The 288,358-nt window shown below is 42.1% G+C and overlaps 7 protein-coding genes across 34 annotated transcripts; 4 read left to right on the top strand and 3 right to left on the bottom strand.

Moving 5' to 3' along the window:
• Window positions 1-12,828: 12,828 nt before the first annotated feature.
• On the bottom strand, window positions 12,829-24,386 carry LOC106587093 (uncharacterized). 2 transcript variants are annotated; one of them, XM_045708678.2, is made up of 4 exons: window positions 24,272-24,386; window positions 21,629-22,456; window positions 15,214-15,387; window positions 12,829-15,073 (listed from the first exon to the last, which is right to left on the bottom strand). In XM_045708678.2, the coding sequence occupies exons 2-4, from the start codon at window positions 22,431-22,433 to the stop codon at window positions 14,952-14,954; spliced, it is 1,101 nt and encodes a 366-aa protein (XP_045564634.1). In that variant the 5' UTR covers window positions 22,434-22,456; window positions 24,272-24,386; the 3' UTR covers window positions 12,829-14,951. The 2 variants fall into 2 exon arrangements, with proteins under 2 accessions (XP_045564634.1, XP_014030528.1); XM_014175053.3 differs by having other exon boundaries at window positions 21,629-22,451; window positions 24,272-24,359.
• A 65,425-nt stretch (window positions 24,387-89,811) lies between these two features.
• Window positions 89,812-91,798, top strand: LOC106587092 (fin bud initiation factor). The gene has a single exon (XM_014175052.3). The coding sequence runs from the start codon at window positions 90,278-90,280 to the stop codon at window positions 90,905-90,907; it is 630 nt and encodes a 209-aa protein (XP_014030527.3). The 5' UTR covers window positions 89,812-90,277; the 3' UTR covers window positions 90,908-91,798.
• Window positions 91,799-101,949: 10,151 nt separating this feature from the next.
• LOC106587091 (gamma-butyrobetaine dioxygenase) lies at window positions 101,950-129,642 on the top strand. Of its 4 annotated transcripts, none has more exons than XM_014175047.3 (8): window positions 101,950-102,123; window positions 103,461-103,923; window positions 106,976-107,090; window positions 122,292-122,490; window positions 125,347-125,452; window positions 125,685-125,881; window positions 127,535-127,701; window positions 127,979-129,642. In XM_014175047.3, the coding sequence occupies exons 2-8, from the start codon at window positions 103,489-103,491 to the stop codon at window positions 128,137-128,139; spliced, it is 1,380 nt and encodes a 459-aa protein (XP_014030522.1). In that variant the 5' UTR covers window positions 101,950-102,123; window positions 103,461-103,488; the 3' UTR covers window positions 128,140-129,642. The 4 variants fall into 4 exon arrangements, with proteins under 4 accessions (XP_014030522.1, XP_045564062.1, XP_014030526.1 ...); XM_045708106.2 differs by having other exon boundaries at window positions 127,535-127,709; XM_014175051.3 differs by having other exon boundaries at window positions 102,012-102,123; window positions 103,458-103,923.
• Window positions 129,643-131,294: 1,652 nt separating this feature from the next.
• Window positions 131,295-209,218, bottom strand: LOC106587089 (MAP kinase-activating death domain protein). 18 transcript variants are annotated; one of them, XR_014382810.1, is made up of 38 exons: window positions 208,896-209,218; window positions 188,852-189,068; window positions 188,079-188,717; window positions 185,687-185,990; window positions 180,285-180,416; window positions 179,747-179,860; window positions 178,973-179,053; window positions 174,584-174,640; window positions 173,454-173,626; window positions 172,159-172,394; window positions 170,011-170,169; window positions 169,383-169,487; window positions 168,831-169,039; window positions 168,352-168,605; window positions 167,972-168,111; window positions 167,519-167,632; window positions 165,091-165,150; window positions 163,129-163,243; window positions 162,654-162,840; window positions 162,385-162,535; window positions 160,251-160,460; window positions 158,670-158,726; window positions 156,879-156,982; window positions 156,455-156,538; window positions 155,731-155,889; window positions 155,362-155,494; window positions 153,345-153,407; window positions 152,694-152,814; window positions 152,484-152,589; window positions 152,230-152,340; window positions 150,884-150,991; window positions 150,469-150,633; window positions 150,208-150,280; window positions 149,384-149,490; window positions 146,070-146,139; window positions 134,730-134,776; window positions 134,126-134,395; window positions 131,295-132,433 (listed from the first exon to the last, which is right to left on the bottom strand). XR_014382810.1 is itself a non-coding variant. In XM_082969364.1 (37 exons), exons 2-37 carry the CDS (start codon window positions 188,908-188,910, stop codon window positions 134,282-134,284), a joined length of 5,118 nt encoding a protein of 1,705 aa, XP_082825490.1. In that variant the 5' UTR covers window positions 188,911-189,068; window positions 208,896-209,218; the 3' UTR covers window positions 133,859-134,281. The 18 variants fall into 18 exon arrangements, 13 of the variants coding, with proteins under 13 accessions (XP_082825490.1, XP_082825488.1, XP_082825492.1 ...); XR_006762141.2 differs by lacking the exon at window positions 174,584-174,640 and having other exon boundaries at window positions 160,251-160,457; window positions 169,383-169,483; window positions 170,010-170,169; XR_006762143.2 differs by lacking the exon at window positions 174,584-174,640 and having other exon boundaries at window positions 156,458-156,538; window positions 160,251-160,457; window positions 169,383-169,483; window positions 170,010-170,169.
• Window positions 209,219-213,246: 4,028 nt separating this feature from the next.
• On the bottom strand, window positions 213,247-237,198 carry nr1h3 (nuclear receptor subfamily 1 group H member 3). Of its 5 annotated transcripts, none has more exons than XM_014174753.3 (11): window positions 236,575-236,864; window positions 228,739-228,963; window positions 225,080-225,163; window positions 222,811-223,050; window positions 222,241-222,507; window positions 221,696-221,904; window positions 221,109-221,288; window positions 220,709-220,808; window positions 217,696-217,824; window positions 216,355-216,449; window positions 213,247-216,083 (listed from the first exon to the last, which is right to left on the bottom strand). In XM_014174753.3, the coding sequence occupies exons 3-11, from the start codon at window positions 225,120-225,122 to the stop codon at window positions 215,937-215,939; spliced, it is 1,410 nt and encodes a 469-aa protein (XP_014030228.3). In that variant the 5' UTR covers window positions 225,123-225,163; window positions 228,739-228,963; window positions 236,575-236,864; the 3' UTR covers window positions 213,247-215,936.
• ck046 (CK046 protein) lies at window positions 236,909-245,725 on the top strand. 3 transcript variants are annotated; one of them, XM_082969283.1, is made up of 6 exons: window positions 236,909-237,172; window positions 240,400-240,589; window positions 240,695-240,838; window positions 241,054-241,127; window positions 241,396-241,611; window positions 244,498-245,725. In XM_082969283.1, exons 1-6 carry the CDS (start codon window positions 237,081-237,083, stop codon window positions 244,502-244,504), a joined length of 723 nt encoding a protein of 240 aa, XP_082825409.1. In that variant the 5' UTR covers window positions 236,909-237,080; the 3' UTR covers window positions 244,505-245,725.
• A 6,384-nt stretch (window positions 245,726-252,109) lies between these two features.
• kcna4 (potassium voltage-gated channel, shaker-related subfamily, member 4) lies at window positions 252,110-285,965 on the top strand. Its single transcript, XM_014175029.3, has 2 exons — window positions 252,110-255,802; window positions 280,826-285,965. The coding sequence occupies exon 1, from the start codon at window positions 252,658-252,660 to the stop codon at window positions 254,614-254,616; it is 1,959 nt and encodes a 652-aa protein (XP_014030504.1). The 5' UTR covers window positions 252,110-252,657; the 3' UTR covers window positions 254,617-255,802; window positions 280,826-285,965.
• Window positions 285,966-288,358: the final 2,393 nt, after the last annotated feature.

Below are 288,358 nucleotides of genomic sequence, written 5' to 3'. Positions count from 1 at the left end.
AATCATGAGGTAACCAAAAGAGCGTAAACAAATCCAAATATTTTTTTGATTTTAGATTCTTCAAAGTAGCCACCCTTTGCCTTGAAGACAGCTTTGCAAGTCATGGCATGCTCTCAACCTGCTTCATGAGGAATGCTTTTCCAACAGTCTTGAAGGAGTCCCCACATATTCTGAGCACTTGTTGGCTGCTTTTCCTTCACTCTGCGGTCCGACTCATCCTAACCATCTCAATTAGGTTGAGGTTGGGTGATTGTGGAGGCCAGGTCATCTGATGCAGCACATCACTCTCCTTGTTGGTCAAATAGCCCTTACACAGCCTGGAGGTGTGCTTTGGGTCATCCTGTTGAAAACAAATTATAGTCCTACTAAGCGCAAACCAGATGGGATGGCGTATCACTGCAGAATGCTGTGGTAGCCATGCTGGTTAAGTGTGCCTTGTATTCTAAATAAATCACAGACAGTGTCACCATTAAAGCACCCCCACGACATCACACCTCCTCCTCCATGCTTCACGGTGGGAACCACACATGAGGAGATCATCCGTTCACCTACTCTGCGTTTCACAAAGACACGGCTGTTGGAACCAAAAATCTCAAATTTGGACTCATCAGAGCAAAGGACAGGTTTTCCCTGTCTAATGTCCAGTGCTCGTGTTTCTTGGCCCAAGCAAGTCTCGTCTTCTTATTGGTGTCCTTTAGTAGTGGTTTCTTTGCAGCAATTCGACCATGAGGCCTGATTCACGCAGTCTCCTCTGAACAGTCGATGTTGAGATGTGTCTGTTACTTGAACTCTGTGAAGCATTTATTTGGGCTGCAATCTGAGGTGCAGTTAACTCTAATGAACTTATCCTATGCAGCAGAGGTAACTCTGGGTCTTTCTTTCCTGTGGCGGTCCTCATGAGAGCCCGTTTCATCATAGCGCTTGATGTGTTTTGCGACTGCACTTGAAGAAACGTTCAAAGTTCTTGAACATTTCCAAATTGACTGACCTTCATGTCTTAAAGTAATGATGGACTGTCATTTGCTTTTGCTTATTTGAGCTATTCTTGCCATAATATGGACTTGGTATTTTACCGAACAGGGCTATCTTCTGTATACCACACCTACTTTGTCACAGCACAAATGATTTGCTCAAACGCATTAAAAAGGAAAGAAATTCCACAAATGAACTTTTAACAAGGCACACCTGTTAATAGAAATGCATTCCAGGTGACTACCTCATGAAGCTGGTTGAGAGAATGCCAAGAGTGTGCAAAGCTGTCATCAAGGCAAAGGGTGGCTACTTTGAAGAATCTCAAATGTAAAATATATTTTGATTTGTTTAACACTTTTTTGGCTACTACATGATTCCATATGGGTTATTTCATTGTTTTTTGTCTTCACTATTATTCTACAATGTAGAAAAGAGTATAAATATAGAAAAACCTTTGAATGAGTTTGATTGTAAATGGTATATTTTGTATTGGAAACTGGGTGGCTTGAACCCTGAATGTACCAGGCGGTGATACAGCCCAACAGAATGCTCTCGATTGTGCACCTGTAAAGGTTTATGAGTGTTTTTGGTGACAAGCCGAATTTCTTCAGCCTCCTGAGGTTCAGCCTCCTGAGGTTAAAACCTTCCACCTTCTCCACTACTGTCCCGTCGATGTGGATAGGGGGCTGCTCCCTCTGCTGTTTCCTTAAGTCCACGATAATCTCCTTTGTTTTGTTGACATTGACACCACACTCCGAGGGCCTTCACCTCCTCCCTGTAGGCCGTCTCATCATTGTTGGTAATCAAGCCTACCACTGTAGTGTCGTCTGCAAACTTGATGATTGAGTTGGAGGCGTGCATGGCCACGCAGTCATGGGTGAACAGGGAGTACAGGAGAGGGCTGAGAACGCACCCTTGTGGGGCCCCAGTGTGGAGGATCAGCAGGGTGGAGATGTTGTTTCCTACCTTCACCACCTGGGGGCGGCCTGTCAGGAAGTCCAGGACCCAGTTGCACCGGGCGGGGTTCAGACCCAGGGCCTCGAGCTTAATGACGAGTTTGGAGGGTACATTGGTGTTAAATGCTGAGCTGTAGCCGATGAACAGCATTCTTACATAGGTATTCCTCTTGTCCAGATGGGTTAGGGCAGTGTGCAGTGGGATTGCATCGTCTGTGGACATATTAGGGCGGTAAGCAAATTGGAGTGGGTCTAGGGTGTCAGGTAGGGTGGAGGTGATATGGTCCTTGACTAGTCTCTCAAAGCACTTCATGATGACGGAAATGAGTGCTAAGGGGGAATAGTCATTTAGCTCAGTTGCCTTAGCTTTCTTGGAAACAGGAACAATGGTGGCCCTCTTGAAGCATGTGGGAACAGCAGACTGGGATAAGGATTGATTGAATATGTCCGTAAACACACCAGCCAGCTGGTCTGCGCATGCTCTGAGGACGCGGCTAGGGATGCCGTCTGGGCCGACAGCCTTGCGAGGGTTAACACATTTAAATGTTTTATTCATTGGCTGCAGTGAAGGAGAGCCCGCAGGTTTTGGTAGCGGGCCGTGTTGGTGGCACTGAATTGTCCTCAAAGCGAGCAAAGAAGTTGTTTAGTTTGTCTGGGAGCAAGACATCGTGGTCCACGACAGGGCTGGTTTTCTTTTTGTAGTCCGTGATTGACTGTAGACCCTGCCACATACCTCTCGTGTCTGAGCCATTGAATTGCGACTCTACTTTGTCTCTATACTGACACTTAGCTTGATTGATTGCCTTGCGGAGGGAATAGCTACACTGTTTGTATTCGGTCATGTTTCCGGTCGCCTTGCCCTGATTAAAAGCTGTGGCTCGTTGTGCGAAAGCTGCCATCAATCCACTGCTCAACTGAGGAACCTTACAAATAATTGTATGGGTTGGGTACAGAGATGAGGTAGTCAATAAAAAAATCATGTTAAACACTATTATTGCACACATAATGAGTCCATACAACTTATTATGTGACTTGTTAAGTACATTTTGACTCCTGAACTTATTTAGGTTTGCATAACAAAGGGCTTGAATACTTATTGACTCAAGACATTTCAGCTTTTAATTTTAATACATTTTCAAACGTTTAGAAAAACATAATTCTACTTTGACATTATTGGGTATTGTGTGTAGGCCAGTGACAACAAATCTCAATTTAATAAATGTTTAATTCAGGCTGTAACGCAACAAAATGTGGAAAAAGTCAAAGGGTCTGAATACTTTCTGAAGGCACTGTAAATGGTTAGTGGGTTGGGTTGGTGTTGAGTTTTACAAGGTTTGGGTCTGGTTTGGAGAGCAACGTTTCAATAGTCTTCCAGCCACACAGTTATTACTTACATGATGGAAATGTAGCCGCAAGCTGAATTATATGTGATTACTGGAACTTATACCAATTATTTGGATTGATAATACTACTGCTACTACTACTACAACTATAAGCCATTTAGCAGAGGCTTTTATCCAAAGCGACGTACAAATATTTTACTTATGGGTGTTCCCGTGAATCAAACCCACTATCCTGGCATTGCAAATGCCATGCTCTATCAACTGAGCTACATACTACTGCTGCTGCTGCAACTAAAGAAAAAACAGGCCCTTTGATTTGTGTTCTAAAAGCTTAGTGTGTTATGTACTGTGTGTCCTTGCTCTGAGACACAGATTCAGATCCTTCAACATTGCTTTGAAGTCAGTGAAGAGTCTGTCTTTCTTCCACCTTTGTGGGGGATGTGAATGAGTAAAATGGCATGAAGGAAGATACAATTGGTTTGATGACAGTATGCCATCTGAAAGAGTATCATCCTCTGCATTGCAGGGCTCCGAATAGCTTTCAGTGTCCTCTGTGCACTCAGATGTAGCCGATTTTAATCAGCTTCCTGCCTTCGCCACAGCAAGATACACACTATGGGAGATTGGGGACCTGGAAACACACAGGAACCAGTGGCTGACGCTGAGGAGCACTTAGGCAAAAGGAAGGGGCTAATAATGCAGGACATAAATTACTGACAGCAGAATATGACACTTAATTGGTGCCCAACCGTCATGCAGGACACTATAACTCACTGGAGCACAAAAACAAACATTTTTACATTTAGACTTTGTTTATTTCTGAGTTTATACAAAATACGTGGCCACTGGGAAAACTCTGACCCCTAACCTTAACCCCTAGCCTAGCTAACATTAGTCATCTAGCTAATGTAGCATTAGCCACCTAGCCACCTAGCTAACGTTAGCCACAACAAATTGGAATTTGTAATATATCATACGTATTGCAAATTTGTAACATATTGTACGAATTGCAATTCATAACGTATCATATGAATTGTAATTTGTAACGTACTATACATCCTACAATTTGTATTATATTGTACAACCGCTATTATATTGGTAGGCCAATGTAATGTAACCTAACGTAAAGTCACATTCTGTGTCATACTAAATGGAGTTGCACAGACTTTAGTCAAATATAATACATTTGCTCTGAGACCAGGTTACCCAGAGTAGCCCTCCAGTGAGTCACCTAATCAGCTCTAATAAAGGTGGCAACTGAGAAGCGCTAATAGTTAGCTGCCTTTCACAGCTACATTTACAGATACTAATTTAGCTGTTTATGCATGCTGTGGTAAAAGTGTGAGGCTATCATTCCTTAATTTCAAAAGTGCTTTTATTTTGTTAAACGTCTATCGTGGAACACTCCCTTTGCCTTGCTAAGCTCATAGGGCTGACAAGATTTCTGAACCTTTTATTGATAATGTTCAAAAGAACATTGACAGTACAGGATGACTCAGTCTCATGTGTGATGTTATGAAGTAGTAGGTGTGTGTTATTGTCAATGGAGTAGAGTACAGTGATAGGCTACATATAAGACTGTATGCATCTGCATCTTTATTATCTTGCCAACAGACATCTCCTCTCCCAGGGTCCTTAATTCTCATAACCATGAACAAGTGAAGTGACCAGTTGCTCTTAAGCCACCATTACTGTACTGTACCTTCTCCCTGCAGATTTACTAGAGCAATAGCTTTCATGGGCACAATGGTATCCGGAAACAGGAAAGTCCATTTCACTTATGGAGCACAAAATTGTTCAATACTACACTTTATTTTGCTATGTGAATTCTGTCACTGCTTATCGATTATCGTATCGAATCTACTTGTTTGTGTTTGGACTTTTATAGATTGGATTTTGTTTCCAAATCGCTGTCTCACGTACAGTACAAACCTAGAGGTCCTCGCGGGTGGATAACAGTTGTAATAATGAGCAGTGCGCCGAGAGAGCTGCAGCATGCACAGTGCATCTCAAAGCGTGGCATATGGTGTGAGATCTTGCTTTGTTTCCTCACTTTTGCTGACCTTGGTATTAGCCTCCTTCCCATATATAATTAGGCAGGTGTTAATTCACTCACTCCTCCTCAGTCATAACTCAAACCAAGTGAAATGTGGCAGGCTTAACTAGCAACGCTCTGCTTCGGCGGATGGCGTTGAGTTGTGTGGCTAGCTGGTTGCCGTCCTGCTGGCTCACTTAGCTGATCGATAGCTAATTCCCTTACATAATCAAGGGGCCACAGCAAAGGGAATGCAGTGAAAGGTGTGATAATTGATTACGTTTGCTCTACATTTTCCCCAGTGGTTCCGCTGGTGCGTTACCGCCTAATTTTTCACTGAGCTGTTGAGCGGAGGTGCTGAGGTGGGCCCCTTGCACACATCGCATTTGGTTAGAAGCGATATGAGGATATAATGCACATTATGAGAGGTCTGTGCTGATTTTGATGTGGGGGTTGTCTTACACAGTAGGCCTACTATTGGGCCAAAATCTTTATTTATTTATTTAGTCTTACTTACTTTCAGATATACCTACTGTATGTATGTGTCGTTCCCACTGGCTTAAAATGCAGCACACATTTATTTCGATGTGAAATATTGGTATTCATGGGGTCATCAAACTATTTTGTTATCGCCAACTTTTGCCTGAACCAACTGTCAGTCTAGAATTAAGAAGGCCTTTCTTTTCCTGAAGTGGTTATAAAATAAAAGCTGTCTGTCGACAAGGCCTTAGGTGTCGTCTCCAGGAGAACTGTCCGAGACACTGTCAATAGTCTAAGTGCATCCAGCTGTGGTGCTGAGGAGAGGGCAATGTGAGATGTGAGAAACGGTGGCGAATTTTGCCTGCCTTGCACATCTAAAGGCGACAAAGCTTAGAGGAGAAATGAGGACTCCCACAATGGGAGCAGCATGAAGTCGAATGAACTCCTTCCCAACAGAGAACCCATTAACAGCCCTGGTGCTGTCTCAAAATACTACTAGCCGTCGAATCCTTGCTTCCACCGTCCTTGTTTACCTTCCTTTCCTCAACTCCTTTTCATGCGCATTGGATGAGGTCGAAGGTCTCGTCCCTAAGACCTCCTTTTCCTCCACTGTGCTTTGAGAGAGGGGTGAGAAATTGACGAAATAAGAATGAAATGGCTAGTAATTTGACAGCTATTAATGATTTCAGACACAGCACTAAACCACCTTGTTTGTTTGGGAATCCAATTTTATAAACAGTGAAATTCTCTCCAAAAACCAGTCTGGTTTTCATTGGTTTCTGATTATGCTGCCAAACAGTGAATAGGGCCTAATTTTCTTTAGATTGTGTATTGTGTGTGTGGATGCATGTAATTCAATATTATTAGCTATTAGCCGCCCTGCTTCTTTCAGATCATGTTGTATTTCATAATAGCAGTTTTGTTCATTGTCTTCTTACTTTTGAAGGGCACTAATTGTTCAGTTCAAAACTTCTTTTAGCAAAGAAATATAAATAAATAATTAAAAACTCTTTACAAATGAGTCTTTTTACCTCTAGTATTGAAATCCATTTTTAACCAAGTGTACGAACAAATAAATAAATTAATTGTGTCGATGACTTTGTACTCAGAGGGAAATCTGCCCAAGGAACTATACATACACCATTCCCCACTGGTCGACATGAGTTAGGAGGTATAGGGAAAAACAACACTCATTTTTATTTCATAACTACAGTACATCAAAAAGGACCTCTAAAGTCTAGAAGACAGGTGTCAAACTCATTCCACAGAGGGCCTGCAGGTTTTCTCTCCTACCTTGTACTTGATTGATGAGAATTAAGGTCACTAATTAGTAAGGAACTCCCCACACCTGCTTGTCTAGGGCTTAATTGAAAGGAAAAACCCAGAACCTGAAGATACTAGGCCCTCCATGGAATGAGTTTGACACTTTGGGTCTAGAAGGATTATTGGGCTAGTAAAGAACAGTCTGTTTTGAGGCTTAATTCATGTGCAGTACATCACTTTGATATCGTATGAAATATAAATATGATGAAAATTGTATAAAATATATACACTACCGTTCAAAAGTTTGGGGTCACTTAGAAATGTTCTTGTTTTTTAAAGAGAAGGTTGTTTTTTTTTGTCCATTAAAATAACATCAAATTGATCAGAAATACAGTGTAGACATTGTAATGTTGTAAATGACTATTGTAGCTGGAAACGGCAGATTTTTTATGGAATATCTACATAGGTGTACAGAGGCCCATTATCAGCAATCATCACTCCTGTGTTCAAATGGCACATTGTGTTAGCTAATCCAAGTTTATCATTTTAAAAGTCTAATAGATCATTAGAAAACCCATTTGCAATTATGTTAGCACAGCTGAAAACTGTTATCCTGATAAAATAAGCAATACAACTGGCCTTCTTTAGACTAGTTGAGTATCTGAAGCATCAGCATTTGTGGGTTCGATTACAGGCTCAAAATGGCCAGAAACAAATAAATGTATTCTGAAACTCACCAGTCTATTCTTGTTCTGAGAAATGAAGGCTATTCCATGCGATAAATTGCCAAGAAACTGATGACTTGGTACAACGCTGTGTACTACTCCCTTCACAGAACAGCGCAAACTGGCTCCAACCAGAATAGAAAGAGGAGTGGGAGGCCCCGGTGCACAACTGAGCAAGAGGACAAGTACATTAGAGTTTCCAGTTTGAGAACAGATGCCTCAGAAGTCCTCAAATGGCAGCTTCATTAAATAGTACCCGCAAAACACCAGTCTCAAAGTCAACAGTGAAGAGGCGACTCCAGGATGCTGGCCTTCTAGGCAGAGTTCCTCTGTCCAGTGTCTGTGTTCTTTTGCCCATCTTAATCTTTTCTGTTTATTGCAACTCTGCCTAGAAGGCCAGCATCCCGGAGGCGCCTCTTCACTGTTGACATTGAGACTGGTGTTTTGCGGGTACTATTTAATGTATCCAGGCACTCCGCTTTACGTCATGCGTAAGAACAGCCCTTAGCCATGGTATATTGGCCATATACCTCACCCCCCCGTGCCTTATTGCTTAAATATCCCGTATTCATGGGAGTCCAAACTGCACAGTGGATAAACAACAAATACATCCAGTGTGCCAGTTTCACATTTATCTGTCTTTGCAAAGAGGAAACCTACCATTTTCCTCTGGAACGTGATTGTTAATTTCACTCTGTCTCAATGGATGTGCTATGGGCTTTGAGGCTGCCTTTGTGCAATATGTCTCCAGCAGGGTGAATAAGGCATGCAAGCCTTTCGTTGACGGCTGCTTGGTTTCCTTACAAGCGAAGCGAATTTAGCTGACCTCATCAATGCTGACAAGTGTTTTGTTTTCCTCCGTCCTGTGCTGTCTGGCCTGCAACTAGCAGCTACCCAGGCATGTCTAACACCTAGGGCTCTATTCAATCCACATTGCGGAAGTTCAGCTTTACAGCAGAGACTGCATTTACGGTAAATTCTGCATATATCAGCTCAATTGTAAATGGCCTTAACATTTATATCACATAATCTGTAACGCTAGAGCCCCTACTGAACTGCAAGAAGCAGGTAGGCAGCTGCCAAACCTAATCTCTTATGCACTAGCAGGATTATAGTATTACCTATGCTATGGCGCCCCCTTTTGAAAAGGAGCTGCAATACACTGCCAGGAAGCAGTTATTGTTTTTAAGAAAACAGTTTTCTCTATCAAAATCAACTGAGCAGGTTGGTGGGGGTGTTAGGGGGTGATGTGAGAAAAGCCGCTTCCTGAAAACCCTCTGTGATAGCAGCTGCACCTTGCACACCATATGCCCCATTTTTCCACCAATCCTCTCCACTCTCTCAGCACTGATCCAAATTGCAGTTAGAGAGTAATGGTATGCTTGCCATTCCTCTCAGTGTTTCATAGAGATCCACGAGCTGGATCACTGTGGATCTGGAGTAAACATTCAAACCTATTACAACTGTCCTTCGTTGCTCATTCAGTCAATTATGTTAAAGAAGCTATACAGAACTTTTTCCCGTAGGGGTGCTCTTAAGCCAAAGCGGTCCCCTAAACGGACAGAAATATTATCAAGAAATGACATCAGTGGACATCAAGAGTCACACCTTCCCACACCCATGAGCAAAAACATATATTGTTTGCCTAAAATGAAAGATATTTGTGCTTTCATGAGATAACAATTTGTTATCTCATGAGATAACAATTTGTTATCAAATCAAATCAAATGTATTTATAAAGCCTTTCTTACATCAGCTGATATCTCAAAGTGCTGTACAGAAACCCAGCCTAAAACCCCAAACAGCAAGCAATTGCTGGTGTAGAAGCAGGGTGCCTAGGAAAAAACTCCCTAGAAAGGCCAGAACCTAGGAAGAAACCTAGAGAGGAACCAGGCTATGAGGGGGTGGCCAGTCCTCTTCTGGCTGTGCCGGGTGGAGATTATAACAGAACATGGCCAAGATGTTTTAAATGTTCATAGATGACCAGCAGGGTCTAATAATAATAATCACAGTGGTTGTCGAGGGTGAAACAGGTCAGCACCTCCAGGAGTAAATGTCAGTTGGCTTTTCATAGCCGATCATTCAGAGTATCTCTACCGCTCCTGCTGTCTGTAGAGAGTTGAAAACAGCAGGTCTGGGACAGGTAGCACGTCGGTGGAACAAGTCAGGGTTCCACAGCCGCAGGCAGAACAGCTGAAACCGGAGCAGCAGCACGGCCAGGTGGACTGGGAACAGCAAGGAGTCATCAGGCCAGGCAGTCCCGAGGCATGGTTCTAGGGCTCAGGTCCTGAGAGAGAGAGAGAGGAGAGGAGAGAGAGAGAGGAGAGAGAGAGAGAGAGAGAGAGAGAGAGAGAGAGAGAGAAGAGAGAGAGAGAGAGAGAGAGAGAGAGAGAGAGAGGAGAGAGAGAGAGAGGAGAGAGATGAGAGAGAGAGAGAGAGAGAGAGAGAGAGAGAGAGAGAGAGAGAGAGAGGAGAGAGAGAGAGAGAGAGGAGAGAGAGAGAGAGAGAGAGAGAGAGAGAGAGAGAGAGAGAGGAGAGAGAGAGAGAGAGAGAGGAGAGAGAGAGAGAGAGAGAGAGAGAGAGAGAGAGAGAGAGAGAGAGAGAGAGAGAGAGAGAGAGAGAGAGAGAGAGAGAGAGAGAGAGAGAGAGAGAGAGAGAGAGAGAGAGAGAGAGAGAGAGAGAGAGAGAGAGAGAGAGAGGAGAGAGAGAGAGAGAGAGAGAGAGAGAGAGAGAGAGAGAGAGAGAGAGAGAGAGAGAGAGAGAGAGAGAGAGAGAGAGAGAGAGAGAGAGAGAAAATATACTTAAATTCACACAGGACACCGGATAAGACAGGAGAATTACTCCATATATAAAAGACTGAACCTAGCCCCCCAACACATAAACTACTGCAGCATAAATACTGGAGGCTGAGACAGGAGTGGTCAGGAGACACTGTGGCCCCATCCGACGATACCCCCGGACAGGGCCAAACAGGCAGGATATAACCCCACCCACTTTGCTAAAGCACAGCCCCCACACCACTAGAGGGATATCTTCAACCACCAACTTACCATCCTGAGACAAGGCCGAGTATAGCCCACAAAGCGCCGCAGCGATGCCTCTCTCCAACAGCACCCCTCGAGAGGCGCGCTGAGAATGTACAAGAAATATTTTGTGCCCCTGCCTATGACAAAGTGAGCACTGCTAATCACAGGTTGGCATCAGCACTCACCTAAAAAGCCCATATGCTACTGGTCAGTGGAGGCTCCTTAGAGGAGAAAAAGGGGGGGGATCATCCTCAGTGAATTTCATTTTATTTAAATTGTGAAACCTTTAAAAAATCATTTTTAGATGAAACTATACTAAATATATTCACGTCACCAAATAATTGATTAAAACACACTGTTTAGCAATGAAGGTCTACAGTATCCTCAGCAACACTGTAGGTTAGCACCATGGTGTAGCCGGAGGACAGCTAGCTTCTGTCCTGCTCTGAGTACATTGACATCAAAGCAAAACCTAGGAGGCTCATGGTTCTCACCCACTTTTATAGACTTACACAGTAGTTATGACAACTTCCGGGGGACATCCTCCAACCTTATCAGAGCTCTTGCAGCATGAACTGACATGTTGTCCACCCAATGAAAATATCAGGGAATTAATATAGTACTGAAAGTATAAGCTACAGCTAGCTAGCACTACAGTGCATAAAATATCATGAGTAATTGACTCAAAGTGAGAGAAAGACAATAGTTGAACCGTTTTTGAAACAAATTAATTTCTTCCAAAATTAAGGAGAAGAGAGAGAGAGAGGAGAGAGAGAGAGAGATTTGGTTGTATTTTCTTTACTTTCACTTTCAGAAATTGTCATTGTTTTTGGGCAGAATTTTACGAAAATATAAACGCAACATATAAAGTGCTTGTCCCGTGTTTCATGAGCTGAAATAAAATCTCACAGAAATGTCCATACGCACAAAAAGCTTATTTCTCTCAAATTTTGTGCACAAATTTGTTTACATCTCTGTAGTGAGCATTTCTCATTTGCCAAAGTAATCCGTCCACCTGACAGATGTGGCATATCAATAAGCTGATTACACAGCATGATCATTACACAGGTGCACCTTGTGTTAGGGAACAATAAAAGGTCACTCTAAAATGTGAAGTTTTGTCACACAACACAATGCCACAGATGTCTCAAGTTTTGATGGAGCGTGCAATTGGCATGCTGACTACAGGAATGTCCACCAGAGCTGTTGCCAGAGAATTGAATGTTACTTTCTCTACAATAAGCCGCCTCCAACGTCATTTTAGAGAATTTGGCAGTACGCCCAACTGGCCTCACAACCGCAGACCAAGTTTAACAACGCCAGCCCAGGACCTCCACATCTGGCTTCTTCACCTGCGTGATCATCTGAGGCCAGCCACCCGGGCAATTGGACAATTGATGAAACTGAGGAGTATTTCTGTCTGTAATAAAGATATTTTGTGGGGAAAAACATATTCTGATTGGCTGGGGGCCTGGCTCCACAGTGGGTGGGCCTATGCCTTCCCAGGCCCACCCATGGATGTGCCCCTGCCAAGTCATTTGAAATCCATAGATTAGGGCCAAATTAATTTATTTTAATTGACTGATTTCTTTATATGAACTGTAACCCAGTAAAATTGTTGTCGCATGTTGCATTTAGATTTTTGTTCAGTATATATGAGGTTTTATGTGTTGTTGGAGGTGCGTCTTGGTCAGTTTAGCTCAGAAAATGCCGCCCTCATTAATCTTCCACCATAGGTGGCCTCCTAATCCTGCCTAATGAGAGGGCCGGCCCTGGATCCGTCCCAATGTGTTCTCCAATCTCATTAAACATTTTAGAAAAAGCAGTGGTGGAAAATGTACCCAATTGTCGTACTTCAGTAAAAGTAAAGATACCTTCACAGAAAATGACTCAAGTATTAGTGAGTCACCCAGTAAAAGTCTTAAAGTATTTGGTTTTAAATATACTTAAGTATCGAAACTAAATGTAATTGTTAAAAAGTAAAAGTAAAAATCATTTCAAATTCCTTATATTAAGCAAACCTTATGGCACAATTTAATTTTGTCTTTTATTTACGGACAGCCAGGGGCACACTCCAACACTCCAACATAATTTACAAACCAAGCATTTGTGTTTAGTGAGTACGTCAGATCACAGACAGTATGACCAGGCATGTTCTCTTGATAAGTGTGTGTATTGGACCATTTTCATGTACTGCTAAGCATTCAAAATGTAACAAGTACTTTTGGGTGTCAGGGAAAATGTATGGAGTAAAAAGTACATTATTTTATTTTGGAATATAGTGAAGTAAAAGTAAAAGTAGTCAAAAAATATAAATAGTAAAGTACAGATACCCCCCAAAATTGTAGTACTTTAAGGTATTTTTTACTTAAGTACTTTACACCACTGAGAAAAAGGATGTAATTTTACTTGTAGGGGGAGGGTGCTAGAGTTTTGAAAGCAGGGGTGCCAATAATTTTGACCCCTATCTATATTTTAGTTATTTAGTAGACACTTTATCCAGAGCGACTTATAGGAGCTGTAAGGGTTAAGTGCCTTGCTCAAGGGTAGATCAACACTTTTTTTACCTAGTTGGCTCAGAGATTCAAACCAACGACCTTTCGGTTTTTGGTCCAAGACTCTTAACCACTAGGCTACCTGCTGCCCTGCTATCTTTTTTAGATTTATTTGTATTACTTTTTAAACAAAATCTCTTTCTCTGAGCAATTGTATTAGTATAAAATAATCTAATTTCCCCATTTTGTTATGCAATATAGCTCAGTATTTGATATGTTTATTTTATAGTCTTTTTTGCTCATCTTTATCAAGGGTGCCAATAAATATGGACATGATTCTTGATGTATATATGTTATAAATGCCTCAAGAGCTTAGTTCAACTGTCTTACCCCATCAGAACCCAGAACATAAACTTCTTATAGTCCAATGTTTGTAACAAAGTAAACGTAAACCAACACTGTTTAGCCTCAAAACATGGTAGAAACTGTCATTTTGATATCACGGATGGTCACTCCTTGCAACAATAGCTCTCAATTTGAATTTGATCGTGGTTACATTTCTCCATAAACAACGGCGGAGTGAGTGCTTTGTCATTGTTTCAATTAAGGATTCCATCTTTAAGTGACAAAGGTTTCTTGATTACTCAAAAGGTCTTCCAACCCTGACTCTGCTAGTCAGCCATTAAACAAAATGGCTGTGGCAATTGCTCTTTACATATAAGCGTCTTGAGTGAGGAAGTAATAGACAGAGGTACAGTATAATAATAACTTCTAATTTGGGTTGATAAAAAAAAAGCGATACTACAGTATGACACTGGTTCAATCCCGGGCTGTGTCACAACCAGCCGTGATCGGGAGTCCCATAGGGCGGCGCACAATTGGCCCAGCGTTGTTGGGGTTAGGGAAGGGTTTGGCCGGAGTAGGCCGTCATTGTAAATAAGAATTGGTTCGTAACTGACTTGCCTAGTTAAATAAAGGTTAAATAAAGGTTAAATAAAAATCAAACATTTATGTTTATATTGACTTGACCTGTAGCTAAATTGTCATTTAGAATAAGGTACAAAAATAACCTTATTTGAGTGTAGGTCTTCATGTCTAAGAAATGTTTAGTTACCTTTGTCGAACCATCTTGGAAATATAGCAGACAATTAAGACTTCATTTTTGGCTTTTACTACTTCTATAATAGACTGTGCTGAAGTTTCTATAATCCTAAATTGAGATCCATGCATGACGTTTTCTCCCATTGAGATAATGTGATAATTATGTGGAAGTCTAAGTTATGTAAAGGTAGTATTCATCGTAGGCATAACAAAGAATGGGAATATTTCCAGAAAATGTAAAAAACTTTCCTTCCAAACCAATGTTATTTTAGAAATAAAAACATATAAACATATAATTCAAATGTTCCAAAATAATAATAAATTCCTAGCACATTTACAAATTCTCAAAGTTTCCTGGAATTTGGAAAAATTTACAAAAAAATGACACCCCTAATTTGGCTATAAGCCCACATAACCAATACATTAGGGTGCAGTAAATCCATGACTTGACATTCCTGCTATAGAGACTTATGCATGTTAATGCGTATGTCTCATTAAGTATTTTGTATATGAAAGTCTTCTTTAAAGTGTTTAAGGTTAGTCTTGGAGTTCTTTTCAATTTTGATGTCCTTGTGGAAGGTGGTCCATTTGGATATTGTCCATTTGGAGTCCACGATTGTAGTAGGCAGAACCATCATATTTCAAGTCCACAGGCTCAGTGTTGTTCAGTTGTAGAACTAGGAGTGAGAAACAGAGATGTGAAATTTTGCATGGCCGATAGGATAACAGGTGCTTTCCTATTATTGTTCCAGTCCTATCAGATAGAAAATATGCCAGGAAATCCTAAAAGGGAAATATCTCCAAGGGAACTTCCTACCTGGGTCTGAGGGGATTTCCTCAACAAGCTTCCTGTGTGTGAAATCCCGTTGGCCTCTCCTTCTCAGGATGACATAGACCACCATCGCCACGAAGCACACTGCCACTCCTATGCCCAGGACGGCAGCCCATGCCTCACTCCTCTTCTTGTTCTGCACTGCATCTGAGGCCAAGCCTTTAAAAATACATTTATCAAAAAGAATACATGAAAAATAGGGAAATACATTGCAAATACAACATTCTAATATTGGTGCAATTCTAATATATGGTGCAATAAATGTTGTCTGGGATGATATATTTCTGTATTTCAAAATATTCTTCCAGTTACACTTTATTTGGATAATTCCATATACTGTATATTATATACAGATGGTCATACTATCAACAAAGTGTCTGTTGATAAGCAAATACTTCCGAAGGTTACGTTTAGGGTTAGGGATAGGTTTATAATAAGGGTTAGGGTAAGAGTTAAGGTTAGGGTTAGTGGATAGTAAGATGAAATGTTGTTGACAGTTGTTGAACATCGACAAACCATATACAGTACAAACCATCTACTTGTGACTATCCAAATAAAGTACCATTCTTCCTATAATTGAGGGCAAAATGTGTTTAAAAATAAATGTAAGAAAGGATATAGAGCACCCTTTTACATGAGTAGTCTCAACTCAATAAACAGTACTATTTCCCAGCCATGTAATTACGCCACCACAATCAGTGCAAAAACCATGCGTGAAAATAACAGGTTTTATTGCAATTCAGTAAAGGTTTTCCATCTATGTCACGCCATGACCATAGAGAGCCCTTTTATTTCTCTATTTTGGTTAGGTCAGGGTGTGATTTGGGTGGGCATTCTAGATTTTTTATTTCTATGTTCTATTCTATATTTTCTATTTCTTTGTGTTTGGCCGAGTATGGTTCCTAATCAGAGGCAGCTGTCTATCATTGTCTCTGATTGGGAATCATACTTAGGCAGCCCTTTTTCCCACCTTCAGTTGTGGGATTTTGTTTTTGTATAGCTGTTAGAAGCCTGCAAGACTTTTCGTTCATTGTGTTGTTTATTGTTTTGCCTTGGTCTACCCATAACGATAAACGTTACAATCTATTTAATCATGTTGAACCAATTAGTGAAACCAATAATTAACCAATGTCATTCAAATGAAGTGTAAAGTGTATCAGTATTTCATTGTCATTTCATGTAATTGTGAAATTACCACGGAAGGGATACAGTACTTTCAGAAAGTATTCACACCCCTTGACTTTTTCCACATTTTGTTCTCTTACAGCCTGAATTTAAATTGGATTAAATTGAGATTTTGATTCACTGATCTACACACAATACCCATAATGTCAAAGTGAAATTTAGTTTTTTTATTTTTTTTAACAAATTAATAACTAATTTAAAGCTGAAATGTCTTGAGTCAATATTCAACCTCTGTTATGGCAAGCCTAATTAAGAAATTGCTGCATTTTGCATTTATATTTTTGTTCAGTGTAGTTACTCCACAATACTAACTTAAATCACAAAGCAAGAAGAAGGAAGCCTGTGCAGAATAAAAAATATTCCAAAACATGTTTCCAATAAGGCACTAAAGTAATACTGCTAAAAATGTGGTAAAGAAATGAACTTTTGTCCTGAATACAAAGCATTATGTTTGGGGCAAATCCAACATAACACATCACTGAGTACCACTCTTCATATTTTCAAGCATGGTAGTGGCTGCATCATTTTATTGGTATGCTTGTCATCGGCAAGGACTAGGGAGTTATTTAGGATACAAATAAATGGAATAGAGCTAAACGCAGACAAAATCCTAGAGGAAACCTGTTTCAGTCTGCTTTCCACCAGACACTGGGAGACACATTCACCTTTCAGCAGGACAATAACCTAAAACACAAGGCCAAAACACTGGAGTTGCTTACCAAGATGACATGTCATTTTTTCTGAGTGGCCTGATTACAGTTTTGACTTAAATCGGCTTAAAAATATCTATGACAAGACTTGAAAACAGCAGTCTAGCAATGATCAACAATCAATTTGACAGAGCTTGAAGAATTTTACAATCCAGGTGTGCAAAGCTCTTAGAGACTTATCCAGAAAGACTCACAGCTGTCATTGCCAAAGGTGATTCTAATACGAATTGAATCAGGGGGGTTGAACTAGTGTTTCATTTTGCATATATATATTGCATATATATATTTTTTTATCAAATTTTTCTTCCGCCTTGAGTATTGTGTGTGGATTGTTGACTAAATTGACAATTAAATACATTTTTATCGCACTTTGCAACATAACAAAATATGTAAAAAAGTGAAGGTGTGTGAATACTTTCTGAAGGCACTGTATGTAAAACATTTGACCAACATGATTTATTAAATGATGCTCTCCCTGAATCCCTGATTGAATTACGTTAACCAACCCCGTTAGAGGAAAAGCATTATGGCTGAAATGCAGTTACAGGCTGTGCTAGTTCTGCTAATGTAATGATAAAAATTCAGTTCCTTATGCCTTGGATCCAGCACCCAGGTTGTACTCATTAATTTTGTGACTTTTATTGATAAAAATGCCACGAAAAGATAAAGCAAAGAGGACTATGGATTGTTTGTGTTACCCATGGAAACCTGATTACCATAAAACTACTGTCTCCTTGGGCATAATGTGGTTTGTGGTATGCGAAGATGAGATCTAACTATTCCAAGGGCAGTTTTGATACAACTTTATACAACTAAATGAAAAGTACCAGACTAGTCAATATGTTAATAAGATTAACAACATGTTTACTATGAACAACAGTTTCCCCTCTTCGAATAAGCTTTCATAATCTCAGTCATCACATTTGGAAATTCAAATGTTTACTTCCCTGACATCTTATCTGAAGACCAAGCTTGTTAACCTTACTTGCGTTTCTATTTTCTCACAACACCTTTGATTTTATAAAAAGGAGCACACCCTGCATTTACATTAGAATAAAGTGGGGTAATTATATTCATGTGTCACACGTTTCGTCAAAATATTGTTTTGGATGTTTAAGCCTGACTCCCGACTAAATGCAATGTCGATTGGCACTGATGAAGAAGTGCATTATAGTTGCTTGGAAAAACATTGACATTTCTAAAGGAGGCAAATAATTAGTAGGAAAACCTTTTGTCATCATTGTGATGTCGTCAGATTAACATTAGATGTAGTATTACATTAGCTAGCTAGCTAAGATTGTGGAGAGAGCATCCGATTTTATCTAGCTAACTCTAGAATTGCTAGGTATTTTTTATGAACTGCTAGCTAATGGCAACATTGCCATCTGTCTAAAGTAAATTTGGTATTTGGTATTTTTTGGTATTTTATTAGGATCCCGATTAGCTGTTGCTGAAGTAGCAGCTCCTCTTAACGGTGTTCACACAAAACATGACATAATACAGAACATCAATAGAAAAGAACAGCTCAAGGACTGAACTACACAATTTTGAAATAAGAAAATAAGAACAAAATAAGAACACGTTGTGTTGAAGAACCCGTTTTGGTTCCAGGTAGAACCCTCTGTGGCAAGGGTTTTACATGGAACCCAAAAGACTTATACCTGGAACCAAAAGGGATTCTTCAAAGGGTTCTCCTATGCGGACAGCCGAATAATCCTTTTAGGTTCTAGATAGCACCTTTTTTTCTAAGAATGTAGTGTAATTTAGACTAAACAGTCACCGTTTGGAATGACTGGGCACCATTTGACTTTTGGGGGCCACTATGACTGAGGTCTTTTTAGAATGTAGACTAAAAAAATGAGTGGTTCATCAAGGGTTCTTCTAAGATCCTCAAAGTTCATCAAAGAACCTTATGGTTCTTGCCACTGAAAAATGCCAACAAAAAGGTTCTTCCAAGAACCACATAGGAGGTTGGGTTCATAGAGGAACCGCTTTAGTTGTTGGGGGTTCTTGCAGGAACCTAACTACCCAACTGAAACATTTGGAATTGAATTTGAGATGACAGCAGGTGCAGGCATTTAACTGAAAAATTGAAAGATCTCCTCAATTTAAGGTAAGGTTTATCCCTAGTATGATCTAAATTTATATTATTTTATGATTATACTGTCTATCTTTCATAATTGTGCAAATGGCTGCTTGCCACTTTGTCCCTTTTTACAATTCTTTCTAAGACAGAAAATGGACACAATTCAATGGATATCAATCAACAAAGAGGTAAGAATATGTTAAAGGATATAGCAGCATTGGGCATGACTGAACTGCGTAGTTATTTGTGTTTGTTGTTGTGTATACAATTAGTAGTGGTTTGCCTCATAATGTTATGCAGATCACATGTATCATCTACAATTTAAATTTTAATTCATGGTTTCTCTAAAACATTATAGGACAGTCACAACAGCCATCTTCCTCATCCTTTACCTCTTCAATAAAGATCCCAGAGCCCTCTCTCTACATTATGGACAAGGTACGTGTATGAAAACCTTTGTCAAAGGTGAACCGTTTTCATTCACATTTACCACAAAAACCAAGGTATGTTTTGTTAATCATCTGTAGAATTATATATGTTTTTGGTATTCACAAACTTCACCCTCCCTACACCTCTGATGAATATAACAGGAAACCTGTTTGATCATTCTGGCTATGGATAACCTACAGAGGACACCAACATCAACACACCAGAGTCATTTTAAAGGGTTCTTCAAATAATTTAGGGGTTAATTAATCAATTTGAAGAACCCCTAAAGGATCCTCCAGGAACCTTTTATGTTTAGTGTAACAATGGCGTGATGCTACCAAGTGACGGAGGGTCAATCCATGAATAGAGAAAATATGATCTAGGTCCAGATATTGTCTACTTTTGTGTGACATGGTTGTGTGAAACTCTACACCTTTTCACTCCATGTTCCCTAAAGGAAAGGTAATTAGCCATTATGGGTTGTCAATAGATTAATAAACATTGCATAAAAAGACTGTGATGCATAACTAATAAGCTGTACTGTCCATGGAAAATATGTTAAGGTTCATGCAAATGTGGTAAACAAATGGGTCAAACCAGCCACAGTCTAAACAAATCACTGGCTGAAATGTATTACATTTACATTTAAGTCATTTAGTAGACGCTCTTATCCAGAGCGACTTACAAATTGGTGCATTCACCTTATGATATCCAGTGGAACAACCACTTTACAATAGTGCATCTAAATATTTTAAGGGGGGGGGGGGGGGGGTTAGAAGGATTACTTTATCCTATCCTAGGTATTCCTTAAAGAGGTGGGGTTTCAGGTGTCTCCGGAAGGTGGTGATTGACTCCGCTGTCCTGGCGTCGTGAGGGAGCTTGTTCCACCATTGGGGTGCCAGAGCAGCGAACAGTTTTGACTGGGCTGAGCGGGAACTGTGCTTCCTCAGAGGTAGGGGGGCCAGCAGGCCAGAGGTGGATGAACGCAGTGCCCTTGTTTGGGTGTAGGGCCTGATCAGAGGCTGAATGTATGGAGGTGCCGTTCCCTTCACAGCTCCGTAGGCAATCACCATGGTCTATGTATGATGAGGTCTTCTCAAAGGTAACACTGTTTTTCGGTACCCATTTCCAAGAATTTATAGTTTGATAGATGTAGTTACTACATATTCAAATCCACGACTGGACCTGGCAAATAATGTGTAAGTGTTTGAAAAGGATGTAATTGAGTTTGAATTACAAGAGGAACTATTCGTACATCATTTATAACCTATCAAAATTTGGGATATCCTCCTTTAATGAATCACCCACTCAAATAAACCCTTGTTTAGTATGTTAGAAACTGGAAAGCAGTACTCTCACGCCCTGTATGGCAGCAACGAACCTCAGCTACTGACCCCCTCCTTCCTGTAGCCACGCTAACATAGGGGTCTTTTGTCCCCTGAAGAAGGTGTTTGTAATGGAAGCCTCCACTCACTGTGGGCATGCAAATATTTTCTGAAACTCTACCCTACCCAGCCGGTTACAGAAGGGGAGTTTGTGTTTTGACTTTTTTTTTTACAAGTAACAAAAAAGAAAAGAGATCCGTCAAATGTGGGTCAGGGAGAGACTGGAAAGAAAGCGTTGTGTAAAAAAGACGATGATATAACATAAGTGCCCTTTGAGTGTTGTTGGGTATTGTGTTACTCTATAACTAGGTCCCTCCTATGTTCAAATCTCATACTCAGTGGCTATTTGTAAATTGTGACTGCTCTGTCTGGTTGCTGACTCATTCATTAATGCCTCTCCTAAAACATTTAAAACAATATCACAATGGTTAAATGAAGTAAACACACCCAAATTTTAATTGTTGTGATCTCTTGGTATCTCCCTAAAAGTTGTTACAGGCTCACTTGAACAAGCAAGCAAGTAAGTAGGTTATAGGCGCACACAGCAGTTCCCTCGAGACAAAGAGTTTACCAGATACTTAGACAGTGGAACACTGTCTCCTCACCTCTCGCAGAGTTGCTTCCTGAAGCGGCACCAGATTCCATCGTGGCTGTTATTGTGCTGGCACCTGTGGTTGTTGTAGTTTCTGGGATGATTTTGGCAGTTGTAGTCCCAGGGGAGTCCAAGGGAAGCTTTGTGGAGGGGGAAGCTGTGGATGGTTCACTGGATGGCTCCGGTACTGCAGTCGTTACATTATGGAAGTCCTCTGTACTGTTGGTTACCCTGTTCTCAGCATCAGGATCTGGACCAGTCTGTTCTGTGCTATTGGTGTCTGGAGCTGTGGTAGTCTCGTTTAATTCAGTGTAATTGGACATGGAATTAGAGCCATTTGAATTTTCTGTGATTGCAGTAGTGGTGGTAGTTTGGAATCTACTGTCCTCTCCGGTTGCATTGGAAACTTGGCTTGAGTTTAAGGCGACACTCACTGGGGGTTCTGGTGCAACAGTGGTTTCTGGAGGTTCCTCTACTGTAGCATCTGGCAACCCTGGTGGCATTGTGGTGCCAATTGTCACACCACCTGAAGTCTCATTTGTGTCCTGGATGTTGACCTGGTCCCCATTAAATGACATGGAGCCGTTTGCGAATACCCCAGCAGAGTCATCTGTTGACTCAGTACCCTCCAGAGTCATATCAGCAATGTCATTGAACTGAGCTTGTGACGTCTTGTTTTGCTTGGTTTTGACCAATTGACGAGGCCAACTTTGATCAATCGTCCGTCCTGGAGAGTCTGTTGGTGCCTGGAGCAAGGCCACATGAATACCTTGCAGTTGCAGAAGCAAAACAGCACTGATGATTGCGTAAAGGTCCATATCCTGTCTCTCTCGTTCCTGTTCTGAACAACAATCAACATGTTAACAAAAAATTGTTGTTAGATACATTGAGTCAAGGTTGGTTCTCCACAAATGTCAAATCTATTTTCTTAATTATCCCATTTTGGCTCGAATGTCCCATGGTCTGCAGGCCACTATTGATTATAAACAGAGAATATACAGTAATGTAAATAATTTTTCTTAAGCAACCAGTCACCAACAATTAAAGAAATGTATGAATAGTTAAACTGATAAAGGCCAGATAAGGACTTTATGAATTCCTAAGGTTCCCACATAGTATTTCATATTCTCCATGTTCTGAAACAATTGCTCACCCTATACTACAAAAAAAGCAAGCTCTCTATGGGTGATAGATTGATTTGACTTTATTGTTATCTTTTAATATAATTATAATCTATTCATACCAATCCAGGAGATAAAGTGTTGATGCTATCAGTTTAGCTTTGATTGTCACGTCCTGACCATAGAAAGCTGTTATTTTCTATGGTAGAGTAGGTCAGGGCGTGACAGGGGGTTTTCTAGTTTAGTTTTTCTATGTTGTTATGTTCTAGTTTTGTATTTCTATGTTGGGTTTTGTTTGGGACGATCTCCAATTAGAGGCAGCTGGTCATCGTTGTCTCTAATTGGAGATCATACTTAAGTAGGTGTTTTTCCCACCTGGGTTTGTGGGAAATTGTTTTTGAGTTAGTGTATGTTTCAACTCTGCGTCACGGTTTGTTGTTTTTGTTCGTTCAGTTTATTGTGTATGTATTGCATAGTTTCACAGTGAAAATAAAAATGTGGAACGACACACACGCTGCACTTTGGTCCGCTCCTTCCTACGACAGCAGTGACATTGATCTACATTTTGATAAGGCTGACTCAGGGTCAGGAGGACAATTATTTCCCCTGAATAGAAGCAAATGTTTTTCTAATCAAATCTCACAGAACTTGTATTATAGAGAGTCTGCCAACTCAGTTTTGGGGACAATAGACTAAATGAATACCAATGCAATAATCATTCAGGGTGTAACTATGGGGAGACTCCCATGTACTTTAGTTGAGTCAGTCTGGGATGAACAGCGATATTGCCTGTTGGCATACTAAATACACATTCAGCAGCGTTGTCAAAACACACATGAATGTCTACCTAGCATTTCCTCTTCAGAAATATCCTTAAAGCCAAGTGTTGATTAGGTTTTGATAGCATGATAGAAATAATAACATATCTGAAATAATGTATTCTGTCTGTTGGGACTACTTATCTTACTTTATTTTATTTACATTTAAACATAGAGAAAGTGTCATGATTAACTCAGTTATTGTAGACCATCTTTTTGCCGAAATGTTATCCTCTTTCAATCACTCTGAGTATCTTTGTGTTAGGTTTGTGTGCTCTTCCAACTTTACATATTTGGTTTGGTAAGAATAAAGTTGGGTTGACACCATTTGAGTCCCCTCAGCAAATTATGCAAAAAACCCATATACACTTGACAATTACTTTAATCTGCATTAATAAAACAATAGTCTGGAAGAGATGACACATGTACATTGGTTTGCCTGACTGGTGGACAACTACTAAGTACAACTTTAACCCACCAACACCTCAATATGATCATTCTGTTTCATTTGAAAGTGGTATGGCATTTGCAATCGGACGGATTTTCCTCATTCATTTTGGTGGCGTTATCATTTTCCTAATCAAACTGTAAGTCTGTAACCTTACAAAAATACCAAACACATATAAGTGTCACACAATTCAACGTCTACCATACATCTCCCATACAGAAGAAATTGTGAAATAGCTCTACATGACTAAAATCACGATCACCACGTACCTTTTTCTGGTGCTTGGTCAGGTGGTTACAGCTAACAGGTGTGCGGAATGCAGTGAGATCGCTCAGTGAAACAGCCAGCGTATGAGAGAGAGGGAACAATAGGCTAGGGAAGGGGGAGGGCAGGGCAGGGCAGTGCAGGGTATTCAGATCAGAACAACCAGGAACCTGTTCTACCTGATTTTACACCTGACACAAACACACCCTGACATCCAGACAATCCCTAAATGGTAATATGGAATTGGAATTGGCTATAGGGTAACTAAGGTTATTTAGACATGTTTTACGGCTTATCTTTTGTGTTCCTGAGATGTACACTGCACATCAGTTTATTTCAGTTCAGTTTGGTTTCCAGGTGTGCAGCACCTGAATTCCCCCTTTGGGCGGAGCATCCGCCCCCAGGTCCTCGGGAACATTCCTCCCTTGTGATTGTGGAATGGCTTCTGTCGTCATGGCAACAAAAGGGCAGTACAACGTTCATCAAATCAAATCAAATGTTAGTCAAATGCGCCGCATACAACAGGTGTCGACATTACAGTGAAATGCTTACTTACGAGCCCCTAACCAACAATGCAGTATAAAAAAAAATATGAGTAAGAATAAGAAATAAAAGTAACAAGTAATTAAAGAGCAGCAGTAAAATAATAATAGCGAGACTATACACAGGGTGTACCGGTACAGAGTCAATGTGCGGGGGACCCGGTTAATTGAGGTAATATGTACATGTAGATAGACTTATTAAAGTGACTATACATAGATGATAACAACAGAGTAGCAGCGGTGTAAAGGGGGAGGGGGGGGCAATGCAAATAGTCTGGGTAGCCATTTGATTAGCTGTTCAGGAGTCTCATGGCTTGGGGTAGAAGCTATTTAGAAACCTCTTGGACCTAGACTTGGCGCTCCGGTACCGCTTGCCGTGCGGTAGCAGAGAGAACAGTCTATGACTAGGGTTGCTGGAGTCTTTGACAATTTTTAGGGCCTTTCTCTGACACCGCCTGGTATTCACAAAGGCCATCGTGCCCACAGAAGAGCAGCATGACCATGGAAGTCCATACAATATGTTAAGGCCATAAACTACCCAAATCCAAGATATAAAATAAATGTCTGGCCAGAAAATAAAACCCTGAGCAGCCTTCCTCTGACATCGCCTGGTGTAGAGGTCCTGGATGGCAGGAAGCTTGGCCCCAGTGATGTACTGGGCCGTATGCACTGCCCTCTGTAGTGCCTTGCGATCGGAGGCCAAATCTTTTCAGTCTGCTGAGGGGGAATAGGTTTTGTCGTGCCCTCTTCACGACTGTCTTGGTGTGCTTGGACTATGTTAGTTTGTTGGTGATGTGGACACCAAGGAACTTGAAGCTCTCAACCTACTCCACTACAGCCACGTCGATGAGAATGGGGTCGTGCTAGGTCCTCTTTTTCCTGTAGTCCACAATCATCTCCTTCGTTTTGATCACATTGAGGGAGAGGTTGTTGTCCTGGCACCATACGGCCAGGTCTCTGACCTCCTCCCTATAGGCTGTCTCGTCGTTGTCGGTGATCAGGCCTACCACTGTTGTGTCATCGGCAAACTTAATGATGGTGTTGGAGCTGTGCCTGGCCGTGCAGCCATGAGTGAACAGGGAGTACAAGAGGGGACTGAGCACGCACCCCTGAGGGGCCCATGTGTTGAGGATCAGCGTGGCAGATGTGTTGTTACCTACCCTTACCACCTGGGGGTGGCCCGACAGGAAGTCCAGGATCCAGTTTCAGAGGGAGGGGTTTAGTCCCAGGGTCTTTAGCTTATTGATGAGCTTTGAGGGCACTATGGTGTTGAACGCTGCGCTGTAGTCAATGAATAGCATTCTCACAGAGGTGTTCCTTTTGTCCAGGTGTTAAAGAGAAGTGTGGAGTGCAATAGAGATTGCATCACCTGTGGATCTGTTAGGGTGGAATGCAAATTGGATGGGTCTAGGGATTCTGGGATAATGGGGTTGATGTGAGCCATGACCAGCATTTCAAAGCACTTCATGACTACAGACGTGAGTGCTAAGGGTCAGTCGTCATTTAGGCAGGTTACCTTAGTGTTCTTGGGCACAGGCACTATGGTGGTCTGCTTAAAACTTGTTGGTATTACAGACTCGGACAGGGAGAGGTTGAAAATGTCAGTGAAGACACTTACCAGTTGGTCAGCGCATGCTCGCAGTACACGTCCTGGTAATCCATCTGGCCCTGCGGCCTTGCAAATGTTGACCTGTTTAAAGGTCTTACTCACATCGGCTGTGGAGAGCATGATCACACAGTCTTCCGGAACATCTGGTGCGCTCATGCATGTTTCAGTGCTATTTGCCTCGAAGCAAGCATAGAAGTAGTTTAGCTCATCTGGTTGGCTCATGTCACTGGGCAGCTCTGGGCTGTGCTTCCCTTTGTAGTCCTGTATTGACGTTTTGCCTGTTTGATGGTTCGTCAGAGGGATTTCTTATAAGCTTCTGGGTTAGAGTCCCGCTCCTTGAAAGCAGCAGCTCTAGCCTTTAGCTAAGTGAGGATGTTGTCTGTAATCCATGGCTTCTGGTTGGGGTATGTATGTACGGTCATTGTGGGGACGACGAATTGTGGGGACGACGAATTATTGATGAAGCCAATGACTGATGTGGTGTACTCCTCAACGCCATCGGAGGAATCCCGAAACATATTCCAGTCTGTGCTAGCAAAACAGTCCTGTAGCTTAGCATCTGTTTCATCTGACCACTTTTTTATTGATCGAGTCACTGGTGCTTCCTGCTTTAATTTTTGCTTGTAAGCAGGAATCAGGAGGATAGAATTATGGTCAGATTTGCCAAATGGAGGGGAAAGGAGAGCTTTGAATGCATCTCTGTGTGTGGAGTAAAGGTGGTCCAGAGTTTTTTCCCCTCTGGTTGCACATTTAACATGCTGATAGAAATTTGGTAAGACGGATTTAAGTTTCCCTGCATTAAAGTCCCCGGCTACTAGGAGCGCCGCCTTTGGGTAAGCGTTTTCCTGTTTGCTTATAGCGGAATACAGCTCATTCAGTGCTGTCTTAGTGCCAGCATCAGTCTGTAGTGGTATGTAGACAGCTACGAAAAATACAGATGAAAACTCTCTAGGTAGATAGTGTGGTCCACAGCTTATCATGAAATACTCTACCTCAGGCGAGCAAAACTTCGAGACTTCCTTAGATATCGTGCACCAGCTGATATTTACAAAAATACATAGTCCGCCGCCCCTTGTCTTACCAGACGCCGCTGTTCTGTCCTGCCGATACAGCGTATACCCATTCAGCTGTATGTTGATAATGTTGTCATTCAGCCACGGCTCCGTGAAGCATAAGATATTACAGTTTTGAATGTCCCGTTGATAGTTCAATCTTCCGCGTAGGTCATCGATTTTATTTTCCAATGATTGCACGTTTGTTAGCAGAATGGAAGGAAGTGGGGGTTTATTCGATCGCCTACGAATTCTCAGAAGGCAGCCCGCCCTCTGGCCTCTTTTTCTCCGCCTTCTCTTCACGCAAATGACGGGGATCTGGGCCTGTTCCTGAGTAAGCAGTATGTCATTCACATCAGATTTGTCCTGTTTAAATTTGTTTAAATACATTTTATTTTGTTGTTGTTGTTGTTGTTTCTCTGTAATACTACTAGCCACCTATCAATTTTATGAAGCTGACTTTAGCTAGACCAGATTGGGAACCTATCTCCCAACCTTATACCAAGAAGCCATTTCAGGCTATCAATCAAGTTAGAATAGCTAGTAGCCAGTCTAACTATTTTAGCTGGCATGCCTGCTTGCAAGGTTGATAGACTTTAGAAAAGCAAGCAGTAACTACATAAAAAAAACATTCACATTCCTTTCAATCTTTTACCCAGATATTTGCAGAGAAGCATATTTTGTTTCTTTAAAAAAAGAACCACCAGTCAGGAGGATACAGACAGCACAAGAGGTATAATTAGATATGCAGAAAAACATACATATTTTTACATTAAGTATGATGATTAGGGCTCTAGATTGCAGGAAAATGCTAAATTCTCCCTCCGGACCACCCCACAGCTATCCTAAGGTGTTTGGGTGGGAAGCATGACGCCGCTGACTGTGTTCATAAATTCTAAGTGGCCCATTTACTTGAGAAAATTCAGTAACAAAGGAGGCTGCTTCAGTAAACAGGCACTACATTGAGTTCTATTTTTAAATGCTGCCTGTGAAAAATATTATGGTAATACTTATCCTTAATTTGCCCTTATTATACCTATATAAATACAAAGTAACAACTGTAGTAACGACATTGGAGTTAGTTATAATCGCTTTATTGTTGCATGGTACTAGAGTCTAACTTATGGTAATAGAATATAGCTTATTACACAAGTGTAACAAAGACAGTGTAATTACAAATCAATATGCTTTTATTGAATAGAATAAAATGAAGATTATTCTGTAAGAAGTAAGATTATTCAGCATTACCAATGGAAACCTGATTACCATTTAGGACCCTGGGATATATTAGAGTTTTTCATTTCACAATAGTAGCCTTATCCAAGGGTTGTCAAATGTGTTTATAAGGGTTTTGAACATCTGGCATATAGTCAGTGAAAGTGAATAAGTTCAAATTGAGCTGTAAATTGCTCTTGGAAGGCACATGGCATTTATAGTCCAACTATGAAGCAGAAATATCTCATAACCCTGCCATGGGATGTTGTTACGTGTACATTCTACGCACATTTTACATACATGTTTTTTTTGACAGTAGTTACATAGCAAGAATAAAGTAATTTGATATACATTACATCTAGATAGATAGTACTTATACATTATAAATTGTATTTTAAGTCATAACTGTTACAGAACATGAGCTTTTAAACCCACACCTCGGCTACTTTCAGTCCATCCCACCTATCTTCGCAAACCGCCTCTTATGATTTACATGTCAGTATTGATGGAAAGTGACATGGAATTAATGAAAGGGTTGGAGGGATGGATTTTTCAGGCTTGTCTCACCCAAAGACAAAGATAAGATAAGATGAACTTTATTGTCCCTGAGGGGTATTTTGTCTTAGTGCTGCTGCTTCCACATTAAATATATCACATAATACAAATCATATAATACAACAATATTGCAATAGGTTAAGAACACTCATCAGATGAACTGTAAAGGGCACGCCTTCCCATACATACAGTACACACATGCCCATGCACACACACACCCACCCACCCACCCACACAAAAGTCAATGAGCCAATGGAAGGGACACTGACTCTGTGTTCAGTTTCCACATGATTTCAGATGATTGCCTACTGTGCAGGTTCCAGTTATTCCCATCTCTCCTTATCCTACATCTAACCTCTCTATCGTGATGCTTAGCAATGTCACTTTGGTGATGCTCATTTTGATGGAAATCGCAATTTTTTAAGATAGGGCCTTTAATTATAAGGTGTCCTGAAATAGTGGTTTGCTCTATTACACTGTTTTTAAGCGTTAACTGCTTTCCACATAGTCACTTTGAATAATAATCATCATCATTTTCCATGTCCTCCGCCGGTATGAATTCCTACTTTTCCTATGTCTCACCAGTATGAAATTCTATACCGCCACCAGATGTCAGCGCTAACCAACGTACTAATAGGCAAGGGAAATATCAGTAAGCTGGACGTCAGTATACACTTTTCAAACGCGTTTATGCGTCTCATTTTCTATTCACAGTTCAAAGGAAAACGAATCACTTTTCGGTTCGATTCATGTCCTTGAGAGAGATAAATCATTTATCACCCAATATGTTTTAGTAGAACTGTTCACTCGTGGTCTACGCTTGCTCATGGATCTCTAGAAGTAAAATGCTGGCGCTATTACTAAGTCAATCATGCACAAATGTTTTATTCAGTTGAATGACACCCTTTGGATTGGTATTCCTAGTAGAAGCGCGCTGTGAATTCCTTTTAAAGCATATTTCAGTCTAAAATAGACTGATGTTATATCTAACATTTAAGTCTTCTTATTAAACAATGGTGTTATTGTTGCTGTAAGACTCATTTGTTATCCTCATATAACATAATTCAACTTCTGTGGGTAATTATATTGAAACATCATAGGCTAAGTATTAAGCTCTACAAGTCCCCAATATGCTATTAATTATAGCATAAGGAACATGTTGAATTACGATCATTATAATCATCTAAATATCATTGTAAAATAAACATAATTCTTAAGGTCCATAAGCCTTGCAATAACTGATTTGTAATTGATTTAGTTAGATCATCTTAAATGAATATCCTGTTTATTGTGTTCTGGAGTGTTTCCTGGGATGTCTTCATAAAACAGATCATGGCTTGTGGTGATCTTTGAGCAGCTGAAACTGGGTCATATTCATAAGGGCATACGATGGAAAACATTTTGAAACGTTTTGCAACGGAAAACAAAATGAGTGTTTCTTAGGTAGTTCCTCCCTGTTTCAGTCCATTTTCTTCAATATGGTGCCTTATGAATACCACCCAGGATTCTCCAGAAGGACTTTAGCAGACACAGAGTAGGCCTGTCAACATGTTTAGAACAGACCACTGTGCAGCAACAACATATGGAGTGGAGCAGCAAGGTCTGGAGAGAGAGGCCTGGAGAAGGAGAGGAATTCCTCTGTGATGACATCACTGCCTAGCCATTATCGGAGATCAGACCGTTTGAGAGGAGAGAGAGAGAGATGGGAAAGATTACAAAATATCCAACAAAGGATTTCAGTGGCCTAATTTCCTCATTTTTGTGAAGATATTTATTGGAACAATATTACAGTTAATCTTGTTGTGGAAATGGGTCACTGGGACTACTTCCCTATTCTACTCTTCACCACATGTTAAAATTATGTTTTCTCAATGACATTCAAATCAGCATTGAAAAAAGGCGCAAATTTAACTTTGTTCCCCATGAGCGAGTCTGATCACAATTCAGAGACCACTATGATGACACACGAAATGTGTTTGACGGATCGCGGGAAAGAGCAGGAATAGGCTTTAGTAGGCTACAATCCAAGCTATGTCTTCCAATGGTGCGACTGCTGTCGCCATCCAAAGATTATCCAGACAGTAGTGGTGTAGTCTACGGCGATACGGATTTCACTTATTATTGATATCTACATAGAGCATTGATGTGAATCACACTGCTGCTCTCTCATTTAGCTATATGCGCCTTACGGATTGTGGTTGTTGTGGATGGCTGTTCACACATCTCAATGTGTATTTGAACCCAACAATGGTTGAATTCAAGAAGTTTAAGCTGCCGATAATCAATGTTTTTGAAACCTTTGGACAGCCAGTGAAAAATGCGCTCTTGCAACAGCTGCATAGTGTGGATCCAAGACCATGGAATGAAAGTGGGGCTTTTATTGCTCAATCTAATTGATGATAATAAATAAAAAATCCATAGGCCTTATGGACACATGCTCAAACTTAAACATTTTTTATAGACTTAAAGGGGCAATCCGTAGTTACTACATCTATTTTTGGACTTATAAGCTATATATACAGTACCAGGCAAAAGTTTGGACACGCCTACTCATTCAAGGTTTTTTCTTTATTTTTACTATTTTCTACATTGACAAATAATAGTGAATACATCAAAACTATGAAATAACACATAAGGAATCATGTAGTAACCAAAAAAGTGTTAAACAAATCAAAATATATTTTAGATTTTAGATTTTTCAATGTAGCCACCCTTTGTCTTGATTACAACTTTGCACACTCTTGTCAAAGCCTGCCATTCCATGAGCCAGAATTTATTTTTCAACTCGAAACAATGAGCCCAATCAGTCCTCCATAAACAACAGAGTATGGCTGGCTAATAAGTCCTTAGTTTTGGGTTCATGCTCAGGTATAACAAGACATTTTTTTAATTATCTGCTGAAATTGTTGCAACCCATATTACTAACCTGTTCAACCTCTCTTTCGTATCGTCTGAGATTCCAAAAGATTGGAAAGCTGCCGCGGTCATCCCCCTCTTCAAAGGGGGAGACACTCTAGACCCAAATTGCTACAGACCTATATCTATCCTACCCTGCCTTTCTAAGGTCTTCGAAAGCCAAGTCAACAAACAGACCACTTCGAATCCCACCGTACCTTCTCCGCCACGCAATCTGGTTTCAGAGCTGGTCATGGGTGCACCTCAGCCACGCTCAAGGTCCTAAACGATATCATAACCACCATCGATAAGAGACATTACTGTGCAGCCGTATTCATCGACCTGGCCAAGGCTTTCGACTCTGTCAATCACCACATTCTTATTGGCAGACTGAACAGCCTTGGTTTCTCAAATGATTGCCTCGCCTGGTTCACCAACGACTTTTCTGATAGAGTTCAGTGTGTCAAATCGGAGGGCCTATTGTCCGGACCTCTTGCAGTCTCTATGGGGGTGCCACAGGGTTCAATTCTCGGGCCGACCCTCTTCTCTGTACACATCAATGATGTCGCTCTCGCTGCTGATGATTCTCTGATCCACCTCTACGCAGACGACACCATTCTGTATACTTCTGGCCCTTCTTTGGACACTGTGTTAACTAACCTCCAAACGAGCTTCAATGCCATACAACATGCCATACAACTTCCGTGGCCTCCAACTGCTCTTAAATGCAAGTAAATCTAAGTGCATGCTCTTCAACCGATCACTGCTGCACCTGCCCGCCCGTCCAGCATCACTACTCTGGACAGTTCTGACTTAGAATATGTGGACAACTACAAATACCTAGGTGTCTGGCTAGACTGTAAACTCTCCTTCCAGACTCATATTAAGCATCTCCAATCCAAAATTAAATCTAGAATCGGCTTCCTATTTCGCAACAAAGCATCCTTCACTCATGCAGCCAAACATACCCTCGTAAAACTGACCATCCCTACCGATCCTCGACTTCGGCAATGTCATCTATAAAATAGCCTCCAACACTCTACTCAACAAATTGGATGCAGTTTATCACAGTGCCATCCGTTTTGTCACCAAAGTCCCATATATTACCCACCACTGCGACCTGTACCACCACCCGACCAGTTTTCTGTAACTCATGCGACAGTATGTCACCCCATTGTCTAAGGTTAGAGCTCGAAAATGTTTGACCCTTGCGTTTTGCCATATAGTTATATTAGAAATGCCCATCCAAGAAGGCTCAAGGTCATTGGCCACAGATATAATCAAATCACGTTATATCTACAGTAGCTTTGATTGGACATGTCAACATCATACTTTCAAAAACTTAGCTAGCAAGCTAGCAGTCGTCACATTGAATCAAGTCGACAATCTACTGGAAAATCTTTTTCAATCCTTGTCGTATGAAGAGAAATTAGAGATAAAACGTCTCGGTGCTCATCGACTACTGGACATAAACGTTACACAACAAGTTGGAAATTGCAAATTCAAAAATTAGTGGTTTGGGAAGGAATTAGTGGCTAACTGTGATTTCAACTAGAAACTCTGGAAAAACAAGATACAACTGACAAAATACATTTTGAATTGTCATTTAACTCAGCATTGGAAATCCGACATCTTTGTCTTTGATGACAAAATTTGCCCACGAAGGACCGCCGCACCACTTTCCTGACCAATCACATCACAACAACGTGAGTCCAAAAATGTCTTATGCTACTTCAAAAATTATGTAGGATGCCAGAGAGATATGTATACTGTAGCTAAGAAAGTGATACTAAGTGTATGTTGTGTAGTAAGCTGTTAGTAGCCCATGTGCCTCACCCAAATAATTTGGTCTATTTCCACCAACGCGATATTGTAAACTCATCGTTCATGGCAGGTGTGTGCTTGTTTGCAAACTTTTTTTGTACAGCTTTGACAGTGCTACTGATAGTAGTACATAGTAAGAATGGCCGTATTCTGAATTCTGTCGCTGTTCATTTCAAAAGTGCTAAACAAATATTTATATTGACTACATCCGTTGTCGTTCGCTCATTAATGTCTTAATCGAAATTACAGATTGCCTCTTATCCGCTTGTTGTCTGCTTATGCCATAGTTTGTACATCTCAATTGTCAGTAAAAACCACATTTGTTTCTACCGACAAGCAAGTCAGCCATGTCAGCTATGTTTTGTAAAAAGGCAATAAATGAGGCTGAATAAACTGTTCCGCTGAAAGCCAGGTGTAGCAGTGGTAAGGTGTTGGGACTGCTGTTGGGACTCTGCTGTTGGGACAGCTTTATGTAGGCCCTAACAGTTTGTGGGCACAGTTTGTCACTGTTATAGTGCAATTCATGTATTGTTTAGTGTTGTGTAGTGGCTTTGCTGGCTTGCATCCCACAATAATTTTTTTTGCCCCCCAAGATGTACATGCTAAAATGGCCACTGGTCCTATATCTATGAGAGAAGGATTTGTATTTATTTATTTTTTACCATGGAATGGTAATTCAGCAATCGGATAGGATTAAATGTTAGAATTGGGTTTTTCAAAACTACATTTTTTTATTCTGATCCTTCGGATAAGAATTCGGATTTGGTAATTGAATCTGACCTTTAATCAGGATTCAATGTAATTTTTTTGTGTTTTTCAAAACTCACAGGTAGTGATTAGAATAGTCTTGATGACAAAAATCTGGATTATGTTGATCCCACTGGGCCGGGTTGATTCAGAGTGGACTTAGAAAGGTGAAAGGCACTACAGCCAAGAAATGTCAATGTAACAAAGGTGGTTTTAAAAAAAACTAAAGCTTCATTATGTTAAATTGACCACAGTATAGGTATGTGGGCAGTAGTTATATTGCGAAGTGTCAAATAAATGTGTGTACTTACTTATAAGTGATATGTAGGCTCTTTTATTTTTAAGCTCTTGGCTGCGAATAGAGTTTTTGCCACCACCCCGCCCCCTCCCGCCCCTCCAGAAATCTCCTTCTCAAAGCTAAGGATCTGGATCACATTCTGCACATATTGTCACAGTTGTCATAAGGAGAGGACCAAGGTGCAGCGTGTGTGTAGTTCCACATTTTATTTACTCTGTGAAACTATGCAATACATCCAAAAAACGGAATAGACAAAACAACAAACCGTGACGCAGAGGAGAAACAAACACTACTCAAAAATAATCACCCACAAAACCAAGGAAGAAAAACCACTACTTAAGTATGATCTCCAATTAGAGACAACGAGGACCAGCTGCCTCTAATTGGAGATCATCCCAAACAAACCTACATAGAAATACAAAAACTAGAACCTAAGAACATAGAAATAGAACACATAGATTAAACCCCCTTGTCACGCCCTGACCTACTCTACCATAGAAAATAACAGCTTACCATGGTCAGGACGTGACACATATGTTATTTTATACTCTGAAATTGAAATGGTTTAAATGCAGAGATGGTATTATTAACATGAAAGGATCTCCAATAGGTCTCTCCAATCAGGAAACTACCCACTGTATTTCAGAAAGCACCTATTCTCTTCAGTAACATTTTCCCAGGAGAGCTTTCTGTGCCCATAAAGATGCCAGGACCAGCATCAGGGCACAATAGAGGCATTAATGGTGCTGGCAGTCGGCAGATGTTGAGGACACGAGTCCGTTCCTGTGGTGGGCACTTTGGCAGACAGCACAGAGTTTAGCACCACTGCCACAATTCACCAGCAGCACAGTCCAACGATTACCGCACCGGCTCAGCTGTGTTGCCAACTACCACATAAAATGCTTACTGCATATGGAAAGCATGTGTGCTCCCTGCTCACCGAGCTAAAATAAGCAGGCCACATGGCTGTGTTTCAAAAGACACTCAACAACTCCATTGTGTGTCTGAATTGCACTTTTAAAGGACACGGTTTGGTCTGCAATTACAACCTATTTGCAGGTGTTGAGATTCAATGATCATGAAGGGATGGCTACCACAGGACTAGTATCCTAACTAGCAAACCTATTGAAGAATAAAACAGTAACAGAATGTGAAATGGCTCTTCTTTTATGTGACTTAAAATTATTAACATATGAATTCAGTTGTCGTTCACCAAGTCTTTAACATTAGTCTATTTGTGGAAAGACATGACTGCTTTCATCTGATTACATGCCACATGATTGGCATTGTAATTTCCTGAGGATTGTCATGAAATTGGGAACAGCACAGTAAAATTAGAGAACAATGTGTGTCGTATGTTACATTCTGTAGATACGATAACTGTTTCAAGGATTGGTTGTATTTAGGTGCTATTATCAATAAATGCCATTATCAGTGTATGCCATCTTACATCCTTAAGCTGAGACTCTACAATATGACGATGCACACGAGCAGCAGGATATTGCAGATGAGTGTGATGGAAGACGTTGCACTTGCAAACAAAATATCTGTGCATGTGCACAGGTGCGCTTCACACTGCTGCAATGTGATAGCTATGGGACCAAAACAGCAGAGAAGTTTAGTCACGCGATTCATACTCTTAGTTATTGTGGAAATCGGCCCAATGGAGGAACTGCATTTCACTCTCAATTTGATGCTTGTTTGTAATGTGATGCTTTCTACGCCTTAGATTCAACATTGTTAACAATAGAATGATGGACACCCACTGACCATAAATTCCTTAGATTTTTGAAAGGAGTTGTTAACATGGTATCAACTGTTCTTTTTTTATAGCAAATCCCTAGAGTGTCAAAAAAATTGTAAAGTTAATTTATTTATTTTATTTAACTAGGCAAGTCAGTTAAGAACAAATTCTTATTTACAATGCCAGTCTACACCGGCCACAACCTGGGCCAAACCACGGCCGGTTGTCATATAATGTAGCCTGGATTTGAACCAGGGTGTCTGTAGTGATGTTTCTAGCACTGAGATGCAGTGCCTTAGACCACTGCGCCACACGGGAGCCCAAGTCATTCACACCTGATGTTTACAATGAATCTCCCTCAACCACCTGGACATACATTCTGATCTAGAATCATCTACTTCAAACCTAATACCAAGAGGAGGTAAATTGCAAAACTGACCTTAGGTCAGTTCACAAGGACAACAATCCTCCACACACTGTGTCCTACATCAAGCTGTAACAGTATGACTTGAAAAATAGCACCGCCTGTTTTTTTGGAACAGACATGCACCATCTGCGACCGTTTCCCAAGGCGGAGTGTTCTCATGTAATTACACATTGTGGACCTCTCTGCCACAGCAATAAAAGCATAAGCTTCATTACAGGCAGTCATGGGTCTTTCAAGGACTTTCAACGCTGACTTCATTTCTTGTTTTCCTTCCTTCCCGCTAGTTTTGCCCAGTCTCCCTTGACTGAATCTAAAGTGGCACACACTTTACACCCATTTATTCCCCACTCTAACAAATGCTATGTAACATGAGTTACCCCACTGAGTTCACAAATCTGCCAGGTCCAATTAAAAGACAAAAAATATTACTTAACTAGGCAAGTCAGTTAAGAACAAATTCTTATTTACAACCCAGACAATGCTGGGCCAATTGTGCGCCACCTTACGGGACTCCCAATCGCAGCCTGGTTGTGATACAGCCTGGAATTTCAAACCAGAGTCTGTAATGACGCCTCAAGCATTGCGCTGCAGTGCCTTAGACCGCTGCGCCACTCGGGAGCCCCAATATTCCATGGAAAGTGGAGAAGTCACAAATACAAAAAGTAGACATTGTTGGAGGCACATGTTCAGTTTGAGGCTGAGTTACATTTGCTAGAATGCCTCTGATTCATTCTTTAGCTTGACTGTCTGAGCTTGTTCCGTGAATGAATTCATCACCCTACTTGTCTGTCTGATTCTGTGGGTTACCTTGATCTATCCCTCGCCTTGTCAGACTGATTCTTGAGGGCGAATGTTTGATTCGCTCCACAGTTTTGTCTGATTGTCAACAGTATCTGATTCAGCCCTTTATCTGTGATCCTGGTGGTCATCTGGGTCTAACCTGACTGTTTGGCTTACTTGGTTCCTGGTGAAGAGGAATCAGACTGACTCATGTTGTTACCCCAATCTTTTTAAATCTGGAATCCTTAATTGTGAATCAGCCACGTCCGTTTGCAATATTGCAACTATAAAAAAGTTACTGCAAACAATGAACACAGTTTTTTCCCTCTTGAACATCATTGCATGCGCGATAGAAGAGCAGTTTTGTTTTACCATGATGCGCGATGCTCCTCAGCTCAGCAGCAAAAACAATGGCCAGTGGCACTGTTTCCCCACTGCGAATTCCATCTATACATTAAGCTTGTGATCATCCTGTCTTTTCCTTTTTTATCTTTAGTTCATTCTCTTGGTTGTTGATGCATTGGGGGGTTCTTGGGGGTGGGGAATGGAATTCATTTGTATAAATTTTTGACCTTTTCCCGGGGGGGGGGACTGTGGGAGGGGTCTCGAATGGTTGAGGGACAGCTATTGGGGAACTGTGGGGGGGATCTTGGAGGGTTCGGGTTTCACAAGATTGTGATCATGAAAAAGGAAACTATGACATATATTTTATATCACTATCATGCACACGCACCCTCACACATAAGGATAGCTCTGTTGCAGAAAGACTGTTACTTGTTTGATAGTGTCTTGATGCTGTATTGTTTGTCCTTCATGTTCTAATACTTTAATGTTACCCCTTCCTTGTGTTTTTTTGTAATAAATAATTATAAAAATAAAAAATATAAATAAAATGCTTGTGATCATCCTCAATGTTTGTTTCTTTACAAATGTATGTAGCTTTTCGGAGCAATAACACATCAACCGAGATTACATTCTACCCATGTTTTACTAGATGAATACCATTACGCTGTTATGTTCCGTTAGTCGATTGGAAACATCTCTAACCTCTGTTCTCCATTAGTCATCCCCCCTGGCAACTGGTTTGATTTACAACTTTCAATATGAAAGCAAAGCAGAACATCCAAGTTCTCCTTACAACATGCCCATGGATTAGTAATCTATTCGTTTTGTTCCATAGACTTCCATAGACAGTGCTCGTTTCAAGCTGGTTTGTTGAATGAAGTCTTTTGTATTGTGACTTTCTTAAGTTGGTTATGAAACAGCTGCTCCTGCCAATGGCAGCAATGTTCAGCAGAAGGGTAGGATGTGCAGAAGGATTTCTGTGTACCTCTATTTTGTACAATATGGATCATTTAAAAATTATTGAAGCAAACATGATGGGATTTTTTGGGGACATTTCCTAATATACAGTGGGGTCTGAAATGATTGTCACCCTTGATAAAGATGAGCAAAAATGACAGTATAAAAGAGTTATACTAATAGATTACATGAAGATAGAGCTCTTTGGCCATGCACACCATTGGTTGGTTTGGCGTCGAATTTAGAATGCATAAACAGAAAAGAACCCCATACCTACTGTAAAATACGGTGGTGGATCTTTAATGTTATGGGGATATTTTTCTTCCACTGGTCTTGCGGCCCTTGTTAAAGTCAACAGTATCATGAACTTTACCCAGTACCAGGACATTTAAGCCAAAAACCTTGTTGCCTCTGCCAGGAGGCTGAAACTTGGCCACAAGTGGATCTTCCAGCAAGACAATAACCCCAAGCACACATCAAAATCCACAAATGAATGGTTAATTGGCCACAAAATCAACATTTTGCCATGCCCATCTTGGTCTCCGGACTTGAAACCCATTGAAAGTATGTGGTTTGAATTGAAGAGCGGAGTCCATAAGCACAGACGAACAATATCAAGTATCTGGAAGGATTTTGTATGGAGGAATGGTCTAAGATCCCTTACAATGTGTTCTCCAAAGGCGAGGTATTGAAAGGTATTTAAAACAGGGGTGTCAATAACTTTGACCCCTACCTTTTTAAGAAAAAAAGCATTAATTGTAAAAACAAATCTCTTTCTCTGAGCAATTGTATTAGTATAAATAGAATTTATAAAATAGAATTGTTTTGCTTGCAATATATCTCAGTATTTGAATTATTTATTTTATACAGTCATTTTTGTTCATCTTTATCAAGGGTGTCAATAATTTCAGACCCCACTGTATTTATCATCACATGCACTCATTTAGTTCTCATTCATCAATTGGGACTATTAAGGAAAGGGTATTGATGTTGCTGTAGAATAAGTGTTTAAAAATGCTATAAGTTAAACATGTCAAATTCTATGTCCTTAGGGAACTTAAGTAGAAATATGTCCCTCTTGATCATGGGAGAGCCAAAGTCATTAATAGCTTTTTTATAGCGTTGTTGTGGCCACTTGATGTCTGCTTTCATTTAAATGAAAGATCAGGAGAAGTGAGATCAGGTGCACCATTGAGCCAGTATCCACAAGTCAAAACAAATTGTTCTCGTGATTAATCTGTCCCCTCGGTTAACTAGTGATGAATGGGTAAGAAAGATTCCTCGAGGCCTCAGTCGGGATGTAAAATGTGCTTCTTCTAAGGAGATCATATTCTGCTTCTCTAGCTACTCCAACAATTCAGTTCATAAAAAAATATGGATTCCTTGTTTTTCTGGTTGCTCTTTCCATTCTGAAATGTGTTGGCTCCCTGTCTGCTGTGTTTAGCGTGGTTATAAACATCAGTCGGCGTCTGATAATTCACTCTCTCCCTCTCTAGCCACGTTGTGTGGTTGGTGGTGCTCATCCAAAGGAAACGCTCCTTGTTAAAGGGTCTGACAATCTGTTCTGAAGTCAGTTTTTCCTCTCTTTACCTCTCAAACAGGGAGATATGGCTTCTCCCCTAAATGTTGAATGGCACGTTGGAGGCTTGAACTGGATGTTGGGCTCGGGTTCTCGCCATGGCAGCCCCAGAGGTTCATAAAACACTAACAGGCCGTTAAAAGGAACTCTTAAAAGCATGTGGATATTTGTTGGAGGAAGTTCAACAGAAACGTGAACTGGTATGACCCATTCATTCACTGCTATTATACACTGCTCAAAAAAATAAAGGGAACACTTAAACAACACAATGTAACTCCAAGTCAGTCACATTTCTGTGAAATCAAACTGTCCACTTAGGAAGCAACACTGATTGACAAATTTCACATGCTGTTGTGCAAATGGAATAGACAACAGGTGGAAATTATAGGCAATTAGCAAGACACCCCCAATAAAGGAGTGGTTCTGCAGGTGGTAACCACAGACCACTTCTCAGTTCCTATGCTTCCTGGCTGATGTTTTGGTGTCTTTTGAATGCTGGCGGTGCTTTCACTGTAGTGGTAGCATGAGACGGAGTCTACAACCCACACAAGTGGCTCAGGTAGTGCAGCTCATCCAGGATGGCACATCAATGCGAGATGTGGCAAGAAGGTTTGCTGTGTCTGTCAGCGTAGTGTCCAGAGCATGGAGGCGCTACCAGGAGACAGGCCAGTACATCAGGAGATGTGGAGGAGGCCGTAGGAGGGCAACAACCCAGCAGCAGGACCACTACCTCCGCCTTTGTGCAAGGAGGAGCACTGCCAGAGCCCTGCAAAATGACCTCCAGCAGGCCACAAATGTGCATGTGTCTGCTCAAACGGTCAGAAACAGACTCCATGAGGGTGGTATGAGGGCCCGACGTCCACAGGTGGGGGTTGTGCTTACAGCCCAACACCGTGCAGGACGTTTGGCATTTGCCAGAGAAAACCAAGATTTGCAAATTCGCCACTGGCGCCCTGTGCTCTTCACAGATGAAAGCAGGTTCACACTGAGCACATGTGACAGACGTGACAGTCTGGAGACGCCGTGGAGAACATTCTGCTGCCTGCAACATCCTCCAGCATGACCGGTTTTGCGGTGGGTCAGTCATGGTGTGGTGTGGCATTTCTTTGGGGGGCCGCACAGCCCTCCATGTGCTCGCCAGAGGTAGCCTGACTGCAATTAGGTACCGAGATGAGATCCTCAGACCCCTTGTGAGACCATATACTGGTGCGGTTGGCCCTGGGTTCCTCCTAATGCAAGACAATGCTAGACCTCATGTGGCTGGAGTGTGTCAGCAGTTCCTGCAAGAGGAAGGCATTGATGCTATGGACTGGCCCGCCCGTTCCCCAGACCTGAATCCAATTGAGCACATCTGGGACATCATGTCTCGCTCCATCCACCAACGCCACGTTGCACCACAGACTGTCCAGGAGTTGGCGGATGCTTTAGTCCAGGTCTGGGAGGAGATCCCTCAGGAGACCATCTGCCACCTCATTAGGAGCATGCCCAGGCGTTGTAGAGAGGTCATATAGGCACTTGGAGGCCACACACACTACTGAGCCTCATTTTGACTTGTTTTAATGACATTACATCAAAGTTGGATCAGCCTGTAGTGTGGTTTTCCACTTTAATTTTGAGTGTGACTCCAAATCCAGACCTCCATGGGTTGATAAATTGGATTTCCATTGATTATTTTTGTGTGATTTTGTTGTCAGCACATTCAACTATGTAAAGAAAAAAGTATTTAATAAGATTATTTCTTTCATTCAGATCTAGGATGTGTTGTTTGTGTTCCCTTTATTTTTTTGAGCAGTATATAATATTACATTGTGTAGGGGGAACGGCTGTCTTTTCATCGACAGACAGATGTCCTAGTAGTGTCAGTAGTTGATATGGGCTAGTAACAGAGTGAACTTTGTGCACAGCTTTGAACACATCAGTGACCAGTCAACCTTTTCTGTGAATTACTCAAACGCAAATGCACTAATACTTTAGTTTGGCACGACAACAACACCTGGCTGCACGATTAATGCCTCTAATCTCAAGAGGTCTATGTAAAAAATAGACTATAGACTGTAAAAGATAAATAAAAAATACCATCAAATGTTCTCCTTTTCTCCTGCTGTGAATGAATGAAGTCATTGTGTCTTTATTAGCTTTATTACTCTTATGCCACAACACTTGTTTGCTTGTCATCGTCATTGAAGGATTGTGAAAAGGTCACATCGCGGAGCGATGCCATCCTTTAAAGACAGCCATATGCAAACCATTATATTTTTATAATTACGGTGCTCCTAAAGGAAAATCATGGTTACTAGTCTCACTAATGAAGTAATCTTTTGGGGGCAAAGTGGTAAAACTAAGGTTCTCCATTTCTCTCCGTCTCTTTCTTCCTCTCAGCAATGTGAAACTCACTTTCAAAGAGTAAGAGAGGTAATCATACTCCCTCCACGTCCATTTAGGATAATGATATTGTAATTGTGTTGTGTCCTTTCTGTTCCTGCAGTGTAATGGTAGTGTAATTGCTTCAGTGTTGCTTTGCTTCAAAGTGGCCCTACATGAAAAACATTCTGTTCAGCTTGAAATGTAAAACTTTCTTCCTATGTTTCCATAATGACAGTGAGTCATATATCCTGAAGCAGAATTCTTAAATCTGTGCAACCAGTGACAAACCCAAGTCATGGGTATGTCACTGGAAATGTGTGTGTGTGTGTGTGTGTGTGTGTGTGTGTGTGTGTGTGTGTGTGTGTGTGTGTGTGTGTGTGTGTGTGTGTGTGTGTGTGTGTGTGTGTGTGTGTGTGTGTGTGTGTGTGTGTGTAAGGAAGGAGTTCAAGTAGATCAGGCAAAGATGAAGGTGGGTCCTTGTATTTACTAAAGTGATTGCTAAGCAAGAAAAAGGAGCAAGTTTCAACCCAATCTTTCTTTTGTTCTATTGTAGCTACATAAGAACAAGTGGGTGTGCAACATGCGCACCAATGACACAGCAACCTCACTTAAAGGCCCAGTGCAGTCAAAAACGTTATTTATCTGCGTTATAATATACATTTCCACATTATGGGGCGGTTTCCCGGACAGAGTTTAATTTAAGTCAGGACTAGGCTAATTCTACTTAAATTAATCCATATTTAAAAAATGTCTTTCTGAGACGTTGCTTAACTTCAGATTAATTAGTTCTAGACTAGGGAGTCCCAGACTAAGTTAAGTAAGGACTATCCAATTAATCTTTGAAGCCTAAGTAAATTAATGATGTGCACTTGGTGCTGACCTGAGGATGCTTCAAAAACCAGGAATGGTACACTAATACATAAGTATTGTGTGGAATTGCAGCAAGTCACCTAAACCAAACAATGGACGGAAGTAAAAGAAAATGTTAAAAGAATGTGACTCTCTTGAAGCGAATTGTGTCAAACCAAACAATTATCGAGAACAAACAGCATGATTCATCAACAGAAAACAAGAAAAAGAACTACCATTTGTTATGAATTCAACTCAAATTAAAAAGTAAACAAAAGGACGCTACAACAACTTCAGGTAAGATACTGTATTTATTGTTAGCCCACTTTTACAAATCAGAGTCACTTTGAAATGTTTGTTTTCTTGTACAACACTACACAGTGGGGCCTAAATGTATTTGTGTAACAGAAATGTAACACAAACAATATAATTCCTATATTGTCTTGTCTTTCTAAGGTCCTGTGGAAAAACATACAAATCTACTTAACCTTTAGGATCCGCCACTTTTTTCAAATTTCACGTAAAATGACATACCCAAATGTAACTGTCTGTAGCTCAGACCCTGAAGCAAGGATATGCATATTCTTGGTACCATTTGAAAGGAAACACTTTGAAGTTTGTGAAAATGTGAAAGGAATGTAGGAGAATATAACACAATAGATCTGGTAAAAGGTAATCCAAAGAAAAAAAAAACGTTATTTTGTATTTTTTTTGTACCATCATCTTTGAAATGCAAGAGAAAGGCCATAATGTATTATTCCAGCCCAGATGCAATTTAGATTTTGGCCACTTGATGGCAGCAGTGTATGTGCAAAGTTTTTGACTGATCCAATGAACCATTGCATTTCTGTTTAAAGTTTTGTATCAAGACTGCCCAAATGTGCCTAATTTGTTCAAAATTGTACAATCTCCTCAAACAATAGCATGATATTCTTTCACTGTAATAGCTACTGTAAATTGGACAGTGCAGTTAGATTAACAAGAATTTAAGCTTTCTGCCAATATCAGATATGTCTACATCCTGGGAAATGTTCTTGTTACTAACAACCTCATGATAATCGCATTAGCCTACATTAGCTCGACCATCCCGTTGACCGGACATCGATCTCAAACAAGTTAAAGAAGACAAATGCTGTTGCTCACAGGGAGTGTTTTATGACTGGTGGTGGACCCCCAGTAAGACCAGAGACAGATGAGCTGGGAGACTTGTTGACTGGGATCATTGATAGCCAGCAACCCCTGGAAGGTGTCCCCAATGATGACCATTTGGACAGTTCAGATGGGGCGCCGTTCCAATCCTAATTTGGTAGGACACATTCATTCAACATGTGCCATCCCCGGACTGCCGGGAATATGTAATGTTGTCAGTCATCTCTTGCACTCCCATAATATACATTATGTAATGAACTCAACTCTTGAAGAAACAATGTTCTCTAATGCAGCAATGTCAGCATTTTCTAGAGGCAGATGATCACCATGGCTCGGAGGGCATAAGACAGGATGAAGGTCAGCCCGCTACATCTGCAGCAGCCAGGAGGGAAGATTGTGTCACTAAGAGGCTGAGCATGCAGGAGAAACTAGCCATGGAATTTCATGAGCACCAACTAATGTATTTACAAGAAGAGCATGATATGAAGATGCACATCCTTCATGTTGAGTTGGCTATGAGGGAGGAGGAGGAGAGAAACATGAGGCAGCAGCAGTACCAATGTTCTCAAACCAGCACTAGTTCTGGGTACCGATATTTCCAATTGTGAATTAAAAACCTTTCATTCATGGCTGTTGTTTGCTTCAATCACTTGAGCTATCTTTGTTGTGAGAAGTGGTGCATAGTAAAAGCATCTCTGCAGGCTAGTCCATTACTGTCGTTGTCTGCCTCAACCATGGGAACATCTGGGTCATCCTCATCTTCATTGCAAGGATCTGGGCAGCCATGCTGTTTGAGGTCATTGTGAAGCACTGCTGTTGGAATTGTGACAATGCAGCATCTTCTTGGTTGAAAGTGCAATGTGTTTCTGAGACACTGGAAACAATTCTTCCATTCACCAAACATGCACTCCACAACACCTCTGGTGCAGATATGAGCTTGGTTGTGCCATTGTTGCTCAGGTCCTATGGCATGAAGATAGGGGGTGAACAAGTAGTTGGTCGGTGCATACCCACTGTCACCAAGTATGATTCCACTATGTTGTCCTCCTTCAAGCTGAGCATACAAAGAGGAGTTTTGGAAAATCCTTGAGTCATCAGTTGCACCTTTCCAACATGCATCAATGTTAGAGAACGGCAAATTGGGAGTGCACACACTTTCTACATTTATTGACAACCAGTTTTACGATTCCTGTACTCCTCGGCATCTGCTGTAGAGGGACAGTTGATGGGAATATGACATCCACCTATACAGCCAATGACTCCAGGGAAGTTCCCATATTCATAGAACTCTACCTTGTAGGTGGCTTGGGCAGCTGCATCAGAGAAGTTGATGTAATTGTCTTTCAGTTCACATATAGCATTTCAGACTTTGTGGACTATTCTGCATACAGTCGGTTCACTTACACCACACAAATCTCCTGTTTCGCAATGGAATCTTCCAGATGCCAAAAACTTCAAGGGGATCAGTACTTGCAGGGAAGAAGGGATGGGCCTTCCCCTAAGAGAGTCAGATAAAAGCCTTGGCTCATGCAAACAAATGATGTCAGCTGAATGTTCTTGGCCAGATTTTCTTACATACGGAAACAGTCACAGAAATTGATTTAATCAAAATCATTCAGTGGGTTGCTCCTGTTTATAACCGCCCTTCTGTCTGGCCTTGGTGGTGCTCTTTGATCATCATTGAAATAGTCCAGTTAATCCATTTTCTTCTATTGCCAAGATCAAACTGGGGGCCAACATCCATTCATCTGAAATTAAACCTGCCTCTGGCCAGATTTAATTTAAGCCTTCACTTAGATCTAGATTATCTCTAATTGTCCTTCTGGAAATCAGACTTTTTAAATCTGGACTAGGGCAAGTCTGAGACTATTTTAAACCATGTCTGAAACCATTTCAATTAGTCCAGTTTAAAAGTGCATTTTAGTCTAGGATTAGGCTTAATCTGACCGCGAAACCGCTCCTATGAGGTTGGAATAATACTGTGAAATGATGATAATGCCCTTTTAGTGTAAGAGCTGTTTGAAAATAGACTGAAAAATCTGCCTATTTTGGTGGGATTAAAGTTTTGGCCTGCCTGGGGACATCGCCAGCGCAGTAAATGAGTTAACAGACAAATAAGAAACAGTTCCAAACCACTCTGACAAAAACAATAGAAGCTAGTTTTAATTTTCCCCTCGCCACTCAGACCACTCCCAGACAGTCCTAGCAAAATTCTTGCTTGAGAAATTGATTTTGCTAAGAAGCTATTTTTGTTTCTTTTTGACTATTTTATTTGAAAACAATCACAGTAAAGTACTTAATTGTTGCACAGAAATTATTTGATATAGAGATGAGATAAAAACGGCTACATTGAACTTTTAAGGTTATATCCCATCCAATAATAAAATTGAGATCACATTTTTCGGATGCTGGTGTCAACAACGAGCATCTAATGATCTATCAACAGCAAGATAATTACTATTATTTTCATATGACTGGTTTTTAAAGTCATGAAACTATTTCTGATTTCAGTCTGAGACAATGTTTCTTCGCATAGTACATTAGGTATTGCCTACCTCACTGAATTGGCTCACTCAGAGGGCAAGTGATTTTACACATCTTGGTACTCAGTTTATAAATGCTAATCCATACACTGCTTCTAAATAAAAGATGTCAGTTACAATTGCAATGCTGTTCTGGCGTCTGACTCTAGACAAGGGGACATCTCACAACGATTTAAGGTGAATGGATGTTTATCTGTCTGTTTGAGATTCTTGACCTACAGTCTGTGTCATATAAGTAAAGGCACTACAATACTCTTCCTAATAACTCAAGGTGTTCCTGGTGGATGGCTGTCCACAGAACATACTGTACATTTGATACTAACTATGGAGGAGACAGACACATGCCAATCTTTCCAGCATTAACAGGGGTGTTCTATACCTTATCTTCTCTTGAGATAGTAGTTCTGTCTCCATCCTAATTAAGTTACATATCGAATGTGTAAATGCTTCTGAAGGTGAATGTACTACAAACAACAGTTCTGTTGTATTGTCATGACAAAATGAATGAATCACCTCTGCATTCTGATAGCCGCAAAATGGCTGCCGTCGCACCACTTAGGTGGGCGCTTCAAATTACAGGTTGATGAGGGGAATACCTGTATAAATCGTTTTGAGGCCTACGGTAGTGACAAACACCATGTAAATGCAATCCCTTAAGATTAGCACACTCCTACATAATAATAAAAACATCACTTCATTTTCATGGAGAAATATATATATACAGTTGAAGTCGGAATTTTACATACACTTAGGTTGGAGTCATTAAAACTTGTTTTTCAACCACTCCACAAACTTGTTGTTAACAAACTATAGTTTTGGCAAGTCGGTTAGAACATCTACTTTGTGCATGACACAAGTAATTTTTCCAACAATTGTTAACAGACAGATTATTTCACTTATAATTCACTGTATCACAATTCCAGTGGGTCAGAAGTTTACATACACTAACCTGACTGTGCCTTTAAACCGCTTGGAAAATTCCAGAAAATGATGTCATGGCTTTAGAAGCTTCTGATAGGCTAATTGACATCATTTGAGTCAATTGGAAGTGTACCTGTGGATGTATTTCAAGGCTTACCTTCAAACTCAGTGCCTCTTTGCTTGACATCATGGGAAAATCAAAAGAAATCAGCCAAGACCTCCAAAAAACTATTGTAGACCTCCACAAGTCTGGTTCATCCTTGGGAGCAATTTCCATAAAAAAGCCAGACTACAGGTTGCAACTGCACATGGGGACAAAGATTGTACTTTTTGGGGAAATGTCCTCTGGTCTGATGAAACAAAAATAGAACTGTTTGGCCATAATGACCATTGTTATGTTATGAAAAAGGGGGAGGCTTGCAAGCCGACGAACACCATCCCAACCGTGAAGCACGGGGGTGGCAGCATCATGTTGTGGGGATGCTTTGCTGCAGGAGGGACTTGTGCACTTCACAAAATAGATGGCATCATGAGGATGGAAAATGATGTGGATATATTGAAGCAACATCTCAAGACATCAGTCAGGAAGTTAAAGCTTGGTCACAAATGGGTCTTCCAAATGGACAATGACCCCAAGCATACTTCCAAAGTTGTGGCAAAATGGCTTAAGGACAACAAAGTCAAGGTATTGGAGTGGCCATCACAAAGCCCTGACCTCAATCCTATAGAACATTTGTGGGCAGAACAGAAAAAGCGTGTGCGAGCAAGGAGGCCTACAAACCTGACTCAGTTACACCAGCTCTGTCAGGAGGAATGGGCCAAAATTTGCCCAACTTATTGTGGGAAGCTTGTGGAAGGCTACCCGAAAAGTTTGACCCAAGTTAAACTATTTAAAGGCAATGCTACTAAATACTAATTGAGTGTATGTAAACTTCTGACCCACTGGGAATGTGATGAAAGAAATAAAAGCTGAAATAAATCCTTCTCTCTACTATTATTCTGACATTTCACATTCTTAAAATAAAGTGGTGATCCTAACTGACCTAAGAAAGGGAATTTTTACGAGGATTAAATGTCAGGATTTGTGAAAAACTGAGTTTAAATGTATTTGGCTAAGGTGTATGTAAACTTCCGACTTCAACTGTACCTTTAAAAAAGGCAGAAAACTAGTCCGTATCTGGTGTGACCACCATTTGCCTCATGCAGCACGACACATCTCCTTCGTATAGACTTGATCAGGTTGTTGATTGTGGCGTGTGGAATGTTGTTCCCACTACTCTTCAATGGCAGTGCGAAGTTGCTGGATATTGGCGGGAACTGGATCACGCTGTTGATTACGTCAATCCAGAGCATCCCAAACATGCTCAATGGGTGACATGTCTGGTGAGTATGCAGGTCATGGAAGAAGTGGACATTTTCAGCTTCCAGGAATTGTGTAAAGATCCTTGCGACACGTACATCATTATGAAACATGAGGTGATGGCGGCAGATGAATGGCACAAAAATAGACATCAGGATCTCGTCACGGTATCTCTGTGTGTTCAAATTGCCATCGATAAAATGCAATTGTGTTCATTTTCCATAGCTTTTGCCTTGCCCATACCATAACTCCATCACCACCATATGGCACTCTGTATGCAAACCGCTCGCCCAAACGACACCATACACACTGTCTGCCATCTACCTTTGAAAGCGGAATTCATCCGTGAAGAGCACACTTCTCTAGCGAGCCAGTGGACATCGAAGGTGAGCATGTGGCCCCTGAAGTTGGTTACAATGCTTAACTGCAGTCAGACCCTAGACCCGGGGGCTTGTCTCAGATGATCCCGCAGGTGAAGAAGCTGGATGTGGAGATCCTGAGCTGGCATGGTTACATGTGGTCTGCAGTTGTGAGGCCGGTTGGACGTACTGCCAAAATCTCTAAAACGATGATGGAGGCAGCTTATCGTAGAGAAATTTAAACATTCAATTCTCTGGCAACAGGTCTGGTGGACATTCCTGCAGTCAGCAAGCCAAACGCACGCTCCCTCAAAACTTGAGACATATGTGGCATTGTGTTGTATGACAAAACTGCACATTTTCGAGTGGCCTTTTATTGTCCCCAGCACAAGGTGCACCTGTGTAATTATCATGCTGTTTAATAAGCTTCTTGATATGCCACACCTGTCAGTTGGATGGATTATCTTGGCAAAGGAGAAATACTCATTAACCGGGATGTAAACAAATTTGTGCCAAACATTTTTGATAAATAAGCTTTTTGTGTGTATATGTATTTCTGGGATCTTTTATTTCAGCTCATGAAAAATGGGGCCAACGCTTTTCATTTTATATTTCTGTTCAGTGTAAAATTGAAAACTTAAGTTTACAAAAACAAATTTGGTTCTACAATGTTGACAATCCAATATCAATTTGTGGGGACCCAAAGAAAAGTGCAAGGGTGCCAATATATATGTCAAATTAAAACATCTAAATGTATTGTGGTATGGTGTAATAAATGTACTGTATAATAAGATGCAAGGGTGTGTCCTGCTGCTGTGTGCCACTGTAAGGTAATGGCAAAACCCCTTATACATCTGGAGAAGAACAACAACTTCCACCCAACAGGCTTAGTCTGACAAAGGAAGTCCAGTCTGGTGTCTGTCAAGATGAATTCCCGACAGGAAAAATAGAAAAGTGAGTCACAAGGGTGTGTCTGCTTAATTTCGTTAGAACCCTGTTGTGGCACACAACATATTGTACATGACGCATTCAGGACTGACTCCTCCACCTACAGTACTAGCGTAAGATAATCAGTCTCGTAAAAATCCTACAAAGTGGCTCATGACCTCACTGTCATTATACTGCAGAGACTGGAAAAGAGGTTTGGGGTGTATATGTGTTGTCCGTGATGAGTTCTGCAGTCAGCCAGAGTGGCCTCCTCCAGAGACTCTTTGAACTTTTATGACAGAGCTAAACACAAGATACCCCTTGGCCTCTTTACATCCCTTTAGGTCCGGGCCCCTCCTGAGATGTCCTTGTATCTGTTTAAAGAGGAGGTCCTGGCCACACTTTACATAATATAGGCCCTAGACCAGAGTAACCACCATACCAGTTAAATAACCTATATAATAACCCTGGAACAAGTTAGAGCGTTCATGCAGGTAAGGAATACTTACAAAAACATAAATATAACATTACTGTAGTTTGTAATTGCCTGTAGGCCCTACTGCCTGTACATACCTAACCTTTCTTGGGTAAATACATTTTGAGAACCGTCAACATGTCCTAAATTCTTGACTATATTAACAGTACTGGATGAAGGGAACTTCCAATGTTTCTACTTCTCCAAGCGTTCTTCTCAGCAAAATGTCACTGATGATTTACAAAATTATGGCATGCATCGACATCTCTGTGCAGAGTTCTCTGTGAGGTGTGTGGTGAGGCTGTAAATCCAGCCTTATGCAACATCAATGTGAAAGGTACCAACTTTGATCTCCTTCCCTTGCGGATGGCCATGAAACTCTATTTTGGCTTTAATATACTGTAGTCTCAAGCTCACCTCACCACATCCTTGTTTGTCACCTCCTCTATAAAATATTAAAGACCATACGACTAATTAAACTTTGTTCAATGCATCAGAGGTTGGACTAATCTCACACAAGTTACATCATAGCATCTCCGGAGAAGTAGGCAACAATTCATAAACCCACGAACCTCACATGAACTTGTACCTATGCCAGTTGAACTGATCTGGACTACATTTATTGTGCGGTTGTTGTTTCATCATTATTATTGTGGAACCCGATAAAACTTTGCTGTTTTGGGCTCGCAGCATTTTCCGTGAAATAAAAGTTTTAATTATTTGCAGCTCCCTTTTTAAGCACCATGGCATTAGACAGCAATGAAATCCTTAGATGCCAGGGAGGCTGTCACTGGAAATAAAAGGCCAATGAAACACAGCAGGACCTCTTTGGACTTTATTTACTTTGCCTTTACAAGATATGATGTAGATTATGTAGTAGTAGGTTTTATTGGTTTCTCGCAGTCATAAACTAATTTCAATTACAATTACAATTCTTGCAATTGTACACCAATTTACAATCGTAAATAATGATCAAATAGTAAAAACCTAAACTACCAAAACACTTTGAATATAATACAATGCTAACATATATATGCAATCATTTAAAAAAAAACAATACTACAAAGACAAGGTTTGGGGTGGCAGCTTTAGAAAATACATCTTTAGAGTTCTTAGGAAGGCATTCTAAGGCCCCTGGGCTATATGGTATGCTCATTAATCAGTTTAGTGAAGAATGGAATGGGAGAGTTTGTCACACCCTGATCTGTTTCACCTGTCTTTGTGCTTGTCTCCACCCCCCTCCAGGTGTCGCCCAACTTCCCATTATCTCCAGGGTATTTATACCTGTATTCTCTATTTGTCGGTAACCAGTTTGTCTTGTCTCGACAAGCCTACCAGGGATTTTCCCGTACTCCTGTTTTTTCCTAGTTCCTGATTTCCCCGGTTTTGACCATTTCTGCCTGCTGTTCTGTACCTTTTGGACTGTTCTGGATTTCTGACCTCTGCCTGCCCTTGACCTGTCATTTGCTTGCCCCCCTGTTTTTGTAATAAACTGTTGTTACTTTGAAACTTTCTGCATCTGGGTCTTCTCCTGAGTTGTGACAGAGTTCTGATAGCGGCCTGTGTGTGTCACGGGAGTGTTCAGTTTGTGGCTGTTGCGGGTTGCCCGTCCAGGATTATAGGGTCTGGTTGGGGGGAGCCAGTCTGCAAACTGGGAGTTCTGCAGGAATTTAGCAAATGTCAGGCAGATCTGTTCCCGTCTGCTCTCCAAGGACATGATTCTGAGGGTTTCGAGTGCTTCCTGGTAGCTAGTGTACAACCCGCCCATAACTATTCTGCAGGCTCTCTTCTGCACACCTCCAGCTGAGCAGTCAGGGTTTGAGTGAAGCCATGGTGTCAGGCAGGGACAGCATACTCCAGAACTCGTCTTACCTAGCCAATGTACACTGAGTATACAAAACATCTTTCCATTTCCAAGGACTGACCATGTGAATCCAGGTGAAAGCTATGATCCCTTATTGATGTCACTTGTTAAATCCACTTCAATCAGTGTAGATGAAGGGGAGGAGACAGGTTAAAGAAGGATTTTTAAGCCTTGAGACAATTGAGACATGGATTGTGTATGTGTGCCATTCAGAGGATGAAGGGACAAGACAAACATAAGTGCCTTTGAACGGGGTATGGTAGTAGATGCCAGGCACACCGGTATGTGTCAAGAACTGCAATGCTGCTGGGTTTTTCCATGCTCAACAGTTTCCCCTGTTTATCAAGAATGGTCCACCACCCAAAGGACATCCAGCCAACTTGACACAACTGTGGGAAGCTTTGGAGTCAACATGGGCCAGCATCCCTGTGGAACGCTTTTAACACCTTGTAGAGTCCATGCCCAATGAATTGAGGCTGTTCTGAGGGCAAAGGGTGGGGGGGCAACTCAATATTAGGTAGGTGTTCCTAATGTTTGTTATACTCAGTGTAGATGGACAGTAGGTCTGCTGTGGTTACAGAAAAGCACTTAATGCGCTTGAGGAGGAACAGCTTCCTGCTGGTACTTGTGGTCATGGTGTCAACCTGGCAGGTCCTGCTGAACAGTGAGATCCAGCACCCTGACCTTTGATGTCTCTGACAGGGGGACACCATTGATGAAGAGGGTTGATGCAGGGGGCGGGTTTTTAGAGACGTTGATATGCATCACTAAACAATTATTTTCATTGAAGAGCATGTCATTGGTAGCAGTCCAGGTGCTGAGCTCGTCCATACTTCTGCATTGTGATGGTTGCTACAGTTTCCTGGTTTCAAGCAGATTCATGTCATCACACAGGGTTGGCAGCTGCGTGTGCAGCATCATTGATGCGGGGAAAAAAAGGACAGGTCCAAGGACCCACATGTGAGGGACTCTCGTTTAGATAGGGCACCACGATTGCGCACCCACCCATTGTCTCCTGTCGGAGATAAAGTCACAAATCCATGGACTATTTCAGGCCTCACCCCCATTGATAGGATATTTTCGCTGACAGTAGGTTAGACACACATTTACATATTAAACACACGCTTACACACAAACACACATTCTCACACACACACACACACACACACACACCACACACACACACACACATACAATTACATAGGCTACACGACATGCACACATTCAACAGCCATACAAGCAGACATGCGTGTACACATGGATAAATGCAAACCAGTTTTACAAATCACATGGTAGATACATGATTGCTATGTCTGAGCAATTAGAAAGTGGAGACCGTTAAAAGGGTTAAGTCAGACAGTGAGCTTGTACTAAACAAGTTATAGTAGTTTGCACCAGTTTGCTTGTCTATCCGTTGGTTGCCTGGAAGATTCAGACTGGCAGCCATTACGAGTACAAATGTGTTGATGTACAAAGAGAAGAATCATGATCCATCCCGACTGTACCTGTCCCCTTTTGCAAAGAATGCATAGCACCAATATTAATGTCTGCAAAAAAATCGAAATTGTGTATGCTTAAAATGTCAGGATACTTATTTTTTCATGCACTCTATTCCACATTTCAGCAAGCGAACATTGGTTCACAGCAAAAGTGTGTCACTAAAACAACGTGTACAATTTCCATGGGGACAGGTGTGCCCAGAGACTATGGGATCAATATCATGTCAAATGTATTTGCAGATGTAAATCACCAATCCACAAATGTAAATCACTTTCCACAAATGTAAATCACCAATCAACTCCATATTTGGAAGCGCTTAGGTCACCTGACTTTTGGCAGGGATTTGACGACAAGAAAAAGACAAGAAGTTCTCACACATAGAAAAAAGTTATCATGGTAGAAAGTGATTTGTAGTCGTAGAAAAAAGGTTTGTACCCATAGAAAGCGATTTCTATAAATCTCTGGCAGCCTCTTGTTTGGCCATGTTGATGTCTGCCTTTCAAGGTTGCAGAAATTATAGTATGGCAACCATAATATGTTAACCCTATGTGTAACCATAGTATGTCCAACGTAAATAATCGAAACCCTAGTCCTAGATTCCTTTATATTTGCAACACTATTGCGGTGTACACCCGTTCATCACCCAAATAGTTGAATTAGCTGGCCAGTGTGATAGCACCACTAAACGTGAAGGATATGTCATACATTGTAAGTGATTATAATCCATCCGCTGTCTCATGTTGCACAAACGATGAGCATTAAGGAGGCATAAGTATTTCTGAGGCCTCTAAATGTTTTCCCAGGAGAGGCATGCAAAAGGTAGAGGGGAGGTGTAGGATATGTGATCAGACTTTGTAACAGTACTACTTCTGTCTCTCTCCTCACTCCATTCTGGGCTTGAACGAAGGACCCTCTGCACACATCGACAAGTCACCCTCGATGCATCGTCGCTCCACAAAAGCTGCGGTCTTTGCAGAGCAAGGGCAACACCTACTTCAAGGTCTCAGATAGAGTGACGTCACCGATTGAAACGCTATTAGCGCACACCGCTAATAGCATCCGGGTCAACAGCATCAATGGGATCAACTTTTTTTCTACAACTACAAATCGCTTTCTACAGGTGAGAACTTTTTTTATATGCGTGACAACTTTTTTTCTACGACTACAAATTCGCTTTCTACCGTGAGAACTTCTTTCTATGTGTGAGAACTTGTAAGAACTACTCGTAAGATATTGGCAGATATTGTCATAAAATCCCTGCCAAAAGTGCTTCCAAATATGGAGTTGCAGGTTTGCCATATCTGCCATGTTTGTGCATATCTCTCCTATGTGCAAATCTTTGTGGCAGTCATTTTACTGAAGACCCTCGATTTACAAATACAAATCAAAAGGTGTTTGTTTGTGGATAGTGATTTACATTTGTGGATTGGTGATTTACATTTGTGGAAAGTGATTTATGTAGCAATATTGATGTTACATATTGAAACATGGTGGCAGCGGTACTCAAAAGAACCTGGATCTCATCGATGTAAATAAAGAATACATCCCATGCGGCAGTTTGAAAAAGTGCTGCTTTTACAGGCTAGTCATCGCGCCGAACGTCTACGTTAGCTGGCTATCGTGAGTGACTCTATGCTAAAAGCTAGCTTGCTATTGGATACAAGCAGATTTGTGAGTAGCTAGCATTCCATTCTACAAATAAATCGCCATGGAAAATGCACTGAAACCTCCAAGAAAAATAGACTTTAATGATTGTAATTTAGCACTGACCTGGAAAAGATGGAAAGAGGAATTCAATTTGTACATGGCTCTTACAATGAGAGAAAAACCTGAGGACTACAAAGTGAAGCTACTGTATTATCTCATTGGGGGAAAAGGCAGAGCGATTTGTACTGTGTGTGCAGTACAAAAAGACAATCTCTCTGTTGAGGAAATAATTGCAGCACTGGATGCATTTTGTGATCCCAAGAAAAATGAAACAATTGAGAGATATCATTTTTCATGCGAAGTCAGGGCCAAGATGAGAGTTTAGAGAAATGTCTCACTGAATTGAGGACTCTAGTGGCCACCTGCAACTTTGGAGTAATCACAGACTCTCTTATCAGGGACAGGATTGTGTGTGGCACGTGTGACCCACACTTAAGAGAGCGCTTACTCAGAGAGACTGACCTCAGTTTAGAGAAATGCATACAGATTGGAAGAGCTGCAGAACTGTCCAGACAGAGAGCTAAAGTCATAAATGTGAAGGGCCCTGTAGCAGTGCATGCAGTAACACAGAAAGAGAGACCGAGAGGGAGAGGAGACCCTACAGAGGGACAGAGCATTATACAATGCAGATACTGTGGACGGACACATGAGAGAAAAACGAAAAAAATGCCCTGCATATGGACAAAAATGTAAATCCTGTGGAAAAAACAATCACTTCTCTACGGTTTGCAAAAGTGCAGGGACCAGCAAGAGAAACAGAGTCCTGGCAATGGAAAATGCGTCAGCTGACTCAGGGAGCGGTGAGGATGTTCTGTGCATCACACTAGGGCCAAAGTCAGAGAGCATCAACGTGGTGCAGGAGAAATCCACAGACACCCAATGCAGCAGCTCTCTTTGGAAACATGCTGGTCAACAAAAAGTCAGTCAGATGTCAGCTAGATTGTGGTGCTAGTTGTAATGTTAACCCTGCAAACCTCATAAAAGCCAGTCACCTAGAGCCCTGCAGTCAGGTATTGGTGATGTATAACAAGAGTACTCTGACACCACTGGGGAAGTGCACACTTAAGCTGGAAGTGGATGAGTGAATGGAGCCCGTCCAGCTGCTAAAGAGAAGAGCGCCAGTAGCACTATATTAACCACTCAAAGAGGAGCTCAGTGGTCTAGAGAAAAGAAGGATGATAAAAGCAGTTGAAAAAAGCACAGATTGGATTAGCAGCCTGATCGTAGTGAAGAAACCGTCTGGAAAACTAAGTGTGTATTGATCCGAAACCTCTCAACAAGGCGCTCAAGAGGAGCCATTACCCACTTCCCACTATTGAAGACGTTCTGCCAGATCTGAACAGAGCACGCGTGTTCTCTGTTTGTGATGTAAAAAAAATGGATTTTGGCATGTGGAACTGGAGGAGGAATCCAGCTATCTCACCACGTTCTCTACTCCCATGGGACGCTACAGGTGGCTACGCATGCAAATGGGAATCAGTCCAGCCCCAGAGATCTTTCAGAGGAAGTTGAACCAGGCAATGGAAGGTCTTCCAGGAGTCAAAATCATTGCAAAGGACATCCTGATTGTGGGAGAAGGAGACAATGATGAAGCGGTGACTCTGGACCATGACAAAAATCTGAAAATGCTCCTGGACAGATGCAGGAAGCTCAATATCAAGCTAAATCCGGAGAAGAGATGATGCAGAGAATCCATTCCTCACACATAAGAACAGAGGGATGTCTGAGAAGAGCTCGCGAGTGTGTCTACTGGCCAGGCATGAATGCACAGCTGAGAACATACATGGCACAATGTAGCACCTGCACTGCATGGGGTATGAAGCAGCAGAAAGAAACGTTGAGGCCACACGAAGCACCAAAGTGTCCCTGGAAAAAAATAGAGACTGACCTGTTCCAGTTCAACGACAGAGACTACATGGTCACAGTAGATTATCTCTCCAACTTCTGGGAAGTGGACCATTTGGAGAACACACAGTCGAAAATGGTCATTCGAAAACTGAAGACACACTTTGCACGCTATGGGATACCTGACATCCTTTACTCAGACAATGGTCCCCAGTACTCTTCAGACAAGTTCCCGAACTTTCAGCAAGGCTTGAGACTTTACACACAAAACATAATCTCCAGGATACCCGCAAAGTAATGGGAAAGTGGAATCGGCAGTGAAAACAGCCAAAAGACTGATGGCAAAAGCAAAGAGAGCAGGTGCTGACCAATACCTGGCCATGCTGGATCACAGAAATACCCTTTCACAAGGAACAGACAGCAGCCCTGCAATGGTGCTCATGGGAAGCCGTACAAAGACACTACTTATAATGAGTGAAAATCTTCTGAGACCGGGGATGGCAAACTGTCAGCTGGAGAAGTTCAAAGAAAGACAGCAGAAACAGGCAAAGTACTATGACACCTCTGATAAGGATCTCACAGAGCTGCAACGAGATGACAGGGTGAGAGTTCAGCCACTTACAGGACAGAAACAGTGGTGGCAGAGGGCCACAGTAGTCAGACCTGTGGAGCGAAGGTCCTTTGAGGTGAAGACAGAACAGGGACAAGTCTTCAGGAGGACACCTGAGGAAGAGCAGAAAGATAGAGGAGGATTTCCCCACTGTTGAGGAGCCTGGCACAGAGCCAGTAAACAGAGCACCAGCTGACGCCCTGCAGGGTGCTGAACACAACCTGCACCTCAACAAGAAGATCCAAACATCTCAGGTCAAGCACCTCCTGATGTAATCAACACTCCCCACACAAGGTCTGGTAGGGCCATCCGAAAACCTATACACCTGAAAGAATTTGTGTGAGGGTAAAAAATTATAATTAATGGACAGTCAGAGACAGTAAACAAACATTCAGTTCACATTCCAGTTTATTGCAGACATGGACTACAAGCCAAAGTGAGTGGAGTCTGCCTTTGTTGTAAAAAAAAAAAAAAAAAGAAAAAAAAGAGAACATGTAACAATATTGATGTTACTCATATTGATGTTACAGAAACCAGTTGTTACTTACTTTATTAATGTGCTGATTGACAACATGCCTAGTAAAGTTTGCTTAACTTTATATCTTTGTCATGACTACAACACAAAGCATATTGAAACAATTTACATTTGTGGAAAGTGATTTACATTTGTTAAAAGTGACTTACATTTGTGGAAAGTGATTCATATTTCTGGATTGGTGATTTACATTTGCAAATACATTTGGCATGATATTGATCCCATAAGAGACAGCAGGATCGTGCCAAAAAAAGGAGCACATTTATTACAGGACAATAAAAGCCTTTTTGTTGGGGGAGTTGAACGGAAAATGGAAACCTGGTGATTACTCTGGTAAAATTTGGCTAGAGAAGCTGTCAGACAGCATACCAAGCTGTAAATTTAATAAGATGTGTGTTTTTTACAGCGCCAGATCTCTTATATAAATTGATCAATAGCACAGAACGCAGGCATTACTGCAAACGAAGCTCGACAAAACCCTCTTTATGGGTGCTTCCTATGAAGCCTGGTACAAGTTAAATTAAGTTTACGTCACCCTGCCGTTGTTTTCTTCGAATTATCAGACACATGTGCTCCCCTTTCTAATATCCGTGAGAACTTTTTTTCTATGACTACAAATCCTTTTCTACCGTGAGAATTTTTGTTCTATGCGTGAGAACTTCTTGTCTACTCGTAAGAACTTGTCTTTTTCTTGTCGTACAATCCCTGTCAAAAGTCAGGTGACCTTAAAGCGCTTCCAAATATGGAGTTGCAGGGTTTGCCTTATGTGTCATGTTTGTGCATATCTCTCCAATGTGCAAATCTTTATGGCAGTCATTTTACTTAAGTCCCTCGATTTACAAATACAAATCAAAAGGTGTTTGTGGATAGTGAATTGCATTTGTGGATAGCGATTTACATTTGTGGATTGGTGATTTACATTTGTGGATTGGTGATTTACATTTGTGGGAAATGATTTACATTTGTGGAAAGTGATTTATATTTGTGGATTGGTGATTTACATTTGCGAAGACATTTGACATGATACTGATCCCATAAAAGACAGCATGATTGTGCCAAAAAAAAGGAGCACATTTATTACAGGACAATAAAAGCCTTTTTGTTGGGGGAGTTGAACGGAAAATGGAAGCCGGGTGAATACTCTGGTAACATTTGGCTAGAAAAGCTGTCAGACAGCATACCAAGCTGTAAATTTAATAATATGTGTTTTTTACAGCGCCAGATCTCTTATATAAATTGATCAATAGCACAGAACGCAGGCATTACTGCAAACGAAGCTCGACAAAACCCTCTTTATGGGAGCTTCTAAGAAGCTTGGTACAAGTTAAATTAAGCCTACGTCACCCGGCCGTTGTTTTCTTCGAATGATCAGACATGTGCTGCATGTGCACTGTCCAATGGTGACCTCAGCAGTCTTTGCTATCAGATATGACGGCCACTATAAAACGTGACCAGATGGACTTTTACTAGAAACACATTGTTGGATAGTGCAATGACTTTGGGAGTAAACTGGGGTTTTTATATATACAATTGAAGTCGGAAGTTTTCATACACCTTAGCCAAATACATTTAAACTCAGTTTTTCACAATTCCTGACATTTAATCCTAGTAAACATTCCCTGTCTTAGGTCAGTTAGGATCACCACTTTATTTTAAGAATGTGAAATGGCAGAATATTAGTAGAGAGAATGATTTATTTCAGCTTTTATTTCTTTCATCACATTCCCAGTGGGTCAGAAGTTTACATACACTCAATTAGTATTTAGTAGCATTGCCTTTAAATAGTTTAACTTGGGTCAAACTTTTCGGGTAGCCTTCCACAAGCTTCCCACAATAAGTTGGGTGAATTTTGGCCCATTCCTCCTGACAGAGCTGGTGTAACTGAGTCAGGTTTGTAGGCCTCCTTGCACACACTTTTTCAGTTCTGCCCACAAATTTTCTAAAGGATTGAGGTCAGGGCTTTGTGATGGCCACTCCAATACCTTGACTTTGTTGTCCTTAAGCCATTTTGCCACAACTTTGGAAGTATGCTTGGGGTCATTGTCATTTGAAAGACCCATTTGCAACCAAGCTTTAACTTCCTGACTGATGTCTTGAGATGTTGCTTCAATATATCCACATCATTTTCCATCCTCATGATGCCATCTATTTTGTGAAGTGCACCAGTCCCTCCTGTAGCAAAGCATCCCCACAACATGATGCTGCCACCCCCGGGCATCACAGTTGGGATGGTGTTCGTCGGCTTGCAAGCCTCCCTCTTTTTCCTCCAAACATAACGATGGTCATTATGGCCAAACAGTTCTATTTTGTTTCATCAGACCAGAGGACATTTCTCCAAAAAGTACGATCTTTGTCCCCATGTGCAGTTGCAACCCGTAGTCTGGCTTTTTTATGGCGGTTTTGGAGCTTCCTTGCTGAGCGGCCTTTCAGGTTATATCGATATAGGACTCGCTTTACTGTGGATATAGATACTTTTGTACCTGTTTCCTCCAGCATCTTCACAATGTCCTTTGCTGTTGTTCTGGGATTGATTTGCACTTTTCACACCAAAGTATGTTCATCTCTAGGAGACAGAACGCATCTCCTTCCTGAGCGATATGACGGCTGCGTGGTCCTATGGTGTTTATACTTGCGTAGTATTGTTTGTACAGATGAACGTGGTATCTTCAGGCGTTTGGAAATTGCTCCCAAGGATGAACCAGACTTGTGGAGGTCTACAATGTTTTTTCTGAGGTCTTGGCTGATTTCTTTTGATTTTCCCATGGTGTCAAGCAAAGAGACACAGCGTTTGAAGGTGGGCCTTGAAATACATCCACAGGTACACCTCCAATTGACTCAAATGATGTCAATTAGCCTATCAGAAGCTTCTAAAGCCATGACATCATTTTCTGGAATTTTCCAAGCTGTTTAAAGGCACAGTCAAATTAGTGTACGTTCATTTCTGACCTACTGGAATTGTGATACAGTGAAGGATAAGTGAAATAATCTGTCTGTAAACAATTGTTGGAAAAATTACTTGTGTTATGCACAAAGTAGATGTCCTAATTGACTTGCCAAAACTATTGTTTGTTAACAAGAAATTTGTGGAGTGGGTGAAAAACGAGTTTTAATGACTCCAACCTAAGTGTATGTAAACTTCCGACTTCAACTGTATCTGTGACCAACAGATCCATGTCTGTGTTCCCAGTCATGTGAAATCCATAGATTAGGGCTTAATGAATGTATGTCAATTGACTGATTTCCTTATATGAACTGTGTCTTAGTAAAATCTTTGAAATTGTTGCATGATGCGTTTATATCTTTGTTAAGTATATGTACATTTGAACAAGAAACTTGAATTGTTGATGGTAGCCTACATGCAGGTATACAGCACAGCCAACGCAGGCCCATATTTATGGATTAAGGAATTACAATAATGAATTCGTAATGTTGTAGTGCAGATTAACCAGGTAATCCAAAAACCCATTGGGCAGTACAAGAAAAAGTAATGTTTTATGAGTTGATGGGGACGACATCTGCAGAAGGGGTTATGGAAAATCTGAGTGAAATCCATGTATTGTCGCATAAAATGTTCACAGCCAATACCAGTTTATGGTTCCTGACAAACTGAGAAAAGTATTTATGTTGATAAGTTTTCTTCAAGAAAATATGAAAAAGTGGCCAAAAGTGCCTGTAATTTCAAAATCACCCATAAACTATGTTCGTCAGAATGTTTTAATATAAATACCCATTTGTGTGAGAATAATACATCTGCCTCGATCATTGTGCAGTAGTGGCAGCCTCAAACACCGATCAACGTCCATGATTTGAACAGGAGACAAACTTCACGCTAAACAATATTTGCTGGAATATATGACTTCGCATTTAATGGCGACCCATCCTAGATACTTTATTGAAAAAATGTATTGTGGAGGATGTAAAGCGAGAGGCCATAGCAAAGATGTGGTGATGTAAATGCAGGACCAGGGTATGTTCAGGCTCAGTTCCTGGGGGTCATGACCTCCAAGTAATCACTCAACAGGCCTGTTTAGAATATCATCAGGTGGAGGGTTTTGACTGCACAGGGATATGACGTTTAAAAACAGAAGCATCTTCAGTATAAAGGGACGGGGTTGAACAGAAGATGGTGGTTTGTCTGATGTTTCCATTGCAGAACTGTGCACACATTCAGGACAGGAGAGGCACGGGAGTTAGGTAGCACTAAATACTATAGGACCCTATTCAATCAAATCAAATCAAATTATATTGGTCACATACTGTACACATAGTTAGCAGATGTTATTGCGAATGTAGCAATATGCTTGTGCTTCCAGTTCCGACAGTGCAGCAATATCTAACATGTAATCTAACAATTCCACAACAACCACCTGATACACACAAATCTAAGTAAAGGAATGGAATGAGAATATATACATATTAATATATGGATGAGCAATGACAGAGCCGCATAGGCAAGACGCAATAAATGATATAAAATACAGTATATACATATGAGATGAGTAATGCAAGATATTATGCTAAATATTATGCAAGTGGCATTATTAAAGTGACTAGTGATCCATTTATTAAAGTTGCCAATGATTTCAAGTATGTATGTAGGCAGCAGCCTCTCTGTGTTAGTGATGAGTGTTTAAAACAGTCTGATGGCCTTGAGATCGAAGCTGTTTTTCAGTCTCTTGGTCCCAGCTTTGATGCACCTGTACTGACCGCACCTTCTGGATGGTAGTGGGGTGAACAGGCAGTAGCTCGGGTGGTTGTTGTCCATGATGATCTTTTTGGCCTTCCTGTGACATCGGATGCTGTAGGTGTCCTGGAGGGCAGGTAGTTTCCCCCCGGTGATGCATTGTGCAGACCGCACCACCCTCTGGAGAGCCTTGCGGTTGTGGGCGGTGCAGTTACCATAGGCGGTGGTAGGCGGTGGTACAGCCCGACAGGATGCTCTCAATGGTGCATCTATTAAAGTTTGTGAGGGTTTTAGGTGATACGGCAAATTTCTTCAGCCACCTGAGGTTGATAAGGCATTGTTGCGCCTTCTTCACCACACTGTCTGTGTGGGTGGACTATTTCAGTTTGTCCATAATGTGTACGCCGAGGAACTTAAAACTGTCCACCTTCACTGCTGTCCCGTCAATGTGGATAGGGGGTGCTCCCTCTGCTGTTTCCTGAAGTCCACAATCATCTCCTTTGTTTTGTTGACGTTGAGTGAGAGGTTGTTTTCCTGACACCACACTCCGAGTGCCCTCACCTCCTTCCTGTAGGCTGTCTCGTCGTTGTTGGTAATCAAGCCTACTACTGTTGTGTCGTCTGCAAATTTGATGATTGAGTTGGAGGCATGCATTGCCACGCAGTCATGGGTGAACAGGGAGTACAGGAGGGGGCTGAGCACACACCCTTGTGGGGCCCCAGTGTTGAGGATCAGCGAAATGGAGATGTTGTTTCCTACCTTCACCACCTGGGGGTGGCACATCGGAAAGTCCAGGACCCAATTGCACAGGGTGGGGTTGAGACCCAGGGCTTCAAGATTAATGATGAGCTTGGAGGGTACTATGGTGTTGAATGCTGAGCTATAGTCAATGAACAGCATTCTTACATAGGTATTCCTCTTGTACAGATGGGATAGGGCAGTGTGCAGTGTGATGGCGATTGCATCATCTGTGGACCTATTTGGGCGCTAAGCAAATTGAAGTGAGTCTAGGGTGACAGGAAAGGTGGAGGTGATATGATCCTATTTATATTTTTAATATTACATTTTTTTAAATTATTGTTATTTATTTATTTTTAATTAATATGATTTTTTGGTTTATATTTTTTTTTAATCCTTTTTTATCCCCAATTTTGCGGTGTCCAATAGGTACAGTAGTTACAGTCTTGTCCCATTGCTGCAACTCAATACGGACTCGGGAGAGGCTAAGGTCGAGAGCCGTGCGTCCCCCGAAACACAACCCAGCCAAGCCGCACTGCTTCTTGACACAATGTCCGCTTAATCCTGAAGCCAGCCGCACCAATGTGTCGGAGGAAACACTGTACACCTGGCGACCGTGTCAGTGTGCATTGCGCCCGGCCCACCACAGGAGTCGCTAGAGGGCGATGGGACAAGAACATCCCTGCCGGCCAAACCCTCCCCTAACCCGGACGTCGGCCAGCTGCAACAGAGCCTGGACTCTGAACTAGGATCTATAGTGGCACAGCTAGCACTGCGATGCAGTGCCTTAGACCACTGCGGTGATATGATCATTGACTAGTCTCTCAAAGATCTTCATGATGACAGAAGTGAGTGCTACGGTACGATAGTCATTTGCCTTCTTGGGTACAGAAATAATGGCGGCCATCTTGAAGCATGTGGGGAAAGCAGACTGGGATAGGGAGAGATTGAATATGTCCGTAAACACACCAGCCAACTGGGCATGCTCTGCATGCTCTGAGGATGCGGCTTGGGATGCCGTCTTGGCCGGCAGCCTTGCGAGGGTTAACACATTTAAATGTCTTACTCACGTTGGCCACCGAGAAGGAGAGCCCACAGTCCTTGATAGCGGGCCACGTCGGTGGCACTGTATTATCCTCAAAGCGGGCAAAGAAGGTGTTTAGTTTGTTTGGAAGCAAGATGTCGGTGTCCGTCACCTTTTCATTGTTAAATGCGGTGGTTCGCGTTTTCAGTTTTGCGCGAATGCCTCCATCTATCCACGGTTTCTGGTTAGGGTAGGTTTTAATAACCACAGTGGGTACAACATCTCCTATACACTTCCTTATAAACTCACTCACCGAATCAGCGTATACGGCGATATTATTCTCTGAGGCTACCCGGAACATATCCCAGTCCACGTGATCAAAACAATCTTGAAGTGTGGATTCGAAATGGTCAGACCAGCGTTGCATAGTCCTTACCACAGGTACATCCTGTTTGAGTTTCTGCCTATAGGAAGGGAGGAGAAAAATAGAGTCATGTCAGATTTTCCGAAAGGAGGGCGGGGGAGGGCCTTGCAGGCATCGTGAAAGTTAAGACCATTCACTAAGTTTGCAAGTACAATAATAGCACCACATATTGGATTCCTTTTGGGACCCAAAGGGTGCTTGCTACATGTATAGTTGAAGTCTGCAGTTTACATACACTACGTTGACTGTGCATTTAAACAGTTTGTAAAATTCCGGAAATTTATGTCATGGCTTTAGAAGCTTCTGATAGGCTAATTGACATAATTTGAGTCAATTGGAGGTGTACCTGTGGATATATTTCAAGGCCTACCTTCAAACTCAGTGCCTCTTTTCTTGACACCATGGGAAAATCAAAACAAATCAGCCAAGACCTCATAAAAAAACATTGTAGACCTTCACAAGTCTGGTTCATCCTTGGGAGCAATTTCCAAACACCTGAAGGTACCACATTCATCTGTACAAACATTAGGACGCAAATATAAACACCATGGAACCACACAGCCGTCATACCGCTCAGGAAGGAGAAGCGTTCTGTCTCCTAGAGATGAACGTACTTTGGTGCGAAAAGTGCAAATCAATCCCAGAACATCAGCAAAGGACCTTGTGAAGATGCTGGAGGAAACAGGTACAAAAGTATCTATATCCACAGTAAAACGAGTCCTATATCGACATAACCTGAAATGCCACTCAGCGTGGAAGAAGCCACTGCTCCAAAACCGCCATAAAAAAGCCAGACTACGGTTTGCAACTGCACATGGGGACAAAGATAGTCCTTTTTGGGGAAATGTTCTCTGGTCTGATGAAACAAAAATAGAACTGTTTGGCCATAATGACCATTGTTATGTTTGGAGGAAAAAGGGGGAGGCTTGCAAGCCGACGAACACCATCCCAACTGTGAAGCACGGGGGTGGCAGCATCATGTTGTGGGGATGCTTTGCTGCAGGAGGGACTGGTGCACTTCACAAAATAGATGGCATCATGAGGATGGAAAATGATGTGGATACATTGACGCAAAATCTCAAGACATCAGTCAGGAAGTTAAAGCTTGGTCACAAATGGGTCTTCCAAATGGACAATGACCCCAAGCATACTTCCAAAGTTGTGGCAAAATGGCTTAAGGACAACAAAGTCAAGGTATTGGAGTGGCCATCACAAAGCCCTGACCTCAATCATATAGAAAATTAGTGGGCAGAACAGAAAAAGTGTGTGCGAGTGTGACAGGTTAAAGGAAATACTCATAGCCTGTTATACATTAAAAAGTATTAGTAAATTCATAGTATGTGAGGATCTTAAAACATCTAAGGTTAAAAAGATCATGCATTCTGTATTAGTTGATAGAGATTGATAACATTCATAATTGTGTTAAAGTTAAAATCCATCAAGCGTACAAAAGGTAAGAATTGTAAAAGGAATGTGTAAACGTTATATTGATTACTTTATTTTGTGGTGCCTAATTGAAGGGGAAAAGTGTTAATCTGTGATCTACTAAATGCTCTTTAATCTATGAGCCTGAGATCGATTGCTCTGGTCTCCACCCAAGTTCGCGGGGAAATCGCGGTCTTTTCCTCATTACAGTAAAAGTTCTCATTGAGGAAACAATACCGTATCACTCTCGTGATTATTTCTCCCCTTTTTCAGGTATGTTATTGATGATAAAACAGAGTCATTTAAATGTAATAATTCGCTAACATGTCAAGAGTGTTTAAGGGGTGTCTTAGTAACATCTTGAGGAAGTTAGAGTTAAGTTTGCAGAGTAATATGAGCCCTGCTCGGTTGCAGCTAAGGCTAGCTTTGTACTGAGAGTAGCTGCCATTTTATGTCGATCGTGAATGAACATGTGCGTTGCGAATAAGATATTTTGTGGTGTTATTTGTGTAAGGGTTTTTCAAACACTTTATTGACTGTTGATAAATTGAGTTATGGTTTACTGAGGTAAAGCTTTGTGCTTGACGGTTATATTGAAATTAGTGTATGTTTCAGTGAATTACAGAGTATACTGTTTTGACTTGAATAAGCCTTGTACCCTACAACACTAACTCTTTCCTGTAGATCTGTTGTTTTGTCAAATGTGTTACTTTTGTAAAAGTTCTCATTGAGGAAACAATACCGTATCACTCTCGTGATTATTTCTCCCCTTTTTCAGGGGCGTAACACGAGCAAGGAGGCCTACAAACCTGACTCAGTTACACCAGCTCTGTCAGGAGGAATGGGCCAAAATTTGCCCAACTTATTGTGGGAAGCTTGTGGAAGGCTATCCAAAACGTTTGACCCAAGTTAAACAGTTTAAAGGCAATGCTACTAAATACTAATTGAGTGGATGTAAACTTCTGACCCACTGGGAATGTGATGAAAGAAATAAAAGCTGAAATAAATCATTCTCTACTATTATTCTGCCATTTCACATTCTTAAAATGAAGTGGTGATCCTAACTGACCTAAGACAGGAAATCTTTACTAGGATTAAATGTCAGGAATTGTGAAAACCTGACTTTAAATGTATTTGTCTAAGGTGTATGTAAACTTCCGACTTCAACTGTATGGTAATTTCCTGCTTTATTAAAGCAATAAGCAGTCATCATTTCCTTAAATTCCATGTCACCATGTGTAGGACATGTTGGATTCAAGTTCCGTGACCAACTTTAGCCATAGTTCAAGGTTTTATAGCCACCTTGACAATGCTACTTTCAGTGAATGACACCGTGGTACAAAAATGTTGAATGAAGATGTTCCAATTTTAAAAACTGTGGTTAACCACTTTTCCACTGGACATTAGTGACTAGAGTTTGCACAGTCTAATATGGTACATATTTATTGTAAAAAATTGTATCAATATAATATCGACATAAGAAGAAAATAAAGCCATGCTGCAGTCGGTCTGTTCACCCTGTGTAGAGATTTAACTAAAGCAATATTACCATAAATATTAAATTGATAGAGGTACAGTATATTGTTAACTGTTTTCAGTATAGATTAATTGCCATCAAATGTTGTGCAGTGTGGCAACAAAAACTTTTCATATACTACTCAACGTTCAAAATGTTCACAATTATTTTCAGATGTACTCTTTATGTAACACATGTATTAGAGGCATAAGCTAAACTGTTTTGTCTTATTTCACTCACTCAGAAATAGGAACCAGTCATACCCATTTTAGGCTGCATGTGCAATACTGACAGGTAATGGAAATGACAGGTGGCCTGTAGTTCTTTGGAATTACTTTTGGCGAGGGTGGCTTTGTAAATGTGGATACTTGAGTCTAAGCTTACTAGTGCTGAGCGATTAACCAACATTTCAGTTAATTTTCAGTTTTTAAACAATTCCCTTTTGAATTCCCTTTCGTTCGTTTTTTTTCTGTGAGCTCAATGCGCATATTGCACAGTTTCTCTATAGATAAATCAGATCAAGCCTGAACTGTGCGATGAAGTAGGGAGATATAGTTTCCAACAGGCAAATATTCTGCTTTATTTAATGTGGTAATTAATTACAATGACCATAACCAATTGGGCTCCTACTTGTCCAGCCTGTGTGTTTCTTTTATGCCTGCTACTTTAGGTTTAGTGTGGGGCAGACAGTGTTGGGGAGTAACAGATTACATGTAATCCATTACATGTAAGGGATTACAAAAAAACGTATATGCAAACCAGCAAAAATATGCAAACCAGCAAAAATATTGCAATCAGTGTCACACCCTGATCTGTTTCACCTGACTTTGTGCTTGTCTCCACCCTCTCCAGGTGTCGCCCATCTTCCCCATTATCCCCAGTGTATTTATACCTGTGTTCTCTGTCTGTTGTCAGTTCGTTTTGTTTGTCAAGCCTACCAGCGGTTTTCCCCTTGCTCCTGTCTGTTTCTGGATTTCCCAGTTTTGACCATTCTGCCTGCCCTGACCACTGTTCTGTACCTTGTCACACCACACTGGATTATTGACCTCTGCCTGCCCTGACCCTGAGAATGCCTGCCGTTCTGTACCTTTTGGACTCTGATCTGGATAACCAACCTCTGCCTGCCCTTGACCTGCTGTTTTGCCTACCACCTATTTTAGTAATACATTTTTGTTACTTCGACACTGTCTGCATCTGGGTCTTACCTAACATGTGATAATCAGATTGCATATACTTTTGAAAAACTAGATGATTACTTTGAGACTACTTTTAAATTCAGAAAGTATGTTTGTGAAAGAAAGTTGAGCGAGTCTGAACACAAATAGAGACCCCTATGATGACACACCAAATGTGTTTGATGAATTGCAGGAAAAGAGCAGAAATAGGCTTTTGTAGGCTACAGTCCAAGCTATGTCTTCTACATAGCACATGGATGTGAATCACACTGCTGCTCTCTAATTTAGCTTTTTGCGCTTTACAGATTGTGGTTGTTGTGGATGGCTGTTCACAAATCTAAATGTGTATTTGAACCCAATAATGGTTGAATTCAAGAAGTTTAAGCTGCCTATCAATCATTGTTTTTGAAACCAGTGGACAGCCAGTGTCACATTCGTCGTAAGGATGGGACCAAAACGCAGTGGGAATTTGTATACTCATCTTTATTTACGAAGAAAAGCAAAATAAACACTTACTCATAAACAATGACGAAAAAACAGTCCTGTAAGGCACACAGCTACACAGGGAACAACTACCCACAAAAACCTATGGAAAAACACCCCTACTAAATAGGACCTTCAATTAGAGGCAACGAGAAACAGCTGCCTCCAATTGAAGGTCAAACCAATAAACTAAACATAGAAATAGGAAAACTAGAACGAACATAGAAATATACTAACATAGAACATTAACCAAAAAACCCCGAAACACATAAAACAAACACCCCCTGCCACGTCCTGACCAAACTACAATAACAAATAACCCCTTACTGGTCAGGACGTGACAGCCAGTGAAAAATGTGCTCTTGCAACAGCTGCATAGTGCAGATCCCAGCCTATGGAAGTGGGGCTTTTATTGCTCAATCTAATTCATGCTGCCCAAAAAAATTACCCATAGGCCTAATGGACACATGCTCAAACTTGCACACTTTTGATAGACTTAAAGGGACAATCGATAGTTAATACATCTATTTTTATATATATATATATATATATATCCCTTCATTCATGAAGAACATAACTTATAAATGCCTTATAAAAGCTTAGTTCAACTGTCACACTTCATTAGAACCCAAAATATAAGCTTGTTTTTCTCCAATGTTTGTAAACATTGTAAATGTAAACTAACACTGTATACAGCCTCTTAACATGGTTAAGACAATAATGTTGATATCATGGATGGTCAGACCTTGCATCCATTTCTCTGTCTATTAATCTGAGAATGGTTACATTTCTCCAGGCTCATCCATCAGCTTTTTACCAAAACAGAGATTGAAAACAGGTGGCTGTTTTGTTATTGTTTCATCTGTGGATTTTCCCTTTAAACAGCTGCATATTATCAAGACATCAAAGTGTCATTAACAAAAAGGTCAACAATAGGCCTATAGCAAATGCAGCATATGGCATTCATTTTTCACATGTAAATAGCACTTTCCGTAGTGCTCAAAGCATGCCATTCCATGAGCGCAGCCTTTATTTTTCAACTCAAATCAATGAGCCCAATCAGTCCTCCATGACAACAAAATCATAAACAACAGAGTAGGGCTGGCTAATAAGTCTTTAGTTTTGGGGTTATGCTCAGGTAAAACAATTTGGCTAATCTTTACTTCGATATTTCAAGTTATATTCTTGAAGATCAAGGGGCATGACATTTTTTGGAATGACTGGAATTCTGATAGACTTGGATTTTTAATATAAAGATATAATTTAATCGTATTAGAAGCCTACATAACCAACCCATAGAGTAAAATTTTACATCCATATATGGCCAGCTATGTAAACTTCAACATTTATTTATCCTGCAATAGATGTCGTTCAGTTGGTAACATACATTGTTGTCTTCTTCTAAAAGTAATCAGATTACGTAACTGAGTTTGGGTAATCAAAAAGTTACGCTACTGATTACAATTTTGGGCAGGTAACTAGTAACTGTAACGGATTACATTTAGAAAGTAACCTACATAACCCTGGGGGCAGACACGGAAAGGAGAGACTGCACAGTTGAGAGGGATAGAGAGCAGCTGCTTAGCTCGGTATCTCTACCTGAAAATACATGATCTAAGTGATTGATAGTTGGTATTCAGCAGTTATAAAAAAAAAAAGGCCTTATTTACTTTGAAGAACTAGTAAAATAGTGATTTTGTCAGACAGCATAGGCAGCAGCTCTATAGAGATGAGATGAGGACTTGGAATTAAATAATAAAGTCATCAAATAAAGCATGTAATATATACAACAACTGAAATATTTCATTAAAGTAATGTAAATAAATGATGGTTAATAATTGATAAGTAGTAATGGGTATTCACTACCATCATGGGACTTGTGTTAATTGTTTTATTCTCTTGTTACAGCATTCAACCCACATAATAGACAGTGTTGTAAAAAAAAAAATCTGAAATCAAAAACCGTGATTATCCGAAACTGAACCATCCTCAGAAAGCACTAATCGCTCAGCACTAAAGCTTACATTTGGGTAAAGGTTTTAATGTAAGCATATTTATTATTTCACTTTGTGTGTTATAACACTATTATATTATTGTTGCCATTTCAGTCTATCCGTCATAAAAATGACACCCAAGCCTACTTGTTTTCGAATTAGACCGGAACAATCAATGTTCCACTTCAAGGTGCACATATCGTGAATTAGTTCCCTACAAAATCATGTAGGCTAAAATAGTCTTAAACACAACCAAAACAAACAGAAAATGCATCCAAACAAGTTTGTAGAGTCACAAGCTTGATGTAATCATTGTGTGCTAGGAATATGGGACCAAATACTAAACTATTGACTACTTTAATACACATATAAGTGAATTTGTCCCAATACTTTTGGTCCCCTAAAATGGCGAGACTATGTACAAAAAGTGCAGTTATTTCTAAACAGTTCACTCGATATGGATAAAAATATCCTCAGATCAAAGCTGACAGTCTGCACTTTAACCTCATAGTCATTGTATTATTTCAAAGTGCTGGAGTACAGAGCCAAAACAACAAAAAATGTGTCACTGTCCCAATACTTTGAGCTCACTGTATATAATGGGGAATTTTTTAATTTTTTTTTAAACAATCAAAGGGCAAACAATTCACACAATAAAACAATGTGCAAGAATTGGCGGGAGACAGCTGAACACATTCTGAAGAGCTGAGTGCATTCTGGAGAGAGATGTTCCAAAGACACATTATCTTCACACATATTAATTTTTTTCACTGAAAAGCAACTCAATAATCAGCTAGGCCTATTGCCACATGTGCTGCCAAATACTGTGGACTTCCCAACTAGGCATAGGCCTACTCGCTTGTGATTTGATACAATCCATACTTTTTTTTTTAAGAAGCTAATGATCCTCTGTGGCTGTCATGCCTTCTGTTGAGGTATTTTGAATAATTTCATGTATTTCTATACAGACAGGAGTAATTATATAACTTTGGCAAATGTATTTAAATTTAGTTTAGTGACAGATTGAAATTTACTGAGGGGGCCAAACTTTTTGGGGGGCTTTGGGGAGGGTTGTATCGTTTTTGGGAGGGAACAGGAGAGGGTAGTGCATTTTTTCCCCTGGTTTACATTTGTTCTTCTGCTAAACAATGGCTGGACTTACTTTTGATATCACCATAATAAAGTGTAGAAATGTTTGTGAAGTTTTGGTATGGTGTAGCTATAGCTATGGTGTGGCTAAGCTTTAGCTACTGCAGGCCTATTATATGAAGGCAGTGCACCCTGGCGCTCCAACTGGCTCTGACAATTGAACTTGAGATGAGGAAGACTGTTTCAGGCATACCATAGTTACTCCTATAATCTAACAATATAATGCTTATCTTTATACTAAATATTCAGATTGAATATTAACAAATTACCCTCCTTCTGCACTCTATATCTGTATAGCAGACGCAGTAGCCATCTGACATAAAGAAACGCATGTTGGTGTCGTAGCATCAAATCAAATTTATTTTTATATAGCCCTTCGTACATCAGCTGATATTCTCAAAGTGCTGTACAGAAACCCAGCCTAAAACCCCAAACAGCAAGCAAAGCATGTGAAAGAAGCACGGTGGCTAGGAAAAACTCCCTAGGAAAAACTCCCTAGAAAGGCCAAAAACCTAGGAAGAAACCTAGAGAGGAACCAGGCTATGAGGGGTGGCCAGTCCTCTTCTGGCTGTGCAGGGTGGATATTAAAACAGAACATGGTCAAAATGTTAATGTTCATAAATGACCAGCATGGTCAAATAATAATAATCATAGTAGTTGTCGAGGGTGCAACAAGCACGTCCGGTGAACAGGTCAGGGTTCCATAGCCGCAGGCAGAACAGTTGAAACTGGAGCAGCAGCACGGCCAGGTGGACTGGGGACAGCAAGGAGTCATCATACCAGGTAGTCCTGAGGCATGGTCCTAGGGCTCAGGTCCTCCGAGAGAAAGACAGAAAGAGAGAAAGAGAGAATTAGAGAGAGCATATTTAAATACACACAGGACACCGGATAAGACAAGAGAAATACTCCAGATGTAACAGACTGACCCTAGCCCCCCGACACATAAACTACTGCAGCATAAATACTGGAGGCTGAGACAGGAGGGATCAGAAGACACTGTGGCCCCATCCGATGATACCCCCGGACAGGGCCAAACAGGCAGGATATAACCCCACCCACTTTGCCAAAGCACAGCCCCCACACCACTAGAGGGATGTCTCCAACCACCAACTTACCGTCCTAAGACAAGGCCGAGTATAGCCCACAACGATCTCCGCCATGGCACAACCCAAGGGGGGGGGGCGCCAACCCAGACAGGAAGACCACGTCAGTGACTCAACCCACTCAAGTGACGCACCCCTCCCATGGACGGCATGGAAGAACACCAGTAGGCCAGTGACTCAGCCTCTGTAAAAGGGTTAGAGGCAGAGAATCCCAGTGGAAAGAGGGGAACCGGCAAGGCAGAGACAGCAAGGGCGGTTCGTTGCTCCAGCCTTTCCGTTCACCTTCACACTCCTGGGCCAGACTATACTTAATCATAGGACCTACTGAAGAGATAAGTCTTCAGTAAAGACTTAAAGGTTGAGACTGAGTCTGCGTCTCTCACATTGGTAGGCAGACCATTCCATAAAAATGGAGCTCTATAGGAGAAAGCCCTACCTCCAGCCGTTTGCTTAGAAATTCTAGGGACAATTAGGAGGCCTGCGTCTTGTGACCGTAGCGTACGTGTAGGTATGTACGGCAGGACCAAATCGGAAAGATAGGTAGGAGCAAGCCCATGTAATGCTTTGTAGGTTAGCAGTAAAACCTTGAAATCAGCCCTTGCCTTAACAGGAAGCCAGTGTAGGGAGGCTAACACTGGAGTAATATGATCAAATTTTTTTGGTTCTAGTCAGGATTCTAGCAGCCGTATTTAGCACTAACTGAAGTTTATTTAGTGCTTTATCCGGGTAGCCGGAAAGTAGAGCATTGCAGTAGTCCAGCCTAGAAGTAACAAAAGCATGGATAAATTTTTCTGCGTAATTTTTGGACAGAAAATTTCTGATTTTTGCAATGTTACGTAGATGGAAAAATCAAAGTAGCATGGCACTGGCACATCTCTATCTCTTTGGAGTGAGGCCTAAGCTTCTCTTCCTTTATATATACACTACCGTTCAAAAGTTTGGGGTCACTTAGACATGTCCTTGTTTTTGGAAGATAAGCACATTTGTTGTCCATTAAACAAATCAAACTATATTTTTGATTTTAGATTCTACAAAATATCCACCCTTTGCCTTGATGACAGCTTTGCACAATCTTGTCATTCTTTCAACCAGCTTCATGAGGAATGCTTTTCCAACAGTCTTGAAGAAGTTCCCACATATGCTGAGCACTTGTTGGCTGCTTTTCCTTCACTCTGCGGTCCGACTCAACCCAAACATCTCAATTGGGTTGAGGTTGGGTGATTGTGGAGGCCAGGTCATCTGATGCAGCTCTCCATCACTCTCCTTCTTGGTCAAATAGCCCTTACACAGCCTGGAGGTGTGTTGAGTCATTGTCCAGTTGAAAAATAAATGATAGTCCCACTAAGCGCAAACCAGATGGGATGGCTTATCGCTGCAGTATGCTGTGGTAGCCATGCTGGTTAAGTGTGCCTTGAATTCTAAATAAATCACCAACAGTGTCACCAGCAAATCACACCCACACCATCATACCGCCTCCATGATTCACGGTGGGAACCACAAATGCAGAGATCATCTGTTCACCTACTCTGCGTCTCACAAAGACACAGTGGTTGGAATCAAAAATCTCAAATTTGGACAGATTTCCACCAGTCTAATGTCCATTGCTCGTGTTTCTTGGCCCAAGCAAGTCTGTTCTTCTTATTGTTGACCTTTAGTAGTGGTTTCTTTGAAGCAATTAAACCATGAAGGTCTGAATCTGTCATGCCTGCTCCCGCTCCCCCTCTCTGGTGCTCGAGGGCGCCAGGCTGCCCATCATTATGCATTATGCACACCTGTCACCATCGTTACGCGCATCAGTGCTTCATTGGACTCACCTGGACTCCATCACTTTATTGATTGCCTCTATCTGTTTATTCCTCGGTTTGATCCTTGTGTCAGCATTAATGTCATTATGTTTCCCTTGCCCAGATGCTGTCCGTGTCTTGTTTCATGTCTGTGATTTATTAAATATATTCACTTCCTGCACTTGCTTCTCGTTTCCCAGCGTCTGTCCTCACAGAATCACATTGTCTCCTCTGAAAGTTTATGTTGAGATGTGTCTGTTACTTGAACTCTGTGAAGCATTTATTTTGGATGCAATTTCTGAGCCTGGTAACTCTACTGAATTTATCTTCTGCAGCAGAGGTAACCCTGGGTCTTCCTTTCCTGTGACGGTCCTCATGAGAACCAGTTTCATCATAGCACTTGATGGTTTTTGCGACTGCACTTGAAGTAACTTTCAAAGTTCTTGACATTTTGACAGTCTGTATTGACTGACCTTCATGTCTTAAAGTAATGATGGACTGTTGTTTCTCTTTGCTTATTTGAGCTGTTCTTGCCATAATATGGACTTGGTCTATTACCATATAGGGCTATCTTCTAGATACCACCCCTATCTTGTCACAACAGGACTGATTGGCTCCAACGCATTAAGAAGGAAAGAAATTCCACAAATTAACTTTTAACAAGGCACACCCGTTAATTGAAATGCATTCCAGGTGACTACCTCATGAAGCTAGTTTAGAGAATGCCAAGAGTGTGCAAAGCTGTAATCAAGGCAAAGGGTGGCTACTTTGAAGAATTTCAAATATCAAATCTATTTTTATTTGTTTTACACTTTTCTATGTTATTTCGTAGTTTTGATGTCTTCACTATTATTCTACAATGTAGAAAAAGTAAGAAAAACCCTTGAATGAGTAGTTGTGTCCAAACCTTTGACTGGTACTGTATATATCTACAAACAAAAGTATGTGGACACCCCTTCAAATTAGAAGATTCAGCTATTTCAGCCACACCCGTTGCTGACAGGTGTATAAAATCAAGCACATCGCCATGCAATCTCCATAGACAAACATTGGCAGTAGAATGGCCTTACTGAAAAGCTCAGTGACTTTCAACGTGGCACCGTCATAGGATGCCTGTCACGCCCTGACCACGGAGAGCCCTCGGGGTTCTCTATGGTGTAATAGGTCAGGGCGTGACTAGGGGGGTTTCTAGATAATATATTTCTATGTTGCGTATGTGTATGTTTCCCAATTGGAGGCAGCTGATAATCGTTGCCTCTAATTGGGGATCATACTTATTGTGTTCCTTTTCCCACCTGTGTTGTGGGATACTGTTTTGTTTTGTATGCGTGCTTATGTGCGCTATGTATTTCACATCGTTATATCTTTGTTGTTTGGAGAAGTTTCACTATTATTAAAATGTGGAACTCTACGCCTTGGTCCAATTATTTATATGACGATTGTGACAATGCCACATTTCCAACAAGTCAATTCATGAAATATCTGCCCTGCTAGAGCTTCCCTGGTCAACCATAAGTGCTGTTATTGTGAAGTGTAAATATCTAGGAGCAACAATGGCGCAGCTGTGAAGCGGTAGGCTACACAAGCTCACAGAACAGGACCGCAGAGTGCTGAAACGCATAGCGCATAAAAATCGTCTGTCCTACGTGGCAACACTCACTACCAAGTTCCAAACTGTCTCTGGAAGCAACGTCAACACAATAACTGTTCGTCGGGAGCTTCATGAAATGGGTTTCCATGGCCAAGCAGCCGCACACAAGTCTAAGATCACCATGTGCAATGGCAAGCATCAGCTGGAGTGGTGGATAGCTTGCCGCCATTGGACTCTTGAGCAGTGGAAACATATTCTCTGGAGTGATGAATCACACTTCACCAAAGCATTCCCAGAAGAGTGGAGGCTGTTATAGCAGCAAAGGGGGGACCAACTCCATAATAATGCCCTTGATTTTGGAATGCGATGTTTGATGAGCAGGTGTCCACATACTTTTGGTCATCTAGTGTGTGTATACATATACACTACCATACAAAAGTTTGGGGTCACTTAGAAATGTCCTTGTTTTCCATGAAAACATACATGAAAATAGTTGCAAAATGAATAGGAAATATAGTCAAGACGTGGACAAGGTTATAAATAATCATTTTTAATTTAAATAATAATTGTGTCCTTCAAACTTTTGCTTTCGTCAAAAAATCCTCCATTTGCAGCAATTACAGCCTTGCAGACCTTTGGCATTCTAGTTGTCAATTTGTTGAGGTAATCTGAAGAGATTTCACCCCATGCTTCCTGAAGGACCTCCCACAAGTTGGATTGGCGTGATGGGCACTTCTTACGTACCATACGGTCAAGTTGCTCCCACAACAGCTCAATAGGCTTGAGATCCGATGAATGTGCTGGCCACTCCTCTGTCCAGTGTCTGTGTTCTTTGGCCCATCTTAATCATTTTTTTTTTTATTGGCCAGTCTGAGATATGGCTTTTTCTTTGGGATGCTGGCCTTATAGGCAGAGTTGCAGAGTCGCCTTTTCACTACTGACGTTGTTTTGCGGGTACTATTTAATGAAGCTGCCAGTTGAGGACTTGTGAGGCGTCTGTTTCTCAAACTAGACACTAAAGTACTTGTCCTCTTGCTCAGTTGTGCACTGGGGCCTTCCACTCCTCTTTCTATTCTGGTTAGAGCAATTGGCGCTGTTCTGTGAAGGGAGTAGTACACAGCATTGTACGAGATCTTTAGTTTCTTGGCAATTTCTCGCATGGAATAGCCTTCATTTCTCAGAACAAGAATAGACTGACAAGTTTCAGAAAGGTACTTTGTTTTTGGTCATTTTGAGCCTGTAATCAAACCCACAAATGCTGATGCTCCAGATACTCAACTAGTCTAAAGAAGGCCAGTTTTATTGCTTCTTTAATCAGAGTAACAGTTTTTAGCTGTGCTAACATAATTGCAAAAGGGTTTTCTTATTAGCCAACACAACGTGCCATTGGAACACAGGAGTGATGGTTGCTGATAATGGGCCTCTGTACGCCTATGTAGATATTCCATAAGAAATCTGCTGTTTCCAGCAACAAAAGTCATTTACAACATCAACAATGTCTACACTGTATTTCTGATCAATTTGATGTTATTTTAACACTTTTTGGGTTACTACATGATTCCATATGTGTTATTTCATAGTTTTGATGTCTTCACTATTATTCTACAATGTAGAAAATACTAAAAATAGACAGCCGGCCTGTCAGGTCCAGAAAGATATATCCATATTTTGTTTTGTTATGTTTTGACATCTCCTTTTGTCTAAGTATTCAGCCCAACTAAGAAGCTTCAATTGCTGGAGAAAACTGAATCCAGTTAATATCTATTTGAGTATCAACCATTCATAAATTCTTGAGTAAGAAGTATCCTCACTATATAGTGATGAATAGTCTTGTTGATACATTTCAATGTTAAACAAATTACTTTAAACATTAACACTACAATTAAAATGGCTGCTGTAGTTGTGGCTATTTCCAGTGATGCAAAAACATGGGGACCAGGAACAAGGCTGTGAGACGAAATGCCCCGAAAGGACACTGTTTTACCAATTTTTATCATGGATTGAGTAATTCTGACAAAGGAGAAGGCCATAGCCAACTCCATTGAGGAGGAGCTCTACCACAGTCTCATACATGAAATTCATCCAAACCACTTGAGGTCAGTACAGAGTACGTACACTCTGGCATATATATATATACACTGCTCAAAAAAATAAAGGGAACACTTAAACAACACATCATAGATCTGAATGAAATAAATAATCTTATTAAATACTTTTTTCTTTACATAGTTGAATGTGCTGACAACAAAATCACACAAAAATAATCAATGGAAATCCAATTTATCAACCCATGGAGGTCGGGATTTGGAGTCACACTCAAAATTAAAGTGGAAAACCACACTACAGGCTGATCCAACTTTGATGTAATGTCTTTAAAACAAGTCAAAATGAGGCTCAGTAGTGTATGTGGCCTCCACGTGCCTGTATGACCTCCCTACAATGCCTGGGCATGCTCCTGATGAGGTGGCGGATGGTCTCCTGAGGGATCTCCTCCCAGACCTGGACTAAAGCATCCGCCAACTCCTGGACAGTCTGTGGTGCAACGTGGTGGATGGAGCGAGACATGATGTCCCAGATGTGCTCAATTGGATTCAGGTCTGGGGAACGGGCGGGCCAGTCCATAGCATCAATGCCTTCCTCTTGCAGGAACTGCTGACACACTCCAGCCAAATGAGGTCTAGCATTGTCTTGCATTAGGAGGAACCCAGGGCCAACCGCAGCAGCATATGGTCTCACAAGGGGTCTGAGGATCTCATCTCGGTACCTAATGGCAGTCAGGCTACCTCTGGCGAGCACATGGAGGGCTGTGCGGCCCCCCAAAGAAATGCCACCCCACACCATGACTGACCCACCGCCAAACCGGTCATGCTGGAGGATATTGCAGGCAGCAGAACGTTCTCCACGGCGTCTCCAGACTCTGTCACGTCTGTCACGTGCTCAGTGTGAACCTGCTTTCATCTGTGTGTTCTCTGGCAAATGGTGTTCTCTTGGTGTTCTCTGGCAAATGCCAAACGTCCTGCACGGTGTTGGGCTGCAACCCCCACCTGTGGACGTCGGGCCCTCATACCACCCTCATGGAGTCTGTTTCTGACAGTTTGAGCAGACACATGCACATTTGTGGCCTGCTGGAGGTCATTTTGCAGGGCTCTGGCAGTGCTTCTCCTGCTCCTCCTTGCACAAAGGCGGAGGTAGCGGTCCTGCTGCTGGGTTGTTGCCCTCCTACGGCCTCCTCCACGTCTCCTGATGTACTGGCCTGTCTCCTGGTAGCGCCTCCATGCTCTGGACACTACGCTGACAGACACAGCAAACCTTCTTGCCATAGCTCGCATTGATGTGCCATCCTGGATGAGCTGCACTACCTGAGCCACTTGTGTGGGTTGTAGACTCCGTCTCATGCTACCACTAGAGTGAAAGCACCGCCAGCATTCAAAAGTGACCAAAACATCAGCCAGGAAGCATAGGAACTGAGAAGTGGTCTGTGGTCCCCACCTGCAGAACCACTCCTTTATTGGGGGTGTCTTGCTAATTGCCTATAATTTCGCCCTGTTGTCTATTCCATTTGCACAACAGCATGTGAAATTTATTGTCAATCAGTGTTGCTTCCTAAGTGGACAGTTTGATTTCACAGAAGTGTGATTGACTTGGAGTTACATTGTGTTGTTTAAGTGTTCCCTTTATTTTTTTGAGCAGTGTATATTCTTAGTAAGGAAGCAAGGGAAAAGCTTCTGATCAGAGGAAAACATGTTCAAAGAGAATAATGTTTTCAGTTTGAAGTCACACATGGCTGACCCGAACTCAATTCAAATTACAATTAAAGAACTACCTGATTCAGCAGATGATAGTGTTGTGACTGAGTTTCTGGCAAAAGCTGTATATAACGTGGTGGCGAGAGTGAGGCCCATGATAAGATACAAGCGTCAACTTACAAACTGCTCCAATGGAGATCGTTTTGTATATGTTGAAGCAGCAACCATCACTCCCATAACACGGTCTATAAAGATAGGCCCTCACTGGATCAAAGTATTTTATGATGGACAAGGCCCTGCATGTAGACAGGACACAATCTCACGCTAGAGGGGGTTAGGGGATGGTAGAGTACAGTCGTACTACACTGGACAACGTAAGGTGCATAGACAACTTTTTCACACTATATAGGACAACAATCCTGTCCCCATGAGTAGGGTAGACGTATCACATATCTCAGCTGAAATGACAGAAAGTGAGACAGGTTGAAGAGCATCATTTCTCAGCTCCCAAGGACAAAGACAGAGTGAATGAAACATTGGAGTTGGTACCTGGTGAGCCAGAGTCTACAACAATGACCTCTCATTCCAAGAAGAATAAGAGGGAAAATGCTAAAAATGAAGCTGGGAAAGTGGCTACTGAGACCAGTGACAATCATAATCCAATAGAAAACTCTGAGGATAGTAAGGGACCCCAAAGGCGGTGCAACTCTCTGCGGAACACAAAACAAGGCAGCCAAACATAAATGCTGGCCTTCATTCAAACAATCCGCATTCAACAAACACCCAAGCAGCCCAGGGTTCCAAGCTCCCCATTAGAGTCTGTAGTTAGGTCACCTGCAGAATAAAAGGCTGATATGGAGGATGTAATTCTGGGAGAAGTGGAGAAAAGTCCCCCTAATTAGCCATCCAGACCAAAATCATTGATGAATGGTGGAAATTATTATTATTTTGTTTGTTATTCATTATTTGTATGTTTTTTATATCTTTTTTTATTTTAATATAATTTAAAAAAACATTTTAACTAGGCAAGTCGGTTAACAACAAATTCCTATTTACAATGACGGCCTACCGAAAGGCCTCCTGCGGGGGCTGGGATTTAAAAAAAACTAAATAATATATATATATATATATATATATATATATATATATATATATATATATATATATATATATAGGACAAAGCACACATCACGACAAGAGACAACACAACACTACATAAAGAAAGACCTAAGACAACAACATAGCATGGCAGCAACACATGAAAACACAGCATGGTAGCAACACAACATGACAACAACATGGTAGCAGCACAACATTGTAGCAGCACAAAACATGGTACAAACATTATTGAGCACAGACAACAGCAAGAAGGTAGAGACAACAATACATCATGCAAAGCAGCCACAACTGTCAGTAAGAGTGTCCATGATTGAGTCTTTGAATGAAGAGATGGAATAAAACGGTCCAGTTTGAGTGTTATTTGCAGCTCATTCCAGTCACTAGCTGCAGCGAACTGAAAAGAGGAGCGACCCAGGGATGTGTGTGCTTTGGGGACCTTTAACAGAAGGTGCCTGGCAGAATGGGTGCTGTATGTGGAGGATGGGGGCTGCAGTAGGTATCTCAGATGGGTGGGGTGGGGGTGAGGCCTACAGAGATGACCAGCTTGCAGAGTAATATAGAGTGCAGTGATGTGTCCTATAAGGAGCATTGGTAGCAAATCTGATGGCCGAATGGAAAATAACATCTAGCTGCTCGAGAGCACCCTTACCTGCCAATCTATAAATTACATCTCCGTAATCTAGCATGGGTAGGATGGTAATCTGAATCAGGGTTAGTTTGGCAGCTGGGGTTAAAGAGGAGCGATTACAAAAGTGGAAACCAAGTCTAGATTTAACCTTAGCCTGCAGCTTTGATACGTGCTGAGAGAAGGACACTGTACCGTCTAGCCATACTCCCAAGTACTTGTATGAGGTGACTACCTCAAGCTCTAATCCCTCAGAGGTAGTAATCACACTTTAAAGAAGGGTCTAAACCATCTGACCCAGATGTTTTTTGGGGGTCAAGATTAAGGAGCTCCTTTAACACCTCGGACTTAGTGACCGCCTGCAGGGAGAAACTTTGTAGCGGGGCAGGGGAAAAAGAGGGAGGAGCATCGGAGATAGTCACAATTGAAAGGGTGGGAGATGAGGAAATATTGGATGGGCAAGGAGGCATGGCAGAGTCAAATAGGAATCCTGAAGTGGTGATTAAAGTGCTCAGTCATGTGCTCCTTATCAGTAACAACCACATCCTCAACATTAAGGGACATGGGCAGCTGTGAGGACGAGGGTTTATTCTCCAGGTCTTTAACCGTTTTTCCAGAACTTTTTGGGGTTAGACCCACAGAGAGAGAACTACTCCTTAAAATAACTAACTTTGGCCTTCCGGATAGCCTGAGTGCACTTATTTCTAATTTGCCTGAACGAGAGCCAGTCAGCCTGACTATGCGTGTGCAGAGCGATTTGCCAAATGGAATTCTTGAGGTGGTGTAACTCTGCCAGATCACTGTCGAACCAGGGGTTGAACCTGTTTTTAATTCAAATGTTCTTTGTGGGCGCGTATTTGTTAACGATACCACTGAAAATATCAAAAAAGAAGGTCCAAGCGTTTTCGACATAGGGGATCAAGCTGATTCTATACCAATTTACAGAGGCCAGATCATGAAGGAAGGCTTGCGCATTAAAGTTTTTTAGCAAGCGTCTATGACAAATCAGGACAGGTCGTTTCACTGAGCAGCCATTACGAACACAGGCTGTAAAACAGTGATCACTAATGTCATTACAGTAAACACCAGACTGATACCTATCAGGATTATTTGTAAGGAAAATATCAAGGAGAGTAGCCTTTTCTGGGTGTTTGGAGTCATATCTTGTGCGATTGGTAATAATCTGAGAAAGATTTAGGGAGTGCCATTGCTTTAGGACTTAGTCAGGTGGTTTAAGCATGTCCCAGTTTGTCACCTAGCAGGACAAATTCAGACTTACTGTAAGGGGCCAGGAGAGAGCTTAGGGCATTTAGGGTACAGGCCGGTGCTGATGGTGACCGATAAGAGTTATTTGAAAGTTTAATGTGTAAAACCAGCATGAATAATCTATATTTGAGTAGCCTATATTATCTGGTTATCTGGTTCAGAGAAGGATATTCTGTGTATGTGAGGATAACCTCTGTCACTAACATGGCTTTTCACGAGAATGAGCAATCTGCAGATAATCTCTTTTTAATGCAAACTCTTGATAAATGTGCCAAATAAAACCAACTTTCGAGACAAACTCAATTCCCTTAACCCAGCTATTAGAAAACATTGTACCATGGAACTTTTTAAAACTGTTAATCAGCCTACAATTCTCTGGGACACTCGTTCCAAGTCTAGAGGAATATTAGGCAGTCAACTGAATATTCGTAGCATAATTTCTAAGAGTGAACAGGTAGAGCATTTATTGAATGATTAATCTTGATTTTATTTCTGTTTCTCTGAGACATGGCTGAAGATATCTTCTCCTATTTCTGTCTTTAATGTCCCTGGATATTCCATATATATATATATTCCTTTGCCCTCTCAGGGGGTGGACTGCTTATGTACATGAAAGATAACTTTAAATGCAATCGTATTATCATATGGAAACATGCCAATGACCTTGAATGTATGGGGCTGAATCTCTTCCTCTCCCCTCATGTGTCTCACTGGTATTGGATTATATCGACCACCAACATCAATCTCATTTTATGACCATCTAAATGCCATGCTTAAAGAATGTGATCATAAGAAGTAGATCATCTTCATGGGCGATTTCAATATAAACTAGGAAACAAAACTTGCAGATCACAGACCATTTCAACCTGACTCAAATAATACAAGGACCAACCAGAGTAACACAGACATCCCAGACTCAAATTGATCTGGTGTTTACTAACAGACCTGATCGAATAACTAAGTCCATTACCTTACCAACTGGCATATCTGACCACAATGTTACATGAGGTGATTAGAAAGCTAACTAAAAAGAGATTTAAGAACCATATTAATGTGCAACAGTGTGATAAAAAAAATCCAGAAAAAGTGAGCAGAGTAACTACGATACAGCTATAAGTCAAATTGACTGGTCTGATCTGTTAAAACCTCTACAGGATCGGTGTCCCTCCCGCGGGACGGTTGAGCTAATGAAGGATAATGTGATTAGCATGAGGTTGTAAGTAACAAGAACATTTCCCAGGACATAGACATATCTGATATGGGCAGAAAGCATAAATTCTTGCTCATCTAACTGTACTGTCCAATTTACAGTAGCTATTACAGTGAAAGAATACCATGCTATTGTTTGAGGAGAGTTCACAGTTATGAACTTGAAAATGTATCAATAAACCAATTAGGTACATTTGGGCAGTCTTGATAGAACATTTTGAACAGAAATGCAATGGTTCATTGGATCAGTCTAAAACTTTGCACATACATTGTTGCCATCTAGTGGCCAAAATCAGAATTGCGCCTGGGCTGAAATAATACATTGTGACCTTTCTCTTGCATTTCAAAGATGGAGAAAAAAAACACGTGTTTTTTTCTTTGCATTATCTTTTACCAGATCTAATGTGTTATATTCTCCTACATTAATTTCACATTTCCACAAACTTCAAAGTGTTTCCTTTCAAATGTTATCAAGAATATGCATATCCTTGCCTCAGGTCCTGAGCTACAGGCAGTTAGATTTGACTTCGGGCTTTTTTCAAGGAAAGATCCCATTCTCTCATCTACCTCCAGAGGTCCTTGTTGAGCCATGGTAGAGAGGTTTTCCGTCTTGGCTTACATTGAAATGTCCTGGTAAAAGAGGCATCCACTTTGTCAATAGCTGACAGATATGTTCTGTATCCAGACTGGGTCTTCATTGCATAAATCTAAACTGGACATAGGTGGTGAAGTCGGCGCAGTCTTTTTGGATCTTAAAAAGGCCTTTGATACTGTGAATCATGAGGTTCTCCTATCCAAACTATGCTCCCTTAATTGTGTCCACTGAAGCAATTAGTTGGACGTATTCCTATCTGACAAACAGAAGTCAAAGGGTTCGTCTGGGGGACACTCAGTCGGATTCTCTTTACTGTAACATTGGGGTCCCACAAGGGTCAATATTAGGCCCCCTTCTGTTTACCATCTATATAAATGATCTTCCACTTGTTTGCCCACAAATTAACATACAGATGTATGCAGACGATACAGTCCTTTATGTACACTCCAAAAATAGAGAAGTTGTTCAATAGTTAACTGAAGCTATGGTATACGTTTCTAAATGGATGACTGATTCTTGCCTGCATTTAAATATCAACAAGACTGTTTGTATGTACTTCTCTAAGAAATCAATAGATTTTTCCCAACAAGCTGTTCTTGTTAATGGGAAGAATCTGAAAGTTGTGTCTAACTTCAGGTATCTCGGCGTCATTTTGGACTCCAACTTAACATTTAAGAAACATGTGAAGAAGGTGGTTAACACAGTCAAGTTTGGATTATCCAACTTTAGGTTTATAAGACCTTACCTTCCTCTGGAGCCCACCAAATGATATATGCATGCTATGATCTTCACATCTGCAATATTGCCTCACATGCTGGTCACAATCAGGAGCTACTTTTCTGAAACCAATTGAATCTACAAACAAACACTTAAGATTTCTGATAACAAACCAAACAGTTACCACCATTGTGACATCATTCACAAACATATTTTTTTCAGTCTGGATAGCTTTAAGCAGATGCAAACCTTGTCTTTAAGTTCCTGCATGGTCTTGCCACTCCACCCCCTTTAATTTTAAATTAAAATCTAGAACATGGCTCAAATCTATCCAAACCTGTACACATGAGTTATCTGTGGTTCCTCATACACTACCGGTCAAAAGTTTTAGAACACCTACTCATTCAAGGGTTTTTCTTTATTTTTACTATTTTCTACATTGTAGAATAATAGTGAATACATCAAAACTATGAAATAACACATGGAATCATGTAGTAACCAAAAAGGTGTTAAACAAATCAAAATATATACCCTCCTGGAATGCTTTTCCAACAGTCTTGAATGAGTTCCCACATATGCTGAGCACATGTTGGCTGCTTTTCCTTCACTCTGCAGTCCGACTCATCCCAAACCATCTCAATTTGGTTGAGATCAGGGGATTGTGGAGGCCAGGTCATCTGATGCAGCACTCCATCACTCTCCTTCTTGGTCAAATAGTCCTTACACAGCCTGGAGGTGTGTTGGGTCATTGTCCTGTTGAACAATAAATGATAGTCCCACTAAGCCCAAACCAGATGGGATGGTGTATCGATGCAGAATGCTGTGGTAGCCATGCTGGTTAAGTGCGCCTTGAATTCTAAATAAGTCAGTGTCCCACCGTGAGCATTTATCCTTTGCCAAGATAATTCATCGACCTGACAGGTGTGGCATATCAAGAAGTTAATTAAACAGCATGGTCATTACACAGGTGCACCTTGTGCTGGTGACAATAAAAGGCCAACAAAGCTGTTGCCAGAGAATTGAAAGTTATTTTCTCTACTATAAACTACCAATGCCATTTTTGAGAATTTGGCAGTACATCCAACCGGCCTAACAACCGCAGACTACATGTAACCACGCCAGCCCATGATCTCCACATCTGGCTTCTTCACCTGTGGGATCATCTGAGGGGGGGGGGGGGGGGCGTGTTGAGGAGTATTTCTGCCTGTAATAAATCCCTTTGTAGGGACAAACTGATTCTGATTCGGTGCCCCTGCCCAGTCATGTGAAAGGGCCTAATGAATTTATTTCAAATGACTGATTTCCTTCTATAAACTGTAACTCAGTAAAATCTTTGAAATTGTTGCATGTTGCATTTCATTTTTGTTCAGTATAATTAGTCTCGAGTCTGTCAGGTATCAGGAGTATAAAGCCAATGTTACTGCCTGTTTTACAAAAGTAGGCTACCACATGGATAGGCATTCATTAAACTTTAAAGTTTATTGTGGGCCGAGAATGTATTCTACTTATCGGCATATCGGCCAGGACCGGACCTGCAGTCAATTGAAACTGCGCTTCCTTTTAAGTGACGGAGCAGGGATGTAATTTGAGAGTTGAGAGGGGGTAGGCTATCATCAGTCAAAACCAAGCGCGGTGCTTGAGAAATCCAGATGTAGAACTTGAAATTGAGGCACAAAGCTACGTCGGGCACTCTCACATTTATTTCAGTTTGATGAGTTTGGTATATTACTCCTGCGTGACATCTTTGGGGTTTCTCTGCGTAAAGCTTAGGGAAAGTATTCCAAACTTTCACGTGACTGTCTGTGGCTGAACCAACAGCTACTTTCCTTGAAAAATAGTTGGCAACACTTGCTGCATAGGCTACACTAGGAGCGACCTGAAAGAAGACTTACAAATATCACAAAGCCTGACTGGACACCTAGCTACTTTCGGTCTTTTAGCTATTGGATACCACCTGCACTGGAAGTTTGGAAATGTTTGTGATTGGTGAGGGAATTAAATAAATAAAAATTGCGCTCTAAAGGAAAGCCTCTTGTATTGCTCACGTATTGCCAAGAAGTGGATAGGATGGCTTTTCTCCACTTACTCGCTATTGGGATGTTTTCATTGCCGCTCTGCGGTGCGTTTTTTAATGGACCTCTGTATCCCGAGATGTCTAACGGCACGTTCCATCACTACTTTGTGCCAGACGGCGACTATGAGAATAACGATGATCCGGAAAAATGTCAAATGCTTTTTAAAATGAGAGACGACCGAAAATGCGTTCTTGACGAGGACCAAGATTTGGTCATCCGAGATGATTTCACGATCATCAAGAGACACATCGAAGACGCGGCCAGAATGCTGGAGGGGATCGGGAAAAGTATTTATTTTGATTTGGACGGAGAGGACAGCTATGGAAAATATTTGAGAAGGGAGACGACTCAGATTGGCGAGGCTTTTACAAACTCTGAAAAGGCTCTGTTAGAACTGGAGGTGAAATTCAAACAGAGTCAGCAGAACGAGCTGAAGGAGGAGCACCGCATAAACGACGACTTTCTGAACATGGTTGTCCACACAAGGGACGTGCTAAAGGAAACACTGGACATATCTGTGGGGTTGAAGGATAAACACGAGCTTCTCTCTCTCATAATTCGAAGTCACGGGACCAGATTAGGCCGACTGAAAAATGAATACATGAAGGTTAAACTTGGGTAAATAGGTTAAACCTAAAATAATATTGGCGAAGTCATGTCGAATTTCATTGCATATTTATATTAACGGAGACATAAAACAACAGTTGCAGCAAAGACAGATATGATACCAGTTTTATTTATTCAAAAAATACAATAGACCTAGTAAAATGTAATTAATTGACAATGTTGTCGGTTCATTTTGGGAAGGTAGGTTTACTTGTGGCAACATTATTTGGGCATTTGCAATATGGCGTTGCGTTAAAATACCTTTGCAATTGATAATTGTCAATGCCTTGCTCTGACGGAGATTTCAATGATGACTTTTCATTAATAGCGATGACGTTGTCTAACAGTTGCAACAGGTGTTATTTATACAGTATGTGACATAGGCCAACAGAATCTACTTGGCAGCATATTTCTCAGATAAATCTTGCCTTCAGTTGAGTGAATTTGGCTGGAAATTATTGAAATGTTTACAATGCATCACAATTTGCATTTTTCTTTTTACAGTAAGTCCAATTAACAAGATCTTTAAATAATACTTTGAACAATTCTTGACTTTGTTAAACATATAAGGTTGTGACTTATTATTTGTATATCCCTATAGCCATTTTGTGAATGCAATATAATTTGGGGAAATGTTCAGAGCATGTTATTGGAATAAATGCTGCTGTGTGTCAATATCTATGTGACAGAAGAGCTTAATTGTATTCGTTATTTTTGGCTAATATGTTTCAATATCTGCAATATATATTGTTTTTATTTTTTAAATTATATATATGGCAACAAGTATGATAAATACTTAAGACTGCAGGCAGCACTCATGGACTTCAAACACTGACGTCTGTGGCAACATTCCTAAAAGGTTTTGTGGGTTCCGTTTTTAATTAAAGATTTTGTGTTTGAAGTTCTACTGAAGTTCTACTGTGTTTGAAGTTCTACTTGGGACACCTCGTTATTATAGACAAGATTGAACTACAGCTGGTGAAACCAATGATTTGCACAGTTTTCTAGGTCAAATGGTAGTTAGCCTCTTTACAGGTTTATCTCTTGTATGATTTAAATTGATATTGTTTAATGATGGATGATACCATCTATTTTTTCATATTTGTGCAAATCTTTCTAAAACAGAAAATCGACATCAATCAACAAAGAGGTAAGAATATGTACTGAATGCTATGAGAATATGTTGAAGGCTAGCTGTATTGGGTGCAGATAACTGAACTGCTCACTTTTGTGTCTGTGTCTGCAGGTATCTGAACAAAATCCAAGGTATGAATACTGTCATGTGCTATTTTTTGGATTCACAGACTTCACCCCCGTACACTTCTGATGAATATAACAGGAAACCTGTTTGATTACCACGCACTGCAAAATCATTCTGGCTATGGATACGGAGAACATCAACACATTAACATCAACACATCAGAGGATATACCCATTGGACTTGGGGCTCTGCTGGGAGTTTAACTCATATTTGGATATTTTTATTCTGCTTTGCCATTTAAATCATAATATATACTGGTTGGCGGTAGATAAAAAATTAACCCCAAAAGGTTCTTCAAAAGGTTATTCGAGTATCAATTAAAAGGGTTCTTCGAAGAACTTATAGGGGTTCCCCCACAATTTCAATTTGAAAAACCCCTAAAGGATTATTACAAGGCTTTGAGTACTTCTGTGAGTGAACTGCACATACACAAATGTATGCACAGACACACACACACACACACCACTGTGTTTTCCCATGGGGAAGTAGTCTGTGTGCATTTGCAAGGAGGAGGAATAGCCTAGAATTGCTGGAAATGATACCTCCTAATTGTGACCTGAAGACTTGTGTTTGCTCCCAGATCAAATGCCTAAGCTTTTGCTCAGTGGACTAAAGCAGTCTTGGTCTCACAGACAGGCATGTGCCTTGGATAACATAGTTTGTCTGCTGTTGCATTGAGGAGTATGTTGTTAGAGGGGAGATGAGTTAACATGTTCTCTAGCAGACGTTAAGACTTTCATAAAACAATTCAACACGAATGGAAACTACCTGGCAACAAATAGTATCGGAAGATAATTAGTATTCTATTACAATGTAGTTACTATTGTTTAAAGTATTTTCTAAGTCAATATCAGGTAAGTAGCAGACAGTCACTCAGAAACTTTTAGCTAAGTGGGTGATAATGACACTAGTACTACTACAGTCACACTCTAGACCAGAGGCTCCCAAACTCTTTCACCTGGCCCCCCTTCTAGCATTGGGGAACCCCCCCCCCCCCCCCAACGTGTGCGCATGCCTCACATCAAATTCTATGGCCACAAGCACTCTTCATGACATTGTTCATGTCCCTCTTGTTGGTGGAAAGAATTTAGAATTATTAAAGCCAATTTTCTTGCAATTCTATACATGTGATATTTGAGTGACCAAAAATTACAACAAAATCGGTGCTAAAAAACCTAAATAAAAAACGTTAATTGGCATGGGCTGGTTGATCTGGATATTTCTGACAAGTTATAAATAGCTCTAAGGTATGCAATGACTGACCTGACAAGAGGAACTGATGGTGCACTACCCAATTTCAAAATTGCACCTTGTGCATTCTACTATTACAACTTTCAAGAGTAAGTTTAAAGTCGGACTGAGTTCCTTAAAAAACATTTTATTTGTGTATAATTTTTTGGGGAACCACTGCTCTAGACTTATGGTGACACAATAAAAAGTAGATGTGTTACATAAAGTAGGCTACATGTAGACATCTAAATGTCACATCTTGATTGACAAGATTTGAAAAACCCTGATTCGTGGCTTGATGTGAAATAATGCATTTGATTTCCAACTCAATACATTTCTTTTTTCATTTCCTGAAATGACTGAGTTAAAATGGAATTTATCCCAACCCTGGTAGTAGCCTTACAGAAGTCACGGGCTGTGCGTGCAAAAGCGATATGAGCAATTAGGCCAGTGAGAACACAATGTTAAAAGATTTACTCTTGGCATTGCTCTAGTTCCTTTATTAGAAACAGAATGTACTTTATTGTTTATTATGCTGGTATATATGATCTCTCTGTATTTATGATCATGGAAACATAATAAAAATCTTGCCTAATGCTGTTTCTACACCTTGGAAGATTCCAATGCATGGACTTCAGATGCAGGCCAGTATCCTGTTATAGGAAGGATACATGTTTTAACAGAGCACAGACAACTTGTTTGTCATATGATTTAAAGTATCTGCTAAAGTTCATTGTTGAACATCCTGGGCTAACTTACCATAACCAATGGAACTGCACAACACAAATATTCTGGAGTTCATGTAGGCTACTATTTATGCAGGCTCCATTAAATTGTTTGTACCTTCATCACATTGTTTGTATTCAACACTATAATGCCCACAAAGCTCATCACTAAGCTAAGGACCCTGGGACTAAACACCGCCCTCTGCAACTGGATCCTGGACTTCCTGACTGGCTGCCCATAGGTGGTAAGGGTAGGCAACAACACATCTGCCACGCTGATCCTCAACACGGGGGCCCCTCAGGGGTGAGTGCTTAGTCCCCTCCTGTACTCCCTGTTCACCCACGACTGTGTGGCCAAGCACGACTCCAACACCATCATTAAGTTTGCTGACGACACAACAGTGGTAGGCCTGATCACAGACAACGATGAAACAGCCTTTAGGGAGGAGGTCAGAGACATGACAGTGTGGTGCCAGGACAACAACCTCTCCCTCAACGTGAGCAAGACAAAGGAGCTGATTGTGGACTACAGGAAAAGGAGGGCCTAACACGCTCCCATTCACATCGACAGGGATGTAGTGGAGTGGGTCCTTGGTGTCCACATCACCAACAAACTATCATGGTCCAAACACACCAAGACAGTCGTGAAGGGGGCACGACAACGCCTCAGGAGACTGAAAAGATTTAGCATGGGTCCGCAGATCCTCAAAATGTTCTACAGCTGCACCATCGAGAGCATCCTGACCGGTTGCATCCCCACCTGGTATGGCAACTGCTCGGCATCCGACTGTAAGAAACTACAGAGGGTACTGCGTACGGCCCAGTACATCACTGGGGCCAAGCTTCCTGCCATCCAGGACCTACAGTGCCTTCAGAAAGTAGTCAGACCCCTTGACTTTGTCCACATTTTGCTACATTACAGCCTTATTCTAAAATGGATAAAATACAAATCCTCAGCAATCTACACACAATATCCCATAATGACAAAGAAAAAACAGGTTTTTAATATTTTTTTGCAAATTTATAAAAATAAAAACAGAAATACCTTATTTACGTAAGTATTTGGACTCTTTGCTATGAGACTCGAAATTGATCTCAGGTGCATCCTCTTTCCATTGATCATCCTTGATGTTTCTACAACTTGATTGGAGTCTACCTGTGTTAAATTCAATTGATTGGACATGATTTGGAAAGGCAAACACCTGTCTATATAAGGTACCACAGTTCACAGTGCGTGTCAGAGCAAAAACCAAGCCACGAGGTCAAAGGAATTGTCCGTAGAGCTCCAAGACAGGATTGTGTCGAGGCACAGATCTAGGGAAGGGTACTAAAAAATATCTGCAGCATTGAAGGTCCCCAAGAAAACAGTAGCCTCCATCATTCTTAAATAGAAGAAGTTTGGAACCACCAAGACTATTCCTAAAGCCGGTCGTGCAAACTGAACAATCGGGGGAGAAGGGCCTTGGTACGGGAGGTGACTAAGAACCTGATGGTCTCTCTGACAGAGCTCCAGAGTTCCTCTGTGGCGATGGGAGAATCTTCCAGAAGGAAAACCATCTCATAAGCACTCCACCAATCAGGCCTTTATGGTAGAGTTGCCAGACGGAAGCCACTCCTCTGTAAAAGGCACATGACAGCCCGCTTGGAGTTTGCCAAAAGGCACCTAAAGACTCTCAGACCATGAGAAACAAGAGTTTCTGGTCTGATGAACCAAGATTGAACTCTTTGGCATGAATACCAAGCATCACGTCTGGAGGAATCCTGGCACCATCCCTACGGTGAAGCATGGTGGTGGCAGCATCATGCTGTGGGGATGTTTTTCAGAGACAGGGACTGGGAGACTAGTCAGGATCGAGGGAAAGATGAACGGACCAAAGTACAGAGAGATCCTTGATGAAAACCTGCTCCAGAGCGCTTAGGACCTCAGACTGGGGCAAAGGTTCCCCTTCCAACAGGACAACGACCCTAAGCAAACAGCCAAGACTACGCAGGAGTAGCTTCGAGACAAGTCTCTGAATGTCCTTGAGTGGCCCAGCCAGAGCCTGGACTTGAACCCGATCGAACATCTCTGGAGAGACCTGAAAATAGCTGTGCAGCAACGCTCCCCATCCAACCTGACAGAGCTTGAGAGAATCTGCAGAAAATAACGGAAAAACTCCCCAAATACAGGTGTACCAAGGTTGTAGTGTCATACACAAGAAGACTCAACGCTGTAATCGCGGCTAGGGTTGCAAAGGGTCGGTAAACTTTCCGGTAAATTTCAGGAAATTTTCCATGGGAAGTTAAGCCCTGGAATTTGGGGAATTTTTGCTTAAATTCATCAAAAAGGTTAGCTTATAACAGTTAACTTTTTTTTGTGGGATACACATAAGGCAATTCTAGGTCTTGTGGCATATTTTGGTTAAAATATCCCCAATTCAATGGAATTGCAACCCTCTGCATGCACAGTGTATTCTTCCATCACATGTGCAGTGCACTCTTCCATTCTGTGCAGGTGGATCTCAAGATCTTGCACACTAATGAGATGCTATTGAGCCCACACTGCTACACTGTCTGAGCCAAGGACTACATGCTTTCTGGTAAGTTTTGATTACAATACTGGGTGGGGTGAATATATTTTAGATGACATATATTATTTTTTTTTAACTAGTAAATAGTAGCCAACAGCAAAATGTGTTTAAATAATTTCTAACTTGTTAACAATTTCTGCTGGTTAGTTTTTGCTACCATGTGGGTTTTAGCTAGCTTGAGCCTGCTAACTGAGTGTTAATTGACCTGTTTCTATAAATGTTTCATTTTAAAACATTTCTCTTAGAAAGGAGTTGTTTAATCTAACTGCTTAACTATTTATCTGTATATGGAGTTGTATTTGAGTTTTTTTACTATTTGTTTTTCAAATCTGTACAGGAAATTGCCACGGGCACTATCTGATGTGTGGAGACATTTTACTGCAGCTAATGTAGAAGGAAATGCTGTGTACATTTGCAAATACAGTGCCAAATCATATGTGAAGAATGCAATAAAGAATCATCTGGCCAAGTGCATAAAGTTCCCTCAGTGCTCACAATAAGCAACCTCTGGCAAAAGTCCCTCTACTTCTATTTGAGGTGAAAATAATGAACCGGACACCTTATCGAAAGCAACAGCTCATGGTCCTCCTGGAATCAGAAGTTTTTTTGCCTCAATGGAGGAACGTAGTCAGAGAAATGCTGATGAATTTCTTGCTCGATCTGTGTATGCAACTGGTTCACCTCTGATTCTCACAGGCAATGTGTATTGGAAGAGATTTCTGAATGTTCTTCGCCCAGCATACACGCCTCCAACCAGACATGCTGTATCTACTCATTTGCTGGATGCAGAGTTCAACAGAGTTCAAGTGAAGGTCAAGCAAATCATAGAGAAAGCAGACTGTATTGCAATCATCTCTGATGGGTGGTGGAATGTTCGTGGGCAAGGAATAATTAACTACTTCTCCACTCTTCAACCAGTATTCTACAAGAGCACAGACACAAGGGACAACAGACACACCTGTCTCTACATTGCAGATGAGCTGAAGGCAGTCATCAATGACCTTGGAACACAGAAGGTATTTGCACTGGTGACAGACAATGCTGCAAACATGAAGGCTGCTTGGTCTAAAGTGGAGGAGTCCTACCCTCACATCACACCCATTGGCTGTGCTGATCATGCAATGAATCTGCTCTTCAAGGACATCATGGCACTGAAAACAATGGATACACTCTACAAGAGAGTCTAGGAAATGGTTAGGTATGTGAAGGGTCATCAAGTTATAGCAGCAATCTACGTCACCAAGCAAAGTGAGAAGAATAAGAGCACCACATTGAAGCTGCCCAGAAACACCCATTGGGGTAGTGTTGTCATCATGTTTGACAGTCTTCTGGAGAGGAAGGAGTCTCTGCACGAAATTGCCATATCACAGTCTGACGATATGGACAGCCCCATCAAGAGGATCCTCCTGGATGATGTATTTCGGGAGAGAGTGGTAAGCAGCCTGAAACTCCTGAAACCTATAGCAGTAGCCATTGCACGGATTGAGGAAGACAATGCCATCCAGTCTGATGTTCAGACTCTGCTTGCAGATGTAAGAAAATAAATCTGTACTGCCCTGCCCACTTCACTGTTGCTCCAAGCAGAGGAAACTGCAGGTCTGAAATGCATAAAAAGCGTGAAGCCTTCTGTCTGAAGCCCATACATGCCGCAGCGTACATGTTGGACCCCAAGTATGCTGTCAAGAGCATCCTGTCAGTTGCAGAGATCAACAAGTCCTATGTTATCATCACTACCGTGTCTCGCCACCTTGGCCTGGATGAGGGCAAGGTTCTTGGCAGTCTGGCAAAGTACACTTCCAAGCAAGGGCTTTGGGATGGAGATGCAATATGGCAGTCGTGCCAACATATCTCATCAGCCACCTTGTGGAAGGAACTTTGTGGATCTGAGGTTCTTTCCCTTGTTGCCTCCATCATTCTCTAAATCCCAACAACATCAGCCGCCTCAGAGCACAATTGGTCCTTGTTTGGGAACACACACACCAAAGCACGCAACAGGCTGACCAATACAAGTGTTGAAATATTGGTGGCCATCCGGGAAAATTTGAGGCTTTTTGAACCTGACAACGAGCCATCCTCAACAAGGTTGCAAAGTGACATTGAAGATGAGGCCTCAGAGTCTCATGTTCAAGAGGTTGACATTGAGGAGGTCCAGGGAGATGACATGGTTGTCTTCCTCTCAGGCTTCCAAAGCTTTAGTTTCTAGACTATCATTTTACAGATGTATGTTGAAAACGTTTTTGGGAGATGCGATGGATCATTGGAGTTCATTCAATATTCCCTTTCTTTTGTTGTTCAGTGAAATCATCCAATGTGAAGAGTTAACTCATTTATTTAAAGTTTTTATTTCTATTGGAAGGATTTAATCATTTGCAATTATGTCTACTTATGATAAGGTAAAAGGTTTGTTTCTGTCTCCATATGATATGGTAAATATATCCAATGCAAAAAACATCTACATTTAAATGGTATTAATATGAATTTGCATATATTTGCGTTAATTTCCACAGAAAGTGCCCACCTCTGAATATTCGCCAAAATGTGCAACGCTAATTGCTGCCAAAGGTGCTTCAACAAAGTACTGAGTAAAGGGTCTGAATACTTATGTAAATAGATTTCATTATTATTCTTTTTTTTTTATAAAGTAGCAAAACTAAAAATGTTTTTGCTTTGTCATTATGTGATATTGTGCATAGATTGATAAGGGGAAAAAACGATTTAATACATTTTATAATAAATAAGGCTTTAATGTAACAAAATGTGGGAAAAGTAAAGGGGTCTGAATAGTTTCTGAAGGCACTGTATATACTAGGCGGTGTCAGAGGAAGGCCCAAAAAATTGTCAAGACTCCAGTCACCCAGGTCATAGACTGTTGGGCAAGTGGTACCGCAGCACCAAGGCTCCTTAACAGCTTCTACCCCCAAGCCATAAGACTGCTGAACAATTACTCAAATGGCCACACGGACTATCTACATTGACCCCCCCCCCCCCCCCCCCCCTTTGTTTTTACACTGCTGCTACTCGCTGCTTATTATAGTTGGGGGTACAGTTCTGGGGTACAGGTTAGTCGGTCAAAAGTTTTAGAACACCTACTCATTCAAGGGTTTTTCTTTATTTGTACTATTGTCCACATTATAGAATAATAGTGAAGACATCAAAACTATGAAATAACACATATGTAATCATGTAGTAACCAAAAGTGTAAACAAATCAAAATATATTTAATATTTGAGATTATTCAAATAGCCACCCTTTGTCTTGATGACAGCCTTTGCACACTCTTGGCATTCTCTCAACCAGCTTCACCTGGAATGCTTTTCCAACAGTCTTGAAGGAGTTCCCACGTGTGCTGAGCACTTGTTGGCTGCTTTTCCTTCATTCTGCGGTCCGACTCATCCTTAACCATCTCAATTTGGTTGAGGTCGGGGGATTGTGGAGGCCAGGTCATCTGATGCAGCACTCCATCACTCTCCTTCTTGGTAAAATATCCCTTACACAGCCTGGAGGTGTGTTGGGTCATTGTCTTGTTAAAAAACAAATGATAGTCCCACTAAGCCCAAACCAGTTGGGATGGCGTATCACTGCAGAATGCTGTGGTAGACATGCTGGTTAGGTGTGCCTTGAATTCTAAATAAATCACAGACAGTGTCACCAGCAAAGCACCCCACACCATATCACCTCCTCCTCCATGCTTTACGGTGGGAAATACACATGTGGAGATCATCTGTTCACCCACACGCGTCTCACAAGTCACGGTGGTTGGAACTTAAAATCTCCAATTTGGACTCCAGACCAAAGGACAAATTTCCACCGGTCTAATGTCCATTGCTCATGTTTCTGGATCCAAGCAAGTCTCTTCTTCTTATTGGTTGCCTTTAGTAGTGGTTTCTTTGCAGCAATTCGACCATGAAGGTCTGATTCACACAGTCTCCTCTAAACAGTTGATGTTCCTGTACTTGCTTCTCGTCTCCCAGCGTCTGTCCTCACAGAATCACATTGTCTCCTCTGAAAGTTGATGTTGAGATGTGTCTGTTACTTGAACTCTGTGAAGCATTTATTTGGGCAGGAATTTCTGAGGCTAGTAACTCAAATGAACTTATCCTCTGCAGCAGAGGTAACTCTGGGTCTTCCATTCCTGTGGCGTTCCTCATGAGAGCCAGTTTCATCATAGCGCTTGATGGTTTTTGCGACTGCACTTGAAGTAACTTTCAAAGTTCTTGAAATGTTCCGTATTGACTGACCTTCATGTCTTAAAGTAATAATGGACTGTCGTTTCTCTTTGCTTATTTGAGCTGTTTTTGCCATAATATGGACTTGGTCTTTTACCATATAGGGCTATCTTCAGTATACCCCCTACCTTGTCACAACACAATTGATTGGCTCAAACACATTAAGGAAAGAAATACCACAAATTAACTTTTAAAAGGCACACCTGTTAATTGAAATGCATACCAGGTGACTACCTCATGAATCTGGTTGAGAGAATGCCAAGAGTGTGCAAAGCTGTTATCAAGGCAAAGGGTGGCTATTTGAAGAATCTCAAATATAAAATATATTTGGATTTGCTGAACACCTTTTTGGTTACTACATGATTACAAATGTGTTATTTCATAGTTTGGATGTATTCTCTATTATTCTACAATGTACAAAATAGTAAAACATGAAGAAAAACCCTTGAATGAGTAGGTGCTATAAAGCTTTTGACCCACTAACCTGTACCCCCGCACATTGACTCGGTACCAGTACCCCCGTATATAGCCTAGTTATTGTTATTTTTTTACTTTAGTTCATTTTGTAAATGTTCTTAACTATATATTCTTAACTGCATTGTTGGTTAAGGACTTGTAAGTAAGAATTTCACGGTAATGTCTACACCTGTTGTACTCGGCGCATTTGACAAATTTGATTTGACTTTATTAGGATATAATTTGAACACTGTCACTCTCCACTAACAGGGTTCTGAGTGATGTGAATATAATTTTAAGCAGTTTTTGTACCCAGTTCCAGCTCACAGGCTAGTTTAATTCAACCTGTTACTGACAAACTACACTGGACAAGTCTAAACTGTCTCACTGACACAACTGAGGAGCTGAGAGAGAAGAGATTGCGCTGCCATATTATGTAATATGGAAACCGAGTGGGAGAATATACATTTTCTTTAATGATTAATTAAGCTATTCTAATTGTGATCGACTTCCTAAGTTCCCAACCTTGATATTGGGACACTATAAAACTGGTCTGTGGCTATCAATAAATGTGCATTGGCCTTGATGTCATCTCAGCAAAGTCCACTGACTCACCATCTCTGATGCCCCCACTACGACAGTGGTTATGTCATTCACCCACGTGCTAACCTAACCTTTCCCCTAGTTTGACAGTCCGCAATGCGTTGTAGATAGACGCTTCCTTGACAAAACACATTCAGAAGTTAAGCCTACCAAAATAACAGGTAAATCCATTTTTCATAATTTTTTAGATACTACATATATTAATGTTGCGGGTAAATATAGCATGTGTTGTCACTGGAATGTCTTGTTGCGTAGTGAAAGCTAGGTAAAGTATTTGTTACCTCGCTGTCTCCAAATAAATGAATGGGATATTTGCTAACGATAGCTAATGCTAGCTAGCTCGCTACAAACACTGGCTTTTCGTAAATCCTTCAATTAATGTCAGCAAGCGAGCGTCTAATGGCAACTATTTTGTCATTGGAGGCTAAATTAAATGGTAATACTAGTAGTAGAAAGAGATCTAGTCTGAGAAGATAGCTACAGTAAAGCTAGCCTAGCAGTTCAGACTCGCATAAGTACAAATAGTTAAAAATATATAGTTTGTAAGGCTTCAAAATAACATTTGGCTATCTATATTAGCAACTTTTGTAAATCTGTAGCGCGAGCTGCTTTCGGGACGCGTGCTCATTGTTTTGACCTTTCACCTAGATCCCAAAGAGAAAACATACACAAATAAAATATTTGGATAATACTGTTCTATTGTATCGCGAGATATTGTTGTTTCCACTAGATAGTCAATTTTGACCTGGCTGTGCTATCGTACAAAAATAGTTTTTGTTGTTGCTTTTATCTTAATTTAAGATTAGGGTTAGCAGTGTGTTTAAGGTTAGGATTATGTGTAAAATAACATTTAAGAAGATAAATTGTAGAAATAGGTGGGGTTTTTGACTTTGTGGCTGTGGTAACTAGTGACGACCCAATGTTTTCGCGCTTGTAATAACAAGTGAAAGCAATTTTGGATACAAAAAGTTGCAAGGTCCTATTCTCATCAGTGTGGTAGCAAGGTGCATTTAGTATTATAACACATTTTGCCTATATAACTAGCTTATTTTAAATCAAAACTATTTAAATATAAGTGCATTTTTAAAACATCTCAGTTCCATTTATGGTGAAATATGCTTAGATAATACAAAACATTAAAGCAATAATTCTAAATAAATTCAAAATAAAAGTAAAAAAACAGGTAATACAGGTCTACATGTGTCCTGACCTGTAACCTTATTAACCTTTGGAATATTTATGTTGACTTGGAACCCAGAGTGTACTGTCCTGGTGCGTGTCGTGGCATAAAAAGTTTTTAGTCTTCGGAACATCAGATAAGCACACTGGCACTTGCTTTGCTGTATTTCTTCTCATGTTTTATTAGGCCATTTATAAGAAGGTGACGTAAGGTATAATAAACCAATGCAGCAATAATCACCCATTGAAACTTTAAACCCTTCCATAAACTCCTTCTTATTCCCCTGCTTCTTCCGACACCCCTTCTGTTCTGGAGAAGCAGCTCATCTGGAGGTCCCGGTTCGAGGATGTGGACGACCACTATAGCACGATGCACCCTGCCGAGCATGCGCAAGCGAATCTCCGTCTTGGCCTGCCATGCCTTGAGGGCTGAGGGTAGGCCTAGATGGGCAGTTGCCACAGCTGCCATCTCTCCATCTCCTTCTCTTCACCTGACCTGGAGGCAGCTCCGTGGGTATGGGACCCAGGCACCCGCCCCGCTCCCCTCCACTGCTCTGGGGGATAGCCCTGGGGTGAGGCAGGTCCGTGCCCTGGAGCAGGAAAGGCAACTGGAGGTGGAGTGGGAGGACAGCGGGCAAAGCCTGTACCCGTACACATGGCTGAGGGACAACTGTCAATGCCCGCTGTGTACCCTGCAGTCAGCCCAGGCCCGCAGCCTGCTGCTTTCCCAACTGGACATCCACACTGGGGTCGACCGGGTCCAAGTCACTGACAACAACAAGGTAACAGATCTTGGATCAACTCATCTTTCCCCAATTCTAAATGTAACCATAAGGAGGAAAATGTAAAACTTACCTTATATCAGTGTCAATCTAATGGCACTCATCTTACTCCACTTAAGTTAATTTTGTACAGAACAAAAATATAAACACAACATGCAACAATTTCTAAGATTTCATATAAGGAAATCAGTCAATTGAAATGCATGTATTAGGCCCTAATCTATGGATTTTACATGACTGGGAATACAGATATGTATGTGTTGGTTACAGATACCCAAAAAACTAAAGTAGGGGAGTGGATCAGAAAACCAGTCAGTATCTGGTTTGACCACCATTTGCCTCATGCAGCGCTACACATCTCCTTAACATAGAGTTGATTTAGGCTGTTGATTGTGGCCTGTGGAATGTGGTCCCACTTCTCTTCAATGTCTGTGCTGAAATCCGCTGTCATAACACGTTGATTCAGAGCATCCCAAACATGCTCAATGGGTGACATGTCTGTTGAGTATGCAGGCCATGGAAAACCTGGGACATTTTCAGCTTCCAGGAATTGTGTACAGATCCTTGCGACATGGGGCGGTGCATTATCATGCTGAAACATTTACATTTACATTTAAGTCATTTAGCAGACGCTCTTATCCAGAGCGACTTACAAATTGGTGCATTCACCTTATGATATCCAGTGGAACAACCACTTTACAATAGTGCATCTAAATCTTTTAAGGGGGGGGGGGGGGGTTAGAAGGATTACTTTATCCTATCCTAGGTATTCCTTAAAGAGGTGGGGTTTCAGGTGTCTCCGGAAGGTGGTGATTGACTCCGCTGTCCTGGCGTCGTGAGGGAGCTTGTTCCACCATTGGGGTGCCAGAGCAGCGAACAGTTTTGACTGGGCTGAGCGGGAACTGTGCTTCCTCAGAGGTAGGGGGGCCAGCAGGCCAGTGGTGGATGAACGCAGTGCCCTTGTTTGGGTGTAGGGCCTGATCAGAGCCTGAAGGTATGGAGGTGCCGTTCCCTTCACAGCTCCGTAGGCAATCACCATGGTCTTGTAGCGGATGCGAGCTTCAACTGGAAGCCAGTGGAGAGAGCGGAGGAGCGGGGTGACGTGAGAGAACTTGGGAACTTGGGAAGGTTGAACACCGTTCTGGATGAGTTGTAGGGGTTTAATGGCACAGGCAGGGAGCCCAGCCAACAGCGAGTTGCAGTAATCCAGACGGGAGATGACAAGTGCCTGGATTAGGACCTGCGCCGCTTCCTGTGTGAGGCAGGGTCGTACTCTGCGAATGTTGTAGAGCATGAACCTACAGGATCGGGTCACCGCCTTGATGTTAGTGGAGAACGACAGGGTGTTGTCCAGGATCACGCCAAGGTTCTTAGCACTCTGGGAGGAGGACACAAGGGAGTTGTCAACCGTGATGGCGAGATCATGGAACGGGCAGTCCTTCCCCGGGAGGAAGAGCAGCTCCGTCTTGCCGAGGTTCAGCTTGAGGTGGTGATCCGTCATCCACATTGATATGTCTGACAGACATGCAGAGATGCGATTCGCCGCCTGGTTATCAGAAGGGGGAAAGGAGAAGATTCATTGTGTGTCGTCTGCATAGCAATGATAGGAGAGACCATGTGAGGATATGACAGAGCCAAGTGACTTGGTGTATAGCGAGAATAGGAGAGGGCCTAGAACAGAGCCCTGGGGGACACCAGTGGTGACAGCGCATGGTGCGGAGACAGATTCTCGCCACGCCACCTGGTAGGAGCGACCTGTCAGGTAGGACGCAATCCAAGCGTGGGCCGCGCCGGAGATGCCCAACTCGGAGAGGGTGGAGAGGAGGATCTGATGGTTCACAGTATCAAAGGCAGCAGATAGGTCTAGAAGGATGAGAGCAGAGGAGAGAGAGTTAGCTTTAGCAGTGCGGAGAGCCTCCGTGACACAGAAAAGAGCAGTCTCAGTTGAATGCCCAGTCTTGAAACCTGACTGATTAGGATCAAGAAGGTCATTCTGAGAGAGATAGCAGGAGAGCTGGCCAAGGACGGCACGTTCAAGAGTTTTGGAGAGAAAAGAAAGAAGGGATACTGGTCTGTAGTTGTTGACATCGGAGGGATCGAGTGTAGGTTTTTTCAGAAGGGGTGCAACAAGGCCACCATGGGGCACTTGGTTCACAACGTTGACATCAGCAAACCGCTCGCCCACATGGCGCCATACACCTTGTCTGTGTTTGAGAGGCCGGTTAGACATACTGTCAAATTCTCTAAAATGACGTTGGAGGTGGCTTATGATAGAGAAATTAACATTCAATTCTCTGGCAACAGCTCTGGTGGACATTCCTGCAGTCAGCATGCCAATTGCACGTTCCCTCAACTTGATACATCTGTGACATTGTGTTGTGTGACAAAACTGCACATTTTACAGTGGCCTTTTATGGTCCCCAGCACAAGGTACACCTGTGTAATGATGATGCTGTTTAATCAGCATGGAACATTTTGGAGCACTTTTTATTTCAGTTCATGAAAAGTGGGACCAAAACTTTACCTGTTGCGTTTATATTTTTGTTCAGTGTAGATGGCAATACTGTTGCTAGTGTAAAGGATTTCACGCTGCTTACCAGTTGGCGCAACACGAGAAGCTAGCTATTCACTGGCACAAGTGGGGACACTTTAGGCTGAAGAGTAAGTTTCACACATCCACATGTGCTACATTCACTCCTCAAACTAACTCAACACTGACCCCAGTGTTGAGCTGAGCACAACTGTAGATCAGAGTCACTAGGCACCACTGTAAAGGACATCACATTGCTTGCTTAGCGAGTACCACTTCCTCGGCCCATACCTGGTGCGAACTCAGGACCTCTGCCTTGCTAGCACACGTGACTGCCTTCTTGAAGGGTCTTACCAGTCGGCGCCACACAAAATGCTAGCTATTCGCTGGCGCAAATGGGGACACTTCAGGCTGAGGAGCAAGTTTCACACATCCCCATGTGCTACACTAGTGTGAGCTGCCTTTAAGGAAGGTTTTGGGTTCTTATGCAAACCCTTAACCAACCTCTGTGGTTGTCCTCAGGTGTCCATAGTGTGGCCGGACCAGCACACCAGCGAGTTTGACACAGAATGGCTGAGGAAACGTTGCTTCTCTCCTGCTGCCAGACAAGCCCTACAAGAGGAGCTCTTCCTCAACGGTAAGACTATTAAGCCTAGGACTGCTATATGGCAATTTCCCCACTGTTGCTGAAAGTAGATATTCTGGAATAAATCAGGATAAATCCTTTGTTTATTTAATTATTGATTGTGATCCAATCCCAAACTGGTAGTGCCTATATAGTTTCATAGCTGTTAGTTTGGGTTGAGCATGTGTCTCTGTCTATTGAAATTCACTGCTACAGTACAGTACATGCATACTAGAGGTCGACCGATTAATCGGAATGGCCGATTAATTAGGGCCGATTTCAAGTTTTCATAACAATCGGAAATCGGTATTTTTGGATGCCGATTTGGCCCCCCCCCCCAAAAAAAAGAAATGTACACCTTTATTTAAACATCAATGCCTTTCTTAAAATCAATACACAAGTATATATTTTTAAACCTTCATATTTAGTTAACATTGCCTGCTAACATTAATTTCTTTTAACTAGGGAAAATGTGTCACTTCCCTTGTAACATAGTCAGGGTATATGAAGCAGTTTGGGCCGCCTGGCTCATTGCGAACTGTGAAGACTATTTCTTCCTAACAAAGACAGCCGACTTCGCCAAACAAGGGATGATTTAACAAAAGCGCATTTGCGAAAAAAGCACAATCGTTGCACGACTGTACCTAACCATAAATATCAATGCCTTTCTTAAAATCAATGCACAGAAGTATATATTTTTAAACCTGCATATTTAGCTAAAAGAAATCCAGGTTAGCAGGCAATATTAACCAGGTGAAATTGTGTCACTTCTCTTGCGTTCATTGCACGCAGAGTCAGGGTATATGCAACAGTTTGGGACGCCTGGCTCATTGCGAACTAATTTGCCAGAATTTTATGTAATTATGACATAACATTGAAGGTTGTGGAATGTAACAGGAATATTTAGATTTAGGGATGCCACCCGTTAGATAAAATATGGAACGGTTCCGTATTTCACTGAAAGGAAAAACGTTTTGTTTTCGAGATGATAGTTTCCGGATTCGACCATATTAATGACCTAAGGCTCGTACTTCTGTGTGTTTATTATATTATAATTAAGTCTATGATTTGATAGAGCAGTCTGACTGAGCGATGGTAGGCACCAGCAGGCTCGTAAGCATTCATTCAAACAGCACTTTCATGCATTTTGCCAGCAGCTCTTCGCAATGCTCCAAGCATTGCGCTGTTTATGACTTCAAGCCTATCAACTCCCAAGATTAGGCTGGTGTAACCAATGTGAAATGGCTAGCTAGTTAGCGGGTGTGCGCTAATAGCGTTTCAAACGTCACTCGCTCTGAGACTTGGAGTAGTTGTTCCCCTTGCTCCGCATGGGTAATGCTGCTTCGAGGGTGTCTGTTGTCGATGTGTTCCTGGTTCGAGCCCAGGTAGGAGCGAGGAGAGGGACGGAAGCTATACTGTTACAAGTGCCTATAAGAACATCCAATAGTCAAAGGTATATGAAATACAAATCGTATAGAGAGAAATAGTCCTATAATTCCTATAATAACTACAACCTAAAACTTCTTACCTGGGAATATTGAAGACTCATGTTAAAAGGAACCACCAGCTTTCATATGTTCTCATGTTCTGAGCAAGGAACTTAAACGTTAGCTTTCTTACATGGCACATATTGCACTTTTACTTTCTTCTCCAACACTTTGTTTTTGCATTATTTAAACCAAATTGAACATGTTTCATAATTTATTTGAGGCTAAATTGATTTTATTGATGTATTATATTAAGTTAAAATAAGTGTTCATTCAATATTGTTGTAATTGTCATTATTACAAATAAATAAAAGAAATCGGCCGATTAATCGGTATCGGTTGTTTTTTCTGGGTCCTCCAATAATCGGTATCGGTATCGGCGTTGCAAAATCATAATCGGTCAACCTCTAATGCATACACACACACATTGCCAATTCAGTCATGCTGACAGTGTCCATTCCAGTCTAGTCAAGCAGTAGCTGACTCCTGCGGTACTCTGAAGACCCATGAGATAAAGGATTTTCGTTCTTGAAAATATCCCTGAAGAGTTTCTCTGAAAAAGAAAATAAGGGTCTGTGCCCTCATACAGTACTTAAAGCAAAAATCCTGCAAATTCCAATGTTACTTTTTGATTGGCATGTTCTTTGTGCAATACAAACTGGATTTTCAGTTGTTTAAAAAACACATGCTACAGGCCACAAGTAATTTAGAAAACCATTATAGATATTAATAAGCGTTTTAACTTGTAACAAGCATATACTGATACACAGTAATCTAAATTGTCAGCTGGTAAGCTAAGGGTTGAGCACAGACTGTTAATCTTGAATATGTGTAACATCCAAGATAACATTTCTGTAATATCTGTTGCATATCCAATAGGTTTCATGCCCCCCCACACACACACACACACGAACACACAGTTATGAACTAAGTTGAACCTTATTGACCTTATTAACATTGTTGATAATCTGTTCTCTCTAAAACTGAGCAGGATGAATCTAATCACATGCCATTAAAAAACCCTAAATACACTTCAATGCTCCCTGAGTGTACAAAACATTAGAAACACCTTGCTATTATTGAGTTGCACCCACCTTTGCCTGCAGAACAGGCTCAATTCGTCGGGGCATGGACTCTACAAGATGTCGAAAGCGTTCCACAGGGATGCTGACCCATGTTGACTCCAATGGTTCCCACAGTTGTGTCAAGTTGGCAGGATGTCCTTTGGGTGGTGGGCCATTCTTGATACACACGGGAAACTGTTGAGCGTGAAAAACCCAGCAGCATTGCAGTTCTTGACACACTCAAACTGGTGTGCCTGGCACCTACTACCATACACTGTTCAAAGGCACTTAAATATTTTGTGTTGTCCATTCACCCTTTGAGTGGCACACATAGACAATCCATGTCTTAATTGTCTCAAGGCTTAAAAATCCTTCTTTAAACTGTCTCCTCCCCTTCATCTACACTGATTGAAGTGGATGTAACAAGTGACATCAATAAGGGATCATAGCGTTCACCTGGATTCACCTGGTCAGTCTATGTAAAAAATAAAATAAAATAAAAAAAGAGCAGTGTACAAGGCAGTAAGTAGTACAAGTGAAATGAAAGCTGTAGCTGCATTTCAAATGAGGAGAGTCTATGGTATGTCCACACGTGGTCCTGAAGGACCCACAGGTTTGAGTGGCTCCTGCTTTGTCTCCACTCGAGTGATTTAAAGGCAGTGTGTCGATAGCAACCCCCTCCCCTTCTCCCCTCTAGTACAACTGTAAGAGGTCCCCTTCCCCACACACACACACACACACACACACTTTGCCAGTGCAGGGTTTCTGTTCTTCAACTGTTGCTAGCTCGGCACCAGGATTGCTCCTACCAGACAGAGTTTAGCTCATGTTCTGTCTGGCTCTGTGCACTTTCTTTTTCTCTTTTTCTCGCATGCACACACACACACACACACACACACCAGCCCCCCTGTCTCTGGGTTTAATTATATCCTCCTGAGGTCTGGTCTGAAATTCCTCCTGCCGAAAAACCCTGGAAAAGTTTACATTTTTAGATGGATGGATGGTGAAATAATGTTCATATCTGGAAGTTTTGTTACTCAAGTTTTGTTCACATCCCTACCTAGCTTCCTATAGCTCTCTCTCTCTCTCTCTCTTTCCACTCACATAATATGGGCCTAGTTTTGAACATCTGTACGTTTTCCTAGAAGACGGGTAAGATTGTGAAAGTGTAGCACACGCTGGAGACGCCGTGGTGAATATGATAATATGAGCTGTGGAGGTGTTTCTCAGACTGAATCACAACTCACTTGTTTTTTGTCCTTTAGTGTTTGTAGGAGTTTCCCCCTAACCATTTACTTAAATAAAACGTATTTATATTTAATTTATTTAGACAGTATAGAAATGAGAGTGGGAGAATGGACCATATAGCAGCTGGATTTGAACCCCCGCTGTGGAGGGATCATGTAGTCCAGAGGCGGCTGTGTTGACCATTAGACCAACCTCTGGGTCCACGTGCCCCAATCATTTCCAAGGATATGGTGTTCCCCAGACACTGCTGCTTCTGTCAAAGTGTGCAGCCTGTCAATCTCTATCCCAGAGGATGTCGCTTTCACACGTAGACCAGACTACATCGCTGAGGTATGCAGCGGCTGTGTGTGAAATAGCTTAATAACCTGAGACCTTCGGCAAGGGGTAAAGTCTGTGTGCAGTCCTGTTCAACTCCCCTATTCTGCCTCTGCCATATGGAATACTGATTATAGGGAGGCTTAGTGGAAGTGGATGCTTAGAGACACAATTTTTAAGCCAAACTCAACTCTCTCTGCAACTGAGGGGACCTTGTTCTGACCAGTCTTGGATTCAAATAGTAGGCTATTTGGCATTTTTGAGCCTGCCTGGAGTGCCAGGCGAGTGGGGTTTGCACTTTTGAGACTATTCCATTGGTTATATTATGCATTGCAAGCTCAGTCGAGCACAGCATTAGTATTTTAATTATTTCAAGCAATATTTTAAACCCAGGTCTGGTTCTGACCTCACTCAATCATCTAGGCTAGAGCTTGAAGCCATAGTGTGTATAGTATACAAACAAACACTCAAAGACTTGTTTTGTGCACAGGGAGATTGGAATCTACAAGCAGTGTTTGTTATCGTTATATTTGTTAGTGTTTACACTTCCTGTTTATCTTACCGAGGGCCTTAGCAACCGCAAGTTGTTTTGCCTTCTTATTCCAAAGGTATTCTAGGAATGGTACCATAGTCATTTTCGGTTTCCCGAAACCCTTGTCTTGGAGATGTGGCTTCATATGGATCTGTTTCTATCACCCCTCCATGGGAAATATTGGATAGCGCTCTTATATTGAAGTACAGTGGTAAGAAAAAGTATGTGAACCCTTTGGAATTACCTGGATTTCTGCATAAATTGGTCATAAGTCAAAACAGTAGACATTCTGCTTAAACTAATAACACACAAACAATATGTTTTCGTGTCTTCATTGAACACACCATGTAAAAATTGTGAACCCTTGGATTTAATAACTGGTTGACCCTCCTTTGGCAGCAATAACCTCAACCAAACGTTTTCTGTAGTTGCGGATCAGACCTGCACAACGGTCAGGAGGAATTTTGGACCACTGTTTCAGTTCAGCAATATTCTTGGGATGTCTAGTGTGAACCGCTCTCTTGAGGTCATGCCACAGCATCTCAATCGGGTTGAGGTCCTGGACTTTGACTGGGCCACTCAGTATTTTCTTATGCTGAAGCCATTTTGTTGTTGATTTACTTTGTGTTTTGGGTCGTTGTCCTGTTGCATCACCCAACTTCTGTTGAGCTTCAATTGATGGACAGATAGCCTTACATTCTCCTGCAAAATGTCTTGATAAACTTGCAAATTCATTTTTCCGTCGATGATAGCAAGCTGTCCAGGCCCTGAGGTAGCAAAACAGCCCCAAACCATGATGCTCCCTCCACCATACTTTACAGTTGGGATGAGGTTTTGATGTTGGTGTGCTGTGCTTTTTTTCTCCACACATTACTTCCAAACAACTCAACTGTAGTTTCATCTGTCCACAGAATATTTTGCCAGTAGCAACGTCGAACATCCAGTCTGCGAACTTCAGACGTGCAGAATTTTTTGGGGGGACAGCAGTGGCTTCTTCCGTGGTGTCCTCTCATGAACACCATTCTTGTTTAGTGTTTTACGTATCGTAGACTGTTGGCATGTTCCAGAGATTTATGTAAGTCTTTAGCTGATTCTTCTTAACCTCATTGAGCATTCTGCGCTGTGCTCTTGCAGTCATTTTGCAGGACAGCCACTCCTAAGGAGGGTAGCAACAGTGCTGAACTTTCTCCATTTATAGACAATTTGTCTTACCGTGGACTGATGAACATCAAGGCTTTTAGAGATACTTTTGTAACCCCTTCCAGCTTAATGCAAGTCAACAATTCTTAATCTTAGGTCTTCTGAGATCTCGTTTGTTGGAGGCATGGTTCACATCAGGCAATACTTCATGTGAATAGCAAACTTAAATTTTGTGAGTGTTTTTTATAGGGCAGGGCAACCCCAACCAACATCTCCAATCTCGTCTCATTCATTGGACTCCAGGTTAGCTGACTCCTGACTCCAATTAGCTTTTGCCGAAGTCATTAGCCTAGGGGTTCATATACTTTTTCCAACCTACACTGTGAATATTTAAATTATGTATTCAATATAGACAAGAAAAATCCAATCATTTGTGTGTTATTAGTTGAAGCAGACTGTTTGTCTATTGTGACTTAAAATATGATCTGATCTTCATTTATGCAAAAGTCTAGGTAATTCCAAAGGGTTTACATACTTTTTCCTGCCACTGTAGTTCCAACAGTAGTGTAGTTATTATTACCATTATTATTAGGCATTATCTATCTAGGCCTACATTATTAACATTATCAGTACACTCTTAGAAAAAGGGTTCCAAAAGGGCACTTTGGCTGTCCCCATAGGATAACCCTTTTTGGTTCCAGGGAGAACCTTTTTTTAGTTCCACGTAGAACCCTTTTGGGTTCCATGTAGAAACCTCTGGGGAAAGGGTCCTACATGGAACCCAGAAGGGTTCGACCTGTAACCAAAAATGGTTCCTCAAAGGTTTCTCCAATGGGGACAGCCGAATTACCCTTTTAGGTTCTAGATAGCACCTTTTATTTTAAGAGTGTAGTAGTCATTACCATCTGTATGTTTATCAAATGTTCCAACTTGCCGCCTGTGAACAGTAATAAATCCTGTAAACTGGCACTATTGTGTCCTTAAGGTCTCTTTGAACGCTTGAGGAGGATAAGGATTATCCTCGGTGAGTGACGTGGTGTTTTCTCACTTTCTGGCTAGTGTACTTTGAGCCTTTTACCTACCGTGAGGTGACGAAGCAGTGTTGGCTGGCTTATCCAACAGGCCACAGTCTTTTCTCACACATCTTCCTCTGGACTCTTCTCCACCGACTGCTGCCAGTAAATGCGTCAACACCTTTACTCACTGTCTGCTTGGTCACTACCATAGTGCCTACTGAGTCACTCTCTTCCCTGCAGTGCAGATTTTGGAGTGCATCAGTTTAAAGCATCCCTTCATGAGATAAACAGGCCTAATCTGACTCTGGGCCAGTTGTTAGTGGTATAATGAGAGATCCTTAAGACTGTCCCTAAAAAAACTCCTTGTTTGGCCACCAAGAAATGGAACATTCTGCTCTAATGTAGTTTTAGCAAGCAAGCCATGTTTGTAAATGGTAATAAAATAGAAAACAATTGTTTAGCACTTTTTAATGAGACATTGATAACTAGCTTGGCTTAGAGATGAACACAAGTATGAATATTTGTATAAATAGTTACTTAATGGCATACATATTGCATTCACTGGGTTCACTGTCTACAGTGGCTTGCAAAAGTGTTCACCCCCTTGGCATTTTTCCTATTTTGTTGCCTTACAACCTGGAATTAAAATATATTTTTGGGGGGGTTTGTATCATTTGATTTCCACAACATGCCTACCTTTTTGAAGATGCAAAATCTTTTTTATTGTGAAACAAACAAGGTTTGTTGTGGTGCCATATTCTTTCCATTTTTTAATAATGGATTTAATGGTGCTGTGGGATGTTCAAAGTTTCTGATATTTTTTTATAACTCAACCCTGATCTGTACTTCTCCACAACTTTGTCCCTGACCTGTTTGGAGAGCTCCTTGGTCTTCATGGTGCCGCTTGCTTGGTAGTGCCCCTTGCTTAGTGGTGTTGTAGACACTGGGGCCTTTCAGAACAGGTGTATATATACTGAGATCATGTGACACTTAAATTGCACACAGGTGGACTTTAACTAATTATGTGACTTCTGAAGGTAATTGGTTGCACCAGATCTTATTTAGGGGCCTCATAGCAAAGGGGGTGAATACATACAGTGGGGGGGGAAAGGTATTTGATCCCCTGCTGATTTTGTACATTTGCCCACTGACAAAGAAAGGATCAGTCTATAATTTTAATGGTAGGTTTATTTGAACAGTGAGAGACAGAATAACAACAAAAATATCCAGAAAAACAAATGTAAAAAAATGTTACATTTATCTGCATTTTAACCTGTTGGGGATAGGGGGCAGTATTTGCACGGCCGGATAAAAAACGTATCCGATTTAATCTGGTTACTACTCCTGCCCAGTAACTAGAATATGCATATAATTGTTTGATTTGGATAGAAAAGACCCTAAAGTTTCTAAAACTGTTTGAATGGTGTCTGTGAGTATAACAGAACTCATTTGGCAGGCTAAAACCTGAGAAGATTCCAAACAGGAAGCGCTCTCTCTGACCATTTCATGGCCTTCTTGATCATCTCTAACTTAAACAGGGGATCTCTGGCATAACGTGACATTTTCTAACGCTCCCATAGGCTCTCAGAAGGCGCCAGAACGATGAATGGTGGCTTTGCAGGCCATGGCTGAAAAACATTAGCGCATTTGGATAGTGGTCGATCTGAGGACAATGAGACTGGAGGCGCGTGCACGAGCTGACACCATGTTTACTTTCTCTCTCTTTGAACGAAAACAACGACTCCCGGTCGGAATATTATCGCTTTTTTACGAGAAAAATCGCATAAAAATTGATTTTAAACAGCGTTTGACATGCTTCGAAGTACGGTAATGGAATATTTTGAATTTCTTTGTCACGAAACGCGTCGGGTGCGTCACCCTTCTTTACCCTTCGGATAGTGTCTTGAACGCACGAACAAAACGCCGCTATTTGGATATAACTATGTATTATTTGGAACCAAACCAACATTTGTTATTGAAGTAGAAGTCCTGGGAGTGCATTCTGACGAAGAACAGCAAAGGTAATCAAACTTTTCTAATAGTAAATCTTAGTTTGGTGAGTGACACACTTGGTGGGTGTCAAAATAGCTAGCCTGTGATGGCCGGGCTATCTACTCAGAATATTGCAAAATGTGCTTTCACCGAAAAGCTATTTTAAAATCGGACATAGCGAGTGCATAAAGGAGTTCTGTATCTATAATTCTTAAAATAATTGTTATGTTTTTTGTGAACGTTTATCGTGAGTAATTTAGTAAATTCACCGGAAGTGTTCGGTGGGAATGCTAGTCACATGCTAGTCACATGCTAATGTAAAAAGCTGGTTTTTGATATAAATATGAACTTCATTGAACAAACAATGCATGTATTGTATAACATAATGTCCTAGGATTGTCATCTGATGAAGATCATCAAAGGTTAGTGCTGCATTTAGCTGTGGTTTGGGTTTATGTGACATTATATGCTAGCTTGAAAAATGGGTGTCTGATTATTTCTGGCTGGGTACTCTGCTGACATAATCTAATGTTTTGCTTTCGTTGTAAAGCCTTTTTGAAATCGGACAGTGTGGTTAGATTAACGAGAGTCTTGTCTTTAAAATGGTGTAAAATAGTCATATGTTTGAGAAATTGAAGTAATAGCATTTCTAAGGTATTTGAATATTGCGCCACGGGATTACACTGGCTGTTGAGTAGGTGCGTCCCACTGGCCCAGAGAGGTTAATGAGGGAAATAAGTATTTGACCCCCTCTCAATCAGAAAGATTTCTGGCTCCCAGGTGTCTTTTATACAGGTAATGAGCTGAGATTAGGAGCACACCCTTAAAGGGAGTGCTCCTAACCGCAGCTTGTTACCTGTAAAAAAGACACCTGTCCACAGAAGCAATCAATCAATCAGATTCCAAACTCTCCACCATGGCCAAGACCAAAGAGCTCTCCAAGGATGTCAGGGACAAGATTGTAGACCTACACAATGCTGGAATGGGCTACAAGACCATCGCCAAGCAGCTTGGTGAGAAGGTGACAACATTTGGTGTGATTATTCGCAAATGGAAGAAACACAAAAGAACTGTCAATATCCCTCGGCCTGGGGCTCCATGCAAGATCTCACCTCGTGGAGTTGCAATGATCATGAGAACGGTGAGGAATCAGCCCAGAACTACACGGGAGGATCTTGTCAATGATCTCAAGGCAGCTGGGACCATAGTCACCAAGAAAACAATTGGTAACACACTACGCCGGGAAGGACTGAAATCCTGCAGTGCTCGCAAGGTCCCCCTGCTCAAGAATACATATACATGCCCGTCTGAAGTGGTGAAAGTGTTGTGGTCAGATGAGACCAAAATTGAGTTCTTTGACATCAACTCAACTCGCCGTGTTTGGAGGAGGAGGAATGCTGCCTATGACCCCAAGAACACCATCTCCACCGTCAAACATGGAGGTGGAAACATTATGCTTTGGGGGTGTTTTTCTGCTAAGGGGACAGGACAACTTCACCACATCAAAGGGACGATGGACGGGGCCATGTACCGTCAAATCTTGGATGAGAACCTCCTTCCCTCAGCCAGGGCATTGAAAATGGGTCGTGGATGGGTATTCCAGCATGACAATGACCCAAAACAAACGGCCAAGGCAACAAAGGAGTGGCTCAAGAAGAAGCACATTAAGGTCCTGGAGTGGCCTAGCCAGTCTCCAGAACTTAATCCCATAGAAAATCTGTGGAGGGAGCTGAAGGTTCGAGTTGCCAAACGTTAGCCTCGAAACCTTAATGGTTTGGAGAAGATCTGCAAAGAGAAGTGGGACAAAATCCCTCCTGAGATGTGTGCAAACCTGGTGGCCAACTACAAGAAACGTCTGACCTCTGTGATTGCCAACAAGGGTTTTGCCACCAAGTACTAAGTCATGCTTTGCAGAGGGGTCAAATACTTATTTCCCTCATTAAAATGCAAATCTTAAGATTTTTGACATGCGTTTTTCTGGATTTTTTTGTTGTTATTCTGTCTCACTGTTCAAATAAACCTACTATTAAAATGATAGACTGATCATTTCTTTGTAAGTGGGAAAACATACAAAATCAACAGGGGATCAAATACTTTTTTCCCCCACTGTATGCATGCATCACTTTTCAGTTTAGAATTTTTTTATACAAGTTCTTTTTTTCATTTCACTTCACCTATTTGTACTATTTTGTGTATGTCCATTTCATGAAATCCAAATAAAAATCAATTTAAATTACAGGTTGAAATGCAACAAAATAGGGAAAACACCAAGGGGGATGAATACTTTTGCAAGGCACTGTATAATATAATGTATAATAGTCATCAGCTCAACTAGCAAACTGTCTGAATGTGATGACTTGGCTTCAGTTAGTCCTAATGGGACTTCATTGGTTCCTCCTCATCCAAACAGCAGCTGATATGTCTTTCCTTTGACTTAATGGGAGTCTGTCTTCCTTGACTCATGAATGTAGAATCCATCTGGAACTATGTGCTCTTGTGGCGATGCGTGAGAACACATCAGTTTAAAAAAACAAGGCTCTTGAAAACATAGCTGTAGTGGTGCATCAATGGAAAAACACGCATCTTTCCCCAAACCTCACCATTTCCATATACACACACACTGATTGTCTATCAAGAAAATGAATCTCCTTGCTGAGCACATGCGCACACACACACACACACACACACACACACACACACACACACACACACACACACACACACACACACATACATACACACACACACACACACACACAGTTGGATGCGTATGGTATCCTAAAGTGGATGTGTAACCAGGCCAGCACAGCACAGTACAGCTCAGTTCAGCTTTACTGCTCAGGAGAGTGAAAATGATATTAAAGATCTGAAAGGACTGAATAGGTGTAAGCAACATGGGGAAATTCCATCCAGCCCATCCGAGGGCTAGGTCAAGCTATAACCAGAGGGGCAAGCTATTATTGCTGACTCCTATCCAACTCTTCCAGATCTATAAAAAGTACCATGGGGCAGAGGTAGGGATTAGGGGTAGGTTTGGAATTGGTCATCAGAGTCCTTGAGCGTTTCAGTAAGAACACTGTATACACTGTGTTTATTAAAGCTGAGAAGGCAGAGGTGGCTCTGTGGTGCAGGTTTCTCCATTTAAACAGAGAAAGGTTATTTTGTTGTATTGGACGGAGGGTGGGAAGCCTTCTCCAGAGAAGGACTAGCTGTGCCACGTCAGTTTAAGACAGACTCTTTGTAAATAGGACTATAACAGCTACAATGTGATACACCGCAGGTGACGTGTGTGTGTGTCTGTGACTGTGTGTTTGACTTCACTTCTCACATGATTGGATGCAGGATTGTAGTAGTTTTGCAGAAACCTCCGTATTCCACTAGATGTTAGCATTCCTTTGGCCAATTTACCACACAATTCCATTCATCTAAAATTTCAGTACAGCTGCAAGCTTGTCCTGATAAGTGTAGTGGGCACACTCACTGGCATCAACCCCCTTTGCAATGAAAGCACTGATGAATGCCACCATGTTTGTGAAGGCCTTTACAACAAATACAGTACGGCGTCTAATTCCTCCAGTCGAAACAGAGGTGCGTCAGAAGGACTGAACTCCACAGTTGACCCTCTGAGGAAGAATAGAATTGTGAAAGACCCTGCTTACACACAAAGCAGCTTTTTGGAGAACTTCCAGCTCCAGAGTAGAGCAGACAGAGAGAGGGCGGGGGATGGAGGAGAGAGGGCGGGGGATGGAGGAGAGAGGGCGGGGGATGGAGGAGAGAGGGCGGGGGATGGAGGAGAGAGGGCGGGGGATGGAGGAGAGAGGGCGGGGGATGGAGGAGAGAGGGCGGGGGATGGAGGAGAGGGGATGGAGGAGAGAGAGCGGGGGGTGGGGGAGGAGAGAGGGCAGGGGGTGGGGGTGGGGGAGGAGAGAGAGCGGGGGATGGAGGAGAGAGGGCGGGGGGTGGGGGAGGAGAGAGGGCGGGGGGTGGGGGTGGGGGAGGAGAGAGAGCGGGAGATGGAGGAGAGAGGGCGGGGGGTGGGGGAGGAGAGAGAGAGAGAGACTGCCGTCAGCAACAGGAGCCGCAGCTTCAGGTTTCCTCGTCTGGAAAAGCCACAGCAGCAGACCAACGTAAGGGAGCAAAGGCGTTATGCACACACGAATAAACTCAAACGTGTGTGCATACACACACTCCCATCAAACAGACAGATAACACGTACATACACAAGCATAATAGTGTCACATAAAAACTCCTGGGTTCTAATACACATACATACTATGACAGACACAGGAACTAGCTCTCTCAAAACACACAATCTCTGGCTGTGTGTATCTCAGTTAACCCCGGCTGGAAACTATGCAAGAGTCAGGGAGACTAATCGCTAATTGGCTTGGTGGACCAACGCTACACGTTCCAGGAAATCAGAGCAGCGATTTTGCGCTTGGTGAGAATTTGTGTCAAGCATTACACGGCAATAACCGAGCAAAACGTTCTGGGCCCTGCACCATCTGAACCCTCCCAGCCCAAGCCCACTGCCCAGCCAGCCGCTCTCTTACCCCATCCATCACCCACTAAAGGGCCTACCTGAGTTTAGCTCTTTCTGCTCTGATTCTCTCTATGCTCCTTTCCACTCTCCAATTTCTCTCGCTCTCTTCTCTCTCCATTTGTCTCTCTCTTCTCCTCTCTCCTTACTCTCTCTTTATTTTTCTTGTCTCTTAAGGGTTGAAATCGATTTGTTCAAAACATAACAGTGAAGGTAGTGAGTACTGGTCTTGAGTCAATTAGGAGATAAACAGTGATGTTAGCCAAGTTTACCAGACAAGAAAATGTCCACTTACACGGGGGGGGGGGGGGGGGGGGGGGGGAGTTCAGCCAAAACTCCTAATTAGATATGACATGCTTTTACCTCCGCTGTTATGGCTTACTCCGTCATGTGTGATATCCTAAACCTCAGGGCTGTCCCTGAATCACCGTTCTGCCTCTAGCCAAGAACTTTATGACCCCCTTTGTACATACTAGCTGGTCAAATGGTATCTATGGGCTAGTCTGATAGCATGGGAGTACTTGTAACATTAGAATATTGGAAGGAACTAGCCTATATTCTAGAAGTTCCTCATACTTCAACCTTCTCTTCGTCAGTGACCCTCAACATCAGCCAGCCTTTAATAAAGAGTTCTTTACTTTTTGACCTATGCTACAGTTTTTTTTGGAGATGACAGCGTGAAGGGCGATGTAAAAACCTGCTGTGGGTTAAGTCATCAGTATCAGTGAAGGGTATCATTGTATCTCGATGACTCATTGTTTCAGCTGAAAAGGGTCAGGATCATTCCCCAGGGGAGGCAATCAAGCTGCAGCTTCTTCCTGCATAAGCCCCTACACACACAGAGACTCCATGTGTTACCATAGCTGTATTCACAGAGCAAAATCCATTGACTACGCCACACAAATATTTACGTCAACTGAGTTGATGCAAAGTCAAGCTTTCTAACATCTGACTTGGATTTTTACTCTACTAAATCCTGATGAATTGCCACTGAAGAGGTTTGTTGTACCCCCTTGGTTTGTTTTTGAATAATTAATTAACACTAGCTTTGTACCCCCCCCCCCCCCCCCCCCCCACACACACACACACACACACACACACACACACACACACACACACACACACACACACACACACTAAATGTGCTCGGCAGCTGTGTCTGCAATGCAGGAGCCACTGGAGAGAGCCTCTATGGAAAAAGGGCTGAAGCCAGCTGGGTGCGAAGCGAAGCAGTGGGAGGCTTTTTCCACTGCTGTCAGTCGAGAAATGCAGACTCTTCTCACCCCTCTCTCCCCCTTCCCCTTCTTCCTCACAGAGTATTCCAACCATAGCGAGCTGGCCTCCCTCCCTCCCTCCTATCCCGTGGAGGAAACGTTTCATGGACACAGACACATTATGTACAGACAGTACAGACTGTGTCCAGGAGCATTAGACATATTGCCGTTAGAGTCCATTGTCCATTGACAGGCTGTGGTTTCTGTCCATCTGGTTGTGACAACCTGAGCTGTCCTACACCAAGGCAAACAAGCATTCTGTTCTGTCCCCGACCTGCACCCCAGGCAGTTCAGTCACTGCACAGAGCAGAAACTGTCAGTTGTCAACATTGGTAGAAAATGGCTGAAATGTTGTATTGCAAAATTCTGACGTTGAAAAATTCTGGAGATTTACCAAGTTTTTCAGAAATCCTGCTTGAAGGATTTTCAGTTGAAGGATTCCCTCCCTACTCATTCCCTCCTGATTCTGGGGAACTTCCAACTGGAATTTCTGAAAAACCTGGGAACTTTGACAAACAGTGATACGATACAGGACGGTATAATACAGACTATACAGGATGATACAATACTTTAATGAAGTGCATCTATCTCCTTGGCTCTCTCAGAGCGTATGTACTGGGACTCAGAGCTACGGATCCCCACGGCCAACTTCGAGGAGGTCCTCCACGATGACAAGGCCGCCCTGGCCTGGCTGCTGGCTCTACGCCGCGTGGGCATCGTCTACCTGAAGGGGGCGCCGGTGGAGCAGGGTCAGGTGGCCCGCCTCAGCCAGAGGATCGGATACCTAAGACTGACGTTCTATGGGTGAGAAACCATGGCCTCTGACTGTATTAGCTTCATACAATCTTAAGCCAAACCACGGTCATACAATTTCTAAAAGTTCTGCATTTTCCACACAGCTTTATATTTCCACCGCAGCAGATTCACTAGGGTGCGTTTGAACTTTCCCATCATGTCCGATTTTCCTAAATATCCTAATTATAGAAACCCATTGCTACTCTCAACTATCCGCTCCTTTTGTATACTGAGGATAACATGGACAGCTTGGTTAAACCAGACTGAACGCAACGCTCACTATTGTTGCCTTCAGTCTGGATTAACCAGATGTTTTATGGACAAGCAACCTAATTGAGTTTTGGTAGGTGGGCCTCAATCCAAAATTCATCCAGGGGATGTTAAGCCCGAGGTATTACCCAATACATTCAATCAAATCAAATGAAAAAATTCACATGCTCCGAATACAACCTTACTGTGGAATGCTTCTTTATAAGCCCTTAACCAACAATGCAGTTCAAGAAATAAAGTTAAGAAAATATTTTCTAAATAAACTAAAGTAAAAAGAAAAATCTAATCAAATGAAAAAATAATTACATAACAATAACGAGACTATATACAGGGGGTACTGGTACCAAGTCAATGTGCGGGGGTACCGGTTAATCGGGGTAGTTTGTAAAGTGACTATGCATTTATAATAAACAGCGAGTAGCAGCAGTGTAAAAACAAAGGGGGGCAGTCGATGTAAATAATCTGGGTAGCCATTTGATTCATTGTTCAGCAGTCTTATGGTTTGGGGGTAGAAACTGTTAAGGAGCATTTTGGTCCTAGACTTGGCGCTCCGGTATCACTTGCCGTGCCGAGGCAGAGAGAACAGTCTATGACTTGGGTGACTGGAGTCTTTGGCAATTCTTTGGACCTTCCTCTGACACCGCCTAGTATATAGGTCCTGGATGTCAGGAAGCTTGGCCCCAGTGATGTACTGGGCCATACGCCATGATGTACTGGGCCATGTGGGCACTATGGTGTTGAACGCTGAGCTGTAGTCAATCCTCACATAGGTGCTCCTTTTGTCCAGGTGGGAAAGAGCAGTGTGGAGTGCGATTGAGATTGCGCCATCTGTGGATCTGTTGGGGCGGTATGCAAATTGGAGTGGGTCTAGGGTTTCCGGCTTGATGGTGTTGATGTGAGCCATGAGGGTGTTGATGTGAGCCATGACCACCCTTTCAAAGCACTTCATGGCTACTGCCATGAAGTATTACAGGGCGGTAATCATTTAGGCAGATAACCTTCACTTTCTTGGGCACAGGGACTATGGTGGTCTGTTTGAAACATGTAGGTATAACAGACTCGGTCAGGGAGAGTTTGAAAATGTCAGTAAAGACACTTGCCAGTTGGTCCCCGCATGCTTTGAGTACACGTCCTGGTAATCCGTCTGGCCCCGCAGCTTTGTGAATGTTGACTTGTTTAAAGGTCATGCTCACATCGGCTACGGAGTGCGTGATCACACAGTTGTCCGGAACAGCTGGTGCTCTCATGCATGCTTCAGTGTTGCTTGCCTTGAAGCGAGCATAAAAGGCATTTAGCTCGCGTCACTGGACAGCTCGTGGCTGGGTTTCCCTTTGTAGTCTGTAATATTTTTCAAGCCCTGCCACATCCGACGAGCGTCAGAGCCAGTGTAGTAAGAGCGGTTACTGAGGTGGTATATTCCTCAATACCATTGGATGAAGCCCGGAACATATTCCAGTCTGTGCTAGCAAAACAGTCCTGTAGCGTGGCATCCACATCATCTGACCACTTACGTATTGATCTAGTCACTGGTATTTCCTGCTTTAGTTTTTGCTTATACGCAGGAATCAGGAGAGTAGAATTATGGTCAGATTTGTCAAATGGATGGCTAAGAAGAGCTTTGTATGCGTCTCTGTGTGTGGAGTAAAGGTGGTCTAGAGTTTTTTTTCCCCATCTGGTTGCACATGTGACATGCTGGTAGAACGGATTTAAGGTTGCCTGCATTAAAGTCCCCAACCACTAGGAGCGTCGCTTCTGGATGAGCGTTTTCCTCTTTGCTTATGGCCATATACAGCTCATGAGTGAGGTCTTAGTGCCGGCATCGGTTTGTGGTGGTAAATAGATGGCTACGAATAATATAGACGGTGTGGTCCTACCTCAGGCGAGCAATACCTCAAGACTTCTTTAATATTAGACCTTGTGCACCAGCAGTTATTGACAAATAGACACACACCCCGCCCTTCGTCTTACCAGTTGTAGCTGCTCTGTCCTACCCATACACAGAGAAGCCAGCCAGCTCTATATTATCCGTGTCATCGTTCAGCCACTTCTCGGTGAAACATAAGAGATTACAGTTTTTAATGTCCCGTTGGTAGGATAGTCTTACTCGTAGATCGTTCAGTTTGTTTGCCAATGATTGCACAGGCCAATAAAGCTGAGGTTGGAACAACAAGCATCCCACAGCCAGCAGTTTAGCCCAGGTCAGAGGAAGCTAACAGCTGCGAACCAAAGCAAGAGACATGTCATTAAAGAAGCTGCAGTTTTTGTTTTATTGTAAAGGAAAAAAAATCTATCAACAACCCAAGAGATACAAAAAAAAACTGGCCACATATTTGCATATATTTGAGCACAGTGACTCCATGCCAAGAGCCAAGACACCTAGTATAACTGACATACTATTTTAACAGCATCCATTTATCAAATGCTAGAAATGTAGGACAATGAGTAACTTTTTCCATGTCCTGTTGCTCTTGAACCTTTTTAATGTTTCCAAAGACAATGCCTTGGTCCTTAGTTCTCAACACCTTTTGTGATTAGATAATTAGTTAATAATCATTAATAATAGACCTTTCTCAACTTTTCTCATTTCTCCATCAGGCACACATGGCAGGTGCAGGACAAATCCCAGGCTAACAACGTGGCCTACACCGCTGGCAAACTCAGTCTCCACACTGACTATCCAGCACTGCATAATCCACCTGGAGTGAGTAGACAGGATCCACCGTCATCTTCATGAAATCTACATTAATCCTCTACTTTCCCACTATCAGTCAGACAGCTGAGTCACATCTGGATAAAACACCCTTGCGCACGCACACACATATATTTAAGCTGTTTACTGCACACAGTCCCCACCCCCCATATTGTAAGATGTATGTATCCTGTATGGGATGGCTGTTAGCAACAGTACTAATATCATGTATGGCTGTTTGCAGGTGCAGTTCCTGCATTGCCTGAGCCAGGCTGGCGAGGGTGGGGAGAGTGAAGTGGTGGACGGCTTCCACATGGCAGATCAACTGAGAAGAGAAGACCCCGAGGCTTTCAGGACCCTCACCTCCCTGCGGGTGGACTTTACCGACACAGGGTCCGACTACTGTGACTTCATGGTGCAGTCCAAGAACCACATCATAGAGTGAGTGAGCGCCACACCATTAAAATACATAAGACATGGATGCATTGGCCTGTTTTTTGCACACATAAGAGCCATCACTCAGCTTACATATTAATGTGACTTGACAGGTCAGTCTAGAACTGCTCCAGGTGGCACATGGCCCAAAATACACACATATACGGACACTCACTCACTTTCATTCTCAAGATTATCTTAAAGCTACATGGATGTGATTTAGGAGCTTGATAGATATGTGTCGCCATCTGCTGCTCAGAATGTAAACCGCAGTATCAATGTATAATACACAACCTGCAACCAATGTTCACTCTAAGGAGCTGTGCGCAGGATAAATATCAGCCCGCGCAGAGAAGCACGAGATTGAACTTCACACAACTTTCTAGAGTTTTCCCCTTTAGTTAACACTATCAACATTTCACTTTGTGGGAATTGCTCGAACAACCAATATTAGCCACTTTCAATGTAACAAGACTTAATATGCTAAACTAACTGTGCAAGAGATTTTGTTGTAGGAAGAGCACATTGGAGTAGGATTCAATTGCAATGACAGGCACGACTCAGGCCCATACTCTAGACAGACCAGTGCACCATAACCAATCAAAGCTGCAGTAGGCCTATATGCAAAAACATTGCCATATGGATCTGTGCCATTTACTTTGAACTGGACTGTGTTTACAACGTGAGCAGTCAGAAGTAGATGCGCTTGTTTTTAGATCAAAGCGAGAGCTCATGTAGCCACTTGTGCACATTTGTTCATATTCTTTGCTAGTTAGTGAGTTATTATCCCAGTTATAGCAACGTTGTCAGCAATGGGGGAGTGGTTGCTTCATACAAGAGCACAAAATGTCCTCATTTCTAGCCATCTTTGAAAAGCAAGTCAGGTAAAGAGCTTGTTTATGTTTTAAAGGGGCAGTGTTATATTGTGAGGTGGTCTTGAATAAGCTAAGTAGCCAATAGGTAGAGGGTAGCATACTTTTTTGGTTATCTGTAAAGTGGAATGGGAATAATAATACATTTTATTTTTGGTTTCTTGCATCAAACAACACAACATTTTCAGTCACCTCCTTGTCTGAAGGACAAGTTGATAAACAGGTTCATGTCAAGCCCTGCATGTTTTTTTTTCAAAAGTCTCATGGAATGTAGACCTACTTTGTACACCACACATTTGCTGCTACTGTAGGCTGAATGATAGACCAGCTATTTACATGTTAAAGTGTTATGGGATGCATTTTTCTCCATGGTTTTTGATGATAGGCCACTCTAGTAGGCCTACATTAATGTCAAACACCCACAGTAACCTACTTGGCCACTGTTAAAACTGTAACTTAAAGCGTTAAAGCGGGTACAGCCTCAGTGTTCACAGTAAACGTTCCCCAGAAGTTGCACAGAATTTTGCTCAGTGCCCCAAAACATTTTTTGAGGGAACATTGCCTTCAACTGATGGGTGAAAAGAGGATTTTAAGTGAGCAAGCAAGGTCACTGTGGGAATTTCTATTCACTGACACTGATCATTCTTATATGATTGTATCAGATATGAGCATCTGACACTTGTCAACGTATTATGCAACAAGACCTAGATGTCCATCATGCAGTCATTTTCATCGTTTCTAAAGGTTGACACACACTAACATTGGCACCCCTTCTCTCTCTGAGCAGTGTTGACAGTGATGGGCGGGTGGTCCGGATCAACTACAACAATGCCACCAGGGATTCTGTGCTGGACCTCCCCCTGCACCAGGTCCAGGCCTTCTACAGCTCCCTCAAGGCCTACGTCCAGCTGATGACGCGACCAGAAAACATGCTCACCTACAAGATGGAGCCTGGTTAGTGTGTATGTGCATGAGTGTGCCCCTTCAAGATTAGCAGTTCAAGTGAAGCTTCCCTGGATAAAAGTTGGCAATAGGAATTGTATTGTAAGATATTGCATTAATTGTAGTTACAAATGTTGTAGACTTACCGTCTATGACTATTGGTTATCTTTTATGTGACATACTGAAGAGGCACTTGAGAGGTAGCCTATTCGTTTTAACTTTCATCTTGAAATGTCTGTATATCATGGGTCAGTACTGAGTGGGCATATCCCTCCACCTCCTCCTGCAGGCGACCTGGTCACCTTTGACAACTGGCGCCTGCTCCATGGGCGGAAGAGCTATCTGAGCCAGCCAGACCGGGTAAGACACCTGGAGGGAGCCTACCTGGACTGGGACGAAGTCATGTCTCGCCTGCGGATACTCTGCAAGTCTGTCCACGGAGAGAGCTAGACCCACCAAGCCCCCAGAGCGAAGCCTCCTCCAACTATTTAGAACAGCATCGATCTACAGCAGGGCTCTCCAACCCTGTTCCTGGAGAGTTACTGTACTGTCCTGTAGGTTTTCACTCCAACCCTAATCTAGTGCACCTGATTCTAATAATTAGCTGGGGTTGGAGTGAAAACCTACAGGGGGGTATCTCTCCAGGAACAGGGTTGGAGAGCCCTGATCTACAGGATTTATGAGCGGGGAAAAGAGGCAGATGGCTAATTGTCTAGCAGGCTACGGTTACCCCTGTGTGGGTCAAGATGGCTGCCAGTCTTTTGAACAGAGTGACAAGTGGGCAAAGTGCAAGAAGATGGGGAAAAATTTGAGGGAAAAGGGTTTAGCACTTCCATAAATGATAAACACTCCCCTTCATAAGTGCTAACAGAGGCATAGAAACTGTATATGAGTAGCATACCTATGAAAAATCTGTCATTTACTGTATGAAGCAGGTAGACTATAATGCCTTTGTTCCTAGGGTTGTGAAAGCGAAAATATTTTCGCTATCTTTCACTTTGCTCTAATCTATTTTTCTATCGGCCTGTGTTCTGCTGGTCAACATTTGGTAGCACTTTACTACATCTGCTTCTCAGTGTCTTAAGGGTGTCACATCAACAAGAGGTGATGAAGTTTGTGACATTTTCTACCTCTGTCACAATATAATATTGTGTCTAGTTCAGTTTCAGCCATCTAACCTTAAGAAAAAAAGTGTATAGCACTAGTATCAGTCCCCCAAATCAATACTTTCTTAATAACTCTCTATTCGTAAAATGTATGCACATGCAAGTTTGGATAAAAGCATCTGCTAAGGGATTAATCAACATTTACAGAATGGTTACCTGGAGGAAATTATGGGAGGGTCATGCTTTTTCAATTTCAGTCAAGGGGAGGGTTCAGTATTTTTTTTGTAATCTAGTCCAGGAGAGGATCATGTAATTGATGAAATGTCAATATTTATCAATGTTTTCGAATTAGTTGCTTATTAGGCAATATATCGATATGCTCCTCATCTCTGATTCTCCTGGGTGCGGAATATCAAGTGGCATATAGACTATTAAGTGTGGTCTCAATCAAATGATCCATAACCTATAGGCTACGAAGTGCATGCTCGGAGAAGCACAGAGCAAAGTTATATTTCTAAGATAGCTGCTGATGGTGTAAATACAACTAAGCTGCATGACACACTGCAATGGATATTCCAAACCGGAGTCCCGGCCTGCTCTGCTCTTGCTGCCTAACCAATGGATGTGCTGTGTAGGCCTACAGTGGCAGTTCAGGAGGAGAGTCAAAGGCTTCTACAAATGTTTTTATTTATTAGGCCTAGTTAAAAAAAAAAACCTTGCTCATGGACTAGCCTATGTTCTGTTCAGTTTGAGAAGGAGAGCGCGACGATGAGGACCCGAGGTCAACTGATAGCTTGCTACTAATATACCGGTAATTGATTTAATTAAAAACAATGTTTCTTGACCATTTATGTATTTATCAGAGTTATTGACCTCACAAGAATCCAGATTGGAGTAATTTACATTGTGTTGCTGAAACTTGACAGCTGGATGGACAGCTCATGTTGCTGAAAGTAGGCATAATTAATTTCAGCAGTCTTCATTTGAATGAGACTTTCCTAACAACAAGAGGGCTTTGTGTTGGAAACTATTTCTTCCTGTTTAAGAAATAAGAGGTGGGCCTACCTGTTTGACAGATGAAATTAGGCTATAGAATGCTATAGCCATAGATGTGTCGCTCAATTCCTCTAGTCAGTCTTTAAATAGCCTACCTCCATGTCACTGAAGGGCTGTTAAATTCAAACCAAGACTCGAATTGAGGGGGTACGAAAGGGGATGCCATTGACCAACGTTTTATTAAAGAAAATGGCAAAAAGCACAGACCTACCTCTTGTTTGCTTAAGATATGGAAGAAAATAAAACTGATTTGATTATATAAAGTGATCTAACGCAGTGCCTTGACCTGCGATGCTTTATGCTAAAAACAAGCTTAAAGCAAGGTATAAAATACCCGGGAAAGACGTTACTTAATGCATATGGGAATATCATCGTTTCATTTCTTGGACATTCAGAGGCTGAGATTAAACCTTCTATAGCCGAGAAGACATAAAATAACTTTGCTTGGGAAGAAATCTAATTCTGTCACTATAAATTCATTAAGCTATTCACTTTCTGTAGGCTAAGATATGTTTAAACCTAGACAGCTTGTAGGGAAACACTTTAGGAAGTACCATGTTTAGATTCCTAATGGACGTCTCAGATTGAATTATTTGCAAACAAGACACTGATTTGGCATTGGATAAAATGTTTATAATGTCATTTCGGTCATTTGTGTGGTATTCAAAAATATTGATATGTGAAATGACGTAGAATTTAATGACATTTTTATAAAAGGCTTTTTTAAACCTGCAAATACGATGATCGATTAATGCAATGCTTTTACTATAAAGGAGATAGTAACCTAGGGGTGGAACCCTTTTCTGTGGTGGTCTGAAAACCTACAAGCTTCTGGCCGGCAGCCCAGTGCGATATCAAAATTCCGGCGTTGCCATGTAATGCAGTTTCTAAAACTGCATATCTAAGGTTCAGGGACAATATATTTTGCTGAAGGGAGGGCCCTCCATTTTCATTTCAAAGATGCTTGATTTTCTCCATGTAACCCTTATTATAAATAACATTTACTCCCTAAATGGCATATATTATTTACATTGTTTTGTCAATGAATAGATCTGCCATTTGTCTTCAATGGAGGACAACTTGTCCTCTACAGTACATGTGCATGTTGAAAGCCACAAATATTGTGCAACTTGTCATTGTTCCAGTAGCAACAAATATTTGTTATTGTTCGGTTACAATCATAGGTGTCAATTGTCTATTCTATATGTAGTTCATGCTAACAGTGCTCATTGTAATAATTTGTGGTGAAGTGTTCATTTAAAAAAAAGGGTATTGCATTAAATCTTCATAAATGTTACTCTAGATTTCATTCTTGATATGTTTTCCAAATATATGTATGCACACTGGATGTGTTCATCCAAACTGCGACATAATAATGACTTGAGACAAAAAAAATGTTTACCTCGTCTTCAAACTGTTTTGAGACACTCCTCATCCAGTTACTCATATTTACACCAGTGTTTTTATTGTCAATAATGAAATGCCTTAAATAACTGCCTCATGGAATTTGTAACTATGTTCCTTTATACAAGCATTTCCCTCTCTAAAAAATAAAAGCCACTTAAACATGAAACAATATCCTGATCATATTATTCATATATTGCTGATCTGGCAAAACAATACACTGCATGTATACACACTCAAACGGTGGGATTTACAGTTGGGCTGAAATGGGGCTAGATTGGATTTATTTCTCTTACTACAGTACAGACACAACATGAAGACTTAACAGACAAAACCATAACAGCAGGGCTTGATAGCACAGCAGTAGGTTTAGAATCTCCAAATAGTGATTTAGCACTTATAAAACAATAGATCATTTATTTACTTCAATAAATATGTAAGACCAGGAAGTCCTTTTTTTACATTCTTTGCACTTTGAAAGCCAGAAAAGCCGAGATGTTTTATCAGAACAATGATCTGGCACTGGCTAACTATGTAAAGTATTGCACATCTAGTGAATAAACCACACATTGTAAAACATTTTCTTAATGGTGAAATGTACAGAATTCTGCTTCTCTTTAAATATATTTTTTTCTCCATAGTAACATGCAATTCAATAAAGAGGACCACAGACGAGAAATTTGACAGTTGAACTACAGTAGTTTAGCCTCACTGGGCAAGCTAAAGAGATACGCGCATCTTGGACCACACAATATATTTTGTGATCAAAAGGAATGAAGCCTTTAAAAAGCTTTTACATGCAGTGTTTGATGCACCATACAGTAGTAGTATTTAACAAAGTGACACCCGTCAGTACTAGAGTGCTTTTTAAGCGTTTCACTGGTTTGGACTTGGACAGACTGGAGTTTTACAGTAATACCACGTAGCACATTAAATATTCATCACACAGTCATAGGGAGTGGACTGGGAGGTTGGTTGCTTTCTTATCGACTTGCAGGGCTGTGCCTCACATATCCATCCGCCTCGCTGTCTCCATCCCATTAAGAACAACCAATAAAACCTTGGCAGCTGGCCAGGGCGAGAGGACAGTCACAAAGAGGGGACAGAGATGGGGGACGGACGGACCAAGTCTCCCCTTGAAGAACAAGCACGCTTACGGCCAAGGCCTCAGGCTGGGCCTGTATGGGAGGAGTTTAGAGGACGTGACCAGGGTTGGGAAAGGTGTACGCACGATGCCACAGACCAGGGTTCACACACAAACACACACACACACACACACACACACACAAACATAAACTCAGCAAAAAAAGAAACAACCCTCTCTTTCAAAGATAATTCTTAAAAATCCAAATAACTTCACAGATCTTCATTGTAAAGGGTTTAAACACTGTTTCCCATGCTTGTTCAATGAACCATAAACAATTAATGAACATGCACCTGTGGAACGGTCATTAAAACACTAACATTACAGACTGTAGGCAATTAAGGTCACAGTAATGAAAACTTAGGACACTAAAGAGGCCTTTCTACGGACTCTGAAAAACACCAAAAGAAAGATGTCCAGGGTCCCTGCTCATCTGCATGAATGTGCCTTAGGCATGCTGCAAGGAGGCATGAGGACTGCAGATGTGGCCAGGGCAATAAATTGCCATGTCCGTACTGTGAGACGCCTAAGACAGCGCTACAGGGAGACAGGACGGACAGCTGATCGTCCTCGCAGTGGCAGACCACGTGTAACAACACCTGCACAGGATCGGTACATCCGAACATCACACCTGCGTGACAAGTACAGGATGGCAACAACAACTGCCCGAGTTACACCAGGAACGCACAATCCCCCCATCAGTGCTCAGACTGTCCGCAATAGGCTGAGAGAGGCTGGACTGAGGGCTTGTAGGCCTGTTGTAAGGCAGGTCCTCACCAGACATTACTGGCAACAACGTTGCCTATGGGCACAAACCCACTGTCGCTGGACCAGACAGGACTGGCATCTTCTCTGACGAGTTGCGGTTTAGTCTCACCAGGGGTGATGGTCGGATTCGCATTTATCGTCAAAGGAATGAGCGTTACACCGAGGCCTGTACTCTGGAGCAGGATTGATTTGGAGGTGGAGGGTCTGTCATGGTCTGGGGCGGTGTGTCACAGCATCATCTGACTGAGCTTGTTGTCATTGCAGGCAATCTCAACGCTGTGCGTTACAGGGAAGACATCCTCCTCCCTCATGTGGTACCCTTCCTGCAGGCTCATCCTGACATGACCCTCCAGCATGACAATGCCACCAGCCATACTGCTCGTTCTGTGCGTGATTTCTTGCAAGACAGGAATGTCAGTGTTCTGCCATGGCCAGCAAAGAGCCCAGATCTCAATCCCATTGACCACGTCTGGGACCTGTTTGGATTGGAGGGTGAGGGCTAGGGCCATTCCCCCCAGAAATGTCAGGGAACTTGCAGGTGTCTTGGTGGAAGAGTGTGGTAACATCTCACAGCAAGAACGGGCAAATCTGGCACAGTCCATGAGGAGGAGATGCACTGCTATACTAAATGCAGCTGGTGGCCACACCAGATACTGACTGTTACTTTTGATTTTGACCCCCCCCCCCCCGTCCCCCCCCCCCCTTTGTGCAGGGACACACTATTGCATTTCTGTTAGTCACATGTCTATGGAACTTGTTCAGTTTGTCTCAGTTGTTGAATCTTATGTTCATACAAATATTTACCCGTTAAGTTTGCTGAAAATAAACGCAGTTGACAGTGGGAGGACATTTCTTTTTTTACTGAGTTTATGTACACACACACACACACACACACTAGGGATTTTACTTACAGGGCAATGCACAAAGAGTAGAGGGTATTTCTTGGAGATGTACTTACAGGGTGCAAAGGTGTGTGCTTAAGTAGGTCTGGATTGTCAGAACTCAATGTCATAGTAGGACCGAGATTCCACTTTGTTGCAGAGTGAGAGGCACAAAGGAGTTTTTCTTTGTGTGTGTGTGTATGTTGTGGGGGGTAGATTGGATGGGTCGTAGACTAGCTGGGCAGGGGTCTTGGAGATAGGAGCTTGGGCTTGCCTTCTGCTTCCTTCCCCTTCACCGCAGCCACGTAGGAGAAAAGGCAGAGGACGGAGTAACAGATCTGGTGTGCCTGTTTGAGAGCAAGAAAAAAAAGAGAGTGAGATCATGAGGGAAGTGTAGCTTTGACATAGCTACTTGTGGCGTAGTCATACTACTTGTGCCTCCTTTCTCTTCATTATTTGGTGTCATGGCTCTGTAGAACTTACACTAATCATGTTATGAACAAAAAGGGGATTACATTATTTGAAGAAAAAAATATTACATGCATTTTAGAAATTTAAAGGGATTACTCTTCAAAATTGTGTCATGACATATATGCAATGCAGTACTGTTAAAACAGACCTGGTGGCTATTGAATGCCAAGAGTATGGCGTTAGCTACAAGAGCGGAAGAGTTCAACTCACCATGGGTGTCTTGTACTTGTGGATCACCACTTCTTTAGTTTCAGGAACTACAAGTGCAGGTGCAAGAGACAAAACAAAGGATTCAAGAGGTTGAAACCTCCCTTTAAGAAAGAGTGAGAGCTGGGGGTTGCAGGGGGTATAGCATGTGACCAATGTTTTCAGACTATGAGAGGGTGCACAAAAGAGGCTGTGGTCCAAGAAAGTCCACAAGTACTGAACTGGTTCAGAGTTCACACTTATCTCGAAAATTATGCTACCCGATTTGCTTTGGGCATATGCTAGATTGGACCAAATCAAAACACAGACACGCTTTACTTGGGCATGATGAAAACTTGAAGTCTAAGACGGTGGATACTCTCATATACTATCTGAAAAAGTGTGGCATTGTCAACGTTACATTTCTGCCACTGCTAGGTCTAGCAAATATATTTGATATTTAAGGGGGAGGGACAGTAGAATCGAAGTGCAACTTTGGGTGGTTCTTGCAGACATAAAATACGTTCTTCGTAAACCCTCTCAAATTATAGTGTTTGCGAAGCGAAGTTCAATAATGCGCTAAGAAAGCCACTGTAGGTAGCTAGCCAGCTAGCCAGCTAATAAGTTAGCTAGCTAGGTGAAGAATCCCCTTCTACCTCAGTCACGAGCAGGGTTGGATAGGTTACTTTGTAAATGTAATCCGTTACAGTTGACCAAAAATATATGCATCTTTAGTCTTTTCATAATTTTCCTTCAATTCGCAAGAGGCTGAATGTAGAAAGCACCCGAGAGAGCGACACAGCGCCCCTCTGTCTGTGTAGGACATGATGCTGTCTGGTCTTAAAGAGTATGACATTGTTGCCACCCGTAGCATTGAATGCAAGGGAACCCAGCGAGCATTTGGCCTCCCTTGATAATTTTGTAAATAAAATAATAGCCAATCAGCGTGGCGCTGAACTGAGTGAGCTCAACTTTGAAAGCTCCTGGCGAATCAAGAAAGTGTCAAGGGAAGCCAATTTGGCTTGGCTTCACTCCTATCAAATCACTTCAAGAAAAGTACGTAATTGATAGAAACAACTTGAATTGATGTAGAGATGGCGCCGGAGGAGACTGCTGCCGTTTTCGGGACTCCTAACCAATTGTGTTTTTTCGTGTTATTTGTAACTTATTTTGTACATAATGTTTCTGCCACCGTCTCTTATGACGGAAAAGAGCTTCTGGATATCAGGACTGCGATTACTCACCTCGTACTGGATGAAGATTTTTTCTTTAATTAGTCGGACACAATGGATTTTCTTCAGACACCCAACAAGGCCCAAATCCCCGTAATTTGCATAAAGAAGAGACAGAGATATCGGGGACGTAGGTCGGGGAGCCTTGTTAGGATCCGTCAGTCCTATTAGCCAACGTGCAATCATTGAATTACAAAATGGATGAGCTCAGATCAAGACTATTCTATCAACGGGACATTAAAAACTGTAACATCTTATGTTTCACTGAGTCGTGGATGAACGACGACATGGATAACATACAGCTGGCGGGGCTTTCGGTCCATCGGCAAGATAGAACAGCTGCCTCTGGTAAGACAAGGGGTGGCGGTCTGTGTCTATTTGTAAATAACAGCTGGTGCACAAAATCTAATATTAAGGAAGTCTCAAGGTTTTGCTTGCTTGAGGTAGAGCATCTCATGATAAGCTGTAGACAACACTATTTATGAAGAGTTTATCATCTATATCTTTCGTAGCTGTCTATTTACCACCACAAACCGATGCTGGCACTAAGGCTGCACTCAAAGAGCTACATAAGGCCATAAGCAAACAAGAAAATGATCATCCAGAGTGGCCAGGGACTTTAATGCAGGGAAACTTAAATCCGTTTTACCTCATTTCTACCAGCATAATAAATGTGCAACCAGAGAAGAAAAAAGAAAAAAAGAAAAACCTCTAGATCACTTTTACTCCACACACAGAGACATGTACAAAGCTCTCCCTCGCCCTCCATTTGGCAAATCTGACCATTACTCTATCCTCCTGATTCTTGCATATAAGCAAAAACTAAAGCAGGAAGTACCAGTGACTCGCTCAATAAGGAAGTGGTCAGATGACGCAGATGCTAAGCTACAGGATTGTTTCGCTAGCACAGACTGGAATATATTCCGGGATTCTTCCGATGGCATTGAGGAGTACACCACATCAGTCACTAGCTTCATCAATAAGTGCATCGATGACGTCGTGCCCACAGTGACTGTACATACATACCCCAACCAGAAGCCATGGATTACAGGCAACATCCGCACTGAGCTAAAGGGTAGAGCTGCCGCTTTCAAGGAGAGGGACTCTAACCTGGACGCTTATAGGAAAACCCGCTATGCCCTCCAACGAAACATTAAGCAGGCAAAGCATCAATAGAGGACTAAGATTGAATCGTACTAAACCAGCTCCGACACTCGTTGGATGTGGCAGGGCTTGCAATCTATTACAGACTACAAAAGGGGAGCACAGCCGCGAGCTACCCAGTGACACGAGCCTACCAGACGAGCTAAATAACTTCTATGCTCGCTACGAGACAAGCAACACTGAAGCATGCATGAGAGCTTCAGCTGTTCCGGGCGACTGTGTGATCACACTCTCCATAGCCGATGTGAGTAAGACCTTTAAACAGGTCAACATTCACAAGGCCACAGGGCCAGACGGATTACCAGGAAGTGTACTCCGAGCATGCGCTGAACAACTGGCAAGTGTCTTCACTGACATTTTCAACCTCTCCCTGACATGTTTCAAGCAGACCACCATAATCCCTGTGCCCAAGAACACAAAGGTAACCTGCCTAAATGACTACCGACCCGTAGCACTCACATCTGTAGCCATGTAGTGCTTTGAAAGGCTCACATCAACACCATTATCCCAGAAACCCTAGACCCACTCTTATTTGCATACCGCCCCAACAGATACACAGATGATGCAATCTCTATTGCACTCCACACTGCCCTTTCCCACCTGGACAAAAGGAACACCTACGTGAGAATGCTATTCATTGACTACAGCTCAGCATTCAACACCATAGTGCACTCAAAGCTCATCACTAAGCTAAGGACCCTGGGACTAAACACCTGCCTCTGAAACTGGATCCTGGACTTCCTGACGGGCCACCCCCAGGTGGTAAGGGTAGGTAACACCACATCCATCACGCTGATCCTCAACGCGGGGGCCCCCAGGGGTGCGTGCTCAGTCCCCTCCTGTACTACCTGTTCACCCATGACTGCACGGCCAGGCACGACTCCAACACTATCAATAAGTTTGCCGACGACACAAGTGGTAGGCCTGATCACCGACAACGATGAGACAGCCTATAGGGAGGAGATCAGAGACCTGGCAGTGTGGTGCCAGGATAACAACCTCACCCTCAACATGATCAAGACAAAGGAGATGATTGTGAACAACAGAAAAAGGAGGACCGAAAACGCCCCCATTCTCATCGACGGGGCTGTAGTAGAGTAGGGTGAGAGCTTCAAGTTCATGGTCCAAACACACCAAGACAGTTGTGAAGGGGGCATGACAACGCCTATTCCCTCTCAGGAGACTGAAAAGATTTGGCATGGGTCCTCAGAAAAAAAAAATAGTTCTACAGCTGCACCATCGAGAGCATCCATACTGGTTGCGTCACCGCCTGGTATGGCAACTGCTCGGCCTCCAACCGCAAGGCACTAGAGGGTAGTGCGTACGGCCCAGTACATCACTGGCGCCAACCTTCCTGCCATCCAGGACCTCTATACTAGGCGGTATCAGAGGAAGGCCCAAAAAATTGCCAAAGACACCGGAGAGCCAAGTCTTGGTCCAAAAGGCTTCTTAACAGCTTCTACCCCCAAGCCATAAGACTCCTCAACAGCTAATCAAATGGCTACCCGGACTATTTGCATTGTCCCCACCCCCATTTTTACACTGCTGCTACTCTCTGTTTATTATCCACGCATAGTCACTTTACCTCTACCTACATACCTCAACTAACCGGTACCCCCTGTATATAGCCTCACTGTTATTTTATTGTTGCTCCTTAATTATTTGTTATTTTTAAATTCAGTTTATTTTAGTAAATACTTTTTTTCTTAACTGCATTTTTGGTTATGGGCTTGTAAATAAGCATTTCACTGTAAGGTCAGGGATTTGGACTTATGGTTTTATTTAATTCTCCGTACTAGGCAATAATTATAAAGGCAATTCTGATCCAACCATAAATTCATACATTGTTCCCCTGGACTGAGAGGATGATATTTCAATAGCTATGTAGCTTTACGGAGAAGGCTAATGTTAACTAGCTAACGTTTCCCACGAAAGGAAGTTAGGCTAGCGAGCAAGCATTTTAGCCAGGTAGCCTAGGATAACAACAAATAAAAGCATATATTGTATGACAGTCATAGACCGTTTCGTCAACATGAGAGGATGGCATTGGCGTTTCAAATTGTATTGGTCACATACACATATTTAGCAGATGTTATTGCGGGTGTAGTGAAATGCTTGTAGTAGGGTGAGTTAACATGTTTTTTTTTTCTGCATTCACACACACAAATCAGAACAATGGACAGCCATATCATATTTAGCTTACGTTGATTGGACTAAATTGTTTTTGGTATCTTTTAGTTGTTACTGTATTACACTAAGCATAGATGATTTGATGATGTTGAAATGTTGAAGTTGAAATGGTGCTGGAATAGTGGAGGCAGCTCCTGTTTTCTTTGCGACTTACGGTAACGCTCCTTTGTTCTAAATCAATAGTTGTTTAGTAGTCCGAAAATTTCGTAAACATTAACTTACATGACCTACACCATGGTCAAGCAACTGTTTATTACATGCAATATGCTTTGTGGACTTCAACAGACAGAGGTTACTCTCCGGTTTTGTGATGAAACAAAGGTGGTTGAATTCAGGGGAGCAACTTTGGTTTTAGAAGTGAGGGAGACACTTCTTTAATCCATTCGGATAAATACTCCAAACAGCCTACCCGACCGCTCGGAGGCATCCACATGGTCCTAAAGCACACCGTTGCCTCGTTTTGTTTCACATTCCAATGATAAAAGTGGTTGGGACAAAAATGCTATTTCAGAATGTGTGTGGGGGGGCATGTCCCCCTATCCCCAGTGAAAGTTGCACCCCTGGTTGAATTTATTCTGCCACTGTCTTTTTATTGTCTCGGCCTTAGGCCTACATATCACGGTCGCAAGGCATATGAACTAACAGGTTACAGAGCAAACAACGCAATTATCAAAATACATAGGTTGTAATATGGCTTTTTTTCCTGGCTTGGCTTCCCCAGTGATTTTACCCATGCACCGCTACTGAGTAGAAGACAAAAAGTATCCAAACTCATTTGGTGCATCATCATAGTGGTCTCTGACTTGTGGTCAGACTCACTCAGGTGGAACAAACTTAAACATGCCTTTTTTCCAATGCTGAATGGAATGTGATTGAGAAAACAAAGTGGTGTAAAAAATAAAAATAAATCGCTATGCCTGTAATCTGATTACAACATTTTTGCTATGCCTGTTGTATAATCGCCACAGATTATAACTCCTGTAACATTCCACTGCGTCATTGCCATCTTGCCTTGCTAATTTATCCTGGTTAGCCTATGCTAGTTCCCAGTTAATCTAGCCTTGCTACTCATTTTTATTTATTGTCTATTACAAATTAATATATCAGTATTGGGTTGCAACATATAGATCACGTTCCTTGTTTAGCTGTATATTATGTGCTTCCATTACGGTTCCTCTAACTGGTCTATTCACCGTTGCGGTAAACCGTGGTCAGAACCGTAAATGTACAGGTTTATATTCCATATAATCTTACTATCCCTTTTGTTACTTCTATCCCTTTTGTTACCATGTATGCTTACACCCTGCATGTTATTTGTACCTGTAAATTCCTATTCTACAGTGTTGTATGTAACTGTAGGCCATTTAGGCAGTTCGCCATTTAAGCCTGTTATTCTCTATGGGGAAATACGGCACCCACTAGGCTGCAGTCCAAACACGTTATTTTTACCCACTCAGCCCTTGGTCTAGCAATTTTCCCTCTGGGAATCCCCAGTGAAACTGGATGCAGTTTGATTGCCATCTGAGTGAGTGAAAAACTTTGGTCATTTGCAGGGTATCAGGATATTACCCACAATTCAATCTGTAGTCACATGTCAAACTCTGGTGGCCACAAAGTTTTACATTTAAATCACCAAGGCTGCATTTTCGGCATGTCAGAAAACATTATGAACCTAGCTTGCTAAAAAATATATAAACGACATTGATTTTAGCGTTGGAAAATTGGCGTAGTCTCGCAGTGAGGAGCCTATAAAACGTAGCTAGATTCATAAACATATTTTTTGGAATTCAGAAATCTATTAGAGTAAGTTACGAAACTATAAAACTAGCTAGCCAGCTATGGGTAACTGTAGCTAGCTACCTGACAGGAGTGCTAGCTAGCTATGTTAGCTTACTAGGTACATTGTGCTCTTGAGTGGCGCAGAGGTCTAAGGCACTGCATCTCAGTGCTAGAGGCGTCACTACAGACCCTGAATAAATACAAATGTAATGAACATTAATAGCTTTAGGTTGGTTGTTTTTAAGGTCAACTTTAAGATTTCCACCAAGGACGTTGCCTCTCCAATCATCACTCTCCCTTGTTTGGGCAAGGGACATTTAAAGAACAGTCGGATGTGACGATGCAAAACTTAATTCAAGGCCTGAGGGTTTAGGGCATAAGGCTGTCTACTTTGAGATTGAAACGCAGCCGTTAAAGAGCTATCGTTCTCTAGCTCCGCCCTTTCCGGAATCTTCCCGGATGTCAGTCAGCCTTTGCAATTAGAGCTATTACAGGGCACGTCTGCAGCCTAGTGGCACAGTTTATTATTGCAACCAATATATGCATATTGTTTACGTGTATCACCTATTATGTATATATCACAGCCACTTATTATGTATGCCTATTTCTTAGGTATTATGTTTATGTATACATTCCTTTTTACTATTTATACATATTATTTGCTGTATGTTTATGCATATTACCTATTCTATACTTATGTCAATGTTTTATCTAGTGAATTCATATATATACTGCTCAAAAAAATAAAGGGAACACTTAAACAACACATCCTAGATCTGAATGAAATAAATAATCTTATTAAATACTTTTTTCTTTACATAGTTGAATGTGCTGACAACAAAATCACACAAAAATAATCAATGGAAATCCAATGTTTCAACCCATGGAGGTGTGGATTTGGAGTCACACTCAAAATTAAAGTGGAAAACCACACTACAGGCTGATCCAACTTTGATGTAATGTCCTTAAAACAAGTCAAAATGAGGCTCAGTAGTGTGTGTGGCCTCCACGTGCCTGTATGACCTCCCTACAATGCCTGGGCATGCTCCTGATGAGGTGGCGGATGGTCTCCTGAGGGATCTCCTCCCAGACCTGGACTAAAGCATCTGCCAACTCCTGGACAGTCTGTGGTGCAACGTGGCGTTGGTGGATGGAGCGAGACATGATGTCCCAGATGTGCTCAATTGGATTCAGGTCTGGGGAACGGGCGGGCCAGTCCATAGCATCAATGCCTTCCTCTTGCAGGAACTGCTGACACACTCCAGCCACATGAGGTCTAGCATTGTCTTGCATTAGGAGGAACTCAGGGCCAACCGCACCAGCATATGGTCTCACAAGGGGTCTGAGGATCTCATCTCAGTACCTAATGGCAGTCAGGCTACCTCTGGCGAGCACATGGAGGGCTGTGCGGCCCCCCAAAGAAATGCCACAACACACCATGACTGACCCACCGCCAAACCGGTCATGCTGGAGGATGTTGCAGGCAGCAGAACGTTCTCCACGGTGTCTCCAGACTCTGTCACATCTGTCACGTGCTCAGTGTGAACCTGCTTTCATCTGTGAAGAGCACAGGGCGCCAGTGGCGAATTTACCAATCTTGGTGTTCTCTGGCAAATGCCAAACGTCCTGCACGGTGTTGGGCTGTAAGCACAACCCCCACCTGTGGACGTCGGGCCCTCATACCACCCTCATGGTGTCTGTTTCTGACCGTTTGAGCAGACACATGCACATTTGTGGCCTGCTGGAGGTCATTTTGCAGGGCTCTGGCAGTGCTTCTCCTGCTCCTCCTTGCACAAAGGCGGAGGTAGCGGTCCTGCTGCTGGGTTGTTGCCCTCCTACGGCCTCCTCCACGTCTCCTGATGTACTGGCCTGTCTCCTGGTAGCGCCTCCATGCTCTGGACACTACGCTGACAGACACAGAAAACCTTCTTGCCACAGCTCGCATTGATGTGCCATCCTGGATGAGCTGCACTACCTGAGCCACTTGTGTGGGTTGTAGATTCCGTCTCATGCTACCACTAGAGTAAAAGCACCGGCAGCATTCAAAAGTGACCAAAACATCAGCCAGGAAGCATAGGAACTGAGAAGTGGTCTGTGGTCCCCACCTGCAGAACCACTCCTTTATTGGGGGTGTCTTGCTAATTGCCTATAATTTCCACCTGTTGTCTATTCCATTTGCACAACAGCATGTGAAATTTATTGTCAATCAGTGTTGCTTCCTAATTGGACAGTTTGATTTCACAGAAGTGTGATTGACTTGGAGTTACATTGTGTTGTTTAAGTGTTCCCTTTATTTTTTTGAGCAGTGTACATTACTAATATTGTATTATCATAAATTTTCTCTAGTAGAAACCACACACATCTTTACTACTACATATTCACCATTATTCTGGTTACTGTGGAATTGAAGTGTTCACAGTGAATCAACAGCTTGCATGTATTTCTGACCGAAGACACAGGGGCTAGGGTCGCACTATCCCAGGGCATGACGCACATAGTATTCTACAAGCTATGCTGACTGGCAAACAACCACAGCTAAGTTATCTTTCAAGCTAACTATGGAAAACTGCTGTGAATAAAACTTGGGGACAGTTTGGTTATGTATCCACCATGTCTCCATACCGGACTACCATCTTGATGACTGTCTGCATAGTTCACCAGAAATGAGTTCACAAAGTTAGAGAATTTCATCTGCCCAGTCCACAACGAGTGGCAAACAGCTCTGACAAAAAGCTGGCTAGTTGTTTATTTTGCTTCGTTTGCGAGAACCACCCAAACTTCAACCTCGCTTCTAGCTTGCCACCAGCTTTGTCCTTCTGGTACATGTCAAACAGTATACCTGTATGAGTTGGCTCAGTTTCTCACCTTCGGTTGTTTCCTAAAAAGTGTTTTTTTCCTGCCCCCCTTACTTACTGTTCCTAGATTTGTTTTGGTGAATAGATGCAACTGTTTGTAGCAGCAAACCATTTGAATACAGGCATCAAAATGATTGTGTAAAGAAGGACATACATGGCCCACGGAAAAGGAAAGAACTCACACGAATGGCTTGAAAATACAAACAAATCTGAAACTGTGCACGAGTCACAGTGCGAACAAATGTGTACAGCAACAACAATAACAATGTAAAACAATGTGGAGAATGGGAAAGAAACTAAGCAGGACATTATAGGGAAAAAACAAAGTGTGTTAACCAAGAAACTGAACACTTAAAGACGTCACAAATACATAAGCTGTTAAAGGGATACTTTGGGATTTTGGCATTGAGGCCCTTCATCTACTTCCCCATTGTCAGATTAACTCATGGATACTATTTTTATGTCTCTGCGTGCAGATTGAAGGAAGTTGCTAACAAGCACAATTGCTAACTAGCGTTAGTGTAATGACGAAGTTTATGGGCTCACGAAACTACCTCTAACTTCCTTTATACTGGACACAGAGACATACAAATGGTATCCACGAGTTCATCGGACTCTGGGGAAGTAGATTGCTAAAATCCCGAAGTGTCCTTTTAATGAGGCCAAACTCCCTAGACCAAGTTCAAAGCCAGTGTCGGAGGACAGACTTTTCATTAGTAACTGTGAACCTAAGAAAGAAGGGACAGATGTAGGGGTCGGAAAAAGGGGGGAGGGGAAGGGGGCAGTTCAAAACCCTCTGCTCCCCACATTGTCAAGTCGCCAGGTTTCTTCGTCTCAAAACCCCAAAACATTGAGGGAAAAACAACGCTAGAGGGGTTTGCTTTTTTCAAGTGATGGAGAGGAGCAGAAAGCTTCAGTTTCATAAACTGTGAGAAGGACAGGCAGAAACTCAGGCAAGGGTACAAGAAAGGAACGAGGGGGATTCTGCATAAAGAATGAGGGGCATGAGAGAAGGTGGGAACGGAGAGGAGGAATGCTCTTAAGTGAGGAAAGGAGAAGAGAGATTTGACAGCACTTTACCTGCTGGAGAATGAAGGTTTTCATAGCGGCAAGGATGAGGGTAGCGTATTACAAAAGCAGCACAGAGACACGGCAGTAACCCAGTCCAGCGCTGACATAGATGGGGGCTATCACCTCACAGATCTAGGCCTCTCCTAACAATCTCATTGGTCACTGGTTATCGGTTTCAAATATGGCAGTATAATAAGCCATGACGAACCATCTACTGTACACATCAAGAAGGAACTGCTCTAAATATCCCTGGTCTCAGGAAAGGAATCACTAATCGCATTTAGTAGGCACTATTGAGCGAAAACGTTTTGAAATGGCTGAGATACTACCTGAACATGCCTAAGAAAGCACATTTTCCTTTGCTTAATGTTTTTTTTTTTTGTGCCTACTCAACGCAACCCAGATGTGGCCACTTCAAACAAGTTAGCATCCTTCTATCCTGAAGATCAAGCAGATCAAATCCCCCCTAGGAATCTAAATTGAAACAATTTTTCAAGATAATTCAGCTTCAACTGAGAGCTGAGAACATAAATCAACGTATCTGGGGCTCCGCTTCCCTTTGCTCTAGGTTTTGATGAATTCCCCTCTCATGCACATACCATCTTATTTGGTCTAGTGAACCCTAAAACGATTTCCTACCCTAAAGCTCCAATTTCCAACATTTGATCCTTACGAAAGTCTGATGCAGAAACAAGCTGTGCATCAAGTCTTCCATCATACGACAGATCTGACTCCTAAGACCTCATGGTTAAAAACTAAAAATACTTCTGGACAAAATAAAATGGCAAATAAAGACAGAACTCTCACAAATAGGGCTGTTTTGTCTTATTTTATAAATCAGCAATAAATACGAAATTAGCAAACATTCCTATTTGTGAGGGCTGGACTTCTCAATTGCTAAATTAAACTAGCTAATTCTAACACTGACTATATTTGCCCCGAGGTATGCAAGAGCTGTCGTGAATCCACTGAACCCTGAGTCGTTATCGCTGTGCGTCAGCGTTGCGTTTGTCGTGAAGCTGAGTTACTGCCGTGTCGAGTACAGACCTAGAATCAATAGATGGGGTAATTACCAAATTCCTCCAGGACAAAGACTCCCTTCACAGTATTGCACTTTTTAATGTGATTCAGCTCTATGAAAACCTAAAACAAAAAACAAACAAAAACAGCAAGACAGAACATTAGCAACTCAATGACAACAGGCTGAAATTAAACATTTCAGATAGAAAATGAACAACGTTAAATTCTCATCTAGTCAATACTAAAAGGGAAAAAGGGATGGTATATGCAAGCTTTTAAACGCTACCAAAAAGAAATAGGAAAGCACAAAACACAAGTTTCCATGATTGAATGCTTACATGGGCTGGGGTTAGGTCAGTAGAAATGCATTGTGGGAAGGTCTATGATGAAGTGAGTGCTATTAATGATTACTTGCTGAATGAAACTATAATATGGCAATTTGTTCGCACTATAGTGCCTTAGCTATAGTGTGCATCAGCAAAGCTATTGTGAAGCAACAGTGAAGCAATGGTGACTGCTATTAATTCCTGTTTTCCCTACTAATGCAAATGCACTGTGGCCCATGTAATGCTTAGAATACATGGAAATTCCATATGAAAACAGAGATGAGGACACATAAAATAAAGTTTGCCACACACAGCTAAAACAATTGAGGAAAAATAACCCAACCAAAAAATGGCATAACCGCTAACAAATAAACACAGCAGAGGTTGTGTACCTTCCGCTCCTTGCAGGGGGAGAGAGCATGGAAGAGAAATGGTTTGAATTATTATCGGACAGAAGAGCACAAACACTGGACGGCGCTCAAAGAAGGCGCTGCACTATCCCCCAAAAACAATCAACATAATGGACGGGACTTGACGTATTAACAGCTATCAATGCCAATATAATATACCCATCACAGAAATTTCTATTGGGAATGATAGTGCAAAAGGTGGAAAAATAACTACTGAAAGTTGGTCTAGTCTATACTTTAAACAGCTGGTCTTTTTTTGGTTTGTTCCTGGGCCTAACCCAGAAAAGGACAATTACTACCAGCTTACCAAAACCAACACTCGGGTTGTAATTACATCATTTCAACCAGTTTTGACTGCTGGGAACCCACTCCTGCCCCCAATGCCCTCCATGCCCCCTCCTCCAGCAACGAGGGCTGGCACCAACAGCTCAGTAGTACAGGTACAAGAGGGCACTCAGCCACATCGCCTCCCCAACAAAACAGGCTGCCACCTAGAACAACCTCACCCCTCTGTAACATGCCCACGTATTTAACCCTACGGTGACCCATGTCTGTCACTGGAAGCCTGGGTGGGCCTGCACTGGAAAAATGTAATGGGTTGGCGTTAACTGTTAAATGAAAAAGTTCTTTACAACAAGATTGTTAAGTGTTTTTTGTGTTTGTTTTATTGCGTGAATGATGTCTATGAATATGACATCTACTCCTGGTGCATAAGCTCCTGCAGAGCTGACGGTGGAAAAAGAGGTGGTTTGAATTTGCCAAGCAGCATCTCAATGAGAGCTATGACCATTATCGTACAATTAGGTTGCACAAACGTATGTGTTGTTCCTTAAAAGGTAAGTTAGGTGTCCGTAGTAGGGAAAGGGTTTTACAAACGTATGACTCTTGTACCCTTGTTAAATTCTATATGATGATGACGATGATGTAACTGTTCTTCAACCATAGCAATGTGTTCTAACCTGTTAGGTGGCTCAAATTAGACCAACGTGTAGAAGTGTTGCATCAAAAAGAAGGCACAATCAAATACTCTCGATTGGCCGCTGCAATGTCTAGCCTTAATAACTTTCAATTAGGTGCGCTGTGTGATCTAAAGAAATCAAGAAAGCAGTTCAAAGAGATAGGACCTTTCATAAAGAATGTAGTGGTCCAAAAAAATGTCTATTGTACAATTGAGTACTACCTTATGAGTAGGCATTCCCTGTGTTGATTCAATGCGTTTTTGCCCCAATCCTACAGTGTGATATGTCCAGTGTGTTTCGTCACTTTGCTTCTATTAAATGAGTGCCACTCCTATGACCCTCAATCATTGGCGGAGCAATTGTATAATTGTTATTTCAGATCCAAGCATTTCCTTAGGGTCCAAAACGATCTACTTGTGACAGTGGTGAGGACTGAGGTCAATTATATTCTTACTCAAGTTGATTAAGGAAATGGAATTGCCCCACCCCCAAAAGTTGTGAATACTTGAGGTATTGTTAATCTAACTTTAATATGCAGGTCAAGGGAATTTAAGGTGACAAAACTTTAAAAGAACAGTAAAATAAAATGGCAATTATTAATGAAAAGTCTTTGCACAAGGTCATCCGTCTTATCTCTGAAATCTCTCTAACACAAACAGAACACTCGCCTTCCCCCACACACACACGAACGGACGTAAGAATGTAAGAATGCTAAGTATTAACATAATATTTTGTATTTTATATTTATATTTTTGAAATGTCCAATTATTATATTTTTTAACCCCTTTTTTCCTCCCCAATTTCGTGATATCCAATTGGTAGTTACAGTCTTGTCCCATCGCTGCAACTCTCGTATGGACTCGAGAGAGGCGAAGGTCGAGAGCCATGCATCCTCCGAAACACGACCTGCCAAGCCGCACTGCTTCTTGACACACTGCTCGCTTAACCCGGAAGCCAGCCGCACCAATGTGTCGTACAGCTTGCGACCTGAAGTCAGCGTGCATGCCCCCCCGGACACCACAAGGAGTCGCTAGAGCGGGATGGGACAAGGACATCCCAGCCGGCCAAACCCTCCCCTAACCCGGATGACGCTGGGCCAATTGTGCGCCGTCTCATGGGTCTCCCGGTTACAGCCAGCTGCGACACAGCCCGGGATTGAACCAGGATCTGTTGTGACGCCTCTAGCACTGCGATGCAATGGTTTAGACCGCTGCGGCACTCGGGAGGCCTTTAACAGAAATGTTTAAGTGGATATGTGTTTTCTTCATGAAACACACATCTTAGTGACTGCACAAATAAAACATATCATCTTTTAAATCATAGAAAGACAAAGCACAAAAATGTATTCTTCCTCTAAGGTCCTGATCAAAACAGTGACTGAAGTACCTTCAAAATGTACTCTGCTTTTGCACTCAATTCAGTAGGCTATAAAATATTTATCAATGTCAAACATAAACAACCCTAAATGCCTTCTACTCTCTCTCTCTTTTTTTTTTAAAGGGACCTTAGAGGAAGTGAGCCACAGTTGTGTGTGTGAGAGAGAAAGAAAACAGAAAAAGAGAAGAATTGAGGTGGGTGGAAAGAGGTTAAGTGGTTTTGTGTGTGTGTGTGTGTGTGTGTGTGTGTATATATATATTGTATATGTGTGTATGTGGTAATACAGGCCTCCTACCTGACTGTGCATGAATTTGAGGTTGATGCCTTCCAGGGTGACTTGCAGCAGTCCTCCCTCGCCCGTCTTCATGTCCTGCACAGGGAACTCTCCACCCAGCTCTGGACCTATGGAGAGAGGGGCAGATCGCTTAAACCAAAAGATCCCTCCCCTATCCATTCCGCTGTACATCTCTTTCGAAAAGTGTTCGTGATGACAGATATTAAAGTCTTTACTTGGCCAACTGAGCTGATTGACTCAAAAGGTTATAGAATTTATTGGATGATAAAGCAGTAATCTAGAGCTCACCTTTACTCAGAGTTATTCCTACACCTTAACGTTATACTTTTCCATAGACTATTACTAACTGCCATTTGCCCTTAGGGCAGTGGTACACAAACATTTTCATTGGGGACCCCATTTTGTTTGCCAGCATTTCTGGGGACACCATTTTTTTTGACAAATGCAATGACAACCTTAAAATCGGAAAATGTCCATTTTTACATGAACAAATAACCTTCAATTCATTATATTTTCATCTCCCTTATCAAAATGAAAAGAATCCAATTAATACATTTACTCAATAACATTCATTTTTAAAATGATCTTTCTCAAAAACGTTTGTATATTGTCCCATACAATAATCTGTACTCTTAAAAAAAAAAAAAAATAATCTCCACATTTTTTATATTTTTATATATTTTGGCAATCCCACTGCTATTCCACTAGGGGTCTCGACCCAGACTTTGAATACCATTTCCCTAGGGCTATACATTTTCAAAACGCAGAGCAATCATACATTGGTGCTGCCTCAAATAAAGGGTCTAGCCAACGCGCACACATACCTGGTTTAATGCTCTGCTGTCGTGCAGCAGCCCTTTCCATGCTGTCCTTCACGCAGTAATACAATTCACGACACTAGACAACAAAACATTTGAATTCAGATTATGGACTATGGAATATGAAAAGTGTCTATACAAAGTCTGACACGAAAGTCACCACATTTGCAGTCACCTTTAATCAGAGGTTCCACTAACACGGATATCATGATGCTCATAATCGCTAGTCGCATTTCAGTACGTGAAGCGCGGACGGTAGAGGCTCACCTTCTTGGTGTAGAACTTGTTGAGTTGGGTTTCCTGGCCATTGCGTCTCCACAGACACAGCACCTTGGTCTTGGGACAGTAGGTCATGTTAATGAGCTTCTCGTACCACCAGCGCTCATACACTGTGCCGATGTTGCTGCGCAGGACTATGCAGTCGTCACACACCTGAATGGGGGAAATGGACAGAGGCAAAGGATGCAATTATTTGATATCTACTGTAGAGCTAAACGCTTGATCTACTGAAACTACAAGTTGCAGCATTTTGACAGTTCTTGACGATGATTGGTAAATTTGATCTATTCAGATGCTCTTGTCTGGCTTTCATGCATCTCTTGGGCACAATAAAAAAATATGAGCAAGGCCTATGTACAAGGAAGGTCCGGGAAAGTGAATGCTGAAAGTGTCTTTCTCATACCTCCATGAAGAAGATGTCCCCCGTGGTGTCTGTCCCAGCATGCACCACGAAGGTCTGCTTCTTGATGTGACGGCTTCCGCTAGGTCTGATGGACAGCTCGCGGCCATTCTGAAATGTGAGTTAACAAGACTTTAACCCTTCTCCTACAATTTTTTGAACATAAAAAAATCTGTGTCAAAATATGTCTGTTTAAGCTAGAGATATGGTTTTTTTTGCATGGGCTGCATCTCAATCCACCGCATCCGCCGAGATCGCCCTACCACATCTGTGGTGGAAGGTGGCAGAATTAGAAGAACGGTGTTTGTCAGACCACTAGATACCCAGAAAATCGATCTTCTCAAAAAAACGTTTGTAGCGTCAGAACAGTTTGGCCTATAAAATGATTATGACCCCTCTGTGGAAAGATGACTCTCATGAACCCGATGGTGTTCTCTGTTTTGCTCCATGAAGTTGTGACAGCCCCATCTGCCAACTTCTGTCTGTAGCCTCCTAACAGTTCGGGCTACATAGTAATATGACCCCTCTGTGGAAAGGTGAGTCTCTCACGAACACGTCAAAAGTTTGGACACACCTACCACATCTACTCATTCCAGGGTTTTTCTTTATTTTTGAAGAGGAGAATGCCAAGAGTGTGCAAAGCTGTCATCAAGGCAAAAGGTTTTTGAAGAATCTCAAATATATTTTGATTTTTTATAACAATTGTTTGGTTACTGCATGATTCCATAAGTGTGATTTCATAGTTTTGATGTCGTCACTACTATTCTACAATGTAGAGAATTGTACAAATAAAGAAAACCCTTGAATGAGTAGGTGTGTCCAAAGATGACTGGTACTGTACATGTCGGTTGTTTTGCTCCAGGAAGCCCACAAGCCTCATCTGAAGGTCCCCAGTACCAGTTTAAAAAAAATCTATGGAAGTATAGATGGAGACTGTTAAGTGACTAAAATAAGGGTTAAATACATGCAAAATTAGAATACACATTTCCTGATCTTTCTTATATCTCTCAGATATAAGACAGAACTTCCTTTTGATTTTTTCTGGGGGGATTGTTGTTCCATGTAGTGAATCTGTTATTCAATGCTTTTCTATGGGCTAATAGAAGTAAGGCCAAATCAAATGTTTCATCCCCGGCTTAGACAGGGCTTAGACTCTAGCGGGTTAAACAGAGATACTGTATCAGCAACACTGATATTCTCACACACACTAAAAACATGTGTTGCATAAAATGATCTGGCTTGAAGGACCATATAAAAAACGTTTCATCTATATGCCACTTGGTAGAACAGTTGACCGCCTTAGTGGCTCCTATTTTATTGAAGAGGGAGAACCCTTGGTTCCTTCTTACCAAATTAGCCAGTTTGTCCAGACACTCGTTGATCTCCTGGCTGTGGCTGAGGCCGATGTGGGACTTCCCCATCAGACGCCTCACCTTCTTCCTGATGTCATTCTTGTTCACCTGGACAGACAGAGATGGGACAGACAAAGACATTTAGCGAGACACATTGGAAAATATGCGATGCCTACCCATCTTAACATTTGTAGTTGCTGCAATTGACATACGGGGGTTACGGTGTCAAACATTGTGTGTGATAGGCCCACCTTAACCATTAGCATGTAGGCGATCATATTGTGCAGTAGAGTAGCTAGCAGCCTGTCCTCATCGTCCTCCAGGCGCTTACGGTCGTGGTCCCCGAGTGACAGGTATCTGTGTAAACAGTGGTAAGCATCAGCCTCTAAACAGGAAACACAGCTACACAAGGATGGCTGACATTTCAAAAATACAGATCCACTCTAATAGGCAACCTGTACCTGTCAATCATCTCTTGAGGTCCCTGGTCCATGCCCATCCCCTCCCTCTCCAACATGACAGCATCCAAGTAAGCATCCTCCCAGAACTGGACCTGGTCCCACAATGTAGAGCGCTCCTTACCTACACAAATATAACACACACTGCTTATCTGTGTCCAAAAGGACACACACAAACACATCATGACCACAATCACAAGGGCACACAAAAACACAAAACTAGTGTTACTGTACAAAATCATCACTAGGTCAAAATCACCTTCACACTGACAACTACATGTCACCCCACACTCGCCAGTAGACATGCATTAACAGACACATGATCCCACAGAACCTTACATAACTGCACACACACACGAACGAACGAACGCCCATACGAACACACATCCATACGAACACACACACACCTGATCATGTGATTGTTGAAAATGTTTTTGTCAACCAAGAGACATTTTCTCTTGTTTACTTATTCATAGGAGCCTTGCTACATTGTTTACAATACAAACCCATCAGTGTGATGGGAAATCCAGTGGCGGTAAAGATCAAAGCACCACATCAAAGCAACAGACAATACACAAGTGAGCACCAGTGCCCAGGTGGGCATTGCATCCAAGCATAAACATAGAAGGTCAAAAGATGAGAGGTCAGCCCTACTCAGAGAGAAGGTTTCCATGGCAGCATCCTCCAGCTGGTCCCACATGGAGCTCTTGTCACGCCCTGCAAGGCGTTCCCGGGACACGCAGCAGGGAGGAAGAGGAGCAGCAGAGCAAAGAGGGTTAAACTCAAAGCTGAGTGGGTTAATGGCAAGCCAAAAGCAGAGAGAGAAGGGGTGAAAGGACAAATAAATTGACCCAGCCTCATTCACTTCAGACCTACCTTCACGCTTTATAGTACAGTTCATGCAGTGTTAGTCAAATAGTGAGACAGAATTTTAGATAAAGAGTTTGACGAATCATATGTAGCTGGAAATGGCAGATTTATGGAATATCTACATATGCGTACAGAGGCCCATTATCAGCAACCATCCCTCCTGTGTTCCAATGGCACGTTGTGTTAGCTAATCCAAGTTTACCATTTTAAAAAGGCTAATTGATCATTAGAAAACCATTTTGCAATTATGTTAGCACAGCTGAAAACTGTTGTGCTCATTAAAGAAGCAATAAAACGGGCCTTCTTTAGACTAGACTAGTTGAGTATCTGGAGCAACAGCATTTGTGGGTTCGATTACAGGCTCACAAAGGCAAGAAACCACAACCTTTCTTCTGAAACTCGTCAGTCTATTCTTGTTCTGAGAAATGAAGGCTATTCCATGTGAGAAATTGCCAAGAAACTGAAGATCTCGTACAACGCTGTGTACTACTCCCTTCACAGAACAGCGCAAAATGGCTCTAACCAGAATAGAAAGAGGAGTGGGAGGCCCCGGTGCACAACTGAGCAAGAGGACAAGTACATTAGAGTGTCTAGTTTGAGAAACAGACGCTTCACAAGTCTCTCAACTGGCAGCTTCATTAAATAGTACCCGCAAAGCACCAGTCTCAACATCAACAGCAAAGAGACGACTCCGGGATGCTGGCCTTCGAGGCAGAGTTCCTCTGTCCAGTGTCTGTGTGCTTTTGCCCATCTTAATATTTTCTCTTTACTGGCCAATCTGAGATATGGCTTTTTCTTTGCAACTCTGCCTAGAAGGCCAGCATCCCGGAGTCGCCTCTTCACTGTTGAGACTGGTGTTTTGCGTTTAAAATTATAAACTTGGATTAGCTATTGATACACAGGAGTGATGGTTGCTGATAATGGGCCTCTGTACGCCTATATAGATATTCCATAAAAATCAGCCGTTTCTAGCTACAATAGTCATTTATAACATTAACAATTTCTACACTTTATTTTTGATCAATTTTATGTTATTTGAAATCGACAAAATGTGCTTTTCTTTCAAAAACAGGAACATTTCTAAGTGACCCCTAACCTTTGAACGGTATTGTATACACACACACACACACACACACACACACACACACACACGTCAAAAGTTTGGACACACCTACTCATTCAAATCAAATTGCATTAGTCACATGCGCCGAATATAACAGGTGTTGCAGTGAAATGCTTAAAAATACTGATAAGAAATAAAAGTAACAAGTAATTCTTTATTTTTACTATTTTCTACATTGTAGAATAATAGTGAAGACATCAACACTATAAAATAACACGTACAGAATCACGTAGCAACCAAAAAAAGTGTTATATTTAACTTAACAAGACAAACCTGTTAATTGAAATGCATTAATTGAAAAGTGGGTTGAGAATGCCAAGAGTATTTTGAGTAGGTGTGTCCAAACTTTTGACTGGTACTGTATATCTGTGTTTTGCCTTATAGGAAGGATTCACTTTAAAAAGGTAGACTTCGTGAGATGACGTTATAACGAGCAGCACCGCAGATATGAGATGAGCACGATGCAAGACAACAAAGACGTTTAGCATCGCGCTTCAACGCTCTTAGATGTGGAAATTGACCTAATATTTTGTTTACTTTGTGCATGCAACATCTTGCTGAGTCTACTACATATTTACTGTAACTTCTTACCACAAAGTTGAACAGAGGGAGACTAAAGAAGACACGAGTAGATATTAAACTACAGCCTTCCTAAAACATCAGTCATCTGGAACATACCCAGCAGGCCATCACACAGGTAAATCCTCATGCTGATGTCCTCCAAGGGCTGGGCGGGAGGCCCCTTAGCCAGGACAGGCACAAGTTTAGCCTTCGCCTCCTTCACACCAGGCTTCATCTTTTGGGTCTTACCCTGGGCAAACACCACAAAACATAAATCATGGGGTAATTTCATCTTGCCAAAGATATTCAAAAATTGGAATCACCCCTCAATCCTGCATTTACAAGATTGACATCCACAGGCAGACTTCATGTCCCGCAGGGAATGCATTCGCACATCTAGAAAACGCCCGAAAAAACTAAACAATTGCACTAATATTAACTGGTGAATCAAGCAGTGTGATCAGCCAGGAAGTATTTTCCACTCACAAACACTGAGCTGGTGGCCGGGTTGGTCTCAATCTCGCTGTCGGACAGTGTTCCCCTGGAGAGGTTGAGGTGGGGGGCTTGCCTGCCACCCAAGCCCTCCCCAGCGGTGCTACTCAAGTCACTGTCAGCTCCCAGCGTCTCCCCTGAGCTGTTACTTATCTGGAAGTGTCAGGGGTCAAAGTGTTAGGAGACTAGTGAATATCAGGCATACAGAGACACAGAGAACTCACACTGAGTAAGGCTAAGGCTAAAAGAAACACAGGATGTGTTCGACTAAGGCCAAAAGAGACAAGAGTTAGATCAGTACTCCTCAACCCTGCTCTTGGAGAGCTGCACTACTACAGGTTTTTTTGAGGGTCACTGAGTTACACTAAGGCTAAGAAACACTGGGGATGAGGTAGATTAGTATGACACGTACGGTTTTGGCAAGAGCCATTGTGCCAGGCTGAGACAAAGCAAGACAAGAGATGAGTAGGACCAAAGTTAGCAAAGACTAGAAATTATTCAAGCTCGGAATATAGTAAGATTGGGAAGCAACCTGGTTTGGGATAAGTGTTACTGGGGATGTATGGCTTGAGCTTGAGTGTAAACCTTGTAAGACTAGACTAAGGATAGAAATCACACTTTGGGAGTAAGCGGTCCTTGGGATGAGTCACACGGAGGTAAGGTTGAGAGGGGTTTAGGATTGGGGTGAGATTGTTTCTCTGTGTTGGCCATGCCCTACCACTGTGCTGGCCTCTGAGTCCTGGCTGGTGCTTCTGGTAAGGACTGGCGGTTCAGTGCTGGTCACAGACTCTGTGTCACTCTTCTGCAAAGCAAGACCGAGAAAGACTGAGAAAGAGAGAGGTGAGCAGAAAGAGGCATATAGAAATAGTGGAAATGAACTTCTCCTCAAGGGCCGTAGTGACTCCTGTTTTTTGTCATCTCCTTAATACTAATTCACAAGTCCATGCCATCAAAATCCAAACACTCAGTCTACAACCCTGGTTGCCCATGTCTATATCAGACTCAGATTAAAAGGCAAGAATGAGAACCAGCAGACATTGTGGCCCTCAAGCGCCAGAGTTGGGAGATAACCGACGTAAAAAATGTCAGATTCCACGTGTGCTTTGCTTAGTTACAAGAACTGGCTTTGGAAAAGAACAGACCTGGGATCCGGAGGTGATGCTGAGGCCACTGTCAGCACTGATCTGGGACTTCTTCTCCTCAGTGTCGGTCAGCTCAGGGTGCTGTTTCTTAGCCCCCTCCGCTCCTGCAGGATACATGTTGTTGTCAACACGGGTGCCATGCGCACTTCCACACTGCCCCCTTACTGAGTGTCACATGATTGGCAACTGGCAGAGGTGGGGGGGGGGGATGGTGACCTAACTGCTATTGAAAGGCTCGCACACGTCGCACTGAATGTGGATTTAGCGTTCGTCTTCCGATCTGACTGATGACACTTTTCACACGATTCTCCATGTGAAATTGGTGCGCACTCGGTTTGCAAAATACGTTCAGAGGTGCAAGGTACTCTCTGCCAGCAAACGCTATTGGTGTGTCTGACCTCGAACACCATAACTTTGGGATTGACCGGAAATACTGGCCCTAAAATAGGGACACTTCCATTCAGCCGGAGGATCTTGTCTTTCTTTTTTTGTTGTGGAATTCAATGAACAACAGTAACACCAGCTATGTTGTTTTTTTTATATTCAGGAAGCATAAAAAAATAAGAATAAATAAAATAAATAACAATAGCTCATGTTCAGTAGGCCAAAACAGAAGTAAATAGCCCAAAACAGAGAGATACTATCTCATTTGTTTTCGGTTGCAAAACATTGATACGTGTGCCCTAATAAACATGATCCAGTGGTCAGCTTTCAAAGGACCAAGCATGTGACTATTTAGAGGCAAGTGGAGAGTGCAAAATCAGTAGGAATATTGATGGATGTAGATCAAACTGTAATTGACAAAGGCAGATACCAATATAAAAGAAGTCAAAGTTGACATACAGACTCAGGCAGTTAGACATGCAGACAAACTGTGGGACAGTCAAAATAGGGGACCATTTTCTGCACAAGTTTGCTTTTAGACAAGCATTGAAAAACAGCGCTGTTGTTAATATATCAGTCAGTTGTTGCAGAAACACCTTGTTATGACTCACATAATGCACCTCTAGGAACATTTTACTACAATGAAAAAAATGCTGGCCTGCAATCTGTACATTTTGAAGAGTCCAGGATATCAAACCTTTACATTGGAAGAAAGTACAGTCAATTATAATAGTTCAATGCAAATGTAACCATGACTTCTGTGATACATTTGGTCATGCAGCCAACAAACCCGCAAGCAATGTTTGTACTCTAACAAACTATTGTGTATTCATTCATGGCTCAGCTATCAGATTTTTTTTTTTTAAGTACTATGTACAATTTACCTTCTGGCCGTGAAGTGATTTTCCAGAAAAGGACATTTGCTAAATGAAATGCCACAACTGTCTTAACCTTGATAGAACCTCAAGAGCCCAGGAAAAACAGGGAACGATTGGGTATGTGTCTGACAGACTACGTTTCCAATGACTATTTCACAACTCGGGGAATAAGAATGGAACAAGTTGTTGGCAAACATATGACAGAGTATCTCTATGGAGAGTAAGAGACTCACTAAGATACGACTCCTGATTTGAGATATGCAGGCGTAACTCAGTTATTCCACTGATATCAAGACATGATTCACCCAATATTTACAAAACGTTACAAACACACCTCAAATCAAGATTATAGACCTAGTCCTAGAATCATTATCCATGTCAACATGATCACTTATGCTAACTATTTAAAACATTTGTGACTAATAAACATAAGTAGGTTGGGGAAAGATGGAGAGAAGGGCGTGGAAATGTTAAGAGCTGGCAGTTATGCAACACCGCAGTCTTTTTTTGTGTGTGAAAAATATCTTACTCTGTTGTTTTTCCATAGCTTTTTGCTTATCCTTTTCATGGTGCCTGCTCCACAATTCTACCCAAGATGCATTGCAAGCAAGGAGAGAAAGACAGAGAGAGTGTCAGAGAGCTGGTTGAGTAGGCAGGTATGGAGGATGAGCATTAGATAAACCATAACATAAAACAAAATTAGGCATAAAAAAAAAAAAGTGGTATTTTAACAATTGAGGATGTTTTGTAATGTCTGAGAGTAGTCACATTTCAGCTTGGTAATATGGAACACTATGACATAATTATATGTATGCAAAGTTTGATCCATTGCCAGTTACTGCTACTGAGGTGTAACATTACAACACACCCAACACTCCTGGACCATGGTCCTGGAGAACCACACAAGGTGGAATACTGGGGTTCCTTTCAAATGTTCTGTGACCGAATGCTAACTTATTGGCTAGCAGTGTGTGGCTCTCCAGAACCAGGGTGACAGAGGCAGCAGGGCTTTGTGAAGGGCATGGAATGGGGGTGGAGTGGCCAGCCAGCTAGCCAGCTAGCCAGCAGGTTGAATGGAGCTGTTGCAGAAGCAGGGGTGCGCAAGTCTCAAAAAGACATTCCGTAGAATTGAAGCTACATCTTCCCAAAGAGAAAGAAACGGGGCTGGTGAAGTGAGCTTAGGTTGGGTTAGGTTGGGTGAATCTGTCCCCTGTATACAGACCCAAAGTAACATTTGAGATAGTAGAACGGTGGTCGAAAGGAGAAGCAATGTGTCACTCCTTTTCCACGATGTTCAGTGTTAATTAGCCCTATCCCTCAGCTAAACTCCAACCGTGGCTTGCTAACGGTGAGCATGAAATTTGTCTCTTCCTTGGGCCTGTTTACTGGGGAGTTACGCTCCACCCTCCATGCTAGAGCTGAGAGAGCTGCTACTTGTACAGCGCGCTTTAAGGAAACCTGCAGTAAAGGCAGAGACAGGTCTTCAGACTCCTTAGCACGGTACTGCAGATTTTGAGTTTCGAGAAGACAACGGAAAACGAAGACATGCAGTCAAGGTGCTAGAAGGCAAACAAAGGAGGACTCCACGAGAGGAGGCGGCAAACTGGGGCACTCAACATTCAGAGAAGGGTGGGTGGGGAGGGACACAACACATCCAGGCCGTGGGTGGTGGGCTCAATGCAAATATTTCACACACGCCTACACCGCTCAAGGCTGTTCCAATCTCGCACACATAGCAACATATTATCCAAGGCCAGATCTGGAATTCTAATGTGGTTATTTGTCAAATTTAATTAGAGTTGCATGATGTGCAAATATGCAACCTGTGTCCAAATATTATGGCAAACCAGCATACTGTATTTACGTTCTAAATATATTTCAGAGTTTTACAGCTTTAAATGCTGACCATTGGGCGCACATCACTGGTGTGGGTCAAAGTGAATGGAATATCATAAGGGGCTCTTTTTCTAAGGAAGGGGAAAGCACGCCCCTTGTTGCCTGGTTGGAGAGAGGTGGGTCAAGGGTTAGGGCAGGGTTTAGACTGGTGAGCAGGGGGGGGCAAGGGGTGATCTCAGAGTGCATGCAAGGGGGGATGGGGTGGGGTACACACCAATGGAGGCAATAAAATTCTCCTCGTTCAGACTCCGGGTGTCAAAGTGGCGGGTGCCTTTGCCCCCCGAGGTGGGGTGCGGCAGTTGGAGACGGGGAACCAGGAGGAGCCCCGGGGGCTTGGTGCCCTCCATGCGGGGAGATGGGCTCCCCTTGCTGCCCGGGCTGCTTGCAGCGTCACTGGGGCTCCGCTTGCGCTTCTCTGGGTCTACTGGGGCCACCAAGAAGGAAAAAGGGAGAAGAATAGGGAAGAAGGGGAGGAGATAGTAACGAGAGAAGAATCAGTGTAGAGTTGCAGTGGGAGGTTTGAAGGTTAGAATAGACAGTTGTTTGTAGGGGTGTGAACGTTTAAACGCTATAATGAAATTAGGTTCCATAACATTTAGAAAAATCCCAAACCGAAAAAACATGTTTTTTTTGTCCCCCCCACATAATTAAAATAGCGGTGCAGTGATCACAAAACATATTATTTATATATTATTATATTATTTATATGTTATAGCCTAACTAGAAAAGTTGTGTAATTTAAATATAACTTTAGTCTACTTTGGTGAATTTGCGAGGCATGCAAGACAGATTACCAAGACATATAGATGGGTTAGCTGACACAAAAACAATGCGCATACTTCCGTGAGTTGTGATTGAGGATGGCCAGATAGCTACCAACACTGACAAGAAACTGCCACGTGGGGAATTGTAAGTAACTCATTTCAGCTAGTTTCATCTTGTTCTTGTTTTGAGGTATTTTGACTGATTTCATGTCAATGCAAATATGGCAAAAATTCACTAGCTAGCTAATCGTCAACTGTAAAGATGTATTTGAGAGACAAACAAGTGCTCATTGTGCAAATGTATTTATGTTTTCAATAAACATTGGAGACTAAATATAGTTTACATGTCAACAATCTAAGCCAACCCAGTCTGTTTTGCCCATAGTTGCTAAACAACCATCCCGTCTATGCACAAACAAAAATAATTCTGCCGGCCCCCTCCTCGCTCTTCATCACGCTGGCTCGCCTGTAACTATTTGGACTAATGATTAAACACACCTTTGCTCTTTCTCTTCGCTAGTGATACGAGTGTGTTCAGTCTTCGGTCTGTTGCGTGTAGAATATCCTACCTTATTAATTGATGATAGGCCCTGCTTTACTGAATTTGAGAGACATTGTAAGCCAAGAAATACAGCTTTGATTGCCGATACATAGGTCTAGTGCACGGTTCTGACTATCTGCCTGGTGACCGACCTGCCTATACTGTGCTCTTCCCTCTCTCTCTCCACCCCTTGCTAGCTATCTATGAAAGATGCGAGTGTTTGTATTCTCGGAAGTACGGCAACTAATCAGTTTCTTCCGTTCCAAAAATACTGAATCTTAGGAGTCGAATCTTAACACTAAGAAATGGGAGTCGACACGCAAGGAGTCGAGGAATCAATTATTTTGGAGTCGACTCTCCACCACTACGACATCGTCGTTAACAGTTGGAAAAATGGCAGAGAAAGACAAGCAACAGCAGCGAAGTCCTGTATTGCAATACTTTAAGAAGTTAGATGAGGAAGGAAATGTAAACTTTGCAAGGTGGAATTGAGGTACAGTAATGGTAGAAGAGGTGCAATGCTTAAACATCTGAAAGGGACACACTGAGACCCAACCCGTTGCTGCTGGCAGCAGTGAAGCTGCACTGTGAATTTGAGTGGAATTTTATTAAACGTTATCGTTTGTCATATCCCTAGTCGTTTTGTCTTCTGCTCTTATGACCCAAATTTGCTCGGTGAATGCTTAAACAAACTGCAAAAGTCACCTAAAAATGAGGCATGCATTGGCGGTACTGACTCAGAGAGATTAAACCAGAACTCACTGCTGTAAAAACATATTGCTTACTTTTCAAATGAGTTGCTAGAAGAAATTCTCCAGATTGCACTCCTTTTCCTATCCAATACTTACGTTGCCTTTAAATAAGTGGAGTATATGAAACGCTGATAAGCACTTTCAAACAAGAATCAAGCATCAGTACCTTTCATTTTTTCAGAGGAAATAGTTAAGTCATAGTTTTGGGAGGGGGAATGACATGCTGATTGAATGTGTCCGTTGAGAGAAAATGTCGACACTTTCATTCGAGTATAGGTTTCTGAACGTTACCTTTGGTTTGGTAGTGGGTGCGTGCTATTTCCAGCAAAACGAAGACGCTGGCCATGCCTCCAAGCCCGGCATTGGTGTACGAGTGTTCCAGACTAGAAACGGTGCACTTCAGTATGTCTAACATGCCCTTGTACACCTTCCTGCTAATCTCCTGAAGAGTACAACACACACACAGTTTAATAGTAAGGTGTTATTTAATTAAAAATGTTCTTTCTCCCCCTCTCTTGCCCCATTCCTTTCTCCCCACCTGGGTGGGTGGAGCCACTCACCACATCACGGATGACCTCCTGCCTGACATCCTCCTCTGACTGGACGGCCCGGTTCAGCTTGCTCAGCACGAAGACGCGTAGCTGCTCGTTCTCCAGCAGGCGGCGCACCTTCTTCATGTTGAGCCAGCCCACGCCTTGGCCCTCCAACACGCTCTGCACCACCTCCTTCAGGAACTGCTGGTTCTCACTGGAACGGACACAGCTCTGGTTCAGTCACACTCCCCTTTTTTGTATGTCACCATTGGCTCTTAAGTTAGACAACCCTTCTCCTAAAGGGGATTGATATATTACCTATCCAGGTCTGTAATTTGACATTATATTGAAAGTTTATGACAACCAGCTTTTGTTTTTGATGGCCAACATTATACCATGAAGACATTATGCCATGAAGGTGGTAAACTAATTTAAATAAATGTCAGTCAGCGTTAGTCAGTCAGCAATGTCCTGGTAATACAGTCTCATAGGGGTCTGTTACCTGGTGTTGTTGGCACGACCCTGGGGAGAGGGGGAGTCTCTCTTGACCGTGGGACTGTGCTTAATGACCGATGACTTCTGGTCAACGAGGGCCCTGGGGGGGCCACGGGCGCCTCCTGCAGGAGCCATATAGAACAGTGAGGTCTCTCGTAAATACCATGGAAAGCACAAAACCATAACAAACGACAAGTTAGAGTCATACAAACAGAAATACTAGTTGACTTGATACAGGATGAGCTTATACACTCTACTACAAAGCCCCCAAATCACACTACGATGTACTAATTAGATAACCACATCAAAGACTAATAGACAAAGAAGATGGGACACATCCTGTATATATGAAAGGACACACACACTTTCAGTGGCAGGGACACTAGCTAATGGCTAGCTGAGCTACAGGTTTCATATTCAGACACTAAAAGGTGTGGGACAAATCAAAAGGGACATCACTCAGAAGGAGTCAAAATGGCGCTGTGCTTGAGCATCACACATTAGCAGAGAACAAAGGCGATGTCAGATTGGAGCGGAATCTGCATGGCAACAAGACAGACAAGTTGTGTCATGCAGAAAAAGGAAAATAAAGATGGGTCAACAATCACACACACGGCTAACGGGAAGATGGATATTGTAGAGTTCATACTGTTAGTCACCTTGTACAGTTAGACAGACACACACTCGCATGAACGCACAGTGCCATGTTATACAAAGGTATGGTGGATCACTTGCAGAGATTGGGCCTGTGAACAATATTATTATCAAACTGATTATAATATTGTTGCGCCTACATAGCTTACCCACTAGGCAGACCTCAGTTCAACGACTTTTTTTGGTTTACATTTGGTTGTGTTGTCACATTTTGATTCCCTTACGTTGATGACTTTTTCCAAATCCAATCAGTTTTCCACGTTGATTCAACATCACACCTTTTTTTTTAATGACTTGGAAACAATGTTGATTCAACCAGTTTTCGCCCAGGGGGGTCACCTGTTTGACACTGAACATTTAGGCTAAAGGTAATGCCTTGAAAGTGAGGATACAAATAAAAAAAAAACACCCACCAAAAATGTATTTGTTCCTTGTCATAAACAGGCATCATCTGTTACCGGTATATCCGATTTTGTCATGGCATTACGTATGCATTATTGTAGGCTCTATGACCGCATGTTACCTAAGACCTCACCTGACAATGATGCCATTTTGCCCCACATTTTCCGAAGTATCGTCCATAAGTTGTACAACATGTATCACAGCACTTCAAATAATTCCATTCCATTTGATCACTGTGGTACTGGTACAGACACTCATTAACCACAAAGCCAACTAAGTGTCCAATGACAACTCCAATCAAAACCGGTGACTATGAGTTTAGGAAGTAAGACAGAACAGCACTCTTGGTGCTGCGAAACTGCACTGCTTAATTCAATGATCAATTAAACAGTGATTAAAACTAACTCACAGCATTGGAAGAATGATGTCATGCCTTACCTACAGGGTGGCAGTTTTGATTGGCTAAGGCCTGCCTCCACTAGCAAGGTGATGGGAGGTCTAGGTGTGTGAGACCAAAGAGGTGGCCAAACAAGCAAATATAGCTTCTTGCTTGGCGAATACTGTGGAATGCAGACTTAGACTGGCACAAAAAAAAAAATGAATGGCATCATCGCAATTTTTAATATGGGATGCACAGCTTCTAACAAGCTAAGATTGTGAGGGCCCAACCCAAACTAATACAAAAGACGTGTAGATGGGTGGAGTGACTCGGCAAAGGTTAGTGATTGGGGCAACGGTCACTGTGGATGGTGAAAGACAACAGAACAGACTCGATGTATGACGATGAATGATGTCTCGATGGTACGTCAGGTGACAGAGGATTGAGGGGTTGAGCGAGGAGGATGCTGGGAGACGTAGTTGACTGGCTAGGAGAAACATGCAGCCCACACAGTTTTTAAAGGGCGGAACCCACCTTCTCCGCTCCCCGGGCCGGCCTCTGTAATTATCTCCATTAGAGAATTTAGTCCAAATACTGGACACAAAACCCAGAATTAGTGCAGAGAAGTGGAAAGAGGGACAGAGAGGGACACCGGACCAGACCGAACCAGTCTGAACATCAACCCACAACACACATGCACCGCAACACACTGACAGAGTGCACAAAGAAAGCAGAACCGAGAGAGGGAGAAAAAGAAAGTGCGAGGGAGACAGACCAAGGAAGGGGGCAGCACATTTTTAACAAAAAAATAAATAAATACGTGACTTAACCTAAAAAGGTTATAGCAATTAAATTTCATGACCAATCAGATTTAGGTTACTTCTGTTAGGATCCGGACATATTTAGGGGTGGGAGAAAGCATTTGCCAATTTTAAGTGTCTATGTCCAGAAGAGCGCGTGTTTATGGGCCCTCTGACCATAGAGAACTCAGACAAAGAACACACAAGAATGATGGAGAGCCACTGAACAGGCCAGCAACAAGGCAACAGACTGCAAGGAGATCACGTCAGTTTAATCTCAATTCCAGTCCACTTGGGTAATCAATTGTACTTCAATCGATGAAATGAAAAATCGTCATCGAAAGCGATGGGTAATTTGCCATTCAGGAACTGAATTCATCTTCAAATATTGAGCGGACTTGAAATCAGACTTGATCCCAACCCTGCTGTGAAACCAAGAGAAAAACACCAAATTCCAGTGAAAATGCCCCGTAAAAGGGATAATAGGTATGCAAATTAAGAGATCTGTCATCTAGAAATGTGTGCATCACCGCGCATCAGACTCCCACCAAACAGAGAGGGATAACAAGGAAACAGAGGGAAGGATATGGATATACATGAATGAAAATACAGGTATATCTCCTAGTATGCAACCTGAGTAATATGGACTCAGATAGGTAGGATCGAATAAGGGTCAAAGATGGAGCTAGTTGTAGGGCAAAACAAACTACCACACCAGACAATAACATACCCGGACTGTCTGGGTCTGGGCTACTAGTCGGGCTGTCATCTGAACAGTCAATTCAAAACAAAATCAGCATCAAAAGGAAAAAAAGAAACAAACGTTGGTTTGCTATGGCAGCTGTCACACACAGCGTGGGGCTATTGAGTTTAACACATGCATTTCTTATTTTCTCTCACAAATGTTCTCATTGCAAAAATCAGGCAACCATGTGGGATTGGGAACATAGAAAACGGGATACTTGAGAGAAAATTCTAACTTTTGTCAGGTCCTCAATATCCACCTAATGCCATACATCAACATGGCAGTCCAGAGGGGGATAAATACAAATTTAGAATGAAAGTCTATTCATTCTAAAAAAAAAAAATACAAATATATAATAAAAATAAAGATTTCTACAAACCTTCCTCAATTTCGTCCTCTACGTCAAAATTAAAATATTCTATATTTTTGTAAAATTAAAATTAAAGAATTAGAGGGGAAAAGGCAAAAGGAAAGAAGGTAAAAAATCTGCAATATAAAGTTGCATAAATGCTATACTGTGTAGCCTAAACTGGCTTGCCAGACATTTCAGCATGAGCACTGAATGCTTACTTGACATACTGTCAATACTACTCCTGGTTACTCTACTTAGTGCAAACAAAGCAACAGCTTCTGAAGAAGAAATGAAAGAAGTTCAACATGTCAGTCAGAGTTACACATTATGGTCATCTACTCTCCTTCCTTCTCCACACCATTGAAAGTAGGCCTAAACGTCAAGAGAAAATCTTACTTTTAAAATAAAATATTCTGTTAACTCATACCCAAATAATGTTGTTAACTCATCCCATACTTGGGATGAGGGAAAAAAACACTTCGTTTTTCAAAAATTCTTGCCACACAGGAAAGCTACTTTTGAACATACTTAAATACAAAATTGGAACTAAAACTATTTCCTCATAATGTAATTAATTATAGGTCATATTTCAAAGAAATCTGGAAACACTGGACAGTTACTTTAAATTATTAAGATGACTTCAAATGGGAATAGTTTATGCTCAATGTGTCTTGTCATGATACGGTGTATACAATATTGTAGAAATGTGCACTCTGGTGATATTTGCACTCCAAATATGATTATTTTTAATGCCCATGACAAAACGAAAACATTTATACTTTGTAACCACTGCAAGAGCTGTATGACAATCCTTCAAACTTTGAAAGGGCACTGTTTTAGTAGACAGCCTGCCTCTTACTGCCTTCAACTGACAAACCTGACCACAATCTGCTGTAGGGCACACAAATTGTACAGAAAACAGATAAGAGGGGAACACAGCCACAGAGAGTCAAATTGAGAAGGAGATGAGATGGATAAAAGGTCCAAAAAATAAAATGAAGGATGAGTGAAGATAACATGAAAAGGTGGACAAAACAGGGAAAAGAGCTTCATTTAGTACTGTACCTTTGAGATTGGGGAAGGGCCCAGCCCCAGCGGCCTTCTCCCTCAGCCCCCCCTTATTGGGTACAGACAGGTTGGAGAGGCTGAAGCTGGTGCCGTGGTTCTTGTACAGATTACCTGCAGTGATGGAGAGAGTCGCTGATGACCGATGAAGTCTCGCAAATAAACCAACATTTGACCATGTCTCACCATCCTATAGTATACCCATGATGATTTTCAGCCCAACGTTCCATTTCAATCCCTAACTAGCAAATATTGTCAATTTCTGGTTGTAAACTGTACATTTCTGGTTGTCTTCCTGGTTGAGAAGACCAACAACCAGTATTGCCCGCTGGGTAACCCTTACACATTCCCCCTTCAGTGTTTTGGAGGACAAAGTGTATCTGTCACCGATCCAGCCCTTTCAGGTCTGTGATTATCATACAACTGAAATAGGCCCTGGTTGAGGAGACTCACTAGCAAAGGACATGAGGCCCCCAAAGCCATCGCTGCTGTTGTTGGAGATGGTGGAATTTGGAGAACTGTTGCGGGAGTCGCCCTCTCCGTCCGACTCTCCGGGCAGCTTTAGGCTGCTGGGCCTCAGGGGGCGTTGGGCTCTGTGGAGCAGAACATGTGTTAGAGGCCTGGGGAAGTGTCACGTTTAGTTAGCGTAGTTTTCCGACTGCTATACCAGAGGCATATCATAGATGCAGAATTCAGAAGCTCAGATACTTAATTAGGTGTGTATGTTTAAGAGATGTATACATCACTGTTTTTTTAAACTAGGGTTTTCAGAATGTGTGGCTTATGATGCTTGTTTGTCTACAGTGTTATGGCGTAGGTGTGTTGTAACATACTTGTTGCCGTTGAGGTTCTGGTTGAACCGGGGCGTGTACGTCTCCTCTTGGTCTTCTGCCTCAGGGTCCTCCTCAGCAGGGAAGCCATACTGAGGCTCAAAATAGGGGTTGTCGTACTCTCCCTTCTTATTGGCTGGTCCCACCGGGGCAGCGTCTGGAGGAGGTCTGGAGAAAGGCGGAGCGCCCGGTCCCGGGACAGGGTTCTGTAGAGCTGCACTGGCCAACGCCTCCATTTCCACTGGTTCTGCCTGCTCCTGGACACAATGAACATCAAATGGTTACTAATGGTTGATACTAAATACACTTTAGATTGCCACTTTATAAGGAAGGAAAAAAACTCAAGCAAAGATATAATTATTACCATTGTGTTTTAAGAGTTATGAACAAATTCAAAAACGTCAGTTGTCAAAAATGGCAGTTGCTAAAAACAGTGTTAACTGCATCGTTTTATACTGGTGTAAATTGAGCGGTTCACTGACATTGTTGACTCCCTGGATGATTGTGCTGGGGCTGGAGCTGGCGGTTGTGCTGGAGCTCGAGCGGAGGGTTTGTCCATCAGGAGGTTCAGGAGCGCCATCACCCCCCTCGGGCAGTGCCTTCTCTTGAGGGAGGAGACCCTCTCCCTTAAACTCCTGGAACTCCACTTCGCTGGCATCTCCCAGCGCAGCGTGGGTAGGGGGATCCAGGTCTACGACACCAGAAGACAGATATTAGTTGCTATTGATGGCCAAAGGGTCACAAAACAAAATGTTTAGCTAGTGACTATCTGAAAGGAATTGGTCATTTTAGGTTGCCATTTTTCAAGATGAAAACAACTGTCAGTTATTATAATAAGGGGGAATTTACCGTTTTTTTTTGTCATAACAGTAAGTATGTGTAAGCTGGGTGGTTCTTGGGCAGCAATTACACAGGCAGCTCAATTCTGATCTTTTGTTCATGAATTTCACTGATTCAGATGAGGTCTTCTGCTAAAGATTAGAATTGGGTTGCCTGTGTAAATGCAGCCTTGGTGAAATAGCACAGATACTTACTTGGCATGTCCCCTTGGATGTCACATTTGATCATTTCGTTCACCAAGTCTCCAAGTGACGAGTAGGAAGAGCTGGAGTCATCGTAGCCAGCCTCGCTGTCGCTGCCACAGAGACAAAACAGAGTGGCATTACCCTGGACGCCATCTTGGTGACACCTTACACGTCTACAGAAGGCTAACCAAAAAACGCTAACTAAACCTTTATCTCAGACTCAAATGAACCTCAACTGATACATCATTTCTAGCAAGACTAGCAAGCTAACTATTGAGCCAACTAGAAAATCTACTAGTTAATGTTTAGAGTTCGCCATCTAGTGGCTAATGTGTTGTCTATCAACATTCTATAGCCTACCATGCTGCTGCTTCTGCAATGTCTCCGTAGGCCGCACTTGTACACACACACAGAACACTCACAGATCAGACACTGGAAAGGACCTCACTTCAGATCTAGTTTTTATATGCTAAATGGCTCACTAACATGTTTTCCCCATTGCGAAAATTGCTTTTAGACCTTTGGCAGTACCTGGCACTGAAACGATCTTCATTAAACATTTTGTCAATTATGTTATCGCAGCAGTATCAAAGAATCGTTATGCCTTCCAACCGTGGAGGGGTCAGTGTTTTTTACCTGTCGTCTGTGGGGTCCGAGTCATTAGCCTCATCCTCTAGGGGTCCACTCATGGCCTCGGCCAGCTGGGAGCTGCCGTCGTACACGCGGTAGAACACCGGCTGCAGCTGGTGGGCGTACCACTTGCCCTTGTCTCCGATCAAAGATGGGTCATACACGTCTGCAGAACACAGAGGTACGCTCAGAAACGCTACGAAACCTTCAAAACTTCCTGTATTGCTCAGAGAAATATACCAGAGTTCGCAAAACATTAGGAACACCTGTTCTTTCCATGACAGACTGACCAGTTGAAAGCTATGATCCCTTATAGATGTCACCTGTTAAATCCACTTCAAATCAGTGTAGATGAAGTGGAGGAGACAGGTTAAAGAAGGATTTTTAAGCCTCGAGACAATTGAGACATGGATTGTATGCGTGTGCCATTCAGAGACTGAATGGACAAGACAAAATATTTAAGTGCCTTTGAACGGGGCACGGTAGCAGGTGGCAGGCACACCGGTTTGTCTCAACAACTGCAAAGCTGCTGGGTTTTTGATGCTCAACAGTTTCCTGTGTGTATCAAGAACGGTCCACCACCCAACAACTGTGGGAAGCACGTCCCTGTGGAACGCTTGAACACCTTGTAGAGTCCATGCCCCGACTAATTGAGGTTGTTCTGAGGGCAAAAGGCAGTGCAACTCAAAATTAGGAAGGTGTTCCAAATGTTTTATACACTGAGTGTATATTCGCATTTGACCTAAAGAAAATGCAATAATTGATAGCATAATTAACTTTTTACTAAGTAACGTGGAAATTGGCCTATATGGATAGGGCTAAATTGAAAAGTTTCTTACAGAAGAAATATGAAACGCATATATGTAACAATTGAACAGTTTGTAGATGATTGGAAAAGTATTAGACCAAAAGGTGAGTACACAACAGTTCACCTGACAAGACTGAATCCAAACATTACCCGTGTTGATTTCATGTGCATTTTACATTTACTGTACTTTTGTCACATTTGTAAAAACTCTGGATACTTTCAGTAAGACTGTTCCTGGAAAATGTGGGGTAGGCACAACAAAAAGCAAACATTTATAAGGGTTTGAGTGAGAGAACTAAAGTGGCCACACAACCTTTCTAAAGTTTGCACAGTTCCTAAGCAATTTCAAAGCACTTTTATGACTCAAAGAAGAGTCTTCAACTATAAAGGTAAGTTTTTGAGCTCTCCTGCTGTGCCGTCGAGGAACTGTAGCAAGAATACTTGTAGTCGCATCGCATGGAACACAACCGTGCAGTCACACGATTACTGTTGTTGTTTACGCAGTCCAAAATGATCCATTATAAATCGCAATCTGGGACAGATGTGCATTATTTGAAAGCTTGTTCTATTGCCAACATGACTAGCTAAGTTATAAAATATTATCTTACCGTGTTAGGCTTTCACAAGAAACAGATGATCATTTTTGGTGCGCATAGAAAGGAGTCATTAGTTCATTCAGGTGCGTCTCCTGCGGCAAATTTTCGTCACAATAAACAAACATAGGCTCATTCTGATCGGAACAACCCAGGGTATGACGCCATGTAATCTTGTAACTGTACATCAAACATAGTGACCATAAACATTGACACCTGTATATGATAAGTTTTAGGATTTGGAAATGTTAAGTGCACATTTGGACTGTTTGGCTTACTTTAATGACATCAAAGCGGTATTTATTATAATCCTCAATGTCTCATCTTTCAAAATACATCGAGTCATCTCAATTTACACCATCTCCCTCACTCAGACAACCAAAAATGTGCTAAAGTTGCCCAATTACCAGGAGGGATGGGGGCAACTTCTAGTCGCTTGGTGCTCAAGTTCAGAACGTCTGTCAGTCAAAAACCCATACAACGCTGTAAAGTGCAGAGCCAGAGCTCTAACTTCCTGTATAGCATGTTACTGTACAGCCACTATGTTCCAATTTAGACAATTAGTGCACAAATCTGCCATTTTCAACTCGTATATTGGTACGAGTGTAAAGGGCTACACTTTACTTCACACTATAAATATCCCAAGCCAGCAGGAGTATAATTCGTGTCAGCTCTAAACACAAACACACCAATTGTCAGTCAGTGCATGGTATATGCAGTACAGCAGGTGTGTAGGCTAGGGTAAGGGACTTACTGTTGTGGATCCTCTGAAAGGCCAGGTTGGTGGGGTTGAGGGCCCACTCGCCGTAGTACTCCACGGCCTGGGTGTGCGACAGCTTCTCAGCGAAGCCTGAGCGGCGGGGCCGCGAGGCCAGGAAGGACGTGGCCTGGAATGCCACCACAGGCCGGGGGAAAAGGCGCAGCGTGCGTGTGTGCATCTGGAAACCCTGGAGCACGTTGGGGGAGTTGAAGAAACGCACCATGGCAACCCTGTTGGAGAAAGAAGGAAAGTTGTGTGTTAACGCTTCAATTAGTCATATTTAAATTCAAAAAGCTTTCTTGTTTATCAAATTTACATACGAGAGACATTTGTCTTTGGTATGAGGCTCAAATGAAACATTGTTTCACATGACATTATGACTGTTGAGTCATATACAACAGTCGCTAGGATCGGGAGAATAAAGCGCTGCTTTGCATTCTTAACAGCACTATCAACAAGGCACCTGGACTACTGTTCAGTCATGTGGTCAGGTGCCACAAAGAAGTACTTAGGAAAATTGCAATTGGCTCAGAACAGGGCAGCACGGCTGGCCCTTGGATGTACACAGAGAGCTAACAATAATATGCATGTCAATCTCTCCTGTGTCAAAGTGGAGGAGAGATTGGCTTCATCGCTACTTGTATTTGTGAGAGGTACTGACATGTTGAATGCACCGAGTTGTCTGTTTGAACTACTAGCACACAGCTCAGACATCCATACAGACCCCACAAGACATGCCACCAGAGGTCTCTTCACAGTCCCCATGTCCAGAACAGACTATGGGAGGCAACCAGGACTACATTGAACTCTAATACACATCAAGTAACTCATGGAAGCAGTAAAATTTGATTTAAAAACAGATAAAATACACCTTATGGAACAACGGGGACTGTGAAGCAACACAAACATAGACACACGCATACGCACTATACACACATGTACACATTGATTTTGTGTTATAGATATGTGGTAGTAGAGTAGAGGCCTGAGGGCACACAACGTTGTGAAATCTGTTATGAATATACTGTAACGTTTTTCAAATGTATAACTGCCTTCATTATTCTGGACCCCGCACGCACTTCAGATTTTAAGAATTCAAGTGGGAACAGGGGTCAATCCATAAATTGTGCATATGCAAATAGCCCTTCATATCTATAAAATATCTACAATATTCAGGGACTAAATCAAATGGAGTGTAAGAGTTGAAATTCAACCAACCCCACACATTGCCTTGCATGGATAATATGAGATCTACTTAAAAAGAATAGAGAAACTTTGTTAAGCCTTGCCTGGTGGCCACATCCACAGAGTCCACGTCGTTGCCGTAGATGAGGGGGTTGAACTCTGTGGAGGAGGGCGACGCCTTGTTCTGGCCGGGGGGGAGCAGGGGTAACTCCTGACCCTCCTGAAACTTCTCCAGGTTCAGAATGGGTTGGGTGTTGAGACTCATGCTGGCCAGGGCCTGGAGCGGGTAGAAGTGAGGAAGGTTTTAATCAACACACTGTCGTGGAGATGAGATGACGGGGTCACTCGGCCCCACTAGGGTGCACTCTCACCTCAGGCATCAGCTGAAGGGTAGTGCAACAGAATGGTCTCACTAGGACCAGTGTGGAACTGTCTGTTTGGGGTTCAAAACGGTGCAAGAGAGTAGGACAGGGGTTCGGAGACCTCAAAATTGGATAAAAATGAGTCACAACTATTATAATTTATTATTTTTGGTTACCCCTTTATTTGTTAATACTTTTTAATTTAGTATTTCGGTTTTTTATGTAGTGCTGCTTCATTATTTTTTGTCTGTATGATGTACGTTCTCATTTGAGAATAAATCATTCATAAAACACAAGGACTAAGCTAGGAGGACTCACAATGTGACCGTTATAAGGTGACAGGTGAGAGTGTGGGACAAAATGAGGAAGCCCGTTTCCCAGCAAATTAATCTGAAGAGTGCATGTTTCTGCAGATGCCTGAAATGGGAGCGTCATTTGGGAGAGGTCGAGGGAAGAAGTAACAGCAGAGGGAATTCACTAGCACTCTGGGATTGCTGCAGACTCATTCAGGGTTTTGCACGATGTTAGCACAGTGGATCATTTGATGTCTAGGTCAGTCCTGGAAGCAACCTATGTGTTACAGCAAAAATCTGCATATCCACTGTGTTTGCTTACAAGAACACTCACTGATGAAAAGATAGATGTGCATACATTCCGGCATGCTCAAGCCAAAACTAAGCAGCCAGTAGTGGGTCTTCAAAAATGACCTATTACGAAATCTCTCTATGCCACCAGTCTGTTACAACATCTCAACAATAGTGTATGACACTTCAGAAAATAATAACAAGCAACAACAAAAATATTTAAGTTTGGTGAGGAAGAATATCCGTGCAAGGAGCATGGCACATTCCGCAGAAGGAGAAATTAAGAACCTTATTGTCAGAGGAGAAGATCTGCTTTTGGGTGATCACGGTCAACCTAACCAGACACTAGGGAAGGGGAGGAAGGAGGGGGACAAGAGAGATGCCAGGAAGAGGATCACATGAAAAGGCTGAGCTGACCAATTGCTGAGCAGAATTGAAACCACACATGACAAAAACGGTCAAGATTGGAGGCTGTGTGTCCAATTTCCTTTAAATGGATTCCTTCCCTAATCTCCTCTCAAGCCTGACTACAAATCTGCTGAAAGGACGGGATGCTGGAAAGCAACGTGGAAACCTTGACTAGCCAATAAGTGGGCTAGTGGGGAGAAGGAGATGCCTCTATGTTGCTTTCACATACAGTCCTTTCAGCTAAGTGGTTGCCAAAGAAGGGAGAAAAGGAAAGGTGCAGTTTTAAAGAATTGGGACATAGCCAGAGAACAAGAGAGAAAATGAAGTAGAAAAGTAGAGAGAGATGAGAGAAAGAGAACAAACACGTTTACAGAGATCAAACCATGACAGAGACGAGAGAGACACACAAATAAACATGAGTGCGACACAACAACACACAAAAAGGAACAGTAATGCACCACACAAGCTAGCCACTGTTAGCCTAAAGAGGCTATCAATGGTTACCAACAGAGGATAACCGGTGGCTACAATGGAGAGGTGATACTTAGACACAGAAGGGAGCAGATCTCTTGACAATAACGAAAAATAATTAAAAACCTTTTGGCTCTTTGTTTACTGTCCATACACCCCCAACTCAAATTCTCCCCTCTTAACCTGTGAGATGCTGACATACACTGAGTGTAAAAAATATTACAAACACCTGCTCTTTCCATGACATACAGTTGAAGTCAGAAGTTTACATTCACCTTAACTAAATACATTTAAACTCCGATTTTCACAATTCCTGACATTTAATCCTAGTAAAAATTCCCTGTCTTAGGTCAGTTAGGATCACCACTTTATTTTAAGAACGTGAAATGTCAGAATAATAGCAGAGAGAATGATTTATCACATTCTGACCCACATTCCCAGTGGGTCAGAAGTTTACATACACTCAATTAGTATTTGGTAGCATTGCCTTTAAATTGTTTAACTTGGGTCAAATGTCTTAGGTAGCCTTCCACAAGCTTCCCACAATAAGTTGGGTGAATTTTGGCCCATTCCCCCTGAAAGAGCTGGTGTAACTGAGTCAGGTTTGTAGGCCTCCTTGCTCACATACGCTTTTTCAGTTCTGCCCACAGATTTTCTATAGGATTGAGGTCAGGGCTTTCTTTGTGAGGGCCACTCCAATACCTTTGTTGTCCTTAAGCCAATTTGCCACAACTTTGGAAGAATGCTTGCTTGAGGTCATTGTCCATTTGGAAGACCCATTTGCGACCAAGCTTGAACTTCCTGACCGATGTCTTGAGATGTTACTTCAATATATCCACCTAAATTTCCTAACTCATGATGCCATCCATTTTGTGAAGTGCACCAGTCCCTCCTGCAGCAAAGCACCCCGACAACATGATGCTGCCACCCCCGTGCTTCAAGGTTGGGATGGTGTTGTTCAGCTTGCAAGCGTCCCCTTTTTCCTCTAAACATAACGATGGTCATTATGGCCAAACAGTTCTATTTTTGTTTCATCAGACCAGAGGACATTTTGCACATGGGGACAATGGCGGTTTTGGAGCAGTGGTGTTTTCCTTGCTGAGCGGCCTTTCAGGTTATGTCGATATAGGACTTGCTTTACTGTGGATTTAGATACTTTTGTACCGGTTTCCTCCAGCATCTTCACAAGGTCCTTTGCTGTTGCTCTGGGATTGATTTGCACTTTTCGCACCAAAGTATGTTAATCTCTAGGAGACAGAACGCGTCTCCTTCCTGAGCGGTATGATGGCTGCGTGGTCCCATGGTGTTTATACTTGCGTACTATTGTTTGTACAGATGAACGTGCTACCCTCAGGCGGTTGGAAATTGCTCCCAAGGATGAACCAGACTTATTTTTCTGAGGTCTTGGCTGATTTATATTGATTTCCCTGTGATGTCAAGCAAAGAGGCACTGAGTTTGAAGGTATGCCTTGAAATACATCCACAGGTACACCTCCAATTGACTCAATTGATGCCAATTAGCCTATCAGAAGCTTCAGTAAACTTCCGGCTTCAACTGTATGTATGTATAAATATCATACAGTGGACGCCTAGGCCTACGCATGCAAGGCCCTGATGCATTTAGTGCTCAAATTTGAATCTTCACGGTCACTTGTCCGGCGGCAAATTTTCCCAACGGACTGCGATTTCCCTGTGATGTGAAGCAAAGAGGCACTGAGTTTGAAGGTAGGTCTTGAAATACATCCACAGGTACACCTCCAATTGACTCAAATGATGTCAATTAGCCTATCAGAAGCTTCTAAAGCCATGACATCATTTTCCAATCTGTTTAAAGGCACAGTCAACTTCGTGTATGTAAACTTGTGACCCACTGGAATTGTGATACAGTGAATTATAAGTGAAATGATCTGTCTGTAAATAATTGTTGGGAAAATGACTTGTGTCATGCACAAAGTAGATGTCCTAACCGACTTGCCAAAACTATAGTTTGTTAACAAGAAATTTGTGGAGTGGTTGAAAAACGAGTTTTAATGACTCCAACCTAAGTGTATGTAAACTTCCGACTTCAACTGTAGACTGACCAGGTGAATCCAGGTGAAAGCTATGATCCCTTATTGATGTCACTTGTTAAATCCACTTGAAATCAGTGTAGATGAAGGGGAGGAGACAGGTTAAAGAAGGATTTTTAAGCCTTGAGACAATTGAGACATGGATTGTGTATGTGTGCCATTCAGAGGGTGAATGGGCAAGATAAGAGTCTTTGAACGGGGTATGGTAGTAGGTGCCAGGCGCACAGGTTTGTGTGTCAAGAGCTGTAAAGCTACTGGGTTTTTCCACAAATGGTCCACCACCCAAACGACATCCAGCCAATTTGACACAACTGTGGGATGCATTGGAGTCAAAATGGCCCAGCATCCCTGTGGAACGCTTTCGACACCTTGTAGAGTCCATGCCCCAATGAATCAAAGCTGTTCTGAGAGCAAATGGGGGTTGCAACTCAATATTAGGAAGGTGTACATAATGTTCTAAACTCTCAGTGCATACTAACCCATTCTCTGTGCGGGACTGCAAGGACCTACCAGCTACCACTTGTTTGTTACTGTTTTGGAGTGCTGAGGACTGCTTTAATCCTTAAAACAATAGAACCTATGAAAACTCACCTTTACCCATATCTTTTCACTCAAATGGCATGTTAACACATCAGATTTTTGGCTCTGCCAACACACAGGTCTATCTTAATCAATCGCACGCACACTCTGGGATAGGGCCAAGTGTATCACACACAAATACTGCACTGATTCTGATTCAAAGCATATCAACAAACTATGATATGCAGGGATTTTCAACATGGTGAGGTATGATTGGGGATTCAAATTGGGATTTACTGGGTTTGGATGTTAAAAAACAACCACTGAATGACATTTGGTGACGAGTTGTGATGCATTTTAATGGTGATGATGAATTATGCCTAGAATGTTCAAATGTGACATTTGTTCATATGGCGGATTTTATACATTTTGTTGTTCTTTTCATTTAACTTTTCTTCATAAAGCATCTTGTGCTTAAGACGCTCTTTAAAATCAAATAAACTCAAAAAACAGATGATGACAATGTTGGGTAGGAATAGTTACTTGCAAAATGTGCTAATGATAACATGATGTCAAGATGGTAGGTGGGGGTTACTAGATGTTCACTGATAATTCAAGGTGGTTTTAGTTACAACGCTAAACTGACGTGGTACTACAGTGGAAAGTTTGATTAACATTTCACAACATGTGAAAGAGAGGTTTATGAATCAGAACCAGCTTCTAATCTACATATTGTTATTTGGGCTTAGAGGATTTGGGTTAGTTCTACTGCTACAGCTGTTACTGAGGTCTCAGGGAGTAAGACCTAGTATCTGCCTTTTACCTCCAAGAGCTAGCGCATGCAAAGAAAAGAGAGAGAAAAACAGAAACACTTGTTTTCGTTAGGACATTACAATGCTTAACTCAACAACGCTCCCACGCTGTATGCATAGTTAGTACATACTACACGGTGAGAGAACAAGGACACCGACGTGCCTGGCGCAATTCATCAAACCTCTTTTGAAACATATCTAAAACTGAAAGAAGAGAAGTTGATCACTTGAAAACAAATGGTTAACACATAAGGTAATATTGCAGGTTTTCTTATGTAATAAAGCAATACAAGAGGTGGAAATAAACAGAGTTAACTGTTGGCAGTGCTAACATACATGCTTAGTGAACGACCACTGAAAATAGTGCTATCGGGTATGTTGCGACAGGCTATATTTACCTGTTTCAGGTGTTTCTTGAGTTCTGTGGATTCTGGCTCGGGAAGAGGGGGTAGGTGCTCTGCGTTGGTGGGTGCTTTGACCTGTGGAGCAAAAAAGCATGCTTCAATTGTAACATTTTTGCAAAACAACCATGTACACTACACACTCACAAGTGTACACAAATACCCCTTCAAATGTTGAAAGCATACATCAGTCACCATTACCTACTAAATAGTAGATGAAAGGGAAGGAGTTTGTCCCTAGAAAGACAGACTGGGATGTGGGTGTTCGTTTTAGCACTGGATGCTCTCTGTCTCACAGAGTGGGAGGACTTTAATGTTTAAGTCAGTTTCTGCACAGGTTTGAAATGAGGATGACAAGAGCTAGGTTTTTTTCCTCCTGCATAATGTCGATATCTAGCCTAACACAATAACGGTCACAATGAGAGAACTGAACCCCAAAAGGGATTTAGTAGTGAAAATAAATCCATCTCAAGCAAGTGTCTAGACTTGTCTCCCAATCAAAGAGAATTTTAATTTTTTTAACCTTTATTTAACTAGGCAAGTCAGTTAAGAACAAATTCTTATTTTCAATGATGGCCTAGGAACAGAATGCCGTATGGAACTCAAATAGACCTACGAACGAATAGCATAGACCTGCGAACGAATAGCATAGACCTGCGAACGAATAGCATAGACCTGCGAACGAATAGCATAGACCTGCGAACGAATAGCATAGATCTGCAGAGACCGTGGCAGGGACGCTGAAGCGCACTTCCATTTTGGGGCACTTACCTTGTTACAGTCCAGGTCCACGAGCCAAATGTCGTCGGGCATTTTGAAATCGGATTTGTAGAGGAAGAAGCTGGCAGGCACACCTATGATGTAAGGCGTGGGGGCAAGGAGAAGCTACAAAGGAGAGAGAAAGAACATTGTATGACGTCACAATCAGACAAAATCAAATCAGCACACAAGCAAGAATTGCTCCAATAGGAGGAGCCTCACACCAGACTAAAGCTAGAACTCCACTAGGCATGCATTCAAATCCCAGGTAAAACTCCCAACATAATACAGGGACTAATCTCTTCTTCAACAACTATAATCACAAATCACAAAAAAAGCAATGGATGATAAAATTGGCAAAACGAATCAAATAAAAAATAATTAGGGTGCAGGAATTCCCCCCCAAAAATACAACATTGTGTGCAGAAGTGTATCCCTTTAAAAAAAATCCATCCACAACCTCTGGTTCCAGCTATTAAAAAGCCCTCTATTTATTCTCCTAATAGTACTACAACTACCAGTACTGCAGTCATTGGTTTGATTGACGTACCTGTTCAGCGGAGGCCATGCAGGTGGGCAGTAGGGGAATGACAGGGAACATGTACTCCAGGGGGTAGATCATGGCTACAAACGCCATGACACTCATGGTCAGGGCATTGTAGTCCCGCGACTGGAGGACCACCTGGAAGACACAAATCAAAAAACTATTTGAAGTGCATTTAAAAATCTCAATTGTAAATGGACAATAAATACTTCAGAAGACTGTTGGCCATAGGTGATCACATGCGGTTTGTTCCATACAAGATACTCAATTACATTCAATGACCATCCTAGTTTTATTCCTTCACAATAAGAGATGTAGCATTGACTAGCTGAGTGGTTGTTTCAACAGCCACATACAGACCAAAATATGCTGTTTTCACTATACAACAGTGACATGTTAAAGCTTGAACAGCAAAAGGAGGTCCTTCAAGGGTAACCTGACACAGTTTAGAGTATAGAGTAGTATACAATATATCCTGGACCTCGAAGCCAGTTCTACTGCTTTCTTCCCCATTGTTCCCCTCTAATCAGACACTGATTTAGACCTGGGACACCAGGTGGTTGCAATTAATTATCAGGTAGAACAGAAAAAAACAGCAGGCTCCGCACCTTGTAGGGTAAGAGTTGAATACCCCTGCTATATATAAAATCAGTGTATGGGTAGTGTGGGACTAGGTCTTCAATAATCCAGTGAGATTGTTTTCAAAGTTTTTGAGTTGGCCATTTAATTCAATATCAAGAGTTGGACATATAATAGGTGAGAACGTTTAAATATTGAAACGATATTGGGATCCTTAACGTAAAGAAAAAACCCTAGCGCCATTATTATTATTATTTATATTTTTCTTGCTGGCTCGCCTGCAATTTCGCTAATGATGCGAGTGTGTGTTTAGTCTGTTGGATGTAGAATATCCTAGCCTATTCATTGATGATAGGCTCTGCTTTACTGAAGTTGCGAGACATTGCAAGCCAAGAAATTGTGAAATACAGCGTTCCATAGCGAGATACAGCTTTGACTGCTGATAGACAGGCCTAGTGCACAGATCTGACAGTCTGGTTGGTATCCGACCTGCCTATACTGTGCCCCTCCCCTCTCTCTCCGTCCCTCTCTAGCTAACTATGAAAGATGCGAGTGTTTGTGTTCTCGAAACTACGCCAACTAATCAGCCTCCTTCGCGCCAAGGATACTGGATCTTAGGAGTCGATTCATAGATGAAAATGTGTTTTCTTTCTACTAATTGTCTTGCTAATTCACAGTATTTAACAAACTTTAAAAGTAGTTTTTTAGGAGAGAGTGGTTTGCGTGGAGACCGCAGGCAGTTTAAGATTATTTGATTGACAGTTCCATAGTGTACCCTTACAAACAAACATGCCGTAGCCGAGACGCTTTCAAGGGTATTTGACTGCGGTCCGTTGGGAAAATTTGCTGCCAGACAAGTGACCGTGAAGATTCAAATTTGAGCACTAAATGCATCAGGGCCTTGCATGCATAGGCCTAGGCGTCCACTGTATGATATTTATACATACATACATACATACAATTGAATTCGGAAGTTTACAGACGCTTCTGATAGGCTAATTGACATCAATTGACTCAATTGGAGGTGTACCTGTGGAAGCATTTCAAGGTATACCTTCAAACTCAGTGCCTCTTTGCTTGACATCACAGGAAAAATCAAAAGAAATCAGCCAAGACCTCAGAAAAATAAAATGTAGACCTCCACAAGTCTGGTTCATCCTTGGGAGCCATTTACAAAACGCCTGAAGGTACCACGTTCATCTGTACAAACAATAGTACGCAAGTATAAACACCATGGGACCACGCAGCCGTCATACCGCTCAGGAAGGAGAGGCATTCTGTCTCCTCGAGATGAACGTCCTTTGTTGCGAAAAGTGCAAATCAATCCCAGAACAGCAGCAAAGGACCTTGTGAAGATGCTGGAGGAAACCGGTACAAAGGTATCTAAATCCACTGTAAAACGAGTCCTATATCAACATAACCTGAAAGGCCGCTCAGCAAGGAAGAAGCTACTGCTTCAAAACCGTCATAAAAAAGCCAGACTACGGTTTGCAACTGCATATGGGGACAAAGATCATACTTTTTGGAGAAATGTCCTCTGGTCTGATGAAACAAAAATAGAACTGTTTGGCAATAATGACCATCGTTATGTTTAGAGGAAAAAGGGGGAGGCTTGCAAGCCCGAAGAACACTGTCCCAACCGTGAAGCACGGGGGTGGCAGCATCATGTTGTGGGGGTGCTTTGCTGCAGGAGGGGCTGGTGCACTTCACAAAATAGATGGCATCATGAGGTAGGAAAATGATGTGGATATATTGAAGCAACATCTCAAGACATCGGTCAGGAAGTTCAAGCTTGGTCGCAAATGGATCTTCCAAATGGACAATGACCCCAAGCATACTTCCAAAGTTGTGGCAAAATGGCTTAAGGACAACAAAGTCAAGGTATTGGAGTGGCCATCACAAAGCCCTGACCTCAATCCTATAGAACATTTGTGGGCAGAACAGAAAAAGCGTGTGCGAGCAAGGAGGCCTACAAACCTGACTCAGTTACACCAGCTCTGTCAGGAGGAATGGGCCAAAATTTGCCCAACTTATTGTGGGAAGCTTGTGGAAGGCTACCCGAAACGTTTGACCCAAGTTAAACAATTTAAAGGCAATGCTACTAAATACTAATTGAGTGTATGTAAACTTCTGACCCACTGGGAATGTGATGAAAGAAATAAAAGCTGAAATAAATCCTTCTCTCTACTATTATTCTGACATTTCACATTCTTAAAATAAAGCGGTGACCTAACTGACCTAAGACAGAATTTTTACTAGGATCAAATGTCAGGAATTGTGTAAAACTGAGTTTAAATGTATTTAGCTAAGGTGTATGTAAACTATATGTAAACTCGGTTTCAACTGTACATATCGAATCACGTAGTAACCAAAAAACAGAAGTGTTAAATCAAAATATATGTAACTTTTAACAAGACACACCTGTTAATTGAAATGCATTCCAGGTGACTACCTCATGAAGCTGGTTGAGAATGTCAAGAGTTTTTTGATTTGTTTAACAATTTTTTGGTTACTACATGATTCCATGTGTTATTTCATAGTTTTGGTGTCTTCACTATTATTCTACAAAGTAGAAAATAGTAAAAAATTAAGAAAAACCCTGGAATGAGTAGGTGTCCAAACTTTTGACTGGTACTGTATATCTGTGTTTTGCCTAATAGGAAGGATTCACTTTAAGGCAGACTTAGCGAGACTACCTTACAACGAGCAGCACCGCAGATGAGATGAGCACGATGCAAGACAGCAGAGACATTTAGCGTCACGCTTCAACGCTCCTAGACGTTGCGGAAATTGACCCAAATAAATGCTTCACAGAGTTCAAGTAACAGACACATCTCAACATCAACTGTTCAGGGAAGACTGAAATCAGGCCTTCATGGTCGAATTGCTGCAAAGACACAACTACTAAAAGGTCACCAATAAGAAGAGATGCAGAGTACGTGAACGGTTGATCTCCGCATGTGTAGTTCCCACCGTGAAGTATTTGATGGTGTGTGGGTGCTTTGTTGGTGACACTGTCAGTGATTTATTTAGAAATCAAGGCACTCTTAACCAGCATGGCTACCACAGCATTCTGCAGCAATACGCCATCCCATCTGGTTTGCGCATAGTGGGACTATCATTTGTTTTTCAACAGGACAATGACCCAACACACCTCCAGGCTGTGTAAGGGCTATTTAACCAAGAAGGAGAGTGATGAGTGCTGCATCAGATGACCTGGCCTCCACAATCACCTGACCTCAACCCAATTGAGATGGTTTGGGATGAGTTGGACCGCAGAGTGAAGGAAAAGCAGTGAACAAGTGCTCAGTATTTGTGGGAACTCCTTCAAGACATTTGGAAAAGCATTCCAAGTGAAGCTGGTTAAGAGAATGCCAAGCATGTACAAAGCTGTCATCAAGGCAAAGGGTGGCTATTTGAAGAATCTCAAATATAAAACTATTTCATAGTTGTGATGTCTTCACTATTATTCTACAATGTGATTCAATGTGTTATTTCATAGTTTATGTCCACTATTATTCTACAATGTAGAAAATAGTAAAAATAAAAACCCTTGACTGAGTAGGTGTGTCCAAACTTTGGATTTTATATATACAGTAACAAAGTAAGAGAAGCTTAGTAACTCTGGTAGGCCTAAAACATTCTTCCTCACATCAAGTTCAACTGTTGGAGTCAGGAAGAGCATCGGCCTGCAGTATAACAGGCTAATACCCACACCTTCAAAAGTTTCTAAAGTTCATTAGTGCAATACAGTATCAAAAGTAAGTCAAACTTTTACATGGAAAATAGAAGCAGAATAGTATATTGGAGCAAACATTACAGTTGGAATTTAATTTGGCCCAAAAAATTACTCCGAATAAAACAAATCTCATACGTTTTGAACAGTCTGTATTGCTGCAATTACCAAGAAAGGCTAGTGCCTACCGTACCCAACAAATGACAGCAATAGGTTAATTATATTTATTTTACAATAGGCCTACTTTGAACTAATCTTAAACGAAATACAGAGCACACAATTAAAAAGACAGATCGAACTTAATTTAGCCAACGAAAATGTCTCAACGGAATAAAAACAAAAACACGTTTTGCATATTTAAAGAACTAGTTTAGATAAATATGCATTACAATAACAATGAGATACAGTAATGATAATGCTAAAAAAGTATTATAAATTAAAAATAAATTAAAAAGTTACAAAATTGCATCCTACCTGAATAGAGTTGCACAGTAGCTTGCATTTGGCCGCGCCAACTTTCTTCCCATATTTGTCTACTACTACATACGTAATGGGAATATTATTCTGCATTGTGAATTGACATCGAATTTTATGATTTAAAAAAAAGATAGTTAAACGGGGGAAAAAATGGCAGTTTAAACATTAAGCAAAATTGTCCATCGTTCACACAGCTAACATATAGCTGTTGAGGGCAGGAACACACAACAGTACTCATTCCACTGACACACCTAGAAGGCAATGGGTTGATTTGTGACTGGGCAATAGCCATATTTAAAGGCAGAGGCCGTGTTCGTGAGTATCAAAACCTTGATATATCATGGGTTAAATCGTGACTGACTGATCTACAAATAATATTGATAGTTATTTATGATGCAAGGTGATTTGTAGATCAGTCAGTCTCGACTTGCCTTTAAAGTCGGCTGATCACCGACTGCGCCAACTGACTGATCGACAAATCACTTTGTATCCTAAATAACTACTTATTATGATTTGTAGATCAGTCTGCTCAGTTGCAGATTTGAAGCTCTCAAACACGGCTATAAAGTAGTTCTCAGGGTAAACTCCATTCAAAACGTCAGCCCTTTCCCCTAACCTTGTGCTCCAGCAGGATGCAGCTGAGCACCATGAGGCAGGCATCCACACCCAGCAACTCCAGGGGCAGGTGCAGGGGAAAGTCCACCATGGAGAAGCGAGAGTTGTCGGGCAGGGCAAAGGTGAGTGCCGGCTGCATCTCGTGGGGCAGCACCTCCACATCTACGCGCCGTTGGCCCGCCACGGGCACCGGAGAGCGCAGGAGGCGGTAGACCCAGGACTCGATCTCCCGCAGGTCAGCCAGCAGCTGGCTGCCCTTCTCCTCAACCAACAGTGCTCCCGTGAACACGCGCCACATGGTGTCCCTGATGGGAGAATGACAAGTCAGTCAACAAACTAACAACAGACAGTTTAGATACACATGGAGAGGCCTCTGTGACATGCAGAGGGAAATGGTGTCCCTGACAGGAGACAGTCAACAAATCATATCACAATCATATTTCTCAACAGGTGATAAAAGCAAGCACATCCTGGGAGATAATCAAACCGTACCGCAACTTCACCTGTTTACATAAATTATTAGAATATTAGGCGAGCGCTACATCATCAAAACCTTATAACTACATTTACACAGACAAAGCACCATTCCCTGTGCATTCTACTGTAAGTTGTCATTGTGTAATGAGCAAACAAGACGCCGATATAGGCCGCCGATATGTCGAGAGCCCTCCACTCTGAACGTACACACCCTTACACACAACCTGGCGGCAATAAACCCTCTTTGCAGTGGCCTGGCGTCTGTTAGCGAAGTAGGGAGATTAATCATTAGCTCGTCAGAGCTCGCCCTGGGCCACCGCCCACTGCAGCTGCTCCCTGAAGGCAGTCAGAGACCTCAATCTGTCAGCCGAGCACTGTGTGTGTGTGTGTGTGTGTGTGTGTGTGTGTGTGTGTGTGTGTGTGTGTGTGTGTGTGTGTTGGTGCATGTCAGAGACTTATAGGGAGTGGGGAAGTGTGACTGTGTGCGCGTTTGTATGTGCCTGTGTGTAGCAGCAGCAACCTGCAACGCAGTAGACTGACACAGTGTTATGTAAGGCAGCACAGCCAGGGCTCAAAAGTGCTCACCAATTTGGACGCATATACGACTAAATATTTTGCTGTACAACCTGGGGTTTTATTTTGGGAGCACCAGTGGAACTAAAAGAAAATCTAAAATAAATAAAATGTCTAACAGTGTTTCACCGCAACGCTCTTCTCCACACTGCTCAAACAAGACAGGCTGCCTACAGCAAATAAATAGGTTAAAATGATTAAAATAATAAGTTCCAATTGCAGCCATATTTTCAATATAATCTCTAAGGAAACATAATAGAACTTGTGTTAAAATAATTCACATTTTGCTTATTGCATGTAAAACTAAATGCTTTTGCATGGGAATGTCTCATATCCTGTGTGCGTAAAGGTGCATGCACACCATGTTGTCGGATCTTCATCAATGACCTTGCATGAAGACCAGCTGACAGCAGCATGATAGGCCATGTGCCAGTGTGCATGTGTGTCTTCGAGAGCAGGGGAACCACGCATTTCCTGCAGCATTTGTTAGGAGACCCCACAAAAGGGAACGAGGCAAGGCCATGTTGACGTAGTGTCAAGAATTGAAGGTCAAATCCTCTGGCCTTTCAGACCATAGTGTTGTTTAAAAATGTAATGAGTTGGGCAATTCCATTTAGTCCATTAAATGTCATGAGTGGGGTTGAAAGGCCATAAGAAATTGGTACATTGTCCATTACTGTTTTTATTCCCAATTCATTAACTCAATAACTTTTATTTTAAAAAACAAGTAGTTGAGTATTGGAATGTATGTGAAAAAACTCAAATACATTCCCATGCATAATATTTTTTTTCATGAATACTTTCAAATACAATTTGGTTGACTGTTTTTTTTGTAATTTTTTTTTAACAAATAATCATTCAAATACTCAAATAAAAATGCTTGTTTTGGGCTGTGTATATTACAACCAGATCATACTGAATCTGTTCTGGACGTTGATATGGATTTAAAATGTATCATACTCTGACCAGATCCCAAATATCAGCTCTGGATTTATAAACAGGAATTTAGAAGGTTTTGCAAACAGATCTTCCAAGATAAGTGCTTACGACTAATACTAAACTCATCTTTTCTTGCTTTCAAATAGAGGTGGTCAACCACTTGTGGTTGCAACTGAGCTGGGTGGTTTAAAATAAAAACAGCCTAAATAAAAAACTATTGACCACATACCTTTGAATCACATTTTTGGTAGGGATAGGCCTATGGTTGGAAGTGTTCTAGTCTGGGTAGTTTTAGGATAGTTTTAGCAACGTTGTGATTTTACTCAACTGAATCTCCTGAAAGAAATTATGGAAAGCAGGGGGCTCCATTGTTTGATAAGCCTGGCACCATGCGTAGGTCTCACCTCTGAGTTGCGCGGGGCAGGCCGGCGCGCTGGGTCAACCTGTGGCTGCAGCAGTCCACCATTCTCTTGAGGATGTACAGGCACTCCCTAAAGGTGGAGAAAAAGGGGTAGTGGCTGATCATGCACAGCGAGGTCAGCGTGCTGTCGCGGTTCCGATTGACCATTTTGGCAGTGCTGCGTTTGTGCCGAGGGGACCTGCCAGCATTTGGCTCACCACCGGGCGGTCCCGGCTCCGTGCCTGGCGCAGATGTGGCTGTTGTGTCGGCACTGGCAGGTGTCGGCAACGTGGAGGCAGTGGGGCAGCCACCGCTGCCATCGGAACCCTCGCTGGTCGCTTCCGCTGTCTGTGCCGCCGTTCCACCGCTACCCGCCTTGTCACGGCGGTGCCCCCCACGCTGGAAGGAGCGGTAGAAGTTGACGCAGACACCGTAGCGCGTGATGCCCGAGTCTTTATCAGTGAGTGCGAAGACGAAGGAGGCGTCGTCTCGCAGGCTGACCCGGCGCTGCCGGATGCTCTGGCATCCCTCAGGCTGACAGAAGAAGACCACGTCCGGGGACAGAGGGAAGTCCGGGTGGTCCTCCAGCGGGTAGCGGCGAAGGAGCTGGGGGGTCTGGGACCCGGTATCAGTGCTGGGCTGCCTGGAAGGTAGGATGGAGGGAGAAATGGGCATAGAAACAGTATTGTATAAAAAAAAAAAACACAAAAACAAAGGCCTAACAATATAATGTGAGGTAGTAGGAATCAGTTTGGGATTGGACTGTTAAGTCCTCACCTGGCTCCGACCACCACCAGGTAGTCCAGCAGACGGGGGCACATTTTCTTTTTCTCCATCTTTGATTGATGACGTCTTTAAGTCATGGCAACACTGACATATATCACCTCTCTGGTCAGTCAGCAGCTGTTCAATCACGAAGAGGTAGGGCAAGGTGTGGAAGGAACATCCAGGACCTTAGTGGCCATTGTGGATATCTGAGAAAAGATGGGGAAACCTGTAAAACAAGAACATGTAGTATGTTAAGTCTACGGTTATGGTTTTCAGTTTTATTCGTTCACTAAAACCTTGTTCACACTGGCAGTTTGAAGTGACTCAAATCCTATTTTTTGGCACATCCGATTTAAATATTTTTTTGCTGCAGTCTGAACAGCCCAAAAGCAAATGGAATGAGATATTTCAAGCGACTTACAAATCTGACTCCTGGCCATGCGATTTATTTTCCCTCAAGTGGTTTTTAGACTGTTATTTGGCATATTTTGTTGCTTTCTAGCTACTCTGTTGACAGTTTGACGAGAACATGTGGTAGCTAACTAGCTTGTTAATTGTTTACAAACAAATTAGAGAAAGTGCTAGAAAGTTGAATAGCTACCTAGCTAGCTAGTTGACTGCTGTGGTTAGCCAAAAATGACTCGTTTTGATAGGAAGCACGAGCACCACCAATCAACCTACACCACTGCGCACACACCCGTCGTTACTATGAAAACTAGCATAGCCATGTCAGCAAATAACCGCGGTCTGAATACACACAAATGCAATTTCATCACTTGTAACTTACTGTTTGAACAGTCAGTATTTCAAAATGGATTTGAGCATTAAGGCCTGCTGTGTGAACAAGGCTAAAGTAGATAGGGTAATTGTATTTTTTTTAATGGAAATCTATTGCCTAAAAGTGTCGGTAAATTGAAAAAGCAGCTAACCACACAAGGCTTATTTGTAATTCAAGCTTGCCTAGCTAATACTGCTATGACAATTTGAACAAGTTTGTTAAAAATTACTAATTTGAGGTTGTGTGTGCCGTGCACATGCACAGTTTCACAGACTCTACAGAAAGGAGAGTTCCCACCCCAGACAGTGCGGACAATTACCATTGGTAACATGTCCACTCCGGGCAAACATCTTAAGAATCAATGATCAGTTCTCTTTTTTGTGACCAACTTTTTAGTTAGTTAGCCTTTATGCATCATTATAATGACACTTTTAGTTTTGTTTGGGGCTGATGAAAAAGCAGCCAGTTTGTACAAATGGTTCTCTATTCTATGCGAGTCCTTTTGAACCAGGTATGTTTCTTGGAGCATTGCTATATCAACATGGTTTCTTGCTAGGATATCAAGACAGCTGGAACATTTCATAGGACCGTTTAGGCCTTTCAGATTCCAAGAGAGAATAGCTAGCATTGCCATCGTAAATAAAAAAAAGCATTATTAATTATGTAATTGTTATCTTTAGTGTTAATAAGCCCCCCCCCCCCCCCACGGTTCCCCCTGTGAACCATTCCCCACTTCCCTCTCCAACCCTCCATTCCCTGGTTCACCACCCATAGGACATCCAGCCAACTTGACACACTGTGGCAAGCATTGGAGTCAACATGGGCCAGCATCCCTGTGGAACGCTTTCAACCCCTTGTAGAGTCCATGCCCTGACAAAATGAGTCTGTTCTGAGAGTAAAAGGGGAGGGGGTGCAACTCAATATTAGGAAGGTGTTCCTAATGTTTGGTATACTCAGTGTATGTGCTCTATGTATAACAAATATTTTAAAAAGATGAGGGTATGTGCAAGAAGAAATGCATTCGATAATCTAGATATTCACAATAATTAAATCATGGCCTTTAGGCTAAGTCATAATGATCAGTTGTCTCTTGTATCTAGATAGCAACTACTGTTGCTAGTCAATTAACACAATTGGTAATCACTATAGAAAGCTAGATATACTCGCCTTTTGTTCTAATTTGATTAGTATTAGCTATCAACACTGCACTTTCAAATGGTGAATGCATGACGTTTAGCGCTTATAGACAGCTAGCTAATGCAGCAAGAAAGAAATTACATGTCGTTGTGAAAAAAACATGCAGCCAAGGCTATATACATGAGTGTGTTGATGCTAGCTAATGAAAGCGCTAACTAGCGCTTGATAACTACGTCGCATATGGAAGTATGAATACAAGGAAAACGCACAAACACCAACAGTGGCATTTCTGTGTTGAATCTACACCTCTACGTCACATCTACTGCAGAATGTGACAATAAGCTCTCCTTCAGGCAAAACTGAGCCTCCTTTCTGTTGGAGGCACTTGTAGGACTTAGAGAGACTTTTCAACAGCAGCTCTCTGATGAAGTAAGCAGCTTAGGGGGTAAAGGGGTCCTGTGCGAGAGATCTCCTGGGATTGTAAACTCCCTCAGAGCTTTCACTCTGGTCCGGCCATCACTCTAACTGGTACTGGCAGCAGGCTCAGCAAACAGGAGTAACCATGACCATCCCCCACTGCTGAACCACTTGGATAAGAACCAAATATACCCAAAATTGGGTATTTTATGATAAAATTATGAAACTTGGTACATTAATACTAGATACCGTGACATTTTAGTAATTTAGCCGATGCTCTTATCCAGACTTATAGGAGTTATAGGAGCAATTACGTTCAGTGCCTTGCTCATGGGCACGTAGACAGATTTTTCACCTCTTAACCGAAAGGTTGCCAGATCGAATCCCAGAGCTGACAAGGTACAAATCTGTCGTTCTGCCCCTGAACAAGGTAGTTAACCCACTGTTCCTTTGCCTAGTTAAATAAAGGTACAATTTAAAATTTTAAAATACTTTCATTAGCTAGCGTCAACACACTAATGTACAGTTGAAGTCAGAAGTTTACATACACTTAGGTTGGAGTAATTAAAACTTGTTTTTCAACCACTCCACAAATTTCTTGTTAACAAACTATAGTTTTGGCAAGTCAGTTAGGACATCTACTTTGTGCATGACACGTAATTTTTCCAGCACAGTAACAAACAAGTGGTAGCTGGTAGGTCCTTGCAGTCCCGCACAGAGAATGGGTTAGTATGCGCTGAGAGTTTAGAACATTATGTACACCTTCCTAATATTGAGTTGCAACCCCCTTTTGCTCTCAGAACAGCTTTGATTCATTGGGGCATGGACTCTACAAGGTGTCGAAAGCGTTCCACAGTGATGCTGGGCCATTTTGACTCCAATGCATCCCACAGTTGTGTCAAGTTGGCTGGATGTCGTTTGGGTGGTGGACCATTTGTGGAAAAACCCAGTAGCTTTACAGCTCTTGACACACAAACCTGTGCGCCTGGAACCTACTACCATACCCCGTTCAAAGACTCTTATCTTGCCCATTCACCCTCTGAATGGCACACATACACAATCCATGTCTCAATTGTCTCAAGGCTTAAAAATCCTTCTTTAACCTGTCTCCTCCCCTTCATCTACACTGATTTCAAGTGGATTTAACAAGTGACATCAATAAGGGATCATAGCTTTCACCTGGATTCACCTGGTCAGTCTACAGTTGAAGTCGGAAGTTTACATACACTTAGGTTGGAGTCATTAAAACTCGTTTTTCAACCACTCCACATATTTCTTGTTAACAAACTATAGTTTTGGCAAGTCGGTTAGGACATCTACTTTGTGCATGACACAAGTCATTTTCCCAACAATTATTTACAGACAGATCATTTCACTTATAATTCACTGTATCACAATTCCAGTGGGTCACAAGTTTACATACACGAAGTTGACTGTGCCTTTAAACAGATTGGAAAATGATGTCATGGCTTTAGAAGCTTCTGATAGGCTAATTGACATAATTTGAGTCAATTGGAGGTGTACCTGTGGATGTATTTCAAGGCATACCTTCAAACTCAGTGCCTCTTTGCTTGACATCATGGGGAAAATCAAAAGAAATCAGCCAAGACCTCAGAAAAAAAAATGTAGACCTCCACAAGTCTGGTTCATCCTTGTGAGCAATTTCCAAATGCCTGAAGGTGCCACGTTCATCTGTACAAACAATAGTACGCAAGGATAAACACCATGGGACCACGCAGCCGTCAAACTGCTCAGGAAGGAGACGCGTTCTGTCTCCTAGAGATGAACGTACTTTGGTGCGAAAAGTGCAAAGCAATCCCAGTACAGCATCAAAGGACCTTGTGGAGATGCTGGAGGAAACAGGCACAATAGTATCTATATCCACAGTAAAACGAGTCCTATATCGACATAACCTGAAAGGCCGCTCAGCAAGGAAGAAGCCACTGCTCCAAAACCTCCATAAAAATGCCAGACTACGTTTTGCAACTGCATATGGGGACAAAGATCGTACTTTTTGGAGAAACGTCCTCTGGTCTGATGAAACAAAAATAGAACTATTTGGCCACAATGACCATCATTATGTTTGGAGGAAAAAGGGGGAGGCTTGCAAGCCGAAGAACACCATCCCAACCGTGACGCACGGGGGTGGCAGCATCATGTTGTGGGGGTGCTTTGCTGCAGGAAGGACTGGTGCACAAAATAGATACCATCATGAGGTAGGAAAATTATGTGGATATATTGAAGCAACATCAGTCAGGAAGTTAAAGCTTGGTTGCAAATGGGTCTTCCAAATGGACAATGACCCCAAGCATACTTCCAAAGTTGTGGCAAAATGGCTTAAGGACAACAAAGTCAAGGTATTGGAGTGGCCATCACAAAGCCCTGACCTCAATCCTATAGAACATTTGTGGGCAGAACTGAAAAAGTGTGTGCAAGCAAGGAGGCCTACAAACCTGACTCAGTTACACCAGCTCTGTCAGGAGGAATGGGCCAAACTTCACCCAATTTATTGTGGGAAGCTTGTGGAAGGCTACCTGAAACATTTGACCCAAGCTAAACAATTTAAAGGCAATGCTACTAAATGCTAATTGAGTGTATGTATGTAAACTTCTGACCCACTGGGAATGTGATGAAAGAAATAAAATCTGAAATAAATCATTCTCTCTACCTAAAACAGGGAATGTTTACTAGGATTAAATGTCAGGAATTGTGAAAAACTGAATTTAAATGTCTTTGACTAAGGTGTATGTAAACTTCCGACTTCAACTGTATATAGCCTTGGCTACATATTTCTTTCACACAACAACATGTGATTTCTTTTTTGCTGTATTAGCTAGCTATCTATAAGCGCTAAACGTCATGCATTCACCATTTGAAAGTGCAGTGTTGATAGCTAATACTAATCAAATTAGAACAAAAGGCGAGTATATCTAGCTTTCTATAGTCAGGATTGAGGTAAAGATGAACGGAGCAAAGTACTGAGAGATCCTTGATGAAAACCTGCTCAAGAGAGCTCAAGACTGGGGCGAAGGTTCACCTTCCAACAGGACAACGCAGGAGTAGCTTTGGGACAAGTCTGTGAAAGTCCTTGAGTGGCCCAGACAGAGCCCGGACTTGAACCCGATCGAACATCTCTGGAGAGACCTGAAAATAGCTGTGCCTCAATGCTCTCCATCCAACCTGACAGATAATCTGCAGAGAAGAATTGGAGAAACTCCCCAAATACAGGTGTGCCAAGCGTGCAGCTTCATACCCAAGAAGACTCAAGGCTGTAATCACTGCCAAATGTGTTATAACAAAGAACTGAGTAAAGGGTCTAAATACTTGTGTAAATGTGATATCAGTTTTCTTATTTGATAAATTAGCAAAACTTTCAGCAAAACTGTTTTTGCTTTGTCATTATGGGGTATTGTGTGTAGATTGATGAGGGGGGAAAAGGATTTAATACATGTCAGAATAAGGCCGTAACCTAACAAAATGTGGAAAAAGTTAAGGGGTCTGAATACTTTACGAATGACTGATGCATTGTGGAGGCCATGGGGATGGCACAGTCCATCAGTCTGAGACGTGCTACTGAAATTTTATATGGTTATATTACATAAGAACAATGATGCAACACTAATAAAAAATATTATTATTTTATAACAAATGCGCTTTCTCCAGCATTGGATAGTGGTCACAGTCCACGGTTCAGACACACATCAGTGCGCTGTTGAATTGGCGCCTTTTCCTAGACCATGTTGCTATGTGCATAATAGCAAAGTTAACTAGCATATTGGTGTTGAGAACAATGCGGCGGAGGCAGTAGCAGAATGAGGAAATGAGAAAACAGCCCTTGTCTTATTGTCTAAGAAAAGTGAGAGAGGAAACCAACTTAATTATGTCTATAATCAGTAGCATAACTGTTAAATGTGCCTGGCATTATCAACAATATATCTACAGAAATAAGACAGATCCTGCTTCTGTTCCCTGTTTAATAGCCTACTAGCCAATTGTTTAATAGCCTACTGATTCCGTGAGCACCAAGCCTCATGCAATGAATGACATGTCAAGTAAACAACTTCTCAAATTCAGCTGTTTTTAATCTTTGCTTTGCTGTAATAAAGGCTTTAAACTTTTTTCGTTAGTACAGCCTCTCTGGTATTATTTATTTAGTGTTGTTTACACTTCCAAATTGTCCAAAAAATGTAATGTATATTTGTTACTATTATGATCATAAGTAACATCATTGTCATTAGTACCCCTAGAATAGCAGCCTTGTATAACCTGTCTGGGCTAGGGGGCTGTGTGATTATTTGTGGCTATGTACTCTCCTAACATAATCTAATGTTTTGCTTTCGCTGTAAAGCCTTTTTGAAATCGGACAATGTGGTTAGATTAACGAGAGTCTTATCTTTCAAACGGTGTAAAATAGTCGTATGTTTGAAATATTGAAATTATTGAATTTGAGGTATTTGTATTTTGCGCCACGCGAATCCACTGGCTGTTGAATAGAGTGGGACGCTAACGTCCCACCTAGCCCATAGAAGATAACCACCATTGAGCTGTAGGCCCAAGAGTGCATCCTGTTTAGTCTTAATACCGTAACTTCTGACCAAAGGGTCAGAAAAATCATATTGTTTTCTATACAGCACCTGTTTGGCACACAGAACATGCACCCAGCTCTTGCTCCTTATCTTATTTTTCTTGTTCTCCAGTATTTTCCACAACTAGTCAATTTATTCCACCCATCTGACTTTCCATTTACCTCCTGAGCAACCAGTAAACATTCCCCCATTCCCAGTTTATTTTTCACGTCCTCTGCATCTATTTTGCTGTCACATGTGTTACGTGTTCAGTTTGTTATAACCAATTTATTGTATGATATTCTATAAGTCAGGCCCTATTGTACCATATTCGGATGGGATAGGTTTTACTGGGAGGGGTCAGGAAATGTAATTATGTGCACGATGACAACACCATATCTGTCATTTTAGTTCTGTCCGAATCTGCCATGTCAGTATTTTTTTTTACATGGCATGAGTGTAACAACTCCAGCCAGAATAACCTACTGTTTTTTGGCAAACTCCAATGTCCTCTGACAATACTAGGCCCGTGCGAATTGACATCCCTGTGTTTTGAGAGAAATGTCTGCGTTTGACAGCTCGCGGTTCGGGCAACAATAAATGATTCAATAAATTTAACTAAGTGCTGCGCATAAGCTATATATGAATGGCCTAAATGTAGCCTATCAACTTTCACAGTGAATGCCTTTGTTTATATAATTGAATATTGCCAAAATGCATCAGTAAAAACTATTGAGCCTATTTAATGCAAACCTTGCTGTTAGATAGCAAAGCAGCATAACTGAACTAAACATTTGGAAATTACAACTTCAGTGCTTCATTTGTAAATTGGGAGGTGCTGGAACAAATAGTGAGAGCGAGAGGCGGGGGTGACCTGGGGAGTTCTGAGGTAACGAACGCATAAACACATTTATAAATAAACTTTATAATAAAGCATTGCATGTATATCATTGCATTTGCATAATAGCATAGAGCATTAGAGAGGCACTTACAGAAGTTGCACACATGGGGACATTTATTTGTAGCCTAGGATGGGGTAAAATTTTGGCCTTTTATAAACTAATTTCATGCAGTTTTACATCATTTTACATGACTGGAGACTTTGGCATAATCTTTTTTTAATACCACACAAATGATCGAAATGGCAGGCTACTTCAACACGGACAAACCGAGAATCTGAGATCAATAAAAACGACCTTGTCTTGAATCCATCAATAGCCTAGGTCTAAGTGTGTGGAGCCACATTGTAGGCTACAATATGAGGAGGAAATTAGTCCTAAAAATGCTTTCCAGTTTCACGGACTCACCCAATGATGCGCAACTCACTCGCTCGCTCTTTTTTGTAAAACAAAATAATTTGATACAAATATTTTTGGTAGTCTACAGCATAGTCTTCTCTTTTCAGCAGGAGCCATTTGCTTTCCCTCGATTGTATTTGAAATATTGCTTAAGGCCCGTTTTGTCTGCAGCTGTTTTTTCACTGACAGATCTGCCGCGCGTTCCCGACTGTAGGCTATTCCTTGTTATTGGGCTACAATCCACAGCTCGGCCATTTAATTAAGATATTGAACCTCTGTGGCTAAATTATAGGCTTTATCATGGTGTAGTAGGCTATTCTGAATGATTTCATTTATTTCTGAACAGACAGCAGTAATTCTATAACTTTGGCAAATGTATTTCAATTTTTGAGGGGTGCTGCAGTCTGTTCAGAACCCTTCAGGCAGCTATGATTCTATAAGGAAATAAATGATTAAGTGCAACGCTGGAGAGATGAGAGTTGCAGGCTCATGTCTATCAGAGCAGAGAGATGATAGAAAGTGAATCTCATTCTAGTTATGTGAGAGATACTGGCGTGCTTCTCACACAGCCACGCGTTGGTCTCAAACATAGGTTACAATGTTACGCAAACCATAAACCCAGGCCCGCCCAACCCAAATCGATTCTTAGAATATTAGGCCCGGGCTGAAAATCTACTTTTCACATTACAATTTTTGTGGGGTCAGGAGAATTAACGAAGAGGCAATTCGAATATACTTGGAAGGCTTTTATTCAAATTTTTATATTGCCAGGAGAGGTAAATAAATAAATTAAATAAAAAAGTAAATAAATGTACTTTTTACTCCATACATTTTCCCTGACATCCAAAAGTACTCGTTACATTTTGAATGCTTAGCAGGACAGGAAAATGGTCCAATTCACACACTTATCAAGAGAACATGCCTGGTCATCTCTACTGCCTCTGATCTGGCGGACTCACTAAACACAAATGCTTCGTTTGTAAATTATGTTGGAGTGTGTCCCTGACAATCTGTAATGTAATGTAATAAATAAATAAATAAATAAATAAAATATATACACATATATATATATATATATATATATATATATATATATATATATATATATATATATATACACATTTTTCTGTCTGGTTTTGCCTAATATAAGGAACATGAAATTATTTATACTTTTACTTTTGATACTTAAGTATATTTTAGCAATTTCATTTACTTTTGATACTTAAGTTTACTTCAAACCAAATACTTCTAGACTTTTACTCAAGTAGTATTTTACTGGGTCACTTTCACTGGAGTCATTTTCTCTTAAGGTATCTTTACTTTTACTTAAGTATGATAATTGGGTACTTTTTCCCACCACTGGTCTTTGGTCATACCTGTCACATAAAGAGAGCAAGGGTTGAGGGAATAGGGAATGTTTTTCCTAAACAAATGAAACATTTCGGTAACAGAACAGACAACTCTTGGTCGACCAAGAGTTAATTTTATTCGGGGACAGCCTAAACTCGCATGAATATTTTTTATGACCACACCATTGTTGTGGTACACCCTCACCATTCCAACACAGAAAAGATGCTTTTTAACAAAAACATTTTTGAAATGGAAGGAAAACTATTTCACTCATATTGTATATTTCATAGAAATCTGGAAACACTGGACAGTTACCTAAAGGGAGCTAAGTTCATTGTGCATGACACCACAAAGTAATGCTTGCAAGGCCTGTGGCATTCTGGTATGCCTAACAGGTACGTATCTGATGTTCCCAGAAAAGCTGTGCTGATGTTGAATTATAAGCCCATCTGATGAGGCACTTTCCTAACGCTAGAGAGAGGGCATTTGCTGAGCTATAGTACTGCATTATCTCACAGGAGACAGATCAGGTCTGTCAAATCATCTGTAGTGAGGACTGCAAACTCAAGTGTTTGAGAACATGAGAAGTAATCCAGCTAAGCATTTATGGAGATGTAGCCCAAAGGACAGGGGATATGAAATGTGGAAATAAGCTTTCTACACATCCACCAACCCATGACTAAGATGTAGGAATTCAAAACACACGTTGCAATTCAACATAATCAGGAAAAGTGACCAGTGTGTTTGTGTATCATAGGCTATAGGTCTCATTGTGCCACATTCAAAGACCTAGTACTCCTCTTCCAATACAACAAATTTTGATAAGATGAATACTACTATCATAATGAAATACTCTGATTAGGCACTGCTTGTGGAGAATCGCTTGGGCTGCAAGTCTCTCGCAGCACCCGACCCAGCAAAACTATCAATCTGCCTCGATGGCAATGGGGTGGAAATTAAGGCATGATTCAGTGATTAGAGCAGACACCTCTGCTTGGAAAGCAGTTTTTGCTAAGAGTCAAAATATCTCACAAATCAGCCTGTGGACAGAGATTTGAGATTGATAGCTGGGCTGACATTGTAAGTTAACAGAAAATGGGCCATTTGGATAGTAAATACGGCAAGACATAAACATGTCTCAAAGTACCGTTTAGGCTACAGGACAGATTAACATACTAAAAGAGACTGAAGCGACTTAATGGAGGTATGTGTCTGACATGTGAATTTGAAATAAATAAATAAATAAATAAATATACATACATATATATATTTCACAAGGTAGGCTAGTTGAGAACAAGTTCTCATTTACAACTGCGACCTGGCCAAGATAAAGCAAAGCAGTGCGACACAAACACAGAGTTACACATGGAATTAACAAGCGTACAGTCAATAACACAATAGAAGAAAAAAAAAGAACGTCTATATACTGTACAGTGTATGCAAATGGCGTGAGGAGGTAAGGCAATAAACAGGCCTTTATGTTAAATAAAGGATTGTAGTCTAAAACCAGCGCTACAGCACCCGTCAGAGGAGTAATTTGAGAGCAGGATACAAAACAAACACAAAAGGTAAACTATAGCCTAACTGACAGACAGACACCCAACCCCATCTAGTAGTGTGTTCTCTCAAAGTATTCTACATTAAACTCCAGAATTTGTCCTTCATAGCTTGTTCTCCATATTCTTTTAAATAGAGAGCCAATTTGTTTCCAGCACATTTATTTCCACCATGACTGTGCAAAACTCGTTTTCCTCATGGCTCTCGTCCCTCTGCAGCAGATATGTTAGGAACATCGAATGGCAATAAAAATCACAGTATCAAATCCCAACTTCACTTTGAGCCAATCAGAGAGCACGGACCTCGGAATAACAACAAAAGGGGGAAATTGTTCTAACTAAAACAATAAAGCTACACAGAGAAAAATAACAAAAACAGTTATTGTCCGGCTGAAAAAGGTGAATTCATCTCCCAGTGTCTGTTGGAAAGCAGACTAAACCAGGTTTTCCCTTTAGGGAGTTTTTTAGGATAAAAAGAAACAGAATAGATCTAAGCACAGGCAAAATCCTAATCCTTGCCGATGACAAGCACACCCATTACATGAAGCATCCACCACCATGATGGAAAATACAAAGAGTGGTACTCAGTGATGTGTTGGATTTGCCCCAAACATAACACATTATATTCAGGACATAAAGTTAATTTCTTTGACACATTTTTTGCAGTTTTACTTTAGTGCCTTGTTGCAAACAAGACGCATGTTTTGGAAAATGTTTATTCTGTATAGGCTTCCTTCTATTCACTCTGTCATTTAAATTAGTATTGTAGAGTAAATACAGTGCTGTTGATCCATCTTCAGATTTCTCCTATCACAGCCAATAAACTCTGTAACCATTTGCCTCCCTGAGTGTATTCCTTCCTCTCCGGAAACTGAGTTAGGAAGGACGCCTGTATCTTTGTAGTGACTGAGTGTATTGATACACCAGCCAAAGTGTAATTAATAGCGTCACCATGCTCAAAGGGATATTCAATGACTGTTTTGTTATTTTACCCATCTACCAATAGGAGCCCTTCTTTACGAGGCATTGGAAAACCTTCCTGGTCTTTGAATTTCAAACCCAGATTCAACCACACTGCTTGACTGAGGGAACTTACAGATAATTGTATGTATGGGGTACAGAGATGAGGTAGTCAATCAAAAATCATGTTAAACACCATTATCGTACACAGAGTGAGTCCATGCAACTTCTGACTTGTTAAGCACATTTTTACTCCTGAACTTTTTTTTTTAGGCTTGTCATACCAAAAGGTGTTGAATACTTATTGTCTCAAGACAATTCAGCTTTTCATTTTTTATTACACAGGATCGGTGGGTCCCCCACGGGACGGTTGAGCTTACGTAGGCTAATGCGATTAGCATGAGGTTGTAAGTAACAAGAACATTTCCCAGGATATAAACATATCTGATATTGGCAGAACGCTTAAATTCTTATTAATCTAACTGCACTGTCCAATTTACAGTAGCTATTAGAGTGAAAGATGACCATGCTATTGTTTGAGGAGAGTGCACAGTTATGAACTTGAAAAGTTACTAATAAACCAATTAGGCACATTTGGACATTCTTGATATCAAATTTACCAAGGCTGGAATAATACATTACAGCCTTTCTCTTGCATTTCAAAGATAGAAAAAAATACATGTATTTTTTGTACCATGTTTTATCTTTTACCAGATCTAATGTGTTATATTCTCCTACATTCATTTCACATTTCCACAAACTTCAAAGTGTTTCCTTTCAAATGGTATCAAGAATACGCATATCCTTGCTTCAGGTCCTGAGCTACAGGCAGTTAGATTTGGGTATATATTTGAGGTGAAAATTGAAAAATAAAAAAAAAATTCATTTGTAAAAATGTTTTAAAAAAAATACATGTAAAAAACATTATTCCACTTTGACATTATGGGGTATTGTGTGTAGGCCAGTGACCAAAAAATCTCAATTTAATCCATTTTAAATTCACACTGACACAACAAAATGTGGAAAAAGTCAAGGGGAGCACCAAGGCCTATTTAACTGCCCACCCTAAACAACATTGTTTTAGGCCTAGGCTTTCTCCTCAAAATCACTGTCTAAACATGGTTAACTTTGCATTGGGAGACATTTTACTGGTGAATGTCGGCATTAGATATAAGTGTTTGGATACTTTGTGAGAATAAGGTCTATGACACACTCATCTACACATATTTGATAGCCATCTTGCTTTCCCATCTAAAACAATTAAGGCTGGTTTATACCTTACGTACGCAACACAAAAACAGTACGCAAAATGAGAGCCTGCATTCTTGTGTAAAATTATGAAATTGTTGGGCTGCACATATCTGTGTAGGTTTGCTACGCAACAACATTTTACATAGCTACTTGTAGTTCTTCCACGCGTCTGTACATAGGATATAAACTAGGCTTAAGGCGCAATTCATAAAAGAAATATCAGCGTACTGAGCGTGTGTTAAAACATGCTGGATCTGAGAGAAACATTTCTAGAAAGAAAGAAGAGAATGGAAGTCTTACATCCTTGCTCAACTGGTCATGTGACCTGCTCGCTACGCAGTCTATCATCTTTTATTTCCGCCTACAGCCCTAGCATCAGCCCTGAGGAAATAACAATCAGCATAGTCGTCATAGCAACCCAACCCTGCTTTTTTCTTGTTCAGCTGTGTGTCGGCTATTCTTAAAATCAGAGAATGTTAGTGGGCAGGGCACCATGTTATCAGTGACACCAAAGGATTTATTATCTAGGCATTTTACAAAATACAATGAGGTCAAATGAGGAAATTAACCATGACAGCTACAATGCAAAAACCAGGACGAATGTGGCCTATATATGGCTCTGGACTAGGCCTGACCAAATGGAGAACAAAAAAACCTGACAGGCAAACAAACTTACCACAGAACGGGAAGAGGACATGTACCTCGAGTAGACTCAAAGAATAATATGAATTGGATCATTAAAAAAAATGAGGCTGTGATCTAAAATAGGCATGAATCCTGATGAGTTTTTCCCGGCAGAATCTGTACATAACTGGCCTTTCACTGAAAGGTAGCCGAATGTTTGATTACAGCAGCTCTAGTTCATTCAATTTCCTCAATGACGCCTGTAGCTCATTTGTTTAGTTGCTCCTTTCACAATAAAGCCTAATTACCAACCCACAGGCCTCAGATATGGATAAAGCTTAATTGTGTGCTCAACTTCAGGTCATGCCCTTACAATATTAAGCAGACGTCAAAGGCTGGTACAAACAAATGTCCATGGAAGGTTATTCTCAGGTGTCAAAAAAGGCCCACTCCTATGAATGGTCAACAAAGCAACTAGGCCTATAAACGGTCTAGAATCTTCATTTAAGATGCCACCGCATGTACACAGGCCTAGCTTTTTTTCTATCAATAACAGAGAGGAAATATTGCCTGAGCCTTCCTCACTGGTTTGTTAACCTTCCTTCTTGGAGTAGCATAATTAACTTACAAATGTGTGGGCACTAATGCACTAGGGACCTCAGCAGTGAAGTGGCAGCAAATAACAAAGCTATGTGGCAATGTAAAAACTGTGCACGCTTGTATCTTGTTCCCAGTAGCCTCCTTTAGTTGTTTTTTTATTTAACCAGGGAAGTCAGTTAAGAACAAATTCTTATTTACAATGACGACCTACCCCGGCAAAACCCAAACAACACTGGGCCAATTGTGCGCCGCCCTACGGGACTCCCAATCCCGGCAGGATGTGATTCAGTCTGGATTCGAACCAGGGACTGTAGTGACACCTCTTGCACTGAGATGCAGTGCCTTAGACCGTTGCGCCACTCGGGAGCCCTTCTTAGCGGTGTTGAAATGTTGGCTCCACCTACTACCTAGAATTCAGAAGCTATGCTTAGGCTACATCTAGAGCCAGACCACGTGACCATTTAACAAAGTAGTCCAGTGCCTACAACTAGATACAACTAGAAACTAGATACATTTGCAAGTGGTGCCTTTGAAACTCCACCCAGAAAGACAAACACTCCACAACCAGATCAGCTTACCAGTAGCCTATATCTGATAAAGATGGTTGTGTTTGATCTGATGGGTCAAATATTAGCCTACTAGGCCATGCAGAATAAAGTAAAAGCACCAGACCGTCTGGATAGTATGTGTGCCCGGAGATGGAGACATGAAATACAGGCCGTTCGTGCAATTCATTTGCTGATGGTGTGACATTTGGAGTGGCTATGACTGAAAACAGCCTGTAGCAGACTGCAAAAGACTCATTGTGTGTCATTCAGCTGCTAAATTGCAATGCCTCAAGGGCCTAGACTACAATTACAAAATCATTCAAACCTGTCCAAGTAACAAACTACCATTAGGATGCCTTCCTCCAATTGGATTCAACTCTAATGAATAAGATGTTATGAGGCTGAGATGGAATCTGTGTGCAAAAACAAAGGCTGGGAATTGCCAGGGACCTCACGATACAATATTGTCACAATACATAGGTGCCGAGAAGAGACGTATTGCGATTCGATACTGCAAATGTATTGCTATTTGATGTTCCAAATATATTGCTCAATATACACTATATTAATTCAAATTAGTGGATTTGGCTATTTCAACCCCACCCGTTACTGACGTGTATAAAAAAATTAAAAAAAATCGAGCACACAACCATGCAATCTCCATACACAAACATTGGCAGTAGAATGGCCTTACGGAAAAGCTCAGTGACTTTTAATGTGGCACCGTCACAGGATGCCACCTTTCCAACAAGTCAGTTCGTCAAATTTCTGCATTGCTAGAGCTGCCCCGGTCAACTAGAAGTGCTGTTATTGTGAAGTGGAAAGGTCTAGGAGCAACAACGGCTCAGCCGCGAAGTGGTAGGCCACACAAGTTCACAGAACGGGACCACCGAGTGCTGAAGCGCGCACAAATCATCGGTCCTCACTACAGAGTTACAAACTGCCTATGGAAGCAATGTCAGCATAAGGAAATGTTCGTCGGAAGCTTAATGAAATGGGTTTCCATTGACGAGCAGCTGCACACAAACCTAAGAACACCATGTGCAATGCCAAGCGTCAATTTGAGTGGTGTAAACTGCGCTGCCATTGGAGTCTGGATCAGTGTAAATGCGTTCTCTGGAGTGAAGAATCACGCTTCACCATCTGGCAGTCCGACGAACAAATCTGGGTTTGGCAGATGAGAGGAGAATGCTACCTGCCCCAATGCATAGTACCATCTGCAAAGTTTGGTGAAGGAAGAATAATGGTCTGGGTCTGTTTTTCATGGTTCAGGCTAGGCCCCTTTGTTCCAGTGAAGGGAAATCTTAATGCTACAGCATACAATGACATTCTAGACGATTCTGTGCTTCCAACTTTGGGGCAACAGTTTGGGGAAGCCCTTTCTCGTTTCAGCACGACAATAACCCTGTGCACAAAGCGAGGTCCATACGGAAATGGTTTGTTGAGATACACTAGGTGTGGAAGAACTTGACTGGCCTGCACAGAGCCCTGACCTCAAGCCCATCGAACACCTTTGGGAGGAATTGGAACGCCAACTGCGAGCCAGGCCTAAATGTATACAGTTATGACCTGCCTAGCTGGGCCCTTTCTGTCCAATATATAGCAAAACATTTAACTGCCACCTTCAATATGCCACATTAATGACAACACCAGAGTTTGTATATCTGGCCTGGAATTGAAGGCCCCCAGCATCAACATACAGGGCTGACAACATCCACAATTTCCCCACCAAAACCAATAACCCTACTTCATTATAACGTCACTGTGTACACTATGCATAGCGTACGTCACTGTGTACACTATGCGTTGCATGCCGGGTTTCGACAGCGGGGGGAAATATGAATAAACACCTAAAAAAAACGGCACATTTTTAACACTGACATAATATTGAAATAGGGTTATTGAAAATACACATTTTAAAGTAGGGGTAACAGAGCTAGAGCTCCTGGTCAAGTTTACCAATGCAACAGCAACACTGGCAAAACACAAGATCCACTGTAAACCTCTCAGCTGCCTCATCTGACAAGAGGTGAGCTCTGGGTCGAGCAATCAAAGCCTTCCTTTCTCGGAGAGCAGGAAATCATAGTAGGCTAGCGTAATGACTGAACCATGTGAGAGAAAGCAGGTCCCCGCCAATTCGAATGATCTTCACAGGCTAAATAATGGCCCATGTTAAGGCAACAGCTGAATCTGGTCAGAGTGGTCTACTCTGCAGGCGGTACTGACTGGTTATGTAAGCATTGAGGGGAGATATGATTCACACAACATGCAAACCAACTCTTAGCAGTAACACTGAATTGCAACCAAAATGGAAAGGATGTAGCCTACTGCAGTGGCCTCACATTTTTAAATAGCCAGATTGTCTTGTCCAATAAAGGGACAATGTCTTGTTAGTTTTGCTGCGAACAAAACTAAAACTGCGGAGAGACACCTAGAAACATTAAAACATCAGTCAGAAATATTCAGAAATACTGCAGTTTAAAATACTGCATTTTCACCATTCACTGGAAATTGGTGCTCTTGATGGTGTTTCAAAACATGAAAATGACTCCATCACACCAGCTGGCTGGCCATGGTCTTATAGTAAATAAACAAATGTGGGTATTTCTTCACATCTCTTTTGGGCTGGCTAAAGGAACGGCTCTTGATGTTGTGGCTAGTGTGTCTGCATTCAGACATAGGCCTAATATAACATATTTTCTGCCTAGGTGCCTACATGTTATGCTTTCTATCAAATGAAGAAGACACTGACTAGTACAAGCAAAACTGCTTGAGTAGTACTCATGCAAGTATTTAAGCTATAGGCTTGAGATTCATTCTTGCAATGTCATCATAATTTGCCTGACGTGCAACTGCAGCTAGACAGTGCAAGACTCTTCTGCATGGGTGACAATATACATAATTGGTGACAATGGGTCAAAACGCCCTTGACCCCAAGATCCAAGGTAGCCTTTACCTTACTTAACTCAAAGAAATAGGGACATCAGAAACGTTTTCCCTCAAAGACCTCTGCGTAGCATCCACATCATGTCTTGCTAGAAGCAGGCTAGCTCAGTGTGTGATTGCGGCCTGCATGAACACCCCCCCCTCGAGCATCCCATTGTTCCTGCATGAACGCCCCCCCCCCCCCCTCCAAGCACACCATCTTCATGCTTGTGTGACACTTTTGATATTCTGATTGTCTATGGATTAAAATGTGGGTCAAAAGGGAAATAAAAGTATTATCTGACTTTGAGGGACACTGTCTACTGGTGTCCTAGCTAGCTAGCTACCGATGTTGCACCTGCCTACCGCCCGCTTACTAGCTAGCACACCGTGTCCTTTGCTCCCGCCTGCCGAACACCTGGCCTCGCCGTCGTTAACAGAACTGCGGGAAAGCAGTGTCCGACAGGCGGGGGCAAAGTACACCATCTACTGGTGTCCTAGCTATTGTTAGCTACCTATTCCACCAGCTAGCTAGCACCCAGTGTCCTTCCCTAACACCTGCCCTCACCTTCATTAACAGAACTGTGGGAAAACAGTGCCCGAAAGGCGTGAGCGAAGTGCACTCTACTGATGTGCTAGCTAGCTACCTATCCCGCCTGCTGTGTACAAGAGTCCTAGCTAGATAGATAGCTAACACAGTATCCTTCGCTCCCACCTGCCGAACAACTGCCTCGCCATCGTTAACAAAACTGAGGGAAAGCAGTGCCTGATAGCCGGGGCGAAGGACACCGTCTACCTAGTGATGGTACGTTTGATCCCGGAGCTCCGAGGCACGTGTCAAAATAGCTAAGCAGTGTACTTCAAAGCAGTGTGCTGATCCCTGTATCAATTTATCAGAAGCATGTTATCAATGACGTCCGAAGCTTTGTTGCACCACCACCTTATTGGTTTGGTATTAGGTTAGTAGAAGACAAAGAGGCTAAGTTGCGCACGTGCTAGGAATGTGGGACGTCATCTCTAATAATTTGGCAGCTCTAAATTATTTTGACCAACAGGTGCCATTAGTAACTGTGTTGGTCAAAGCCTAGAGTAGTTAACCTATTTTCGACAGAATTGGGTGGAAAACCTCAAAGCTTAGTTTCCCCATCACTAGGTGTGGCAGGTAGCCTAGTGGTTTAAAGCGTTGGGCCAGTAACCAAAAGGTTGCTGGATGGAATCTCCGAGCTGACAAGGTAAAAATCTGTCGTTCTGCCCCTGAACAAGGCAGTTAACCCACTGTTCCCCGGTAGGCCATCATTGTAAATAAGAATTTGTTCTTAACTGACTTTCCTAGTTAAATTAAAAAAATAAAATGAAAATACGGAGGGTTTATCAGCGGTTGGCATCCAATGTCACAGTGCATTACCGCCACCTACTGTACTGGAGCGCCTAACTCCAGCTTTTGTACCAGAGTCCTAGCTTAAAAATGGATCAATAGAAGTATAAAGAAGGATGCAGGAACGCCCTGAATTGCGGTCCGCAGTGGCACCCTTCTCGGATAACTACATAGCCTGGTTTGCTGGCTAGATAGAACTCAGTTATGATACTACCTCGCGCTGTCTTGACGGAATAATAATGAATACCATGGTAATGGTGACTTAGTTATGTTTAACGGAAAAGCTACCGCCAAATGGTTCACAAGTACCATGCCATGTTTAAGTACAATTTCAATAAGGACGTGGATATTCTATCAACAACGACCTGCATGTAATTTTTGTTCCAGTATTTAGCTGATTATTACCATCTACAAATAATCAGCATCCTCCAGAACACAGTTACAGAGCAAACCAACTCCATCACTTATACGTACGTCACGAGTGCATTAGCTAACAGCTATCGTAAGTAGCTAACGTTAGCTATCATAAGTAGCTGGCTATCTATCTTTAAGTTTGTTTACCATGGCAAGTAACATATTATATTCTATCGTCAGTACTAATTGACGTTGTCACATTTGTGAAATTTGCTACCGAGAAAGATGCGAATCGAAAATGCAAGAACATCTTACCAGTATGTTAGCTAGGTGGCTAGGAATACCCGCTAGCTAGCTGTCGTCGTCGGCCTGGTATGTTATTGGTGGTAGAAAGAAAGCCAGTGAGTGAGGAGATGAATTGAGACGTATTTCAAACAGCGAGATGTAATAAGTATCCTGGATCCATTTTCCAGAGATGGTGATTCAACAGCTCTTCAATGTGTGCTTTAAATCCACACCTAATTTTAGACTGTGAAATGCTTGCTCGCGTATGATTATTGGCTTAAAACCTGTCTTCATAACATTTCCACCAGATCATCTGCAGGGACTGGAGTTCCGCGGATGGGGGCAGACTGTACCATTGTGACACCTATGTGAATCTAACCACAATAACGATTAGCCACAAAAGTGGAATTTGCTGTTCGTCTTCAAAATAAAAGTTTCTCGTTGAAAGTGATGCAAATATTTCGGTCATGTCATTTTTTGACTTCATAATGATAAACAAGGTGGGACTGTTATACACATATAACTATCAGTTGAAATCGCACTGTGGATGTATAAGACTTCCTAATTGCATTGGGGACATACTTATTTCACTGTAAAGCCTTACCTATGGCTTGTGGATCAATGAAATAGCGTATCAGTCTTATTTAATTTTTTACCTTTATTTAAACTAGGCAAGTCAATTAAAAAAATTATATTATTTACAATGACGGCCTACCAAAAGGCAAAATGTCCTGTAGGTATGGGAGCTGGGATTAAAAAATATAGGACAAAACACACATCACGACAAGAGAGACAACACTACATAAAGAGAGACCCAAGACAACAACATAGCATGGCAGCAACACATGACAGCACAGCATGGTAACAACACAACATGGCATCAGCACAACATGGTAGCTGCACAGAGCAGGGTACAAACATTATTGGGCACAGACAACAGTACAAAGGGCAAGAAGGTAGAGACAATAATACATCACACAAAGCAGCCACAACTGTCAGTAAGAGTATCCATGATTGAGTATTTGAATGAAGATATTGAGACAAAATTGTCTAGTTTGAGTGTTCGTTGCAGCTCGTTCCAGTCGCTAGCTGCAGCAAACTGAAAAGACGAGTGACCCAGGGATGTGTGCGCTTTGGGAACTTTTAATAACAGAATGTGACTGGCAGAACAGGTGTTGCATGTGGAGGATGAGGGCTGCAGTAGATATCTCAGATAGGGGGGAGTGAGGCTTAAGAGGGTATTATAAATAAGCATCAAGCAGTGGGTATTGCAACGGGTATACAGAGATGACCAGTTTACAGAAGAGTATAGAGTGCAGTGATCTGTCCTATAAGGAGCATTGGTGGCAAATCTGATGGCAGAATGGTAAAGAACATCTAGCCGCTCGAGAGCATCCATACCTGCCGATCTATAAATTACATCTCAGTAATCTAGCATGGGTAGGATGGTCATCTTAATCAGGGTTAGTTTGGTAGCTGGGGTGAAAGAGGAGCGATTACGATAGAGGAAACCAAGTCTAGATTTAACTTTAGCCTGCAGCTTTGATATGTTTATTATTATTTTTATTTAACTAGGCGTATGTGCTGAGAGAAGGACAGTGTACCATCTAGCCATACTCCCAAGTACTTGTATGAGGTGACTACTTCAATCTTTAAACCCTCAGATGTACTAAACACACCTGTGGGGAGAGGGGCATTCTTCTTACCAAACCACATGACCTTTGTTTTGGAGGTGTTCAGAACCAGGTTAAGGGCCAGAGAAAGCTGTGTTGTAGAGCGTTTAACTGTGATTTCCCACAGTCAAAGTCCCGCAATATGAGCTACGACACTAATATTTGTGTAATCCTTCAGTTGTGTTCTGTGGGTGTCACTGAGTAGACTAATACCCCATTTCATTGATCCAGGATCCATAGGTAAGGCTGTACCGTGCAATATGAATGTCCAATACACATAGTGGCTTAATTGGTAAGCTTAATGTGGCTCATTTCACAGTGGTTTCAAATCAAAATCAAATCACATTTTATTTGTCACATGCGCAGAATAAAACAGGTGTAGACCTTACAGAAATGCTTACTTACAAGCCCCTAACCAACAATGCCGTTTAGAAAATAGGAATAAGAAATAAAAGTAACAAGTAGTTAAAGAGCAGCAGTAAAATACCAATAGCGAGACTATATACAGGGGGTACTGGTACAGAGTCAATGTGCCGGGGCACCGGTTAGTCGAGGTAATTGAGGTAATATGTACTGTACATGTAGGTAGAGTTATTAAAGTGACTATGCATAGATAATAATAGAGAGTAGCAGCAGCGTAGAAGAGGGGGGGCAATGCAAATAGTCTGGGTAGCCATTTGATTAGATGTTCAGGAGTCTTATGGCTGGGTTAGAAGCTGTTTAGAATCCTCTTGGACCTAGAGTTGGCGCTTCAGAGTCCCGCAATATGAGCTACGATGCTAATATTTGTGTAAACTCTTCACTGTTCTGTAGGTATCACTGAGTAGACTGACACCCCATTTCATTGATCCCCAATCCATAGGTAAGGCTGTACAGGGAATTACAAGTATGCCCCAAATGCAATTCTGAAGTCTATTTGTATCCATTTGCATCACTTTCAATGAGGGACTTTTTTTTGTGGGTAATCCTTACTATGGCTAGCTTCACATAGGTCATTGGGAAAACGGGACAGGGAGCTATAAAGTGACTTTGCTGCCACTAGAGCAGCACACCCTTTTTTATACATGTTTTACATGTATTAGTCAAATGATTGCATTGTGCCACATTGGGTGGATGTGTTATTGCCAGTTCTTAGTCCAATATTTAATGCAGGGCCTAATTCATTGAAATTAGTTAATGGACAAAAAGGGTCCCCTAAATGGCCAGAAATATTGTAAGGATTGTGTAGTTTAAGGAGAAAACATAGTCAACACTGAATTCATTAGCAACTAAAACTTGATTAGTGTACCTTTAGTCATCATTACAATGTATACTGAACAAAAATCTAAAACGCAACATGCAACAATTTTAAAGATTTTACTGAGTTACAGGTCAGATAAGGAAATCAGTCAATTGAAATAAATGAATTAGGCCCTAATCTATGGATTTCACATGACTGGGCAAGGGTGCAGCCATGGGTGGGCCTGGAAGGGCATAGGCCCAGCCACTGCGGAGCCAGGCCCAGCCAATCAGAATTACTTTTTCCCCACAAAACGGCTTTATTACAGAGAGAAATATTCCTGTTTCATCAGCTGTCCAGGTGGCTAGTCTCAGACACAGGTGCAGAAGCCGGATGGAGGTCCTGAGATGGTGTGGTTACACATGGTCGGCGGTTGCGAGGCCGGTTGGACATACTGCAAAATTCTCTAAAACAACTTGAGGCGGCTTATGGTAGAGAAATGAACATTCAGTTCTGGTGGACATTCCTGCAGCCAGTATGCCAATTGCACACTCCCTCAAAACTTGAGACATCGGTGGCATTTTGTTGTGTGAGAAAACTGCACATTTTAGTGTCCTTTTGTCTCCAGCACAAGGTGCACCTGTGTAATGATCATGCTATTTAATCAGCTTCTTGATATGCCACACCTGTCAGGTGGATGGATTATCTTGGCAAAGGAGAAATGCTCCATAACAAGGATGTAAACAAATTTGTGCACAGCATTTGAGAGAAAAACATTTTGTGCATATGGAACATTTCTGGGATTGTTTATTTCAGCTCATGAAAGATGTGACCAACACTTTACGTGTTGCGTTTATATTTTTGTTCAGTATATTTGGGAGCTGTCACTAAGCATAATTTAAATGACAAGAATAGACCCCAAAAGGACTACAACTATAATTGCATGAAGCCTACTGTGTAATAGAGTAAATACTTGTCAATGCAGTAAAATGCCAAGGTAGTTTCCAACTTACCCAAATTCATTCTGTATTTACAAGCTCTTCTGATAAAAATGTATAAATAGAGCAGTCAACAGTTCTGTTGCGATTTGACCACAGAACACCCAACAAGCAAGTGTGGGTGAATCAATTCCCAAGACCGGTTTACTGGCCGTGATACATTTAAGAGAACTAACTAATTTCTTTCAACTAGTGTTGAAATATATATTTTTAAAAGCAGCATATTGAAAAAAAAAAAACTAGGAACAATTACAATTTATTAATGTTGGAATTGTAATAGAGCAAAATCGGGAAAAATGTTTGTTTCGGAAATATATAATCTGGCAATAGGCTACAATGTGTCATGTTTTAATTTATACATATAAAAGAATATAGGTCCTAAAGTGTTAAAAAAAAAAAAATCAAATAAGTTTGCATTTCTATGTCAATATCGTTTACAGCTTCACCCTTTAAGATGTAGAGAAAGGAATTAAATGAGTTCTGCACACCAGAATGTCGTAAATTCTATTACAATCAACTTTCAGTTACCAACAGTATTAACAATAATGTCAAGGAACATTGTGTATTCCAAACAACTGAAAACATCATTTAGACCTAAGACCCCATACCATTAATGGCATACCTTGTGTTAATGCTTAGATTTCTATTAATATTGAAAATACTGAAATAATGTAATTTCAATGCAGACAATCATTCGCTGGTATGAGTTACATATTGAAGGGAAAAAAAATAGGAAAACTGGGATTGTATGGTTGAGACATTGTCTCAAGAGTAATTGAAAATAGATGGCTCCACACACGCATGCCCAGGGAAGAGCAAACCCTTTGAATAGTGTAGAAGAACCATCTTCAGGTTATGAGTCAGCTCGATCAAAAGACAGTCTCAATATCAACCCAAACTAAATAAAACAAATAGCCATAACCTGATGGTTGACATTGGTCTCCTATTTGTCGTCCACCAACCCTAATATCACACAAGATCATATTTGTTAAATAATTGCATTTCTTCTCCTAACTGAAAGCTCCATCGAGTAATTGTTCCATATATCTTACTCCCTTATCTCTGTGCTACTTTGACATATTGTGCAACTTATGATAAATCTCCCCATTTTGTCTGAGTCCTCAACTCTCCTCTATTTCACACTGATTTGAGTTGTAAGGTAAGGAATGGACAAAACTGTCACTCAGAAATCGCAACAAAAAAAAGCTTTCCTTCTCTAATTCCTTCTGAACGTTTGTTTAATAAAAGTGTCACATTAGAGAAGTCATCATCATACAAAGGACTGTGATAGAAACAGCATCATGAAAAAAAAAGATGAATAACAGAGCTTAGTCGAGTGAAACGTTAGAATGGCCTTATTAGTAATCAAATGGGTCAGACTAGAATAACATTCACGAATAACCATTTATAGTTTTAAACTATTGAGTATTTCATTATTAGTAGACATTCATAATGTATATAAGCATTTAAACATTTACAATGGTTTATTCATTGAAGTTATAAAGTGTAACCCAGAAATGTTACTGTTGAAGAAAACACTGCGGTGCCCACACAAGGAGCACAATTTTACTTATTTTGCTATTCCAACTATTGTGGGATGCAAAGCACATTTTAGACAAAGTTGCAACTCAGATGTCTTGAATCATGCTGATTTGGTGGAGGGGAGGACCGTACATATGACTAGACCAGGGATGGGGTCTCAACTTACTGTTGCGAGTTACAATAATAAAAGACAAAGTGCAATTTAAAAATTTGGTTGTGCATCAGCAGTCACTTAATTAGATAGTCTAGCAGCCAGCTAAATATACCAAACTTGAAGTAAGCCTGGTCAAATTACCGACCGGTTGATAAATCAGTTATCATATTAAAAACTGCGAACATTTGCCTCCGCCCTAAGGCAAAATGTGTAGAATTGCAGGAAATTAACTTTAAAACTAAAATGTGTTCTCTTTGCTGTCATGAGGGAGGAGCACTAAAATGTTTTGCTCGCAAGGTAGGCGGGGCAGATTGTGGGTAAGCAGACCCACGAGCCACTGCATGATGAGTTCAGATTTTTTTGTGCCCCCACCCATAGCCTAAGCTTACTACTAACTAGCGTAGCATTGAAGTTGTTCCAGTGTATAAGGTCTTAACTTGTCCGTCACATACCCAGTCATGCTTAAAAATAAATCACTGCTTGCTTGTGCGTTAGTGAGTGTTGATTGTACAGTCGTTTTGTATGGATGTCTTCACTTGTGGGCATACTAAATATATATATTTTGTCATAGTAATATATACTTTGTACATGGAAATCAATGTTTGAGTGCATTTACAAATGGTTGGTGGGGGCCCTGCGCTTGGAAGTGGTAGACTACGCATCTCTATACCATCACTTTACCTTAAACAATTCAACACCAATCAGAATTGCTTTCCTGTTCCTTCCGAGAGGAGAACAAATCAGATGGCTGAATATTAAACTGCTAAAATCGCAACAGTATCAAGCAGGTGACCTACCATTCTAACATACATCTGGACAGTGGGCACCAATAAGACATTTCTTAACATTGGGCAGCAGTTAAAATACCTCTATATCCTATCCCATTGCAACACAGGGCTATAACATGTATTTTTCCATTTATTTTCACTATGGGGTTATCATCGATGATGTGGATCTGAGAGTGGAGCTTCATGGCAATTGAAGCTTCATGGCAATTGTCGTTAAAGATGTCTATCATGAGACTGACTATCAACAGATTTAATGGTTAACACTGGCTAGCAAGTCTGAGCCAAACTGACCATGGCAGCACAATCTCACCACAAGCCGTCTCACCTTCAATACAACGGAATGGGCGAGGGACAGAAATCAGGTGTGCACAATCCTCAACCCATAGAAATACCAATTATATTCATTCCATTTCTATGCCCCAACCTCCCCCATGAGATTAGTCCCAGTCTGCAGGACAGAGGAGCATCAATATCCTGCCAAACTGCACAGAAGACACAAAAAAATTAATTAAAAAATGTTCCTCCAATCCGGCAACCAATCTGTAGGTTTGATTCGTCGTGTTTGGGTAGCCTGGGAGACGTCGCTTCATTCGCAAGTCTTTTTTTTCAACACTTGAAAGACAGACCCAATGTTAGTGTCCATCCAAGTACATATGTCTGCGAAGCGCAGCAGAGTTCCGTGAGGGCATCAGCGGAGTCACTCGTGGACGTCCCAGATTTCAGATAGCAGCGGCGGGAGCTTCTTGTCCTGGAGGCGCAGGGCGAAGACCTGCTCAGAGTGGACGCTGCTGAGGGTGCGGAGGCTGACCAGCTTCATGAGCATGCGTGGAAACATCAGGTGATCCTAGAAGGAAGAGAGAGGTTAATTTAACCCCATTCATAATTCAGTGTTGGGGACCATTACATTTTGTATTTTGAAATCTAACATTTTCATATTACTTTCTATTTGGATTTTCCCACTCATAACCTGCATTTCAATACATTTCCTGTACCGACTGGAATTGAAAACGGAATTCAACTCAATGCAGACTCAAGGGTGTACGTGACAACTGAATCCTCAAAACCTACACATAGCGGCTTGTACAAGTTAAATCATATATAACTAGGGCACTCACATTTGGTCTCTTTATCATGATGTAAGAACGAAGTGCGTCCACGTACGGCTGCTGCAGTCGCTCCACCAGTTCATGGTCCTGCACATTGGGCCGGTCTGGGAAACACACGAATACAGCTGAATGTTTTATACCTAATACAATGCATAGATATCTGTTGAATATTACTCTCTACATATGGGGAAGGTCTTTGTAGTACCCAGGTCAAGACATTAATATTTTGATATCCCAAACTCTTTGTTTAGAATTCTTTCGCATTTAGGCAGAGACCAGCGAGGCGAGTGAAAATGACTTTGATGGTGAACTTTCCGTGCCGCTACCGTTCACTCAAAGTGAAAAGACACATACGTAGTGAACTCCTCAGCAAACGCATGCGGTGCCTTCAGAAGGTGTTCACACCTTTTTAGGATAAAAAGAAACAGGACAGAGCTAAGCACAGGCAAAATCCTAGAGGAAAACCTGGTTCAGTCTGCTTTCCAACAGACACTGGGAGACAAATTCTCCTTTCTGCAGGACAATAACCTAAGCGCCAAATATACACGAGTTGCTTACCAAGATGACTCAATATTTCTGAGTGGCCTAGTTAGAGTTTTGACTTAAATAGGCCTACAAATCTATGGCAAAACTTGAAAATGGCTATCTAGCAATGATCCAACAACAAACTTGACAGAGCTTAAAGAATTATTGTAATAATGTGTAAATATTGTACAATCCAGGTGTGCAAAGCTCGTAGAGACTTACCCAGACATACTCACAGCTGTAATCACTGCCAAAGGTGATTCTAGCATGTATTGACTCAGGGGTTGTGAATAGTTATGTAAATTCATTATTTATGCATTTCATTTCTCAATAAATTTACAAAATTTTCTAAAAACTTGGTTTTCACTTAGTCATTATGTGGGTATTATGTGTAGATAATATATTCAGTCCATTTTAAAAATAGGTCAAGGGGTATGAATACTTTCTGAAGGCACTGTATCATTAACTGTCATTCTATTTATTGAAAAGTTTCAAAATATCTACAGCGACCTTATTACATAATTTCCTGACCCCTGGTCATATTTTCACCTGACACCATGTAGAATCTTTAAAAACGGCGCTGTTCCCATTAATTTGTTTGTTTTTCGGGACGCTTCCGCATATGATTACTAGGGATGCACAATATGTCAGTGACAATATTGGTATCGGCCGATAATAGCTTAAAAATCGATATTGCAAAGAAAATATTGAATATTGGTATCGGCCCAGAATATCCACATCAGTGAATCACTAATGATTACGACGATGTCCAGACCTTTGTAATAAAGGGACCTTGCATATGGGCTCTGTTCCACACTAGCATACCACTTGACCTCTGACCTGCAGAGAAGATGTTAATGGCGATGAGCAAAGCATACTCCGCCTCGTCCAGGTGCAGGTCGTTCATCCCCTTGGAGAACTCAAAGATGGGGTTGATAAACTCCAACTGCAGCCCTGAGGGGATGAAAGAGGAGGGAAATACAAACAGAGGGAAACAAATATGGGTTAAGGGTAAAAGGTCAATGTCTCTACAGAGTATGGCAAGGGTTGCGCCAAAGTTTCCTTGAGGGGTTGCAGGATCTTCCTTGATTTGAGGGATATAGATATATATATATATATATATATACACACACACACGTTCAAAAGTTTGAGGTCACTTAGAAATGTCCTTGTTTTTGAAAGAAAAGCACATTTGTTGGTCCATTACAAAAACATAAAATTGATCAGAAATACAGTCTAGTCATTGTTAATGTTGTAAATGACTATTGTAGCTGGAAACGGCTGATTTTTATGTAATATCTACATAGGCGTACAGAGGCCCATTATCAGCAACCGTCACTCCTGTGTTCCAATGGCACGTTGTGTTAGCTAATCCAAGTTTATCATTTTAAAAGGCTAATTGATCAGAGTTGCAAAGAAAAAGCCATATCTCACTGGCCAAAAAAAAAAAGATTAAGATGGGCAAAACACAGACACTGGACAGAGGAACTCTGCCTAGAAGGCCAGCATCCCGGAGTCACCACCTCGCTGTTGACGTTGAGATTGGTGTTTGCGGGTACTATTTAATGAAGCTGCCAGTTGAGACTTGTGAGACGTCTGTTTCTCAAACTAGACACAAATGTACTCGTCCTTTTGCCCAGTTGTGCACCGGGGCCTCCCACTTCTTTCTTTTCTGGTTAGAGCCCGTTTGCGCTGTTCTGTGAAGGGAGTAGTACACCGCACTGTACGAGACCTTCAGTTTCTCACATGGAATAGCCGTAATTTCTCAGAACAAGAATAGACTGACGAATTTGATTAGAAAGGTCTTTGTTTTTGGCCATTTTGAGCTGTAATCGAACCCACAAATGCTGATGCTCCAGATACTCAACTAGTCTAAAGGCCAGTTTAATTGCTTCTTTAAAATCAGGACAACAGTTTTCAGCTGTGCTAACATAATTGCAAAAGGGTTCTCTCATGATCAAGTAGCCTTTTAAAATTATAAACTTGGATTAGCTAACAATGTGCTATTGGAACACAGGAGTGATGGTTGCTGATAATAGGCCTCTGTACACCATTAAAAACAAAATCTGCTGTTTCCAGCTACAATAGTCATTTACAACATTAACAATGTCTACACTGTATTTCTGATCAATTTGATTTTATTTTAATGGAAAAAAAATGTGCTTTTCTTTCAAAAACTAGGACTTTTCTACGTGACCAAACTTTTTAACGGTAGTGTATATTCACACAGTACCAGTCAAAAGTTTGGACACACCTACTTATTTAAGGGTGTTTCTTAATGTTTTCTACATTGTAGAATAATAGTGAAGACATCAAAACTATGAAATCATGTACTATCAAAAGTGTTAAACAAAGCTAAATATATTTTACATTGAGATTCTTCAAAGTTGCCACCCTTTGCCTTGACAGCTGTGCACACTAGGCACCCTCTCAACCAGCTTCATGGGGTAGTCACCTGGAATGCACTTCAATTAACAGGTGTGCCTTGTTAAAAGTTAATTTGAGGAATTTCTTTCCTTCTTAACGCATTTCAGCCAATCAGTTGTGTTGTGACGTGACGGTATACAGAAGATAGCCCTATTTAGTAAAATACCAAGTCCATATTATAGCAAGAACAGCTCAAATAAGCAAAGAAAAACAACAGTCCATTACTTTAAGACAAGGTCAGTAAATCCGGAAAATTAAGAACTCTGAAAGTTTCTTCAAGTGCAGTCACAAAAACCATCAATCGCAATGAAACTGGCTCTCATGAGGACCACAGCTTCACTGAGTTCAAGTAAGAGGCACATCTCAACATCAACTGTTCAGCGGAGACTGTGTGAATCAGGCCTTCATGGTCGAATTTCTGCAAAGAAACCACTACTAAAGGACACCAATAATAAGAAGAGACTTGCTTGGGCCAAGAAACACAATCAATGGACATTAGACCAGTGGAAATCTGTTCTTTGGTCTGATGAGTCCAAATGTGACCACCATGTCTTTGTGAGACGCAGAGTAGGTGAACGGGTGATCTCCGCATGTGTGGTTCCCACCGTGAAGCATGGAGGTGGTGTGATGATCCTTTGCTGGTGACACTGTCTGATTTATTTAGATTTCAAAGCACACTTAACCAGCATGGCTACCACAGCATTCTGTAGCAATACGCCATCCCATCTGGTTTGCTCTTAGTGGGACTATCATTTGTTTTTCAACAGGACAATGACCCAACACACCTCCAGGCTGTGTAAGGGCTATTTGACCAAGGAGAGTGATGAGTGCTGCATCAGATGACCTGATGAAAAACCCTTGAATGAGTAGTTGTGTCCAAACTTTGACTGGTACTGTATATTTTCTTTTTTTAAAGAGAAAAAAAAAAAAGGTGTAAAATGTCAGAGAAAGACGACTGATGCACATGGGGATATCTTTGGTTTGTCTCCATGACATTCAGAAGCTGAGCTACGCCCTTCTAAAGTTAAGTCAAAGAAATGTGACTTTACTTGAGTAGTCATGTGTGTGACTGTCGCTTTCATTTGATCTATTCACTTTTCGTAAAAGATTGAGGGTTAAATTGAGTGTTCATAAACTGTAATATAACATTTGTAAGCGGAATAACATTTTTGGGAAAACGGGTATAGAATTCATTTTCCTTATCCATCATTAGCCTACCTAAAATATGTCATGAATATTGTTAAACTACATGGAATTGCAGGAAATGACCTTCAAAACAACATAACATTTTTAAAATAATGTAATTTATGTTAAAAGGGGGACCCCCTGGGGTATAGAACAGGAGGGAGTTGAAGGCGAGCAACTTGTTTTTGACTGATTGCAGCTTGAATGTGGATCATGAACATCTCACCTGCTTTGGCAAAATCCTCCTTGTTATAACTGAAGTCCTTCAGGAACGTGATGCTCTCAATGGCAGGGTTGTATCTCCGCGATGTCTCCAGCAGCATGATCTGCCGAAAAACAAGGCACATCTCAGTGACTGGGGATCAAGTGAGAAACATTGAGCAAAGTAAATAATCTACTTGACATATTGAGACATGTGATCCTGAAAACAAACAATGCTATTGAGCAGGACATGATTCCCCCCTCCCAGTGGTCTTGACTAGATGTGTTGTTTTTTTGGGGGGGGGGGGTTAAAAGGCGAAAAACAATATCAAGCCGGCATTTGTTATTACTGTATTTACCACTTTATCAAACCTGTTTGAGAATATGAGGGGAAAGAGTAATGCACTAGAAAAACGATGACTCACCTCAATGGTTGAGGTCTTCAGCAGGGCAATCTGGTCCTCTCTGGTGAGCTCTAGGAAGCCAGGCAACTGCTTGGCAAAGTCCACTATCTCCTGGACCGACATGATGGCCAGCTCAGTGAAGTGGGCAAAGCGCTGCTGCCGCACCTCCCTGTTCTGGGGGTCCTGACTCTGGGGCCACGGCTGGAAATTAGATGAGACAAAGACATCAATAGATAAATGAACAAATGATTCAATTCATCAATATTTAACAAATAAAAATACCTAATACAATGCAGAGATTTCGCCATGTGCTCAGAGCTGCTGAACTATCAAAAATTGTCTGGATGACAAACAGTTAATTTGGCCAAAATTCAACCGTAACAATATTTTTTGCAGTATTCTTGGCTAACATGTCTTTGAACATGCGGAGGTGTTGTGTAAATATTGTGGAATGCAGAAATGTTGTATTCCACCTCCATATCAAGATGACGATTTCATACCAATTCTAACATTAGTGCAACTGTCAATCAAAACTGTTTAAGATAACTAAGCATGCCATATGTTAGTAGTTTGCCCTATGGCGTCAAAGGATTGGGACACTCAGAGACAATCACCGTGACTTTGGGCCGGTCGATGAACGAGCGCTTGTTGCACTGCTTCTGCATGGCCACCAGCTTCTCGATCATCTCCAACTGCTCGGGCGCCAGCGGGACCACTTCCGGCACCGGGGTGGGGGTCACCACGGCAGACGTGCGTGCAGTCTCTTCTTCGTTCTTCTTCATCTTTTTCACTCGGATCTGCTCCTCTGAGAGAACGCCTGGGGGTGCCAGGAACACAATCAGCACAGTAATGAAAAGTAGGAAAAATAAGTACTACCATAGTTTGGGAGGTCAATTTCAATGATGTACTTCAGCTTTTTATAGAGATCTTGCAGAGACATCTCCAATCAGTATCTCTACATTTAAAATAAAGCATCTTCAGTTTTTTTTTTTGCGTAACCGCTACATTTCCCGACAGATCAAAGGGAAAAAGGGAGAAAAAAAAAAGCACAGGTGTTTTTGAAGATAAAGGTGTATATAAAAAAAAATATATATATATATATTTTTTTAAACACAAATGGTTACTACAGTTCCCTGTGGCAACCATAACTCACATTGCTCCAGCATGCCCGCTTCACGGCACTTGCGCAGCCGGCACTGCTGGCACTTGCGGCGCATGTACATGTCCATCTCACAGCGGCCGTTGTTCTTGCACGAATACTGGGCACTCTTGATGACACTGCGGCGGAAGAAGCCCTTGCAGCCCTCGCAGCTCAGCACGTTGTAGTGGAAGCCTGAGGCCTTGTCCCCGCACACGCTGCACACCTCGTTCCCCAGCATCTTGGGGGCTGGACCCTTCTTCCTCTTCACCGGCTGGCCCTCTGTGGAAATATAGAAAATGTATGTACTATCAATAGATGATATGCAAATATCAGAGAAAACAGTAAATGCATACATGTACTCTCAATATAGTATATGGAACTATCTGGGAAAATATAGGCATGTACTCTAAATATATAAGATGAGACGGATTAGCCTGATGCTTGGACCAGTCCGACTGGTTTGACGACGTCACTGAACACACAGGTGTCAGGTCTCCCTCACAAAATAGGTCTCTTGAACTCAAATAGGAATTTCTGGATAAACAAAGGTTAAATCAAACCAAAATACAAAAACATGCGCACCTGTGTTGGCAGGCATGCTGTCGGCGGGGTCGGCCTTGATGTCACTGGGCTCCATGGGCAGTGGGCTGCTCTGCTCAGCTAGTGAGGAAGGCCCTTTCTGGGGGGGGCTGGAAAACCCTGCATGGTCGGGTGGTTCCAGGGGGAGGAGGTTGCCCTCATGCTTCATTTCTGCACTGCTGCGGTCGTCACCACTGCAGAGGCAGTCCAGCTGCAGCTCTGGGGCCCCGTCAAACACCTCACCTGTGATACGGGGCGGCAGGTAGCCTAGTGGTCAGAGCTTTGGACTAGGAACCGAAAGGTTGCAAGATCGAATCCCCGAGCCGACAAGGTAAAAATCTGTCATTCTGCACCTGAAAAAGGCAGTTAACCCACTTCTCCTAGTCTGTCATTGAAAATAAGAATTTGTTCTTAACCGACTTGCCTAGTTAAATAAAAAGGTAAAACGCACATTGTAGGGTGTCCAAGCAAAAACACATATTTTGACCAATGGGTAAAATGATGTTAATGGTGTAGATCAGTGGTTGTCAACTGGTTTTGCCTCAGGACCCAAATTGAACCAGGTTGTCTCAGTAGCGACCCAATATTCACATCATGAAAAAGATTCACCAAAATACAATCTGGAAAACTGTTTTTTTTAATGCTATATTGATAGTAAATGTTGCAATTATATGACAAGGGAACATCCTTTCCACCTCTTTCAATGTCAATAATAAAATGATGCCCATATTCTTGATGACCTCACTGGTTTGAGACAATGAATCTACCAAAAAAATAGCACCAAATAGTTATGCTCTACATTGAAAATATGGTGATTTAAGAAAAATTGTTCAGAGATTAAATCATTTACATGTGCAATTTCTTATCCAGAGCGACTTACATTAGAAAAACAAGTGTGAAAATGTAAGTACATTAACATTCCACATACCTGGTTTAAGTTCAGATTGGAGTATTATTGTATTTTACCCACGACCCATTCAAAACCCTCAGTTGAGAATCGCTGGTGTAAATAATCCTCAAAACTCCAATAAATGTTTTACCCTTGTAGGATGGGCAGAATAAGGGTGACTAAATAAAAGGAGCCCCCCCCCCCCCCCCCCAGCTAGACTGGATTCTCTGCAATAATTAAGGCAACTGGCTACCAGACAGGCTCACTTTTCTTACACAAACAAGCGCATGTCTGAAATGTCAACCGAGCGTATACCAAGCTTTTCATTTTCAAATCCTTTTACATTTAATTCTGCTCGTGTCATGCTAATTTAGCTTTTTGCGACCCACAGAAACAACTTTGAAGACAACACGTTTTTAGGATTAAAAAAAAATGTGGTTACGGGAAACCTGCACAGCTGTGTCAACAGAGCCCGGTGATTATTATTGGATGTATTAGGTTACGAAATCTGACTTTTTGGATATAATGTTAAATGATATGTTAGAGAAAGATGCCACTGAACAATTCAGAACAAGAATAATCATATTTGTCTTGGTAAAATATAATTTAGAACATAAGAAAACATTTCGCCCACTATGGGCAGAGTGGGTGGACAGCCTACAAATTGAGACGTTAGACCACTTTACTGTGGCTTTACTTTTGAAATCATACATGGCCACGTCACCTTTCACATAGGACACTCAGTTCTAATATTAAAGTCACAAGATTGTGAGAAGTTCCCTTTTAGGCCTAAATGGGCTCTGACAACATGCAACAATTCCACCTGAAAACAGTCCTAAATGTCAATGATATAGGCCTATCTGTAGTTGTAAAAGAATACAAGTATAAGTTAACAACTTGAAGCTATAAAGTAGATATTTTACGGCCGATCGGCTGGTAACGCTAGTTTCTACGACAATGTATACAAACAGCAATGTCTTCCTGTTACACTATTGGTTCTAGGAGGTTGAAAACAAACAATATAATAATACTTCACATCCCTGAAACGGATGGGTTTTGGATTATGAAAAGGTAAGAATGTAATCATACTAAGCCATTTCATTTATTTAAACATATCATATTTTCAATACAAGACATGACTAAGCCAGTTCAAGTTCTTTTCATCTGTATTCTTAAAAATAATTATCTAAAATTGGCACTAAAATGATTAAAAATTCTGCAGTGTACTTTGTGGAGTGACCTACAATGTCAGTGCTCCCAATCAGTGTAATGACACGCGGGGTCGACTGAGAACCCAGCTAATGAATGGGGGTTAATGTAAATGTACATCTCAACTGTTCAAGGACCCAGTCAGATCATGACTGAAACATGGGGCTCTCTTACCAGGACCAACATCTGTGATATCAGTCGCAGACAGCGTGGACATCTTCTGCACAGCAGCTTGTCATTACGAAATCAAATCTGCACCTGGGGGGTAATAAAAAAAAAATTATATCATATAACTAATATAAGAGCCAATAGACACAAAAGACCATACATTATTTCAAAGAAAATGCCATAAAGAAGTGAAAAAGTAGAAAGCGTGCCAGATCAAGTGCGCCTAGACGTGTGGTCTCAATTAAATAGCTTGTAGACTAGGCTGTATAGGACGCGGAAGCACAGCACTTGTCTTTAACTTCCTTAATATGACAGGCTATAGTTTAAAATAGACTCCAACACCGACTGGAAATACATTTTTACACTGCTTGAAAATCATCCGGTTCACATTTTGTCATTTAGCAGATGTTCTTATCAAGGGCACAGACAGGGTCAGCTTGTAGGCTCGGGGATTCGAACCAGCAACCTTTCAGTTACTGGCCCAACTAATTGCTAGGCTACCTGCTGCCACCACTTATGCAAAATGCACCTAAAAGTTATGCAAAACGTAGCTTAAGTCAAGAAAGTGTCCACTCTCCTATATTTCGCCCCAACTCCTCTTTCAAACTACGTCTACCCTGTTGGCTGATATAGCTCAATAATACCACTAGCCTAATATAAAAATGGGCCACGTAAGAATCTCTGGTATTTTAACCTAGTTCTTTGGCTATTTTTGCGCATTATAATTTTGACTAGATTTACTCCCATCAAAGCCGTTCAACTCTTAAAGTCACAATTGGCCTTATGGGGAAAATCCCTGAGCAGTTTACTTCCTCTCTGGCAACAGAGTTAAGAACTCTGTAGTCACAGGGTGGAATTAATAACTTAACCATGCTCAAAGGGATATTCAATGTCTGCTTTTTACATTTTTACCCATCAACCAAATAGGTGCCCTTCTTCGCAAGGCATTAGGAAACCTCCCTGGTCGAGTCTGTTTGAAATTCACTGCTCGACTGAAGGACTAACAGATAATTGTGTGTGGGGTACAGAGATCAGTCAATCAAAAATCATGTTAAACACTATTATTGCACAGAGTCCATGCAACTTAAGCTATTTTTTTACTCCTGTCAAAAGGAGTTGAATACTTGACAAGACATTTTAGCTCTTCATTTATTTGTTCAACTGTAGTTGAAATTGTCGGTCCATCACCTGGTATTAATTTCAACGTCCACAAACGTTTTTTGGTCCTTAAATTTGGCCCAAATCTAGACGTCCATGATTGGTTCCGATTTGGTCCGGTCCAAATCTGAACCAATCATAGATGTCCAGGTTTCAAAAGTTTGAACAGTACAAAGGAGTATAGTACACTAAAGAAAAGTGCAGTACTTTACTGCACTACTATAGAGTACAGTTCAGAACAGTACAGTAGAATAGAGTGGAGTTAAGAGTTAAGTACACAGTAGAGCACACTAGAGTTGAGCAGGGGTTGCATTAGAGTTCAGAAATCTGCATTTTCAAAACGCTGACCTTTAAAAAAAAAAATCTGCATTTTAAACAATTTCACCTGCGTTATATATTGAAAGTCATTGTTGTTCTGCTTCAATAGAGTGATCAGGGGCGTGCAACTATATAGTGTTCCTTCACAGAAAATACGTCAGTGCAACACATGGCATAAAATAGCTTCATTTTCATCAGATAACAGAAGTGCAACACTATTTATAGCAGCCACAAGTAAATGAGCATACAATGAAACAAAAAGAGGTATATTTTGTAAAAACTATTCACTGCCATCATATTTCTAATGTTCATCATAAAAAGAATGTAGCCAGCTACATTTTGTAATGTTTTGCTTAAAGTTCAGCTTGCATATTACCGGAGAAAAAGAGAAAAGGTAGGTTACACCTAGAAAAGTAGCTACACATCAGTCAGAGCGTTGTCTGCTGATAAAAAAAATGCCCATTTGTGAATTCTCATCCGAGTGGAGAAGTGCAACTGAAAAACAAAATGAATGCTTACAATATGTAGCATTTTAGATACGAGTTAAAGCGCAGCAAGATATTTCTTAAGCGGCTACATTTTCTCTGTGTGAAAAATGCTGAATTCTGTGTTAACACAACCCCTGTTGAGTACACTATTATGTAGTGTAGTATACTTTACTGTAATCTACTGAGCTAAAGTGTGCTGTACTTTGATGTCCAAACTTGCGCAACAGACGTCTATAATTGGTTCGGATTTGGTCCGGTCCAAAACCACCAAATTTGGTCTTGTTTGGTGCCAGAGCTCATTAAAATAAATAGACAAGAGTGTAGAATAATACCCAAATATGCCAAGGAGAATATTGCCTTTGTGTAGCTATTTAGGATGCATCACCATGAAGGGAATGACATTCATATCCATAATTATGCAATTCCGTGTAGTACAGATCAGGGACCTATGACGAAATTCCATTAGCACAATTCTGTCACCGGGTGTAAATCCACTTCACTTACTGTAGCTCAATAACCTACTGAGATGTTCAACGTGTCATGTCAGTTGTCACCCCATTCTTTCTGCAGACATCTTTGAATCTTAATTTGGAGCAGTTATTTAACATTTTTAGGAAAACGTGATGACTTGTTACTGAAATTCTGCTACCAAACTTTGCATCGGCACAGTTAGAGTAAAATGTGTTTTTATAAAAAATATTCTGGGTCAATTCTTAAAAGTAGTCCTTGTGCATAGAGTTTGAGATTCAAATGTTTTTTTGATTGGTATCCATTTTAAGGGTGTCAGCGCAATTCCATTACTGTGGAACTGCCCATAACTAGGGCTTTACGGTGATGTTGAAAATGTAGGAGACATTGAGGTAAATGGGTTGAAATCTTCCTAGAAGTCTGAAAAACATCACAAAAATGCTGTCTTTATTCAGAAAAAAAATATATATTTTGAATGTTCCATGTGGTCTATATTAAAGGGCGCTTCATTTAATCTAACAGGCTTTAAAATACCAAAGGGGTGCGAATTGTACTCTATTTGTAGAACTGATACCAACTGATTCTTTAAGAACATAACTGCCTGATGAGCTTAGTTCAACTGTCCCCATCAGAACCCAAAGCTTACTTTACTCTAATGTTTGTAAACAACGTAAGTGTAAACAAACCGTATAGCCTCAAAACTAATGATCATATCATTTTGACAATGTCACAATTTTATTTTTGCACTAGTTGGCTGCACCAGCAAAAAAATGCCAGTATTTTTCCTTCATCGGCAATGTTCAAACATGATCAATTAACAAAAAAAGCAGGACGGCAGGTGGCCTAGATTAAGAGCGTTGGGCAAGTAACCGGAAGCTTGCTGGTTTGAATCCCCGAGCCGATTAGGCCCAAAATCTGTTGATGTGCCCTTGCGCAAGGCACATAACTGTAATTGCTCCTGTAAATCACTTTGGATAAGAGCGTCTGCTAAATTACTATAATGTCAAACACTTTTAGCTGATTGCCCTATCTCCAGGTATGACCATTGACATTGATTCAATTAAACATTTTGGCAAATGTAGGCATAAAATGTAAAAAAAACAACAAAAAAAGACATAGCATAGACCTGTTACTCGTTTGAGCGGCTCAAGTGTATTGTGTGTCAGTAACTTGTCAGTGTGTTTAGAAGATTTACCAGAGACAGTTGAATTGGGCATCTGGGGTTCAACATACCTTTGATGTAATTGTTATGATCTGTCCATCTTGCCCATGTGAGACTGAAACCTCATTCAATGTGGCTGCTACCCTGGCATTGACAGATGAACAGCTTTAAGGACAGGCCTGTGTGTTCCACTCGAGAAGAAAAAAAAAAAAACTAAATCCCTCTGTCCTCGGTCACGTGGAAGTTTTACGACAATAAAATCTTCAGAGAAACAAACCCTTCTGCTTGTCAACACTCTGTGGGAGTCAGAGAGAAACAGAAAGAGGGAGTGAGGGGAGGCAGGGTGAAAACGGGAACACAGAAGAGGTAACTATCGGTTATTTGCATGGCTCTGAAATCCCCATAGGGCCTTGAGCTGCTCAAGTCTTTTCCTCTTGGAGTGTGTCTAACCAGCCACTTCTCATAAACAACACAGAATAAAAAAGGGGCCTAAAAGCAGGCTAGTTAACAGAGAACTAACAAATCACAAGTTAGGGTGTAACAGTACACTGTAACAGTACACACATTACGTCTTCCCAGATTACAACAGCGAAGGACAGGGAGTGGATAAAACGTTAACAGTATGTTGCCACGCTCAACGAGAATAGCCTTCGCAGCTGCCAACACCTCAAATATGTCTACACATTTCAGGGCTCTCTCCACAGCATGGGATCGAACCCGGGTCTGTATCGCAGCCGGCCGCGACCAGGAGACCCATGAGGCGGCACAATTGGCCCAGCGTCGTCTGGGTTAGAGAAGGGTTTGGCTGGCTGGGATGTCCTTGTCCCATCGCGCTCTAGCGACTCCTTGTGGTGGGCCGGACACACGCACACTGACTTCGTCGCCAGCTGTACAGTGTTTTCTCCAACACATTGGTGCGGCTGGTTTCCGGGTTAAGCGGGCAGTGTGTCAAGAAGCAGTGCAGCTTGGCAGGTCGTGTTTCGGAGGACTCACGGCTCTCGACCGTCGCCTCTACTGAGTCCGTACAGGAGTTGCAGTGATGGGACAAGACTGTAACTACCAATTGGATATCACAAAATTGGGGAGAAAAACATTTTTTCAAATAAAAAATAAATACATAGTAAAGTACAGATACCTCCAAAAAACTAATGAAGTAGTATTTTCACACCACTGCTTTTTACAAATTGATTCTTGGGACAAAAGTTACATATTACAATAATGATCAACCCCCCCCCCCCCCCCCCCCATATCACTACTGACAACCCCAAATGGGCTATAGTTGTTTTAATCCATCGTTTTTCAACAAGTTTCAAAATAAGTGTAAAACTAGCTTTTTGATATCATGGACTGTCAGTCATATCCATAGCACCATCTATGAATGTGAGAGTGGTTAGGCCTACATTTCTCCCAGCCCATTTCTAAGAGTTATGGCAAAACAAGAGGCTGGGCTGCCGTTGAGATGAAAAACTAAGGAAGGATTGTTCCTTTAAAGACTTTTTGCCTATTCAAATGTACTCTGTCCAAGCCTAACAATTTCCACTTTAGAGGACAGGAAAGCTGCAGCTGGTTTGAAAGCTTGAGTTGACTGGGTGAATGAGGTTCTTTGGGCTGTGGGCCACTGACCTAAAGTCACCTCACTCAAGTCCAATGTTCTGTTGAGCTTGACCTTTGTCCAGGGAATGAGTGCTACTGTTCTCAAAGACAGGTAGAATTTAAATCATAGGAGGCATTCACAATACATTTTAAAATCTTAAGGGGAAATTTACTACATCCATATTTTTTATTTTTTATTCATGATATACACCCATTGATTCCTGAAGAGGAATAATTCAAAAACCTGAAAGATATCCTTTTATTATGATTATGATTTTATTTCCATGGCTTGAGGGAGTGGACATTAAGGTAGGAAGTTAGGAATATGCCCTTGAACCTTTTTTATTCTGTACTTTATTCTAAGCCTGTCATGAGAACTATATGGAACGATCCCCTCACTTGTACACATGGGATTGTTACTGAACAATGGTGAAGATGCCATACAAAGCATTAATAAAAAAATATGTTGCTTATGCCCAAGTTTCAGTACCTCCTTTGATGGGGAGCATGCAGGTGAGCGTGTGCTTACAATCTCACAGTGAAAGGCAGCAGAAGACGGAGTTCCATCACAGTAGAATATCTAGTGCCAGTAAGCAAATTGGGTGTAACTTTTATTTTCCTCCTGAAAGTCACAACATCAGCAGATGTAACTCTACTGGTTAAGCAAAAGTATTCCATACTCAGCACCAAAAACAGTGTGTGAAAGGAAGTTAGTCAATCTGCTAACGTTACTAGCCAGAAATACATTTCAGGGAATTTAAGGTACAGAACTAGTCATTCTATTCCTATGAGGAAAGAAAAGTAACCTCAAATTAAATTCCCCACACACACACACACACGTAGAATTGGACACGTACACAATCACTAGCTTTGCTAGCTAGTGAAGAGATAACGTGATGCTCAATTAGCAGTTACAGGATAGGTACTGTTTGGAGTAGCACAGAGAACTTTTGACCAACCATAACGATACCATCTTCATTCTCAAGTTGGCCAAACATGAACAGTGTATTGTGAAAATATTCAGAACCCTTCCCTTTTGCCAACATTTTGCTACGTTACAGCCTTATACTAAAATGGATTAAATAAATAATGTACAATCTACACACACAATACCCCATAATGACAAAGCAAAAACAGATGACATTTTTACAAATATATTAAATAAAACAGAAATACCTTATTTACGTATTATTATTTACATAAGTATTCAGACCCATTTCCACAAGACTGTAAATTGAGCTCAGGTGCATGCTGTTTCCATTGATCATCCTTGAGATGTTTCTACAACTTCATTGGAGTCCACCTGTGGTAAATTAAATGGACATAATTTGGAAAGGCACACCTGTCTATATAAAGGTCCCGCAGTTGACAGTGCATGTCAGAGCAAAAACCAAGTCGTGAGGTCAAAGGAATTGTCTGTAGAGCTTCGAGACAGGATTGTGTCAGGGCACAGATCTGGGGAAGGATACCAAAACATTTCTGCAGCATTGAAGGTCCCCAAGAACACAGTAACTTCCATCATTCTTAAATGGAAGAAGTTAGGAACAACCGAGGCTCTTCCTAGAGCTGACCGCCCAGCGAAACTGAGCAATCGGGGGAGAAGGGCCTTGGTCAGGGAGGGGACCAAGAACCCGATGGTCATGCTGACAGAGCTCCAGAGTTCTTTCGTGGAGATGGGAGAACCATCTCTGCAGCACTCCACCAAATCAGGACTTTATGGTAGAGTGGCCAGATGGAAGCCACGACAGCCCACTTGGTTTGCCAAAAGGCACAAAGGACTCTCAGACCATGAGAAACAAGATTTTATGGTCTGCTGAAACCAAGATTGACTCTTTACCCTGAATGCCAAGCGTCACGTCTGGAGGAAACCTGGCACCATCATGCTGTGGGGATGTTTTTCAGTGGCAGGGACTGGGAGACTAGTCAGGATCCTTGATGAAAACCTGCTCCAGGGTGCTCAGGACCTCAGACTGGGGCGAAGGTTCATCTTCCAACAGGACAACGACCCTAAACACACAGCCAAGACAACACAAGAGTGCTTCGGGACAAGTTTCTGAATGTCCTTGAGTGGCTCAGACAGAGCCCGGACTTCAACATCTCTGGAGAAACCTGAGAGCTTAAGGATCAGCAGAGAAGAATAAGAGAAAGTCCCCAAATACAGGTGTGCCAAGCTTGTAGTGTCATACCCAAGAAGCATCGAGGCTGTAATCGCTGCCAAAGGTGTTTCAACAAAGTACTGAGTTAAAGGACTGAATACTTTTGTAAAATGTGACCCGTTTTTGCTTTGTCATTATGAGGTATTGTGTGTAGATTGAGGGGGAAGAAAAATACATTTTAGGCTGTTACTTAACAAAATGTGGAAAAGGTGAAAGGGTCTGAATACTTTCCGAATGCACTTTATTTTCTAAAAAAAGTCAGTGTCCAGTTGCAGGTGGTTTGTTGGAGCATTTTCTAAATTCAGTTATTAAAAGAAATCCATGTTTTCCTTCATGAAGTAATCCAACAATGTGTACGTCACCATCTTGTCTAATTCAAATATTCTGTCATTGATCGAGACAGGTGAGTGTCATAATGGCATACTGCACTTTGGGGTGAACCCACTGGAGTGTATTTTTATTTTATTTGTTTTACCTTTATTTAACTAGGCAAGTCAGTTCAGAACAAATTCTTATTTTCAATGAAGGCCTAGGAACAGTTGGTTAACTGCCTTGTTCAGTGACAGAATGACAGATTTTTACCTTGCCAGCTCAGGGATTCGAGCCAGCCTTCTGCCACTGGCCCAACGCTCTAACCACCTGCCGTGTGAAGCATGCGTTTATGTATTGTTCTAAGTACCGGTATGTGGAAGAGAGGGAAAGATTGTATGGTGATGAGGTTGGACAGGGATGGAAGGGATTTGGGGGATGGTTTGTTAGAAGTTAGCTGGGCTCTTATTTTCTTAGTACAGGATTAGGTAAGAGGGTTTAGTTTCTCTTAATGTTTCTTTATTCATTTAGTCTGTAAGCTGTGATTGACTACACACTATAGTAGGTGGCAGCATGCACCTCTAACGTTTGTTCGCAGACTGCTATAATCTTATAGAAGGGATGGACACACCTGTCTCAATCAATGACTTCAACCCTACCCAAACCAGAAACCATGGATAGATGGCTACATTCGTGCTAAACTGAAAGCGCAAACCACCGCATTTAACCATGGTCAAATACTACAATAAGGCAAAACGTCAGTGCAGAGAAAGTGGTCACAATTCATCGGCTCAGACACGAGACGTACGTGGCAGGGTCTACAGACAATCACGGATTACAAAGAGAAAACCAGCCACATTGTGGACACTCATCTTGCTCCCAGACAAGCTCAACACCTTCTTCGCTCGCTTTGAGGCTAACAGTGATAACGACGCGGCCCGCTACCAAGGACTGTGGGCTCTCCTCCTCCATGGCCGACGCGAGTAAGACATTTATGCGTGTTAACACTCGTAAGGCTGCCGGCCCAGATGGCATCCCTAGCCGTGTCCTCAGAGCATGCAGACCAGCTGGCTGGTGTGTTTATGGACATATTCAATCTCTCCCTATCCCAGTCTGTCCCCACATGCTTCAAGATGGCCACCATTGTTCCTGTACCCAAGAATGCAAAGGTAGCTGAACTAAATGGCTGTCGCCCTGTAGCACTCACTTCTGTCATCATGAAGTGCTTTGACAAGTCAAGGATCATAATCGCCTTTAACTTATGCTAGACCCTCAATTTGCTTACCGCCCCAATAGGTACACAGATGATGCAATCACCATTGCACAATCCCACCTGGACAAGAGGAATACCTACATAAGAATGCTGTTCATTGACTATAGCTCTCTGATTCAGAGGGGTTGGGTTAAATGCGGAAGACACATTTCAGTTGAATAACTGACTAGGTATCCCCCTTTCCCTAGCTCAGCCTTCAACACCATAGTATCCGCCAAGCTCAGGACCCTGGGTCTGAACCCAACCCTGCACAACTAGGTGAACTTCCTGATGGGTCACCCCCAGGTGGTGATGGTAGGAAACAACATTTCCACTTCACTGATCCTCAACATTGGGGCCCCACAAGGGTGCATACTCAGCCCCCTCCTGTACTCCCTGTTCACCCATGACTGCGTGGCTATGCACGCCTCCAACTCAATCAAGTTTGCAGACGACAACAGTAGCAGGCTTGACTACCAACAAGACAGCCTACAGGGAGGAGGTGAGGGCCCTGGCAGTGGTGCCAGGAAAATAACCTCTCCCTCAAAACGAAGGCGCTGATTGTGGACTTCAGGAAAAAGCAGAGGGAGGAGGCCCCTATCCACATTGACAGGACCGCAGTGGAAGGTGGAAAGCTTCAAGTTCCTCGGTGTACACGTCACTGACGATCTGAAATGGTCCACCCACACAGACAGAGTGGTGAAGGCGGCGCACAACAGCACTTTGTCTTGGCCCCTAAGACCCTCACATACTTTACAGATGCACAATTGAGAGCATCCTGCCGGGCTCTATGACCGCCTGGTACGGCAATTGCACAGCCCACAACCACAGGGCTCTCCAGAGGGTGATGCGGTCTGCCCAACGCGTCACCAGGGGCACATTGCCCGCCCTCCAGGACTCCTACAGTACCCAATGTCACAGGAAGGCCAAAAAGATCAACCACGCAAGACACAGCTTGTTCACCCCACTACCATCCAGAAGGTCAGTAGAGGTGGATCAAAGCTGGGACCGAGACTAAAAAAAAACTGCTTCTATCTCAATGCCATCACTAGTCGGCTACCACCCGGTTACTCAACCCTGCACCTTAGAGGCTGCTGCCCCATATACATAGAACCGCTGGTCACTTTAATGTTTACATACTGCAGTCAACTCTACTGTATTTTAGTCAATGCCACGCCGACATTGCTCATCCTAATATTTATTTCTTAATTCCCTTATTTAACTTGATGTGTGTATTGTTGGTAATTGTTAGATATTACTGCACTTTTGGAGCTAGTAACACAAGCATTTCACTACACCCGCAATAACATCTGCTAAATATGTGTATGTGACCAATAAAATTTGAGATTAGATTTGAAAATGGACAAGATGGCAGCGTACACATTGTTGGATTACTTCATGGAGCAAAACAATAATTTTATTAACAGAGCATTTTCTAAATTCAAATGAACCACCTGCATCTAGACAGACACTTTACAAGATATGTCTTTGGCCAAATCGAAAATGAAGATGGTGACACCAAGTTACTGTTGATTGACAACTTTGTGCTGAGCCAACAGTACCTACCCTGTATGGCGGCAGGTAGCCTAGTGGTTAGAGCGTTGCACTATTAACAGAAAGGTTGCAAGATAGAATCTCCGAGCTGACAGGGTAAAAATCTGTGGTTCTTCCCCTGAACAAACCCACTGTTCCTAGGCCGTCATTGAAATTAATAATGTTCTTAACTGACCTGCCTAGTTAAATAAAAGGCTAATGAACATAACATTGTTAGCCCGTTACAATCTGCCAGCTATGCATCAGTCACATCGAACATCCCATGTTCAAAAACACAACTAATCTCATTTGTAAGGATTCTGTCTGAAAAGTTGAGCACAGGCTCCATTAGTCACCGTCAAATTTAGCGGCAGGGTAGCCCAGCGATAAAGAGCGTTGGGCCAGTAACGTTAACCTTGTTCGAATCCCCGAACAATCCGCCGATGTGCCTTAAATGCCCTTGTAAATGTCGCGTCTGCTAAATGGCTAAAATGTACCTATGAAATTGTGCCTAGCTAACTTAACTTCAATAGCAGGACAGTCTATGTTGCAATCTATGGCAAGATCTATTTTGCAATCTAGTCATCATGACCATTGGGGTAGTTAGATAACCGCCAGCAAACTAGATTGTTTTCTGATGACATCAGTAATGTTGACGTTAGCTACCTATTTAGCCAGCTAACTACTAGTAGCTAGCTAACTTGTTAGCAAGTTAACGCAGCAAGCTAGGCACAACTCATTTAAACTTGACAAACACTTCACATTTTAGCGGTCAGCCATAGCTTTAGCTATTTTCTTCTGTGGCGCTGTTTTTCTATAGCTAGTTAATTAGAAGAGAGCTTATTAGCTAATGTTAGCTCGTTCGGTAAACTAATACAGACAGGCTTAGCACGCTAACGTTAACTAAGGCTCAAGGGCTAACTCTGGCTGGTGGTGGATTCCAGTTACCGAGTTCGTCAGTTAGCTATTCCAGTAGACCGAAAAAGACAACTGTATTATGTCTAAACTGGCATCTCAAGACAAACTATCCTAAGCAACACAAAAAGTCAGAATTGGTGGCTTGCCTGAGTTTGTAACCGATAGTTACCCCGTTTCGTAGCGACTAGCCAGACAGATCCCATGAAGTCCTGCTGCACGGTTGGTGTTGAGCATGAAGTCCTGCTCTAGTCATGTGACTTGAGCAGGAAATAGGTAGAGCTAGGCCTATATAAATTTCACTTGACGCAACAAAGATTTGTCAACGTTGACACACGTAGCTAGACACAACTAAAATGAATACATTATTACGAATGCCACATATTTAACTGCACCACCCCCGGCCTTGTCCAAAACCATCGGGTCGATAGCACATGACGTCACGACGACACTTTGTAAACTCGCTCCATTTTGAAGAGGGATCGCAATGTATGCTGCATTCAAAACAACTGTGAACTCGGAAAAATACGAGGTCAAATTATGACCTCGGTGATCTTCATGTCGGAGATTGTCGGAGATTCATTGTAAATACGAATGTGTTCTTAACTTACTTGCTTGCCTTAACTTACTTGCCTGGTTAAATCAAAAGGAAACAATGGCTTCAGTCCAAACACTTAAAAGACAAACCCTCAGCCCTCAAATTAATTGGACACTTCTGATGCCGCCTGACGAGTATAAACTTGCAAGGTGAGGAAGGAATGATTCGTGTTTTTAAACCCACATGTACTTCCTGTATTGATTTGTTGTTAATAAAAAAAAGGAAGGAATGATTTTTTTTAAATGGCTTGCCCTTGCCCGGATATTCGTCACTCGTTCATCCCGCGACGATTGTGTTTTCAGCCACCGGTAGCTACAGTAAATTGTGATAGCATGTATATAATTATTAATATATGCCTACTCTATGATAGCTAGCAAAGTAATTAGCTAAATAACGTTAGCCTGCCAAGCTGGAACATCTGAAGAGGTTCCAGCGGTCTAAGGCACTGCATCTCAGTGCTTGAGGCATCACTACAGACACCCTGGTTCGATTCCAGGCAGAAGAACCCAGATAGTGGGTCGCACAGGAGCAGGCGTTTACGTTCCTGAATTTGATGTGCAGCAGATATGTTGAAGACTAATAGACAAATTGTCAGTGTACTCAGTTGAACTTTTGGCGATAGTATATTTTACATTTAACATTTAAGTCATTTAGCAGACGCTCTTATCCAGAGTGACTTAAAAATTGGTGCATTCACCTTATGATATCCAGTGGAACAACCACTTTACAATAGTGCATCTAAATCTTTTAGGGGGCGGTAGAAGGATTACTTTATCCTATCCTAGGTATTCCTTAAAGAGGTGGGGTTTCAGGTGTCTCCGGAAGGTGGTGATTGACTCCGCTGTCCTGGCGTCGTGAGGGAGCTTGTCCCACCATAGGGGTGCCAGAGCAGCGAACAGTTTTGACTGGGCTGAGCGGGAACTGTGCTTCCTCAGAGGTAGGGGGGCCAGCAGGCCAGAGGTGGATGAACGCAGTGCCCTCGTTTGGGTGTAGGGCCTGATCAGAGCCTGAAGGTACGGAGGTGCCGTTCCCCTCACGGCTCCGTAGGCAAGCACCATGGTCTTGTAGCGGATGCGAGCTTCAACTGGAAGCCAGTGGAGAGAGCGGAGGAGCGGGGTGACGTGAGAGAACTTGGGAAGGTTGAACACCAGACGGGCTGCGGCGTTCTGGATGAGTTGTAGGGGTTTAATGGCACAGGCAGGGAGCCCAGCCAACAGCGAGTTGCAGTAATTCAGACGGGAGATGACAAGTGCCTGGATTAGGACCTGCGCCGCTTCCTGTGTGAGGCAGGGTTGTACTCTGCTAATGTTGTAGAGCATGAACCTACAGGATCGGGTCACCGCCTTGATGTTAGTGGAGAACGACAGGGTGTTGTCCAGGGTCACGCCAAGGTTCTTAGCACTCTGGGAGGAGGCCACAATGGAGTTGTCAACCGGGATGGCGAGATCATGGAACGGGCAGTCCTTCCCCGGGTGGAAAAGCAGCTCCGTCTTGCCGAGGATCAGCTTGAGGTGGTGATCCGTCATCCACACTGATATGTCTGCCAGACATGCAGAGATGCGATTCGCCACCTGGTTATCAGAAGGGGGAAAGAAGAAGATTAATTGTGTGTCGTCTGCATAGCAATGATAGGAGAGACCATGTTAGGATATGACAGAGCCAAGTGACTTGGTGTATAGCGAGAATAGGAGAGGGCCTAGAACAGAGCCCTGGGGGACACCAGTGGTGAGAGCACGTGGTGCGGAGACAGATTCTCGCCACGCCACCTGGTAGGAGCGACCTGTCAGGTAGGACGCAATCCAAGCGTGGGCCGCGCCGGAGATGCCCAACTCGGAGAGGGTGGAGAGGAGGATCTGGTGGTTCACAGTATCAAAGGCAGCAGATAGGTCTAAAAGGATGAGAGCAGAGGAGAGAGAGTTAGCTTTAGCAGTGCGGAGAGCCTTCGTGACACAGAGAAGAGCAGTCTCAGTTGAATGACCAGTCTTGAAACCCGACTGATTTGGATCAAGAAGGTCATTCTGAGAGAGATCGCAAGACAACTGGCCAAGGACGGCACATTCAAGAGTTTTGGAGAGAAAATAAAGAAGGGATACTGGTCTGTAGTTGTTGACATCGGAGGGATCGAGTGTAGGTTTTTTCAGAAGGGGTGCAACTCTCGCTCTCTTGAAGACGGAAGGGACGTAGCCAGCGGTCAAGGATGAGTTGCCCTCTAGTGGGTGGAGGACATAAAACTTGTCAGAATTATGGTGGGCTCAGATTCCCTGTCTGTATTGAATAGTTTATCATCTGGAAAATCTAATAGGAATTGCCTACTATTGGAAGTAATACGGTTATTATGCAGAATTGAGAGACTGGGTGTGTTAGTGAGATTCTGCTGTGTCCCAGCCCATTCGGGTGTGGAAGAGAATTAAATTGTAGACCAGTTAGCCAAAAGAGCTTTAAAACAAGATATAATTGATACTAATGTTCCACTGGTTAGAGGTGAGGCGAAATGTAAGATTAGAGCCATTTTGATAGATGTATGGCAGAAGAGATGGGACTCTGAGCCCAAGAGCCAGCATTTACAGTATATGCCCTCCAAAGAAAGGTCGGTGGACCAAGATTCATAGGTCAGATTAGGAAGGAAGAGGAGGTGTTTGCTCCATTGCGCCTAGGACATTGTACATTGAACTCGTCATTACAGCTGGTTGGCGTGCATGTGAATGGTTTGTCTCAGGAGTGTATGGTCATGAAATGGTGGAGCATGTGTTACATTGTTGTAAGTATGTTGAAGAGAGGGAAAGATTGAAGTGTAGGGTCATTGAGGTTGGTGGGGTTTGAAGGGATTTTGGTGATGGGGAAGTTAGTAGGGCTCTTTACTTTATCAGAAGTACGGAGTTAGGTAAAAGGATTTAGAAATGTGGCGCGAATGTTGTAAACCGTGATTGACTACACACTCCAGCACAGTAGGTGGCGGCAAACGTTTGTTTGCAGACCGCCATTATATAATAGAAGAAGAATCACATGAGTTGTGGAAGCGTGCGTCTGATAGTTTGTATTGTTACTAAATAAATAGGCATCAGACCATACGAGCAGGAGGTTTATCATGCCTGTCACCTGTGCAGTAAACGGCTGCACCAACAAGTTTATCAAAGGGTCAGAAATAAGATTTTACAGGTAAGGAGTAAAGAACTTCAAGCTATCGTTAGCAAACTCTTTCTTCAAATGTTGTCGCTAGTTGTTAGCCAGCTAACTAGATAGTCGCTGTTGTTGAGTCTAGTTAGCAAGCTAGCTAAATTAGGTGTGTTTATACGTGCGAGAGAGAGGGAATGCATACATGCATGTGTCAGCTGCGCTTGCTTGTGTTAAGCAGTGTTTATTGTCCTCTTGCTCTTAGGTTCCCCATCAGTAAACCTCAGCTTGCCAACCAATGGGTACAAAGTTTGGGGATGAAAAACTTCATCCCTACACCTAACACTTGCCTCTGCTCAGAGCATTTTAACCCAGATTGTTTCCGAGACTACAATGGCAAACAGTTTCTTAGGGAAGATGCAGTGCCCACCATTTTCGGTGCTGATTCATCGAAGGTAATGTGTGGTTTCATAGTTGCTCCATCGAGTTTTGCCTACTGTCTTTTATTTTTTATTCAACTAGACTATAAGATGTTAAAAGATCTATGTTAAACATTGCAGCCTGAATTACGAAAAAGGGGGATGATGACCAAGGACACAAATGCGGCTAATCGCTTCGGGGCACCATCAGACCGGGAGAGGGCTAAGGCGCTGGAGAAGAGCAAGGCCAAAGAGAAACGACAGAGTACCCGGGATACTGGCAAGGTGTCTCATGTTTTCTCAGCTCACGCACATTTCATGCTTTACTTTTTTTTGGTAAATCACCCCTCAATGATGTTTAAATTAATGTTAGTGTAAATCCTGTTGCTGCATATAGGGAGTTTGTGAGTTAAGTGCTGATTTTCAGAGCCTTCTGTTTTCACATGCACAAGAGTTTACTTCCCCCCTGTCATCAACATTCACTTTTTTTGTTTTTGCAGGGAAGAGGTGATGGCAGAAGACGAGGAGGAGGAGGAGGAGGAGGACGAGGAGGTGTCTCCTCAAACACTGACCGGTAAGAGTGGACACGTTTCCAGAATCCATCACTGCATTGGTGCACTGCTCCGCTACTTTCCTCAAAGGCTGCAATGTATACTTGTTTTCATTGTTGCCTTTTTTACCGGAGAGGCTAGTCAGTGAAAGTTAGTGTCAGGGAGAAGGTAATCCAGCAGAAAGCAGTGTCATTCTGTAAATGATGCAAGACACAGACTTTAGTTACTTGCAGGAGGCAGGTAAGAGAAAAGACAGGACTGTCATACGTTCCCGTTTTTGTGTATTTGCAGACAGACTATAGGGGCGAAGAGCAAAGTGTATGACAGCAAAGGCCGCCTGCTCTCCTGCGGCAAGGACATTTGTGACTGCCTGGACGCGGACTGCATGGGCTGCTTCTACCCCTGCCCCGAGTGCAGCTCCCGCAGGTGTGGCGTGGAGTGCCGCTGTGACCGCAAGTGGCTCTACGAGCAGGTTGAGGTGGAGGGGGGAGAGATCATCCGCAACAAGTACGCTGGCTAGACTCCCCCACACTTAGACCTTGAACTATGACTGTTGTCGAGATCAATAATCTTTTGTTTTTTTTCTTTCTGTAGAGCGAGAATAAGAAATGGTCTGAAGTTGCCAAAAGAGAAACTTGATTTGATTATGTATCAAGAGTAAATGAATAAAAAAGAATACTCCCACAATGGTTTCAACCAGGTGTTATAGACGCTGCATATGTAGTTTAATTCCTGTACAGAGGTTCAATTCAAGAAAGTGTATACACATACACTTCACCGGTGCCTCGCTATGAGAACTCATGCAAGGGGGAAAAAAGGTATATGACGGAGATTTGTTTTGACCTTTTTTGAAACTATGCATACGTGAAGAATTTTCTGTGTTTTGATTAGTGATTTACATCTATTTTTGTGCCCCCAGCTGTCTATTACATTGGTCTCGATTCATATTAAAATGTGAGTGTTCAGAATCCAACCCTTGTGGTCAGGCCTACAAAAAGTTTATAATAATGATCGGTGATGTGACTGGTGGCTTCTTCAGTATTGTATGTGTGGTTTTGCATCAATTTCCTTCAAATGTCCACGAGGTGTTAAGCAGCTAAAACTAGTGTGCTGCTTTACCACAGATGAGCTCCAATACAGGGTGGTTTGTGCAATTTCAGTTATTTTTTTGGTGCCATATTAGGTCTATTTTTGTGTAGTGATAAATGACCCATAGTCACAGTGGTGTAGAAATACTGGAAAGTACTACTTTAGTAGTTTTTTTTGTTCTGTACTTTACTATATCTTGACTACTTTTACATCACTACATTGCTGAAGAAAGTGATGTACTTTTTACTCCACATTTTCCCTGACACCCAAAAGTACTTGTTACTTTCTGAGTGTTTAACAGGAAAGAAAATTGTCTAATTCACACATTTATCAAGAGAACATCCCTACTGCCTCTATGGCGGACTCACTAAGCACATGCTTCGTTTGGTAAATTATATCTTAGTTGGACCGTGCCCCTGGGTATCAATAAATTAAAAAAAGAACACGAGGCTGGTTTGTTTAATATAGTTGTCTTATTTATACTGTTACTTGTTACTTAAGTATATTTTACCAATTACATTTACTTTTGATACTTGAGTATTTAAAGGCAAATACTTTGACTGTTTTTATTGTGCTAGCACATCAATGATGGAAACAGTACCATAAAATAGTCAAACTGTTGCTTAACATGAACTGTGGCTGCGCCAACACCCTAACTCTACAGTATTACGTTTCTACTGGGTTAACTACACAGCTGGGTGTTGCCATGCTTATGCGATCACAGTTGGAGTTGTCCGTCTTGCATTTGATGCAGTCACAGCTTTTGGTAACAGGTCCATCCGGGGTTGGCCCTGGATGGACAGCCTTCCAGGTGGACCTTGTAGGACCACTCCTTGAAGTTACACACCCCCTGGGAGCGTGGCAACCGTTTGCTCTGATAGTTCAGATCCTGCTAACGACCGCATTCATACCAGTGAGTTGAAACACTGGGCTGGTCCCGGATCTGTGTGACGTATAGTCAACTAATGGCATGGCAATAACCATAGGACTTGGCAAGACAGCTCAAACCGGTCTGCAATTCGGGTAATGGAAACCATTTTCTTTATTGAATAATTCATTGTGTTACTCTTCTGCTGCCATTGTGATCTACACAGAACACAAATATAAACGCAACTTGTAAAGTGTTGGTTTCATGAGCTGAAATTTTAAAAAATCCAGAAATGTTCCATACACACAAAAAGCTTATTTAGCTCAAATTTTATGCCCACAATTTTTTTTGTTTTTTACATACCTGTTAGCATTTCTCTCAAGATAATCCATCCACCTGACAGGAGTGGCATATCAAGAAGCTGATTAAATAGCATGATCATTACACAGGTGCATCTTGTGCTGGGGGCATTAAGGCCACTTTAAAATGTGCAGTTTTGTCACAACACAATGCCACAGATGTCTCAAGTTATGAGGGAGTGTGCAATTGGCATGCAGATGGCTTCCTGTTAAGGCAAGGGCTGATTTCAAGGTTTTACTGCTAACCTACAAAGCATTACATGGGCTTGCTCTTACCAATCTTTCCGATTTGGTCCTGCCGTACATACCTACACGTACGCTACGGTCACAAGACACAGGCCTCCTTACTGTCCCTAGAATTTCTAAACAAACAGCTGGAGGCAGGGCTGTCTCCTATAGAGCTCAATTTTTATGGAATGGTCTGCCTACCCATGTGAGAGACGCAGACTCTGTCTCAACCTTTAAGTCTTTATTGAAGACTCATCTCTTCAGTAGGTCCTATGATTGAGTGTAGTCTGGCCCAGGAGTGTGAAGGGAAAGGCACTGGAGCAACGAACCGCCCTTGCTGTCTCTGCCTGGCCGGTTCCCCTCTCTCCACTAGGATTCTCTGCCTCTAACCCTGTTACAGGGGCTGAGTCACTGGCTTACTGGTGTTCTTCCATGCCGTCCCTGGGAGGGGTGTGTCACTTGAGTGGGTTGAGTCATTGATGTGATCTTCCTGTCTGGGTTGGCGCCCCCCCTTGGGTTGTGCCGTGGCGGAGATCTTTGTTGGTTATACTCGGCCTTGTCCCAGGATGGTAAGTTGGTTGAAGATATCCCTCCAGTGGTGTGGGGGATGTGCTTTGGCAAAGTGGGTGGGGTTATATCCTGCCTGTTTTGCCCTGTCCGGGGGTATCGTCGGATGGGGCCACAGTGTCTCCCGACCACTCCTGTCTCAGCCTCCAGTATTTATGCGTAAGGGGGCTATGGCCAGTCTGTTATATCTGGAGTATTTCTCCTGTCTTATCCGGTGTCCTGTGTGAATTTAAGTTCTCCTTTCTTTCTTTTTCTTTCTCTTTCTTTCTTTCTCTCTCGGAGGACCTGAGTCCTAGGACCATGCCTCAGGACTATCTGGCCTGATGACACCTTGTTGTCCCCAGTCCACCTGGCCGTGCTGCTGCTCCAGTTTCAACAGTTCTGCCTGCGGCTATGGAATCCTGACCTGTTCACCGGATGTCCTACCTGTCCCAGATCTGCTGTTTTCAACTCTCTAGAGACAGCAGGAGTGGTAGAGATACTCTGAATGATCGGCTATGAAAAGCCAACTGACATTTACTCGAGGTGCTGACCTGTTGCACCCTCGACATCCACTGTAATTATTATTATTTGACCCTGCTGGTCACTTATGAACATTTGAACATCTTGGCCATGTTCTGTGATAATCTCCACCCGGCACAGCCAGAAGAGGACTGGCCACCCCTCATAGCCTGGTTCCTCTCTAGGTTTCTTCCTACGTTCTGGCCTTTCTAGGGAGTTTTTCCTAGCCACCGTGCTTCTACACCTGCATTGCTTGCTGTTTGGGGTTTTAGGCTTGGTTTCTGTACAGCACTTTGAGATATCAGCTGATGTAAGAAGGGCTATATAAATACATTTGATTTGATTTTGTGTGTGCCACATTTGCCAAAGCACCAGACAAAAGTACCTCACCTGTTGTATCACTTATATTATATGATACATTTTATTTATTAATTTACAACCTGAATATGATTATGGCCATAATGGCAGGTTTCCTAACTGAGATTTCTCAGACCACATAACATCCCCTCTTGGTCTCCCAAATGGACATTTTATCAACCATTTCAATCAGTGATTCACAACCGCTCAGAGGACATTGCTGGGGATCTGTTAAAGATGTTTGTCAGAGATAATGCCATCAATATCTGAGATATACAGATGCGCAAAGAGAGATTCTAACCAAATCACGAGTCATTTTCTATTTGGTCATGAGCCAAAACCAATAGTAGATTTAGGAGGAAAAAGATAGTATACCGTTGGAAGCTACTTCACTCATTAAGAGAAAAGATTATTCTACATCAACATAGCCCTCTTAGATCTTTGTGGCCAGGGTGAAAGGTGCAAAGAGTGACAGCTTAAGGCTATTGTTACTGTGCGGTGGACAAGATAAGATCTATAAAACGAAATTTGATGTAAGTTAATGCAGGCGTCCAGGGGAGGGAAGAAGGGAGGACAAATTTATCACCAAAATGATGTTGAATTAGATTACATGAAATGTTCAGATTAAATTGTCAATGAGTTTATCAAATAATCTGTGTTACACTGAGTCTTTTGAAATTTGGGAAAATGTATTGTTATTGTATTATATTATTGCATTACAAAACGCTACAGCCAGGGTACCAAAGCAAATTAGAAGGTGAATAGGGGAGACAATTAAGAGAAGACATTTGTACAGTACATCTCAAAATCTTAGTTTAGTTATCAAATCTCATGAAAGGCTTTCAACTTTTCAAAAATAGAAACAATTTCACATTCACACAATATAAAACCATTAGAATTCAAATAAACATTACACTATCAATTTATCAATGGCAGTTTTCCTATATGTTTCTTCTTTTCAGATTAGTCACATTGAAAATATCTCAGTAAGTGATAAATGTTTTTTAACTATTCTAAGCGTATACTGCCTTGGAACCCTTCCAGATCAAGTTCTACCTCTCCACAAGTTGTATCATCTATTTCCACCATGACAAATACAAAAATTACAGTCAAACATAAAGATTCAGGGGTAACACGCATGCCATTCAGATATACACTAGCTTACACACACACAAACACTAAGGAATGACATTTAGAGACAGAGATAGTCAATGAAATCAGCAATGAACACAAGAGTATGCAAAGTCAACATGCGTTCTCCCTTTTGATTTAGTGACCAAGAAGGGTTGCCCCAGCTCTGTAATCCTCTGCACGTATAGATATTATCATAAGGGTATTGCTCCATATATGATTGCTTTAATCCGACAAGCCACCTTTCTTATACCTTGCATGGGGGTGGACTCAAATCTTTTAAGCTCTGTTGCCTTGGAATAGTGAGATTTTTCTAAGTGTAAATATAGAGGTTTAGCTCCTTTGGTACATGGATAGGCTCAGGTCTGTAACTCAAGGTCAATTCACCCACACAAGGGGAGCAAGCTCACGCCTTTAGACTATCTGTATCAAAACACAAGGCAGAATGGCTTAAATGGATTAGCAATGTGTGTGCTCCCACTAGAACCAACATGTAACGCTGCCAGCACATGGAAAACACATATAACACTTCCATCTCCCGTCTCACGTGGACAGTGCATTTGTACTTATTGTACTCAGATTGTTTTTATGCACTTTACTAACAGATTTATTTCACTTGATTCTGATTTAGAGGGTACTTTACTTTATGGTGACTTCATCTTGTGATGATTTATCCTATTTTAAATGTAAGCTTCGACAGAATAAACAACCCCCAAATGTTTGTGTTTGTGTCCTGTGCTGGGTTTACTTTCGCCAGGCTACAATTAGATGCAGAGAAAGCCTTTGACCGCTTAGAGTGGGAATATTTATGGCTTGTTCTTGAACATTTTGGTTTTGGGGCTAGATTTATGCATGTGATTAGCACCATGTATGTGAATTCTTCTATTATATCTACAGGCACTACGCATTCTATTCCACTTATCAAACAACGAGGATGTAAACAAAGTTGTCCCGTCTCCCCTATGCTATTTACTCTCTCTCTTGAACCGCTAGGCACAAAGCATACGTCAATATTTCTCTGTATGCAGTTGACATACATCTCTACATTGCAAACACTCAGAAATCCCTCTAGCCAATAATGTCTGTTTTCACAGCATTCAGCTCATGGTCTGGGTACTTAGGCATGACCATATCCCCTTCTATTCACACTACTTGCAGGAAGAACTACTTAGAAACCTTTCAAAAGATCCAAAAAATACGTGAAAAGATGGTCCGCTATGGCCACTTTGCATGCTAGAATCTCAATTTGTCACGCCTGCTCCAGCAAACCTGTCACCTTCGTAACTTGCTTCTCGTCTCCAAGCGTCTGTCTTCACAGAATGCTGACACCACAATTTGAAGCATCAGGGAGTTTTTGATTTTTGTTAGTGACGTCGGGTCCGACTGCCGCTGCCGATGGAACTGGGGGTGCCTCAGCTGGCTTGTCGGGCTTCCACGCTTTAGCTGGCTGGAGAGGTTTCCTTGCCTCGGTTGGCTCGGCAGGCTCACATCCCACGACATTAAACTAATGAAATGTTCACTCCCTGTACTTGCTTCTCGTCTCCAAGCTTCTGTCCTCACAGAATGCTGACACCACAGTTTTTGAAGGATCAGGGAGTTTTCGTTTTTGTTGGTGACGTCGGGTCCGGGTGCTGCTGCTGATGCAACCGGGGGTGCCTCAGCCGGATCTTCAGGCTCCCATGCCTCGGCCGGCTCGTTGGGCTCCCACGCCTCGGCCCGGCTCGTCTGGCTTCTACGCCTCAGCCGGCTTGTCCGGTGCCCATGCCTCGGCCGGCCCGTCAGGCTCACCCAGGTGGGACGCCGAGTGGCAACCCTAGAGGGAGGGGTACTGTCACGCCTGCTCCCCCTCCCTGGCGCTCGAGGGTGCCAGGCTGCCCATCATTACACACACTGCATCATTACGCACACCTTGCGCATCATTTTGTCTTTACCTTCAACTCTGCCTATCCATGGGAGCCTATGGGGTCCCTTGGGGAGCAGAACTAGCAGTACACCCATTGGTCGAACTTCTAATGGACAGACGCCCCTCAAAAGGAGTTGTTTCTAATATCTATAGACAATTAATTCTAGCAGCACAAAAACCATTAACTCTATCCACTGTATGGGGAAAGGATTTCTCTCTTGCTGACAGACAAATAAATTGGGAGACAGTATGGAAAAATATATTTGGATCATCTAGAAACCCCAATCACCAATTAATATATATATATATTTTTTTTTACATAGAACCTATCTAACACCTCAAAAAATACATCACATGGGTAGTAGTCCATTGCCATTATGTGAGTTCTGCACCACAGGAGATCTTGGTACTTTTCAGCATGTGTGTGCTGTGGAAATGCTCGGGGTGGTTGAATTCTGGTGGAAAGTCAACGATGTCATCTCTGTACTAATAGATAAAATACTGCCATTAGATCCAATAGTGATGTTGCTTTGTGATGACTCTGACTTGCACTTGTCAAACGCCAACGGAGAGTGTGTTTGGCAGGAACCATAGCTGCTAAGAAAATTATTGTACAAAGGTGGATTCCACCTCATCTCAGTTACCATTGCAACAATGGCTGCTCACATTGCCCATTCAAAGGTTGAATGGGCAAGACAAAATTATTAAGTGCCTTTGAACGGGGTAGTAGGTGCCAGGCCCACCGGGGAGAGTATTCAGACCCCTTGACTTTTTCCACATTTTGTTACGTTACAGCCTTATTCTAAAAATTGATTAAATTGTTTTTTTCTCTCCTCAACCTACACACAATACCCCATAATGACAAAGCAAAAACACATTTAGATGAAATATCACATTTACATTATTATTCAGACCCTTTACTCAGTACTTTGTTGAAGCACCTTTGGCAGCGATTACAGCATTGAGTCTTCTTGGGTATGATGCTAAAAGCTTGGCACACTTGTATTTGTGGAGTTTCTTGCATTCTTCTCTGCAGGTCCACTCAAGCTGAGTGAGGTTGGATAGGGAGCGTAGCTGCACAGCTATTTTCAGGTCTCTCCAGAGATGTTCGATCGGGTTCAGGTTCGCGCTCTGACTTGGACACTCAATGACATTCAGAGACTTGTCCCAAAGCTACTCCTGCGTTGTCTTGGCTGTGTGCTTAGGGTTGTTGTCAGTATTCCCTGTGGCTCAGTTGGTAGAGCATGGTGTTAGCAACGCCAGCATGGTGTGTGCAACGCCAGGGTTGTGGGTTCGATTCCCACGGGGGGCCAGTACAAAAAAATTAAAAATAAAATGCATGAAATGGAATGTATGTATTCACTACTGTAAGTCGCTCTGGATAAGAGCGTCTGCTAAATGACTAAAATGTACAAATGTTGTCCTGTTGGAAGGTGAACCTTCGCCCCAGTCTGAGGTCCTGAGTGCTCTGGTGCAGTTTTTCATCAAGATCTCTCTGTACTTTGCTCCGTTCACCTTTCCCTCGATCCTGACTCGTCTCCCAGTCCCTGCCGCTGAAAAACATCCCCACAGCATGATGCTGCCACCACCATGGGGATGGTGCCAGGTTGCCTCCAGACATGAGGCTTGATATTCAGGCTAAAGAGTTCAATCTTGGTTTCATCAGAGCAGAGAATCTTGTTTCTCATGGTCTGAGTCCTTTAGGTGCTTTTTGGCAAACTCCAAGCGGGCTGTTATGTGCCTTTTACTGAGGAGTGGCTTCCATCTGGCCACTCTACAATAAAGGCCTGATTGGGGGAGTGCTGCAGAGTTGGTTGTCCTTCTGGAAGGTTCTCCCATCTCCACAGAGGAACTCTGGAGCTCTGTCAGCATGACCATCAAGTTCTTGGTCACCTCCCTGACCAAGGCCCTTCTCCCTCAATTTCTCAGTTTGGCCAGACAGCCAGCTTTAGGAAGAGTCTTGGTGGTTCCAAACTTCTTCCATTTAAGAACGATGGAGGTTACTGTGTTCTTGGGGACATTCAATGCTGCAGAAATGTTTTGGTACCCTTCCCCAGATCTGTGCCTCGACACAATCCTGTCTCGGCTCTCTACAGACAATTCCGTTGACCTCATGGCTTGGTTTTTGCTCTGACATACACTGTCAACTGTGGGACCTCATATAGACAGGTGTGTGCCTTTCCAAATCATACCCAATCAAATTAATTTACCACAGGTGGTATCCAATCAAGTTGTAGAAACATCTCAAGGATGATCAATGGAAACAGGATGCACCTCAGCTCAATTTCAAGTCTCATAGCAAAGGGTCTGAATACTTATGTAAATAAGGTATTTTTGTTTTTTTATCTTTAATAAATTTGCAAAAATGTCTAAAAACTTGTTTTCGCTTTGTCATTATGGGGTATTGTGTGTAGATTGCTGAGGATTGTTATTTTTTTAATCCATTTTAGAATATGGCTAGAACGTAACAAAATGTGGGAAAAGTCAAGGGGTCTGAATATTTTCCCGAAGGCACTGTGTGTGTATATATATAAATAATAGTGCATTAGAATATCAGTATACAGCTACCATAACATCAGGTTGACTTTGGCCTTAGAGACTGCTGGCATAACTGACATTTGCTCTCCATCCAGGTGCACTGTAATAAGGCTGACCCCTTGTCTCTCTAGCATGTTTCTGGGTGTGTTGGGAAAAAGGCAGACCTTTCCGTTCTAACCAAAGTATTCGATGATGAAATTCGGTAAATGTAGGCATAAGTTAATTGCAACTAGTCCATTAGGTCAATACTTTGAAGACAGGTCAAAAACTGTCTCTACTTCTGTCTGAAGCTGACTAGAGACACAGATTTGCTATCCATTTTTTAATAACTTGTTGTGCCTGTTTTATTACTTTTTTGCTTTGCATTCGCTTCGAGATGTTATTAGGTGAGGTGCTCATCAGGTGCAGGATGCATGTGCTCCATGTGTCTTTCGATCTGGTTGCATAGTAGACGGTCAAATGATATCAATGGCACTTTGGAGGGTTACCTTTGATAGGTGACAACAGTTGCATTTGACCATCCCAGTGTTAGAAGTGGTGGTGGCTGAGGTGCGTAGTGACCCGCTCTATCCACTGGGGGATGATCGAGCTCTGCATGCGCTGCGGCACATGCTCGATTTGGACGAGGCACAACTCCTCAATAACACGCACAATGGGAAATAGGGGAGGTAGAGGCAACGGACAGATGTGTGATGCGCTAACTTAACCGTGGGTTATTTCACATATCAACATAAACTTTCATTTGCCCTCTCTCCGACGCAGCTTCTTTGAATAGGCTGAGCTATTGATACTCGCTAGACCTGCGTTTTATATTGTTTTGCTGCCAGCACTGATGCAGCGGTGGATCTTTTTTCGGGAATGGGGGTGATACTCAATAGATAGATCCTGTTGAATTGAGACAAGACAACGTCGAGACGCGTCCAAAAAAGTGTCATCCCTCGAGTGCAATCGAACACAGATGTATAGGTGATATGTTCGCCGGTTGGATACGTCGAGGGATTTTAATATTCCCAAAACAAGATGCGAAATTGGGCAAACCAAGGAATTGCATCCTCACCTACAGCACATTTTGTAAGGTGCTAAAACGATTTCGTTCGGCCTTTATCAAATGTAAGGAGAATGTCTAAATGAATGAAGGTGGGGTATTTTTTTTAACAGAGTGAACACAATTTCGTGCGCAATTTAAGGAATGTTTATGATTAACTACACAGACTAATGTTGCAGTTATCATGCGTTGTCTCCTGTTGCCATGCTAGTTATTATTATTATTACGATTAATGATTCATTCGTGTTATAAATATTGTCATTATAATTATTAGTATTGTTAAACTTGTCGTGTTTACTGGTCTTAAGTTGGCGATGCGTAGGCTATAGTGCATACCATCGCCCAAACACGGGACATACATCTGAATACATACATTTGTAGGTTGTCTAATCGAACTGCTGTTTCTCCCTTGCAGCTGCTGAAGACGTCAGCGGAATAAAGTCATTCAGAATCACTGAAGGTGTACAGGATTAAAGGGCCGGTTTTCTCATCACCTAAGATGGCAACCAGGAGGGACCACGAAAAGGCAAAAATGCCGTATTTCTGCAAGTACTCACACTGGAGTTAACCACCTGAGGGACACATGAGGTCGTTTTGTGAATATATTGTCCAATATCTGGTGATTTAATAGGCTATACATTTGAAAAGCATTTAAGGCCTACACGTTCACAGCCTATATTCACTTGGCTGTAATAATGATGTCATAAAATATGAGTTCGTTTACAAAAATATAGTCATGTGTTTTATGTCAACGACAACGTGAACTGTGTTCCAAAAATGGACCTTTAATTACACATTCTTAACTCACCTACGCCTCACTGAATAACAGGTGCCTGCTATCTGTCAAAGCAGGATCAACCAACCTGTGCGCCCTTTGCTACAACTTGTTACTTTCCATTGGCCTACACGAGTCGTCGCTAAAGGGACCATATCATTCCCTGGGAACTGAATTTACACCCTCCTCAAAATGGAGTTTGCCATGATAGGTTCAGATAATGGGTGCAAAACTCGACTGCCTTACGGGTATGCTCGCGCACGGGAAAGGGAGCACGAAAGGGAGAGACAGGTACAGCAGGCAACAGCCGCTGCTGAAGGTGCAGCAACTGGAGAGGGAGGGGAGTCCTCTGGCCATCTCCTTAACAACCACCAGCAGCATCAGTCTCGCACCGCCTCCTCATCAAATGCCAACAACAGTAGCGGCAGTACCGCCTCGCGCCCCTCCTCCTCGCAACAGCCACAGCAGCACCACCATGAGTCTGAGCAGCAGGTTCTCAGAGAAAGGAAAAAGCAACGCGGCGTAGGACGTTGGAGAAGGAGTCGCCAGACTCTCGGTGGGGACTTGCGCCACTCGGAGTTGGCGCTACTTGGATCCGAGGAGGATATGATAGAGGAGGACGAGGCGGAAGGCGGAGAAGAGGAGGACGGGGGAAGCAAGAGTTCCAGTTTTCTCTGTAATATGGATGATGAAGAGACTCTCTCACTCACAGATAGACGTCCCCAATCAGGATACGAAAATGTTTACAGTGAGTATGGGTGCTGCGAAAGAGTTGTTATTAATGTGTCCGGACTAAAGTTTGAAACTCAACTTAAGACTCTCACACAGTTTCCTGACACTCTTTTGGGAGACCCGGACAAACGAATCAGGTACTTCGACCCTCTAAGGAACGAATATTTTTTTGACAGGAACCGACCAAGCTTCGATGCCATTCTTTATTATTACCAGTCGGGGGGGCGATTGAAGAGACCGCAAAATGTACCTTTTGACATCTTCTCTGAGGAGGTGAAATTCTATGAACTTGGGGAGGAGGCAATGCTGAAGTTTCGGGAGGATGAGGGTTTTGTCAAAGAGGAAGAGAAACCCTTACCAGAGGACGAGTTCAAACGCCAAGTTTGGCTTCTTTTTGAATACCCAGAGAGTTCACAACCTGCGAGAGGGATTGCAGTCGTGTCCGTTTTAGTCATCGTTATATCAATAGTCATTTTCTGTATGGAAACGTTGCCAGAGTTCAGGGACGAAAAAGAATACCTTAAACCACGAGATAATTCGACAGAACCCCATGGACAGACCCCTTTTAACGACCCATTTTTCATTGTGGAGACGGTATGCATTATTTGGTTTTCATTTGAGATTATAGTGCGCTTCTTTGCAAGTCCAAGTAAAACGGATTTCTTTAAAAACATTATGAATACTATAGACATTGTATCCATTTTGCCTTATTTCATCACGCTCGGCACAGATCTTGCTCAACAGCAAGGCAAAGGGGACCAGGCAATGAGTTTTGCAATCTTGAGAATAATCCGCCTTGTCAGAGTCTTTCGCATATTCAAACTCTCCAGGCACTCCAAAGGACTGCAGATCCTCGGACATACCCTCCGCGCCAGTATGAGGGAACTAGCGCTTCTGATTTTCTTCCTCGTCATTGGTGTCATTTTGTTCTCAAGTGCAGTGTACTTCGCTGAGGCAGACGAACCCGCGTCTCAATTCACAAGTATTCCCGACGCTTTTTGGTGGGCTGTCGTCACTATGACCACGGTCGGATATGGAGACATGAAACCAATAACTGTCGGTGGGAAGATAGTTGGCTCGCTCTGTGCCATAGCGGGTGTGTTAACCATAGCTCTTCCAGTGCCCGTCATTGTATCCAACTTCAATTACTTCTACCACAGGGAGACTGATAATGAAGCGGACTCGCCACCGGTTGTTGAAACCCCACCACCTGCCTGCCCCTATTTCCCCAACTTTCTAAAGAAATTCAAAGGTTCCCCCTCAGGCTCTTCGCTGGGTGATAAAGCGGAGTACATGGAGATGGAAGAGGGGGTAACGGAGTCGCTGTGTGGGGTGGACAAAAGCCCGAGTAAAGGAAATGGGACAGACATTGGCAGGAAAAACAGTACAAGTTCAAAGTCACAACAGACTGATGTGTGATGATAAAAAAAAAACGATTATTCTCGTGAAGAAAGATATGCTGTCAAATCACACACACATAGGTGGTCAGACTCACTATAGTGCGCACTTGCGCGCATACATACACACACACGCACACAGACAGACAGACGCACACAGACAGACGCACACATTCTTTATATTTAGCTAGATTTTGGGAAGCTCAAATATGGGGTTTTATTTTGCCATGTGGCTGCTTAGAGGAATATAGGCCTACGGGAAAATATACGGCCAAATCAAAAGCTTTATAACTATTATGACCAATGTAATCAGATGATATCAGATATAGGCTACATTTCTGGGCCTGGTAAACCTACAAATGAAATCGAAAATATTGAATAGACAGGCTATGCATACGCACTTTATGAGTTTCATTTGTCAACAATGGAAGGGGAGATATAGATATTGTTTTGCTGTTATGCGATAAAGTCAAAGTTTATAGTAGGCCTAGTTTGCACTATTGTAAAAGCTTGTTTTTGAGTCGCTGACTTTCAAGAGAGATAGACTTGGAAGTTATATTGAGAGACAGAAACTGTTGGCCATATGGCAACCTATACACCCTTTGTTTGACTAAAGAGTATTGAGATATTTTTATTATGAACAGAATCCATTCTTATTGCGTTTCAGTGTAGGTCTAACCCATCTGTGTACACACAACAACAAAAAATTCAATATCGATCGGAAACATTGAAATAGCTAAATCATGTGTGAGATTCTTGAGTAAATGAGCATGATACCTATTTCGGCAGCACACTGCGGTCAACAAGTGAGACGATTGGCAAACAACATTCTTTGCAACGCTTAGGCCTAAATAAAGCCTTTTATTGACCAACCACCGAGATGAAGCACAAGAATTACAATAGATACTCTGCAGACTGACATGAGAAATTGCTCCACACTGGCTGTCACGGGAGGCCCTGCACGGATATCTTGCGCGACTACAACCCCGTCCCTTTAAAACCACCTCAAACTAACTGACAATATCCCTTTACACGGACGTTGACTGAAACCAATATGGGAAAAAATGACTGTCATCATGGAAACTTTGGGTTTGTGAACTTTATCTCTTGTTCGCTGGACCTAGTGCACAGTTCTCCAATATAAGAAAGGAAGGTCTGTTGGTCATCCCAGAAAGCACCACGATCTCCAGCAGGCGGTTGTTTCCAAGGTATGTTCACCTTTTAAATACAATCACCATTCACAGATACACATTTTTTTGTGATGTGGTTTTCTGTATATGAGCATGACACTCACACTGATGTCACCGCACACTTTGTGACGCACTTTGGAACCTTTTGGAGCCGTTCCAAATGAATTGATGAAAGACTTAGTTGCTTGCTGCATGTTTTTGAACCAGGTCAGGTACTGCCATACTACACCCACATTTTATAGTAGGATATACATACATTTCGAACTATATTCAATAATGCAACATTATAAAAAGTAAGATATCCGCGTACATAAAGGGATAACTTTACGCACTTTTTCCATTAACAGTAGTAATCCCATTAAATATGAATAGACTAGGCCAACTGTATCAAAACAAACGATAATGTTCTGCACAGGCCACTACTAGCCTGCTGATTGCGTTCATTTAATTGGTCACCCGAAACTACTTGGTTGTACAGCCAATACACACACACAAACACACACTCTTGATGTTGACAGCATTGATGCTTTTGGGGCCCTGACATTCTGCCTAATATAATCATTAAATATTTAAAACTGAGTTGTACAAAGCAATATTTGTATACTCTTTGCACTCAGAGCTCTGGGTCTTTAGCCAGAAAACCTGTCAATGCCTGTCAGACAAATCCATTCACTGGCATTCATTGTTCTTTTGAAACGGTACATCCAGACTCATCAAAAAGGTTACTCAGCATTACGGCTACTGCTTGCAATCAAGCTTGGTTAAAAAAGAAGTTGGGAGATCACATGTCAATGTTAAGTCAGATGTCATAAGTTTACATTATTATGAGTGTGTTTGACCTCTGATTTCATGTGCATGACGGTCTTTGCAGTGTCAATTGTTACCATACACTCACCTCATATGAAGAGTAGGATAAATTAGTGTAACGTTTTCAGATTTGCATGGGGTTTCCATATCTCCAGGCATCAATTCAAAGGATACAGTGTTCATTTGGATGGCTGTTGCTATAGGTGACCTTTGGTGACCCTGGCAAGTCAATTTGTGTACACTGTATATGGTCTAGTGGATTTTCCTATTGAGGCTGTATGCACAACCAGTCTGACTGAAGCTACGTACTGTATGCGTGGAATACTCTGTGAAGCTACATAGTGGGTCAGTCTGATCGAAAAGATAAAAACAGTTAACTTAGCACAAAGTTGTCTCTCCCTTTTATGTTTTATTCCCTTGGGAGAATAATAGGTGCAAACTTTGCTCTGATGCAAAAACAGTACATTTCTGTTTTGAGCCTTCTCTAGTACAGTTTATGTTATACAGTATAATATATGCCATTTAGCAGATGCTTTTATCCAAAGCAACTTACAGTACCTTGCAAAAGTATTCAGACCCCCTTGGATTTCATTGTGTTACAAAGTGGGATTAAAATGGATTTAGTTAACATTTTTTTTTGTCAACAATCTACACAAAATACTCTGGAATGTCATAGTGGAAGAAAAATGTATGAAAAAAATAGAAATACAATATAGTCATTGCATAAGTATTCAGTTCCCTGAGTCCATACTGTACATGTATGGAATACCTTTGGTAGCAATTACAGCTTTGAGTCTTCTTGGGTGAGTTTTACACACCTGGATTGTGCAATATTGCCCTATTATTCTTTGCAAATTCTTCAAGCTCTGTCAAAACGTTGGGGATCATGGCTAGACAGCCATTTTCAAGTCTTGCCATAGTATTTCAAGCAGATTTTGGTCAAAACTGTAACCTGGCCACTTCGGAACATTCACTGTCTTCTTGCTAAGCAACTTCAGTTTAGATTTGGCCTTGTGTTGTAGGTTATTGTCCAGCTGAAAGGTGCCTGGTTTAAAGCAGACTAAAGCAGGGTTACTCTTGGATTTTGCCTGTGCTTAATCCTGTCCAGTTTCTTTTTACTCCCAAGCATTTGCCGATGCCAAGCATAGCCATACCATGATGCAGCCACCACCATGCTTGAAAATAAGGAGACAGTTACTCAGTGATGTGTTCTGTTAGATTTGCCCCAAACATAAGGCTTTGCATTTAGGCCAAAATGTGTATTCGTTTTTTGCAGTATTACTTACGGCCTTGTTGTGTACAAGATACATGTTTTTTTTTATTTTTTATAATTGTGTTCTTCTTTTCACTCTGTTGATCCATCCTCAGATCTCTCCCATCACAGCCATTTAACTCTGTAGTTGATTTAAAATCACCAATGGCCTCATGATAACAATCCTGAGAAGTTTCATTCCTGTCCTGCAGCTCAGTTCAGAAGGATGACTCTATCTTTAAGGTGTTTGTGTGGTTTAATACAAAATGCACAGCATAATTATTAACTAGAACATGCTTAAAAATATATTCAATATCTGATTTGTTATTGTTAACCATCTACCAATACCTGTCCTTTTTTATGAGGTTTTCAAAAACCTCCCTGGTCTTTGTAGTTGAATCTGTGCTTGACATTCAATACTTGACTGAGGGACCTTACAGATGTTGTATGTATGTGAGGAAGGGTTAGCAATTAAAAAATAATGTCAACCCCTATTATTTCACACAGAGCGAGTCCATGTAACTTTTTATTAATATTTGTTAAGCCAAATTTGACTCCTGAAGTAATTCAGGCTTGCCTAAACAAAGGGGCTGACTACTTACTGTATGCAACAACTATTTTTAGTTATTGACTTTAAGAATCTTTAATAATAAATTGCATTTTCCTTCCACTTTGACATTAAAGAGTATTTTGTGTATATTTTTGACAAAAAAGTACAATTCAATAAATTTTAATCGCACTTTGTAACACAATAAAATAATTCAGAGGGGTCTGAATACTTTCATTTGTACATACATTTTACATACGGGTGGTACCAGGAATCAAACCCACTATCCTGTCGTTGCAAGCATCATGCTCTACCAGCTGAGCTACAGAGGACTCTTTGGACATGTGCAGTATGTCTGGGCCTCCCTCTGACATATTTATAGACTATGTTATGTTGTACTGCATTGCAATTCTAAGTTACACAAATATTGTGTGTGCATGGAAACTGAAAGGTTGATCTGTATGGAAACAATCCTACTGTAGTTCTCAATTGCGGAAGAGATTGACTAATGTACACGTGGGAGCTTTAGGAGACTAACCTCTGTGTAAATGAACCCCCCTTGGGGTTTCAATGTTGAAGTTACATAATATGCCCCCATTGAAAGATAGCAACCTGAGTCTTTGTTAACACAAAATCTCACAGTGGATCTTTCCAATGAGCTGAATTAATCTGACAGTGCGCGCAGGAGTCGATTATGTTACCTCATTCTAGACGTGTAGATAATGTCGCTAGTTACACATATGCTTTAGTGTAGGGTTTCAGGGTTTCCTGACTCACATGTATGGAGATAACGGTTGTTGCGTGACACTACGGTGTAATGACAGTAGTTACACTCTTATTACAGACTAATGAAAAAGCATGACTTATGGTAAGGTGGCATAAATTGGCACAACAATGCTACAAAGTCTTTCTCTTTATGAATCTTTGTGTAGTCTTCATGAGCGTAGCTGGGAAGTGTGTATATTGTCCATAGAATACACTCAAGTTTGGAGTCGCGCATGTAAAACTGGGGCAGGAGGAAATTAAATCCTAGCACACCGCCCGGACAGGTAAGCACTTCCCAGAATTGTCACATGAAGTCTTACTCAGACTTGGTTGTCCCTAGGGGTGCAAGCGAAGGCCCTGCAGAGATGCAGTGGTAGTATATTAACAAGCTCGAGATTTAATGCAATGCAACAGCTGCTCAACCATAAAAAAAAGAATTCTTCCCGACGACGCGGGCTGGTGGCTGGGAGCCTAGCGGCCTGCTGGTCAACTTTAGTGGCTCCAGATGTGTCATCAGCTTTGGGAGTCTTGAACGGAGCGTTGAGATGAGTAAGGAACGAGTAAGCGGGGTCTCGCCGGTTGTCGTCAACACCTAACAAACAACGTCACACGAGCTGTGCAGTGTAACAATCAGGTAAAGCAACAAGGTAAAACGGTCAAGTAGATGGATTTTTGAATAGCAGTTGATATAATGAAGGCCTATAGTGTAAATGTTACACATTACAAATGTGGGTTGCTTCAAAATAGATCCTAGACCTAGATAATGCAACAAGGTTATTTGAGTAATCCAACAACGAAATGACAATGTACGTGAAGAAGGTAAACCACTTAATTAGTTTCTTTTTCCATGATTTCATCCTAAGTAAAATCATGGTTTACAATTCGATTACGGTAACAAGCACACGTTTTGCATTGGATACCATATGTAATGAAATGTAATGAGCAACATGATCATGGTCCTAGTCAGGGATATATGTAATCAAGCATAGTCATTTTACACTCATGACTAATCAAGGCCACGTTGAAGCCATCAATCCTGGATGAGCCGTGATACGTGATCAGAGCCTCCCTCTGTATTGATCAGCTTATATAAACGTAAGCCTGAATTCCCAAAATCAAAGCAGTGGCATCTTTAGTCCAGGTGGAGCCAAAATGGCTGCCATAAATGGAGACCAAGCAGACCTAGTCTCCCACTCGCTCTCTGTGCTCTCCTGCTTTGGAGTGACTGGGAGCTTTTATGTGGAGTGACTAATGCTAGCTCTCCAGGGCCCGGGGTGTATCGGTGCATGTGTGAGTGAGTGTGTGTGTGTGTGTGTGTGTGTGTGTGTGTGTGTGTGTGTGTGTGTGTGTGTGTGTGTGTGTGTGTGTGTGTGTGTGTGTGTGTGTGTGTGTGTGTGTGTGTGTGTGTGTGTGTGTGTGTGTGTGTGTGTGTGTGCATGCGTGTGTACACAAGGAGCCAGCCTACAGGGGCCTCCACTCACTGTTGATGACTCAGAAGGCAACCCGGAGGACTACAAAGACCAAGATCCCCCGCATAAAGTGCATGGGAGTTGGTCTTTAGTAAAAATGATGAACATTCAGATAAATGAAAGAGTACCCTCATTGTTACGGTGCTTGACATACCACGTGGTTTTGTTCAAAGATATGCTTAGGTCAAGGGAAGCAAGCAGAATCATATTTTCTCAAAGTGAAATGATTCAAACCAGGTAACACTTTACATCATCAACGAATGCTTTGTAAAGGGTTTGTAGGTGGTTTATTGACTATGTATTATACTCATTGAAATTTTGATTGACAAATTGTGAGACTAATATTAGTTATAACTGCTTATTATTAACCATAAATTATTAATGAACAGTCCATAAGCTACTTACAATCCCTTTATAAAGTATGCTTAAATGTAGTGTTACCCAAAATCAGTTGGCCGTTTGAAAGAAAAAGTTGAAACGCGTGGTCGTAATTGGTCTAGTAGAGAGTCAAAGGGAGCTGTTTTTAAACCGACCAAGGTAAATAGTTACAGAAATACTGCTGAGGGGTGGAGAATGCTGTTGTTTACTTTATTTTGCTGATGCCATAACATCCATAGTTTAATGATTTATTTACTTCTTGAGTCTCTCATGGCTTCGTCTGATAACATAGACATGTCATTACCCCAACCATAAATGTTTGGGATATAATTTCCTTAAGGAGCCGTTGTGGAATCTTTGCTTTACTATTATCCTTGTCTTTGATTTTATAAAACTCATGTTACAAAAATGTACCAGTAAGCACTTGAATGGTAAAATATTATTGGTTTTGGCTTCCTCACAGAGGTTTTGATGGAGACTTGCAGATATGCCCCTTGGCAAAACATGCTACTTCTCTTTAAAAGTAACCGTCAGTGCTCAAGGGCTTTGTATGTCTTAACATTTTATTTGGCCAGATCCACAGAATTATTTTGGGAAGGCGTTCACTTCTTTGGTGGATTACGCAGGAAACGACAAAGTTCTCTTTTAGGATTTTGTTTTACTTCTCGAGCCACTAACAGTAAGTCCTTTCTCCCTCAAGCCAAGTCTTGGTTTTTATACAGTCATGGTTTTCTGCTCATTCGTCAGAGGTATTCTACAGCTGGCACGTTAAAACACTGCTCGGGTGATGGAAAATTCCCTCTCCATTTTTATAAATAACAAATGGTTTATTTGTTATTTTCTTCTATAATCCTTTTTACCCATACTTGAGAAACAACTCTGCTGCACCTGCAGGTGGAAAGAGAATGATTAAAGATTGATCTCTAGAGTAAATGATTATACAGCAGTTACGTTTATCCAGCAATTACTAGGTAACGTACACATGATGAAAGACAAAGTATTATTTGTTTCTTCTTTATTGGTGATTTATAATGGGATCTTCGATCCTTAATTCCAATTAGCATAGCAGCTTTTTCTTTGTATACTTGGTAGCTGGTTGTACAGTAGTTAGTTGCAATGTAATGATGTTAATGGTTTTATCAATACGTTCTAACCATTTGACATCGATTAACAGATCACACAGCCAGTCTACTGTACTTTTCACTGCATGTCAAGAAATACTGAAGATGCACACAGTGCTCTTTGGGTTGGTTTCCTGGACACAGATTTTTAGTCCAGAACTAAGCTTAATCTGTGTTCGGGGGAAACCGCCCCTCTATGTCCTATGTAGAATTAGACCTACTCTTTCAATGTTCCAAAAGTAACAAAACATCTGCATTTAACAAAATGACCGAGCTGTAAAGAAATGATCAAATCTGCAATATCCTGAATGTGTCACGCACTGACCATAGAGAGCCCTTGTTTCTCTATGGTGTAGTAGGTCAGGGCGTGACGAGGGGGTGTTCTAGTTTAACATTTCTATGTTGGTGTTTTGGTTTGGTTCCCAATTAGAGCCAGCTGGTAATCGTTGCCTCTAATTGGGGACCATATTTAAGTAGCTATTTTTCCCACCTGTATTTGTGGGATATTGTTTTGTGTTTGTGCATGTGCACCACATAGTCACGTTTCGTTGTTCGTTTATTGATTTATTTGCTTTTGCTTAAAGTTTCACTTTGTAATGATTATGTGGAACTCAACAGCCGCTGCGCCTTGGTCCCGTTCTTACGACAACCGTGACAGAATATCCCACCAAAAGAGGACCAAGCAGCGTATCCACGAGGTAAAGGAGTTTTGGACATGGGAAGAAGTGATGGGTTGATGCGAAACCCTTCTTTGGCGGCAGACGGAAGGTAATAATGGAGGACAGCGACGATGCCAGGGTTCGCGGCCACAGAAAGCCCAAGGACAACCCCAAGATTTTTTTGGGGGGGGCACAAGGGGTGGCAGGCTGAGCCGCGGGAAGAGCCAGAGCACATGGAGCAGGCGATAGAGAAGTGGTCGGTCGACCCAAGGAGAGAGCCATTGCCCGCCTGGGAGTCGATGGAGCAATGTGAAGAAGGATATCGGAGAAGGATGTTGGCGAAGAGTAGGCTGCAGCGCAGGCGGGCTGAAGATCGGGTCATCAGTCCGGTGTCATCTGTGCCGTGTCCACGCACCAGATCTCCAGTGCGCCTCCCCAGCCCGGTATGTCATGTGACTGCTCCCTGCACTCGCCCTGAAGAGCCAGAGACCGTCAGGGAGGCAGTGGGGAAGTTGGGAGAGAGAGAGATGAGAGAGATGTTGTGCTCTGTGTGTTCTGTTCAACATCCAACCAGAGGATCCGGTTAGCAGTCTGGTGCAACCTGGGCCGGTTCCATGCTTCTGGCCTCCAGTGCGCCTCCCCAGTCTGCTACATCCTGTGTCTCCTCCTCGCACTCGCCCTGAAGTGCGTGTTCCCAGTCCGGTACGTCCTGTGCCTCCTCCTCACACTCGTTCTGAAGTGCGTGTCCCCAGTCCAGTACGTCCTGTGCCTATTCCCGCACTCGCCCTGAAGTGCATGTTCACAGTCCAGTACGTCCTGTGCCTATTCCCGCACTCGCCCTGAAGTGCGTGTCACCAGTCCGGTACCACCTGTACCGGCTCCATGCACTAGGCCTCCAGTGCGCATTCACAGTCCAGAGGTTCCGGCGATGGTTCACAGTCCAGAGCTTCCGGCGACGGTTCCCAGTCTGGAGCTTCTGGCGACGGTCCCCGGTCCAGAACCTCCTGCGACGGTCCACGGTCCGGAGCTTCCAGGCAAGACGTCCAGTCCAGCTCCAGGGCAGGAGCCTTCCTCTGCGCCGGTGGCCAGTCCAGGCACGGTGTCCAGTCCAGCTCCAAGGCCAGAGCCTTCTTCTGCGCCGGTGCCCAGTCCAGGCACGGTGTCCAGTCCAGCTCCAAGGCCAGAGCCTTCTTCTGCGCCGGTGCCCAGTCCAGGCACGGCATCCAGTCCAGCTCCATGGCAGGAGCCCTCCTCTGCGCCGGTGTCTAGTCCAGACACGGCATCCAGTCCCGCTCCTAGGCCGGAGCCTTCCTCAGCGCCGGTGCCCAGTCCAGGCATGGCGTCCAGTCCAGCGCCATGGCAGGAGCCCTCCTCTGCGCCGGTGTCCAGTCCAGCTCCATGGCAGGAGCCTTCCTCTGCGCCGGTGTCTAGTCCAGGCACGGCGACCAGCCCAGCTCCAGGGCCGGAGCCTTCCTCTGCGCCGATGCCCAGTCTAGGCACGGCGTCCAACCCAGCTCCAGGGCCGGAGCCTTCCTCTGCGCCGATGCCCAGTCTAGGCACGGCGTCCAACCCAGCTCCAGGGCCGGAGCCTTCCTCTGCGCCGGTGTCTAGTCCAGGCACGGCGACCAGCCCAGCTCCAGGGCCGGAGCCTTCCTCTGCGCCGATGCCCAGTCCAGGCACGTCGTTCAGCCCGGCGCCATGGTCGGATCCGGGGCCTGGGGGGGGGGGCTACGACCCGCACCGAAGCCGCCACCAACAATAGTCACCCCCCCCAAACCCTCCCATTTGGTTTCAGGTTTTGCGGCCGGAGACCGCACCTTTGGGGGGGTACTGTCACGCCCTGACCATAGAGAGCCCTTGTTTCTCTATGGTGTAGTAGGTCAGGGCGTGACGAGGGGGTGTTCTAGTTGAACATTTCAATGTTGGTGTTTTGCTTTGGTTCCCAATTAGAGGCAGCTGGTAATCGTTGCCTATAATTGGGGATCATATTTAAGTAGCTATTTTTCCCACCTGTGTTTGTGGGATATTGTTTTGTGTTTGTGCATGTGCACCACGTAGTCACGTTTCGTTGTTCATTTATTGATTTATTTGCTTTTGCTTAAAGTTTCACTTTGTAATGAATATGTGGAACTCAACATCCGCTGCACCTTGGTCCCGTTCTTACGACAACCGTGACAGAATGAAGTGGCTTAAATGCTGTTCATTAACATTTATCCCACTCTAAAAGGTCACAAAGAATTCTCCATTCTCCACATTATCCACTTAAAACTGTCCAATTTCCTTCCCGAAGCCTATTACGCATAGTCTACTAAACAATAATCATTTGTTGTTGACTGCTATTGTTTAAGAGACTAATAATAGTAAGGTCAAACACCTTTGTTGTACGATACATCTGCGAGGCTGTGGTACTGGCTGCCTTTTGAGATACATTTTTTTATTCTAGCTTGTATTTGAGCATCCGCCTTATCATTAGTAATCTCACTGTTTGCCTTGGTGAGTTTCCGGTGAATTAATTGGGACTTTGTGCCCTCCCTTGAGTGCCGGCTGAAAAATTGCACGTTTGAGGCTATAAATAGCTGATAGCATTTCCTGCTGTGCTGGGGAGAGATTTTGTATTTTGAAAATAACCTGTCTTGATGCCATTTGTTGTTGCATTGCCAGCTATCTTTATTCTGTAAAGACACACCAAGGGGTGTCATGACAGAGAACAGAGAGAATCTTGTGGCACGAGATTACCTTTGTCTTGATGTAAGTTCAAAAGAGGAGGATAAAGATCTGTAATACACTGTAAGAGCTCCTATTCAATGAGAGTTCTGGTTTTCTCAATACATATGCCAACAAAAGCTCAAACACATGACCCTTTCATACTTTCATCATTGAGTATTACGTCATTTCCAAATTGCTTTTTGAAATAATTGGGAATATTAACATCTGGAAGGTTTAACTGTATAGCAGGCTCTCCGGTGTAGCTTTGGAACCCAGATTGGGCAATCAGAGTTGATCAATCACTTGAGGCTTATGCTTTTCCACTGTTATGTTCCCAGGCATAAAGTTAAAAACACTTTTCCCAAGGGTGCTGGGGGCCACGATAAGCTGCAGAGGAGAACATTTGTGGTGTAAGCATTGTCATAGCAACCGGGACTGGAATTTTCTGATGTATACTGTGTCGGAGTAAAGTGCCTGTGCGTGTGTGCGTGTGTGTGTCTGTACGCTCATCTGTATATGTGTATTTTTAAGTGTTTTGAGAGTCTGTTTTTCCAACTCTCACCCTCTGTTTGGAAAATATGTGCAGTTTTCCCCCAAACAAACCACTGGCAGACTGCAACGCTTAATATACGAGAGATTTATTTTGTGACTCCATCTAGCAGTTACAGCACCTGTGGGTTGGAGTCTGAAATCCAACTGCAATTCAGCAATAGCGGGGAAACACTTAATATCACTTTTCCGGTCCTTTTTGATGCGTTACATGTTGTGCCCTTAAGTGGTTTCTGTCCTCTGACTGGGGAGTGTGGTTTAACTCTCAGTGTGGGGTTGCATTATTCATCACACTTTCAGAGTTGCAACGCCACGTGTTAAAATATGGCACTTCGCTATCATTTCTATGTCGGGCAGTAACATTTCGCACAGCTATGGACGCACAGGAAGTGTGTGTTTGTTATTGTTTGGGTGTGTACCTGTATTTCTTTGTGTTTGTTTTGTTTTTGAGATGTATCCACCCCACAACTTTTGTGAATTTGAAGGTTAGAGTAACGGTGTAAGAACAGTGGAATAGTAAGCATATTACCCTAGGCCTAGCGACACAGTACACCAGTGTAACGTGTGTTTTGCACTCTGGCTGATGGAACTATCCTATTCTAACTATCCCAACACTCCTGAACATGGCACTGTCAACACCTATTGACCTCCTCCATATACATGTCTGTCTGTGTTTTAGCTCCTGACTGGGATAGCGTAAATACTGTTATCACCCACGTTGAAATTCTGTACTGGTTTTCAAAACGTCTTCGCTGACTCCTTTATCGACTTTCCTTACCGCCCATCAATCAAGTAATGCTGCTCAGATTGCTTCCTTGGCATTCGGATAGCCACTGGAGACCTGTGGTTCTGACTAATATGATCACTTCTAGGAAGTTCTCGAGTATTACAGCAAAACCATTTGGTTGTTACAAAGGGCTACATCTGTTAGATGCTATTATTGAGGGAAGGGTATTTATTCTGCAGCGGATTCATTTTAGTCATTTAGCAGACCCTCTAAGCGACTTACAATTAGTGCATTTATCTTAAGATGGTTAGAAAATTCCAGAAAGTTCCTGTGTGAACAATCATTGTGTAATCAATCACACTGGCTAATGGCGCTCACCCGCTCCCAGCTCCTTTGCAGTTAACCCAAACTAGCTAATCAATGGAATAAGCCAAGAAAGAGAGCAAACCAACAATTTTATGTGTTTTTCTCAGCTGTTCTCATTCACAGCACCCCCTTAATCATCCCCCCCACATCCACCTTCTCCGTCTCATTAATGAAGTCCAAATGTTTCAGTCAGGTCCAGACGCCTGGGCAGCGTTTCATGGCTTACCGGATTCCTGGCACAAGATAATTATGAAATGCGTTTTTTTCTCACTATTCACGCCAAATGGACTGCACAGTGCACTTTTCATTTGCATTTGACTTTATTTATGTGTGTCATGTCCTATGAGTTGCTTGCTTGACCCGAACTCTTTACTTAATGTGTGTAAGTGGGTCGTCCATACATTTCTTGCTTTATTTACTATAAGTTATGCTTAATGTACAGCGTGGCCAACTGGCATCGCTAAATCAAAACGGTTGTTTATTGCATTGGCCTTCTGTGGTAGGCGAATGTGGTAAGTAAAGAGGACTAAGTTGTTCTCAAGTGTTATTGTAAGATTAGGCAAAGGAGCTTCAGCAGTGCTGTGCGGTCAGGAAAGGCACTTGTGGCCAAAGGCGTTACAAAGAAAGCTGTGTCTAGTGACCCCAGCGTAATATGATCCAATAGGCAGGCAGAGTTGTGGTAATGAAGAGGAATGGAAAAGCAATAACGATCATGCCACTCGTGTGAGCCAGATTCAATCTTGCGACTTCAGTAAGGTCATGCCCTAATTGGTCATATAACATTCATGTAAAATACCTGACCACGGCCATCCATCCCACTTCTGACACCAGTGTAGCATATTTGTGGGTTTGCTGCCTAACTGTAACTGCGATAAAACCAGGGACCTACTGCACGCTAACGCAATACTTTACTGACACACACACATACACGCGCACACACACACACAAACAACGGCATTCATAAACAGATCATTTGTATGAGCTGCAATCCATTGGAAACAAATGGCTTTATCATTCTCATATGGATGAAGGTCATTGACAGTATAAATTAATTCGAAGAGGAGGGATGGAAGTCTGGGTAGACATGACTGCTGATATAATTTTTGTTTCAGATGCATCTGTGTGATTTATTATGTGCCAACTGAGGCTATAAATCAACCATTCTGGCATTTCTCCTCTGCTAGGGAGTCACAGACATGTTACGGTTTCTGCTTTTGGCTGTAGCTGCCTGAGAATCAGACATGTTACCGTTTCTGCTTTTGGCTGTAGAGGCTTGAGAATCAGACATGTTACCGTTTCTGCTTTTGGCTGTAGAGGCCTGAGAATCAGACATGTTACCGTTTCTGCTTTTGGCTGTAGAGGCCTGAGAATCAGACATGTTACCCTTTCTGCTTTTGGCTGTAGAGGCCTGAGAATCAGACATGTTACCGTTTCTGCTTTTGGCTGTAGAGGCCTGAGAATCAGACATGCTAGCTGAACTTTCCCATTTTGGCTGTGGTTTCACACGATGCAGGGTTGTCCTGCTAGTGCTTTCGCAATCCTCTATCCTCACATTTTGATGTTTTGTTTCTAGTTTTTAGGGAGGTATTTTAACCCCAACTGAGCAAACAGGTGCAAACTTTGTACTTGGTTGTCAACACTTTATAAATATGGCCCTTAATAGTAGTATATCCTTCCTAAGCTTAAACGGTAGACATGCACAGTAATTCTACTGTTTGCCCTTGTGAGTTGGTGCATAAATAATTATTAGTTATTCATGGTTGAACCTCTCACTCTGTGCCAGTAATGATGCCCTGGTCCTTTAAAAATGTGTCTGCGACTTGTAAGATGTGGCACAATCATGGTAGAATTGCACATTTATAACTGTGGTATAGCTGCCATTATTTGATATTATTTCAATATCTTTGGCATATATTAGCTATGGAATTCTATTATACCAGCAATGACCTCCCTACATTCCATAAACACAGTGCATTTGGAGCGTTCGTCACTGCCTAGCAACCTGACAACTGTAGCCAGGTTTGCTTTCCACTTGTAAGCCAGTAGAATAGTGTCTAAACATAGTTTCTTCAACCTCACAGCAATGTTCCAACAAAAAAAGCTTTTGTGGGACTGAAGTGGTTTGAGGTGCGGCTGTATAAGCACCCTCAGTCGGCTTGTAGTGAATTACTCATAAACACCGTATTTCGTAGATCTGCTCTTGCCAGTCTTGCCATCCCGTGTGCACAGAGCTTGTTTACAGGGGACGAGGGCGTCTTTGCATTAATGATGTTTTCTGACCGCCGCCACCCCGCCAGCGCCATGCCTTTAATTCGCCGTGATGGTCTGTCATGGTGTAATATGACAGTGCATTGCACATGTGCGCTTTCTGAGTGGCGCCCCCCCCCCCCCCCCTTTGTCGCTTTGAATCAACTTGAGTCCCACAACCGTCACATACGCCACGCTTGTTTGCCTTGGCCAGCACAGCTGACCAACACAGCACAGCCAATGAGAAAAAGAAACAACAGCGTCTGTGTGGGTACTCAACCATGCCAGCAAAAGAGTACATTGCAGATAAATCTGCATTGATGAACCGTAGCAAAACGACGTCTGAATATTTTCAGTGGAAAATTTGGCGGCTGTGGGCTTAAAACGAGCTTGAGAATGGTGAACCGAACGTTGATTATTTGTGTGTGCGTGCGTGCGTGCGCGTGTGTTTGTGTGTGGCCTGCATATTTATAGTCTGCTTTGTGTGACTGTGAATGTCAGGACTGATCTGAGAGCAGTGCCTGCAGGGGAATGAGGAAAGAATCCCCCAGCCTTTGGATTAGTGTCAGTGTGCAGGAAGCGAAGGCTGCACTCCCCCCCCCCCCCCCTGAGCTACGTGTGTCTATTGGGTCTCTAAAGCTGTCCGTTTTAATTCTCTCCATACTACATTACCTAGCGTTTCCATTATAGTCTCTCGATTGTCTTGAAGTCCTTCATGACAGCCAGCATCCTCACCATTAGTTCAGGTTTTCTGTCCTCTCCATATCGGTTTGTATCCACTTGAAATGCATGCCACTTGAACATCAATAGAGATCGAATTCAAAGAATCTGAATGCGGCTGTTGAGAATTCTTAGCAGTCCAAGATAATTCTACATTTCATCAGTCAGTCTGTGTCACTGGCTCAAGGGATTTGGTCCCTACGTTAGTGTATCAAATTATATCTGAGAAAGATGTGTCTTGGTTTTGGTCATTATTAAGCTTTGCCTATGAGGTTGTCGTATTTATGAGTATTGGTACCAAGAAATCTGCATTTTTAAAAGCAGGGTAGGCAGATTCTTCACAAGTCATTTAGATCAGTAAGGTTATGGTGAAACACACTGTATAGGCCGACCTCTTGCTCACTGCTTGGATACGCCTGTACTTGGCAAGGCCTAGATTCAATCAGATCAAGCGTTAACCGGTGATAGCCGACACCCGCATAGCTGATGTTCAAGTTGAAGTTTTTACCGATATCCACATGGCAGTCAAAGATACTGAAATACATGGATATTACAATACATACACAATAACACATTCAAGTTGAAATCACAAGTAAAATTCATGACAATATGTACATTAAGGAGACTCACAGGGTCCCTACTTGCGAACATTAGAAAAAGTTTAAGTTTAACCTGGACCTCAAAATGACCCTGGCAGACAGACCACTCGGGCTGGGCCGGAGGACTGGAGGGCCACTCGGGCTGGGCCGGAGAGCAGGAGGGCCCCTCGGGCTGGGCCGGAGGGCAGGAGGGCCCCTCGGGCTGGGCCGGAGGGCAGGAGGGCCCCTCGGGCTGGGCCGGAGAGCAGGAGGGCCCCTCGGGCTGGGCCGGAGAGCAGGAGGGCCCCTCGGGCTGGGCCGGAGAGCAGGAGGGCCCCTCGGGCTGGGCCGGAGAGCAGGAGGGCCCCTCGGGCTGGGCCGGAGAGCAGGAGGGCCCCTCGGGCTGGGCCGGAGGGCAGGAGGGCCCCTCGGGCTGGGCCGGAGGGCAGGAGGGCCCCTCGGGCTGGGCCGGAGGGCAGGAGGGCCCCTCGGGCTGGGCAGGAGGGCCACTCGGGCTGGGCCGGAGGGCAGGCAGGGCACCCTGGCAGATCCTGGCAGGCGGGCACCTCTGGCAGCTCCGAGCAGTCTGGCCACTCCGGCAGCTCCGGGCAGTCTGGCCACTCCGGCAGTTCAGGGCAGTCTGGCCACTCCGGCAGTTCAGGGCAGTCTGGCCACTCCGGCAGTTCAGGGCAGTCTGGCCACTCCAGCAGTTCAGGGCAGTCTGACGACTGTTGACTGGCGGGCAGCTCTGACGACTGTTGACTGGCGGGCAGCTCTGACGACTGCTGACTGGCGGGCAGCTCTGGTGACTGTTGACTGGCGGGCAGCTCTGGTGACAGTTGACTGGCGGGCAGCTCTGGTGACTGTGGCAGTTCCGGGCAGTCTGGCCACTCTGGCAGTTCCGGCTCAGGATTCACCAGGCTGGGGAGACATAACGGAGCCCTGGCTCTGGGCGCAGGCCCTGGACTCACCAGTCTGGGAAGACCCGCTGGAGGCCTGGTTTGAGGAGGTGGCACAGGAGAGACCAGGGTGGAGAGACCCACTGGAGGACTGGTCTGCGGAGGAGACACGGGCTTGACCAGGATAGGGAGACCCACTGGAGGACTGGTCCGTGGAGGAGGCACGGGCTTGACCAAGATAGGGAGACCCATTGGAGTACTGGTCCGTGGAGGAGACACGGGCTTGACCAGGATAGGAAGACATGCAGGAGGCTTTGTTCTGGGCGTAGGCACAGGACGTGCAGGGCTGGGAAGACATACAGGAGGCCTGTTTCTGGGCGCAGGCACAGTCTTTACCAGACAACCAGCATGCACCTCAGGACGAGTATGGAGAGCTGCCTCAGGTGACATCATTCCCACGACACGCTCATTAGGGCGAATGCCGTACTTAATGCACCATACTAGCAGCTCTCTCATCTCTCTCTCTCCTAATTTCCCCATTAATCCCGTCACAGTCTCTGTCTCATATCCCTCGCTCACCTCCAATGTCATCCCGACTGGCTCTGGTTCCGACCTCAGCTCCACCGACGGTCCCGTGTGCCCCCCCCAAAAAAATTCTTGGGGCTGCCTCTCGCGCTCGTTGCGCTCTCTCTCCTCGTAATAGCGCCTCTCCGCTCTCGCCGCTTCAATCTCCCACTGCGGGAGGCGATATTCCCCAGCCTGAGTCCATGGTCCCTCTCCGTCCAGGATCTGTTCCCAAGTCCATTGGTCCATAACGCTGTACTCCTGCTGCTCCTTCCTCTTACGCCGCTTGGTCCGGGTTTGGTGGGTAATTCTGTAACGGCTGTCTATGGAAGAAGTGGACCAAAATGCGGCGGAGTTAGGGTTCGTCATATTTAATGTCACGAACACTATGCATTTACAAAAACAACAAAAACTGACAGCCAACACAGTCCTGTCAGGTGCAACCACATTGACAAGCACAATTACCCACGAAACACAAAGGAAACGTAGGCAACTTATGTGTGACTCCCAATCAACCACAACCCTCTACAGCTGTGCTTGATTGGAAGTCACACGGCCAAAATCAATGAAACAATAAAACACACACTCCCTTCTGCCACGTCCTGACCCAACTACACCCTCTACTGGTCAGGACGTGACACCTGGTGATTAAAGCTTTCTTTTTCTGCTTACCTGGCTTCCAGCTAATGTTACCTTTGTTGAATAGCAGCTTGTGGTGCGGGTATCCTTCGCTTCCCTCCCGGTCGAAACGAGATGGCGACAGGTTTAACGACCAAGTCATCAGCGAAGGGGGAGAGAAAGCAGTGCAAGGCTAATACGGCTTGTCCTGGCAATGTCAACAATTACATGGCCCATTCTGATTCCCATCAGTTATGTGCTGCCTGCCTCGGTGTGGACCGTGCAATGGCAGCTTTCGTGGACCACGCTAGATGTGCTCATTGCGCCCAGATGTACTTAAACGTAGAGCAAGGTACATGGAAAGGGGAACTTCCTACTAGGGGAGTGGCGACTTCATCCTGAAGTTGTCGCGGAGGTGTGGGGACATTATGGCAGAGCTCTGCTGCCGATATGTACGCATCGCAGGACAATGCACACTGTTGCTTGTTCTTTGCGATGAGAGATCACAGCACTCCTCTACAGTGCTTCTGTATGCCTTTCCTCCCTTGGGCCTTGTTCTTGGTCTGTTAGTAAAAAGATGGAGAGTGTTTCATTTGTAATACCCAAATGTTACAGGTAGCTTACATTTGGCACCAGAATTGTTATTGGGCCACTGTAGACTACATTTAGTGTTCTAAAATGTTTAACAGTCCACTGGAAAGCCCATGAGAGTTTTGTCTAAATTGTGACGCCTCATGCGGGGCCTCCAATCTATCAACCCATCAAACCCCTCCTTACTCTCTTATTTCCTGAATCACATTCTATTTCTATGACAACAACTAGCCTACTTCAAGCCCATTCCATGGAATCTAACAAGCCAATCAGCATTCATCACACATTCGACTCAGGTGAAACACAGCTTGTAGCTGCATCCGAGAAGAATGTTGTTGGTATTGCAGATTCCCGAAAGCCGGAAGTAAGGTTGTAAATAAAATGTCACAGGGAAAAACATTCTATTAAAGCCATGTTTTGATTTTCCTCTGGCCAGGAAATGTTTTTTCCTTTTTTTATTATTGTTATTTGGAGCAGTTGGTGTGATACCACTGCAGCCTGACGAAAGCCCAAGCTTGGCCTTTTCCACAGCAATTTAAAAAGGAGCTGCTACAGTGTTACTGCGGTTATGTTGTTCCTTGGAAAGCTATGTTTGGGAGTTAGCTGCGTCATAAAACACATGTCAATAGTTTAAAATGTCTCATATTTGAAGTTAGAACTTCTGAAATGATTACTCCAATACCAGGCTGGTATTTAATGTGGTTTATTATGAGATTATTAGAATAGATTTAAGTGGGGTCATTCATGCTTATGACAACTGCTCATGATAACCGCATATATTTTGTTGTGAACAATTATCTTGTATTATATTAAGTATAAGGTAACGTAGAATCAGTACATACAAGCAGTACACAGGGGAGAAACATCAAAATAAGAGAAAAAAATAAAATAATAAATAAAGTGAAGAATCAAAAAGAAAACACAAAACAAATAGTGTCACAGTTCATGTGTATTCTGTGGTGAATTATTATAACTGCATCATAATGCATTATACCTGCAGGTTTTAAGTAAATTGTTACCGAAGTGGAATTTGTGGTATTGTGCTTAAGGAGAAATGTATGGCTTTGGTTCTGAAGTCGTTGGGCACACAGATCCACTCCTCGTTGCACACTGATAGGCTCCTGTTTGACCTTGGCAAAATATTCATATCAATCTCTGTCAGGGTAAAGGGACTGACGATAGGTATTTAAGCCCTGCACTTCCCTCGTTAGTCACCTTCAGTCCTGTACAAATAACGTGTTCCTTTTCATCAAAATGTAATTAGAACCCTTAAAGGGGAAGTCCAGTCAGCGATATATGTTTCTCCTCACATTTATTGGTATATTTGATATCATTTATTTTATTATATAATTTATTTTTTTAATATAATTTGTTTCAAAACAAATCAAATTGTATTTTTCAGATGCTTTGTAAGTTAAATGCTTACTTACCGGCCCTACCCAACAATGCAGGGAGAAAAATAAAAGACAAATATTAACACAAGGAATAAATAGTCAATGAGTAACGATAACTTGGCTTTACACGGGGTGCCAGTACCGAGTGGATGTGCAGGGGTACAAGGTAATTGAGGTAGATATGTACATATAGATAGGGGTAAAGTGACTAGGTAAGAGGATAGATAATAAACAGTAACAGCAGCACATATGATGAGTCAAAATAGTTAGTGCAAAAAGTGTCAATGCAAATAGTTAAATAGTTAACCAATAGCTACCCGGACTATTTAGTAATTTTATGGCTTGGAGGTAGAAGCTGTTCAGGGTGTCCTGTTGGTTCCAGACTTGTTGTATTGGTGCCACTTGCCATGCGGTAGCAGAGAGAACAGTCTATGACTTGGGTGGCTGAAGTCTTTGACAATTTTTAGGGCCTTCCTCTGACACCACCTGGTATAGAAGTCCTGGATGTCAGGGAGCTCTGAGCCGTCCGCACTACCCTCTGTAGCGCCTTGCAGTCAGATGCCAAGCAGTTGCCATAACAAGTGGTGATGCAGGCAGTCAAAATGCTCTCAATGGTGAACGTTTTAAGGATCTGAGGACCCATGCCAAATCTTTTCAGCCTCCTGAGGGGGAAAAGGCATTGTCGTGCCTTTTTCACAACTGTGTTGGTGTGTGTGGACCATGATAATTTCTTAGTGATGCCGATGCCAAGGAACTTGAAGCTCTCGACCTACTCCACTACAGCCCCGTCGATGTGGATGGGGTCATGCTTGCCCCTCTGTTTCCTGTAGTCCATGATCAGCTCCTTTGTCTTGCTGACGTTTCGGGAAAGGTTGTTGTCCTGGCACCACACTGCCAGGTCTCTGATCTCCTCCCTGTAGGCTGTCTCATCGTCGTTGATGATCAGGCTTACCACAGTGTCCTTTGCAAACTTAATGATGGTGTTGGAGTTGTGCACAGCCATGCAGTCATGGGTGAACATGGAGTACAGGAGAGGACTAAGCACACACCCCTGAGGGGCCCCCGTGTTGAGGGTCAGCGTGGCGGATGTGTTGTCGGCCCGTCTGGAAGTCCAGGATCGTGTTGCAGAGGTAGGTGTTTAATCCCAGGGTCCTTAGCTTAGTGATGAGCTTGGAGGGCACTATGGTGTTGAACGTTGAGATGTCGTCAGTGAACAGCATTCTCATGTAGGTGTTCCTTTTGTCCTTGTGGGAAAGGGCAGCGTGGAGTGCAATAGAGATTGCATTATCGTTGGATCTGTTGGGGCGGTATGCAAATTGGAGGGTGTCTGGGATGATGGTGTTGATGTGAGCAACGACCAGCCTTACAAAGCATTTTCAAATCAAATCAAAGTTTATTTGTCACGTGTGCCGAATACAACAGGTGTAAACCTTACAGTGAAAAGCTTACCTCCAGGCTCTAACCAATAGTGCAAAAAGGTATTAGGTGAACAAGAGGTAAGTAAAGAAATAAAACAACAGTAAAAATACAGGCTATATACAGTAGCGAGGCTATAAAAGTAGCGAGTCTACATACAGACACCGGTTAGTCAGGCTGATTGAGGTAGTATGTACATGTAGATATGGTTAAAGTGACTATGCATATATGATGAACAGAGAGTAGCAGTAGCGTAAAAGAGGGGTTGGCGGGTGGTGGGTGGCGGGTGGCGGGACACAATGCAGATAGCCCGGTTAGCCAATGTGCGGGAGCACTGGTTGGTCGGCCCAACTGAGGTAGTATGTACATGAATGTATAGTTAAAGTGACTATGCATATATGATAAACAGAGAGTATTAGCAGCATAAAAATAGGGGTTGGGGGACACACAATGCAAATTGTTTGAGTAGACATTTTATGGCTACAGATGTGAGTGCTACGGGGCGATAGTCATTAAGACAGGTTACCTTGGCGTTCTTCGGCACAGGGACTATTGTGGTCTGCTTGAAACATGTAGGTATTACAGACTGGGTCAGGGAGAGGTTAAACATTTAATTGAAGACATTTTCCAACTGGTCAGCACATGCTCTGAGTATGCGTCCTGGTAATCCATCTGGCCCTGCGGCCTTGTGAATGTTATCTTTAAAAAAGTTATTTCTCACATTGGCTTTGGAGAGTGTGATCACACATTCCTCTGGAATAGCTGGTGCTCTCATGCATGGTTCAGTGTTGCAAGCCTCAAAGCGAGCATAGAATAATTTTAGGTCGTTGGTAGGCCCTCGTCACTGGACAGCTCTCAGCTGGGTTTCCATTTGTAATCCGTGATAGTTTGCAAGCCCTGTCACGGTGTAGCAGGATACGATCTCGGTCCTGTATTGATGGCTTGGGGATAGAAGCTGGCCTGTTGGATGGTTCTAGTTGGTTCTAGCCTCTAGTTGGTTCTAGATGGTTCTAGCCTCTAGTTGCACAGGTGACATGCTGGTAAACATTTGGTAAAACTCATTTTGGTTTCCATGCATTAAAATCCCTGGCCACGAGAAGTGCCGCCTCTGGATGTGCATTTTCTTGTTCGCTTAGGGCCCTATACAGCTCATTGAGTGAGGTTTGTCACATATAACCAGGGGCGGAAATCCCGGGTGGGACGGGGGGGACACGAACCCCCCCATCCTTGGAAAAATATGATTTGTCCCCCCCAATATATCACCGAAACATAATTATGTAATTTAAATAATATTAATAATACGCAATGGAAACAATTGTGCTGATTATAGACACTTAATAACGCGTTTTTAAGTTTCAAAAGATTGCGACCCCCCCACCCTTTGCCTCACAATGTTTTGATCCACTGCCAGTTCCTTAGTTGGCAAGATAACAGAGGGGTCGTATCTACTGTCTGAAAGGCACTCAATGCACGTAACTGACATGAGATTAATCCAGTCAATCGCGCGCACACACACTAGCTGAATATGCAGAGCTAGCGCGCAAATATTAACTATTAAGCTAGCTAGTACCTATTCCATTTATGTGGCCTCGTCAAAAATGGAATCTTTGCTATCGTCAATTTATTCCAAGATCAGCATGCAGATGATGTAAGTTAGTGCTTCAAAGTCCCTGCGATAAGGTTAGCGATAAACTGAAGTCCAAACTGAACAGAACTACACTCTCTTCTATCATTGTCTTAAATATATTTAATGGTCTCGTTGCAAAAGCTAAATTGTCGCAAGGGAACTTTTATTTATTTATTTTATTTCACCTTTATTTAACCCGGGTAGCAAAGATTATAGCAAACACCACTGAAACGGAATTGGTGCTCGCTAGCTTTGCAAATTCAGCTATTGTTGGAAGCCAGCCAATATGAAACAAACTATTAAAATTACAAAAGGTTGCAGCATATGTTGTGTAAATGGTGAACTCATACAGCTATCAACTCTTGTCATTTTAATCCGTTTCACATTTGCTAGCTACCTTTTAGATCGAAGCCCAAATAGAATGATAAAAGATAAGATGATAGAAGCCCATCTCCTACTGTAAATAACCTACACACTGTGTGTGTGTGTAGCCAGCCAGCCAGCCAGGTAGAAAAATGGCAGAAAAATAAAAGATGGACATCAGAGTATTTTTCAGTACACCAAAACGCAAAGTAAGAACCCTAGTAGCCTAATATCTCAAAGACTAGTTGATAAAATGTTCATAAGAAATAAATGAAATTCTAATGGAAATGTTTCACAATGATGTCATTAGGCAGAGCAGGCAACAGATGGCACACAGACAGCAAAGTTGGGGACAGATATGCAGGGACAGACTGGCAGAGACAGGGAGTCTCAGGTAAGTTTGTTGAGTCTTTGTTTGGCAACATTATGAAAGGTTCTCCATTTTTTTGACTTGTAAAATAGGAACATAATTGGAAAATGCCATGGATACCCCCACTCTCAACTTAAACTGGTGACTGAACTAAGATTTGTTAAAGGCAATGGTATTGCTGTTGTGATTAGTTGTGTAGTTTTGGGTACCGGTAGTTAGGAGTACGGCAAACACCTTATTTCTTTGGTTCCTCAATATACATTTACCATATTACAATGTAGGCTATGTGTTACAGCACTACTTTTGGTGTCCCCCTCAGGAATTGCTCTTGAGAAAATTTCATGTAATTGTCCCCTCCAAAGTTGATATCAGATTTTCGCCCCTGCATATAACACTTAAGGAGCACAGAGAAAAAGACAACTCTAGACAAAAGTAGTCTCTGATGTCACAGGTTTACATTCCCTCTCCTCTACCTATCCAGGGGAATAGTTTTAAGTGTTGTCATCATCAATGATAGTATATCATGGCAGGAGATACAGTAGCTGTATAATAGTATTGTGGCAGCACAATTAGCTCAATTGAGACTGGGATTTCCACTTTGAATTTATGCAGACTTATGTGGCAGTGTTGAAGAATTGAGACACATAAGCAAGAGTGATTACGCTCATAAAACGCATGAACATCTTTACAATGACATGTTTAGCCAATGTATACATTTGAAAGTAGTGCTTTCTTAGGTATAGACTGGGGAGCTACTGTATAATCCATTGTATAATTGTATAACTTACACTAGCTAGTGTGAAACCTGTGAAAAGCTAACACTTTTGCTTCTCCTAGACCTATGTTCTGGACTTAGCTATTAGTGTGTCAATTGTTTGTCGAAGAATGTTTACACACTTGGTATGTTTACCCATAAGTGGTTTAGGATAAACACAAGTGGCATTAACCAGTCATAAACTAACCATAAAGTCATCAGAAGAAACGCTCTACAACACTCTTTATAGCTTACGGTAGGTTTCACTTATTCAAATATAACAAATGTTGATTGTTGCCACCTTAAACAAAATGTAGCAGGAGAATGTGAAGGAGTTTCATGTATTGTCTGTCTGTGTCAATATGGGAGCCTATTTCTATTTCGTAGTTCTGGCTTCAGTGCATGGAAACCATGTACAGTTTGTGTTGTAAAATGAGACAGCAGGACATGTCACATAGATGCAATGCTAATTCAGTTATTTCGGAGAGCAGCCTAAGGACAGACATGACTGTCCTTGAACCTGACCATTCACAACACAACCACTCAGTAAGAAAGTTGTAGTTGTCTAGTCTCTGGCATAGCTTGGAGTTAACACAGAACGTCTGGGTCGAGGCCGAGACAGTGTGAGGAATCTGGGAATCCTGCAATTACTGATATACTGAAACACCAGCTGTTTCATTCAAAGAACAGGGCTGTCTTGAATTGATCATGTCTTAGCTATTAAATAAATACACATGAAATTAGGTACATTTACATTACACAGATTAAGAAGAGAAATGCTCAGGAGTTGTATTGCTAATTCAATCAATGTCTCATATATAGATATTGCGAGACGTGTCAATTTTCACGATATGCTCTAGGCAATAAAAAAGATCTTTAATACATTTTATCTATCCAAATGTTTAAATCTGGGTTTATTTTCCCAATGAGGCCCTGGCCTCAGAGGGAGCATGCAGTTCACCGGTAGTGGAACGACGCACCCCTCCATGTTGGCCTCCAGTTCCCACCCTTTGGCAATCCAGGTTAATGTTTTGGAACTACATGAGGCGTTTGGCTCCGAGCTGAACGGAGGACAAAAGGGTGTCCGGGACCCAATAACTCAGACTTAATGGCCGAGCTAGGGCGATTGTTATCTGTTGTGGTATGCTGCAGATATTCCACTGGGCCATAATAAAAAAAGAGACTGCACTGCATTGGTACCCATGAGATCTAATGTGGGAATGGTTTCATGTTCAGAAACGCTGACACCTGATGCTAACCTGATAGATATTGTATATGCTGTATTGATAACCTGCTGTTAGATCGCCTGGCATGATAAATGGTATTTGTAGATAACATGGAATGATAATCTGGTATTAGATAACCTGTAATGATAACCTGGTACCCATAAATAACCTGTAACGATAAATTGGTCTTTGTAGATAACTGGAATGATAACCTGGTATTTATAGAAAACCTGGAATGGTCTTTGATAACCTGGTATCTGCAGATAACCTGGAACGATAACCTGGAATGATAACCTGGTATTCATGTCCTGTTTATCTTTTGTTACAGTGCTATCAGTTGACGGCTTAGGAGAGGATGTGCTGGCTGGTACTCTTGGAATTGGCAGAGAAAGAGCAAATATTATGACTGGTCATCTGGGGTGAGACAACGGACATCGATAACCACAGATCTACTGCAAGAGTGAACCCAGCGATCGGACGTCAGAAGTTTGAATGGACAAATGAGACATTGGGACATTATACGGAGCGCACAAGGAACAAAAATCTTTCCTAGAAAGCCTGGAGGCATGGAAATGAGTAAGTCATGGCCCAAATGATTGCCTTAATTATTACATATATACCTATATATGAAGTGATGAAACTAGAGACTTATCCGAGTTCAAATATGTTTTTCTTTATGTGTGAAACAGTGTCTTGTAAGGAACAGATGTGAATATTTTAATAAGATAGAGAAAAATGGTTTGGTTGTAATGTTGACAATGTTTTAGTTGGGTCTGCTTTGTAGGTGTCATTGATAACCAAATGGTGGAGTTTCTCTCTGCTTACGTGCAGCAAGCAGAATGAGTTGATCTATTTTTATCTTGTTTCATATCGTCAACCAAAATAAGGCTGGCTTGAGGCGGAGCTGCTCGCTCAGCTACCAGCTACAATGTCTTTCAATTCACAACATCATGTTATGACAACTATATTACAATTCAGAAAGGAGTCGGGAGTCAAAAACGAGACAAAATGACTCTACAATATACATGAAACATATCTGATTATTTTTGTCCTCTTTTTTTCCACATACTGTAAGCATCTGTTCACACACTCTCAAACACAAAAGATGTCAGGTGCGCATACACATACACAAACACACAGAATGATCTACCGAAGGGACACAAAGGGTTTTCCCTAAGATGCAAATTTTATTATGTTAGTGATATAATTGACCAGCTGCTTTGTTGACACAAACCTCGATCCATTTAAAGTTAACTGTATGCAAAGTAACATGGAAGTGTGTTATATATTTTTTTAAACCTAGCCTTGACTATTACTTAACCAAAGTTTAAACCCTGATTTTATTGTACGTGGTGGACACTTCCTCTGGAGATGTTGTGAAAATAGATACACATTGAATAGAACATATGCCGATGTTTATATTTCTGTGTCCAACAATGTGTCGCAAAATCATGACGTTTGAGACAATTCTACTTAGTTTGACTGTTAACAATGTTCATATCTTCAGAAGTCATGTTCCATTTTTATTTACATGAACATTGAACAAGTTGTGGATGCTGCTCTGACAAGATCCATGATTTTGCCCTTCAATTTAGATTTTAGATTTTTCAATTGAGAATTGAGTTTCTTATTGTGCTGTTCTCATATAACTGCTCCTAGAAAATCCGCCCGCTCTCTTTTGGTCTGCTTTCCAAGACACATAGTTGTATGCACTTCCTGCTTGTTGCAGCTTTGTCAGACAAATCAAGTGTTTGCTTTTAAAAAAAACATAAATACCATCTTATGTTTAAGCCCATCCTTCTTACGTTCAGTCAACAGCCAAGAACTTAGTAATTCTCGCTCCTGGGCGTGCTGTCTATTATTGTGATGTCGGCCCATGATGACTGTGCTTCAGTGCATCAACAACACAGAGTTCTTTATTCTTATTCTGTTATTGAAAGGGGTGGAACCTAATATTATGTACAGTATTATTTACATGGACAATGGACTGCGTTTCTATTCTCTTCCATGAAAAGAAAACATACATATTTCCTTGTACTGTCTGAAAAGACATAGAACACTTGAATCTGGAGATGAAAAGTGCTCTCATATCAGTGTCTGTTCTTCATCTGCTTACATAGAAAATCCTAATTGTAACCCCCCCCCCACCACCACCACCACCACCACCACCACCACCACCATCACTCCACATATACGCGTCTATTCTTATTGGTTACGCTATATCCCTCTATTATAAAAAAGTTGAAGGTCTGTAGTCAAGATTTTCCTCAATGTTCAGAAAACCCTATCAAACATACCATGCTAGCCTCTGCTAAAATGTACTTTGTTATCAAATTCTTTTAGCATCACTGGTTACTTACCAATGATTTCAGAAAAAGTATTTATTCCCTGATCCCATAGTCCCATAGTTTTACATTTTGAAGCAAACACAAAGCCCATGCACATTCTGATCATTGATGTCTGTCAAAGTGTAATAGTTTAAAGCAAAATCCCTCAGCAGTTAATGGTATCATTTCGTGTGCCTAGCAAGAAGTTGTTGTGTCTTGCCATAGTTAAGCTAAAATACTCTGGATTCCCAAATTGTAGTTGAATAAGCAGTAACTTAAGGGAAAACAAAGAGAAAGATGTATCTTTCAATATCAAGTTTTTCTAGTATATTACGATGTTACTATACTGTTAGATACTGTTAGCAAAGCTGACCTACTCCCTAGTTATCTACCCAATCCGTAGTATAACTCCGAAGGGATGTCTTCTTTTGAAAATATCAATCAGTGTTATGTCCCGGCCTAAAGCACAACGCATAATGATGAGAATGAAAAAAAAAAAACACAAAAAAAAAACATTCTAAGTCATTGGTATAGCCTGTGTAGCCTCAAGACCACAACAATGATATTTGACTACATTATGGTAACATATTATGGTAATAGTTTAACTGTGATTGGACTGAACTGAAAAGACAAAGTCAAAGAAAAGGCTTTTAACAATACCCTAATATCAAAGATGGGGCTTAGCCCTGCCTACAGTATCTAGACGTAGCCTTAGTATAGATATGAGGCCTGCTTCAAGGTGTGACTAGTTACAGTGAAAAGGTCCAGAAAATTGACAACTATAGCTGGTCTGTCTTTGAACACTAACCTGGGACCGTATTTCCACGAAGTGTCTCAGAGTGCTGATCTAGGATCAGTTCCCCTGTCCAGTTTATCTTATTTATTGTGATCTAAAAGGCAAAACTGATCCTTTATCAGCACTCCTACTCTGACACGCTTGATACATACGGCCCCAAATATAACAAACATATACAAATCAAATGAAGTTCATAACTTGAAAATCATTATAATGACATGTTTAACTATTGTATACATTTTAAAGTCGTGCCTTCTTAGGTATAGATTGGGTAGCTACTAAGGGTCCATTGTATATATACATTTAACGAACATATACAAATCAAATCAAGTTTTATTTGTCACACGCTTCGTATACAACAGGTGTCGACTAACAGTGAAATGCTTACTTACGGGTTCATTTCCAACAATGCAGTTAAAGATTTAAAAAAATGTAATACAACATTTAAATAGTGACACAAGGAATAAATACACAGTGAATAACAAATAAAAATAACATGGCTATATACAGGGAGTACCTGTACCGAGTCGATGTGCAGAGGTACAAGGTAATTGAGGTAGCTATGTGCTGTACATATAGGTAGGGGTCAAGTGATTAGGCAACAGGATAGATAATACACAGTAGCAGCAGCGTATGTGGTGAGTGTGAAAGTGTGTGTGTGTGTTGTGTCAAAATACATGTGTGTGCATGTTATGTGTTTGTGGGCGTATGTAGGGAGTGTGTGTGTATGTTTTGGTTACAGTAATGTGTTTCAGCCATGGAATCATTGTACCATCACTAAGTACGTTTACCGTGAACATTCACATGGAAATTACATGGGTTCTTTTTCTGTTCAAATGTAACTAAATGTTAATGCTGTCCGAGTACGTGTCTGTATTTGAACCATTCATTTTCATGAACACTGGAGGGTCATTGAGGGAGCAAAATCAAATTACAACTGTCTCTTAAAGTTGATATTAAAACAACTCCGTAGAAGTGTATTTCAGGATGTTGTAATATTTCTACAGTCCAAATGTGATGAAGTACCGATGTTTTGGTCAGCCTTGCTTTTTTTCTGCATGATTCTTTGTTTTTGAAAAGTGCATCCTAATCTGAGATGTTTGTATTCTTTTCTTGCGGTTACTTCTTCTCTCTGTACTATCTTTGGAGCTTGTTCATTTCCTACCCTTATTTTTTTTTATTTAATTTTTAATTTTTATTTAGGTAAATCTTCAGACTTTTGGATTTTCTACATCAATATCATTTTTGTAGGCAGCAATATGAGATGTCATCGAACGGAGTATGTGCAATGTTGAATAAAGAAAAATATAATATATGAAATAAAAACAAATGCGAGAGTGATTTGAAGGGATTGCAACAACATGATCTATGAGTGGTATTCATATGTCACCTCATCATTTACTGGTTATGTCCTTATGCATACCTGTTAGGAATGTTTTGCCTTATTTTCTCCCCCATAGCTATTGATATATAGTGATATATAGTGTTTGGCAGGGTTCAAGATTTAGAATTTTACAGTAATAGGACCCATGTTGGCACCAAAAGTTGTAAAACAATGACATAGGATTCCAATGTTTACAACATTGAGGAACACTTGAATCATCAAGAGCATTGCTTGACCAGTACAGCAATATTCAAAATCCAAAGACGCATATGGCAGTTACAATAAATAAGAACTTTGTGAATTTAATTCGGAATAAGATGTTCCCATAATTTTTTTTTATTGTTGCCGTAGGCATTCTGTGACTCATCCCAGTTTTTCCAAATTTGGAAACAGAGTGTCACCCAGGGTATTTTAGAATGTTCCAAACTTACATCTGTCACCTAGTTGCCTCGAAGGCTTCCCAATAACCAGACATATTCTGTATAAACTTCTCTTGACAATTTTCTTTAACTCTTAACTCATCATTTGAAAGACCTTGTACACCATTGCTAAAATGTGTTAGTCCACAACAAATGTCCTCAAAGAAATCTTACAGCTGCATGGATTTCTCGAGACTATAACCAGCGTAGCCTCGTCGCGAAACAGGCTTCCCGGAGAAGTTCCATGGCAGAAATGAGCTAAAGATGTCTACTAAACAAGCAATGGTGACAAAACACTTTAGAATGTTTGCAGCACGCTGGTTTTCACGGCATTTGTCTTTTATTTTAAGATGAGCTAAAGCTGCAGCAAGAGGGGAGAAATGATCTACAATGCTGGCCATATCAATATATATCAATATACATAAATTATGTTTCTGGAGTTATATTTGGCTGTGCAGGCTAGCATGAGGGACAGGAAGTAGATAGCCACAATGAGGTTCATTTTGAGAAAAGTCAGCTAACCTTGTAAGCTACCTAGGTATAACTAGCTACTGTTAGCTACTAGCTAGTTCAATTTCTCTCACGTGTAGAAAGCCATTACATTTTTTTTAAAACAGCATGTTACTGACCTAAAAGGTTATCTGTGAACCCAGTATCTAGCTTATCCAGGGTCAGTGATAGGCCTACATAGAGCAACCATGTACTGTCTATCTCCCTCAAAACTCAACTCTGCAGCCTGGAAGCCAGTTCCACTGCTTTTTTTCTTTGTTCCCCTGTAATCAGGGACTGATTTAGACCTGGGACACCAGGTGGATGCAATTAATTATCAGGTGGAACAGTAAACCAGGAGACTCTGGACCTTGTAGGGTAAGAGTTGAATACCCCTGGTCTATCTACTATGGGAACAACTGCAACCTTTTTGCAACCAACATTGTTAAAATGAATAAAATTAAATTAAACCTCATAATATGTTACCTGTAATGATAATCTGCTGTAGCCAAATTGTCATCTCCTTATTTTCATACGGTACCTGTACAAGGGTTGGATTTGTACTAAACAAATTTATATGTCAGCACTTACAAGGCATGTGCAAAATCTGGTATATGGTTTACCTCATATACAGTGTCTGCTGGTATCATTTTAAATTGAGAACGTATAGCTCAACATGTAAAGTTGAGCTATTCTCTGTTTCAGATGACATGTCCCCATGAGGCCAGTAATGCCACCATACTGTAGGCCTATGGCTGCATTGGTGATGCATGCCATATGATAAGCTGTTAAATGGAATCACATCAAAATCAAATTTTATTTGTCACATGCACCGAATACAACAAGTGTAGACCTGACAGTGAAAGCGCTTACTTTTAAGAAAAATAAGTGTTAAGTAAAAAATAGATAAGTAATAAAATATAAAAAATAAATAAAAGTAACAAATAATTAAACAGCAGCAGTAAAACAACAATAGCGAGGGGGTACCGGTACAGAGTCAATGTGCGGGGACAACGGTTAGTCAAGATAATTGAGGTAATATGTACATGTAGGTAGAGTTAAAGTGACTATGCATAGATAATAAACGGAGAGTAGCAGCAGCGTAAAAGAGGGGTCTGGGTAGCTCTTTGATTAACTGTTCAGGAGTCTTATGGCTTGGGGGTAGAAGCTCTTAAGAAGCCTTTTGGACCTAGAATTGGTGCTCCGGTACCGCTTGCCGTGCGGTAGCAGAGAGAACAGTCTATGACTACGGTGGCTGGAGTCTTTGACAATTTTTAGGGCCTTCCTCTGACACCGCCTGGTATAGAGGTCCTGGATGGCAGGAAGCTTGGCCTCAGTGATGTTCTGTGATGTGATGCTACCGCACGGCAAGTGTTACCGGAGGGCCAAGTCTAGGTCCAAGAGGCTCCTAAAATAGCTTCTGCCCCCAAGCCATAACCCTCCTGAACATCTAATCAAATGGCTACCCAGACTATATGCATTGCCCCCCCCCCCCCCCTCTTCTACACTGCTGCTACTCTCTGTTATTATCTCTACATAGTCACTTTAATAAATCTACCTACATGTTCATATTACCTCGACACCGGTGCCCCAGCACATTGACTCTGTCACGGTACCCCCTGTATATAGCCCTGCTGTTGTTATTTACTGCTGCTCTTTAATTGTTTGTTCTTATTTCTTACTTTTTTGGGGGTATTTTCTTAAAACTGCATTGTTGGTTAAGGGCTTGTAAGTAAGCATTTCACTTTAAGGTCTACACCTGTTGTATGTGACAAATACAATTTTCTTTTCTTTTATTTGAAACCTACAAAATTCTCTCCACCAACAAGAGGGGTGTGAACAGTTTATGTCATGAACAGTGCTTGTGCCCATTGAAACAGACGTGGCGTGGGATGTTCCCCAACGCTGGAAGGGGGTGCCCCGAGATAAAAAGTTTTGGAACCCCTGGTATAAACAACAATAGATCATTGAGTAGTAACAAGTAGGCTAATATTACTAAAGCATCATTTCAGGTGAACAAAAAAACCTCCTTACCAACCTTGCTCCACTGATCCCTGATCTACTGGGTGTTCTGACCCAGCAATAGCACACTTGATTATCAACTCATTAGGTTTGATAAGTTTAATCAGGTGTGTTATTGCTGGGCTGAAACATAATCCTGCACGCCCAGCAGACCTCCAGCAGGATTGGCCTGCTCCAATTGTAATAGGTTTATACCTTGTGTATGATGTTTAACTGTATTTTTTTTTATACAACATGTGCTTACATAGGTAGGCATACACACATATAACCCATGGCATATACACGCAGTGGCCAGTTTATTAGTTACACCCATCTAGTTCCGGGTCGGACCTCCCTTCCCCTCCAGAACAGCCTGAATTCTTCAGGGCATGGAAACGTTGATCAATTGGTATCAAAGGACCTTACGTGTGCCAGGAAAACATTC

The sequence above is a fragment of the Salmo salar genome, chromosome 26, assembly GCF_965601325.2.
Source record: "Salmo salar chromosome 26, fSalSal1, whole genome shotgun sequence".
NCBI classification, from domain to species: domain Eukaryota; kingdom Metazoa; phylum Chordata; class Actinopteri; order Salmoniformes; family Salmonidae; genus Salmo; species Salmo salar.
Note: the sequence above shows the minus strand (reverse complement) of the source record. Positions and strands in the feature narration are given on the sequence as shown.

Bases quoted from the DNA above. Each gene is read 5' to 3' on its own strand.
- LOC106587093 (XM_045708678.2), bottom strand. From the start codon at position 22,433: ATGGACCTTTACGCAATCATCAGTGCTGTTTTGCTTCTGCAACTGCAA. The intron at 15,388-21,628 runs GTGAGGAGACAG...GTATTTTTAAAG, and splicing joins AGGAAGCAACTCTGCGAGAG to GCTTGGCCTCAGATGCAGTG. The intron at 15,074-15,213 runs GTAGGAAGTTCC...TCTCACTCCTAG, and splicing joins GGAAATCCCCTCAGACCCAG to TTCTACAACTGAACAACACT.
- LOC106587092 (XM_014175052.3), top strand. From the start codon at position 90,278: ATGGCTTTTCTCCACTTACTCGCTATTGGGATGTTTTCATTGCCGCTC.
- LOC106587091 (XM_014175047.3), top strand. From the start codon at position 103,489: ATGTGGACGACCACTATAGCACGATGCACCCTGCCGAGCATGCGCAAG. The intron at 107,091-122,291 runs GTAAGACTATTA...TGGCTCTCTCAG, and splicing joins AGAGGAGCTCTTCCTCAACG to AGCGTATGTACTGGGACTCA. The intron at 125,882-127,534 runs GTGAGTGAGCGC...CTCTCTGAGCAG, and splicing joins TCCAAGAACCACATCATAGA to TGTTGACAGTGATGGGCGGG.
- LOC106587089 (XM_082969362.1), bottom strand. From the start codon at position 188,910: ATGGAGAAAAAGAAAATGTGCCCCCGTCTGCTGGACTACCTGGTGGTG. The intron at 168,606-168,830 runs GTCAGTGAACCG...CATTGTGTCCAG, and splicing joins TCATCCAGGGAGTCAACAAT to GAGCAGGCAGAACCAGTGGA. The intron at 150,281-150,468 runs GTGAGCCTCTAC...TTTGTTGTCTAG, and splicing joins ACAAGTTCTACACCAAGAAG to TGTCGTGAATTGTATTACTG.
- nr1h3 (XM_014174753.3), bottom strand. From the start codon at position 225,122: ATGTCCACGCTGTCTGCGACTGATATCACAGATGTTGGTCCTG. The intron at 222,508-222,810 runs GTGCGCATGTTT...ATATTTCCACAG, and splicing joins CAGCATGCCTGCCAACACAG to AGGGCCAGCCGGTGAAGAGG. The intron at 221,905-222,240 runs GTGAGTTATGGT...TGGCACCCCCAG, and splicing joins AGCGGGCATGCTGGAGCAAT to GCGTTCTCTCAGAGGAGCAG.
- ck046 (XM_014174760.3), top strand. From the start codon at position 237,081: ATGGCTTCAGTCCAAACACTTAAAAGACAAACCCTCAGCCCTCAAATT. The intron at 240,839-241,053 runs GTGTCTCATGTT...TTGTTTTTGCAG, and splicing joins GTACCCGGGATACTGGCAAG to GGAAGAGGTGATGGCAGAAG. The intron at 241,128-241,395 runs GTAAGAGTGGAC...GTGTATTTGCAG, and splicing joins GTCTCCTCAAACACTGACCG to ACAGACTATAGGGGCGAAGA.
- kcna4 (XM_014175029.3), top strand. From the start codon at position 252,658: ATGGAGTTTGCCATGATAGGTTCAGATAATGGGTGCAAAACTCGACTG.